The sequence below is a fragment of the Dama dama genome, chromosome 1 (genome assembly GCF_033118175.1).
Source record: "Dama dama isolate Ldn47 chromosome 1, ASM3311817v1, whole genome shotgun sequence".
In the NCBI taxonomy this organism is placed as follows: domain Eukaryota; kingdom Metazoa; phylum Chordata; class Mammalia; order Artiodactyla; family Cervidae; genus Dama; species Dama dama.
This window is the reverse complement of record NC_083681.1, coordinates 74,503,838-74,784,971: the sequence shown is the minus strand read 5'-3', so window position 1 is coordinate 74,784,971 and position 281,134 is coordinate 74,503,838. Positions and strand designations below refer to the sequence as shown.

The 281,134-nt window shown below is 46.2% G+C and overlaps 7 protein-coding genes, 1 long non-coding RNA gene and 1 other non-coding gene across 26 annotated transcripts; 4 read left to right on the top strand and 5 right to left on the bottom strand.

The window, feature by feature from the left end:
• Positions 1–800: 800 nt before the first annotated feature.
• Positions 801–15,052, bottom strand: F2 (coagulation factor II, thrombin). Its single transcript, XM_061150358.1, has 14 exons — positions 14,845–15,052; positions 14,467–14,750; positions 13,845–13,869; positions 13,561–13,611; positions 12,053–12,158; positions 11,814–11,950; positions 10,217–10,531; positions 9,765–9,893; positions 9,554–9,680; positions 8,397–8,564; positions 7,714–7,887; positions 7,305–7,486; positions 1,200–1,270; positions 801–1,064 (listed from the first exon to the last, which is right to left on the bottom strand). The coding sequence occupies exons 1-14, from the start codon at positions 15,050–15,052 to the stop codon at positions 927–929; spliced, it is 2,115 nt and encodes a 704-aa protein (XP_061006341.1). The 3' UTR covers positions 801–926.
• Positions 15,053–23,607: 8,555 nt separating this feature from the next.
• ZNF408 (zinc finger protein 408) lies at positions 23,608–29,470 on the bottom strand. Of its 2 annotated transcripts, XM_061153006.1 has the most exons (5): positions 29,138–29,467; positions 28,574–28,851; positions 27,495–27,556; positions 27,012–27,271; positions 23,608–25,924 (listed from the first exon to the last, which is right to left on the bottom strand). In XM_061153006.1, the coding sequence occupies exons 1-5, from the start codon at positions 29,184–29,186 to the stop codon at positions 24,402–24,404; spliced, it is 2,172 nt and encodes a 723-aa protein (XP_061008989.1). In that variant the 5' UTR covers positions 29,187–29,467; the 3' UTR covers positions 23,608–24,401. The 2 variants fall into 2 exon arrangements, with proteins under 2 accessions (XP_061008989.1, XP_061008998.1); XM_061153015.1 differs by lacking the exons at positions 27,012–27,271; positions 27,495–27,556 and having other exon boundaries at positions 29,138–29,470.
• Positions 29,471–29,572: 102 nt separating this feature from the next.
• On the top strand, positions 29,573–49,022 carry ARHGAP1 (Rho GTPase activating protein 1). Of its 2 annotated transcripts, XM_061152971.1 has the most exons (14): positions 29,573–29,690; positions 33,380–33,561; positions 33,816–33,911; positions 35,408–35,437; positions 40,212–40,299; positions 44,449–44,580; positions 44,949–45,035; positions 45,230–45,328; positions 45,967–46,074; positions 46,155–46,231; positions 46,407–46,484; positions 46,835–46,963; positions 47,125–47,228; positions 47,376–49,022. In XM_061152971.1, exons 2-14 carry the CDS (start codon positions 33,429–33,431, stop codon positions 47,562–47,564), a joined length of 1,350 nt encoding a protein of 449 aa, XP_061008954.1. In that variant the 5' UTR covers positions 29,573–29,690; positions 33,380–33,428; the 3' UTR covers positions 47,565–49,022. The 2 variants fall into 2 exon arrangements, with proteins under 2 accessions (XP_061008954.1, XP_061008962.1); XM_061152979.1 differs by lacking the exons at positions 29,573–29,690; positions 35,408–35,437 and adding an exon at positions 33,240–33,255.
• On the bottom strand, positions 40,306–47,380 carry LOC133063518 (uncharacterized). 3 transcript variants are annotated; one of them, XR_009694429.1, is made up of 4 exons: positions 47,266–47,380; positions 44,857–44,942; positions 43,765–43,867; positions 40,306–42,742 (listed from the first exon to the last, which is right to left on the bottom strand). It is a non-coding gene; the product is annotated as an uncharacterized LOC133063518 (long non-coding RNA). The 3 variants fall into 3 exon arrangements; XR_009694427.1 differs by having other exon boundaries at positions 40,306–42,146; XR_009694428.1 differs by lacking the exon at positions 47,266–47,380 and adding an exon at positions 45,142–45,254 and having other exon boundaries at positions 40,306–42,146.
• On the top strand, positions 42,644–42,748 carry LOC133064986 (small nucleolar RNA U13). Its single transcript, XR_009694802.1, has one exon. It is a non-coding gene; the product is annotated as a small nucleolar RNA U13 (small nucleolar RNA).
• Positions 49,023–51,878: 2,856 nt separating the features above from the next.
• On the bottom strand, positions 51,879–97,919 carry ATG13 (autophagy related 13). Of its 7 annotated transcripts, none has more exons than XM_061152909.1 (18): positions 97,553–97,918; positions 97,057–97,169; positions 95,624–95,756; positions 74,531–74,612; positions 73,469–73,549; positions 72,964–73,083; positions 70,973–71,019; positions 69,360–69,500; positions 66,432–66,472; positions 65,949–66,045; positions 65,511–65,609; positions 64,601–64,694; positions 59,966–60,102; positions 57,421–57,535; positions 56,821–56,898; positions 56,539–56,655; positions 55,866–55,994; positions 51,879–54,138 (listed from the first exon to the last, which is right to left on the bottom strand). In XM_061152909.1, exons 4-18 carry the CDS (start codon positions 74,597–74,599, stop codon positions 54,061–54,063), a joined length of 1,443 nt encoding a protein of 480 aa, XP_061008892.1. In that variant the 5' UTR covers positions 74,600–74,612; positions 95,624–95,756; positions 97,057–97,169; positions 97,553–97,918; the 3' UTR covers positions 51,879–54,060. The 7 variants fall into 7 exon arrangements, with proteins under 7 accessions (XP_061008892.1, XP_061008900.1, XP_061008927.1 ...); XM_061152917.1 differs by lacking the exon at positions 95,624–95,756 and adding an exon at positions 91,947–92,019; XM_061152944.1 differs by lacking the exon at positions 95,624–95,756 and having other exon boundaries at positions 56,539–56,613; positions 97,553–97,919.
• A 270-nt stretch (positions 97,920–98,189) lies between these two features.
• Positions 98,190–107,766, top strand: HARBI1 (harbinger transposase derived 1). The gene is made up of 3 exons (XM_061152958.1): positions 98,190–98,310; positions 99,299–100,116; positions 106,019–107,766. Exons 2-3 carry the CDS (start codon positions 99,447–99,449, stop codon positions 106,396–106,398), a joined length of 1,050 nt encoding a protein of 349 aa, XP_061008941.1. The 5' UTR covers positions 98,190–98,310; positions 99,299–99,446; the 3' UTR covers positions 106,399–107,766.
• A 5,623-nt stretch (positions 107,767–113,389) lies between these two features.
• AMBRA1 (autophagy and beclin 1 regulator 1) lies at positions 113,390–279,519 on the top strand. Of its 8 annotated transcripts, none has more exons than XM_061152862.1 (19): positions 113,395–113,632; positions 142,124–142,374; positions 143,150–143,208; positions 143,734–143,917; positions 144,433–144,605; positions 145,563–145,629; positions 146,185–146,331; positions 146,602–147,638; positions 173,549–173,635; positions 177,613–177,792; positions 189,416–189,496; positions 190,203–190,303; positions 236,277–236,387; positions 247,731–247,919; positions 248,690–248,844; positions 262,362–262,501; positions 269,826–269,918; positions 271,420–271,613; positions 277,938–279,519. In XM_061152862.1, exons 2-19 carry the CDS (start codon positions 142,240–142,242, stop codon positions 278,426–278,428), a joined length of 3,624 nt encoding a protein of 1,207 aa, XP_061008845.1. In that variant the 5' UTR covers positions 113,395–113,632; positions 142,124–142,239; the 3' UTR covers positions 278,429–279,519. The 8 variants fall into 8 exon arrangements, with proteins under 8 accessions (XP_061008839.1, XP_061008806.1, XP_061008831.1 ...); XM_061152834.1 differs by lacking the exon at positions 113,395–113,632 and adding exons at positions 132,893–132,993; positions 134,069–134,155 and having other exon boundaries at positions 146,185–147,638; XM_061152856.1 differs by lacking the exon at positions 277,938–279,519 and adding an exon at positions 271,909–277,926 and having other exon boundaries at positions 113,390–113,632; positions 146,185–147,638.
• LOC133063436 (6-pyruvoyl tetrahydrobiopterin synthase) lies at positions 259,927–260,666 on the bottom strand. Its single transcript, XM_061152809.1, has one exon. It carries the CDS (start codon positions 260,589–260,591, stop codon positions 260,154–260,156), a length of 438 nt encoding a protein of 145 aa, XP_061008792.1. The 5' UTR covers positions 260,592–260,666; the 3' UTR covers positions 259,927–260,153.
• Positions 279,520–281,134: the final 1,615 nt, after the last annotated feature.

Below are 281,134 nucleotides of genomic sequence, written 5' to 3'. Positions count from 1 at the left end.
CAGTATTCTTGCCTGGAGAATTCCACAGACAGAGGAGCCTGGAGGGCTACAGTCCACGGGGTCGCAAAGAGTCGGACACGACTGAGTGACTAACACCTTCAGGCAGTCTGATGCTAGGGCCCCTACTCCAATCTGCTATCCCACAAGCCTTTAGAGTGAAGACACTTAAAATACTGAGCCTTTGGGGGCGTAGATCTGATATTTTAATAATCTGTGCTCAGTCACATCCGACTCTTTGCAGCCCCACAGAGTAGCCAGTTGAATTTCCCAGGCAAGAATACTGGAGAAGGGTACTCCAGGGGATCTTCCCAACCCAGGGATCGAACTCCTCCTCCCCTGCCTCTTGCCCTCCTGCATTTATTGGCAGGTGGATTCTTTACCTCTAGCACCACCTGGGAAGTCCCTTAATGACATGAGATGGATGTAACTACTCACCCCTCACTAGCCTGCCCTCCTCCAGCCTCTTCTCTGGAGGCTTGTCCCAGCACAAGCTCTTCACAGTCCAGCACAGGCTTCAGTATCTCCTATATTTCAAGTCAGACTTTGACCCTTCGTAGCCATGTGACCTTGGACAAGGTACTTCTGCAAGTCTCAGTTTACTACCTTGTGTGAGGATTACATGACATAATTCATGAAGGCCGCAAGCCTGGAACTTCTGAAATGCTCCTAAGTTGAGGCTGCCATCTCCCCTGTCACCTGGCCCTGTTCTAGGGGTGGCGGATCTTTCATGTGCCGCTTGTCCAGTGGTGGGACTGGCCCTTCCTGAGCTGCCCCATGAACAGCACTGGGAGTCCCGAGGCTCCTTGATAGAGTCACTTTTATTGAGAAAGATAGGTTTAGGAACAAACCACAAAAATAATTCTCTCACTGGATTGGCCTCTGTGATTTTGCAGTGAGGAGCCTGGAATGTGGGTGGCTCCCTAACTTCAGAACCGATCAATGACCTTCTGTATCCACTTCTTCAGGCGGAAGACGTGTGTGTAGAAGCCGTATTTTCCATCCCTGTCACAGCCTTCACCCCATGAGACGATGCCCATTTGATACCAGCGGTTGTTATAGGGGCTCTGAGGAAGAAACATGGGGTTTCCAATCGAGTCAAGTCCAAGGTAGGGTCAAGCGATTGTTCCCGAAAACTCAGGTCCCTCCCTGTCCGCCCAGAAGGATCTACCCACCAGCTCCGGGCCTTCTAAGGCGCTTACCTTCATGACGAAGGGTCCCCCACTGTCGCCCTCACAGGCATCTCCTCGTTTGCCTTCACCAGGCTTGTAACCTTGAGAGAGAACTGCAGTGCTCAGGGAGGGGCCAGCTCACGCTCCAGCCACTCTCCCCTCCAGAGATCCTGCAGGTGAGTGCCCACTGGCTGCTTCCAGCCCTCCTGACTCTGCGCATGGCCTCACCCCACACAGCCAAACCCAGGCAGATTCTGTCAGCTCTGTCTTCAATGTACAGCCCCAGTCCCGCCACTCCTCACCACTTCTGCACCCGGGCCCGTCACATCCCACTCTCCCCTGAACCGCTGCTTCCTCTCCCTCTCCTTTCGCTGCCTCCAATCCAGGCTCCACCCAACAGGCCAAGTGACTCACAAAACACGTCAGACTGACAGGTAGCTGAGAATAATGGCAGTTGCCTTTATCCAGACATCCCCAAGTATCCTCCACAAACAACGCAGAGGAACTCAAAGAACAAAAGCTACACAAGAACTACACCTTGAACCTAAGTGTAACCCAGAGAACACCCAGACTTCAAACCGCTTTAATGTATCTAAAGGTGAAAGTGTTGGTCACTCCGTTGTGTCCAACTCTTTGCGAACGCACAGACTGATGCCCACCAGACTTCTCTGTCCATGGGATTCTCCAGGCAAGAATACTGGAGTGGGTTGCCATTCCCTTCTCCAGGGGATCTCCCCAACCCAGGGATTGAACCCAGGTCTCCTGCTTTGCAGGCAGATTTGCAGGTTCTTTACCATCTGAGCTGTTAGTTAGATACATTAATTAATGTACATTTACTAATGTATCTAACTGTACATTTAATATCAAAACTTATGTGGAGATGAGGAGGGAAAAATATCTACTAGATCAAAGAAATAGATGCATATGAGTTAGGAATCTTGTAAATAACCCCAAATCTGCAAAATGAATAGATGAAAACTAAGTAGACCTATACAAAGATACAACAGGACAACAACAAATATGAACAAAAACAGCTCAGCTAACAGAAATTCCCCAAACATAACCAGGAATCGGAAGAAAACTGTGACTGAAGTAAATATCAGGCGGGGAATTCCCTGACAGCCTAGTGGTTAGGATTCCAGGCCTTCACTACCGTGCCCCTGGTTCAATCCCTGGTCAGGGAACTGAGGGCCTGCAAGCCGGCCAAAAACAAGAAAAGATATCCTCGAGCAAAATTTTGGTATCTGAAAAAGAATGAATCAGAAACTCAAAAATTAAATGGACAAAACAATGATAAGTAGTTAAAAGCAGAAAGTGGTTGAAATGGAACTCAGACTAAGGGAAGAAAGGAAGCAATGGAACAGAATTAATACAGTCCAAGAAAACTTCATAGAAATAAAAGATCAGATGTGCATACTGAAAGGACCCACTGGGAACCTGGCAAAGCTGATTTAAAACACTCTGGGGGGAAAAAAAAAAAAACAACACTCAACTCTGAGACCTATCCTAAAAAACTGAGACTTCAAAGATGAAGAAAAAACCTTCAAGGCCTCCAAGCAAAAAAACCAACTCCCTTGATAAGAGCAAAAGAATTACACTTGGCATCAGACTTTGAAAAACAAAGTAAGTAACAACAAATTCAAGGGAGGAAAACTTAAACCATGGATTTTATATCCAATGCTGCTGAACTTGAGGTATCAAGGCTACAGAAAACCAGTTAGTTACAGGTTAGAACTCAGGAAATTCTTTACTCATAACCCTCTTGAAAAATCTACTAGTGTACAAGCTTCATCCAACCAGGAGATGGATGCCTCAGCAAAAGGGCTGATTAACGTCCAACAAGTAGGAAAAATACAATAAAAGTATGAGAGGAAAAAAGAAAGTACACTCACTGCTTGATAACTCCCTCCTATTGACTACACAACAATTCAGTGTCAATTTCAGTTCAGTCGCTCAGTTGTGTCCGACTCTTTGCTACCCCATGGACTGTAGCACACCAGGCTTCCCTGTCCATCACCAACTCCCAGAGCTTGCTCAAACTCATGTCCATTGAGTCGATGATGCCATCCAACCACCTCATCCTCTGTCGTCCCCTTCTCCTCCCACCTTCAATCTTTCCCAGCATCAGGGTCTTTTCCAGTGAGTCAGTTCTTCACATCAGGTGCCCAAAGTATTGGAGTTTCAGCTTCAGGATCAGTCCTTCCAATGAATATTCAGGACTGATTTCCTTTAGGATGGACTGCTTGGATCTCCTTGCAGTCCAAGGGACTCTCAAGAGTCTCCACAGTTCAAAAGCATCAATTCTTCAGTGCTCAGCTTTCTTCATGGTCCAAATCTCACATCCATACATGACTACTGGAAAAACCATAGCTTTGACTAGACGGACCTTTGTCAGCAAAGTAATGTCTCTGCTTTTTAATATGCTGTCTAGGTTGGTCATAGCTTTTTGTCCAAGGAGCAAGTGTCTTTTAATTTTATGGCTGCAGTTACCATCTGCAGTGATTTTGGAGCCCAACAAAATAAAGTCTGTCACCATTTCCATTGTTTCCCCATCCACACAACAAATAAAAGACTAGAAGGAACTAAAGGCCTTTCAAAAAGGGGTAAGACCAAAGATAATGACCAGAACAGAAATGCAAACCTTCCTGATCACATGAAACTGTTTGAAACAACTCACAATATCAACAACACATTTGGATCAGGAACTGCCAACGGACGTACAGTGCAGTGGTGGTTCAAGAAGTTTGCAGAGGAGACGAGTCTTGAAGATGAGGACCATAGTGGCCAGCCATTGCAAGTTAACAAAGAACAACTGAGAGGATCATCAAAGCTGATCCTCTTACAGCTACACGAGAAGATGCTGAAGAATTCAACATTGACCATTCAACAGTTGTTTGGCATTTGAAGCAAATTGGAAAGGTGAAAAAGCTTGATAAGTGGGTGTCTCATGAGCTGACCACAAATCAAAAACATCATCTTCTCTTATTCCATACAAAAACAACTAACCATTTCCCGATTGGATTGTGATGTGCTCGATGAGGGGATTTTATATGACAACCAGCGACGACCAGCTCAGTCACTGAACCAAGAAGAGGCTCCAAAGCACTTCCCAAAGCCAACTTGCACCAAAAAAGGTCATGGTCACTGTCTGCTGATCTCCTGCCCGTCTGATCCTCTACAGCTTTCTGAATCCCTGAGAAACCATTACATCTGAGAAGTATGCTCAGTACATCGATAAGATGCACCAAAACTGCAACACCTGCAGCTGGCATCGCTCAACAGACAGGGCCCAACTCTTCTTCGTGACAACACTCAACCACACACTGTACAACCAACGCTTCAAAAGTTGAACGGATTGGGCTTAAGTTTTGCCTCATCCGTCATATTCACCTGACCTCTCGCCAACCAACTACCATGTCTTCAAGCATCTCAACAACTTTTTGCAGGGAATAACACTTCCACAACCAGCAGGAGGCAGAAAATGCTCTCTAAGAGTTCACTGAATCCCGAAGCATGGATTTGTATGTTACGGGAATAAGCAAACTTATTTCTCACTGACAAAAACATGTTGATAGAAATGGTTCCAATTTCGATTAGTAAAGATGTGTTTGAGCCTAGCTATAAAGAGTTAAAATTCATGATCCAAAACCGCAAAAAAAAAAAAAAAAAAACACGCAACTACGTTTGCATCAACCTATTAATAATTCCTACACTGATGCTGTGAACCCCTCAAAGTCATCCATGAGGGTTGGAACAACTTCCAAACTCCTGTTCATGTCAACATTTTGACCTCTTTCCATGAATCACAAATGTTCTTAATGGCATCTAGAATGGTGAGTCCTTTCCATAAGCTTTTCAATTTACTTTGCCCAGATCCATCAGAGCAATTACCATCTATGGCAGCTATAGCCTTATAAAATGTATTTCTTAAAATCATAAGACTTGAAAGCCAAAACTACTTCTTGATCCATGGGCTGCAGATTGGATAACGTGTTAGCAGGCATGAAAACATTAATCTTGTGGTATGTCTTCATCAGAACTCTTGGGTAACTGGGTGCATCGTCAATGAGAAGGAATATTTTGAAAGGAATCTTTTTTTTCTGAGCATCAGGTCTCAACAATGGATTTAAAACATTCAGTAATCTCTATTGTAAACAGATGTGCTGTCATCAGGCTTTGCTGTTCCAATTAGGGAACACAGGAAGTAGATTTAACATAATTCTGAAGGGCTGGTGGCTCAAGTGGTAAAGAATCTCCCTGCAATGCAGGAGACTTGGGTTCGATCCCCGAGACAGGAAGATCCTCTGAAGAAGGAAATTGCTACCCATTCTAGTATTCCTGCCTGGAGAATTCCATGGACAGAGGAGCCTGGCTGGCTACAGTCCATGGGGTCGCAAAGAGTTGGACATGACTGAGCGACTAACTCTTTAAGGGCCCTGGGATTTTCTTAAGGGTAAAAGAATATTGGCTTCAACTTTAAGTCACCAGCTGTATCAGCCCCTAACAAGAGAGCCAGTCTATCCTTTAAAGCTTTGAAGCCAGGCATTGATTTCTCCTAACTATAAAAGTCCTAGAGGGCATCTTCTTCTATAAGGTGGTTTTGTCTGCATTGGAAATCAGTGGTTTAGTATAGTCATTTTCATAAATTATCTTAGCTGAATCCTCTGAATAACTTGCTGCTTCATGTTGCACTTGGATGTTATGAAAACAGCTTCTTTCCCTAAATCTCATGAGTCAGTCTCTGCGAGCTTCTAAGTTTTGGCTTAAGGGAATGTTGCGTCTAATTCTATCCAGACCACTAAAATTTTCTTCATATCAGCAATCAGGCTGTTTTACTTTCTTACTATTTATGGCTCACTATAATAGCACTTCTTTTGGGGGGTGAGGGGTCACACTGCATGGCCTGCAGCATCTTAGTCCTCCGACCAGGGATTGAACCTGTGCCCCCTGCAGTGGAAGCATGGACTCTTAACCACTGAACCGCGAGGGAAGTCTCTAGAATCGCACTTTCCCTTTAGAAGTCTTCCTTTGAAGTTACAGCTTGGCTAACTGTTTGACACAAGAGGCCTAGGCTTTGACTTTCAACATGCCTTGCTCCTTAAGCTTAATCATTTCTAGCTTTTGATTTAGAATAAGACAGGTGCAGCTCTTCCTTTCACTTGAACATTTAGAGGCTGTGGTAGCATTATTAACTGGCCTAATTGCCATAGTCTTGTGTCTCAGAGAATAGAGGCCCGAGGAAAGAGGGGCAGTCAGAACACAGTTTGCTGTCTTATATGGGTGCAGCTCATGATGCCCCAAAACAATTACAACAGTAACATCTGATCACAGATCACCATTAACAAATATAACAATGATGGAAAAATTTTGACACATTGTAAGAATTCCTAAAATGTGACACAGAAACGTGAAGTGAGCAAATGTTGGTAAAATGGTTCCCATAGACTTGCTTGACACAAACCTTCAATTTGTGGGAAAAAAAGAAAAGAAACAATATCTGGGAAGGGCAATAATTCAAGGCAAAAATCTAAGCATCCATCAACAAATGAACAGACGAAGACGATGTAGCATATATATATGTGTGTGTGTGTGTATACACCCGTACACACAATATTACTCAGCCTTAAAAAAGAATGAAATTCTGCCATTTCCAATAACATGGATGGACCTAGAGGGCAGTATGCTTAGTGAAATAAGTCAGACTGAGAAAGACAAATACTGTGTTATCACTTATCTGTGGAATGCCAAAAATAAAACAGATGAATATAAAAGAGAAACAGACTCACAGACAGAAGAAAGTAGGAGTTACCAGTGGGGAACGGGAAGTGCAGAGGGGCAAGACGGGGCTCGGGGGTTAAGACAGACAAACCACCACATACAAAGTAAATAACCAAGATCCGCTGAACAGCAGAGGGAAACAGCCAGTTATTTTGTAATAACTTTAAATGGAGTATAAGCTATCAACACACTGAATCACTATGTTGTACACCTGACACTAACATTGTATATCAACTATGTTTAAATAAAATGTATAATATGTAAACAAATAAAGCGAAGCCAGGACTTGAACACAGGCCTGCGCTGTTAACACGTCTCATCCTCCCAACCCAGCCCCGCCACGCCCAGGGGACTTGCCGGCACAGAACATGTTGTCGGTGATGCGGATCCGGGTGGAGGCCTTGCACACCGGCCGCTCCACGAGAGGCAGGTTGACCACCTGTAGGACGCTGGGCTGCACCTCAGTAACGCTGGTGGTCCACGTCTCCCTCCGGTTGCCCCAGCCCGTCACCCGCCCTTTGAACCCAGCCTGGAGCAGCCTTTGGGGAAGGGAGAAGGACCCAGTGAGAACAGACCCGCCCAGGAGCCTCCCAGCCCCAGCATCACCCCTTAGAGACCCCTGTGCAGGAAGGCCCGAGGCCTGGAAACGGGAAGGAGATTCAGCAAGGCGACAGGATGTCAGAGTCGGGCCCAGAACCCAGCCCAGGCCCCATCAGCCTCGAGCCGCCCCCTCTGCCACCCCCAGCTGCCCTCCTGGCTGCCCCACTTGGCTGCTGTCTGCTTGTCGGGCAGGCACACGGGGTGGATGTAGTCGGAGAATTCGATGGGCCTCTTGAGCTTCAGCAGGGCGATGTCCCGGTCCAGATTCTCCTTCCAGTTGTACCTGGGGTGGATGTAGATCTTGTCCAGCATGGAGATCTTTTCAACCTTCCGCTCATACCTGTGCAGACCCCAAGCAGAGAAGAAAGAGAAGCTGTAGGCCACCCAGGGAAGTCGGCAGGTTCCTCAAGGAGGCAAACTGCCTGCCCTCAGGGGCTGGAAGTCAGGGTAACCAGAGGGCCGGCTGCTGCCTTGGCAGCACCCCCGGCAGCTTCTTCCCGACCTGAAGCTGCGCCAAGTCTTCAGGATCAAGCAGCCCAGGCAGGTAGCAGGAGGACACGGGCTGCGGGCCCTGACCCAAACAGCCTCTACTCAGGGGTCACACCTGGGCCACGTTCTGATGCCTGAAAGGGCGCCAAGGGCAAGCCAGGAGTCTGTTCTCTGCGAAGGCTTAGTTTCTCTGTCCCCAGGTCCAAGCTTTAGTCAGGACATGGCCAAATAGACTTTACAGCAGAGACTGCTGTGTTTTCTACCGTGAGAGGTGTACAGACATATCCCCAGGTCTCAGGGCCACTGGAGCCCTCACAGTCCCTCTGGAGGACTCAGACACCCAGGGCCCCCCTTCTGTACCTGGTGCGGGAGTGCTTGCCGATGCGCACCAGAAGGTCGTCCTTAGTGAAGTTCTTGTCCCAAGGCGGATACAGAAGACAGTGGGCGGCCGTGAGGACCCAGCGGTCACTGATGAGGCTGGCTCCACACAGCAGCTCCTGGGGGCTCTTCCGAAAAATCATCACCTGCCTGAGGGAAGAAGTGGGAAGCATTAGGAGGTGGCAGGGTTGGGGCGGGGGCGGGGGCTGCCCCATTCACCAGCCCTGCAAGCAGAAAGGTCTATCTAGTCAAAGCTATGGTTTTTCCAGTAGTCATGTGCAGATGTGAGAGTTGGACCATAAAGAAGGCAGAGCACCGAAAAATGGATGCTTTTGAACTGTGGTGTTGGAGAAGACTCTTGCGAGTCTCCTGGACAGCAAGGAAATCAAACCAGTCAATCTAAAGGAGATCAATTCTGAATATTCATTAGAAGGACTGATGCCGACACTGCAGTTCTTTGGCCACCTGATGCGAAGAGATGACTCATTGGAAAAGACCCTGATGCTGGGAAAGATTGAGGGCAGGAGGAGAAGGGGACGACATAGGCTGAGATGGTTGGATGGCATCACCGACTCAATGGCCATGAGTTTGAGCAAACTCTGGGAGAGAGTGAAGGACAGGGAAGCCTGGCGTGCTGCAGTCCATGGGGTTGCAGAGTCGGACAGAACTGAGTGAATTAACAACAAGAACAAGCAAAAAGTCCTAAGTTTAAGAACTAAGGACAGAGCTAAGGGCTGGGCCCAGACCCCAGCTTGACCTGGCTACCCCTGGGGACAGAGCATGCATGTGACACCAAGGGGCAGCCACCTGCTTTTTGCATCTCTCCTTCCCCTCATCGAGCTTCTTCCAGGCCAGAGTTGGCACAGCTTAGCAGAGCTCTGGGGTCAGAAGAACTGGAATTGAGTCCCGCTATGTAACCCATTCACTAAGAGCATCACTTAGAGGAGTCCCTTAAGCGCTCTGAGCCTCAGCTTCACCATCTGATTTGGAGAAGTAACAAACTCAAATCTAAATAGGTGGCAGTGAGGATTCGATGCGATGCTGGTGCCGGGCTAGGTTACCAGTGGAGCCTAAGTCTGTGAGCGCGGAGAAGGCTCCGGGGCGCGGGGTGGGGGGCGGGGGAGGCGAAGAGCACGCACCAGGGCGCGAGGCCAACCTCCGCGTCCTGACCCTCCACGATGCGCCCCTCGATGTAGGACTCGAAAAGCTCCGTCTCCGTTTGGTCCTGCAGCTTTTTCTTCTCGAACAGGGGTCGCAGGCCACAGTCTAAGGGGCAAGCGGGTCCGTGAGAAGCGGAGGGCCGCCGCGCCCCCGCCTGCCCGCACGCACGCAGTGACCCCCGCGCCTTACCGGCCTCCCCGGCGCCGAAGGTCTTCTTGTTGAAGAAGGGCTGGAAATGGTCCTCGGACGTGCGTCCTTCGATGGCTGCGTCCGTGTCCTCACCCAGCCCATCTCCCAGGTCCGCATCCACCGGCTCCCCTGCAGGGACCCAGACACCTGCTGCGGCTGGGCCGGGCCATGCCTCACCCGCCGCCTGGGCCTCCCCGAGCCCCCACCCCGGGGCGGCCGCGGAGGCCGTGTGGCGTGGAGGTTAAGCGTGCAGGCGCACCTTGGTTACTAGCGCTGGCCGGCCTCACTGGCCTCAGCTGTGCGCAGCGGCCAGGCTCGCCCCTGCCCGGCTCAGGTGGGGCTGGTCAGGAAGGCCCTCTGCACACGTGGGGAGCCCGCGACCAGGGAAGGCACTGTTCCTGCTCTGACCGCAGGCCCTGCCCTCTCTCAGGCCCCCGGCCCTGCCCTCTCACCGCAGTAGTTCAGGTCACAGTACTCAAAGCCGCCAGGCTGGCCATCCACGTAGCACCAGGCGCCCTCCTCATCCCCGTCTGGGTTGCGGCAGAAGTTCTCCACCAGGGGCACGGCCGGGTTGAAGTCCTGGTCCTTGCTCAGGGCCTTGGCCTGCTCGCTGCTCCAGGCAAGGCAGCGGGACCCGTGTGTGGTCACCGCCAGGCGCCCCCGGTACTGACGGCCGCGGTCGGGGATGCACGTTTCCGGTCCGGGCGACTGCCTAGGGGTGGAGCCTCCCGACCGCGGGATCAGTTCCGCTGTGACTCGGTCCTGGCCTGGTGGGCGAGGAGACACGGAGGGCAGAGAGGTCGGACCACAGTGGAGCCAGACAGGATGGGAAGCTCTGCCCCGTGACCTTTGACCTATATGATGTCAAGTCACTTAACCTTTCTGAGCCGCAGTCCGCTTGCCTGTGAAAGGGATCACTAATGAGGTTTTTCTTTTTGCAGGGTTGTTGAGATTTAAACAAAAGGTCTGGCGCAAGTGTCTGGGGCGTGACTAGCCAGGGATAGTACCCAGGTTTCACCTCCTACGCTATCTGTACCCCATTGCTAGCGCCCGCCCGGAGTCTAAGGGACTCTGTGTTTTCACAAAGGCCCAGTAGGACAGATAGCTGGATCCACCGAGGATGGCAAAAGAGAGCAACCAGTGTTTGGTAGATTGAGTTACTGGCACAAATTCATTACCCCTGCCTGAATTTTATTTTATTTATTTTTTATTTATTTTTTTGTCCTGTTATTTTAAAAACAAAGTGTAGCCTCCACCTCTCGACCTTGGCCTTGATCACTTGACCTGGTCTGGCCAAAGGCATATGAGCAGAACTGACTCTGCCAGTTCCGTGTGCTTCTGTTTACTGTTTGGTATTTCTGCCATCCCATGGAAGAAGCTGCAGCCTTTCTGCCTCCCTCACCTGTGGAAGAGCAGACCTGGATCCACTCACCCATGGAGCCGAGCTCAGCGGGACCCATTGTTTGAATCGACCGAGCCCAGCCTGCATCTGGACCCCACAGACACGTGATCGAGTGCGGCTGCAAGGAGCAGAGCCACCCCAGCCTACCCCCAGACACATAAAAAATAAACGCTTACTGGTGTTTGCCCCCGAGCTTTTGTGGTTTGTTGGTCATTTTGTGGACTTTGCGGGACTATTGTGACTATAGCTAGCTGTCACATGATGGGAATTAATCATGAGACTCATGCAGGGCAAGGCTGGGCTGTAGGAGGCTTGCTGTTGGTGCTCATAAAAAGGGTATGTGGACTGAGATGGTTAGGAAGGGCTTCCTGGAGAGAAGAAGGCCCCGAGCAGGAAGGAAAGCATATTTAGAATGAGCCACGTCCTGGATTGTAAGGAAGCAAAAGCTGTGGAGGGAGAGGAGGAGGCTGGAAGTGGACTCGCTCTGGCCTCCTGACGTCACTAACCGGGAAGTGTCAGTAACTAACTGGGAAGTGTTAGTAACTAACCCGGGTCAGAGGGCATTGGCATCTCGATCCCCGCCCTGCGCTGCCAGCCTGCGCAGACCCATGGGCCGTGGCCGTGGGCCACCGGCCGCCCCCACTCACCGCACACGGGGATGCTGCACTCTTCCCTCCGCAGAGTAGGGGATGTGGTGTAGCACCAGGGCCCAGTAAGGCTGCCATCCGGGTTGCGGCAAAAATTCTCCCGCAGGTCGGCCCCCGGGTGGGTGGTAGAGTTGATTCTGGAACAGAGAGTGGCTCAGCAGGAAGCCTCCCCCGCCCCTCCCACACCCAGCGTCTCCTCGCCCCCAGCGTCTCAGCAGACAGGCCCGCCCGTCACTCACTCCGGCTTATGTGGGTAGCGACTCCTCCACAGCTGACACTCGATGCCTGAGCGGGTGACGCTCACGTTCCCGCGGTAGTTCATCCCCACGCCTTCAGCGCAGTTTCCTGCGGAGACCCCCAGCCCGGGTGCCTGACGCCGAGGACTCGGCCACCCGCCCTTCTCTCCTCGTAAAGCCCTGTTGGCCCATCCCCTCCAGGCTACTTCTGCTCTGCCACCCTCAGCCTGCCTGTACTCAGCACTTCCTTTGTGCCCAGCAGGGCTACAGTCCATTGAGCAGCAGGCGCCAAACGTTCACGGAGCGCCCCCTGTGTGACACCCATGTGACGGGCGCTGTGCCCAGTACTAAGGACACAGCAATGAATACGGCTGTCAGAGTCACGGTAGGCCCCTGCCCCCACGGAGCACGTGTCCAGTGGCTCCCCACAGCAGAACGAAGACGTGAACGAGGTCCTTAGGATCTGGCCCTGGTCTGCCTGTTATCTTAGTCCTCAAGCCTAAGGGCCTTTGCACATGCTCGGGCCTTGGCCTTGGAATGCTTTCCTATTTATTCATCAGTGCATCCCACACATACAAGTAAAACTACTCCTGGGGAGTGGTCCTTGATTCTGCCAGCTAACAAAACGCTCCCTCTCCTGGAATTCTCTGGGCACCTGGAACAGAACTTTTCCATCCATTAATTTGATGTTTTGTGTTTTTGCTTTCCTATGAAACTATGAGCTCCCTCATTCTCTTAAAATTCCCAGCACTTGACCATAGAGCTTGACACATTGCAGAGGTTTAGTGAGAGGTCTACCGAATAAATTACTTAACCCATGAAAGCATGGCCCGCGATTAAAGCCACGTTGAGGGGCCTACTGTCATACTAAAGGTGTATTCGGAATGCAGTGGAGGAGGGATGATGTGCCCGGAAGGCTCGGCAAGGTGGTGTTATTCGCACTGGTTCTTGAAGGACGGGGCAGGGTGGGGTGGTTCAGCAGTGAGGGCTCTCGGGGGGAGATAATTGTGTTAACAGGGGCCAGGATCTGACATATCTTGGCTTGTTTAGAGAAATGCTTTCAGGCAGCAGGGGCTCTGGCTTCAGGGTTGGTGCGACAGGAGAGAAGGCTAGAAGGGAAGGTTAAGGTCAGAACCCACCAAATTCACCAGGCTAAGAAGCCTGTGCTTTATTCTGGGGATAATGGGGACGGTGTTGGGGAATGAATGTGACCTTATCGAAGCTCTGCCCTGGGGGCACAGGGAAGACTGGCATGGTCCGGGGGTTGGCTGAGAATGAGGTCTTAACATTAATTCATGACACGTTCATTCATTTCCTCCTCCACAATGAATCATCCTACGGATGATTGCCAGGCACACATCCAGGGGCAAAGATGCATCCTTGACCTCAGGAACAGAAAGGCCATGTCAGCTGCCAGAGGCCACCACCCCCCACCGCTACTCTGCGTTTGTCTCAGGCTGACCCCTCATGTCCTGCACGGGGGTCTCCCCGCCCCCATGTCAGTTCCTCACCTTCCAGACATTCATTGAGCTTTTCTCGAGGATTTCTCGCCGACTCACAAGCTAGAAAAGACCCAGAGACACCACTGAGATTGAGGTAGGGACGGGACAAGTAAGGGTGGGACAGCATTCAGAACCAGAGGAATGGGCAGACGGATGGAAGGAACGAACAAACGAACGAGGCAGGGGTGGAGGGGCGGGCGATTGGATGGACCAGAAGATTCTCTGGGGTGGAGCACTCTCCAGCTGGGGTCCCCAGGACTCCCCTCCCAGAGCAAAGTCTTCCGAATGTTCACCTGTGTACTTGGCCCAGAACACATCCTGAAAAACAAGGCTGAGTATGAGGTTGTGGCAGGATCCCTTTTGCTTTTTATAGTCAACTTAGTCTTCTCCCTACACGTCCCCCTTTCCCATACTCTGCTCACACCCTGGGGACGTGAGGCGAGCTGCCTCTACCCCTCCACCCTGCCGGGTCAGCCAAGACTGGAAGGGATTTCTGTGGGTGGGGTAGACTGGAGAGGAGGGGCCCAGGTGGAGGCCCGGGGAAGGGAAGGCTGCACGGGGCTCCTGGGACTCTGAGGCCCCAGCGCCCAAGGAGGGCACAGATGTCGCAGCAGAGCTAAAGCTGAGACATGTGGCCAGCGCCAGCAGCTGCAGAGATCCCAAGGTAGACAGACGTCTAAAGACTGAGGAGCCCCCTTCCCTCGAAGCCCTGGAGCCTCGCCGGATCCTGGGGCCTTGACAGAGCCAAGGCACTGGGCCCTCCCCCAGAGACTGAGCTGTCCATCCCAGCGGCCCAGTGAAGCGGGGCCCACACAACGTGATCGACAAAGAGCTGCTGTGTTCGGCCCCCTCCGTTGTGCTCCTGTGGCGGGGACCCCTTGGGGGGAGCCGGGCCCTGCCTCACCGGGGCCTCACCGTGGCGCTGAGAGACTCCAGGGCCTCGAAGGCCTCCTCGCGGCTGCAGGGCTCCTCCAGGCACTCACGCTCCAGGTCGCCCTTCCGCAACTCCTCCAGGAAGCCCCTGTTGGCGCGGCGGGCCCTCTGGAGCAGCGAGGATGCTTGCCGATGGCCCAGGAACACTGCAGGGGGAGGAGGGTGGGACGGCGGGCACCGTGGGGGCAGGAAGCAAGCCCGGCCGGCCTGCTGGCTTCCGAAACAGAGGACGGGCCTCCGGGACGGCGGCAGGACCCGGAAGGCGGCTAAAGGCAGCCCATTAGCCCCCTCCTTTCACGGGTCAGCCCGCCGTCCATATTGCCTGAGAGCCGCAGTCAGTGTCCGTCCGGCCCGGAGCACCCGGCTCCTTCTCTGAGCTGGACACAGCGGGGACCTGGGGGCCGGCCCTGTTTCTCTCAGGGGAGACCCCAGCCCGCAGGCCCGCACCCCCGTCCTCCGGCCTGTTGCAGCTTCCAGCGCCCCTCTTACCATGCTGGCCGTGCACGAGGCTGAGCAGGGCAGCCAGGGCCAGGCAGCCAGGCAGCCGCCGGCCTCGGACGTGCACCATGGTGTGTCCGCTCCCAGCACTCTGCGGGCTGGTCCTGACCCCTCCGGGTTAATGTTGAACCAATGTGAAGAAATCAGCCGGGTGGCGGAGGTCAGCGGGTCAGGGCCGTGGGGACAAGCAGATGCATAGCTCACCCCCGCCATCCGGGAGGACGGCCACGTCCTCCGGGAACCGGGCACGGGGGGCCTGGGAGGAAGCCACGGAGTGGAGCCCAGAGTAGCTGCCATCGTCCAGCCCCTCGCTCTCCGGGGTCCGTGGGGTCACAGGGCTTTCCTGCAGGCTCCTCCCCATCCTAACGCATGGTGATGGTCGCTTTGACCTCTGTTAGCCTGTCTCCGCCTCTGGGCGGTGGGGAGAGTGTCTTGCTGTGGAGACTGAAGGAGATTCTGAACTTCGAGGGGGAGCTGAGTAGGCAGTGGCTGTGTGCAGCAAAGCCCGCGGGGAGGTCTGTGGAGTCCACCGTGCATGCGTAAAGAAGTGGGGGGGGATGCGGCCAGATGCGAGCCACCCTGTGACCCCAGGACAGCCCGGGGCAGGGCCGGCCACCCGGCCGCGGATGGAGGGTCCCACGTCCCTTCCCCGCGGCCTAGGAGCCAGGGAGGCGTGTTCGTGTGCAGCGGTTGCCGGGAGGAGGAGCCGGGCCCTGGGCCTCCCAGGCCTCCAGTCCGTCTTCGTTCCCAGGTTGCCCAGGACTGGTGGCCGGAGGGGCAGCTCAGACCCCCGCGCCCGCGGATCTCAAAGGCAGGGCCCTTGCTCTCCCCGCACCTGTCTGCCCCGAGTGGCTGCTGCTCCCACATGACCCCTTGCCCGGCCTCCCCCAGTTCCCGATTGCAGTAGAAAGGTAAATATTAGTCCTGGGTCTAATTAGGACAGAGGGCCAAAGAGCAGGAACGCAGGGAGCACAGGTTTTCGCCTCCCCATCCTCCCGGCCTGGCCGTCTGGGGTCTGGACTGGGGTCATGTCCAGTGTGGGAAGATCACACGGAGAGGCCCAGGGCAGAGCAGGGGACGAGGGGCGGCAGGGAGCTAGGGGCCAGGGCTCCTAGGAGTCAGCTCAGCTCCTGGGTGGCCCGGTTCCACCACCGTATATATATTTACGTTATATTCATTCCTATTTTTCTATGTATTTTAAAACCTGAGGCTCAGCTTGTATACAACAATGTTGAAACAACTCACAGTGTTTCACTCAAACTGTTATTATGCACACACCCATGTAACTACCACCAGCTCAAGAAGAGGACGTTTCCAGCCCCCAACAGACTCCTTCGAGTCCTTCCTGAGATAATCACTACTCTAACCACTGTCATTATTACCAGAGATCAGTGTTCCTACTTTTGCATTTCATATAAATGGAAACCACCGGCATATACCTGTTTGTCTGGCTTCTCTGGCTCGGCACATTTCTGAGGTTCATTCCTGCTGTGTGTATCAGCAATCTGCTCCTTTTAAAGCTGTGTAGTATTTCATTGCATGAATATTGTAATTTCATTTATACATTCACCTGTCGGTGGGCTTCTTGGGTGGTGCTAGTGGTAAAGAACCCACCTGACAATGCAGGGCACATAAGAGACACGGGTTCGATCCTTGGGTTGGGAAAATCCGCTGGAGAAGGAAATGGCAACCCACTCCAGCATTCTTGCCTGGAGAATCCCAAGGACAGAGGAGCCAGAATTAGGCCTCCACATGGGGCTATAATGAATGGTACTGCTGTGAATATTCGTGGACAGGTCTTCTGGTGTAGATAAGCACTGATTTCTGTTGTGTACAGAAGATCCAGGAGTGGGTCCCAAGGCAGGCATTTGTCTTGACTAAGACACTTTGACAAATAGTCATCCGGAGTGGTTGTACTGGTTTACACTCCCACCAGCAATGTTTGAACACTTTCAGCAGCTCGTATCACACCAGCTCATCTATCCACTTACAGCAACCATTCTGAGGGGTGTGTTGGTGTCTCTTTGTGGTTTTAATTTGTATTCCCTGTTGACTAATGATGTTGAGCCGACTCTGTTTTTTTTTCTTTTCTTATAGTGGAATGGTGAAAAGATCTCACCTCATTAACTTCTTTAAAAACTGCATACAAGTAAGGAAGGGGGTAGGGCTGAAGAGGGATGCAGTTTCATCCTTCCCGGATATTTTTTGAAGGGGGCGGAACTTCCCAGACCAGGGATGGAACCTGTGGACCCTGCAGTGGAAGCGCAGAGTCTTAACCCCTGGACTAAGTCCTCATCCTGCCTGCTCAGAGGCAGGGCTCTTCCTCCTGCAGAGCAGCAGCCAGGGCCAGTGCTGAGTCATCCTGAGAGGGAGGAGGGGGTGCTGGCCAGGAGAAGGACACAACTCATCACAACGGCCCCCTTCTCTGGAGATTTCCGGCCGAGCACCTGCCTTGTTCCCTCACGGTCAGAAACTGCCGTCCTGACAGCCAAGGCCCGCAGCCTGCAGGAGAGTGCTGGCTTGGGAGGCTGGTCCTGGGTCTCACTACCTGTAAAACCAGAACTTTAACAACATTCACTGCGCAAGGCTGTTGTTGAAAAGCTTAAGGTCACACTGGCCTCTCCACAGGCTCTTCTTTGGACTTGCAGCCTTGCTGAGTCCATGGCACGCTCGTGCACAGACACAGCCGTGCAGGGGCAAGGCTTGGCCATGTCTTCCTCGAGCTGTTTTCAGACGATGTCCCCAAGGAGAAAACATGAGATTTAGGTATAAGGATTCCTGCTTTCCCAGGCTTGTTCCTGGACTTATGAATCAGGATGAAGTTACAAGCCATGACAGTACCCACGGCCACATCCATTTAGGGGGGAGAACTTTTCTGATGAGAACTTCATTTTGAACATGTCCAGACATCTGGTCCTTGGCAAATGCTGGACCCAACGCAAATGGTTCGGTTGGTTGTTAGCGCAGCTAAGAACAATGAGTTGGATGGCCAGACTGGGTTCTTCGGTCAGGAGAGAGACGGCATGGATACTGTGGAGGCCATGAGCACTTGGAGCCAGGGACGGCAAGACCAGCAAGAAGACTCTTGGCCATTCTGGTTTTTTTTTTTTGGTAGTATTTTCTTGGCCATGCCACCCAGCTTGTGAGATCTTAGTTCCCCAACCAGGGATTGAACCTGCATCCCTTGCATTGGAAGCATAGAGTCTTAACCACTGGATCACCAGGGAATTCCCATTATGATAAATTTGATTTTGTGTTTTATCTTATCTCCATGGTTCCTCTTGTCCCTGCAGAGACCATCTCCCAGCTCTCAAATCCTGCTATGTTTGTGTTCTCACTGCAATTCTTTGAATTCCAAATACCTCTTGTCTCCTTCCAGGCCTAGTTGGATTCAGTTTACTGGTGTGAAGTCAAAACTAAATTACTCCCCCCAAAGCATATTATACTGTTTGTAAAGTCTCACAAGGCCTGTCACACAGTAAGCACTCAATCAACAGCATGGATTATGGGATATGATGCAAGAAGGAATCCACAGTGATGCCAATGAAGGGTTCTTCCTAAAAGAGTGAGCCTGGACTGGATCAAACCTCTCCATTTAATTACTAGTTTAGAGGAAGGACAGACAACAGAAGAATAAGTAAGACACCAGCCACGAGGAAGGAGGCACATTCGACAGGACAAACAACCCTGGTTCCTCTAACAAATCCGTGACATGGAAATGAAAGGGGTGGGCGGCAGAGACTGTTCAGAGCAGAAACGTAAGACCTAACAACAAATGCGAAAGGGAGCAGAATGACCACGATTGGTTCAGACCTTTGAACACATCAACTGTAAAAAGACTATTTTTGGACAAATAAAGTCCAAATATAGGTTAGATATGCAATGATATGGAATAATTATTTTTAGTTTGCCAAGTGTTAGCTGACATATGGTTTTATTTTTTTAAATCCTTATAAGTTATAGATTATACTTAGGGATTTATAATAAACAGATGAAACAAGCAGGGCAAAATGTTAATGATCATTGAATCTGGGTGGTAGGGGTTGTTACATTATTCTTTTACCTGTTTTGTGTTTGAAAACATTCATGGTGAAAGTGGGCTTAATTCCTTAAGAAATGGAGGCCGGGGTTATCAAGGGGGTCCTAGTTGGACAGCCTCCCTGCTCTCCTGAGTGAACACAAGATGCACTCACTATTTTGTGGAGAGGACTGGGGGAGAGTGCCCCTCTGTGAATGTGGCTCTGGGGGGATCCGAGAGTTCTATGGGTCAGGGTAGCACCTCCATGGGCGCAGGACCCCAGCGGACTAAGCACAGGCTCAGGCCTCAGGGCCCACCGCAAGCCGCCCAGCCTCCAGGGATCTTTTCCCTGGAATTCTCTGGGGCCAGGAGGTACCTATCGTCAAGCCTGTCATTCCTGCTTTCACCACAAACACATACCTGTACCTTTCAAGCAGGTTGAATTTTTCTCTGAGAACAAGGCCATAATGAGGGGTTGAATGTGGGCATCAAAGAAAACCATGGCTGAAGTCAACATTATGTTGTAAAGTGAAGCTCTATAATCATTGAAATCAGCCAAATTGTGTTCCAGGACATAGAATTACAGAATTTCAGAGCCTGAAAGGAGATCAGATATTACTAAATACAGATATTTTGAAACCTAGGCCTCTGGGCATGGACTACATGATGGCCTATCTTTCTGCATATTAAAAAAAAAAAAAAAAAAAACTCAAAAAATTCTAAAAGTAATTTTTATAATTTCTCCCCCAGGAATTCTCTGGCAGTTCAGTGGATAGGACTCAAAGCTTTTATTGCCGAGGACCCTGATTCGATCCCTCATTGGGGAACTAAGATTCCATAAGCTACATGGTGTGGCCAAAAAATAAAAAAGGAATTTTCTCCCTTTTGGCTGAAATTATATCTTTTTAGGTGGTTGCCTTGTCTTTTTTTCCTTAAGCTGATCAGCATTTTCTATTTTAATTTAAAAACATATATCACTTTCTCTTAATAAGATTTTTTAAAAAAATATAAGACCCACAGAAGAGAAAAAGTGAGCCAAAAAAGGCTTCATGATGAAGCTGAGATTGGGATCCACTGATCTGATCCTCTCCCAAGTCATTGAAGAAAGGGAGCCTGAGAGCTGGGAAGCTAATGGTCAAGGTCTTACAGACAGGTAGTGATCCAGCGAGGACCAGGACCTGCTTCCTGCCTCCTGGGCCATCGCTCTTCTCATACAACCCCGTCTTGGCATTTGGCAGGGTAGAGCCTAGCTGCGCTACAAACTTATCCGAGGGGGATCCGTTCTAAGACCCTCAGGGGATGCCCGAGACCATGGACAGTACTGAACTCTGTCCATACTGCTTTTCCCTACACTAAAGGGAAGGTCGTCTACACTGAATGAAGTGATGACGCACATCCTGGGTGGCAGGGCGAGAGACTTCATTGTGCTACTCAGAGTGAGTTCACAGCTTAAAATTTGCAAATTATTTCCAGAATTTTCCATTTAATGCTTTTGGATGAGAGTTGACTGTAGGTAACTGAAACCACAGAAAGTGAAACCGATGTTGGGGGGTGTGTGGGGACTACCGTATATCCACAGGACGTGTGCCTGAATATAACAGTACTGAGTGATGCTGACCTGCCCAACAAGCACTACCTACAGGCAACATGGACCTCAACCTTGTCCTCCAAGTGAAGGGGGCTGGTTCCAAGACTAATTTTTTTTTTTTTTTTAATTAATTTGGTTACACCAAGTCTTAGTTGAAGCATGTGAGATCTAGTTCCTTGACTAGGGATGGAATCCAGACCCCTGCATTGGGAGTGCAGAGTCTTCACCACTGGACCACCAGGGAAGTCCCTCTAATACTGTTAATAACCAGAGGCAACTTATTAGGTGCTCATCATGTTCCAGATATGTAGCACTGATGAGGCAGGAACTATGGCTAGTCCCATTTTACAGATGAGGAAACAGAGGCATGGATAAGTAACTTGCCTGAGCTTATGCAGCTAGCTCAGGGTGGAGCTGTGATCCACACCTGCACTTGTCTCGTCCACGAATCAAATTTTATTCTATTGTGAAGATTCTTCTCACAGTATTAAAGCTGTAAGTCAGGATAAAAGATCCTTTGCCTCCCGCCCTTTCTGATGTTTGGCTCAGCAGCTATACATATTGCGTGGTTAGATCTGTAAAAAGGATTCCAGCAACATTTTCATTGCAACTTTGCTCCACAGCAAGCAGCAGCACTCGAATTTGGTGCTAAATACACCAAACAGTTCAAAGTGACTTCATCGGTGGATGGAGAAAAGAAGTACGGAATAAAGGACTTCCAACATTGTAATGAAAGAGGAACAATTTTGATATGGGGGAGGGGATATTTTCTCAAACCATATTCCTGTGATCAGTTTTCCCAAGAACTCTCCCTGTATTTTATTTCCATTGGAGAGGAACCAAGGTGGGCTTCAGAAGGCCTGGGACTCTGTCCTGGTTCTGCTCTTCACTGGTCTCATGCCTCCATGGGGGACTTCTCTCTTGGCCTCTGTTGTCTTATCTGAAACGGGAGGAATTTGGACAATGCTCTTCGATACCCATTCCCACTTGTTAGCGCTGAGGACAGGCTCCTAATCCAGGTGCCTCTGCATTTGGTGACATGATCTGACACAGCTCTGCATCACCAGGGACAATCTCAGTGGAGAGGAAAGGCCCCCATCTGTTTGAGGATGTACAAAAGGGGGAGATAAACACCCCAGCTTTTGGCCTGAGGATGGTTGTGGGCATCGACAGGCCTCCCCAACAACCCAAAGTACCCCTGTTTCCCTGCACACTTCAATCTCAAGTGATAGTCACATCCCAGGTTACCTAACACTGGTTAGACACAGCTGAGTGGTCACTTGAGTTGGAATGACCTGCCCAAAACTGGAGACAGAAAAGAATAAGACCTACCAGGCTGAGTCAGGCAGTTGGCTGACTCAAAACTATTATTAGAAGCTGTTTTTCAGGTTTTGGATGGTGAGGGTTTTCTTTCCACAGATCGTCACCGTCTCTCGCTGTCTTCCCTCTCCTTTGGACAATCTCAGAATGACGCTCTGCCAAGAAGTTATTCAGGCTGGGTGGGTGGATGAATTAGTCAGTGGCCAAGCAGGAGACACAAGGCTGCTTGTGGTGCCGTGATCGAGTGATGGGGAGCCAGAGGACATGCCACGTTGCAACCTTGGCTCTGACTGTGTGGTCTTGGCTGATGCTACCCTGCTCTGAATCGGTTTCTCTGTCTGTGAAATGGGGGCACGACACCCAATTCGCAGGACAAGAGGAGGAGGGAACAAGAATGTGAGCCCCCCTGTCTCCCTTGCCTCCCCCTTCTCAGACCAATCTCCAGTCTGGCTTCCAGCTGCCCTCACTCAGCTCACTGGCAGCTTCTGCAAATTTCCACCTTCTCAACAGGCATTGGTGCTCTCCTCTTCTCCCTTTGCCGAGATGCTCTTCCATCAGTTTCCATGACTCACACGCGGCAGGTTTTCCTGTTTCATCAGAGGCTGCCTTAGTCCCTCCTGCAGGGCTTCCCATCTCCCGGCAGGCGGTGCCATTACTGCTAACTGGCAATCTCTCCGTCCTCAACCCAGCCCAGCCCAGATTACAGCTGCCCTGCTCCCACCCCACGCCCACCTAACTTGCCAAGTCAGAAAGTTGGACCCAGAGCTTTCTCCCCCTCTCTGAATTCGGTCGCTTCTACCTTCCAGAGAACATGTCACACCAAGCCGTTGCCACCACTCACAGTCGTTGCCCGGCCCTCGCCTCCTTCCCCACCCCACCGTGGCCATGCTGGCCCTTGCTTTTGCTCTAGCTCGCTGGGCCCTGGCGGCCCTGCTCCCCCCGCCTGGAGCCCGGCTCTGTCTGCAGACACTGACCTGGCTCCTCTCCTCCCCACGGTGCGGGGTCACCTTACTGGAGGCCTTCCCTGACCACCCTCTGTGGAGCCTTACCCCCGTTCCAGCCCCTCCTTGCGTTATTCTTCTTCGCTACAAGGACCGTGATCTGATGTGCTTGTTCCCTGGCTCTTTACACAGATCTTGTGACTGCCACCTCTGACGCCCGGCGCACAAGAAGCGCTGTTTGCTGCGTGACTGCACTCCCTCTGCTGCCAACTTTCCCCGCCACTGGATTCCCACACCTGCACCTCGCCCGCTCGTCCTCTCCAGGGGTGTCTTCAAATAAATCTCACCATCCCCCTGCTCACCACCCTTCAAAGAGCCCCTCAACAAGTTTATTTGAGAATAAACCCCAAACTCCTGAAGCAAGGCCTGTGTGACCGGGCCCTGCCTTCTTGCCCCTTGTTCCGTTCCAGCCACGCTGATCTCGGGGGCTCACGCCCCAGACCCTCACCTGGGGCATTTTCACACGCAGCTCCCCACACCCCCACCTTCCCCCGAACTGACTCATCCACCACGTGGCAGCTGAAACGCAGGGCAGTAGAGCGAGGAGGGCAAGAGCCTGACTCCGGCGCCAGGCTCCGTGGGTCTGAACCTCAGCTCTGTCCCCCTGGACAGGACGCTGAAAGTTCTTTATTCCTCAGTTTCGTCTTAGCTACCTCACCGGACTGCTATGAGCATTACATAAGTCAACTCACAGGATGGACTGGCCCACAAAAAAGGATGTTTATTACCATTTCCTGTGGGCACCTTCCCTGACGCCAAGCTGACCCACCCCATTAAAACACGTCCCCAGCACTGGGAAGCACTCCTCCCTGCACTCATCCCGCGCTCTTTGCCCCCGCAGACCTGAGCTCTGCAAAGAGCTCTGCTCTGCCTCGGTCACAGCTGTGTCCCCAGCAACTCAGGCAGGCCAGGCCCACAGCTGATTCAAAACACATTTGTCCTTCGTTCCTTCCCTTCACAGGGTTGCCTTTGGCCAGACGCACAGAAGGTGCAGACCTGGCCCCAGGCACCTCCAGCGAGTCTGGTGAGCTCAGCACAGAACAGAAGTCACCCTCACAGCCCTTAGGGGTGAGAAAAGCTGCCAAAATAACCTTCAGTCAGACTCAGAGACTTGTGAGCCGAGTCTCTCTGGCCTTCTGTTTAGGACCACAGAGAAGTACACGACCCTCAGGGAACTGGACAGGAGAGACAGAGGCCGGCACTGACAGCCTGGGCAGGGTCACCTCCGCGGTGATCAGACAGGCACCCCGAGGCCCCCAGGGAGGAGGCAGGACAAGCCCCCCTGTAGGCAGCAGCAGAGTTTCATAGAAGATCCATAAGTGGTTTACCTTATTAAGGGTCTTGGGGAACAATGTGGTTGTCTGGAAACGGGAAGGGAAGTCCCTGACCTGCTTCTCACAGCCTGGCCTCTATCGGGAACCCGGAGAGGAAGTTCACCCAAGCTCAGACCGCCGAGCCTCCCTACAGAGCTCTGTAGGGTGAGGCGAGGCTGTCAGGTCCCCGTCTCCACCTCCACCACCTCGGCCCAGGTGCTGAAGCCCAGGTCCTTGTGGATGAGCACCAGGCCGGGGGCAGGGTCCGGCTCCTCAGGCGCCACAAAGCGCTTCTCCTGGCTCTCGGAAATGGTGACCTGGAAGAAGTCCCGGGCCGGGGCGCCGTCCTCTTCGCTGCCCGCGTCCAGCGGCTCTGGCTCGGCCTGCAGGAACACCACGGTGGGCTCGGCAGTGGCGGGCGGCACACAGGGCGGGCTGGCGGGGGCCCCGGGCTGGTGACTGAGCTGGTGCCGCCTGAGGCTCTGCAGGAGCGTGTAGCCCATGCCGCAGGTGGGGCAGCGGTGGGGCTTGTCGGCCAGGTGGGATTTCAGGTGGCGCCGCAGCTTGGTGGCCAGCGTGTAAGCCCGGCCGCACTGCGGGCAGGGGAAGGGCCTCTCGCCCGAGTGCAGGCGCTCGTGGGCGCGCAGCGTGTGCGGGTCCCGCAGCGCCTTCCCGCACACGGGGCAGAGGTGGGCCTCGCCCGTGTGGGAGATGAGGTGGCGCCGCAGCTCCGGCCGCTGCGGGAAGGCGGCGGCGCAGTGCGGGCAGCGGTGCGGGCGCTCGCCCGTGTGCAGCCGCAGGTGCCCGCGCAGGCTGCCCCGCTGGCGGAAGGCGCGGCCGCAGTGCGGGCAGAGGAAGGGCTTCTCCCCCGTGTGCAGCCGCATGTGGTTCCGTAGGGAGCCCTGGCTGGCCAGGGGCCGCCCGCACACGGGGCAGGGGCACGGGGCGGGGGCCGCCGCCGCCTGGTGCGTCTTGCGGTGCAGCCGCAGGGAGGGCCGGCGGGCGAAGGCCTTGCCGCACTGCTCGCAGCGGAAGGGCCGGGCGCCGGAGTGGACCACCTGGTGCTCCCGGAGGTCCCGCCGGGTGCCGTAGGCCTTGTCGCACTGCGGGCAGGGGAAGGGCCGCAGCCCGCGGTGGCCCAGCGTGTGGGCCTTGAAGCTCTCCTCCGAGCTGTAGCTCTTGCCGCACTCCGTGCAGAGGAAGGGCTTGTGGCCCGTGTGCACGAACGCGTGCTTCCTCAGGTGGCAGAGCTGCAGGAAGGCCTTGCCACACTCCCCGCAGCGGTGCCGCCGGCCCTGTTTCGGGGGGCCTCCCGCCGGGCCAGGGGGGCTCCGCAGGCGTGCAGGGAATTCAGCGTGCTGTTGCTCTGCAGTTGCCTGGGCCCCAGGCTCCGAGGTCTTCCCCCTGGGTGGGCTCGGACCGCTGGGGCTCCGCAGCTTCTTGACCAGGGGAGCACAGAGCTGGGGGGCCCTGTCAGAAGAAGCGGAAGCGACCTCACCCCGTGCAGGGCCCTGCTGGGGAGCGGAGCTGCTCTGAGGTCCAGGTGGGGTCTGGGGCGGGCCCTCCTCACCCATGCGGCCATCTTCAGGCAGCGGGCTGAGTGGCTGGCTCTCCTCAGAAACCGGGGCCTGGGTCTGGGGCGTAAGTCCAGGGCTCACCACACTCTCTGCCTGGATGCTGGGGGGTGACCAGTGACCAGGATCTGCAAGGCAAGAGTAGGGCACTGGGCTGAGTAGAGTCTGTAGCAGGTGGTCACGGTGATCTCACCAGGGAGTTATAAGAATACGTCTTCTCTTCAGTCCCTGAACTGCGGAGGGAGCCATGACACCAATCTCTTCCCTGCAGCATGAGCCACATGCTCTGTTTACCCTTCTGGCCAGACTCAGGGGCCTTCTGGGGAGGCTCTCCTGAGAACCGCGGTGTTCTAGACATCTGAGTGATCCCTAGAGGAAGGCCATCTAAGTGCCCTTGTGCTCCCTCTGGGGACAGGCAGGCATTTCTGATGAGCTGAGACCACCACCTCCTCACTTTAGCTCATCTGAAAATAAAGGAACCCACATCCCCAGTCCAGACGGGAAAAAAAAAAATGTACGAAAATTGGAAACTTGACACACAGCTTGCTGTCTTCATCCAGGAGACTTTCCTATTGCAGGAAACTTAACTCAGGAAGATAAAACATGCAAATATCTATACAGTTGACCCTTGAACAACATAGCTCTGAACTGCACGGTCCATTTATACGTGGATTTGTTTCTAGAGAAATTTCAACCACAGCACTATACAATCATACGTGGTTGAATCTGTAGATGCAGAATCACAGATATAGAACCTTGGATATGGAGAGCTAACTATAAGTCATATTCAGATTTTTGACTGCCCAGAGAGAGCCAACGTCCCTAACTCCTTTGTTGCTCAAGAGTCAACTATAATGTTCTTTCCATGGAAAAGACTCATTACTCATCAAAAAAAGCTTCCAGTGACAGTTTACATCCCCAAACTCTTCAAACCTCTCACCTGAAAAATCTAGTCTTGCTGCGTCCATGATCCTAAGCCACTGCCATTATGTCATGATCCTTACCCCAAGCCTGATCACGCCCCACCCTGATCCCACACTGAAAATCCACCTTATACCAGACTTTAAAATTTCAATAAACATCCAGGCTTTGCCCTTTCCCCTCAGAAAAGCTACTGTTCTCCTCTGCCGTCTTACACCATGAGCTCTACTTTGTCTTACCAACACAGGTTATTCAGGTGATAACGTGGGAAGCCAGCATTTATCTGGCACATACCTGGGCCAGGTTCCACTGCTTCCTCCCTGGGGGAGGCCACTTCCGGCCGCACAGCAGACTCCACTTCTGTCACTGCCGCTGAGGATGCCGCTTCCTCTAGCCTGGGCTGGGTGGGGCTCAGGCCCTCAGAGGGACGCTGGGGCCACAGCCGCAGCTCAAAGCCCGGCAGCACGAGCCGGGACACCTGCAGGTGGAGCCTCTCGCTGATCCACACTGGGGCCACGTTCCCCTCGCCCTCCAGCCTGCCCCGCTGCACCAAACTGCAAAGCAGAGCACGGGCTAGCCCAGGAGCTCCCTTTCCAGCGGCCCTCCCGGGAAGCCCCGGCTCCTCAGCAGTCTGAGTCCTACAAGACCCCGTGCCTTGGGGAACACTCACTGCAAAAGATCCCTGGGTGGGAGTTACAGACCACTTCCGGTTCCACCCCATGCCACTACAACAGGCCTCAGAGGAGCATCTCCACTACACACTCTCCTGTAACTTACCTAGTCCAGCCTGCACTCTGCTCACAAGCACACACGTCTCCCCATGAGCCTAGTGACACAGCCTGAAATAAACCAATAAAAGTCCTTCTCCTATGTGTTGGAGGGGGCCAGGGTGAAACAAACAACAAAAAAACCCTGATGAAAGCTTTCCTGAGACAGATCTAAGATGAAGTTCCCTGTTCAGGCGCCCCCCCCAAAAGAGATAAAAAAATAAGACGACGTCCCTGGAAGGTTAATGGTCGCTGGTCTGCCTCTCCAGGACTACACTGTTTGAGTTTTCATTCAATAAAGGCCAAAAAAAAAATTACCCCTCACCTCCTCCCAAGGTGTGGAGGATTACTAAACTGAACAGCACAAGCAGTAAGACTTACATATGAGTTCAATGAGGCATGGCATCGAACTAGTTATGTGACAAAGCTGGGTTTTAACTCCATGGCTTTGTAATTCCAAAAACCTTTACTCTTAACTTTTGGGACTCCTGACACTCCACTAATCCACCTTTTCTTTTCTTTTTTACATTTTAGCCGTGCTACAGTGGCATGTGGGACCTTGGTTCCAAGAGGATAAGGGATGAAACCCCTCCCCTCTGCAGTGGAAACAGAGAGTCTTAACCTCTGGATCGTCAGTTCCCTCTACTAACCTACCTTTTAACAACTTTTTGCACCTCCTTGGTTACCACAACAGAGGGGAAGCAATAATCCCTGAGAGAGGGGGCACAAACCACCTCCTATCTCTTGAAATACCCTGCACCTTCTAACAAACTGGAACGTTATCTGGAAACATCTGATTTTTCAACCACGATGCTGCTGCTGCTGCTACTAAGTCGCTTCAGTCGTGTCCGACTTTGTGCGACCCGACAGATGGCAGCCCACCAGGCTCCACCGTCCCTGGGATTCTCCAGGCAAGAACACTGGAGTGGGTTGCCATTTCCTTCTTCAATACACCAAAGTGAAAAGTGAAAGTGAAGTAGCTCAGTCGTGTCCAACTCTTCGCGACCCCATGGACTGCAGCCTACCAGGCTCCTCCGTCCATGGGATTTTCTAGGCAACCACGATGAGAAGACGCCTATCCCTCAATACCTCCTTCCGCTTTGGTTCCACTCCATTCCCCTTCTGCTTGGAGACAGACTCCTCTTCCAGCGGCCCCCAGAGCAGTCCCGGCTGCAAGGGCTCCCCGACACACCAGACCCCCAAGCGCTGTTCCGCGGTGAGTGAGGGGCCAAGGGCCAAGCCCCGAGGGAGATTCTTTAGAGCGAGGATGGCTCGGGTCTGTCCGGGCGGGACATCTTTGAGTCCCGGTGCACAGTCTTCTCTGGGAAGGCTCCATCCCGAGTCCGGGCCCAGGCGTGGATCGGGGGCTGCGGGAAGAGAAGAAGCGGCCCAAGAGATGGTAGGGGTGCCGAAAGGTGGGGTGAGGAAGGAAACCCGAAGTCCAGCTAGGCCTTAGGAGTCTGAGGAATCTCTAAGGGTTCTAAGAGGGGCCTGCGGTTCGAAAGCTCTTAAGAAGGCCCCAGCGATTCGAAGAGCACCGGAGGAGGATGCCAGGCTCGGGAGGAAACGGGTCAGGGAAGAAAGAGTTGACCAGAGAACGTTCAGTGTTGCCAGACCAGGGCGGAGGGTCGGAGATACCCGCAGGTCACTCACCTAATTGCAGTCTCCCGCTCCCCAAGAGCAGATCCTCGGTCGCCTCCATCCCGGGTCAGAAAGCCTCCTTCTGCCGGAAGTGAGCTTCGCCTTCTCAGCTCCCCCCCGGAAACAGTCACGGACATCCAAATTTCCTCTCGGGAAATCCAGAGTCAGACCTCATGGGTACACAGGACCGGGGGTTTGGGAGTACTTGGTGAGGCCAATCTCTGTCCGAGAACAATACGAGCTTAGAATTCCGGAGGTCCTCCCGGGGATCTGAGTATACGGTGAAGAGGAACTAATTGTTCTAGACGCTTCCCCCGGGAGGGACCAGTCGGACAGTGACACTGTTCCTCCTCCGGGCGGGCACGTACGCAGGCACGTACGGAAGGGGCGGAGCTCCCGGGCCGGCCTCTTTGGGACCCGGTGGCAGGTCGGAAGTGGGTTGGAGGTGTGGCGGAAGTGGCTGGGGAGTGAAGGGACGGGGAGGGGGCGGTTCCCCGTGAGACAGAGGAGCCGGATGTTTGCCGATCTTTGACAGGCGTGGCAGGGAGAGCGGTGCCCCTCCACGGTGAGCTGCGGGGCGCGGGGTCTCCCTGGGGGGTGACGGGGGCAGGAAAGGGACCGGTCAGATCTTCTGAAGGAAGGGGGTTCGGATGGGGAGGATCGGAGCAGAACCGCGGACGGGAGCGAGGGTGGAGTGGGGCCTGGGAACCTGGCCTTCCCGCTGCGCGGGTTCTGCTCCGCTCGCGTCTGAAGTGGGAGGACTTTACTTCCTCGTTCCTGGCTTCCTCGCTGACTGTCATCGAGCAAGCTCGTGGAAGGGGAAATCTCCCTGGTCTCATCTGGGCAAGCAGTAAGACCAAGAGGTTTGGGGGAAGAAGTATTCCACCTTTGCCACTTCTCGGGTCCCATTTTCGTATTCGTGATATGGGATGATGACACCCAAGCCGGGTTTGGTAAACCATGAGTTTCTGTGCAGATGTCATTGTAGTTGGAAGTTTTGCCGCTGTGTTGTGAGTTTTGCGTTTTCACAATTCTGGAGTCCCACCGAGGAGGGCGATCCCAACGCCAGAGAATACGATTTCGTGTTTATTCCATTTGTCCACGGAGGAGATTAGGGAAGAAGCTTTACTTTGCCCTTTTTGTAGAACTTTGAGAATCGCATGAATAGCAGTCCCTTAGAGAAGTATTGAAGGAATTGACCTGCACAAAGGGACCGCGTTAAGGTAGACATGGATTAGAATCTGGACTTGGCTGTATGACCCTAAGCAATGGCCTTTTTCTTTTGTTTTCTGGTGCTAGGTTTCTCAAACTGTCAAGGGTTTTACATACCTCTCCTGTTTTACATACCTCACTGGTGCTGCTGTGAAAAGATAATTTGTATCCAGCTCATGGGTGGTTGGTTCCCTTTTCCTCTGAGGATACAAATTGACTTGTTCTGTCACTCAAAAAATAACTGAGCATCTACTCTGTGCCAAATGTAATTTTGAGTAGGTCAGGCAGGATGTCTTAAACAGGAATTCTCAGAGGGCCTGTGAATCCCTTAAATTTCATGCAAGATTTCACACACGTGCTGATTTTGCTGAGGGAAAAAGCCACTAATTTCTCCAGAATTTCAGAGAGCTCCAGGTCTTCTCAAAGGTTAATACTTCTGCCTAAAGTGATTCTTGAAGATTTTTGTAAAGGTCGACATTTTACCAACTGAGAAGGGAAAATTTACTCTGAGAGTAAAGGCGTCCCAGGTTGCTCAGTGGTAAAGAATCCACCTGCAATGCAGGAGATATGGGTTCCATCTCTGGGTTGGGAAGATCCCCTAGAGAAGGAAATGGCAACCCATTCCAGTATTCTTGCCTGGAGAATCCCCATGGACAGAGGAGCCTGGCAGGCTGCAGTCCATGGGGTCACAAAAGAGTGACTGAATAACAACAAAAGGAGTATTTTGCAGAGTGGTGCAGGACTTGTAAGCGATGGGAGTCTTGGGCATCCAGGATACTTCTTTTCCACTATTTTATGTTCCAATTTTCCTGTACTAGCTTCCCTTCCCCTCCCACTGAATGGGAGCTGAGCTTCTGGGCTCACTTGGGCAAGAGCTATTGGTTGGAAAGTGATGAGAGAGGCCAGACTGGCTGGGAGGTGGAAACAAGAACGATTAGTTGTGCTGGAAAAAGAGGTTATGGGGCAGGGGAGAGGTCAGTTTGGAAGAAAGGGCAAAATAGAAGTTACTGGAAGAGGTGGGGTTAAGCTCATCTCCCTTTCAGAAAGTGTCCCTCTCCCTCCCTCACACATACTTCAACTCCCAGCTGTTTCTTCTAATCCCAGCGTCCACTTTAGCATAAGTATTTTAGAATGCTGGACAATTACATTTCAGGGAGGAGCCTTCACTTCTGTAGATGAGGAAATTAGGCCTAGATAGGAAGAAGACTTGCTCAGCATTTTGCGACCCAATCAGCTCTATGGCCCAGGTCTCGGTGTATCTCATCCCAGGCCTTTTTCACAGCATCAAATACCCACTGTGAGCAGGAAGACTTCTCTGCAACAGTTGGGGGCAAGGCTGAAGGAACTCTTGGTGTCTGGGCAATAATCCGGCAGAAGGGATGGAGAGAAGGCTTTGGCCTGGAGAGGGTTTCTGTGGGCTGCATTCTGCCCCTGATACCTGGCCAGAGGGGCCCCCGCTGGGGGAGCCTTCACAGCCTCCTGGCTGAATGTTGGGGCGATGCTTATTCCTGAATTAGGTGTTGGAGGGTCGAGACGGAATGGGGAGCTGGGGTGAGGGTCCAGCAGCACTCAGTGGGAGAAATGCATTCCCAAACAAGGAAGGACATCTTTCTTGTGTTTGTGGGAAGGGACTTGTGCTCTGGTGATAAGCAGTGAATAAGGGTAGCAGGTAAGGCCAGAGGACAGGAAGAGGAAGAAAAAGAAGTTGTGGTGTGTATTTTTTTGGGTGGGGCAGGAGAGTTGTTTGGCAGCTCAGTTTTGGCTCCAGACCTTCAAAGAGCTTTTACCACTGAAGCAGTGTGGTTGCTCTGGTAACAGGGTAGTTGTTGCTAGGTTGTTGCTACATAAGGAAGTAGGGAGCCGCCGGTTTGCCATCCAGAATCTTTGCCGAGACATGCACAGGAGGTTGTCACGTCGCTCAGAGGTGTCCAGGGTCTGGATCTGGGCTCACAGTTCTCTTCTCTTCTCTGCTACCCGTGTCTGGGTCTTGTCTGCACTCCTTATCTGCCCCGCTGTCTCTGACCATATATGTCATTTTTCGGGGCTCCAGGAATGCAGTGGACTTAGAGCAGCCTCTCCTGCGGGGTTGGCCGAATGGACTGAATTAAAAGTCCCCTCCCTCACACATCTAGTGAGCTGGTGAAGGGAGAAGCGGTGGCTTCTGTTTAGGGCCAAGGGCAGAAGGTGCCGCCTCTAGGCTGCAGGCAGCCTCGTCCCTAAAGCCAGACCCCATACCCGAGCAGACCCAACGTCCTGGCTCTTCTCCCTGCCCGCCTGTGGCCGCTGCTGTGCTCGTTTCCGCCTCCCGGATCTCTGCACTCTGGGTATGGTGGGCTTCCTCCTTCCCCACCTGTACCCTCCGAGCCTGAAGGTGGTCTGAAACCGGCATCAGGAACTCCCCACAGAGCAGAGTGGGCTTAGGAGCCTCCAGGAGCCTGCAGACTGTCCGCGGTGACTGGCAGGCAGATTGCATTTCCTGTTCCTCGATCCTGTTCTGGGGCAAAGCCAGCTGGGCCCCTTGGCTGTGGCCTTTTTCCTTCGGCCTTATTGCCTCTGGTCACCTCCTGCTCCCGGGACCACAGCTGACCTGTTTCAGGCAGGGGTCTGGAGCAACCCTGTGCTCCTTAGATTCTTGTGCTGTCTCTTCCCAGTAACTGCTGGGGTCTGGGAGGCTTCTGTGCTCTATGACCCTGGAGGAGAGGGGCATGGGCCTCAACCCTCTACAGCTGGGATGGCACAGCTGACCTGGCGGGGTGATGGGCCGTGCAGGGTGTGGCGCAGCCCTTCCACATCCAGCTGGAGGACCCTGAAGATGGGCACTGAGCCGTGCCTCTTCTGCCCCAGCTGCCTTTCCTGACAACGTGCCAGAAAACCGTGGAGCCAGGAAAGCCAGGCGCTCCATGGCGCTCTTGGCACGGGTGAGAGATGTTGAGGAACAGGGACAGAACAGGGGAGCAAAGAGTGGGGGCCAGAGGGCTTGCCGTAGAAGTTATGGGTGAAGAGAGTGTCTCGCTGACCAGCCAACTCCCTTCTGCCTCTCAGGGTTCTCTGTGGGTTCTGCTGTGTGGAGCTGTGGGGTGCAGGCTTGGCCATGGACCCACTCTCAGAGCTGCAGGATGACCTGACCTTGGATGACCCCAGCCAGGCTCTGAACCAGCTGAAGCTAGCTTCCATCGATGAGAAGAACTGGCCCTCAGACGAAATGCCTGACTTTCCGAAGTCAGGTGGGCATGGCTGGATGGCAGCAGCCTTGGGAGCCTTAGAAGGGGAGACCCCCTGCACTTCTTGTGGAAGGAAGACCCTGGGAGGATGGGGTGGGGGCAAACAGATCAGCCCCCGGTCTCAGAGCTGATCAGATCAGATGAGGGTGGAGCTGGAGCATAGGCCTTACCTGGGGAAGGGCCAGAGAGCACGAATCTCGGGGGGAGGGTGTTGTCCCGGCCCCCAGATCATCCCCTGACGTTGCTGTGTTCCTTAGATGACTCCAAGAGCAGTTCCCCAGAGCCTGTCACACACCTGAAGTGGGATGACCCTTACTACGACATCGCCCGGCACCAGATCGTGGAGGTGGCAGGTGAGCGCCCCCCGCCCCCAGCCTTGCACCTTGTCCCCCACAGTCCGCACTCCTGGCTTAAGGATGCCAGCCCCTCCTGCCTGAGGGCAAGCGGCTAGGGGAGGGGCAGGCTTCAGCCCTGACCCCGGAGCTCTTCCGGTTCCATGTACCTTTTTTTTTTTTTCTTTTCGAGTTCACTTTATTTTTGTTTTTTAATTGGAGGATGATTGCTTTACAGCGTTGCGCCGGTTTCTGCCATACCGCAATGGAAATCGGCCATGAGTATATGTGTATACACACACCCCCTCCCTCTTGGACCTCCCTTCGCCCCCTTCCCCCGCCTTGCCCCTCTCGGCAGTTTCAGGGGCAGACTCACTTGTGATGGCTGCTGGGTCTGGTCACCCACAGCCACCTCCCGACCTGTGACCTGGCCTCTGTTGGTGGATGGCGTGTGGGAGGCATGCTGAAAGCCCTGGGTGTGATTCCCAGGTCTGCTCGCTGAGCGCCTTTCCTCCTCCCAGGGTTGCTGAGAGGATGACGACGGTGAACATGTGTCAGGGCCTGGCCCACAGCCAGAACGTAGTTAGCCCTGAACATGTGTTCATTTGCTTCCCTTCCCTTTGCCCTCAGGTCAACTTTCCACCCCGAGAGTTACTAGGAGTCCCAGGGAGGTGCCAGTCCCTCTGGGGAAACCCCAACTCTAAGGAAGTCTGGAATGGCAGAGCCTCCTTGCGGGAGTTAGGAGCCGTGTGACTCCTGGGGCCTCGGCTTGCCCACACATGTGCTGCCTGCGAAGCACGGGTGTAGTGGCTCCCTCGAGTCTTGGCCTCAGTGAGCGCCCGCCCTGCTGTTCATAACACAGGGCCCACAAGAGCCCTGCAGCAGGGAGGAAGCAGAGACATAGATGACCTGGTTTCTGCCCTTAGTCCTCCTGCTGAAAGAGGAAATTGAAACTGTGGGATCCTTTGTCTTTGCTTCAGCTGTAAGCAGGGTGACAGCGTGGCCCTGCTCTGAGGTCTTGGGGTGGACGAGGGGAGCCAGATGGCTTCTGGCCCCTGGAGCCCTGCGCCGTGCTGGCTAAGGGGTACCTGGAGGCATCCGGCCACAGGGAAGGGGCAGGAAGCCCCATCTCTCCTGAATGCTGGGCTCAGGGAGGGGTGGGGAAGTTGAGAGGGTTGTCCCTAACATTTCAAGGTGTTTCCTTGGCATCGATGTCCTTGACACCTACCCTGGTCCGGGTTGGAGAACTTGGCGTTGGCCTCTCTCAGCCCTACTTAAAGCAAGGCTGAGAGTTCTTTGGTGATCTGGTCCTGCCCTAGCACAGGCAGTTTCCCTTGAAGGTTTATAACATTCTGTCCCCGCTCCCAGAGATGGAGTGTCTGATGTGAAGGAGTCTGTCTCCTGACCTCCTCCAGGCGCGCGTGCCCAAGTCACAGGCAGAGCAGGGCAGGCTGCCCCCAGCCCCGCGCAGGTGTGACCCCCGCGAGCCGAGCGGCAACTTGTTTCTGTCTCTCCAGGGTGTGATGAGCCTGAGGGGGCCCAGCCAGGTAGGTGCGATGCTGGCTGTCCGTGCTTGGCCTTCTCTGGGCTGTGGATCAAGAAGGGCTCTTGGTGGAAGCCAGGTGGGGCCAGCTTAATTGCAGCCCCACTCCCGGGAGCTGGAAGCTGGTGGTGCCGGGTGGGGGGGCGGGTGGAGATCACAGAGGATTATAGGAGGTTTGACAGCGTGGGGGCTGTGCAGGGAGACACATGCAGAGCCCCAAGGGAACGGCGCCCCAGAGGACGGAGGGGGCCTTGTCCATGGGGGGTCTTGGGGCTGGCTGTGAGCCATGGCCTGGCCTGAGTGCTGGCTCAGGGCCCCTCTGGGGGCGCATCCTCCATATGTGTGCCTGATTGCCAAGAGGTGTTCGGATTGGCACTGCCCGAGCAAGAGTTGTTTGATGAAGCCTATGGCAATGTCCGGGGAGTCCAGTTTCCTAACCTTGGAGCCCCTCCTGCAGGGGAAAGTGAGTTGTGTCCCCGACTCCTCTGCAGTCCTCTGTTGTCCTTGCTGGCATGGCTGGCGTGCTCCACGGTCAAACCTGACTGGTCCACATGGGTTCTTTCCAGTGGCATGCTGGTAAATGTTTAATAGTTGGCTCTCCAGAAAGGAAAAAAACAAAAACAAAAACTGTTATTGTAATATTTGTAGCAGTTTCAAATTCTGTCAGTAGATTTCAAGCCACCAACAGTGATGTCCCTGGCTTGCAGTATCGCCAACAGTTTAACCTTTGCACAAACGCGCCCCAGCTCCCACCTCCCATCTCCTTGGCGGCCTCTCTCAGGTTGTGGGAAGGTGCTGGTCCGGCCTGTCCAGAATGCCTGCTGGAGGAGGCGCGCTGTGGCTGACTAACCCCCGGGTTCCGCTGGGAAGTTCCTGATCGCTGTCGGGGGAAGGCAGAGGTTTCATTCTCAGGCGGCTGGTCTTTTCCTGGTGCTTTTCCACAAGCGCCGGGCCTGCCCTCTGAGCCCTGTCCCTCAGTGCTCTGGGGACAGAGCTCCTTCTTTCCCTCCAGCCTCCAGGGTGGAAATCTGTTCTCTTCTGAGATCAGTGGGGCACTCCCAGGCCTTTTTTACGCATGCGTCTTGGAGGAGCAGTTACCATGCCTACTGGCAGATGCCCAAGCCATACAGGACATGGGCAGCTGGGGCTCCACTCCAAGGAGGAGAGGGCAGGGGCTGGGCCCTGGGCTTACCCATGTCTCGTTCCTTACTGGTCTGAGATTCTTGCCATCCTGTGTCTCCCTGACCGCACCCTCACCCCCACTTTGTCCCTCATCCCCATCCTGATTTCACTTGCATTTGTAAAACATTTACTCTGGAACAAGCCCAGTAGTCAGCACTGAGGATTCATTGAGGAAAAATGCACACTCCTTCTTTCACAGAGTGTACAGTCTGGTGAAGTGGTTCTTGAAGTGGTCAGGAGGCCTCCTTGGGGATATGAAAGGTGTGGCCCTCTTTTGCAGAAAACACACACACGGGCTGGTAATATCTTGTCTCTATCATGGTGTTGGTGGGTGCCCATTGGTGGAACCCCAGTTGAGGATCCAGTGTCCCATTTACAAGGTGCTGGGGCAGCTCATTGGTGGAACCACGGGCCTCTGGCCTGTCACCTCGGCCGCTTGCTAAATCAGTTACCAGCTCTTTAAATCCCAGAGCCCTGTGAGCTCAGCCCTCCCGCCCTGCCGAAGTCCTCAAGTCTGCCAGTGTGTGTATGTTGGTCACTCAGTCATGTCCAACTCTTTGCAATCCCATGAACTGTCGCCCACCAGGCTCCACTGTCCATGGAATTCGCCAGGCAAGCATACTGCAGTGGGTAGCCATTCCCTTCTCCAGGGGATCTTCCTGGTCCAGGGATCGAACCTGGGTCTCCTACACTGCAGGCAGATTCTTTACCATCTGAGCCACCAGCCAACGAGGGTCACCTTACTGTTGGAAAGCAGCGATGACAACCTTTCAGTCCTCGATGCTCCTCCCAGCATTCCCCTGCACCCTGGGTGTCTCCTCCATTCAGAGAAGAGTAGAGAGATGATGCGTTCCCCTTCCCCCCAAACCCTCCTTTCCCCTCCCCCACCCCCCAGCCACAGGCTCATAGTAGGAGGCCGAGGGATTTATTCAGCTCCAGACTGTACATGCGGCTGGGCTGTCCAGTCTCACCTTCGTCCTTGCCCCCTGCCAGCCTGCTCTTTCTTCTGTCGGAGTCAGTGGGAAGTGAATCAGAGCAGGCAGCAGAGCCACCCCCTGCTGGCCACTAAGGAACCCAGTGCCTCAGGGTCTGGGCCAGGCTGTGAAGGAGGACAGGTGACACCTGCTCCTTCAAAATAGACCTGCTGCTGGACGGAGCTGCACTGTGTCCGCCTCAGGAACGCCTGCAGACGGAGCTCAGCTTGTGAAGTCTGGAGAAAGTCCGCCCCACGCTTTGGGAGACTGCCTAGAGCAGGCTCATAACCCAGATAGCACTGCAAGCAAACTCGGAAATAGAACTGCGCCAGGCTGACCTGGGCCAGACTACTGGCGCTTACTGAACACCCGTCACGCTTCTGGGCTCTGGACCAGCCTTGGACATTCAAAGACGGACAAGGCAGCACCTGTCTTTGAGCTGCTCATCGCCTCCGGAAGAGACAGACACGAAGATAGTTATACAGGAGAGTCAAATCATCGTGACAGCTCACACAGTGACCCCTTGCCTGCCCCAGGGAAGGAGGAGACACACAGGCTTCTGCTTGGGACGAGTCTTAAGGGTTCAGAGGAGATAGCCTAGAGGAGAGGAGCAGAATTGCCTGGAGGAAGTCCTGTCTGTCTGGCATGAGAGGCAGACGCTAAAGCCGCCTGTTGTGCACTGGCCTGAATGTGTGGAGTGTGAGCCTGCCACAGGGGGAGATGGGGCCAAGCCTGGAGAGCCCTGTGAGCTCTCTGAGGGGCTTTTACACAGCTCAGCATGGGGTTCAGGAGGAAAGGGGCGTCACGGCAGGAGGGACAGGCACAGACAGGGAGATGTTTCTAATTCTCCACGGCTGGGAGGTGGGGCCGTTTCAAAAGGAGAACGGAGCCTCTCTCTGCTGGATGGGAAACCTGACCCAGGACATTCTGGGAGGGTCCCGGCTGGCACCTTTCAGGGCCAACAGAGGCTTGGCAGTGTTCTGAGTGGAGATGGGATTGTTGGAGGGGTTGATGCAGAGGCTGGACACGATAGTCAGGTGTGGGAGCCAGGTGTGGGCTCAGGCCAAAGCACCAGGCTGACCCCCAGCAGAGACTGAGGCCATGCCGCCCACATTCCAGAAGCCTGCTTCAGTCTTGAGAAGAAGGGCAGAGCCTTGGCAACTGCTTTGGAAAAGCACTGAGTCCTGGGTTAAGTCACTGACCAGAAGGATCATGAAGACCATGGTTCTTTAAATGGAGAAGACACTCAGTAGTAAGGTGTCAAGGAATACCTTAGTCCTCAGAGGTGAGAGGCAGACAGGCCGTGTGGGCTGTGTAAATGGTTTTTTTATTTTCCTCTGAAGCAGGGGCATTAGGTGAGTGTGGTCTGGTGACTCTGGAGAGCTTGAGGCTAAAGATGAAGGGAAGGGCCCTGGGACATGGGGGATGGGGGACCAGGCCTTATCCCCTCCCGGCTTTGCTTGGGGTCCCTGGTCGACACTGACCCTGGAAGAGCATCTGGCCTCAGGAGGCTGTCTCGTGTCTCAGAAGCTCCCCGGCTTCATGACAAGGCTAGATGGTCAGACCATAGAATAGTGACTCATTTTGGACAGACATCCCTCAGGGATTTACACCATGAGCACTTTTCCAAAGCATTATAAACTCCTCTGAATGCCACTTTCTTTAGAATATCCTTAATGAGAAAGAAATGATTTGTAGAAATGTCCAGAGATCAATCAACTGTGGCCAGTAGTTCTGATAGTAAAAATCAAAAAGTGCTGTTTAGTAGTCAAGAGCAAGACATGACTAAGTCATCAGACTGATTTCCTCGGTGGCCCCAGGCTTTCTAAGAAGGTGGCTCCAAGAAGTTTTTCACATACAGGCTGCTCAGAGCAGGTGCTTCTGGGATAAGCGTGGAATTATAAGAAGATGTGGGGCAGTTGCTTTGGTGGCTGTGACTTTTTTTTGTTTTGTTTTCTTTAGTTATGATGAAATTTACATAATGTAAAATTAACTGTTTTAAAGTGTTTAATTTGGTGGTGTTTAGTACATTCTCACTGTTGAACAACCACTACCTCTGTCTAGTTCCATCATTTCATCCATAGTTTCACCCATGCCAATCCCCCATAACCATAAGCATCAGTCCCTATTCCTCCCAGTACCTATAACCACTGATTTGCTTTCCTTTGCTACAAATTTACCTAAGTAGCTCATATAAATGGAACCAAACCACGTGTTTCCATTCAGGTTCTTTCACTGAGCATCCTGGTGTCAAGGTTCATTCACAGCCTAGCATGCATCAGTGCTCCATTCCTTCTTATTGCCAAGCAGTAGTCCACTGCACAGAGACACCACATCTTCTTTATCCACCCATCCACTGACGGACATTTGGGTTGTTTTCCACCAGGCATGACTTTTCAGAAAGGCATATTGTTTTTTTTGTACCCTGGGTCAGCAGCCCTGAGAGCACCTTGTCCCTCCTTCAGCGACACGCCCTTGAGTGCAGGCAGCTGTGCAGAGGTCTGTCTGCCTGGCCCCAGTGCTAAATGGCATGGGTCTCCAGACCTGGCCCCTTTCAGATCCTCGCCTGACTTCTCGTGGCTGATGGCACACCCGCTGTCTTCTGTCTTTCTCCACACCTAGGAGATGACAAGTACGGGCGGAAGATCATTGTGTTCAGCGCCTGCCGAATGCCCCCGAGCCACCAGCTGGACCACAGCAAGCTCCTGGGGTGAGTGCCCACAGTGGGGTGGAGTGGTAGGCCCGTGCCTGGATCCCTCCTGCTGCGGGAGGCCATTGTCCTTCCTGTCCCTTCCTGCCCTGGGAGTACCAAGCCAGCCACCTCCCTCAAGGCCTCCCCTCTTCTGCTGAGGGGGCTGTTTCATCTTATTTATTCATTTGTCTTTGGCTGCGCAGGGTCTTCACTGCTGCATGGGCTTTTCTCTATTTGCGTCAGGCGCGGGCTCCTGTCTGGTGGCGGCGCAGGGACTCCTCATTGCAGTAGCTTCTGTTGTGGCAGAGCACGGGCTCGAGGGTGCCCGGGCTTCAGGAGTTGCAGCACGTGGGCTTGGGAGTTGCATTCCCGGGCTCTGGAGCACAGGCTCAGTAGCTGTGCACGGGCTTAGCTGCTCCGTGGCATCTGGGATCTTCACAGACCAGCTGTTGAACCTGCATTGGTAGGGGGATTCTTTACCACTGAGCCATCAGGGAGGCCCTGTTTTTTTATTTCAATAATTTTATTAGAGTCTGACTGTGCTGGGGCTTCGTTGCCGTGTGGGTTTTTCTGTAGTCTCCTCCTGGCAGTGCACGGGCTTCTCGTTGCCGTGGCTTCTCCTACTGTGGCCCGCAGGCTCGTGGGCACACAGGCTGCACTAGCTGCAGCTCCTCAGCCAGCTGTTTTACATCTGGGGGGTGGGTGGGCTAGGAATCAGACCTGGTTTCTAGTCCTGGAAGCCATCTGCGTGACCTTGGCAAGTGTCTTCATCTCTTCCAGCTTCTTTTCACTTTTCTTAGGGGATGATACAGCCCTCGTTCCTCGTGGGAGTGAGATATCCCATGTGAAAATACTTTGAAAAGTCAAATACTGTCCAAACGCGAGGCCTGATTAAGATGATGATCAGTCTGAGGCGGTTGCAGTTGTTCACTATTTACATGAGTAATTACCATTAATTGTATTTTGTGCCACATCTGGTGAAACGACTATGTGGGTTCTGAATGCTAAGTACATAAAATAGCTCTGGTTGGTCTGGAAATCTCCGAAGGCTGATTGAAAGTGGAAGTGTGACAGGCTCTGTCCTGCTAAGTGTGGGTCCCTGGGCCCCCACCAGGCCTGCGCTGAGTCCACAGCGCGTGCAGGACCCCCAGAGGCAAGGCTATAGCTGCCTTCCTCCTGAAGCTCCTCCTCCGTGTGTGCACAGATTCCTATCTTGCCCTCCTTTCCTGACCACTTCAAAGCACTCCCCGCGATTGATAATGTCTGCCCTGCCCTTACTGGCTCTTTGGGGGTCCTGAATGGTTGTGTATGTGGAGGGGCTGGTGTGGGGTCTGGGACCGTCTGGGGCTGCGGCAGCAGAAAGGCGCGGGGGCGTGGCGGGGGGTGGTGGATTGCAGAGTCTTTGCAGTCCTGTGTGACTGCTTTCCCTCTGGTCTCCGTAGCCCTCCTCCCGGGGCTCCTCGGCCGGCCGTGCAGGCAGGCACAGCCTTGCCCGGGCCTGTCCTGCGGCCTGCCTGAGGGGGCCTGAGTCACATGCCCTCCTCTCTGGTTTTATCTCAGCAACTGGCAAGGCATGGGACAGACCCCTGGCCTGATGATGGTCCGAGTAGGAGGAAGTCAGAGGGAGGGAAGGTGGGAACGCACCCAGTTTTCAGGAGAGAGCTTGCTGGGTAAGGCCGCCCCCCACTTGGGGGCTTCAGGAAGCCCTCTGTCACCCATCCCATCCATCCTGCATTCCTTCCCAGCAGGATCTTACCCCCTCCACCCGGCCTTGAAAGGAGGCACTTTCATCTCGCATCAGTCTTGTCATCTTGTTTCCAGTCTGATTATCTCAGGCTTGGCTTTTCCCAGCTGTCCAGTCAGATCTGGGGGTTGAAATAGAAAGTGCCTGAAGCTTGGATGCAGAAGACCAATGAAACTTCAGCCCTGCCATTAACTAGCTGTGTGCTTGGGTCACGTCTCTCCTGAGCCCTATAAAAATAAGAATTGTGCTTACCGGTTGGTGTGGGCCTTAGGTAAGAAAATATACATGAAATGCTATTGTATTCATCTGTATCACAGATTTCAAGGATTTAGAAAAATGTAGATAGCGATTAAGAAGTTTAAGTGCGATAAAGTGTCCCATAAACCAACCACCTGGAGAGAAAGACCACTGTTAATATTTTAGTGTATTCACGTCCTATTTTTTTTTCTGTAACATATATTGTATCCTATAGTCAGTTTTATATGTTACATAATGTTTTTATCTTCTGAGCATTAGACATTCCTCAAGGACATCCTTTTAAAAAATTGTTATTGATATATATGTATCCAGGAAAGCAAGCACATTATGTATACTACTTTATAAATTTTCAAAAATTAGATCCTTTTGTAGTTCATGAGCATGATGATTGGGTGCTCACGCTGCTGCGTGACATGTGCCTCCCTCCAAATCTTGTTACGACATCGGCACATTACCTGTCTGACGTGAAAAAAAAAATGTTTTTTCAAAAATTAAATATACCCATATCATCCACACCCACAAACCTCCCTTCGCTCTTCCAGTCACTGCCCCAAAGTGTAACCACTGTTCTCACATCAAGCTTCACAGCTTGGTTCTGTCTGCAGAAGCATCCTGTGGGGTATTCTGTTTATAGATGTCCTGTGATTTATTTAACCAATTCCCTATTCTTGGACACTTAGTTTGCTGCTCATTTTTCCCCCCATTATAAAACAGGCTATAATGAACAGCCTTTTATTAAAACACTTCTGTCCATCTCTGATTAGTTACTGGGGATAAATTCCTGGACACATTTTTACCAGGTCAAACAGTATGAATGTTTCATAGCTTCTGATAAACATCACTTCATTGCCCTCCCAAATGTCCTAACATTTATCAAAGGATGAGTGTATTTTCACTACAACCTTTGCTGTTTTACTTATTTATCTTTGTAAATCAATTGTGTGGCATGCAGGATCTTAGTTCCCCCACCAGGGATTGAACCCATGCCCATTGAAGTGGAAGCTCTGAGTCTTGACCACTGGACCACCAGGAAAGTCCCTCACTTTTGCTGTTTTACAGTTGCAAAATGCCCTCTTTTTATGTGACAGCTTTCTTGCAAAGTGCTCAATGTGTATGAGGGGTAAATTATTGTGCATTGACGATGATCAGAATTAAGATAGTAAATCTGGCATCAGACACCTCACACCCCCACTAGTGCTGTCCCAGCCTGGCACCTGTGAACCAGTGTTCAGGTTACCCTCTCTGGGTTAGGTCAGATTGTGTCTGGGCACTTAGTCCCATCCTCGGGCACTTTTCCTGGCTCCTTTCCTCCTTCCCCGCATCTCCTTGGAAGCCCTTAGCATTCCTGTGTGCCCAGCCTCCCAGCCTGGAGGAGCGTTCCTCCTGGGACCTGGGAGCTGTTGGCCAGGCAGGAAAAGGGTTTTCCCCAGGGCTCCTCTCCCTCTCTGGAATTCATATTCATTCACTTCCTACTTCCCCACCTCAGATGAGCCCAGCATCCACGTGTGTGTTTGTATTAGATGGTAGGTATTGTGCTGTGAGGATTGAGAACTTGAACTGTGGGTCCTTGGTCCACAAGATGTCCTGAAAAAAAAAAAAAAAAGACTAGAGCAGGAGAGGAGGTTCTGTATCCACTCTGATCCCCTTTTACAGTGTTCTGTAGCCAGCCCTGCGGGTGTAAAAGGCAGACCTGTCCCATGATCAACACGGCCAAACTTGGAGTCACTTCACCTCCAGGCTCTCCCACAAGCTTGACCTCTCTGAGCCTCACTGCCCTCACTTGTAAGAAGGGAATAGTGTCAGCCTCCATTATAATGAGGAAGACGTGAGATAGTGTATGCAAAGTGCTCAGTGGACACTGAAAGCTTAATCCTGATCACCATGGACTCACAGCACCCCCGTGAGGGGAAGGGCTATTCCCATTTTGACTGGAGGTATGTGAGGTGGCTCCAGTTAGAGTCCTGGTCTCCTGACTTGTAGTCAGTGCTCAGGAGAACTGTTGTTGTTACTGTTATCCTCTCCCAGCGCAGCTGTTCCTCGTCCACCACAACATGGTGACCAGTTGTTCGCTGGCGGAGGCGGGAGGGGCAGCTTCTTGGGTGCTCGGGGTCTGTCTTACCCGGGCCTCCCCTGCAGACATGCCTGAGTGGGGGTGTCTCTTGCAGGTACCTGAAGCACACCCTGGACCAGTACGTGGAGAGCGATTACACGCTGCTGTACCTACACCACGGCCTCACCAGCGACAACAAGCCCTCCTTCAGCTGGCTCCGGGATGCCTACCGGGAGTTTGACCGCAAGTGGGTGGGGGCCTCAGGGGAAGCTCCAGGGCCCTTGGGGGGCCAGCATCTCGGCCCTATAATGGGCTGCCCTGTGCTCAGGCAGGAGTGTGTACTCCATGCCTGGGGGAGGTGGGTGCCCCCCCAACCTGGTGACGGCACACTAAGACTCTCAAATTGGAACAGCCTGGGCTTAAATCCCAGTTTCTCTGCTGAGTCGCTCCATGACTTTTCATGCTCCTTAACCTCCCCGAGCCTGTTTTCTAACATGTAAGATAGGGCCGCGGTGGCACACACCTGGCAAGCTTGCTGGGAGTCATCAAGTCAGGAAACACACATCAAGGCCCGGCTCTGTGCCTGTCCCCCGAGCGCCTGTTCTGTCTCTGCAGGTACAAGAAGAACATCAAGGCTCTCTACATCGTGCACCCCACCATGTTCATCAAGACCCTGCTCATCCTCTTCAAGCCCATCATTAGGTGCGTGGGTTCAGGGTGGGCACTGATCTCTCATGCCCCTCTGTGAGCTGTGACGCAGGTCCCCAGGAAGCCACCCATCCTGGGGACAGACTAGTCAGGCCTCTACCTTGCAATCGGGTGGGCCGCTGAGAGAGTGTGGAGGCCTGCTGGAGCCGGCCTGCCCTGGACCCACATGCGCTCTCTTCCACCGACAGCTTCAAGTTCGGGCAGAAGATCTTCTACGTGAATTACCTGAGTGAGCTGAGCGAGCATGTGAAGCTGGAGCAACTGGGGATCCCCCGCCAAGTGCTCAAGTGAGGCCGGGGTGGGGGCTGTGTGTGCCCAGCGGGCACCCTGTACACACAGGTCATGGCTGTGGGGGGAGCGCATGCCAGCCGAGGGGAGAAGCAGCCTTGAGACCCCCAGGATACACCAAGGATGCAGATGTAACGGGAAAGAGGCAGCACATGGGGTCAGAGTGAGCCAGTTCAGGCCCCATATCTGCTGCTGGACAGCTGTCACGGAATCTTTCCATCTTCTTTTTAGTTTTACGTGGTGTGCAGTCGCTTTACACTGTTGTGTTCGTTTCTGTCGTACAGCCCCGTGAATACGCTCTGTGGACACAGTAGAGCTCCCTCACCCTGGAGCCCCCCTCCCTGGTGGACACGGGGGAGGGGATGGGGAGTAAGTGAGAGAGAGAGTAGCCCTGAGTATAGGCACCACCGTGGGGAAGACAGATAGCCAGGGGGAAGCTGCCGAGTGACACAGGGAGCTCGGCTCCAAGCTCGGTGATGGGTCTTTCTGAAGTCTTCACTTGCTGCTGGGCAGAGCTGGGTTGCTGCGAGGACTGAATGAGGTCATCCATGTAAGGCAGCCCAGTGTCTGACACACAAGAGTTGCCATAGTGACCACAGGGCCAGAGTGGGGCCGACCCTCCTCACTGCTCCCGCAGGTATGATGACTTCCTCAAGTCCACACAGAAGAGCCCCGCAACCGCCCCCAAGCCCATGCCACCACGGCCCCCTCTGCCCAACCAGCAGTTCGGTGTCTCCTTACAGCAGTGAGTATGGGAAAGGTGGGGTGGGGCGGGCATCCGGGGGCCGGGAGGGCGGCAGGGCCCTCACGGCCTCCTGCCCACAGGCTCCAGGAGAAGAACCCAGAGCAGGAGCCCATTCCGCTCGTGCTGCGGGAGACCGTTGCCTACCTGCGGGCCCACGGTGAGTGCCGGGTGCCCTCCGCCCTCGGGGAGCTGCGGGGCAGGGCCGGGCGGGGTCGCACGTGCACCAGTACCCGCTCTGACCCAAATGGGAAGCCCAAGATGCGCGGAAGGGGTTGGGGGAGCCCACACGGCGTCCCAGAGCCCTGAGACTCACCAGGCCCGGCCACCCTCAGCTCTCACCACTGAGGGGATTTTCCGGAGGTCGGCCAACACCCAGATTGTCCGGGAAGTGCAGCACAAGTACAACATGGGTGAGTGGCCCCCAGGGGTGTGCTGAACCCCGAAATCGTGTGTGTGGAGGGCATGCGTGTGTGGGTGCGCGTGCGTGTCTGTGTGTGGTTTCTGTGGCATTTGGTATGATTACACCCGTCTCACGCCTGCCTGCTTGTCCCAGACCTACTTCCTCCTAGATGAGGTTTCTGGAGGGAGGTGAGGAATAGCCGTGGTGCGTGTTCAGGGGCCCCACCCCGCAGATGGCCTGGCCCTGTGCCCTTGTCGCGTGGGAGGCGGGGCTTGTGGCCAAGGGGGCGGTCAGGATTGGCTGCCGGCCTCCAGGCCCCGCCCAGCTCCTCTGCACCGCGCCCCGCCCTCCCTTCTCCAGGGCTGCCCGTGGACTTTGAGCAGTACAACGAGTTGCACCTGCCGGCAGTCATCCTCAAGACCTTCCTCCGGGAGCTTCCCGAGCCCCTGCTCACCTTTGACCTCTACTCCCACGTGGTGGGCTTCCTCAGTGAGTGCACCCCGCTCCCTTCCCCGGCGTCCGCAGCGTGGGGTCGCAGTTGGCCTCAGAGCGAGCCTGTCCGCCCGGGAAAAGTCTGGTTGGGGGGGTCTCCCTCGGGCCTGCTGACAGGGCTTCCCGAACCCGTGTGACCCAGCCCCCATTCCGCACAGACGTTGACGAGAGTCAGAGAGTGGAGGCGACGCTGCAGGCCTTCCGAACGCTGCCCGAGGAGAACTACCTGGTGCTGCGTTTCCTCACTGCCTTCCTGGTGCAGGTGAGACTCGGGGCGGGCCTCTCCCTCTCCCGCTCACCTGGAGTGGGGTGGGGGCCGCTGCTCCTGGACTCCGTTGCCGGGCGTGGGAGGCGGGGTCTGTGGTTTCCGGCTGCAGCGCACCCTCCTCCCCCGCCGTTCCTCACACAGGTCTCGGCCCTCTCTGACCAGAACAAGATGACCAACACTAACCTGGCCGTCGTCTTCGGCCCTAACCTGCTGTGGGCCAAGGACGCCGCCATCACCCTCAAGGCTATTAATCCCATCAACACCTTCACTAAGTTCCTCCTGGATCACCAAGGAGAGTTGTTTCCTAGCCCCGACGCCAAGGGGCTCTGAGTGCCCGCCCAGCCCGCCCCCTGCTCAGACAGCCCCCACTCTGGACTTTCCCTCCTGGCTCCAGCCTTATGAGAGCCTGGGGCTCCTGCCCCGAAAAGGGGCCCTGAGTCCCCGGGAGAGGGAAGCTGAAGCCCGCCCCCGGGACAGCTCCTCCTCCCTTTCTGTCCGGCTCACCTAGCCGGCTCCAGTGGCCTCACTGTAACCACAAGACCTTCTCTCTTCGCCTTATACTTCTCACTGCCTCCTTGGGTCCCTGGCTCCTGCGAGGCTCTGCAGAGCTGGCTCTTCAGGCGGGAGGCCTGGCCCCAGCAACCGCTCCCCTGCTTCCTCCTGCCTGTGTCCCTGGCAACTGGAGATGCCAGAATCACTGCCGGCTGGGCTGGTAGCTGGGGCTGGTCCTCTCCCTTCTGCCTTCGGGGGAACGAAAGGCTGCGCTGGCTGGGCTGGCCCTGCCGAGGCTCCTCCCTGTCTGGGGGAAGGCCTGGTGGCAGGCACCCTGTTCCTGTCTTCTCCCCTCTGACGGCTCATCCTTTGGCACTTCCACAGCGTACGGACGGCAGGCTGGAGTCCCACGCCTGCCTTCTCTTCCGCACATCCTGGGTCAGCCTTTCCCAGATGGTACTGCCCCCCGGGCATCCTCACACCCCTGGTTCTCCTGCCAGGACTGGGAGCTTGGGTGACGGGGCTGGGACCCTGCCTCCGTTCACAATAGACGCCCCACTCTCAGCCCTGACAGCCCCCTAGGGTCCAGTCAGACCGGTGACCAGCAGCCCCCCGCCCACCCCCTGCCTTGCCTCTCCTTCCCCCCCGACTTGGACACATCCTTGACCTAGTCTGTCCTGGAGTCACAGGGGGCCCTGCTCCGGCCTGGCCTGACTCAGGGCCTCAGATGGATGGTGGCTCCTTCCTCCAGTTGCAGACTCCTGGAGGGGCCGGGTAGAGACTTTGCTGATTAGATTGGCCCCTGCCAGGTAAGTTCTAGCAGCCTCCCCCTGGACCTGGTGATGGCGGAGGCCCCTCTTTCCAGCTGTCCCTTCCTGGTGAACCTCCTTCCTGAGGCCTCGGCCGGAGCCCGCACCATGGAGGCCTCTCTGACCAGCCCTGCCCCATCTGCGAGCTCTGTCCCCAGGACACTGGCGTGTCAGGGCCCCCACGGACGGATGTGGCTGCTGTCAGCCACTGTGTCTCCAGGCCAGGCCCAGGCTTCTGCTGTCTGCCTGCCTTAGTACATCAGGTGTTGCTCGCCGTTCCATTTACTGGGGAGCCTCGTGGATCTGTTCGGTCTCTCTCCTGTCCCCCTCCCCCCGCCCCTCACCGCTAGTCTTTACCTGGGGGCGCGGGGGACTTGTACTATGAATCAAGTGTTCACATTCATACTTAATGACTTCCTTGGCACCAATCGTGTATTTTACCTTTGCACTTTTTATATTTCAGTAAAAATCGAAATGGAAAACTTTGCATCTGGCTGATCATAGAAGTGGCCATGGAGGCTCAGAACCATGTGGGAGGTGCAGGGTGGTTGTGGAAGAGGGGAAGATAGGGCCACAGGAAGCCCCCGCCCCATTCGTCTGACCCCTTCCACATCGAGCTGGGATGAAGCCAGCTTTCTGAGCATCTTCCACGCTTAGAAGCATGGACAGTCACCTTCATTCCAGCTGGCCCCCAAGCGCTATATCCTATTAACCAGGACCTCCGTCCCCCAAACAGAGCGGACTGTGGTGGGCCACGGCACGAGCTCTGGAGTCAGGCCAGGGTTTGAATCCTGGTTCCATCACTCACAACCAGCTCTGACTGGTAATTGTCATGCAGCTGGTCCCATCGCTGAGACTGTTGCTTTGTGTCTCAGAAGATCAGAACTACGGTTGTCCTTCCTAGATGTGGAAGATGTAGAATGTGTTCCAGCCACCCCCACCCCGAGATACAAAAATCCAAAAGTGGCGCAGTATTTGCAATATAACCTACATACATCTTTTCTTTAAATTATTTCTAGATCACTTAGAATACCTAATACAATGTAAACGCCATGTAAATAGTTGCCAACATGCAGCAGATACACATTTCGCTTCTTGAAACTCCTTGGAATTTCCTTTTTCCAAATATTTCTCTATCCAAGTTTGGAGGAGCTCTCAGATGTGGAACCCACAGGTGCAGGGGCCAACCATGATGTACACACAGCATAACAGAATGAGTGCCCAGTGGAAACGGGAATGCTGGTCATGTTGCAGATGAATGAAGTGACAGTCCCAACCTCTAGTAGCAGCCAGGGTTGGAGCCCTTATCTCCTGACCATTGCGGTCCTGCCCATACTTCCCTCAGCCAGAGAGCTTGGCTGTCTCCTCTTGCTACCCAGTCACGTGGAGGCTATGAAAGATCCAGCTTTCCTCTTTTGAGCGGGTTTGGCTTTGCTTTCAAGTTTAAGATAGGGACTTCCCAGTGCTCCAATAGCTAAGACTTCATACTCCCAACACAGGGGGCTTGGGTTCAATCTCTGGTCAGGGAACTAGATCCTACCTGCCGCAACTGAGTTCACACTCCGTAACTAAAAGATCCCATGTGCCACAGCTAAGACCTGGTGCTGCAAAATTAATATTTAAAAAAAAACAAAGGTTAAGATGGTAAAACTTATATGAATTTTAACACAATCTAAAAAAAAGTGGTATGTCACAGGGAGCACCGGCCGGAGTTTCACTTGGCACAGTGGCCAAGCTCCAGCTGTTAGCTGCTTGCCGGCGGATTACAATCAGGAGGGTACGGTGGCCTCCGTCAGGCCTGTTTTTTTATCTCCTCATTGCTTGATTTGGCGGAGGAAGGCGGGCCAAAGCTGTATGATCAAGGCAATGGTTATAAACGTTGAGGCGCTGAGCTCCAGGAAGCCAGTCCCCCTCAGCCCACCCCCTCTGTCCAGGTAGCTCACACAGAAGGTGCCTGCTGCCTGTCTCCCTGGGTCTGCTCAACTCTAAGCTGGGGGACTATTTGGAACAGAGGGGCGGTGACCCAAGGAAACGATGAGGCAGGCGGTCGGGAGACAGCTGTTGGTTTGGGTTGGCCTCTGGCAGGGACCTCTGATGAGTGACTCAAAAGCCAGTTTACCCCTGCCTTGGCAGCGGTGGGTCTCTAGGGGCAGAGCGTAGGGACGTGCTTTAAAGGGGCAGGACGCTACCAGACATGGGGCAATTGAATGCTTTGCTTTCCGGGGGGCTGGGGGGACCCCAATTGAAAATGAGGACTCCAAGGACAGTCTTAAGCACCATTTCTGACCCCGGGGTGGGACGCATGCGTGGTCAGGTGTCATGGGCAGCGTCACATGCAGTTCGCTAACAAGCAAGGGCTCTAGGGCTCAAAGTGGCAGCGGTGGGCGGGCCCATCCTTTTTAGCCCCTTGGAGCTGAATTTAGAATTTTCTAACCTGCCCTTTTCTCCCCTGGGGCCTGGCTTCAGCCTGAGGGGCGTGGGAGGCAACCAAGACAGCACTCGCCTGGGTTTGTCGGCAGCTCCACCTTCTGCTCCCTCTCCTACCACGGGCAAGGCAGAGGAAGGAGCTGGCGGCTCCCAGAGGGCCAGGCAGGAGTAACACCCGCAGGGCTCTCCTCTGCCCCGGGGCCAGCTGTGTGTCAGATCGGGGCAGGGCCCTGGACTTCACTCAGCCCCTCTCCTCCCGTCTGGTTTGCTCAGCCATAACCCCTCACACCAGATCGGCAAACATCCCGGTGGTTTGGGGGGGTCCCCCGCCCCCTGCCTGGTCTCTGGAAACAGGACAAGAGCACGGCCAGCTGTCTCTTGCTGTCTTTCCCTCTGAGCCAAAGGCTGGCGCCCGGGGTGAGTGGGGAGCTATGCCGCAGGGAGCCGGTGAGGTCGGGAGGAGCCGAAGATGACGGCCTGCCGTCCCAAGGGCTCTGCTTCACATGCATGTCTGTGTCACACACGTCACCTCACCGAACACGTGTCTCACACTGCTCACACACAACCCCTGAAATGGGAACATTACAGACAAGGAAAACGAAGCTCTAAGAGGAGCTTCTTGGGACCTCCCTGGTGATCCGGTGGTTAAGACTACCAGCTCCCACTGCAGGGGGGGCATGGATTCAACCCCCAGGCAGGGAACTGAGATCCTACGTGCCCCACGGTGCAACCAAAAAAAGAGAATGAGCGAGACTTCCCGAGCAGCCCAGGACCCCTAGCAGCCGGTCAGGCTCTGAACCCTTGGTGTCTCACGTGGCACGTCTCTTCCCTCCCTGGAGCCTGTCAGCGACACGGGGCTGTGCAACGCGGGAGGAGGCGGGCTAGGTTTCCTGACAACTTGCAGGACAGGAAGTGATAAAGTACAGAAAAAGTTTATTGGAAATCTCTTGAATACATTTTAAAGTAATAGCTTAGTATTTCCAAACGGAGTCGGCTGGAGGCGCGGAGGGGCTCTCCCCCGGAGACGCGACTGGTCCCAGCCCTGTCTGGGGGATGCTGTGGAAGTCGGTCTGGGGCTCATACCTGCCGCTGCACGGGGCTGAGGGACAAGGGCCGGCCTTGACAGTTGCTCTGCTCCTCCCAGGCTCGGCTCCAAGTCTGGGCTCAGCCTCCCTGGCCTCTCACTGAAGGGGTCCTGAAGAAAGGCTGCTGCCTGCAGAGGCCAACAATTCAGAGTCAAAGAGGACAGCGGCTCAGAGGCCTTCCCCTGCTTGGCCTTGGAAGGAGGGCTGAGAGGCTGGGTGAGGTGGGAGTGGGGGGCATCAGTAACTTACTGGGGCCTCCACCCCTCTCAGTGCTGGGGCCCTGGGGGGTAAACCGGGATTGGCGTGGCAGGCCACAGGTGCGCTCAGCCCCACACCAGGAGGGCCAGCTGGATGCCACGAGGAACGCGCCTTTGTGGCAGCAGGGGGTGTGCACGAGGCTGGGCTCAGCCCCATGAGGCGGGCACAGAGCCGAGCCCAGCCCTGGGATCAGCCTCGCAGGTGGGGACGCCGCCCCCTGCACCCGCTAACAAGCAACGGAGGGCCGCCTACTCTGCTGCAGAACAGCTTCTGCCAACGAACACCCAGGGGGCCACAGCGGGGAGGTACGCCCAGCTTTCCTCGGACGGGGCTACAGGTGAGGTGACGAGGGACAGACAGTCAGGGAGTAGGCTGGGCCCTCGGCCGACTCAGTAACGCCTGAAGGGTTAAGTCAACTGAATGCCCAGCTTTGGTTTCTCAACAAGGAATCGATCCAACTAGTAAACCTCAGGGCAGTGTACAGACCCTGGGGTTAAAGAGAGCTGGTGGCCAGGCCCAGGTGGAAGGGGAAAAAGGCCCATGACCCCGCCCCGAGAAACCGGAACAAGTTCCCCAGGAGGAGGGGGCTGCCCAGCCTTCCCCAGGGCCATAGCGGGGGACACACACAGCACCCCGTGGGTACTACCAGTGGCATGACCCTGGTGAGTCATCACATTTTGAATCCAAGACTTCCTGGGCTGCCAGGACAGGGCTTCTGTCTCTCTGCAGGAGCTGGGAGATTGAAGCTTCTCCCCAGGAATATGCATGTGTCTAAGGTAGAGTCTGTGGTCAGTTGTCAGTTCAAATGCAGCAATTCTGGGAGGCTCTGTGGCCCCCCACCCCCCGGCCACGTTCTGGGATCCCACCTTCTACGCCTGGGAAGAAGATCTGAGAGCAGCAGCCCCAAGTCTGAGGAGCTTCTAGAGGAAGAGGCGCTGTCCCGGGGGCCCTCCAACCTTCCCAAGTGAAGACGTCTAACCTCAAACATGTTCTCTCTATAAAGTATCTGATTTCTCTGAAAGTAATAAATAGTGACTGTGTCCTGTAACAGGGGGAGAGGGTAGGAGAAAGGAGAACCTGGGCTGTGACTCCAGTGACAACTCCTAGAGATGCAGGACTCTGCTTCCACACGGCTGGGCACAGGCAGCCGCCAGGGCTGCCCGGATGGGTGGGCACGGCTCACTTTAGAGTTCTCATCACCAGGGGCGGGAAGCCCGCCACACTGCCAAAAATACAGGCCCGGGACAGAGGAGGAAGAAAGAGAGAGAGGAAGAAGATACCAGAACTAAGAGGAAAAGACCCTGGAGGAGAGCGTCCTGCCTCCCTCCTCCCAGCCCGGTATCCTTCCTCCTCCTGCCCCCGCTCCAGCCTCAGGGCTACCAGCTGGAATGTTGAAGGCGGATGGCCACAGCAGGCTGGCAAGGGGCCAGCTGCTGGGCAGACCCAGGGTGGGGGGCTGGCAGGAGAGGCAGGAGGACGGCCTCTATGAGGCCGCCGCTGCGGGTGGCGTGAGCAGAAGGCCCGCAGAGGGCGGGCAGATGAGGAGTCTTCGCGGATGCCGTTGTGGGCCTTCGCTGCTGCCACCGGTCTCCGGGAGGTGCCAGAGCAGGGACTTCCGGGTCCCCCGAGGGGACCAGCCTCCCCGCCGCCTGGCCTGGAGCAGGACAAGGGGTGGGAGCAGCTGACAAGGGGGAGGCGCTCTGTCTCCTGGGACCACAAGAAGGGGATGCTGCTGGGACTCAAGGACACCAACTTTTACTGCAGGGTTTCTACAAAGGCATCAAATTCTCGGACATTCTTCTCGTGCGCAGCCAGCTTCTCTGGTAGTGAGTCCTGTGCAGGGAGGGGAGACAAGAGCTGCTTACTCAGTAGGCCGGGAAGCCAGCCGTCAGCCGGGGCCGCAGGCAGCTCCGCAGGGCTGGGCTGCGGAGCAGCTGAGCAGGCACTGGCCAGTGGGGGCTGCGGAGGGAGACAGAGAGCCGAGAGAACCAGGCTGGTCACACACAGGATGAGACGGAAAAGGGCCACGCCCACGGCAGGACGACACGGAGAAATCCAATGTGAAATATCTTTGGCACAGATTAGACTGCCATTGGTCTAAGTGGGTTTAGAGCCCCACAGGTTCAGAAAGCGAGCGCTATCTTCACAGCCCGCGCTGGGCCGGCGGCAGAGTCCCGTGGGGGCACACACACCAGGCTGTCCCAGCCACACTCCCAGGAGGTTCTGACCCGGCAGGTCGGTGGCCAGGCCTGGGAGACTGCATCCTTACACCAGCTGAGAAGGGGATGGGTTGGGGGGCACTGAGAGAGAACAATGAAAACGAGACAGAAACAGGAGTTAAGTGTAACTGCCCGCAGGCACCAACCGCTAATGAAAACCTGGCCCTAACCAGGCGGTCTGGCTCCACTGCGGAGCGCGTCGGCAGGGTCCACCCTCCACAGAGGATGCCCTGCAGGCGGGGCAGCTGGCGCCGCAGCCCTTTGGAAGCTGCACGGGCACGCTGGCTGCCCGGGTGTGTTCGGGGGGCCGGGGCAATGGCCAGGGCCGGCTGCAACTTCATCTTAAGAGCTTTAGGACTCTGGCTCCTTCCAAGCAAATTTCAAATGAGTCAATTAAAAGCCTAAAATCAGAAGTCCCACTCTCAGGGGTCAAACCTTTGTTTTACTGGCTCAGCACAACAGCAAGTTATTTGTTTCCAACGTCATTCTTCTCATCTGTAAACTAGGATAATAAGAAAACCTACCTCTTGGGGTCACTGAAGATTCATGGAAAGCACTTAAAAAATGTTTGGCACCTAGAATGCTTCAATAAATGTTAATAATGACACTTTTGCTATATTATTATTACCGAGCAGGCTTTTCTGTTTAAGGCAAATCAAGGGCAGCTGAGCCGAGATGCCTATTCCTAAAGCCACTCCTGATTTCAGTATAGGAGGTGATATTTCCACCTCAGGCAGGTGGACCCCGACATCTCGTGGCATGGGGCACCCTGGATCTGTGGCTGGGCCAGGCACTCATCTGCCCGTTGAGGACAGGAAATAGAAAACACCCTAAACAGAGATGTGGTCATTACAGTCAGTATCAGGACATCTGGCTGAACACGGGAACAAGGCGATGAGTGACGAAAGGGCAAGAACACCACCACTCGGTCCTTCTGCTGCTTCTGCCCTGTATCCCTGGCACCTGCCTGGCAAGCTGAACAGCTGATGGCAAGAGCTGCTGAGGAAGCCTGGCTGAGTGGCATCAGTGAGTGGAGGACATCAGGCAAACAATAGGAGAGTGTGAGAACTGCTGGGATGGGAGTGCAGAGAAAAGGAGGAAATGAGGGCAAGCAAATTCAAGATAATGACCGCAGGGCGCAGTGCAAATCTCAAGTGTGATCGCAGGAAGGTAATGGTTTAACAGCAGGGTTTAACTGTCTTCTCCTGCTACCGCAAGGTGGGAGGTGCGGGCGTGGGGGAGTAGCTGGAAGAAATCTCCAGGCCTGTGGAGCAGGAATGACCATGGAAGGAGGAAGGGAGGCCAGAGGATGAGGTGTGGTAGGGCAAGGGGTTTCCGTACCAAGTCCTCGGCCATGGACTGGGCCCCGATATCAATGGAGAGGCTGCTCAGCTGAGGGGGGTTCTGAAATTCACGATAGAAGGTCCCCAAGTCCATCGGAAGAATGTCGTCTTTAGAAAAAGCTGGTTTCTTGAAAAAAAAAAAAAAAAAGACCGACTCAAGTTTAGCTTGCCTTAAACTACAGCAGAAAATCAGAGGGGCTTAGCTATCAACAACCCTCTTTCCTTTCAGTAATTAGAAAATAAAGGGCTCCTCCAGGCTGACCTTTGTGGAATCTTTACAGTTTTCTCTTCTGTGCAGCTAAATGCATCCTGGGGATGACCTCCCTCTACCCTGGGGAAATTTTTGTCCCCTTCCTTCACATTCCTGCCTTTAGCAAAGGACTATCCATTCATGAATAGGATCTGTGCAGGTCCCACTGGACAATCCAATCCCATTTCGAGGTGAATTTCAAAGACGTAGCACAAAATGCCTTGCTGCTCACGGGCTTCCACATGTCTCCCCAAGTGGTGTGTAAGGGCACCCACGTAAAGTGCAGAGCCAGCACCCACATTCCCTTCCCTCTGCCTGGACCGGCCCGTCTGATCCCCGAAGGCCTATTTAAGTGCAACAGAGGCTTCCAGGTTTACTGCCCCTGAAGCAGCAACGGGCAACGAAGGTGCTGGCAACTTACGAAGTCGATCATGACGAAGTCGTCCTGGGTATGGCCGCTGCTGCCCCCGCTGGAGCCGTCAGAGTGCAGGCTGCCCTGGAGAGGAGATGTAGTCTCTGGGGAATCTGGCGGATTCACCTGTTTCAGAACAAGGCAGAGGCAGGGGCTGGTCCTGGGCCCTGACTGTAAACCATGAGCCAGGGGCGTGGCTAACAGTCCGCGGAGGAACAGTGAGTGGCCCACCAAGAAGGACGACCACTGTGGCGCTGACTCCCTGCAAACTTCACTCAGCGACGGACTCACCATGGGATCCGCATCCTCTAGCTCCAGGTTCTTGGGAGCAAACATGGCAAAAGGTATGTCCAAACTGGTCAGAGTCACCTGGAGACGCGGGAGAAAGTATTAGTGCTCCCCCTTCCCCCAGCTCGTCCGCTTCCTTAGGGGCTGCCAGAAGATGGGTGGGGGGGGCGTCCAGCAGGCTCACACACTTCAGCTGACCATGCCACCCTCAGGCTCCTGTCTTGCTGGAGGCCCCTCCAGTCTGCCCTGCTTCCCACCACGTGCCCACAGCATCCACAGGACCCTGACCCACAGCAGTTCAGTAACAAGTGATCCTCACTGGCAGAGCTGAGGAGGACCTTCCTGCCTCGAGTGAGGCTGAGGCGATGACACTACAGTGCAACGTGTGCACTAAATAGCGTGGTCTCCTCTCCTATGAGACCACAGAGCAATGGTTCTTAACTTCTCTGGAGTGATGTCACAGGCTATTACTCCTCTCCATAGAAAATTCACACCCACACCCACACCATTTTGCGTGTTATTTCAGTGGTTCCACAGGCCCCAGGTAAGACATCACCCTAAGGGCTCACACAGCCTCACAGGTTGCAGGGGCAGAAAAATCACCTGGTTGATGGGCTTGTTGACAAAAGCCCCCACTTTCCGGACAAAGATGGTCTCCAAGACGTCATGGGGGGAGGCCCGTCCCTCGCTGCTGTTTGATACAGTTTCAGTGTCCTCGCTGGAGAAGAAAGGTCATGTCGGCTCTCCTTCTCAAACCACAGCAGAGCCTCCTGGGTGCCCCGTAAACCCACCAGCTTGTGAGGCCACAGCCCAGGAAGGAGCTGCCCCCACCAGCCCAGGCGTGTGGGAAATGGCAGTGTGAAGCCTGCCTGGGGCCCCTGTCACCCTCACTTTTGAGAGTAGAGGACTGCATTTCCTGGAAGAGCTAAAAATATGCATATGTGAATGAAACTCGGTGTTACAACTGCACAAAGCTTCCATAAAATTTACCCTGTCATACCAGGGATAAGCATCAGTCACTGTGCATCCAGCTCTCATACATGAAGGCAAGCAGCTCTCATAAACAATTTTTTTTTTTTCCCCCCGACTCTGTGTGACCCCATAGACGGCAGCCCACCAGGCTCCCCCGTCCCTGGGATTCTCCAGGCAAGAACACTGGAGTAGGTTGCCATTTCCTTCTCCAGTGCATGAAAGTGAAAAATGAAAGTGAAGTCGCTCAGTCGTGTCCGACTCTTAGCGACCCCATGGACTGCAGCCTATTGGGCTCCTCTGTCCTTGGGATTTTCCAGGCAAGAGTACTGGAGTGGGGTGCCACTGCCTTCTCCATAAACAACTAATTTTAATGTCAATCCTGTTACAGAGCCAAACTCAAGATTTTACATTTTCCCCTTCCTCATTTTTTTGTTTTGCTATCTGAAGCGCCACACCACGTCTTCCCCCTCTCCTTGCCCCGAGTCCTCCCTCTGTTCAGCAAGGTCTTTCAACAACACATCCACCTGGCTGCCCCCGCCCCCTCCCAGGTGGCGCAGTGACAAAGGATCCGCCCGCCAGCGCAGGAGGCGTGAGTCCGATCCCTGGGTCAAGGACGTCCCCTGGAGAAGGGAGCGGCTACCCACGCCAGTACTCCTGCCTGGAGGACTCCAGGGACAGAAGAGCCTGGTGGGTTACAGTCCAGGGGGCCACAGAGTTGGACACGACGGAAGCAGCTGAACGACTGCCCCCCTCCCTCCAGACTGGTGCTGAGTCCCGGAAGGTGGGGGACGCCAAGCAGAAGAAACAGGAGCTCAGACTGTCAGCCACAGCCCTGCGAGAAGCCGGGGACGGGAAAGCCCCAAAGCAGGGGCTCAGATGGGGAGAACTATGCCGTACAGGTGGCTCCTGGACTCCAGACACCAGGGACGACCAGCATCTGGGAACCCCCTACACAGGGTCCTCTGTCTTCAGTTACTCCAGGTCATACCCCAGGAATCTAGGCTCGGAATATGTGAGTGTAAAACGACTACAACGGGGCTTCCCTGGCTGTCCAATGGTTAAGACTCTGTGCTCCCACTGCAGGGCACACAGATCCAATCTCTGGTAAGGAACTAAGACCCTGCCTGCTGCAAGGTGTGGCCAAAAAACAACACTAAGAGGGTCCCCCTTTGGTTATCTAATAAGAGGAAGGATAAGAGGATGGAATTTCAGGGGCCAGGCATGAAAGTAATTATTTTTCCTGATGGATGGCATGGAAAGATCCTTCCAAACAACCCCCCTCCCCCAACTCCACTGTGGGAATGGAAAAAAAAACCCAGGAATTTCTAATATCTGAAAGTTCATTTAAGATGTAATGGGGCAATTGACGTCATTATCTCTGGGGCCTTCCAGTTAAGAGAGGGCAGTGCAGGTCAAGACAGGCCCAGCTTCCCACAGAACTCTGGGTGAAATGGAAAGGGGAAGTCTGGGCTCTGCAATCCGAGAAGCCAGGCCTGTGCCTGGCCAATCTGTGAGCTAACTGCTCTCTTAGGCCAATCACTTAACCCTTCTGCGATCCTGTCACCTTTTAAAAGGAGGTAACATGGTGATTTTTGCAGGGTGGGATTATGAGAACTTTCCACCCAATCTGTGTTCTTCAAAATTTGACCTACAGACTGCATCACTTCTGCAATCAGAAAAGACAAAGATTTCTTTTTGTATTCTAGTAAGGAAAAACAGTTGTTTCTACAGGATCTCCAAGGGGCACTAACACAGTAGAAAAAGAAAATGGATCCTAACTCCTACTGCAGATACACCATGACTCTGATGTCACGGGTGTGGTTAACACCACCCTGCTCTGGTCTCAGGAAATACTGAGGACGCCCAGGGAATCCATCTCAGAGGACGAGAGGAACATCTCAAAACACCTTCCCTGCATCAGGGTGAGGCGTGCCAAGCCCGGCTGCCTGCTGTCAGAAGCCAGTAGTGGTGCCCCGGGCAAGCCCCCCTCACACACCAGCTGCAATGCAAGATTCTTATTGGGCATTTGAAGGATTCCACATTTTCCCTGCAAATGCCAAGCCTGAGCCAATGCTGAAAGGTACTCTTTACTTGCTGATACCAAATAAGCAGATGTGTTGGGGAGGACAGGCCCCTGGCTGGTCTGAAGACCGGCCAAGTCAAGACGTGAACTCACCTGCTGGATGGCGTGGCGGCGCAGTGGGCCCCATCAGAAGGGGTGTAGGTTGCCAGTCTCTCCTGGTCAGCCTGGGCACCGTGGGCAGGCTGGTTGGGACCAAGGGGTACCCCACCTTCCTTCCCGGGGACCATTAGCTTTGGGGAAAAACAAAAAAATTCAGTGAATCACGGCAACGTCAGGCAGGAGGGGAGACTTGCTGCCTAGCATGATGGCATCGGCTTTCCAGCTTTCCCATCACCAGTGCTCCCACCACGTGGGCAGGAAACCCTGGAAATCTTGATCCTTTCTGGGACTCGCTCAGTTAATGGAAGACATGCACGGAAGTGACTACAGAGGGAAAGAGAGGGGGGAAAACACTCGGGAAGCTCTTCTTTCCTTTCTGAAGTGTAAGAGGCAGCCTCTCAGAATCATCTTAGTCCTCCGAAGTTACAGAAGAGCTTTGGTTCGGAACACTTAGAACATTGGTGTCTCAAGAGGCCCCTCGAGTGTGTCTGGGCAGGGGAGGCAGCACAGGAACCCCTAGTGTCCTCCCCATCTTTAAAGATACCTGGTGAGGGTGTGTGGCATTTAAGCCAGCAGCAAACACTACTGGATAAGCCAGGTCAGCAGATCCAACGCCCAGGGCAGCAGGCTGATAGGAAAGGCGAGAGCTGGAGAGCTAAGCAAGAGAAAAACAAAGAGGGGCAGAGGAAAGGAGGAGGGAAAAACAGGCACTCCTAGAGTATGACCAATGATCCACGTCAGCAGAGAGTAAGGAACGGATCCCAGCCCGCAGCCTCACAGTGCGTGCATTGCAGGGGAGGGCCTGATGTGAGGGTTAAAGACAGACCAGGCCATTACTCTGTAAGTAAGAAAACAGACTGATCTGCGGGGGGACTGAGAGTCTCAGCTCTGTGCCTTCCAAAGGCCTCAGATGAGTTGCCTGCTCCCCTTTCTCCCAGGGGTTCAGCTAACTGGTTCAGTTTCCAGCCCAGCAGATCTGTGGAGTACCGTCTGGGCAGAACTGGGAGGCAGACCATCAGTTTTCCCAGGTCATTCTAGTCTCTTCTTTGACCTTGAGGCCTCTTGAAACACAAGGCATCTTCTTTAATCACACCCTCCATTACCATTGGTTTTGGGAGGGTTCCTATTTATAGTGGAAAAGAAAGAAAACCACTCTTGGAAGGTTTATCTGGGGAAAAAAAAAAGATCTAAACAACTCCATGTACTTTTCACATCAATGGTAGGAGGAGGGGTGAATGATGAATCCTATTTTGGGCTGCTGTGCAATGGCTGCATCCTGTTAAAAATCAATTACCGCACCTCAGAATAACCCACAGAACACTTGGGGATATTTAAATAACTATGCCCTGTGCTTTATTTATAGTTTTCAAATAAAAAGAAACCATCTGATAATATCCCCTTCTTCCCAGTATGGACTCACTTGATGGGAAAAGGCCAGTCCTGCCGTGGGGACCCTCAGAGTGTCCGTCACCACAGGAGTAGGGGTCTGAAAAAGTGCCTTTGTGACAGTAAACACACACTGGGCACAGATACACACAGACAGGAGAGACAGAGAAGAGAAAAGAAAAGGGACTTGAGAAAGATGTGAAAAAACTCTGCAAGGGGCAGCAGCAACAGAGGCTGAAATGTACAGTGAAGTCAGGAGGGAAGCAGGGAGAAAGCCGTATGACTGCCTTCTGAAGAGGACCGCTTGGAAAGGTGTGAAGGAGAGTTTATCCCTGGCGTTCTCCCTGACGGGCAGGTGGAAAGCAAAGTGGAGTTGAGCAGCTATGACTTGGTGAAACCTGAACCAAGCATTAGCCTGCCTTTAATCAAAAGAGGGTCTCTTTTAGAAAACTTCCAATAGGAGGGTCCTGAGAACGGACACAGGGTATGCTAAACAGGAATGACGATGCTAAGACTAAGATATTAGACTGAAAGCCTTTTTCTGGGGACTCAGAATCTACAGGCTCAGGTTTAAACAGTTGATGTTTGATGGCTGCACTTTTAAAATGCTCAGGTACCCAGCGGCGAACTTTCCTGCATCAGCTCAGGGAAGATGCGCATCAGGGTGTGTGTGTGCACACGCTCACAGTCCCTGAGGGTGTAGAAGAACTTGATGGGGTAAAGGCTAGGGCAGTTTCAAAACTCAGGATTTCAAAGCTAATTATGGGCAAGATGATTGTTTTGGGTCTTGCTGTTCCATCTTTAAGTCTTGCCAATTACCTAATTAATTAATGCCTAGAACTGGAGGTAGGACCTCAAGATAACCGTATAGGTTCTGAGTCACAACTATTTCTTAACTCAGCTCTGTGGCCAAATGATAAAATGATCCTTACTTTACTAGAAAAACAAAACCAAACCAGCCCATTCACAGGTATTTACTGGATCACAGCAAGAGCTCAAACAAATTGTTGAACAATTATGCAATTCCCTAGATTAAACCAAAGAAGAAACTGTTTCAGTATTTACAGGAATGAAGAGACCAGGTGGTAAATGATTTTTCTCTCTCTGTTCTACCATCAAGCTTCAAAATGAGTGTGTCTGCACCAAACTATAGTCTTGACTACAGGTTCTCAGGGAGCAGTGCCAAGGCTCACCCACTGGGTGCTCTCTCTGATGGAATCTTGATGAGATCTACTTTTAAACTGTAACAAGACACAATAGGCAACTGATAACAGGAAACATACAGGCTCTCCTTACACAGGTTAATAAACCTTTCTGCAAACCTCAGCTACAGAAACGACTGAACTTCCATTTACCTTTGGGGTCAGGCTGAATTTCCACTGTACCAGAGAAAAAGAAAAACTGATGTGTTAAAGCCCCCAGCTCACATCGCCTAACATCGCCCAAGTTTCCATATTGTTTATGAGTTTATCAGTTGTTAAATGAGCATTAAATGACATATTCATATTTTGATGATTTAAAAAACCATCAACTCATGAATGTGCACTAATAAGAAAGTGGGCTTTCCTCCTTTTTTGGGTCAGTATTGCTCCCTGTCAGCAAGCATACCAGAAGCCACCCTCTTCCAGAGCAACAGCAAAATGTATGCCTATATATATAAATGGGGAGGGGGGAAGAATAACAATTCCTACGCCCCCAAACCAAACTGAAACAATTTCACAAGAATCTCTTAAACTTTAAATTGTCACATTAGAAATAGCAGTGATCCATGAACTTCTGTAAAGTCCTTCACACATAAGTTAGCTTTTGTGCTTAACCCCCGCTTTTAAAACAAATTAGAACCATGATTTTAATTTAGTATCTAAAAGCATAGGATGGAATAAATTAAATTTTTTTTTAATGAAGAAAATATGGAGGATAAAAATGTATGGATAGCTAATTAATTTGTTGGGTCCCACTCCCCCAAGTAAGATGGTGAAAAAGGATAATTGGGGGCTAATTTAGGCTTCCCAGGCACACTAGTGGTAAAGAACCCACCTGCCAATGCAGGAAATGTAAGAGACGTGGGTTCGATCCCTGGATTGGGAAGATCCCCTAGAGAAGGGCTTCAGTAATCGCTTCTCGGCCTTCTGGCTAAGATCAAGTGAGAAGGGCTCCAGTATTCTTGCCTGGAGAATCCCAAGGACAAAGGAGCCTAACAGGTTATAGTCCATAGGGTCACACAGAGTTGGACACAACTGAAGTGACTTAGCATGCCCACATGCATGGGTCTAATTTAAAGGAAAGTAGAATTCACCTAGGGAACCCATCTAATATGAAAGAAAAGAGGAGGGAAAAAATAGAGATGATGCGCAGGCAACAGGTAGACAATGAACAATTTGGGGTGGAAGAGAAGAAACGTGCCCTAAAATTCAGTCAGCTGGAAAAAATGACTCCTTATCTGAAGCAGTCTAAGAACCACATGTATATCATACAACACTTCTTTGGGGAAAGTGTTCACATTGCTTGGAGCCTGTGTTTTACTGAAACTGGCTGTGACACTGAAGATGGATCCTAGTGGAAAAGTTAATGGTTAATCATGTTCAGAGAGGGAATGCAGACAAGCAGATATCTATGTAACTATTAAGGAAAACTGCATAGCTGGGGTCTTAATGGCATTTTATGCTAAATGGTCACTGGCTCCTTTTTTGCTCCTTCCATTATCAGGAACCATATTTAGGAACCACTTCAAAGAAGCAGCAGCTACTGGGACTTCCCTGGTTGTCCGGTGGTTAAGACTCCATGCTTTCATCATGGGGGCATGGGTTCGATCCCTGGTCAGGGAATGAAGATCCCAGATCTCACGTGCCACTGGGTTCGGCCAAAAAAAAAAAAAAAAAAAAAAAAGAAGAAGTAGCTACTAGTCCTAACAAGTGTAGGTTTCAGTGCCTCTCTGGTACCAGAACACAATTCTGATTTTGTAGGGGTTTTCTGTGACTGATTTTCTAGGGAATTTTAAGATGTCGCCAGGGAGGTAAAAGTTACATGGAATCTTGCATGTTAAGATTACAGACTAGAAATACTACAGTATTATCTGCTGGGTAAGAAGGTTCTCCTTTACTCCTCAAAATAACCCCTTGAAATAATCACCACCACCACCACCACCAGAAGAGGTTGTTATCTAAACTTTCACATGAAATTTTCATCTCATAAGGCCCATCTATGTACCAAGTAACAGTCGCCAGGCCAGAACCTGGCCCCTACCTGGGAGGGCGGCGAGGTGGAAAAGGAGGTGGCGCACACTTCTTGAGAGTCTTCCACAGAAGGGCATGCTCCTCCAGCGTCCTCACCGGCAGTTCTGCAGCGAGGGGGAGAGATCATGAACCGACTGATGGCAGTCAGTTTCAGCGAGGACCCAAAGAGAGCGGAGACAGGGATGCAGGTTGTGGGGAGAATTCTTTCCGGCAGTTCCTAATGTCAAGCGAGGTGTATTGAGTCCTTGATAATTTCAAACATGTTCAGAAAGCAGCATCTAGAGGTTGACAATGGCTTTTTTTTTTTTTTACTCCAAACATTGCATCTGATATATCATTTGACAGCATTTTTTTTTAAGCCTGGCCAGTATAGGGTCAAAGAACCATCAGTAACAGAGAATGCAGTGAAATAAGAATCTAGACTCTAAAGACAAAAACCGATCCAACTTCGAGTCCGTCACAGAAAGGTAGCATCTTTGGAATAGGTAGCATTGGAATAGGTAGACACCTATTCCAATCTCTCAACAATTCTGTTTTCTGGGATCTAGGCCTGGAGATGTTTGATTCTGAGGAATAAAACTGAATTGTGCCAATGGTGACCTGAAAACCACCTAATTTGCAAAGGACATTCTCCACATTACTGCCATTCTCAGAGTTTCTAAGTGAAATCAAACCAAAAGTCAATCAGTACTGTCTAGGTCAAAATATCCACGGATTTTCTGAGACGTGGTCTACCTTTCGTCCTGGGGTACCTGACAGGCAGCAGCAAGGACACAGGCAGCCACTCCACTTCCCTCCCCATGGGGTCTCCATACGTGTGCCCTGCCTTTCGGTGAGTGTGGATAAAGGTGCTCTACGGGCCTGGGCGAGATGGATGTCTCCGCTAGCCAGTCTGGAAAAGAGTTTTCCACATTCCTCACCTGTAATTGCAGGGGTGCATGGGCGAGGAGCTGGGATAGGGACGGTCCACAAAGTGATCAATAATAATGCCCATGATAGGTGGGGTCCTCTCAAAGTGCCTGTAATGCAGTAAGCAGATCGCCACATTTGTTAGAATGCCTTGCCACGCCCCCTGAAGCCCTCAGAGATCCCTCTGCCTCTTATCTATTGGAAGGAACCACAGAACCTCAACTCCTGCATCCCTGAAAATGAACCATCACTTCTATGTTGGCTCTGTGACACCCAGCTTCTCCAATCTGGAAACTGGGTTCTCTCAGTTCAGCAATGGCAACGCTGAACTCTAGGCCTAGCTGAGGGGAGGAGGAGGAGGGGTTGGAAGAAAAACAACTTTAATATCTTTGGAAGAGTTCCTTTTTTTTTTGGAAGAGTTCTGTTGGATTCCAAGGCTCTTTCCTCACCTGGTGGACATGAATGCCAAGTTAATTCTGTAAGCACAGGAAAGAGTGATGGTGCCCACGGGGGTACCCACTGTCCCAACACGAACTGTCTGGAAACCTAGGAAAAGAGATAAATAATTAGCTTTTTTACAGACAATGCTGACACTACCATCAGTACGTCTTTCCCCAAACCATTCAGCCGCTTGTGCAACCTTTGGCATGACCCACTGAGCTACCTTGAATGCAGCAGACAATCGTATGAAGGATAACAAAGAACTCTGAGTTCCTAGAACTTTTGGGAAAATTATTCAGTCATTCGCTGGTGGCTCTCCAGTCCCCCTTCCTGTCTTCTCCTTACTTATCTTCTTCTTATCTGTCTTCTCCTTACTTATCACACATACTAAAATCACAAGCTGTGTATTATTACAGGCAGCATCCAAGCACATCTCTGAAGTCAGGAGAGCACTCAGCAACACTACAAATGCTTTTAACCTTGACACATACCTTCCCCTAAGCCATTCAGCTGGACGTCCCCAAAATATATCCTGTAGGGAAGACAGAAAAATATGTTACTTGATTCTTTATTCTAAGGGCCTGCACACTAAACACCTAGAAACAGAATCAACAAAACCAACCCTTCTTTTCTTATCTGCATGAACATCTCTCCGAATGGAGCAGTATTGCTACTACTTGATTAAGCTGTAGGCATGAGGACAGTTATGGAGAGGACTGGTTAAAAAATTAGAAAAATAAAAATTAAGTGTGACTTGCAGTTTAAGTTTCTTATTCCTGCTTCTGCAGCATATTTGTAAAGTTATACGCATGCTTGCATGCTATGTTGCTTCAGCTGTGTCCAACTCTTTGTGACTCCATGGACTATAGCCTGCCAGGCTCATCTGTCCATGGGATTCTCCAGGCAAGAATGCTGGAGTGGGTTGCCATGCCCTTTTCCAAGGGATCTTCCTGACCCAGGGATTGAACCCGCATCTCAAGTCTCCTGCATTGGCAGGTGAGTTTTTTACTACTAGCACCACCTGGGAGCCCTTTGTAAAGTATACCTATTGGGAAATAGAGAATATACAAACAAAATTGGCAGATAGTTCTATTAGAAGATATAATATATAATATATCTATTAGAAGATAGAACTTCTATTAGAAGATATGACTTTTTTTTTTTAGAATTGACCTATTATTGACGCACAACATTATATTAGTTTCAAGGATATATAATGATTCAATATTTGTACACACTGCAAACAATCACCACACTAAGTCTGGTTACATCTGTCATCATTCACAGTTACATAATTTTTTTTTTCTTGTGATGAGAACTGTTAAGGTCCACTTTCCTAGCAACTTTCAAATATGGAATAGAAGTCACTTAGATCTTGAAGTGTGATCTTCATTCAAAGTGGGCTCACTCTGCTTATCAAAAGTCATTCCATCATTCCAAAGTAAACTGACTAAGAAATTAGAATATCTTTTCCACCACTGAATAAATAGGCAAGACTATTCTAAAACTATAAAAATCTAAATACAGTAGAACCATTCCATGAATCTCCCTGTGAAGGTCAGTCTATATTAGCAAAAAGTCTGAATTATAAAACACTTACAATGTATTTTTATATTTTTCAAGTAATACTGGTGAAAATTATACACATACATGGGTTTGTTCAATAAAAACTAAGCTCTGACAATCTACAAAGCCCTATGGTTAGATGTTAGGGATGAGATAAAGATAAACTAGGGACAAGCCCTAGGATGAACCTGAATCCTAGGTCTCACAGATTACAGTCTGGAATGGAAGAAAAGAAACGTATATACATATCTGAAATACAAGCACGAAAGTGATAGACACCATAAAACAGGGGTTAGCCAACTTTTGTCTAAAGGACCAGTTGGTAAATATTTTAGACTTGTGGGACATATAGTCTAGGGCATCTACTCAGCTCTGCTCTCATACTACAGAAATAGCCACTGATTATAAGTAAATGAATGGGGTGGCTATGTTGTAAAATAATTTTATTTATAAAAACAAGCAGATGGGGGAAGAATTCCCTGGTGGTCCATTGGTTAGGACTCTCTGCTTCCACTGTCAGGGGCCAAGGTTCAATCCCTTGCTGGGGAGAGCTAAGATCCTGCAAGTTCTACAACTTGGCCAAAAGAAAAAAAAGGCCTTGAAAAGTAAACACATGTAGGGTTGCTAGATGACTTCAACAGAACTAGTTAATTCTCTAATCTGTGGTCCTTCCATCCTGTTATACCAATTCTTTTCAAAATCAGCTCTTTGCATGTAAGCCAAAGGCCAACACCCATGCTCCTCATTAACATGAAACAGAGGCCCGGCCGATTTGGGAACCCTGACTTTCCAGGCTCTGCTCACACTTGGCTATATATCCTCTTCACCACCACTCTGGTCCAGTCAACAACCTGAAATCAGTTCAGTCGCTCAGTCGTGTCCAACTCTTTGTGACCCCATGGACTGCAACACGCCAGGCTTGCCTGTCCACCACCAACTCCCGGAGCTTCTGCAAACTCACGTCCAATTTGGTGATGCCATCACTTCATGGCAAATAGGTGGGGAAAGAGTGAGAGACTTTCTTTTTTTGAGCTCCAAAATCACTATAGATGGTGACTGCAGCCATGAAATTAAAAGACGCTTGCTCCTTGGAAGAAAAACTATGACCAACCTAGACAGCATATTAAAAAGCAGAGACATTACTTTGCCAACAAAGGTCCGTCTAGTCAAAGCTATGGTTTTTCCAGTAGTCATGTACGGATGTGAAAGTTGGACTATAAAGAAAGCTGAGCGCTAGAGAATTGATGCTTTTGAACTGTGGTGTTGGAGAAGACTCTTGAGAGTCCTTCGGACTGCAAAGAGATCCACCCAGTCCATCCTAAAGGAAATCAGTCCTGAATATTCACTGGAAGGACTGATACTGAATTTGAAACTTAATACTTTGGCCACCTGATGCAAAGAACTGACTCACTAGAAAAGACCCTGATGCTGGGAAAGATTGAAGGCGGAAGGAGAAGGGGACGACAGAGGATGAGATGGTTGGATGGCATCACCGACTTGATGCACATGAGTTTGAGTAAGCTCTGGGAGTTGGTGATGGACAAGGAAGCCTGGTGTGCTGCAGTCCATGGGGTCGCTAGGAGTTGGACACAACTGAGCGACCAAACTGACTGAGGATTTAAAAATCCTTTCCACAGCAATCAAGACTATGTATAAACAAAAGGATAAAGAACTTGGTTGCTTTGGAAAAAGCTGAGGTTCCTAAAGGAGAATAGATAGGCAAACACAGTAAAGGTATAGCATCAACCATCCAAACATCTGTCCAAAAATTAATTATGGAATACCTGAATGCTGGTCAGACAACGTGCAAATTGTTGAGTCCAAAGTGTGAATCATGAAGGTGAGCTGTTTACCTGTATAAGATGACATATTCATGCCCTTGCTTTCTGGAGAGTCGGTACGCTGGAGTCACCCTAGTTATAGCAAGCAGAGACTTCAGCAGCAGTGACAGTCTGTTGTACACGGCATAGGAAACTTTGATTTCCTTATCACACCTGAGGAGCAAAGACACGTCAGCGTTCTCCTACTTGGCTAACATAAAACAAAGAACAAAAATGCAATGGATAGAGACATTAGTTATGTTCCATGGAGTGACTGACATTATTTGTCAGCATTAGAATACATAACTGAACAACCTTACTGTACACTAGAAACTAATATGACATTAAAAATCAACTTAATACTTCAATTTTAAAAAGTCTTAAAAAAATCTGTTGGCATTATTTATAAATTCTGATAGAATATAACCTGATTTGCAGCCTAAATAACATTGTACAGAGTATTACAGTAAAAAGAGATAGTTGCTAATTAAATGCTGGAACTGTATAAGATTAAATTTATAATTAAAACATCTTCTGAACTAAACTTGTAATTAGAGTGCTCTGTCAGTTTATCAACAAATTGTTGATGTTAACCAAAGTTTTACTTTCCCATGCACCAGACAAAGTCAGGTGGGCAACAAAAGGTCTCCAATATATTTTTTTCTAGCTGTGAAGCAGTTATCTTTCTAAAAATAAAGCAGAACACTTAAAAACAGTTAATTCAATATTGCAGTTGTATTACTGAAAGTACAAACATAATCTCAGTGTACTATCTTACGTCAGTCTACTTGCTTACATCTATTAGGAAATCTGGAGAAGTGCTTGGTACAAAAATTTTGGACTATAACCTGGCAATTGCTTTTTATTTAAGAAAGAAAAATAATAATATGAGTGCCTACACCACTCATACTTATTAAAAAGTTTTTGTTTTTTTTTTATGTGTCGCTATTTCCTCAATTTTCCTATATATTCTTCTTGAATTTCGGGCAGGAATTCAGCTAATCTGCCCTGAAAAAAGAAAATGGAGGGGAAAATAACAGGCATTCCCAGTCCGTGACCAACACAGCATGTCTGAAGGAGTGGTGAGGGGAAATCTCATTGGATGTCTGCCACACAGAAATAGACAAACAGAGTAGTCATGTTACAAGAGCTCAAGGGACTGAATCAGAGAACTATGTGTGCTCTGGGAAAACAACAAATCCTTTTTCAGCCTTCTCTCTGCTCCTCTCCCTGGGCTGTCTGAGTCTCTCTGGACCGACACTCCTTCTGAAGGTCATTGCTGTGCCTGGGCTGGAAGCCAAGCGTGAAGCGAACTGTAGCAAAGACCTACCAGCTTTGTTAAGCGGTCAGAACACTCTCCGTGACTGATACAAGCCCTGCTTTTCATGCGCTGTCGTGCACTTTATCCTCAGCAACCACAACCAAGGATTCTAAGACAGAGCACTTACATATTTTAAAAATTTATTTACTTTTAATTGAAGGATAACTGCCATATAATACTGTATTGGTTTCTGTCATGCATCAACATGAGTCAGCCATAGGTATACATATGTCCCCTCCTTCTTGAACCTTCCTCCCATGACCCACCCCATCCCACCCTACTTGGTTGTCACAGAACATCAGTTTGAGCTCCCTAGAGCACTTACTTTTCATTCATTTCCAGACACCAGATTTCTAGCTCCATGGAATCTCCCTGTAAATGGGACAATAAAAGGTATTGTCAAGATATTTTTAAAAGATATTTCAGTTTTGCTTTTGATAATCTTTTTTCTTATTATAAAGCACAATACAGCCACTATAAAAATATTACAAAGTATAAATAAGCAAAAAGAAGACATCACTTATAATACAATCAGTGATTTTTCTAAATAAAAGTAAGCTCATACCATATGTTCTATTCTTTATCTTTTTTGTTTTGTTTGTATATACTATTTTTATCACTTTTTTTGTGCTTTTGAACTGTGGTGTTGGAGAAGACTCATGACAGTCCTTTGGACTGTAAGATCAAACCAGTCCATCCTAAAGGAAATCAGCCCTGAATGTTCATTGCAAGGACTGATGCTGAAGCTGAAACTCCAATACTTTGGCCATCTAATGTGAAGAACTGACTCCTTGGAAAAGACCCTGATGCTGGGAAAGAATGAAGGCAGGAGGAGAAGGGGACAACAGAGGATGAGATGGTTGGATGGCATCACCCACTCGATGGAGCAAGCTCCGGGGAGTTGGTGATGGACAGGGAAGCCTGGTGTGCTGCAGTTCATAGGGTTGCAAAGAGTTGGACATGACTGAGCGACTGAACTGAACTGATCACTTTTTAATTAATAAGTACAACATGGAATTCTCCTTAAAATTAAAATTTGTACATTATTTTTAATGGCCGCATAGTACTCTACCAGGGCTTTCCAGTGGCTCAGGAACAAAGAATCTGCCTGCAATGCAGGAGAGCCAGGCTCTATGTGAGGGCAATTCTTTGGTTGCAGAAATCGAGGACTAGTCTGTAGTTGAGGTGCCTGGGCTTCTCACTGTGGTGCTTCTCTTGTTGCGGAGCACAGGATCTAGAGCACAGACTCAACAGTTGCTCCGCAGCATGTGAGATCTTCCGAATCAGGGGTAGAACCTGTCTCCTGCATTGGCAGGCAGATTAGCACTGAGCCACCAGGGAAGTACAGTGACAACAGTTTAGAATCTGATTTCACAGATGCCTGAGAGAGGAGAGAGTTCTTCCTTTTGGACTCCCTAAGGATCACTAAGGAAAATAATTCACAGTATACACTGGTAATTCAATAAAGAGAATAGGATGTTTTGTTTTATCTAGTACTAAGATTTCCACAGAATAAGTATTGACATCATTCATACAATGAAAAACTGAGAGCCTACTATGTGCCATCCCAGGCACTGTGATAGGTGCAGAGATGATTATTTATTATATCCTGCCTCATTTCAAAAAGAATTGAAGAACTATATAGATAAACAAGATGTGGCATAGCTGCTGACCTCAAGAATAAAAGTGTGAAGTATCAACAGGAACATGTAATAATTGCCTACCATATTTTATTTATGTACTTTACAAATAAGAATTAAATGAAGAAGTATAGCCCCACAAGACTGTGAAGTGTGGTGGTGGAAGAGGTGGGGCTAAGTAATTTGGCCAGAGTTGCTCAGCTAGGCTCTGAATTTGGGTCTGTATAGCTCCAAACTCCATTAGCCTTTTATTATTCCATGCAGCCTCACAATCCTGTAGTGGAAACAGATTAATAAACATACACAAAAATATATCTGCATCATGGAAAAAGGTGGAAAAACACATTAAAAAAAATCACATTCCAGCAAGTTATACTCTAAGAAACAAATATAAACAAAGCACACGGGAAGTCTCGAGAGGGGCTAGAAAGGGAGATCTTTTACAGCATATGAGTGTTGAAGGATAAGTAGAAACACATCACTTACAGATGATATATGAAGATGAGAGTGAAGAGTCTACTTCAAGTGGTTGGAAGAATAAGTACAAAAACCATGACCTCCCTGGAGAACCATGAGACAATCAGAGAGGGAAAGCGCAGGAACAAGGCTGAGTTGGAACCAGAGTGTAAAGTGCTTTGGGTGCTGAGTTAAGACCCTATCCTGGCCATAACCTTACCTCGGAAGTCTTGAGTGAGATCTCCACACACATGGACCTCCCAACAGCAGGCAGCTGCCCTGCCAGGGCCTTCTTTGCCTCATGTGTAACCTCTGGGATGTCTTTGATTGCTAAATTGAACTAGAATACAAGAAGAACTTTGTGTTAAACACTCACAAGGAACATTATGGAATCAAAATAGTAAGACTGGATGCTGAATAACATAGGCCTTGCCCTTGACTGATTAAGGACAGTCATTCACTTCTCCTTTCCCCTTAAGAGATGTCTTGTACCAAGGCCCCAAAACTCAGGTTGATAAGTTTTCACTCATCACAGAGGAAAACCAAAAAACATCCAGGACTAACATTCAATGAAGAACATACTTTGCAAGGGAATGGATCAAACAGAATTAGGCATTTTAATGTTATGACTTAGTAATACTAGAAATATTATTATTTATTACTACACCATGATTCCTTGTGACAAACATCAAAGTATATCCCTCAGCAAAGAACAGGAATTTTACCCAGTCTGAACCCGTTGGGGAAGAAGATGAACGAGTACAAATCTTCTCTCCCAGTCGAGCCTGGACAATCACTTGGACAGTCTAAAAAAAACAAAACAAACAAAAAAATCAAAGATGAAAAGTTTCAACAAACTGATTTGGCTCCTAATCAGGATTAAAACTCTCTCAATGCAGGGTTAAAAAGATGCCAATGACCATAACTATACTTCAGGAAAAGATAAGATTTAAAACCATCAAGAACAGAAAAAACATGGCACAAAAATAATACTGTAAATACTCCTGAGGACCTAGTGTCAACCAATTAAGAGAAACCACAGTTTGAGGCTTGTAATCTATATAATACACTCACATGGCAGAAGGAGAGCTGCACATGGCGGCTCTGACTTTCATAAAGAAACAAGTCCAATCGTAGGTTTAAATATTCACTGCCATACACTTATGTAATCATAGTAGATTTAAACCAAGGAAGCCACAATTATTCATATGACTTGGCCCATATGGCAAAAGTCTTCCGGCTAATTTTACAACCAGAATCTACTGCATGGCTTGTTCTTACATAGCAATGGTTGAGAGGAAGGAGAGATAGAGGTGGAAATGATTTTTAGATTTAGGAAAATATGCCTTCTAAAGCACTCAAAATCCAAGTTTTAATTTTTCATTTACACAGACGGGGACAATAAGTGAAAAGTGAGACACTTCAGAGGTAGTTAGTTGATGCTTAGGGAAAGATGCCCGAACTGCTGTCCATTCTAGTCCCATCTTTGTTCTCACCCCAAGGGAACATACTGTGCCAATAACCTGGCATAACAAGTTTGACATTTCTGCAAACAGGCTTGCAAAAAAAAAAAAATGTTATTTTTTTTTTAACAAGTAGCTTCGGAAAACTGGAAGCTTTTTAGTTACACCCCCAGTACCGCCCCCAAATTTCACAGTTTGGTTTACAACAGACAGAAGTATCCCTTAAAATGGGCAAGCTGCAAGCTGTTATGCTGTATTTCCAAAAAGGGAGAGGCATGGAAGTTATTTCTAACAGTTCTAGGCTCAAGAGAACGGATATATTACCTTGAGGGCAAAAAACTTAATGAACTTGTCCAGGTCCTTTCTGTCCTGGGAATTAAGATCAGTTTCCATTGCCTATAGGAATCTAAAACAACAAAAAAAAGTGTTGAATAATGTGACTGTGTTTTAAAAGGGATTGCTACAACAAAGCATACAGAGATGGCATTGTCTACTAGCTGTATGAATAGTCTTGTAGGAGGTAAAACCTCCCCTCCCCTCGACTAAAGACACCAACATGAAAAACAGAAGATACTATCTTTTGAGGAAAATAAACTCCACACAAAGAGCTAAATCTACAGACCCAGAAAAAAGATGAGACAAGCCATTTTATCTGCATACGAAACTTTGAGCTTTTAAACTTATTCATTAAAAAAGTTTTATTACCCAGCATATGGAAGACTAAGTTTTAATGAGGTGAAAACTTTATATTAAAACATAAAATAAATTAACATCCCTTCAACCAATCCAGGGATCAAACCTGTGTCTCTTAGGTCTCCTGCATTGGCAGGCAGGTTCCTTATCACTAGCGCCACCTGGGAAGCCCAACATTCCTTCAAAAGACCACTAAATCAATTTAACTTTGGGCGGGAGTAGGGTGGGGGTGGGTTGAGAAGGGGCTGGTAAGAAGAAAGCATTTAGGGGAGAGAAGAGCATGAACAAAGGCATATAAGCCACAGGAGAAAAATGGGCTTGGAACTATTTAGTACTCCAATTTTCCAGCGATTGGGTATGGCTGGTTTGGGCCAGAGCACGAGCGTCTCAAATCCAGTGCTAGAGACTGACGCCAGAAAGGGGAGCACCCTCAAGGCTTTTGAGAAGAGGAAGCAGCACAATCCAAACGGTGCTTTAGAAAGAGAGCACTGCTGGCACACTGCAGAATAGTTCTGAGTATGGAAAGCAAGGAAATCAATTAGGTCCTTGGCAATAATTCAGGCTTGTGGTCAGGGCTAAAAGTCCAATAGAGACATAATTTGGAAATATGGATGGGAGGTGTTTTAAAGGAAGAGCTGACAGGATTCAAGGACTGAGGGCAAGAAGTTTAAGTGGGTTTCAGTTAACAAAAAAGAAAGTGAGAGGGAAAGCTAGTTTTAAGAAAAGGATAGAGTTGAAGCAGGAAATCATAAGTACAAGTTTAAAACAACACTATTCTTTATTGAGGTGTGAACTTACACGCGGTTAAATGCACAAATCTTTAGTGTACAGCTCAATAAATATTTTATATGTAAACACTCATACAATGACAACCCAGATAGAGTTATACAACATTTCCTATAAGCCAGAGGCTCCTTTGTGTCCCCTTGGTCAATAAACCCACCGAGAAGTAACCATTATTCTAACCTCTATCACCATAGATTAGCTTTGTCTGTTTTGAATTTCTTATAAATAAATGGAACCAAATAGTATGAACTCTCCTGTTGTGTAGCTTCCTACATTCAGTAAGATTCATTTAGAATGCTGCATGTAGCAGTTCATTCTTTTTCATTGCTATGTAGCACTCCATTTTATGAATATACCACAATCTATAAAGTCTACTGTTGATGAGCATTTGGGTTGTTTCCTGCTTTCAGCTATTATACTCTTACATGAGATTTTTGGTGAATAAAAACCCTCACTGGTATCAGATGTAAAGCCAGGAGCGCTGATTTTGGGTCAGCAGGAATACCTTGTTTAATTGCACCTCACTTTACTGTGCTTCACAGATACTGCTTCCCCCTTTTTTAAACAAATTGAAGGTTTGTGTCAACCTTGTGTTGAACGAGTCTATCAGCGCCATTTTGTGTCTTGGTGTCATATTTTAGTAATTCTTGAAATATTTCAAACCTTCCACCACCAAAAAGATTACAATTCACTGAAGGCTCAGGTGACGGTTAGCATTTCTTAGCAATACTCTTTTTTTTTTTGGCTGTGCTGGGTCTTTGTTGCCGTGTGGGCTTTTCTCTAGTTGCAGCAAAGTGGGGGCTACCCTCCAGTTGTGGTGTGAGGGCTTCTCTCGTTGTGGAGGACAGGCTCTGGGGCGTGCAGGCTCCAGTAGCTGCAGCACGTGGGCTCAGGAGTTGCGGCTCCCGGGCTCTAGGGCACAGGCTCAACAGCTGTAGTGCCTGGGCTTAGCTGCTCTGCAGCCTGTGGGATCTTCCCGGATTAGGAATTGAACACGTGTCTCCTGCACTTGCAGGTATATTCTTTACAAGTGAGACACCAGGGAAGCCCTAAAGTATTCTTAAATGAAGTTTTGTACATTTGTTGTTGTTGTTTTTCTAAGGCTATACTGTGGGGCATGTGGGATCTTAGTTCCCCAACCAGGCATTAACCCGTGCCCCTGCACTGGGATCACTGGGCTGCCAGGGAAGTTCCTGCATGTTGTGTTTTAAAGACATAATGCTATTTTACTCTTAATAGTTTATAGTTTAAACACAACTTTTATATGCACAGGGAAACCAAAAAATTTCATGTAATTCACTTTATCACAGTGATCCGGAACCATCCCACAATAAATCCAAGGTCTGCCTGTGTTTAGCTTTGACAATTACTGCCAAATGGTTTTCCAGGGTCTGTACCAGTTTACATCACCACCACAAACACACCGGGGCTCCTGCAGATCCACAGCCATAGCACCACTTGGAGCTGCTGGTTCTTTCATTTTAGCCATCCTGGTAGGAGTGTGGTGGTATCTCATTTAATCTGCACTGAATGACTGATGATTAAATTAAATGCCTTTTTAAAGGCATTAACTTAATGCTTAAATGATGACGGCCTTTCCGCTACTGGCACTTTTTTCATGTTATTCCGTTATTTCATGTCATTTTGTTAGACATTTGGATATCCTCCTCTTTTAAAAAGTGCTAATGCAAGCCTCTTGCCCACTTAAACAAATATTAAAGTAAAAATAAAAAGACCTTTTAAAGCTTTAAACAGCTCAAGGCCCTGAAGCAACCCAGCCATAGACCTGAGGTAAGAATAGTGCTGGAGGACTGTGCTGCCCCTACAGTGGGAAGTGTCCCTACTATCAGAGAATCTACTGGTGGAAACACCATAACGGCGTGACTCTTTCGACTTTTTGTACCACTGGAAGCACCAGAAGGATTATCCAATAACTAGAATTAGTTATTGACCCCGAAGTGGCGGGGGGTGGGGGGGCGGGTTGTCTCCACAGAGAGAAAGACACCAGCACTTATTGTCTCCTTAGGCCTAGGATACCAAGGATGTTAATTCATCCTCTACAATATACACGTAATAGGTGGTTTACCTTTGCTTTGCTCTTAGAAAATTCCTTCTTTGAGTGCTCCCAGGATTATAAAGGGAAATTTGGTACAAACATTAAAGAGAGATCCACAGTTGAACTTTTTTCCCTGCCCTTTACTATGCTAACCAATTACCAAATCCTTCAAACTTTTGCTTATATAAAAGCCTTTATATTTGTGGCATTTTCATTTCCATAGATAACCACCTTAATTCAAGCCTCATTTCTTATCTGGAAGAGACACCAAATCGCACTTTACCTTTGAAGAGGATCAGGCTATGCCATTCTAAAATATGCTACTTTGGCATAAAGATTATTTTAAGCTAAAGACATTTGAGATTCAACAGATGTAGAAAACCTTTTCAGCACTTCCCTTATCTGACTAAAAGCAGAAACTTCTAAGAAATGAGGACTGCCATAAATTCTCATTTCAGGTTGGCGTCTACTCCCAGGAGAGAGACCAAGAGTAAACCTAATATAAATCCCCCATCTGGGGGAGTTTCATGGTCATGAAAAAGATAAAAGACCATTTGCATCCACAGAAGCAAATATTATCACCAACTTTCTTATCTCCCATTTGTTCTCCTAAACATTCGTGTTTCCTAAAGAAACTTGTTTCCTCTTCCCATAAAAGCCTATTCCCCCCCTCTTTCTTCTACTAAGTTAGGCATAGAAATTCCAAATTTTTACCACTTCTTTGAACTATTCATCATTGAGCACTCCTCTGGTTGTGCAGGCTTTAATAAACTCTTTTCTCTTGCTAATCTCATTTGTTAATTTGCTCACACCGAACTACTGAACCTAAGAGGGTACAGGAAAAGTTTCTTCCCCAACTCTCTAGATTATACGGCAAACCTCAGGTAACCACTTAACGGTTAGACTAGTACAGCACTGTGTTGTCATATTGCTCCTATGTGCCAGAATTTTGGCTAAATTCCTCAGTCTGACCTTTAAGATACCACATGCAAAATCAGTAGGGAAAACAGGGAAGTGATTTTTGAAAAGGTAATTGGAAGCCTGTTGGCACTTTCAGGAAAGATACTGGACACTGAAACTAGCAAATAAAGGATGATCCTGGCCCAGGGTCTAGTGCTTGGATGTACATGCTCAAAAGAAACTAATTTTATTAGTTCAGTCAAGGTTTGGGGGGACTTCAGTTACAGGAGAGAGAAGGCAATGGCACCTCACTCCAATACTCTTGCCTGGAAAATCCCATTTACGGAGGAGCCTGGTGGGCTGCAGTCCATGGGGTCACCAAGAGTCAGACACGACTGAGCGACTTCACTTTCACTTTTCACTTTCAGGCACTGGAGAAGGAAATGGCAACCCACTCCAGTGTTCTTATCTGGAGGATCCCAGGGACGGGGGAGCCTGGTGGGCTGCCGTCTATGGGGTCGCACAGAGTCGGACACGACTGAGGCGACTTAGCAGCAGTAGCAGGAGCAGCAGCAGCAGTTACAGGAGACAGTTTATATACATAAATGCAATTTATGCAATTTATTAATTGAGAAATAAAACTGCTAAATAGATAGAAAGGAAGCATCAAGTGATTGACATGTCGCCTTTCTTAAAAGAAGACCATTTTGGGGAAACTAAAATTTTATCAATCCACAATTAGCTTCATATAGCTTTCACCACCTTGGGGGCATGTTGGAATTCGGACACCAAGAGGCTGGAGAGGGTCGTCTTCTTGGCTGACAAGGCACGTATTTGACTTTTCTCTTTCTTTCTCTTTTTTTGACTTTCTTTTCTTACAGACAAGTACCCATATTAGTCATTGTTACGAACATGTTATAATTGCCAAAATGACTATCTACATTAAGACCCCTGATGGGATAGGTTTTAAGAAAAATATGCTGCTAAATTGCTTCAGTCTTGTCTGACTCTTTGTGACTCTATGGATGATAGCCCGCAAGGCTCCTCTGTCCATGGCATTCTCCAGGAAAGAATATTGGAGTGGGTTGCCATGCCCTTCTCCAGGGGATGTTCCTGACCCAGGGATCAAATCTGTCTCTCTTAAGTCTCCTGCACTGGCAGGAGGGTTCTTTACCGCAAGTGCCACCTGGGAAGCCTAAGAAAATATATCGGCTTCTAGAGGACTAAGCCACAGTAGGGCTTTTAGGTCTGTCGTTGCTCTTTGCAATCCCATGGGCTGCAGCACAAAAGGCTTCCCTGTCCTCCACCATCTCCCGGAGTTAGCTCACTCATGTCCATTGACTCAGAGATGCCCTCCCACCACCTCATCCACTGCTGCCCCTTCTCCTTTGGCTTTCAATCCTTCCCAGCATCAGGGTCTTTTCCCAATGAGCTGGCTCTTCAAAACAGCTGGGTAAGGTATTGGAGCTTCAGCATCAGTCCTTCCAATGAATACTCAGGGTTGATCTCCTTTAGGATTGACTGGTTTGATCTTCTTGTAGTCCAAGGGACTCTCTAGAGTCTTCTCCATAACCACAATTCAAAAGCATCAATTCTTCAGCACTCAACCTTCTTTATGGTCCAACTCTCACATCCATACATGACTAATGGAAAAACCATAGCTCTGACTATATGGACCTTTGTCAGTAAAGTGTTATCTCTGCTTTTTAATACTGTACCTAGGTTTGTCATAGTTTTCCTTCCAAGGAGCAAGTGTCTTTTAATTTCATGACTGTAGTCACTGTCCACAGTTATTGTGGAGCCCAAGAAAAGAAAATCTGTCAGGGTTTCCACTTTTTCACTTTCTCTTTCCACTTTTCCCCTTTCTATTTGCCATGAAGTGATGGGACTAGATGCCATGACCTTAGTTTTTTAATGTTGAGTTTCAAGCCAGCTTCTTCACTCTCCTCTTTCATCCTTACCCAGAGGCTCCTTAGTTCCTCTTTACTTTCTGCCATTAAAGTGATATGTGCATATCTGAGGTTGCTGATATTTCTCCTAGCAATCTTGATTTCAGCTTGTGATCCATCCAGACCAGCATTTCACACAACGTACACTGCACGGAAGTTAAACAAGCAGGGTGACAATATACGGCCTCGTCATACTTCTTTCCCAAGTTTGAACCAGTCTGTTGGTCCATGTCCAGTTCCAAGTGTTGCTTCTTAACCTGTTTACAGATTTCTCAGGAGACAGGTAAGGTGGTCTGGTATTCCCATCTTTTTATGGATTTTTAAGAATTCCCTTGCTTTCTCCATGATCCAATGAATACTGGCAATTTGATCTCTGGTTCCTCTGACTTTTATAAACCAAACTTAAACACCTGAAAGTTCTCAGTTCACCTATTGCCGAAACCTGAGAAATCTGTATGCAGGTCAAGAAGCAACAGTTAGAAATGGACATGGAACAACGGACTGGTTCAAAATTGGGAAAGGAGTACGTCAAGGCTGTATATTGTCACCCTGCTTATTTAACTTATATGCATAGCACACTGTGCAAAATGCTGGGCTGGAAGAAGCACAAGCTGGAATCAAGACTGCCGGGAGAAATAGCAACAACCTCAGATATGCAGACGACACCATCCTTACGGCAGAAAGCGAAGAGGAACTGAAGAGCCTCTTGATGAAAGTGAAAGAGGAGAATGAAAAACCTGGCTTAAAACTCAACATTCAAAAAATGAAGATCATGGCATCTGGTCCCATCACTTCATGGCAAATAGATGGGGAAACGATGGAAACAGTGACAGACTTTTTCTTCTTGGGCTCCAAAATCACTGCAGATAATGACTGCAGCCATGGAATTAAAAGACGTTTACTCCTCGAAGAAAAACTATGACCAACCTAGACAGCATGTTAAAAAGCAGAGACATTACTTTGCTGACAAAGGTCCGTCTAGTCAAAGCTTTGGTTTTTCCAGTGGTCATGTATGGATGTGAGAGTTGGACTATAAACAAAGCTGAGCGCCGAAGAATTGATGCTTTTGAACTGTGGTGTTGGAGAAGACTCTTGAGAATCTCTTGACTGCAAGGAGAACAACCAGTCAATCCTAAAGGAAATCAACCCTGAATATTCATTGGAAGGACTGATGATGAAGCTGAAACTCCAATACTTTGGCCACCTGATGTGAAGAACTGACTCACTGGAAAAAGACCCTGATGCTGGGAAGGACTGAAGGCAGGAGGAGAAGGGGATGACAGAGGATGAGATGGTTGGATGGCATCATCAACTCGATGCACATGTGTTTGAGCAAGCTCTGGGAGTTGGTGATGGACAGGGAAGACTGGCATGCTGCAGTCCATGGGGCTGCAAAGAGCCAGACACAACTGAAGTGAACTGAAACATAGCTTGAAGGATTTTGAGCATAACCTTACAAGCATGTGAAATGAGTGCAACTGTATAGTAGTCTGAATATTCTTTGGCATTGCCCATCTTTGGGACTGGAATGAAAACTGACCTTTTCCGGTCCTGTGGCCACTGGTGAATTTTTCAAATTTGCTAACATACTGAAGGCAGCTCTTTAACAGCATCATCTTTTATGATTTTAAGTAGCTCAGCTGGAATTTCATCACCTCCACTAGCTTTGTTTGTAGTAATCCTTCCTAAGGCCCACTGACTTCATGCTCCAGGATGTCCAGCTCTAGGTGAGTGACTACACTATCATGGTTACCCAGGTCATTAAGATCTTTTTTGTATAGTTCCTCTGTGTATTCTTGCCATCTCTTAACTTCTTCTGCTTCTGTTAGGTCCATACCATTAATGTTCTTTATCATGACCATCCTTGCAGGAAATCTTCCCTTGATATCTTCAATTTTCTTGAAGAGATCTCTAGTCTTTTCCATTCTATTGTTTTCCTCTATTTCTTTGTATTGTTCATTGAAGAAGGCCATCTTATCTCTCCTTACTATTCTCTGGAACTCAGCATTCAGTTGGTTATATCTTTTCCTTTCTCCCTTGTCTTCCGGTTCTTTTTTCCTATTAGGTTGGTGCAAAAGTAATTTTGGTTTTGCGTTGTTGAACTTTGCCATTTGATACTGGAATACATTTTTAAATAAAGGTGGCTATGTTACACATTATTATAATGCATGTTTCTTGCTTTATGTGTTTTTGCTAATGACATTACTTGCTGTTTACGTTTATTTTAGATTATAGAAATGATGTTATAGACAAAAAGCAAATTTGAGTGACTTTTTATTGGAGTTAAAAATGGGTAGTAAAGCGAGAGAGACAACTCACAACATCAACAACGCATTTGGCCCAGGAACTGCTACGGGACATACAGTGCAGTGGTGGTTCAAGAAGTTTTGCAAAGGAGATGAGACCCTTGAAGATGAGGAGTGTAGTGGCTGGCCACTGGAAGTTGATGACCAACTGAGGACAATCATTGCAGCTGATCCTCTGACAACTGCACGAGAAGTTGCTGAAGAACTCAACACTGACCATTCTATACTCATTTGGCATTTGAAGCAAACTGGAAAAGTGAAAAAGGTTGATAAGTGGTGCCTCATGAGTTGACTGAAAATCAAAAAAAATTGTTGTTTTGAAGTGTCATCTTCTCTTATTCTAGGCAAAAACAAACAATTTCTTGATCAGATTCTGACGTGTGACAAAAAGTGGATTTTATACAGCAACCAGCGATGATCAGATCAGTTGATGGACTGATAAGCTCCAAAGCACTTTCCAAGGCCAAACTTGCGCCAAAAAAAGTCATGGTCACTGTTTGGTGGTCTGCTGTCCGTCTGATCCACTACAGCTTTCTGAATCTCAGCAAAACCATTACATCTGAGATGTATGTTCAGCAAATCAATGAGATACACCAAAAACCGCAATACCTGCACCCACTATTGGTCAACAGAATGGGCCCTATTCTTCCGCAAGACAACACCCGACCGCATGTCGCTAACCAAGACTTCAAAAGTTGAGTGAATGGGCTATGAAGTTTTACCTCATCTGCCATATTCACTTGACCTCTTGCCAACTGATTACCACTTCTTCAAGTATCTCAACAACTTTTTGCAGGGAAAATACTTCCATAACCAGCAGGAGGTAGAAAATACTTTCCCAAACCAGATCTGAAAGAGACACATGTACTCCAATGTTCATCGCAGCACTGTTTATAATAGCCAGGACATGGAAGTAACCTAGATGCCCATCAGCAGATGAATGGATAAGAAAGCTATGGTACATATACACAATGGAATATTACTCAGCCATTAAAAAGAAAACATTTGAATCAGTTCTAATGAGATGGATGAAACTGGAGCCCATTATACAGAGCAAAGTAAGCCAGAAAGATAAACACCAATACAGTATACTAACGCATATATATGGAATTTTAAAAGTTGGTTATGATAACCCTATATCCAGGACAGAAAAAGAGACACAGATGTATAGAACAGACTTTTGAACTCTGTGGGAGAAGGCGAAGGTGGGATGATCTGAGAGAATAGCATTTAAACATGTATATTATCAAGTGTGAAACAGATTGCCAGCCCAGGTTGAATGCATGAGACAAGTGCTCAGGGCTGGTGCACTGGGAAGACCCAAAGGGATGGGATTGGGGGGGGAGGTGGGAGGGGTGATCAGGATGGGGAACACATGTAAATCCATGGCTGATTCATGTCAATGTATGGCAAAAACCACTACAATATTGTAAAGTAATTAGCCTCCAACTAATAAAAATAAATGAAAAAATAAATTAAAAAAAAAAGAAATAAAATGCTTTCCAAGAGCTCGTCAAATCCTAAAGCACAGATTTTTATGCTATGGAAATGAACAAACTTATTCTCATTGGCAAAAATGCGCTGACTGAATGGTTCCTATTTTGATTAATAAGTATGTGTTTGAGCCTAGTTATAAAGATTTAAAATTCATGGTCCAAAACTGTATTTACTTTTGTACCAACCTAATATCTGTAAAGCCTCCTCAGACAACCACTTTGCCTCCTTGCATTTCTTTTTCTTTGGGATGGTTTTGGTCACTGCTTCCTGTATAATATTATGAACCCCTGTCCACAGTTCTGAGGCACTCTGTCTACCAGATCTAATCCTTTGAATTTATTCATCACTTCCACTGTATAATCATAGGGGTTGACTTTGATCATACCTGAATGGCCTAATGGTTTTCCCTACTTTCTTCAATTTAAGCCTGAATTTTGCAATAAGGAACTCATGATCTGAGCCACAATCAGCTCACAGCATTGCTTTTCTTGACTGTATAGAGCTTTTCCCTCTTCATCTGTAAAGAACATAATCAATCTGATTTTGGTATTGACCATCTGGTGATGTCCAAGTGTAGAATCATCTCTTCGGTTGTTGAAAGGGTGTTTCCTTTGACCACTGTGTTCTCTTGACAAAACTGTTAGCCTTTACCCTGCTTTATTACGTACTCCAAGGCCAAACTTACCAGTTACTCCAGGTATCTCCTGACTTCCTACTTCTGCATTTCAATTCCCTATGATGAAAAGGCCATCTTTTTTTGGTGTTAGTTCTAGAAGGTCTTGCAGGTCTTCATAGAACCGGTCAATTTCAACTTCTTTGTCATCAGTGGTTGGGGCACAGACCTGGGTTACTATGATGTTGAATGGTTTCCTTTGGAAATGAACCAAGATCATTCTGTAGTTTTTCAGGGTGTCCCCAAGTACCGTATTTTGGACTCTTGTTGATTGTGAGGGCTACTCCACTTCTTCTAAGGAATTATGGCCCACAATAGTAGATATAATGGTCATCTAAATTAAATTTACCCATTGTCATCCATTTTAGTTCACTGATTCCTAAGATGTTGATGTTCTGTCTTGCCATCTCCTGCTTGACTATGTCCAATTTACCTTGATTCATGGACCTAACATTCCAGGTTCCTATGCAATACTGTTCTTCACAGCATCGGACTTTACTTTCACTACCAGACACACCCATGACTGAGCGACGTTTCTGCTTTGGCCCAGCCACTTCATTCTTACTAGAGCTTTAAACAATTGCCCTCCACTCTTCCCAAGTAGCATGCTGGACACCTTCCGACCTAGGGGACTCATCTTCCAGTGTCATATCTTTGTGCCTTTTCATAATGTTAATGGGGTTCTCAAGGCAAAGATACTGGAGTGGAGTGGGTTGCCATTTCCTCATCCAGCGGACCACATTTTGTCAGACCCCTTCACTACAACTCGTCTGTCTTGAGTGTTGGCTTTGTATGGCATGGCTCATAGCTTCACTGAGTTACACAAGCCCCCATGCCATGACAAGACTGTGAGCCACAAAGGGGAAGGCTTTCAGGTTACCACTCAGTTTAAGTCAAGGTCATTTTGCCTCTTAACAGTCTAGTCTCTCAATTATGTAGCAAACTCCTCTGTAAACATTCAAATTTCTTTTCCCTTTCTTGTTAATATGCTGAAAGAGTAAATTCATCGGAGTTACTTAATACCTTCTTTGTTAAATTTTTTTCACCTTAGGGACATGACCCAGTTACTATGTATAATTTTGGATATTTACAAGAAGTTCTATGTGGTTCCCACCCATATAATATATTTGATTAAATTTATCAGGTGTCACCTTTCCTGAAATGGGTTAATTAGGTCAAAAGTATATTTATGAATCATAAAACTCCTACAAATACTGCTGTCCCTTCAAGCTTCATCAACACCTATTTTCCCAGACTTGCAAATACCTCATTTAATTAAGGCTTAATACATTCATCAAATAACAAAAACTATTTACTGGACCTTGATTAACAATTTCAATTTCAATTTAGCAACATTCTCTATACATCATTTTCATTTCATTAACAGAAGTTTGCTACAACCAGTAAGTCTGTCAGCTTCCCATAGTGTTTGTACAATACTAAAGTCTTTAAATAATTATCTGAAAATATAATGGATAAGCAAAATGTGGTATATACATACAATGAAATATTAGCCTGCCATAAAAAGGAAGGAAAATTTGACCATGCTACAACATGGATGAACCTTGAGGACACCATGCTAAGTGAAATAAGTCAGTCACAAAAAGACAAATATTGCAAGATTCCACTTACATGAAGTACTTAAAAGTCAAAACTTCAGAGACAGAAAGTATAATGGTGGTTTCCAGGAGCTGGGGATAAGACAGAATGGGGAGTTACTGTATAGTAGGTCAACTTTGAGTCACAAGATGAAACGTTATGAGGATGTAGAGTAGAGAAGGATGAACCACTGTGTGCACATATTTAACACTGCTGAACTGCACAATCACTAATGGTTAAGACGGTAAATTTTAGGTGACTTGTATTTTAATGCACACACAAAGATGCCATTAAATAAATAAAGTTTCCCACTGTTATGCAATGGATGTAGATAAGTACCAACATCCAAATACTAGACAGAGATTCTATAACATGGCTTAACTGCAAATAATATAATCAGCTAAGCACACTTATCTGGGTAGACAGGTTTTCCAGATCTTTTACTTATGTTCACACTGAAATGCTAATTTTAGCATTTTAAATAAATGTTTTATAAATAATAAATCTTTTAAATAAACCATTCATAGAAACCATTCATCTCATTATTTTACCAATCCTGAATTGAAAGTACAGAAATACAAAAGCTATAAAGCCAGAAAAGGAAATAACAATGAAAGATGTCAACAAAATACTGGGGAGAGGCAAACAGACTGGTTAAGGATAAATGTTTCGATGTTTCTATTTTGTTCTACTCATTTTTAAAAAACAAAGAGTGAGGAACTTAAAAAGCATACACACAGACAAGAGATAACAGCATCAAAGTCCAGCAAAGTAGGACAAACAGATAACTGTATAAGCCAAGCATAGCTGATATCCAAGCCAGCAGCAGGAGAAACCCTAAGCAAAGAAAGCTCATCTGAACCAAATAACCTGAGAAAGGCTAAGGAACTAGCTACCAGATAGCTCCTAAAGTAGGGTGGCAGATGGGGCTGAAAACAAGATTGAAAGTCCCAGAAGAAGCAGTTAGAGCCCACTCTAAACCCTTCCCCCCTAATGTCAGAAAACTGGCCTTTGGGAGGTCCTAAGGTACTGGAATAGGAAGACTCTGAGCTCACCTCCTCTCACAAGCACCAAAATTACAATTATTTATAGAATAATTATTGAGGAAAAAGACCAGAACCTACCAGAAAAGATCTTCCACAACTAAAGGTAGAAGGAATCACAAGGTGATAGGTAGGAGTGGGGAGTCCTAATATAGTCAAGACTCATGACTCTAGTTGAGGGACCTATAAACAGAAAGATTGTTACAGTATATTTTCCCTCTGAGGGAATTTCTCCAAAGAAGCCCCCAGTCTCCTGCTGAAAACAAGTTTTCAACTCCTTTCAGTGATGAATGGGCATGCAACTGTTGGATAATATGGTAAGAGTATGTTTATTCTGTAAGAAAGCATCAAATGGTCTTCCAAAGTGGCTAAACCATTTTGCATTCCAACCAGCAATGAGAGAGAATTCCTGTTGCTCCATGATCTCTCCAGCATTTGGTGCTGTCAGTGTTCTTGGATTTTGGCCATTCTAATAGGTGTGAGATGGCAACTCATTGTTATCTTAAAAGATATGTCATTTGCAAATATTTTCTCCCAGGCTGTAGCTTCTTCTTTTTAAAAAAGATGTATTTATTTATTAGATTTTTTGACTGTCCTGGGTCTTAGGTTTTGCACATGGGCTTTTTCTAGTTGCAGTGAGCAGGGGCTACTCTTCATTTTGGTGTACAGGCTTCTCATTGTGATGACTTCCCTTACTGCAGAGCACGCGCTCTGGGCGTTGAGGGCTTCAGCAGTTGTGGCTCGTGAGCTCTAGAGAGAAGGCTCAGTAGTTGTGGCTTAGGGGCTTAGCTGATTCGAGACACGTGGGAACTTCCTGGACCAGGGATCAAACCTGTGTCCCCTGAATTGGTAAATGGATTCTTAACCACTGGACCACCAGGGAAGCCCCTGTAGCTTATCTTCTAATTCTCTTAGACAACTTGAGCTTTTTTTTTTTAAAGCATATTTATATATTGAACTACTCTAACATTAAAGAGTTAAAGTTTCCTTGATTTAAGGATGAATGTTATTAGGCAAATGCCATTATTTTGAGTAACATCTCCTGGCATATTATCAATACTGCTTTCACATTTCTTTAATGCCTATTTCTATTCACAATACTCTACAAAATATTAACTTCAAAACTATTACAGAGATAACAGGATACTTTTCCTTTAACTAAAAAAAATTTTTTTTGGCTGACAAACGCTTAGCACAAACATTTTCAAGATTGATAAGTATTTAAATAACACTCTGCACCATCAAGTGTTTTTAAACTCATGTTTATCATGCAGTATGTAAATCTGGGGAACACTGAAATTAAAACTGACAATTTTACATTTGCTTCTTCCACTAACAGTGGAAGAGCAGAGATAATCTTTTCTTGCCATAGTCATTATTATATACCAAGAATTTTCGTATTTTCTCCAACACTGGTTTCAAAGGCAATTATATAATAAATGGGGGCAAAAAAAAAAATACTTCTTTGCTGTAAACTGCCAAGTAGTAAATGTATAAGAAATAAAAATTATTAGAAAAAGCACCTATTTTGCAACCACTGCAGGACTAACTGGTTCAAGCAAATCACCAGCGGATGATAAATTCATGGCTTGAAAGTGTGTCTGTCGGCAAATGGTATATTAACAGTCTTCCTGCGAATGATTACTAATTTCAGAGTCATCAGTGAACACAATCTTAATAAAGTAATCAGAGAAATATACCAACAACCAAAAAACTGACATTACATTCTCTTGATGTGATATAGTGAAAATGACCTGACACGGCGCTTTTCTAGTCAATTGTATAATCCAAATCTAACCACAAGGAAGCAATCAGATGAGCTTATATTGCAAGACAGGAACTTTTACACAATAAGGGGCTTTTACCCTTCAAAAATGTCAATCTTAATGTGAGAAAAAGTCTGAAGAACTGTTATAGAATAAAGGCAATGGAAGAGGTATGACAACTAAATGCAATGCTTGATCCCGGACTTTTTTTTTAAACTTGCTATAATGGACAGTATGAAAACTATTTGGCAACATTTGAATACTGACTATACACTACTAAAGGCACTGCATCAATATTAAATTTCTTGAATTTGATACAATTATACTTTGGTCATGTTCTTATTCTAAAGAGATACAAGAAACTTTTCTCAAGAGTCCAGGAAAAAAAAGAAATTGTGTATTACTCTGTTATACACTGTGTGATACTGACAGAGAAAAGTAAAGCAGTGTGGCCAAGAGAGAACCATATGTGAACCAAGCTGTAGAGTATATGAATGCTCACTGTTATATTTTCACAATTTTTCTGTATTTCTTTCATTTTTTAAAAAAAATTTAAATTCAGAAACAAAATTCATTCTCATCAAATGGGCTATAGTAGGGTAAAGATCATAACTAACTTTCACCCAGCATAGAAGTTTTCTATCTCCTTGTAGATCTACTGCAAATACAAGTTTTCAAACATCGGAATGACTGCTCTAGCTGTACTTCTAAGATCCCGTCACAGGATATCCTTGCCTTGAGAGTAAATGAGACAAAGAGTTTAATGCACTGCACCATGACAGACATGAGCTTGAAATCTCTGTGGAGGAGGTCTGACAGCAATATGGACTGAACTGATGTTATCAGTCGCCCCCACCACCTGCCACTACAAGCACATACAAATGCAGATAAAATATGAAAACAAAAAAGGTCTTGATACATAGCTAAACTAGAAAGATTGAAAAATTCCAGGTTCCAGAGGAAAGGTGAGTTAACGCCATAAATACAAGGGAAAACTGATGACAGGGAGCTGAGGCCTATGGGGAGCAAGCTCAGGTTCTTGTAATGAACACATGAGAACAAGACTGCAGGGGGTGGAAATTGTATCTCAAGCTTATAAGCAGGTAGAAACCTGCATAAAACCCCAGAGTCAAGTGCTCCCTGATCAGAGGCCAGAAGAACCCTAGAGAAGCAATAAACAGGTTTGCCATCTATCAGGGCAAGGTTCAGAGGCAGGGAAGTCACTATAAAACTTCAAAACCATAAGTCTACAAAGATATAAGATCCAAAATTTACATCACCTATGTGAATTGTAAGGAAACAAAAAGCCAAGAAACTAACCTAAAAACTTGTCTAGAACCACCGAAACCCCTAGAAACAGGCAGAAGAAAGTTTGAAGGAGCCCTTGAGAGAAGCTTTCACAGATCTGGATTGTTGACAGCCAGGCCACTTATAACCCTTCCCTCCAACTTTTAGCTAGATGATTTCAGAATTTAAAAACTTATGGATTACACATGGAAATAAAACACCAAGAACTCAAAAGAACAAGAAAGTGTAATAGCCTACACATCTGAGGTAGGAGATTCGGCACCTTAGGAGAAAATATGCTTATTTGTGAACTTGTTAAACATGCTGATTTAGAATGCTGAGAAAGGTGGTGGGTCAAAATTTTTTAAAGAATCACTTTATATAGCTTTTCTTAACTGAGTTGTAACTCACACACCATAAAATTCAGTGTTTTATAGTTTACAGTTCAGTGTTTCTTAGTATATTCACAAGGATGTGCAACCATCCCCACATTTTTATCATACTGCAAAGAATCCCACATCTGTTATCTGTCATTCCCCTTCTCATTCTCCTTGGCAACCACTAGTATACTTTATATCTATGGACTTGCTTATTCTGGAATTTTCTCATAAAGAAAATGTGACCTGCTTCCTTCACTTAGCATATTCTCAAGGTTCGCTCTATATTGGTGCATGTGTCAGTACATCATTCCTTTTTATGGCTGAATAATATTCCACGGAATGGACAGATTACATTGTGCTAACTGACTCATCAAGTGATGGACATTTAAGTTGCCTCCCCCTTTCAGCTATTGTGAATAATACTGCTAAGAACACTCATTGGCAAGTTTTTGTGTTAACATATGATTCTCTTGTATTTCCTCATTACTCTTTTCCCTTTTAACCCATAATAAATAACCCAGATAAAAAGGCTGTTGCTGTATTTAACTTTTTTTTTTTAATTTCCAAAAACAGTGGATAGTAGTTCTCTCAGAAAACCAATGTAGTTGTAATTAGTATGACTTCAAGCTAATTTTTTTAAGTTTTATTATGAAAGTTTTTTCACTAAAGTAAGCTTTTTAATTGAAAATATACACCCAGAGAACTGTACATATCATTAGATTGCAACCTGATAAATTTCCACAAGCCAATCCCACCAGTGCAACTGGCACACAGATAAGGCACAGCATCAGCACCCAAGACTCACCGAGTGTCTCCTTTTAGGCACTCAGCTCCCAACAGAAGCCACTGTTCTTACTCAGTCACCAGATTGGCTTTACCTGTTTTAAAATTTCATATAAATGGTTTTGTCTGATTTATTTCATTTACTATTAACATTATATTTGTGAGCATCATTGCTAATAGTTGCTTATAGCTGTAGTTCACTTGTGTGTGAAAAATTTCAAACATCATTCAGCTTCAACAGTGTTGAATAAGGTGGGCCCTTAGCCTCTGACAAAAGCAAAGGCAATTTCTTGCTAAAAGAAAATTATGTTATCCTAGCCCACAAATTATCTCTATAATTTTTCATATACAATTTCTGGCATACGTTAAAGTGCATTAGGCACTCACGGAGACAAACACGAATGACCAAAATCCAAAAGACATTAGAAACATTAACTGCTACCAACACAGACCTCAAAATTACTATGCAGTATGTTCAATTAAATGAAGGACAAAATTGAGAATTTGGATAAAGAACAAAAATCTATAAAAAGAACCAAACAGAAATTCTAGAACTAAAAAATAAAACGCTAATTTAAGAACTCAATGGTTGAGTCTAATAGCAAATCAGATCAGCAGAAGACAGAAACATTGAAAGGAAATATAGACTGAAAGAAAATATCCAGAACAAAGCATAGAGAGACAAAAGGATGGGAGATACGGAAAAGTGTATGAGAGATACGGAGTAACCACAAACTTTGGGGATACTTTTGAGTGTGAAAGGGCACTATTTAAGGTGTTTAGTTATATCATGACAGTAGGTACAAAATGATACGTGAGGTTATCTAAGATACTGAGGACACAGGGAAAGGTCTAGCATATGTGTAACTGGAATCCCAGAGGGGAGAGGAAAAAGAAAAGGGGAGAAGCAAATTAGGAACTATATAGCTGAGAATTTTCATGTAAAGAGATAAAGTAAAATAAATTAGGTAAGTACAATCAGTCCAGATTAGTAGGGAGACATAAAAGTGGGCAAAAGAGACTAACAGTATATCAGCAGGGAGTCAATGGAAATTCTTCTACAGGTAACAATTTAAGGACATTAATCTGACTACAGTAATTACTTCCATAATCCAGATGAGAGTTGGTGATAACACTGGATTAAGGTGAGGCAGTCAATAAAGAAAGGAAGAGGCCAATAATTTCAAAGCAACAGCTGAATAATTTGGCATGACACCATACAAAAATGATCCCAGATAATATCTCTAGCCCTTACAACTGGGAAAAGTTAACACTGATCACTGAAAAAATAACTTCTATGTTTTATAATTTTTAACATAGAGTTTTTGTTTTGATTTTATTAAAAAATTTTTTTTTAGGCTGCTCGGTGTGGCATGAGGGATCTCAGTTCAAGGGACACCATAAGTTGATCATGTTCTTGACCATCTAAAAAATTTTCTTTCCAAGCAAACTAGAAACATAATAAAAAGTTAACTATGTATACATTAGAAAGATTTTTATAACAAATATTGAAATAAAAACCAGTTACAAATGATCCAGAAATTAACAAAATGAAGAATACATGACAACAAATGAGAAGTCAGAAGAAAATTTACAGCCTTAAATGCATTTATAACTAAAAAAACAAAAGCCTCAAATAAGTATTCAATTTAAGAAACCAGAGTAAAATAAACCAACAGAAAATAGGAGGTGGGAATAAAGATAAAAGCTGTGTCTGATTAATTATGAACAATTTAAAAACTAGTCTAAAGAATAAATAAGGCCAATATTTGATTTCTTGAAAAATCCAACAGAAATAGATTAAAGGATAAAAACCCCCTTAAGCTCATACTTAAAACAAGACTTATAAACCTCTACAAGTATTTCTCAATATAATATCTTCTAATGACCTAATAGCTGTGGGCAATACAGAAGGAATGTGAGGGTGCGGACAAACCTTAAGCCTGAAAGGTATAATATGATTTTTAACTTACTTTCTTTTATATTTGTATGAATCAAAAGTCGAAAATGAAAGCAGTATTTTCCAAAACAAGAATACTGGGTTATAACTTCTATAAATTCCTTTTTTTTAATTTATATAATACTTTTAAATGTTATTTATTTATAATTGGAGGACAATTTATTTATTTTTAATTGGAGAATAATTGCTTTACAATGTTGTGTTGGTTTCTGCCATAAAACAACATGAATCAGCCATAGGTATACACATGTCCCTTCCCTCTTGAACCTCCCCCTCCCACCTCCCACTCCATCCCACCTCTCAGGTCATCACAGAGCACCAGGCCCCTCCCACTCCATCCCACCTCTCAGGTCATCACAGAGCACCAGGCTAAGCTGTCTGTCTGTGTTATGCAGCAACTTTCCATTATCTATCTATTTTACACATGGTAATGCCTATATTTCAACACTACTCTCTCAATTCATCCGGGTCCTCCCCTCACTGTATTCATAAGTCTGTTCTCGATGTCTAAGCCTCTCTTTCTGCCCTGCAAACAGGTTCATCAGTACCACTTTTCTACACTCCATTTATATACATTAATACATATTTGTTTTTCTGACTTATTTCACTCTGTATAACAGGCTCCAGGTTCATTCACCTCACTAGAACTAACTCAGATTAATTCCTTTTTATGGCTAAGTAATATTCCATTGTATATATGTACCACAACTACTTAATCCACTCATCTGTTGGTGGACATCTAGGCTTATAAACTATTTACCTTTACTTTTACTAAGTTACTATTGACAGATTAACTATTCAATGTTAATTTAGTTGTTTTTCTATGTAATGGTGATTCACAATCTTATCCTTTCTCTTATTAATTTTTTTGGGCTGTGTCAGGGCATGCAGGATCTTAGTTTCCTGACTAGGGATGAAACCCATGCCCCCTGCAGTGGAAGCTCAGTCTTAACCACTGGACCACCTGGGAAATTCCCTCTTATCCTCTTATCCCATCGCTTGTAACCAAGGGCATATGGGGGACACCACCAGGGCAAAAACAAATTTCTGGTGCCACTTACTCTGGCATTTCGGGGATTTTGCTAGTAAACTGGCCCACATTTACTCTACAGTTTAAAACAATTTAAAACTAATTTTAAGTCCTTTTAAGGGATTTAAAATCCTTTTAAGATTTAAAACCTAAATTTTTCAGTTTCTTTTTTTTTTTTTTTTTGTCTGTCTGCTGCATGGCATGAGGGATCTTAGTTCCTCCACTAGGGACAGAACCCATGGCTCCTACAGGGGAAGTTCAGAGTCCTAACCACTGGACTGCTAGACAATTCCCAAGAAATCTTTCTCTATTTCCCTTGGTCACAGAGGACTAGCTAGCCTTCTTTGTATTCTCCCTGGCTACACTGCCTTTATACCGTCAGTGACTACTTGCCGTTTTTATTGTTGTCTATGATTTAACAAAGAGGAGGCAAAGATCAAAACCCCATGAACCCTCTCCTCTATTAAATCCATGCAAGAAAAGATGGTGCCCTATGGAAATTCACCTTATTCTATTCATCACCAAAAATTGGAAATTACTTCTAAATCATCCACACATAAAGTTTAGGTAAGCTTTTTCCAAGAATAAACTTTTAGTATACATATTTTAAGACTCTCAAGTCAACAAACATGTCAAAAGAGTCTTAAACAATATGGTAATTCAAATATTACCTGAATAGCTTGTATTTCTTATCAGTGAGTTACTGTACCTTTTTTCCATTAAAAAACACTTAAGTTGAATAATAAAGGGTCATAACTGAGGAATTTTTTAGGTGTACTCTTCATTCTCTGTGATCTAAGCGGTGCTTCAACCATAGTGTTATGATGTCATTTTCATCTCTTCTATAATAAAGTAAAAAGTGTTTAAAAAGTAAAATAAATACTTAAAAATAAAGTTTTAGGGATTTCCAGGTATAACTAAGATTAAATAAATTCCCTGCAGATAAAAATTTCAAAATTTTTTAACTTCCACTACAACTGGAACAAAATGTAACTGCAGAACATCAGTAATGAACCTTATCAAGTGAAAGCAATAAGTTCTACAGTGGTTGCATTTTCTGATTAAAATTATCTTTGAAAACTCACTCATGTATAATTAGGTCTTTGGAAGCTCAATATTAATGTCTTAGGCTTCTTTTTGCATTTAGACTATGGACACTCTGTTCTGGGTCATGGAGGTCATAAGCTAAGGCAGTTGGGTAGAGGCAAGCAGCTAAGACAATGGAAAAAAAGAGATTATTGCCCTCTACCTCCATACAGTACAATCCTAGGATGTGTATATAGTAAGACTGAACTGTGTCCAGCTGATTCCTAGGCTGTAAATAAAAAAAAAAAAATGTAATTTGGGTCGTTTAATAGCTGCAGACCTGCAGTTTTTGCAGATCTTAATAACAACCCAAGGAAAAAAATACAAATATACAATAGGAACTGTTAGGTATAAGTACAGTAGTTGCAACTTTCATGAAATGTAAATCTCAAAAGTTGCCAAAGCAGTCATAACTTTAGACCCAAAGGGGTACAATTTGAAAACAGCAAGAGAATTAACCACACACATTCTACTGTACAGATCAGTATATATGACACTTGCTTCAGCACTTATTCATCGTCCACTAGGTATTAAAAATACTAACTCAGGATTCCATTTCACAAGCATTTAACAAGACTTCTGCTCAGCTGAAAAATGCAGTTGAAAGAAACAAAGAAAAACTTATAATTTAGTTGGAGCCACAATATTCACACATTTTTTGAAAAGGTCTAACACATAAAACAACACACAACAACCTGAGGCTAATTTAGTGTAAAGAAAGGATCTGTTGCTTCTTATTATATTATTGCACATCTCCCATTGAAGGTGTTCAATAAATTCTACCACCTTAGGAGATGACTTTTAAACTTATTTAATTATAATGAAAAAATAGGTACTTTTGTTTCTCACATATTCAGTTAGTTCGTATCTCCCCCCAACCCCACCGCCCCACCTTCCACCCCTTTCTCTCTGGCTGTGGGATGGCCAGAAGAGGAAGAAATACTAAAAGTGAAACGCTACCTCAATTGATCAGCAAAACTTGGTAAATAACTGACTGGGAATGTGAAAACTGAGATAAGTTAGTGATGAATCCCAAGAAGGTGCTTGGCCACTTACCCAGAGATTTATTTAATGAGAATGGATCGCAGGTTTCCACAGGTCGTTCCACTGCCAGTAAGAGAGTCGTGAACCTTGGGTCCCTTTTTTCACTAGTCAACAGTCTCCCTCACCTACACGCGGAGTACATATTTGGCACTCAACAAATCTTGATTGACTGAAAACCTATGTTTTCATACTGGTACCCAACCACAGAGGTATGGCCCCACAAGTTCCCTCCAGAAAAGCCTTACGATTTAACCCAAAGAACTGAGAAAGCAGTCAAAAGCTCTGGGGATCTTGGTAAGGACTGGGAATGATCAAGGGCTAATGGGGCCTACAATGACCGGACTTCCCAAAGAAAGCTCAGGGGACTGACCTACAGCTAGCAGGCTTTGGCTTCGCCAGGAGATACCCGACAGGCCGCAGGCCGCAGACCGCAGATCCATAGCCTCCCACCCGGGGGCGCTGAGAGACCCGGGGGGGGGGGGGTGGCATTTCCTCCTCAAGTTAGTACCTGTGAAGCTGCGACACAGAGTGTGGCTCGGGGCTCTCATTACGGAGGCCGGGGCCTGGGGCCGGCCAGCTGCGCCTCCTGGCTGAGGGCTCCGCGCTCCGGAGCTGCAGTGACAGCACGGGTCGCAGATAATACCTCACACCTCGGGAGCCTCGTGGCTCGCAGGCCCCGGGAGTTTCGTTCCCAAGACTGCGCGAGTCGTCGCACTCACGTCTACAAGGCGCTCTTCAAGGCTTCCCTCACAGCTCAAGCGATCACTCCTGCCTTAAGCCCAGCCACTGGTCGCTTCCCGGTGCCGCCATCGTCAGTGTTTGTTTTCATCCGCTTCGGTGACGGCCGGGGGAGGAAGAGGGCTACGGGGGAAGTACAGCTACCTAACATCAGTCGCACTTTCGCCACAAAGTGGATGCCCTACTTAATCTTCTTCCTCTTTGATGTGCCCGTAAAAACTGGTTTCCTTACCATACAAATCTGACTCCCCAATCTCTTCAAGCGTCTGAGAAAAGAAAGGCGTAAACAGAGGCGAGGGGAGGAGGGGTTGGAAGAGCGCGAAAGTTTGGGCCTTGTGTGGAATGTGCGCTAACGAATCGCAGGTCGCGGCGGCGGCGGCAGTGAGGACGCGGCTTGGGGCGGGCGCTGACGCGAAGGGGCGGGGCCTATACTGAGCGCCGTGGCGGCTTGTCTTCGGCCGCCGGTTCCGGAGGCGGGCCCGGTGGATGGGTGGGGAGTGTGACGGGTAACCTGGCAGCCGCGGAGAGGTGGGTGAGCGGCCTCGCTGACTTGGGCCGGGACCATCACACTTTCATATCCACTTCTAAGTCAGCTTTTCAAAGCCTTTGAGGTGGAGTCGCCTGTCAGCCCCTAGCTCTCCCAGCCTCCTCTTCTGTGCCTTCCTTCCCACTTGCCTGGTCTTCTCTGCTTCCTAGCCCTCAGCCCCACGACTTGGGTTTCTTGGGGTGAGGGGAAAGCCTTTTGTTAAGAGCACGTAATCTGCCTCGACAAGCCTGGGTCGTGGGCGGGTTTTTTTTTTTTTTTTTTTTGCCCCTTCCCTGTTAGACCGGTTTGAAGCCCCCCCCCCCCCCCCCGCCCCGCGTCTCTTTACCCCTTACTTATCCTGTGGAGCCAGAGAGGTTTGTGTCATGAATCCCGCCGTGACTAATCTCTGTCCTGAGTAGTTATGACTTCTGTCAGCTGCTTCGTGGCCTGTCTACTTAGGAGCAGACCTCTTACTTTGTGAATAATTATGCCATCACCTCCATTAACCTTTTGCTCTTCCCAGTTCAAGTTGTGGTGGTTCAGTCGCTAAGTCATGTCCAACTCTTGTGACCCCATGGACTGTAGCCTGCCAGGCTTCTCTGTCCATAGGATTCTCCAGGCAAGAATACTGGAGTGGGTTGCCAGTTCCTTCTCCAGAGGATCTTACCAACCCAGGAATTGAACCTGGGTCTCCTACGTTGCAGGCAGATTCTTTACCAACTGAGCTAGGAGGGAAGCAGTTCAAGAGCCAGGCAGGCACTAAATGAGCCACCAATACTCAACTCCCATTCTCCTCCAAGCCAAAGCAAGCCCGTCCTGTGGTCATGAGTTAGTGGAGAAAAACCCAGAGTTACAGTTACAGCACCTTTTGCTTGAACAAAATGGGAATTTGAGAAAAGAATCTGTCGTGGCCTTTGAATCACTTTAAAGTCTTTTGTGGATTTCTAACGTCTTGATTTTGTTGTTGTTGTTGTTGTTTAACCTTTACAGAGAGAAGATTATAAATACCGCAGCCACTTAAATGAAGGTTAGCCGTTGAATTCTGACACTTCCTTAAAATACTTTCTTTCATCAGCATCTTCACTGGGAAGAGTTCAGGAAAAGTAGCAGAGGGAAAGAGACAACATTTACATGTACCATGGCTATACCAATAACAGTACTTGACTGTGATCTCTTGCTATATGGCCGAGGTCACCGGACATTGGACCGCTTTAAGCTGGATGATGTGACAGATGAATACTTGATGTCCATGTATGGGTTTCCACGACAGTTCATTTATTACTTGGTGGAGCTCTTGGGGGCAAGCCTTTCTAGACCTACTCAGAGATCCAGGGCTATTAGCCCAGAGACACAGATCCTTGCAGCACTGGGCTTCTATACCTCAGGTTCCTTCCAGACTCGGATGGGAGACGCTATTGGAATCAGTCAGGCATCTATGAGTCGATGTGTTGCCAACGTCACCGAAGCGCTTGTGGAAAGAGCTTCACAGTTCATCCACTTTCCAGCTGATGAAGCCTCTGTGCAGGCTCTAAAGGATGAATTCTACGGGTTGGCAGGGATACCAGGGGTCATAGGGGTAGTTGACTGTATGCATGTAGCAATCAAGGCACCAAATGCTGAAGACCTTTCCTATGTGAACCGTAAAGGTCTTCATTCTTTAAATTGCCTGATGGTGTGTGACATCAGAGGGGCACTGATGACTGTGGAGACAAGCTGGCCAGGAAGCCTCCAAGACTGTGTTGTGCTACAGCAGTCTTCTCTGAGCAGTCAGTTTGAAGCTGGGATGCACAAAGAGAGCTGGCTTCTTGGTAAGTCTGAGGTATAAATGCTTCATTCTGTAGATAGTGAAAAGATACTTGGGAAAAAAAAAAAAGGAGAAGATGCTTGGGACAGTAGGATGAACTATGGAGGTCTATAGACTTGAGTCTCAGTCCTGTTCTCTTTTCAACACGACCTCGGATGATAACTCTCTGAGCCTTAATTTTTTTTAAATCAACATTTAAAAGACACTTATTAACATGAAGAAATATTTATTTATTTGGCTGTGTGGGGTCTTTTGTGTGTGTGTGGGGGGGGGGTCGTAGTTGGGGCACACAGGCTCTTCCTTGCAGTGTGAGGGCTTCTCTAGGCACAGGGCCTTCTCTGGAGTTGCTGCACATGGGCTTAGCTGCCCCTCTGCACGTGAGATCTTAGTTTCTGGACCAGGGATCGAGCCTGAGTTCCCAGCATTGGAAGGTGGATTCTTAACCACTGGACCACCAGGGAAGCCCCAAAAGACACTTACTAACATTTAAAAACATATGATTTGACTCAGTTCTTCTAAGAATTTGTCTTGGAGGTACATGTTCAGAAATACGTAAGACAAAATTACACACAGGAACTTGCATCACAACAGTATTTTGTAGTCACAAACAACAGTAGCAGCAACAACAACAACAAAAATTCCCCTTAAATAAAGCCAAAGTACTTATCAGTGCAGATACAATTGAGCCTTAACTTTTTAGAGTTTATTTGGCTGCACCAGTCTTAGTTGCAGTACATGGAATCTTTGTTGAGGCGTGTGGGATCTAGTTGCCTGACCAGGGATTGAACCTGGGTCCTGTGCATTGGGAGCATGGAGTGTTAACCCCTGGACCACCAGGGAAGTCCCAGAGCCTTCATTTTTATCATCTGTAAAATAGTGAAAGTAATGTTAAGGGCAGTAATATCTATTGTTAGGGTTAGGGAATATATATGGAAGTTCACTCTGAAGTATTGTGCAAATGTATTCTTTTTGCCATCGGTGACTGTCACCATGATGTCTATAGGAAAATGATAGTAGACAGTGCATTTACACAGTTCTTATGGAAACTCACTTCATAGATCTGCCTGCCTAAGTGCCCTCAGAAAGCCAGGCTTAATGATCTGAGTAGAACAAGAACCCATTCAGTACGAAGCAGTGCAAACCAATGTGACTGTAGGGCTGAGAGGAATACAGTTAGTTAGCACTGATGAAACCCTCAAGCCTGGCAGCTTTCTTTTTTGTTTTATTTTTAAAACACTGCTTTTTTCTGAGCAACAAGACAGGGGTTATCTTGTATACAACATATGTAAGAGGTAAAGGAGCACATTAAGCATCAGAAGACCTCCCTTTTAAGACCATGAATCTTAACCTGGTTTATTAAGGCCAGTCTGCACTGCACATGCTCATTACACAGAGTTTCACATGTAATGGATGCTCAGGAATTTTTTTTTCTTTAATGTGCTTACTGACAGTTAAAGAAAAACCTCCACTTGGGACTTTCCCAGAAGTCCAGTGGTTAAGATTCTGTGCTTCCAGTGTGTGGGATTCAGGTTTGATCCCTGGTCGGAGAAATAAGATCCCACATGCCTGACAAGGTGGTCAAAAGAAGAAAAAGAACCCTTCCCCCCTTCCAGGTGAAAAGAGACTACTGTCACACTGACTGGTTTAGAGCTGCCAGGGCACCGTGGTGACATCTTGGGACTTAACTGATTTTCTTCAGGTTGCTCCTACACACTGTTGTCAGTACATCACCTTCTCATTACCCTACTGGCTGTTTGTCTTAATCCTGCCTTTTGCCTACTCTGAATTTTTAAATTCTATTTTCATACAACTCGTACTAAGAAGAGAAGGAAAGACTGTGCAAATGTCTCATCCTGCTTCTTCTTCCACAGCTGGGGAAGTACTTGGGTTCCAAGCTGATTTCTTATGACATCACCTGGGTACCCTAACTCTAAAGCCAGCTAGAAATGACTGAGCACTTCCAAGTTAGTCAGGCAATCTTGTAAGTACTTTGCCTTGGATTATCTCACTTAATCCTTATAAAAACTTGTAAGGAGTTATATACTAATGTCAGCATTTTCACAGAAGAGGAAATTAAGGCAGAGAACATCTGTGCCAGTTGTGTTTATTTTTTTAGAATGAATCATATGAGGAGTTACTCTATTTGACAGATTGTGTTTTTGCTAGGACTTCGAGGTCATGGACCAATTACTGATTTTCTTTTCCTTCATAATTGGGGACCCCAGATTCAGTTGGAATTATGGCTTAAAGTAGTTTTTTAGTTGTTTACAGGACATAGTTGAAAATAAGAAAAAATTTGGACAAATTTTTATGTATTTTTCTGATTCCCCTATTGACAGAAATGGAAACATTGCAACCACACTTAGCAAATGTTTATTAAGGCCAGTTTTGGTACCAGGCCACATGCTAGACACTAATGATGCAAGGAAGGTATACCCACAGAAGTTCATGATATGGAAATTAATTCCTTTAGTATCCTCAGTTCTAACACGGACCCTTTGAAAAGCTTCCATGAGCTGTAACAGGCGAACTAGTTTGAAAACATGTGAACTAGTGTAGTGTTTCACAAATTTTCCAGATCAAAAAGAGTTATCTGGGGAATTTTTAAAATGTATTTATTTATTTTTGACTGCGTCAAGTCTTAGTTGAGGCACAGGGCACATGGGCTCTACTCTAGTGGTGGAGTGTGGGCTCCAGAGTACCGGCTGAGTAGTAACAGTGCACAGGCTGCCCCTCAGCATGTGGGATCTTAGTTCCATGACCAGGGATCGAACCCTTATCCCCTGCATTGCAAGGTGAATTCTTAGCCACTGGACCACCAGGGAAGTCCCCTGTCTGGGAAATTTGTTTAAAATAAAGGGACCCACTTCAAACTTCAGAAATGAGATTCTTCAAGAAAAGAATCTGATCATCATTTTTAACAGATGCCCCAAATTATTTGTAATGAATAGATATTTGGAAAACACTGGTCTGGACATGTAGGGAAAACTGGCAGGATTCTGAGGAATGACGAGATGTTAAAAAAAAAAAAGATAAGATGACTGATTGTATCTTAAGTACACCATCAGATTTGTAGAGTGGTTCTTTGCTAAACCTAGAACTAGCTGTGATTTCCCCTTGGGTTTTTTGTTTGTTTGTTTTTTGAGCATATTTTCACCTTGGGTGTCATCCCTTCACGTCCTCATTCTTGTCTGCCCCTTCAGAGGGCAACAGCTAATTCCTCTTCTCTAAATGTACCTGTTCCTACATACAATTCAGCCTGAGTTATTCCTTCAGCTCTTGACCTAGTCCTGTTAAGCAGCTTCGGGTAAGCTCTGCCAGAATGTCTCTTGGATGACTGATCATATAAGCAATTATAATCTGTTTAGCAATTCTGATCCTAATCCCCTCCTGAGTGTCTGTCTTTCTGGATTATAACCAGTTAGTGGTGATGGTGTGTTTTATAAAAGTTCACCACTAACTAGCTGGTCTTGTATGTTTACCCAATTAAAGCTCATACTGTTTCTTAGAGTGACATTTAACAAATATTTAGCATCTCTGTGTTTTCACATTCATCTTTTTATTTATTTGTTGTCCACGAGGCATGTGGGATCTTAGTGCCCTGACCAGAGATCAAACCCACACTCCTTGGAAACACAGCCTTGGAAACACAGAGTCCTAACCACTGGACTGCCAGGGAAGTCTCTCGACATCCATCTTAAATTTTTTTAAATTGTCTCTTGCAGTATTATACCATTGTTTTAGTGACTCTGAGTCTGACATTATTAGCATTTAGTTGACTAGCTCCTTCCTCTTCCTGTGCCTGACAGATCATAGGATGGCCGACATATATTTTTATTTTCTCATTTATAAAATGAGTTCAGTAACATCTGCCTGGCAGAGCTGGGATTGGAAAAGAGATAATATGATGCCTACTACATAGTAGGTATTCAGTGTCATAGATATTATTTTCATTATGACTTACAACATCAGTTTCTTATATACAGTATTTAGTAGGGACAAGTTCAATTAAAGAAGGTTGTACTTAGGAAAAAAGTCAGCTAAATATACAATTTGAAAATATTTGATATCTTAGATACTTAAAGTTAATCCAGGGGCTTCCCTGGTGGCTCAGTGGTAAAGAAATCCAGCTGCCAACGCAGGAAACATGGGTTTGATCCCTAACAAGGAAAATTGCACACGCCACAGAGCAACTAAACCCGCATGACACAAGTATTGAGCCAATGCCCTAGAGCCCTGGAACCACAACTGCTGAAGCCCTTGTGCCTAGAGCCAGGGCTTCGCAACAAGAGAAGCCACTGCAATGAGAAGCTCATAGGCCACAACTAGAGAGTAGCCTCTGCTCACCAGGCCTAGACAAAGCTGGCGCACAGCAATGAGGACCCAGTGCAGCCATAAATAAATAAAAAAGCTAATACAGTGTTATATGTCAATATCTCAGTAATGTTTTTAGTTAAAAAACTGCATTTAAAGTTAACCCAGTTCTTGGAAATGTAAGCGCCTAAAAGAAAAGAGTTCTATATATTTGGAACAGTGCCTAGCACTCTCTGAACAGTCCATAACTATTTACTGAAATTGATGGTGGGTGAGGAACACAGCAATTATGCAAACTGGTATTCCTTAGGTCTATTTGTTTCAAAATTCTAAGGGTTTGTTCTTCTATCTGAGGCATTTCACCTTCCAAATTTAGTGAATCAAGACAATTAAATATTGTAGAAACATTGTGCTATTGTAATGGGACACTGCACACCAGTTTTGTTTTTAGTGCTTCCCAGGATCGTTGATATAGAAGTCATTTAAAGGAAATGCCTTGTGCTTATTATTTTAATTGACTTCTGATTTTATCTCCCTATCCCTGACTGTTACTATTTGCATCATTATATTTATGCTTCCTTGTTAATGTGAAATTCTACCAGTTCCTCTGTTACAAAGGTGTGGTTCTAATGAGTATAATTTCTAGACTGGCAGAACACCTGAGTTCTGATCTCTGCTGGCACTTTTATTCTTCTTAGCACTGGAAGAATGAATGATTATTGTCTATAAAATCCTCTGAAATCCCCTAGTAGTGCCTTCAGACCTGACATTTTAATGGTAGAGTTAGAGATTTTTTTTCCCTCACAAATGTTTCGAGGTCTTCTGGCAGAACTTCCTATTTCTCTCTTGCACTCTTGCTCTTTAGAGATTTTATTTTATTTTAAAATATTTATTTATTTATTTGGCTGCTCTGGGTCTTAGTTGCAGCTCGGGGGATCTTTAGTTGTGGCATACAAACTCTTAGTTGTGGCATGTGGGATCTAGTTCCCTGACCAAGGATTGAACTCGGGCCCCCTGCATTGGGAATGCAGCGTCTTAGTCACTGGACCACCAGGGAAGTCCCTGGAGATTTTAAAGACTGGCTTGCTATGTGATAATTTCTACTAACTTTTTATTAAAGAACAATATCTCTGAAGTTAGAAAATCCTGGAATTGCCTGGCAGTCCAATGGTTAGGACTCCGTGCTTCTGCTGCTGGGGGCCCAGGTTCAATCTCTGGTAGGGGAACTAGGATCTCGTAAGCCACATATCACGGCCAAAAAAAGAAAAAAAGAATTTTAAAGAATTTCATTTGCTCTAGTGCTTTCATCTCCATCCCACATTCCATCAGACTTAGCTTTCTTTGGCCATGTCAGCTTTTTTTCCCTGTTGGTTTTAACCGAGGGTATTCCCAGCCAAGACGCCTGTCTTTCTGCTCATGACATGAGCATGCCTTCTCTATGCCACAGCATTTCCCTCTCTGTTTCCCTGCTCTGCTTTGGCTCCAGAAACAGTTACATATTCTTGTCCATTCTCTGTATATGCACCTGGATTTTTTTTTTTTTTTTTGTATTCTAGTTATAAACCTGTGATTTCTCTGGGCCTTCCCCACAGGTGACAGTTCCTTCTTTCTCCGCACCTGGCTAATGACCCCACTTCACATTCCTGAAACTCCAGCTGAATATCGCTATAACATGGCCCATTCCGCAACTCACAGTGTGATTGAGAAGACCTTCCGAACGCTCTGCTCCCGATTCCGCTGCCTGGATGGATCCAAGGGTGCACTGCAATACTCCCCGGAGAAGTCCAGCCACATCATCCTGGCCTGCTGCGTCCTCCACAACATCTCCCTGGAGCACGGGATGGATGTGTGGTCCTCTCCAGTGACTGGCCCTGTGGAACAGCCCCCCGAGGAGGAGTATGAGCACATGGAGTCCTTGGACCTGGAGGCTGATCGCGTCCGCCAAGAGCTGGTGCTCACTCACTTCAGCTAATGTGGAAGGTGGGGAGGAGGGAGGCTTTCCAGGAGCTGTGATGAACTTCCCCTCTCAGCACCCCCTCCACAGTCCCATCGTCTAGCATGACTGAGTGTGTGGACACTTGTCACAAACTGATATACAATCTGCGTGTTTTAGAAGGGTTTGGTCAACACCAGAATATCTTGATTCATTTGCAGATTTATTAAGTAAACAGAAACCCCCAAGACCAACAGTTCCCTGCTATGCACTGAACACCAGGTTAGCACCATTCACTCATTTGAAAGTTCCTTGGTTGTAGACATTTATATCATGCTTACAGAATCAAAGAGGAAAACAGCATCTAGCCAGACAGAATGCTTTGTTTGTTGCAGTTATCTAGAGATTTCAAAAGAAAGCAATATTTGTCCTGAATTATTTGAATAGTATTTTTAGCTTTTCTAATTTCCTACCTATGTAGACATAATCTGAGGCAAGCGTGAAGAGTGAATTTCAGCTGGGGAGTGGTCTTCTGACAAAAGTAAATGGCTATTAATCTGAGTTTGCAGTGTGCATTTTTAAGAGGATGTGAGGGACAGTCTGAAACCTCCAACTTAATCTGTCTGCAGTAATTGAGCTGACTTGGACCTAGCTCCCAGGGAGAACATCTGGACTCCAATCTCCTACTTCCAACCCTGAGTAGGCGCTAAAGGCTAAATGGGTTTAGGAATTCAATCAGCTTAAAAAAGACAAGTCAAATAGAGATAAAACAGAAAGCTTACACTTTTGCAGAGGGTCTAAAGACCCTGATAGATGGATGGGCAAAGGAGATTCACCCAGGTTTAGACAGTTCCCATCTAAATGGATCACATTTCTTATGGTCAGGATGTTAGAACGTCCGTTTGGCCATTCTGCTTTGAGATTCCTTGTTCAAAAGGAAAGTTTAGGGAATAAAGGCGTGAAAGTATTAAGAAAAAAAGAGAGGTCAAAGGGATATAATTTCTTGGTTTGAAATTAATTTTGAAGTTAGATCTACTTGAATATCTTGTGTGCAAAGTGATGGACAGAATTTCTCAGGAAATAAATAATCCCCCACCAAGTCTTATTCTAAAATTATACTGATATAAAAATAACCCGATTGGAATAATGAAAGTGTGAATTAGGTTCACACATTGGTGCCTTTGTCAGGACGAAAAAGACTTTCCTGAGGTTTGTTTTGTTCCCGGTTTCTCAGCTACTCACCATGTGATCGCTCTGAATTGTCCTCTTGGATCTTTTCCTACCTGCCTCTGGCAGTGTTAATCTGGTGATTTTCAAAGTAAAGAAATGAACAGCTGATGACAGAGAAGAAATTTGGAAATAAATCGAGGCTGACTCATCCTCAAGATTAAAAACAATTATGGATTATTATCTGCTGTTTATTTCTACTCCAAATGCTATTTCCCATCACCATCCTACTCTATAAAGAGTGGGTCCATTTGGCAGGAGGTGGAGCTTGACAAGTATAGTGATATCATTGAGCTGGGAGTGGACAAGAGGAAACTGGCAACTTTAGTTCTATTCATTATGAAATAGAGGTGCCTGGTTATGTTTGTTTTCATTTTTTTTTCTTTGTGAAGTTTTAACTTGTGACCCAGGCTTGCTTTGTCTCCCTCATAAGGCAATATTTTAACTCTCACAATCTTTCCAAGTTTCCTCAGATGGGTATTTTTCCCTATAAAGTTTTGGTTCCATTATGAATATTGCAAGAGGAAAGGCTTACTGCCACCTGTGCATGTTAAATGGCAAGGTGGAGTGTAATCTTGAAAAATGTCTAGACTTTTAGCCTTCAAAAACTACATTAAAGGAACATTGGGGTTTTTACAACTTAACTCATTAGTTGATGACAGGAAGCCCCAATGGGAAGGACAGTCTGAGGGAATTTCATTAGCAATTTCAAGTCTGTTACTTGCACACCAAAGGTAATTTCTGAGTGCTAAAAAGACAACATTGGCTGGCAGTGTTTTTCCCCAGGAGCATTTCATTTCCTAATAATTCCACTGAGTAACTGTTCAAATCTATTCCTTTAATCTCCTTTGGATATGGATTTCTATAGGCCAGGGTTTTTTTTCAGTCCATAGTTATACTTTATCCAAAATGATCTAGGGGCAGGATCAGGATCTGTATTTCCACATTACCAAGGGTTTGCTCATAGGAGCTTTTTATAAGTGCCTGAGAAGTCTTCTCTTGAGGGCCTTATTGTGGATATATAGTATCTTCGTGGTATAGCTTTGGGAAAGAGTCAAGGATTTTGTCCGTCTTATATAAGCTTCATCTTCCTATAGATGATTCCATCTGGCCAGTCTGAGAGTCTTCCAGATTTACCCTTAGCTGTTCCAAAACAGTAGAAGTCTCTGATTATACTAAGGAAAACCTACAATATTGGGTTACCATCGGTTTACCAGTTCCAGATGATACAGACGAGGGAACATAAACATATTCTTAGTTTAAAATGAACTGAGCAGAGATGGAGCTCCTTTCCTGGACTATAGAGGATCTATAGCAAGTTCATCTAATTTAGGGACAAAGAAACAAGTCACAATCTTAATGGGATCAGATATGAAATAGTATAAGAGACAAGTAGTAGAATAGAGCCTAGATAGAGAATAAACATACTATGATTGTATCCCTACCTGAAATAATAAACTGAAAACTCAAGAACTAAGCTTAACTGTTGATTTCCCTAGCAAATGGAGGGGAAGTTAAGAGGAAGTCAAGAAAATAAGAAAGCAGGGGTTTTAACCACTGTGCATGTACATATCCTCAGGGCTCTTTTTTCCCTTAGATCCCACCTAGATTTTACAAAATTGTGAGTATGAGAGATCATGGACTCAGCACTAAGTAAGAATGATAGTGCAGAAAGGAAGAGAAAATATGAGTTGAAGGCTGGGGACACCCCAGGTATCTAACACATAAAGTTCACAGGCTTTTTTTTTTTTTTTTTAATGTGGCTACCATCTAAGATCCCACTTTGTGATAAACAAATAGAAGATATGAGATCCCTTGATTTTATATGATGTAAGCAAAGTAGGCCTTGAAATCATAGGATGGTAAATTTCAAAGTCCTTTGGAAAGGAATCTCCATGTCTGCCCAGCAAAACATTCAGTTTCATACTGTTGAGACTTTATCTAGCCCTTACATATACAGCTGTCTTTATAGAAGGACTGAGTTTGGTGCCATTTTAGAGTCTTAAAATGTTCATATGTTTCAATCCATTGACTAAATTCCACTACTAGAAATTGATCCTAGATAAATAATCCCAGATATTGTTCTGTGAATGGTTAGTTGCTGTTCTGGGAACAGCTCCTCTATCGCTATACTGCTTCTACCTTTACTGTTCAGCTTGAAGTGTGTACATTATCCCAAGGTGCCATGAGACCAGATGACAAAAGAACAGAATAAAATTGCAACCGCAGAGCCTCCGACTGGCTCATCATTTTGACCCAGGAATCTAAACTGCATCTCCTACTTAGCAGGCAGATTCTTTACCACTGACCAACCTGGGAAGCCCCCTCTTCCCGGGCTTCCTATGAAGATGATTCATGGCACTGCTACAGAGTTATCTCACCCTAGCTTCAGACTTGATTCCTACCACCCAGTGTGTTAAATTTCTGAGTTCAGAGCAAAATAAGGAACAGTCTCCTCCCCTTCTTTCCTGTCCCTTCCCTTCACCCTTTATCACAAGCAATTCCCCCAGGTCAATAAATCCCAGGCCTCATTCCTGCTTTAGTCTTTCCAAAATTTTCCATACGATTGACAGCGGCTTGGTTTATTCTTAGGGTGACCAACTCTCCTGGTTTGCCCTCCGCTGTCTCAGTTTTAGCGCTGAAAGTGCTGTGTCCTGGGAAACTCTTTAGTCCTTAGCAAACTGGGACAGTTGGTCACCCTACTTCAGGGGAAGCCTCCTCTTATTTTCAAGGGGGTGACTCCTCCAGAAGACTCCTACCAGGATACAATAATGAACAATCAACAAAATAATGAGTCACTAAGTTTTTTAACACCAAGTTGAAGGTGTCTGTTATGTATCTCAGGATGATCTGGCTTCTTTTTTCAGGTCTCCCTCCATCGTGAGAAGATTTCTGTAGGTTTGAGGGTTTCAGCCCCTGCTCTTCTGTTATCTTCTCTTCTGCCCCAATAGACTTGATAAGAATAAGTAGTGGTTTATTGTCACACTTGAAACAGTTTCTCTAACAAAATTTTTCTGTAAAGATGCAACTCTGCCTGCAGAATAAAAACCGTTTCCCTGGTTTCACAGAGCAGTCTAGCCTCAGCTCCTCAAACATCTGCATTTTCAGATGTGGATTTTAGATTTATATTTGCATAGCCTTCAAGTGTTTCTCCCAAAATAAAAGTCTCCAGATTCAAAAAACCAAAAGCTTCCTATCGCCTTGAAATTAGTTTGTTTAGTTTTCCTCATTGAAATCAACGTTTCAAAGTAAAGTCATTGCATAGGTCAAGTTTGAGTGTGGGCTGTAGCTTTAGATACTTAAGCCCCACAAGCCTCTCCAAGAAAGAAGCTTCTCTAAAGCATGTATTCTAGGGGTAGAAGCTCAGCCCTGAGATAACAGCAAAACAAGGTTAATTTGCCTGCTACTCAACTTGCTCCAGGAACTTGGCAGAGACTGCTTATTGTTGTTTAGTTGCTAAGTCGAGTCCAACTCTTTTGCGACCCTATGGAGTGTAACCCGCCAGGGTCCTCTGTCCATAAGATTTTCCAGGCAAGAAGACTGGAGTGGGTTGTCATTTTCTTCTCCAGAGTCCTCTTGCCCCTGACTTTTCATGGGTACATGGCTTCCCAGGGTAAAGACAAATTCCTAGTTAGGTGTGGCTATGTGACTCTATTTTGGCCAGTGGAATGTAAGTGGAAATGTCCTGTGCTATTTTCAAGATGTTTCCTTATGGCTAGGAGACATGCCTTTCCTCTTTGAGCTTCCTGCTGCTTGGAATGTAGACATGATAACTAGAGCTTGAGCAGCTGTCTTGGACCTAAGATGAAAACCACTTATTGAAGATGTCACAGCAACACGATAGAAGCCCGATCCCTGATGCTGAGTGGCCACACCTTACCATAGGCTGTGCATCTCTGGATTTCTTTTACATGACAGAGAAATAAACCTCTGCCTTGTCTCCTTCCTCTTTTTGTTTATGTGTAGTAGGTCCTCATCATAAATAATAAGATTAAAACTGTCTCTTTGCAGGAGCTGCAATTACAGGGAATATGTTTGGAAGTAACATACATATTCAAAATGGGGAGCATGGTCAGTAAATCTTCTCAACAGGATATTGTGCAATCATTTAAAGTAACAAGTGTTAAAGGCTTTAGGATGGAAATGATACAATGCAAAACAATAATGCTATTGTATCTCTGCTTAAATTAAACAAAAATTATGTAGAGGAATTCCCTGGCCCTCTAGTGGTTAGGACTTTGCACTTTCACCACCATGGCTTGGGTTCAATCCCAGATTGAGGAACTAAGTTCCCTCCAACCACATAGAAAGTGAAGAAGTGAAGGTGCTCAGTTGTGTCTGACTCTCTGTGACCCTGTGGACTGTAGCCTACCAGGCTCCTCCCTCCATGGGATTCTCCAGGCAAGAATACTGGAGTGGGTTGCCATTTCCTTCTCCAGGGGATCTTCCTGACCCAGGGATCAAACCCTGGTCTCCCGCATTGCAGGCAGACGCTTTAACCTCTGAGCCAGCACGGAAGCCAATAGTGAGGTCAAAAAAAAAAAAAAAAAAAAGAAAGAAAAAATTATTATAGGATATATCCAAGAACTTCATGGGAATATGAATAAATTAAAACTTTGTGTTTTGGAAGATGGTTACATTCTTTTGTTTTAGGCCTTTATAAATGTTGCTATAATGGTTACTCATTTGAAAAGTCCTCTAAAACAATGATAGACAATAAAGCGTTTTGTCCTCATATTTTGGATGCTGGTCTTATCCTGCATTTTATTTTATATATATATAATTCATATATATATATATATGAATTGCCCCTTAAATAGTTTCATGCATTTAAAGAATTTTTTAAAAATTACAGAAAATTGTAAATTGTAAATAATTGTAAATAAAGCTAATGCTGTAAGTATGTGGGCTTTCACTTTGGATTATATACTCTTTAACAAAGGGCTGGGGCTATCTTTTCTTTTTTACACCTAAGGAGGGTAAGATAAACTTATTGCTCACAGTTGGTAATCCATACTGGGGTGATCTACATGATTTATTAAATTATGCTTGGGATGAACATATTATCATATTTGTGCTGACCATATGACCATATTATCATATTTGTGTGGATCATATTTGTGCTGACCATGTGCAGTCTGTCTACTAAGAGAGTTCAATAAAAGGCCATAGTTGTGACGATAACACACTTTGTTGAGTTTAGAACCCAAAGAGACTATTGGTTATTATGTATTATTAAGAAGCACACCTGTGGTTCTAGGCCTTTGGAATAAAATAAAAGCAGTATGTGTATTATATTTCCTGCCTTAAGATCAGACTGCATAACCCTGAACGTTCCCAGCTTTTCTCTGCTATGCTTATGGGAGCTATTTGGAGATTGAATAGATATTGTTTGTTCCTCAGCCTGGATTCTCTCTGTGCCTCTGTTATATCTTTATCTATCTACCTATCTTTTTTAAAATTCACCTCACTGAGCCAATAAGGTCAAATGGGCTCAGGTGGGATAAACACTGTCGAGAGTCCATAAGGCAGTCGCTGAATTAGTTAAATAACAAAGTGTTATACTATGACTTGATCTTCAACATTCTCAAGAGAAATTCCAGTTCTCTAAACAATTTAGACAGCCCGCACTCGACACAGAAAATGGCAGAAGCCCAGTCTACTCTGACTCCACGGCTTATGATCTGGGTTCGTTTGTTTATGCCTTGGACAGGAGCCGGACCCGGAGTTGGAGCGAAGCTGTTTCTCGACGATCGACTGCGGTTCCCTGAACGATTGCTTGGGCGCTCCTCCTTTGAGGTCTGGGGCGTTCGTCTATTCGGTGATCTCCTGCGCCGTCTTCTCGCTTGATGTCTCCCGAGCGGCGGCGGCGGCGGCGGCGGCGGCGCCGGGTCGAAGGCTGTCTAGTCCGCGAGGCCCCCGCTCTCAAGCTGCTTTCTCCCGCCGGTCGGCGGAGCGGACCCCTCGCTTCCTTCTTGCCTCTCCTTTTAGTGCGCGGCTCAGTCCACCCGTTGGACTGCAAACCGAGCCCCCGCCCGCCTCGCAGGTAGGCCCGGGAGGAGCCTGGGAGGCCCGGGCCCGGCATCGTTCCGCCGCCGGGTTCGGAAGACCTTGGCGCCAGCGGGCCGGTCGGCCGCGGAGACTCAGGCAAAGGAGGAGCTACCGGGCGGCGGCGTTCGGGGGCGCGGTCGGAGAGGCGGCGGGCAGCGGAGGGAGAAGCCGGAAGGAGGGAGGGATGCCGGGGCTGCCTCCTGGAGTGGTCCGGGACGGAGGGTTCGTTGGGTCCGAGGAGGGTGTCGGTACCCCCAGTGTTTGGGGAAAGCCACTTTCCAGAAACGGATAGAGCTTTGCGCGCTTTGGCCTCCCGCCCCCCAAAGGCTCCGGGTGTCACGACTCAGTTGCACTGGGGACAGTCTCCGAGTCCGGCCTTCGAAGGGACCCTTGACTAGGTGGAGGCTTGCGGCCGCAGGGCCCTCCGGTTCCTCTGAGCCAGGTGTCACGTTCTCGCCTTTTTTTGGGTAGGGAAACTGAGGTTGATCTGGGACGTGACTTTCCCCCGTATCCAGCACAGATCATTAAATGCACCGTGAGTTCATTTTTTCGTTGTTTACCGGTTCACTGTGTGCCTCCCCCGCCCCCCGCCCCATACTTCACCAGTCATTTTATCCACAGAGTGATTTGTTGTTTGATTGTCTCTCTTAAGCCCCTCCTTCCGAGGAATATAGGTAGATTTCGTCCCTGGAGACTTCAGAAGTAAAGGGAACACGCAGTCTTGGGGCTGGTTTTGCTTTGAAAGTCTGTATCATTTTAGCGGGAGGAGTCATGACAATTTCTTTCTGTTTCTTGATAGAAAATTTTGCTCGCCGTCTGGTTTGCTTTCGGGTTGATACTTTCTGTCTCCTCCTTCCCCTCAGCCTGCTTCTCATTGGAAGTCTTTCAACTGTGATGTTAAGTACTTAATGTCCTGAAGAGGATGGTCAAGATTTTGAAGTCAGACATTTGTCCTGAGAGACTGCTTTCTAGGAAGAAATCAAATAAAACCCAATGAGTCGCTTTTGGCCAGGGTTGTTGTATTTCATTAGTGACTTAAGTTACTGCATATACTAGAGTTAAAAAGGCTATGTGTAGAAATCACTCAAATATTGACATATTTAAATTGAAAGTTTAAATATGGGAACTCATAATCTTTTCCTTTTCTCTCCTAGCCCGGAAACTTTGGAGACTAAATGTTCTTCCTCGTTTTATTTTCACTGGATTTAGTGGCATGATTCTAATTTGTGTAATTTCTTTGTTGAAAAAAATAATCAACCTAGGGGTCATTCTAGGTTGAATAAGTATTTCCATAGTACAAATTTAGAATCAGTAGGAGTTGGGTTTTCTTAAGGGAGAAGGGACTAAATTTGTAGTCCTTGGAGGGAGACTATACAAGTCTATGTACTTTAACAAATTTAGACTTCTCACTTGAGTTTTGGAAGGGTTATTGTTTTTTCTTTGTATTATTATCATCATCATCATTTTAGTGAGGTCAGCAGGATTTAAATATAGGGCCCTTCATCTTGAGTGATTTCCTAATTGCCAGATCCTGAGTGCTCCCAGGAAGAGATTAATAAAGGGTCACTAGTCTGTCTTTATGGAGAATCTATATTGGGAAGTTAGGCTAATGTGTGTTCTCTGAAAAAGTTTCTATGACAGAAGAGAATTTAATATCAGAGAAAAGAATTTAGAGGACTTCCCCAGTTCTGTCCCTGGTCCGGGAAGAAGGTCTGGAGAAGGAAATGGCAACCCACTCCCATACTCTTGCCTGGGAAATCCCATGGACTGAGGAGTCTGGCAGGCTGCCGTCTATGGGGTTGCAAAAGAGACACAACTTACTGAACAGTGACAACAGCTAAGAATTTAGAAAAGGGAGGGACATATTCCCCTGGAGATTGATAGGTTCTGCAAAGAATTTGGAGTTAGTGGCTCCTAATTAATGCTAAATAGGAAATGAAATTCACTCTGAGTGTCAGGAAGAAATGTTAGGAGTATTTTGTTATGCTTCCGTGGAAAATATTTAGCAGAGGTTTAAGTTGAATTGAAGAGGACAAGAAATTTGGTTGTGGTGGAAAGGGGTAGAACTTCTTATCAGCTTCTCCCCTGCTTTGTGGTAGACATTCACTCAACTTTTACCTTCCTGGGTTAAATCTTGTGTTCTGCTAATGTCAGGTCAAGCTCTCTTCTGGCCTTTCTTTTCAGAATTTACAAATTCCGAATGTGACTGAATTATTCTGTCTTCTCTTTTAGTAAGAAAGTTCTTGGGGATCGTTAAAGATGTGAACTTCTTTGAATGTATTTTAGAACATATCCTGAAAGGAGTTATGTATACCACTTGAAAAAGATTAGTTATATATATATATCACTTGAAAGCAGTTGGTTATTTTTATTAACAGAATAATAGCTTAGTTTTATACTGTATACTTTTCAAAATATTTTCAACTTGTGTTAGGTTACTTATGAAACTTTTATCCTTTTGATCATGCTCCTTTATGCTGTTTATTAATATTGAATCCAAAACAAACGTTTATGGTCTTAAGGATCTTCGTGAATGTTGACAATTTACATTGGTGGTTTATCTTCACTCTTCCCATTTATCGACCTCTTAAAAGACTTGGAAGAAAAAGTTTGTTGTTAGCACACTGCGGTCTCTTTTTTTAAAGAGACTTCTCAGCCCTGATCGAGATATTTTGGAATGGGATGCAAATCTTTTTGCCCAGTGGTTTGGTTTACCAAAAAAAAAAAAAAACCTAAGGTTTTTTTAAGTTCCTTTAATCATAGCCATGCTCGTTTCTTTCTCCAATTGTTCCTCATAAACCCAGAGAGAACTGTCTGTTTCTTGTCATATTTTTCTGTTTGTACGGAAGTGCTGTGGTACCACCTCTGCTGTGGCTTGGGGATATAATTTATGTTTTATATTTTCAAACCCCTCCTCCCCCTAGGTTAATTAGATCAGGGTTTTTTTTTGGTCCCTTTTTCTCAAAGCTAAATTTAGTTACTGATAGATAAAAATTTTGTGATCAGTTATTGTCAATATATTTATGTGTCAGTAGTATGCGGCAGTCTGCCAAAGCGATGTGGCTGGAAGAAAACAGATTAAGGAATCAGAGCGGCCTGGGTTTAAGTCCTAGGTTTACCATCTTACTAGCGGAGAAACCTTGTACGAACTATTGAAGGAGGCCATAGGGAAGGTTACTCTTCTTTATTAAGCTAAATTTACTGTGTCGTGTTCTCTGCAAGTGTTAATCTCACTTAATGCTCAGCACAGTTCTTTAAGGTGCATATCATTTTTCCCCATGGATACTCAGATCACAGAGAAGTGAATAATGTGTCCAAGATCACACAGCACATAAGTAGCAGAGGTAGGGTTCAAATTCAAGGCTTAGAGCACTTTTGTGTGTCTGTATTTAAAGAACGGGAAAGATAACGCTGCTATTGTAATAACTTCTGTTGAGAAAAAGAAAATACACGCAGCTGCTTTGAAAAGATAAGGTGCTCTTCAAATGTTAACTTCTCTGTTATCTTGCAGCAACAATGAATTGATGTCATCTGGGTTCTTGGTCCATTTGCTTCTTTGAAGGCAGCATTGTGTCTGACAGTCGCGGAAAATAGAAGTGACGAACGTTCAGTGCCCTGGAGAAGCTCACTAACGTGTTTGTGTCAAGGAGTGTGTCCTTGGATGTGCTAGGGAAAGAGGCTTTAGGTGCTGCCTGTTATCCCTCTATTCCAGTTAGTCCTGGCTTGTTTGTGGAGTAGTCTTTTCTAGCTTTTGTTCTCTGTCTCTTCCTTTGCTCTTAGGGTTGATGTTCTTCACTTCTTCACCTAAACTTTCTCCTTTCTTCACTGAGTATTGTTGTGGTACTGTATTTTTGTCCTGAGGTATGAAATACTCCAGTCAGACCTTTTGGAACTCTTTCTTGATTGTAACTATGTTTCAACCCTTACCTTTTCAGACTTTTGTTCATCTAACAAATAATTATGGAAGGTTCATTAGCTGCTGGGGTATAAAAGTAAGATATGAGTGTTCCTGACTTGATGGAATTAATTCGAGTGGGGAGCAGAATTGACCAGGTATCTGATAGATTTAAATTTAGGCTGTGCTGTTAAGGAAACAGAGAAGGGCTGAGAGAGAGAGAGAGAGGAAGGCATGAGGAATGCACTGGGCATTTGTGGGAGTTGACACTAAGTCTCCTAAAAAGTTGCAATCACAATATACCATGATTCAGTGATTTAAAGTTCTCCTGTTGCCATTACAATGGAAGTCTTCATCTAAGATTGCTGTATGTAATGTTTGTCTGTTACTTAATGTATGATGACACTGGATTTGGCTTAGTAAAGGATAACCGTAAAGGATATCCTTAGTAAAGGATAACTTAATAAATATCCTGCATGCTTGACTAACGAATTTAATTTTTACTTCTTATAGTTTCCATTTATTAGTTTTTTCCCCAAAAAAACTATTCTTTGGAAGTTGAGTTCAGTGAATTTGAAAACTGCGTATGGGTCCTCATATGTTCATAGCAGGGAATAAACGGAAGTATTTAGCTTTATGTAAAGGGAGAGACTTGGGGTTTCCCTGATAACTCAGGAGTAAAGAATCCGCCTGTAATGCGGGAGCAGCAGGAGGCTCAGGTTCCATCCCTGGGTCAGGAAGATCCCCTGGAGGAGGATATGGCAACCCACTCCAGTATTCTTGCCTGGAGAATCCCATGCATAGAGGAGCCTGGTGGGCTACAAACCATGGGGTCGCATAAGTGTTGGACATGACTGAAGCGACTTGGCACGCTCGCAAAGGGAGAGACTGAGGGGAATTGTGAAATTAGGAGAAGGAAAATGTAGGCTGCTGTTGAGTATATATGTTAATAATAACACTTACAATCTTCTTTGGTACTTTTCCTTCAAGAAATTAAAAGCATTTTGCAAACATTTTTTTCAGCTACTGACTAGAATCATGTTTATGTCTGCAGAATTAACTCAGGCAAATTTCACATTTCATGATTTCATTGTTTGTTTATTTCTACTTCCCAGGATAGAACATACATTCTCCCATGAACCAAAATTACATTGCTTTAGGTATATATGCCAGTGATATAATGAAACATCTGAAATTTTGCCGAGTTGGAGAGGATTCGTATGTGTTCTTGATTTGGGGAGAGAATCGGAGTATTTCAATCTAGCTGACCTGTGAAAACAAGGCAGAAAAACATGTCTTGCCAAACTCTTGAAATAATAGCATAATGGTCCTGACTCTGAAGGCAGGCAGTCTGGGTCCAAATCACAGTGCCAGTACTTACTAGCTCTGTGACTCGGGCAAGTTATTTAACCTCTCTGTGCCTCTTCTCATCTGTAGAGTACCAGACGGTTGTGAGAATTACATGAGTTGACATATGGAAAGCATTTAGAACAGCACATTGCACTAGATACTCCAGCTGTCAAATTGTTTTTCAATATTATTATAGCGAGCTAAAGATTAGGTTTTTCAAAAGCAGAACAGATAATAGTGATGTGGAGATTGAAGTTTAGGGTCTTTTGAGAAAGCTTGAATAAGAAGTAGGAATAAGGGGCAAGCACGTAATTGCCCCTCCTTCCCCTCAGTGTCCTTCCGAGTAACTTAGAGTCAGAGGAGGAACCTCTGCTGCAAAGGAGGAAACCTCCAAAGCAACAGTGTCTGAAAGGATTCCAGATACAAGGTAGATGGCAAAGCTTGGAGGGTTTTGTAATATATGTAGCAAAATAGTCCAGAGCTATTTTAGGAACAGAAAAACACTTCTTTGCAAAACAGGTAGACAGTATTAGTATCTAATATTTCTACTAATATTAGTATCTACTAAAGTTATATGAATTTTACCATCTATTTGGACTGCGGTTGGTGCTTGAAGGATCTTGAAGAAAATGATTAAAGTTGTGGAAGAGGGTGATACTTTAGGGAAAAGTCAAAGCTACCAAGTCTCCTTGGGTAAACTTCTGGAAAAGTGAACTTTTTTTTTTTTTGCTTAGCTATGAAGACTGAGCATCCTGTTGAGTTAGTTTTTTTTATTACTCTTATCCCTTTATGCCATTATAAACTGTGGGTTTCTTCACTCTTTGCATTAACTGTTTATGTTTTTATCTCCAAATCTCTATAATATTCCTGCTGTATCATTTACAAAAGCCTATTTAAAGATTATGGTAAAGCCTTTTTTCCCAGTCATGCATCCAGTGAGTGTCTGTGGAATGCCTCTGTGGTAGGTGGTGAGGATGCTCTAGTAAGAGCCGATCAGGGCCAGTGTTGACTGATGTGCTCTGCGCCAGGGGCTGTTCTCAGTGTTTGCATCACTGATTCTTCTCATTCTTAGAGCAGCCTCATGGTGTAGGGACTTTGGTTCTCCCCATTTTACAGATGCGGAAATGGTGGCACAGAGAGGTTAAGCAGTTTGCTCAAGGTCATGGAGCTCGTAAGTGGCAGAACCAGGATTTGAATCCAAGCAGCCTGGCCTCCCTGCTCCTAATCCCTAAAGTATACTGATTCTAAACTACTTTAAACAATTCTAAACTCTAAATTACTGCTACTATACCAGGACTACAGTGAGGGGGGAAAAAAAAACATATTGTTTATGCCCTTATGGAGAGAGTGATCCAGAGGGAGAGAGAGACAGTAAACAAAAAATACGCAAGTATATAAATATATAGTATGCAAAGTTTTATGATGGAAAAGTAAAAAGGATTTTAGTGGGGGGGACATGAATTGTATTGGAGCTTCAGGGGAGATTTCTCTGCAGAAGTGAGGTTTAGGCAGACGTGAGAAGGACAAAAGGGGAACTGAAGGGAATAGCATGCGTGAAAGCCTTGGGGTGGGAAAGAACTTGGCACATTTGAGAACCCGAAAGATGCCTGGTGTGGTTTGAGTACAGTGAGCAGGAGGGAGAATGGGGGCATGGGGAGAAGAGAGAGACTTAGGCAGGACTGTGTCAAGGATTCTGTATTTTCCCCTTCAGTATAATTGGAAGCCTTTGGAGGTTTTAAGAATGAGTGTTGTGACCTAATATGTGATTTTTAAAAAATTATTCTGGTTATGTTGTGGAAATTTTTGGAAATCTTTGAGGGAAAAAATTGGAAATTGTGGAAAATCTGGAAGAAGAGGAAGTTGGGGGACGTATAGAAGTTAGGGTGGTTTATAGTGGTCCAGGGGCTTCCCATGTGGTGCTAGTGGTAAAGAACCCACCTGCCAATGCAGGACACACCTGAGACGCCGGTTAGATCTCTGGTTGGGAAGATCCCCTGGAGGAGGGCATGCCAGTCCACTCCAGTATTCTTGCCTGGAGAATCTCATAGACAGAGGAGCCTGGCAGGGTATAGTCCATGGGGTCGCAGAGTTGGAAGCAACTGAAGCAACTTAGCACGCATGCACACATAGTGGTCCAGCAAAAGATGATGATGGTTTGGATTAGGCAGTAGGCATAGCAGGTGGAGGAAGGTAGAAAGATACAGTAGATATTTTAGAATGAGAACAGGCATGGCTGATTCATGTCAATGTATGACAAAACCCACTGCAGTGTTGTGAAGTAATTAGCCTCCAACTAATAAAAATAAATGAAAAAAAAAATAGAATGAGAACAGGAAGACTTAATGATGGATTGGCTGTGTGGGAAGGGAGAGGTGTCAGGTATGATTCCCAGATTTCTGGTGTGAGTATCTAGTAGATTAAATTGCTAGTTCTGAGATGGAAGCATTGGAGGAGGAGTAGATTTCAACTCAAGTTGGGAAGGCCTCAATTTCAGTCGTGCTGAGTGTGGATTATCTGTGAGATAATACAAATGGAGACATCAAGTAAGCTGTTACTGAGCTAATGCTCAGAAGTGGTGCTGGAAATAAATCTGGATGCCTGTGGTACATAGGTAGTATTTACAGCCAAGGAAAATCGATGCTTTTACCCAGACGAAAGGTGTCCAAGACTAGGATTAGAAGGTCGCTCAGGACCAAGCTCCAAGGAATTTTGGAGAAAATCTCAGAAACAGACAGAGGAGCATGTTTCAAAGAGGAAGTGACTCCCTATATTTTGTTTGATTTAGCGAAACAGAGATCACTGATGATCATAGCAAGAACAGCGTTGAAGAAGTGAAAAGGGAGGAAGTGGAGATGGTTGGTGTATTTTGATGATTAGCATGTCTGTCTTCCCATAAGAAGTAAGACTGTGGGACTTCCCTGGTGGTCTAGTGGTTAAGACTGGGCTCCCAATGCAGGGGGCCTGGGTTTGATCCCTGGCCAGGGAACTAGGTCCCTCATGCCACAATGAAGACCTGATGCAGTCAAATAAATAAATAATTTTTTTTTAAAGTAAGACTTTAAGAAGAAGAAGTAATATTAGAAGGCTTGGGAATGTAGGAACCATACCATTTCATTTTGGTGTCCTTGGCTGCTTTAACCTTAGTGTCTTGCAGAAAAGCTGTATTAAAGCAGAAAGGGGAGAGGGAATGAGGATATTCACAATGATGAGATAAAGATTCTCATAGTCTTTATATGTGGCCTCAGAGTTTAAGGCTCAGGTACTTTTCAGCTTTGCTATCACTAGCCTTTCTGTCTTACTCCCTAACTAGTGGTTCTTTTTGACTTCAGTATTGGTTTTTAAAGCTCATTCCATAGCTAATTAGCTGATATGCTTGGTTATTTATTTTATTTCTCTTTATTCATTCACCTGTTTATTGACTTTTCTTTCTATGTAGGATACTGTGTAATTATGACTATAGACTTTATTTCAGTTTCTATTTGGTTTGCCTTTTACATACTCTTTACTCAAAGTCTAATTGGGTATATTGAGGTAATATTAAACATTTTGACTACTATTCTACGTAGAATTTTGTATGATGACTCTCCTGGGAAAGGCTAAGGATTTTATGGTAATTGTGCCCATTAGTTCTCCTAGCAGTTTTTTTTTTTATCCTTTAAAAATAATTTATCGAGGTAAAATTCACATAACACAAAATTAACTATTTTAAAGTGAACAGTTCAGTGGCATTTGCATAATATTGTGCAACTGCTACCTCTGTCTAGTTTCAAAACATTTCCATCATTCCAAAGTAAATCCTCTTCCCAATTGAGCAGTTTTAAAAAATTTTTCCTCCCCATGAAATCCAGCAGTCTGCATTCTGTCTCTGTGGATCGATATATTCTAGATAGTTCATATAAGTGGAATCGTCCAATATGTAACCTTTGGTGTGTATACACACACACACACACACACACACACACACACACCATGACTTGTTGATCCATTCATCTGTTAACAAACCTTTGGGCTGGTTCCCCCTTTGGATATTATGATAGTGCTACTGTAAACACGAGTGTGTGTGCACTAGTTCTCAATTGTTTTGGGTATGTACCTAGGAGTGGAATTGCAGAGCCCTATGCTAATGTAATTGTTAAAGATTCTTTCTGAAATGTACGGATCAAAGCCAACACCTGCGGTTTCTATAGAGAGTGTGTGATTTGTGAGTTGTTGGCTTAGATTGGGATTGAGACTCTCTTTCCTGTTTGTATAACTTTTTCAGGAACTGAGTTCTCGTTTACTGGTTTTATTCTTTGCATTTTACTGATGGCATAATTGAGGTACAGCATCTGCGTGGTTGGTTTTAACTTCCTATCATCTTCAGAGCAAGTCAGTGATGGAACTGGTAGTTTAAGGCTCTTAATTATGTCCTTTGTCTAGGTGACCCATTTAAAGCCATGTTGCATTTACATGAAATCATTTGAAATAGGCTTCCTATGTTTTATAATCTCTTGAAGGGATGTAGTTCAGGTGGTGGTAAGCAGATGTTCTTTTTCCGTGGTGGACAGGACAAGAGGAGATGTGTTTTAATTGCAATAGAAGGGGTATAGGTTACAAATTAGAAAGAACTTCCTGACTACAAGATACTTAAATGTTAACCAAGGAAGGTTGTGAAATATCTTTCCCAGAGACTTCGTAAAGATCTTTCTAGGGTGATGTCAGTGTGGGCTTGTTAAGAAATGAGGGCAATGACAAAGATGACTTGCTGAGGTCCCTCTTAACCCCAGGAAATAGTAGTGTGATGGTTAATCAAGTAGTGTTGCTTGCATTTTAATGAGTATATTTTCATTTTCCTTATGAAGAAATCATCATTACAGAGTCGGTGAATTGCTCAAGGTCTCCTGGTGAAATAGAAGATTAGCATTCTGAACCTTTTGGCTCCCATGTTGAACGCTTAGGGGTGTGTTCTTTATTATAAACGAGTCTTTTCATGACGGTATGATGTATTATTGTTGTGATTCTTCCTAAGCTGTAGGGATCAAAGCCAACACCTGCAGTTTCCATAAAGTTGGTGATTTGAGAATTGTTGTTGGTTGGGTTTAGATTGGGAGTGAGAACCTATTTCCTGCGAAAATGGACAGTCTCCTGTTACACTTACAGAAAAGGGAGCACATTTTCAGTAGCAGGCTAAGATAATAGATTCTTTTTTAAAATGTATTTTTAATTGGAGGATAATTGCTTTATAATGCTGTGTTGGTTTCTGTGAACAGCAGCGTGAACCAGCCATGAGTATACCCATGTATCACCTCCCTCTGGAGCCGCCCTCCCACCCCCCATCCCACCTCTCCAGGTCATGCAGGGCGCAGGGCTGAGCTCTGTGTTGTGTAGCAACCCCCCACTAGCTGTCTGTCTGACACATTGTAACATATGTGATTCCCACTAGCTGTCTGTCTGACACATTGTAATGTATGTAATTCCCACTAGCTGTCTGTCTGACACATTATAACGTATGTGATTCCTGCAACTTTCTCTCAATTCATCCCTGCCCCACCTTGTCCACAAGTCCTTTCTCTACCTCTTTGTCTCTACTCCTGCCCTGCAAATAGGTTCATCCATAAGGTGATAGATTCTTAGTGATGAGTTTAGGAAGGGCCAGGTTACTGTTGCCTGGGTGAAGGTGCACATGAGATCAGCACATTTTTGGTTTACAGTGCTTGGAGGAATAGAAGACAGAAGATGGGCAAAATGAACATTAGATCCTGTTGTAGAACATAAGCATAAAATTACTCATTAAATGCAGTATTAAGTTGCCAGTTTATATGCTCAGCTCAGGAAGTGCCAAATTTAAGGTGCTTAGAACAACACTAACTCATTCGCGTGACACTTTTGGTCTGCGTTATGGTGCCTCATGAGGTATCTCAGGTCTGCTAGGAAAGTTGTGCTCTGAGATCCACGGGTCATTGACTGGAAACTCGGCTGGGAGGGAGCATTACCAGTGGTCTCTTTAATGAAAGGTTTGCTAGGTTATTTATTTTAGTTGAGCTATGGGAGCATTTACTTGTTTATGTCTCTGCTACTGAAAATACCATCAAATTGAGCTTTCTTGAATTGGCAACAACTATTACCTCTGCAGGATAGAAGAGAGGGGAGCCAACTTTTGAATACTTATATATTCTGGGAAGTTTATATTTGTTCCTTCACTTAATTGTCATAAGAAATCTATAAGGTGTATGGCAACATCTCTGTTGTAAAGGATAAGAAGAAGTGATGCCTCATGAGGGATCTCAGGGCTCTCGTGAAAATCGTGTGGTGAGGTTCATTGGTTCTCATATGAGTGTGTGTGTGTGTATATGTGTGTGCCCAGTCATGTCTGACTCTTTGGGACCCCACGGACTGAAGCCTGCCAGGCTTCTCTGTCCATGGAATTTCTGAGTTAAGAATACTGGATGGAGAAGGAAATGGCAACCCACTCCAGTATTCTTGCCTGGAAAAGTCCATGGACAGAGGAGCCTGGCAGGCTGCAGTCCATGGGGTTACATGACTGAGTATGTGTGCACGAGAGTGGAGGGAGTTGGGTTGGTAGCAATAAAGTGGTAGAACTAAAAAAAAGAAAAATACTGGAGCAGGTTGGCGTTTCATATATATATATATATATATGGTATTTTTATATTTTATATTTGGTTTGATCTGTTTTATATTTTAGTGTTTTCACCTAAGATCATTTGGACAAAGGATTTTGCTTCTTAAAAAAAAAAAAAGGAAAACGTGGAAGACCACCAAGGAATCATGAAAGAAAATTAGTTAAGACAACCTGAAGATTGAAAAGATGGTTAAATTACATAATTGCCACTCAAGAAATAATGTCAAAGTTTGAGGCGACTTGATGTCACAGCCACATGTACAGACAGGGCAGATATTCTCTTCCTAGGGAGCATGGAGTGGGGAAAGAGCATGGACTCTATAATAGAGTTTAAATTCTAGCCCGGCCCCTGGGCAGCTGTGGGGTTTGGGGATTCTTCTTTAAACCTGGTGTGCACCAATATACATGACAATATAACACCTTTTTCAAAAGTGGATAAGGATATATATCTAAGTAAGGATAAGGAATAGGATATAAATACTCTTGAGTACCTGGCTGATAGTATCAATAGATATCCCTCCAGTACTAGCTATTGCTAATGATTACATATGTGGATGATGGCAATTTTTTAGTGTATTAACATCTGCCTCCCAAATGCCTGAAGAGCTTCCGTATCAAGGGTAGACAGGGTGGAAGTAAAGTCTCCTTTCCCTGTGTGTGTGTATCCGATGGGTGCCTAGCATTCCTGTTTGTGACAAAGCTTGTCTTTAAACTGCACATGATTCATGAATGCATCTATCATTGATGAAATGAGAAAAACTTGAACATCACTAAGTTTGTTTTCATTGGCCATAAAGAAGAAAGGGTGGAAAGGAACGCCATATGATGAGTTGAGGGACCTGGGCTTTTTGTCTGAGAGCTGCCCTTGTGAGTCTTATAAAAATGGGCAAGTGGGTTTATACCTTTTTAAGACTCTGTATTCAAAGTGATGTCTAAGTCACATTTAACTCTGTACATCCATGATTTGACTAAAAGCATTCATTTCTTTCCATTGTCAAAATTTCAAAGCATTACAGCGTTAAGGAACTTTCTGCTGCTTTGAGCTGGCAAGCTTCCGTTCACACTGAGCATGTCTGGGGCAGTGTTTGGTATAGAAGGCCACTGCACGCCTTTTGCCAAGGATCACAGAGAGAAACATGTGACTTGTAGAATATCTGAATGGAACTGAAACTAAGAACAGTTGTAAGGAAGCTTGTGAGAGAGTGTCTTCCTTTGGGGCTGATGGTTGGATTTTTCAAACCCACAGCACTTTGTATAACACTTGCCATGTTTCAGTATGGTAGTTACAGTTCCAGTATACTGCAGCTGCCTTCAGAAAACTCTGATGTTGGAGACCTTTTCTGTGTTGTATTTGTTGGGTTTTTCATCTCTCTGTCACTGTCACCTATAATAGGTCCTGGCACATATATAGTCCCCCCAGTCATGCTAAATGGAAAAGCATCTGATAAAGTGGAAAAAACACTTGTAGCTTTGAATGCCATCTTCACCACGTACTGGCGTTTGATCACGGGTGAGTAATTTCACATTAAGCCAGATTTTGGTCTGTAAAATGGCAAAGGGGTAGCAAGGGGCTCTAGAGATGGAGTACATAAAACATGAAGCACTTAATAGTGGTAGTCTTCACTGTTATCAACAAGATACTTTGTACTGCTGCTTGAAGGGGGAACATATTTTCAGGGAAGTTGGTTTGCTGTGGCTTCAGTATGTGGGAGAATTATCCGCTGTTGCAAGTTTTTGCTCAAAAGAAATCATTTAGCATTTCTTCCTCTGTGGGCCCATAAGGATAGTTACTTGGAGGAAGCAGAGAAGGGGGCAGGATCCTGGAAGAGCTGCCACAGACCTTGCATTTCTGCAGCTCTCTTTAGAATGCCACTTCTGTCTTGTGCTCTCGCTGAAGGCACCTGACTCAGCGGTGGCAGGCGAGCATTAGAAACATTTGTCTAATTTGTCCCAGTCAGAAAACATTCTATACCTACCATCCTGCTTGGCACTTAAAGATTTCTTTTTCTCCCCCCAGTTCTCTATGATATAGTGATTAAAAAAAAAAGAAAATTGGCCATGTGGCATGTAGGATGTTATTTCCTCAATCAGGGGTTGAACTCACACCCCCTACAGTGGAAACACAGAGTCCCAGCCACTGGCCTGCCAGGGGAGTGCCTGTGTGACAGGTGAAGAAGGTAGGCTTTAGGTTCACGTATAGTATCTATGATCCCATTCTGATACAGAAAACAAAAGCTGTGGACCACAGACTGTTGTTTCACTTGTTGCAAGAGGCATGTGTTACGTTTTTTTTCCCCCTTTTTTTTCTGATTAGACTTTGTTTACAGATAATCATAGGTTTCCCTGCAGTCTTAAGGAATGACAGTGAGATCGATCCCATGTGGCCTGTACCGTTTCCCCCAGTGGCGGTGGTGGCGTCTTAGAAAACTACAGCACGCCGTCACAGCCTGGGTGCCGCCACGGATACAGTCAGGACACCAAACAGTTCCCTCCCGCAGGGTCTTGCCTGACGCCCTCTTAACATGAGGTGACAGTGCAGTGGATAAAGTTGCAGGAAAGGTTTTGTGCAGAGAATCTAGAAAACGTATCTTCTGGGGAAGGCGGCCAGTGTCTCGCTCCCCCAGCTCTCTAATCCCACAAATCTGTCTTCCTTTGTCATTTCAAGAATGTCACGTAAGTAGAATCATATACTATGTAACCTTTTTTTTTTTTTTTTTAATTAAAAATTTTTTGTTGGGGGTGCCGCTCCATGGCCTGTGGGATCTCAGTTTCTGGACCAGGAATTGAATGTGGCCCAGGCAGTGAAAAGTACTGAGTGCTAACCATTGGACCTCCAGGGAATTCCCAGAATGTAGCCTTTTGGATTGTTTTTTTTTGGTCAGTGCAGTGTAATTCCTTGGAGTGTCATCCAAGTTGCACGTATCAATAGTTTCTTTCTTTTTAATTGCTGGGTACTATTCCCAAGTTTGGGTATGCCTTAGTTTTGTTTAGTGACTCGCCCATTGAAGAACTTATGAGTTTTTCCCTAGTTCTTGACTATTCTAGATAAAGCTACTGTGAACATTTGTGTACAGTTTTTTTGTGTGAATGTATGTTCTCTGGGTAAATGCCCAAGAGTGCAACTGCTGGGTCATATGGTATGTATTGCTTTAATAAATTTTTTTTTTAATAAATTTTTTTGAAAGGAAAAAATTAGAGGTAAAACAACTAACTATATGATTCCTGAACCCTGCATTTCTCTCTTTTTTTTTAATCCTGGCCGCACCAGGTCTTAATTGTGGCACACTGGATCTTCAGTCTTCCTTGTGGGGTGTGAAACCTTTAGTTGTGGCGTGCAGACTCTTTAGTTGCAGCGTGTGGGGTCTAGTTCCCTCACCAGGGATCAAACCCCGGCCCCCTGCATTGAGAGCGCAGAGTCTCAGCCACTGGACCACCAGGGGAGTCCCTCAAACCCTGCATTCTTGGTGCACATAATTTACTTACATCGATTTCTGGTGTTTTGCTCTAGGATCAAGGCAGTAATAATCATAACACTGTAGTTTTCCTTGTCTCTTTCAACGGATGATCTGTGTATATATTACAAATAATAATTAACACAGCCTACCAGGGGGCAAGTAATGGTTAGCGCTGGTGAGGTTAGCTCCTTTATAGATAGGGAGGTTAAGTTGTGGATCTTGTGGAATTATGGTTATAGCACTGTGTCCTGACTTGGAGTCATTCAGATTTATTCCTTTTCTCTCTGTCTCCTGAATTAACTCTCTGTGACATAGGTGTGAGAGCATGAAAAAGGTTTTTTTTTTTTTTTTTCTGTATCTGAGGTTTAGTGCTGGTTCTGTAGAAGCAGTATAGCATAATGATGAGCGCATCTACTTTGGCATCTGATGGAATTTGAATCTCCCCTGCACGTGAGCAGACCATGTAGCCTTTCTGAGCCTCAGTCTCGTGACTTGTAAATGGGGATAACGATAATGCATGTCTTCATGGTGTCCCTGAGCAGTAAATGAGGTCATGTGCAGGAAAGGGCCTGGTTGGCCGCGTCAGGTACGCTGGGACACGCAGTGAGTGCTCCGTAAAAGCATCGTCTTAAATGTGTGTTACGTTCTGCCGCGCGTCTGTGCCGGTCAGCGGGTGATCAGTGCTGGGGTCTTACTACCATGTGCATAAAGCTTGCTGTAACTTTTGAGGGAAGGGTGTGGCCTTTGAAGGCTATTTCAAATTTAGTCTTATATATGTAGTCATTTAAAAATAGGAAGTGATGTTGGATTATATTGTAGTATTAATTTGAATGAAAGTATTTTAACATTTCTCCTTATTCATGTTTTCTCAGGCTCATGGTAATAGAAAAATAGAAATGATTCTGAATTCTTGACTTCCTCCCTGTAATCTGTCCCCTCTAGACAACATGACTTTTTATATATTCTTCCTAGCATTTATCAGTACTTGAAAGTGTCACTCTTATTATTGCATAAATAATCTCATAAGCTCCTTGAAGGGCAGGAATGTTCTCATTGGATCTAGTATCCTCAGTGCCTAGAATAGTGCTGAGCGCGTAGATATTCAGTAAACACTTGCTGGCTGTAATTGCTTTTGCATCTTTCTTGTCCCCCTTAAGTGTTTTTTGTTTGGAAAGTTGGGGAAATGCAATCCAACTTCCAGTCAGAGCTTAAAACGACTAGCTTCTTAAAATCCAGTGCCTTATTTTGATTGGCTGAGGAATGTTATTGGCGAGGTAGAAGGGCATCTGGACCTTTTAGCATAAGAGCTCTGCGTTTAATAATTTGACTTCTCCTTTTCCTGAAGCCTTGAGGGAAATTTTTCCTTCCCCTATTCTAGTCAGCCAAAAACCTGACCTGGGCTGACTCTAACTCTGGAGAACACTGAACACAGTATCTGCTGAGCCAGGGACCGGGAGTCAAGCTCTGATACTGTCTGGAGGGAAAGCCTGAATTCAAATCCTGCTTTGCCTACTGACTCAGCGTGCAAACCTAGATGAATTTCTTAATCTCTTCCAGGTTTAAATTTTCTTACTTGCCTGGGGAGTGATCCTATCTGTGCGGGCTCGTGAGGACACCTGATGTAGTGTCCTCAGAGCTTTTTTACGGTGCTGTCGCTGGGGCTCCAGGGGTGTCCAGGGACGATGGGGGGCAGTGTGGTTCCCCCGGGAGGAGAGCTGGACTCTCGTGTCCCCACAGACTACGCAGAAAACAGAAAGACGTGATCCTTCGTGACTTGAAAGCGGTTCCACTTCGGCCTCGTAATGTTGTTTGTGGATGAGAGGTATGTTGTTGCCAAAGCCGTTAGGCCTGCATGCCTGAAGCAGATGGGGTCCGTTCTCAATTCTGGGGTTAAGCTGTTTTTGTCTCTGTGAAATTTCTTCCCTCAAAAGCTACTCTTTTTTCTTTCTTTCTCTCTTGCTTGCTAGTAGGAAGTCTCTTGCCATTTTTGTGCACTTAGCAGTAGCCTTGCTGGTCCTGTTGATAGCTTGCGACTCAAACATTGAGCTTCAGTTTCTTCTTGGTTCAGTGATTTCTTTTGAGTTCTTCCTTGTGTTCTTCCAAGAACCTGAAGGCGTTCTTATGGTTTCAGCTCACTCTTTGCCCCAGAAGAATTTGCAGGTAAAAACTTCTTTTCTTTTCATTCTTCTGAGGTGAGAATAAGGAAGATTGTCAGTCTCAAATTTGGGTCTTACAGCTCTGTTTCCAGTTTTGATCATATTTTGTTTTTGAGCACACTTTCCTGTGTTGCAGTGGTTAGGTTACATCCTTGTGAGTTGCTTTTGGAAGCTCTAGTCAGCAAAATCTGTAGCAGAAAAGCTGGTGTTTTCTCCCTCCCCTTTATTATAATAAAAATCACTCGAATTTATTTAGTTTCGTATCTTCAAAGCATTTTGAAACTTGTCAGCTTATTTGTGCTTTACCCTTAGCAGTCTGCCTTACACTGAGTTTATATATTTAAAAAGCTTGTTGCAGGGTGTGGATATAAGAAAAAGAGGTCACATTGCTTGCTTATCTCTTGATAAATTTGGGCTAACAACCTTTGTACAGGTATTTGATTCATTATTACCTCTTAGCCTCACTTTCTAGAAGCAGACTGATTGTATTTTAGAGTGTTTGTTATTCTGGACATAAATGCTGTGCATGTCTGCATTACAGGTGCAGGTCATTTAAAAGAATTATTTAGTTTATTTGGCTGTGTTGGGTCTTGGTTGCAGCAAGCGGAATCTTTGTTGCGTCATGCATGATCTTTCATCGCGGTGGGCGGACTCTCTAGTTGAGGCAGGCAGGCTTAGTTGCTCCTTGGCATGTGGGATCTTAATTCTCTGACAATGGATTGGACCCATGTCCCACGCATTGCAAGGTGAATTCTTAACCACTGAACCACCAGAGAAGTCCTTCATTAGCATTTAGTATTTCTGGTCTTTGGCTGCTTATAAAGTGACTTTGTGTAATTTTGATTGTATAGGTCTTGATTCCATCAAATTAGTTGCTTTTAGTATGTGAGGTGATTAATTAGAGGTAGGTACTCTCTGACTCTGCTTCATAGCCAGTGTCGTTTCCTTCGCACTTGTAGAGCTGCATGCGCCAGACTTCTTTGTGCAAAGTCCTGTTATTGTGTATTCTGGTTATTGTTGGTTCCTAACTTGACTTTTACTTTGAAAAGTTGTAATCTTGCCTTGAGCTTTTTGTAACTCCTGAGATATTCCAAAGATATTATTCCTTAAGGTGGGAAGAGAGGGTGTTATAACTTTCAGGGTGTTATTACATTTTATATGTAGAGTGTGATTTGTCCAAGATTATGTAACACCTCAGTGGTAGAAATCAGTCATTGAAGCTTCTTACCTCTTAGTCTTATCTTTATCCATTAAATCACATCACTTTTATATCCAGCACTCTTAAGCTAGGAATATACAATAGCCCATATTCCCAACCCTGCTCTCAGAAAATCCACTGCTTCTGTATTTTGTTATGAATGTGCCATGTTGCAAATATGAGTGTAAAGAAACATTGTTACATGACTAAAAATTGTAGAAGACTCCTGTCCTCTCTGGGGTATATAGTTTTTAGGTTTAAGTCCCACCCTCATTCCCCCCTGTTAGGAGTAGTGGGGATAGATTTGACCTGTGCATACTCTGTTGCCTGGCCATCTCCTGATTCATGACATGTGCATGATAAAATGACTGGCTGAGATTAGTTAATGGTACAAAGTTTTCTCATTTTAGAGATATTTGACTTGTGGAAATTGAATTGATGACCTTGAACCATCAGCACCACCTGTAAGTGACCATTTTTTTCCACCTAGGTGTTGCTGTTTATGAGAGTTTAGAGTTTGCTTTGGGCTTCCCTCATAGCTGGATATAAATATGCACACATATTCATTCTCTTCTGCACTAGGCGCTGTGCTGAGTACTGGACCGGGCTAGACATGTCCTAGAGTTTGTAGTCTAGTGATGAAGAAAGAGCCCTAACAAGGAATTAGGTGCCCTGGATATTAGGTAGGTAGTGTTTTAGTTACCTGTTGCTATGGAAAAACCACTTCAGTGGGTGTTTTTTCCAAAACTGGCAAGCATTTCTCCAAATCTCAGCAGCCACTGACTGGGTGTTCTACAGATTTAATGAGTCCTGACACATTCTACCTGGAGATAGCATCTGATCCCACAAGTTTAAGGGCTCAGTCCCACAGAACTGTACCACCTGACCTTTAGATGCTGATTGCAGGTCCAGGTTGTCACCTGTGCTTCTGGTTGATGGTTTATAGGTGGGAGGTAACCCTCTCCTTGAGTTGGACTAATTTGATGGAGTGATTCACAGAACTCAAGCTTACACTTAGCAGTTTATTGTAAAGGATTCAGATGAACAGCCAGATGAAGAGGTACAAAGAGCCAGATCTGGAAGGGTCTGAAACGTAGGAGCCTCTGTCCTCATAGAACTGGGGTGTATCACCCTCCTGGCATGTAAATATGTTCACCAATCTGTAAGGTAATCAAATCTTGTTCAATAGTTTTTAGAGTGCTTAATCTCCTGGCCCATCCAGCTCCTATCCCCTTTCTTTTCCCCCTAATCACTTGGTTTTTCTGGTGACCAGCCCCATCCTGAGGCTTTTTCTAAGGGTACTACCCCTAAGTCAACCTATAAGTTTAAAAGAAGCTCCTTATAAAGGACAGAAGATGTCTCTCACTCAGGAAATTTCAAAGGTTTTAGGAAATCTGTGCCAAAGGTGGGGACAAAGACCAAATGTGTATTTCTTATTATAAATCATAGTCTCACACCACCTCCACATTTGTGGCTTAGGACGATGGTGATTTGTTGCTTCTCACCGCCCTGTGGGTTAGGGGCTTGGGCAGGGCCCTTCTGGCCGGCTCTTCTGCTCTGTGTCACATCTGTGGGGGTCACTCCTTTGGTGTTTCCAGCTGGTGTCTGGGCTGGGTTAGACAGGACAGCAGAGTTTCAGCTCATTAGTCTGGGACCTTGATAGTCTTCAGTGTGGCCTCTCTCTGAGTAGTGTCTTATCATCCAGGGTGTCTCTATATGGCCTCTCTCTCCAGTGTGATGTCTTGAATTTCCTTGCAGCCTGGTGATTGGTTTCCAAGGGTAAAAGTGGATGTTGCCAGGCCTGGAGTTGGCATGTCATCACTTCTGCCACATTTTGTGGTCAAAGTAAGTTATGTGGTCAGCCCAGGTTCAGGGATATGTTCTTATTTCTTGATGGGTAGGGCAGCATGGGAGTAGGGTAGAAGAGACTGATGTAGACTGTCCTTGGAGAGGGTCTGTCACAGGCAGGTAGACTAAGCTGTGGAGAATCCTGACTGGCAGTGCAGGGAGGTCACTAGCATATGTCTCTGCTCTGTGGGTGAGAAAGGGCTGGTACGGAGCTCTGCGTGCAGACTCCCTGTGTCCTTTTGCCAGGTCTGTTGATGTCATATTTCATGTTGGATGAAGGGGTATGCACAGACATGACAGAGTTTGCTCAATCACATTCTTTGTTGACTATGTTTTTTTTGAGATTTATGTTCTATTCTGGTTGCCATGCAAAAAGTAAGTTTACTGTGGCATCGATCTCTATTTCCTGCTAGGTAACTTTTCTTACTTGGATGGAGTTGGTACGTTTGTAGGATAAATACATAGTAACTGAATTTCATGATGTAGTTTTATTTGGTACTTTATCAAATTCAGAATTTCTGGTTGAAGGTTTTAAAGTCCCCCTTTCTCCCCTAAACTATGTAAATAAATTGCTATAAAGGAAGGAGTGAGAAATTTTTTTTTTCATTTTTCTTCAACATCATTTTTTTTTTTTTCTTTTTTTTTTTTGGCTATACCCTGTAGCTTGTGAGATCTTAGTTCCCCAACTGGGTTTTGAACCTGTGCCCTTGGGAGTCACAGTGAGGTATAGTCTAACCACTAGACCACTGGGGAATTCCCCTCAGCATGATTCTTCAATTTTTTGACCTTTAGGGAAATGAACATTGAAAATACAAAGTAGGCTGATTTCCAGTTGATATGGTAAGACAGTGAAACATTGATGGAGCGCCTGCTATATGTGAGACTAGCCCATGAAGTAGGAGAGACCTCATAGGAGGTTTTGTGTCAGGTAGTAAGGAGTGTTCTGTAATAATGAAGCATGTAGGCTGGAGCCAGACTGCCTGGGTTTGGATTCTGAACCCACTGCTGACAGTGAGACTTGTTCTTTTAGGGCCTCGTGTATCTGAGGATTATAAGTGAGTTACTTTTTATGTAAAATGCTGAGGACAGTGGGAATGAATAAGATGATGAAAGTGTTGTTATTATTGTAACCACTATCTTGAGATTTTCTTCTTATTTTTTTAAAGGTGACAGTAGTGAGATATCTTTAATACAAAATAGGTTGGAGACCTTTGCAGTGGACAGTCTCAATTTGCTTAGAATAATTTTCTTTAATTTGGCTGATTTTTATTTTTTTTTAGAATTGCATACGTATTTATTCATTTATTTTTGGCTGCGCCATGCAGCATTGAGGATCTTCCCTGACCAGGGGTTGAACCAGGGATCAAACCAGCGTCCCTTGCATTGGGAACATAGAGTCTTAACCAGTGGACCGCCAGGGAAGTCCCTGGCTGATTGTTTATAGGACTTTGTGGCCTTAAATATATTTTTCTTATTGCCATTCTGCAATTCTTCTTTATAGAAAGAAGGTATTATTTGGTACAAGCACTGGAATTATATAATAGCAAGCACTTTTCATTTGGTAAGTCTGTTAATCCTAGTGATAATCCTATCATATACACACTGCCTTTTACAGATGATGAAACTGGAGTACCAGGAAGTTAAGTAACTATTCCAAGAAACTGTCCCGTACAGAGAAAATGGGATTCTCTGGTGGCTCCGACGGTGTAGAATCTGCCTGCAGTGCAGGAGACCCAGGTTCAGCCTCCGGGTCGGGAAGATTCCCTGGAGAAGGGAATGGCTGCCCACTCCAGTATTCTTGTCTGGAGAATCCTATGGACAGAGGAGCCTGACGAGCTCCACGCAGTCCGTGGGGTCACAGAGTCTGACACGACTGTGTCGGACACTTTCACTGAGAAAATGACAGAGCTGGATTCAGTCAGCTGTCTGTCAGGACCCATATATCAGTCTACGACGCTGTCTCTTATTTAGAAATTATGGATAAAAGGATTAAACGTTAAAGTTTCTCTTTCTAGACTTAAGCCACAGTTAGCAGTTTGGCATATCCTCGGATCTCCTTTAGCAGCCTGCACACAATTCAAGTAATAGTTGAAACGTTTGTGTCTCCAGATCTGTCTGCCTTCAGAATTTGTCACCTGTTTTACAGTTCTAGATTTGTGATGCTCTGCGCCAAATTCCCTGCCCCACTCCCAAGTTGAGTCTACTCCAAGAGTCAGGCAGGAGCTGTGTAGAGGCAGAGATGGTTGCTGCTATGGTGCCTACATTTTGGACTTGGATCATATATGGTGTCCTAAGTGTCCTGAAAAGCCCTTTAGAAAGTCCTATTAATACAAACAAAACTGCTAGTTTTTGAAGTTTTTAGAAAACCCTTTAGAAAAACCCTGTCTATTTTCACCCACATGGAGTTTCTAAAGAGTACTTGGACACTTGTAGGCCTCTATTAAAGGTCTGACATTTTGTAGTTAATTTTCCAGTTGTTGGGAGAACTTTACTTATGCAAGTGATCCTAGATTGAGTAAAGGATTTTTTTTTTTCCTTTTAAACAGTTAACCTTGGGTTGAATCCGGATTTTTTTTTTTTTTGGAGATACATTGGCATTACATGGCTGATTTGACTCTTAGACTTTGCCTACATGGGCACAGTGAAGTGGGGAGAGATGCAGTTACTCAAATAAATGAGGTCATTGGCCTGCATTCTCACAGTCGCTTCCAGGCCTAGTAACTTTCTGATTCATACCCTTGGAATGCTATTGGTAAGGAGGATTTGGGGTATGAATTATTGGCCAGGTTTTACAGATACAGCTCAAAGTTGCTGAATCTTTTTTTTTTTTTTTAATTCATTTTTTATGTATAAGTAGCCCAAATCTCATTTAATTACGTTTTGCCACACAGATGAATACTTTTCCTTTAATTTGTTGTCTGGTAACAGCCTTTGAAATGTTTCTTAGCAATCTGCTTCTCTTGGGAATCATGGCATCACAGGTCTCGGGTTTTTATTGATAGTTGGGCACACTGTTTGGTGAGGGAAACCATGGTGAACCCCAAAGAGGATTCAGTAATAATAACGACAATAACGGCAATGGTCTCAATGCTCTACCGTGCTTTTCTTAGAGCCTCACAACAACTGGATTAGGCCAGTAGCATGATTCCTGTTTACAGAGGAGGCAGCCAAGTCTCAAAGAGCTTAGACAATTTGTCCAAAGTCATATGCTAGAAGAGGGAGTGAAATTGCTAGCATAATAAGGTGATCAAATTGCAAGGGGAAGGGGCTTCCCTGGTGGCCTCATGGTGAAGAATCCACCAGTGCAGGAAGATCCCCCAGGCTGCAGAGCTGCTGAGCCCGTGCGCCACAGCTGTTGAGCCTGTGCTCTAGAGCCCGGGAGCCGCCACCCCTGAAGCCTGAGCACCCTAGAGCCCGTGTTCTGCAGCAGGAGAAACCGCCGCAGCGGGGAGGCTGTGTGTTGCTCCTGGAGAGTAGTCCCCGATTGCCGAAACTGGAAAAGCCCATGCGGCACTGGCGACCCGGCACAGCCACACATAAATAAAAATTCTTTTTTAATTGCAAGGGGAACCTGTAAGTCTAACTTTAGTTTCCACTGGGTTGTGCATAATCTTAGTGACTTTTTTTTTTGGGCTGTGCCATGTGGCATGTGGGATCTTAGTTCCCCATTCAGGGATCGAACTCACGCCCCCAGCATTGGAAGCACAGAATCGTGACCGCTGGACCACCAGAGAAGTCCCCTCTAGGTGATTTTTATTAGTGGTTGTTAAGTATAATTTATGTCCTAGAATTAAGCAGAGAAGACCTTTCAAGGTTTTCTTCCCATCTTTGTAGAGCGATCGGTCATGTTATGGGGGAAGTGATTGGGGGTGGGGGCGGGGGCGCAGATCTTGGCATTTGTGTTGCATACATATCCTAATCGTGTCCTTCTGGTTGTACGTGCACAAGGCTTTCGGTGGTTGAGAATTGACTTGGGGGACTGTGTAAATGGTGTCACAAAGACTGTTCTTGGCACCTTTTGTCCCAATCCGGTTTAAGGGACAGGTTGGGAACCTTGTTCCTTTCTCCTTTTTAAAGAGAGGAATGAAAAACACACTTGACTGGGACTTCCTCAGCCACAGGCCCGCCCAGCTGCAGTTTGATTCAGCTCCTGTTCTTTATAGAGAACAAAGTCAAGTCTCTTCTCAGGTGGCTGTTAGGAGTGTATCAGGAGAAGGCCCCTTATCCTTTTAAAGAAACAGAGCAAATATTTTTCTTCCGACAAAAGAGAGACTGTGAAGGTGTTTTAGTCCCTTTGACTTCGTGCCCTCCCCCAGACTTCTCTTCTTTGTTTTTTTTTTTTTTTTTTTTAGACTTCTCTTCTTTGAACCGTTGGTGTGTTTAGGTCTCTGGGAAGTGGTAGACAAGCTCTGCGGTAATCCTGAGCTTTAGTTTTTGAGCTTTCTTGATAACTGGTATTTGTAGCAGCTCTTCCTTGTCCTTCTGGTTCATGTACGAACTTAAGATTGCATCACAGTTTTCTGAATCACCCGATGTCTATGACCTATATTTTCTTCTTCCTCTTGAGTTACATGAGGTCAGAAGGTCAGGTTTTTGTTTTTTTTTTCTTTTTTAGGAATTGGATTGTTGCTGTTTTCACCACATGTTGTAAGATTATCAATGGTTTAAATACGTTTCTCTCAAAGTACTTTTAGTGTTGTACCATAGGACAACACGGGGTTTCCCTGGTGGCTCAGATGGTAAAGAATCTGCCTGCAGTGCGGGAGACCTGGGTTCGATCCCTGGGTGGGGAAGATCCCCTGGAGGAGGGCATGGCAACCCACTCCAGTATTCTTGCCTGGAGAATCCCCATGGACAGAGGAGCCTGGCGGGCTATGGTCCATGGGGTCGCAAAGAGTCGGACACCACTGAGCGACTCAGCACAGCACAACAGTGTTAGGAACCCTCAGAACTCATTTCTGCTGAAGACCTCCAAATTAGGTAAAAGAACGATTGGCTCTAAGGAAAATTACAGTTTGAGTAAATGGATGGGAACTATATTCTGCCATCCTCCTGGTTAGTAATTATTCAGCTTTGTGGCAGTTTCATTTCCAGACTTTTGGTTTTGAACCATGAGTTGTCGCAGTCACCAAGGAGATAATTTCCTTTCAGTCAGTTTATGCGGGAGGCTGGCCCGCGCTGTGTCGCCACAGTGCGTGTGTACATCCGTACATTTGTGTGCTGCTGGCGGACGAGAACTGTACGACGAGGATATAGGCTGGAGTTTGTTCCTTACTCACTCCTGACGAACCTTCTGCCGTATGCAACTAGGAACTCAGAGTTAGGTCTTTCTGTAGATTCCTTCCGACTTTTTCTGTTTTGATATTCCAAAGAGAAATCTCATTTCAGCACAGGCAGTAAGTATTTTCCCTTCTGTATTTGGATGCGTCTTACTGGGTACTTTTTAGATTGCAACCTTTCATGAGATGTAAGGAGTTTATTATTGTTTGACTTTTTACAATAAGCAATTATTGCTTTTTAAATTTAAAAAATGAACAGTGCCTTTTCTGATGATGAAGTCACCTATAATCCTACCACCCAAAGAGAACCATGGTTTAATGCTTTTTTATAATTTTTTTGTATCATTATTTTTAAAGTTTTTTAAAAAAACAAAATTGAGATCACACTGTATATATATAAATTTTGTGTTTTGCCTTTATCGTTTAACATTTTAAGAATAAATTTTGAATAGGTAATTTAAAAAATGAAAATGACATAAGATGGAAGCACTGAGAAGTCCAGCTTCCATCTTTGTCTCTGATCATCTTGTCCCTTCAGTCTCTAATAAATGATCATTAGTTTCTCCTCTTTTTCAAAAGGTAGCCTTGCTATATATATTGTTCTGCTGCTTGCTTTTTCCCCCTCTGAACAATGTATCTTGGAGATCTTTTGTTATCAGTACTCAGAGAATCTTCCTTACTATAGGTTAGTCATCTTGTCCCCTTTAGATGGGCACTTGGGTTGTCCCCAATTTTTACTATTGCAGATATTAAGTAGTAATTAAAGGGAAAAAATTAAACATTTACTCTACTTCAGTTATTAAGGGAAAATTCTTTCCAAAAGAATGCCAGTAATGTAGAAATAATGATGGAATTGGAAAAATCAACATATTCCAGCCCCCAAATGAAATGATTTGTGAAGGGGTCATCAGTAATTGCTAAACTATTAAGCAAAAGGTTGAAGAGGAACGGCATATTCACAGGGTGCCAAACGTTAGCCACAGGTTGCTTACTGTAGAGGAGGAAATATGCCTTCTATGAAGAGCTCTGGCTGCTACAGACTCGACCAAGTGATCCTGTTTTGCCATATGATCACATAGTTTACCAGATCTCCCTGAGTGGGGCAGTCTGAGAACTGCATTGTGAGGTACATAGGTAGCATCACCTATGAAGCATTCTTTCCCAAACCTCTCAACCTCGATCTAGTCAGTGTTTACAGGAGGTGTTAGGGATAGAGAGGCAAGCTGAATGGCACTGTGAGGAAATAATCAGACATAACTGAGATGTAACAATCAACTACAAGTCATCAAGTCAACTGTTCTGGTCTTTTTAGAAAGCTTGTGTTGTAAACAAACAAACCATGAACAGAATCAACCAGAATAAAACTTGGAGGGCATTCTAGAATAAAAGAGGCTAAAGAGACATCATCCAAATTCATTTCTTGAGCCTTGATTGGGTTCTGGATATTTTTTTTTTAAACCACTATTAAAGACACTTTTTGGAGTATCTGGTATATTAAAGGCACAAATGATAATGGGTGTGGTAATAGTGTTGCAGCTATGAAGCTAAATGTCCTCATTCTTAAGAAATGCACAGTGAGGTGTATAGGGTTAGACTGTCTCCATGCCTGCTCAGATGGTTCACAGGAAAATTAAAAGTGACCCTTCTATATCTCTATCCATGGAGACAAATGAGGCAAATTTGACTATATATTAACCGTTCGTGAGTCTAAGTAGTGAACAGTATGTATTTATTCTACTGTGTTCTCAACTTTTTTATTTGAATTTTTTCGTAGCAGAGTTGAAGAAACAGTGCCTCAATGAGTAACAATTATATATGTATTTTCAAATTTCTTTAATTTTCATATGTGTGTGTGTGTTGCTGCTAGTTGACATTTTAGTGGAATTTGTGTTTATTTTGTGACAGTTTTATACCGTTAAGGCTTGCAGTGGATGATTAAAAAGGAAATGGAATTTTTTTCTTCTCTTTCCTCCTCTATCCTGTATTCTGGAACTTGAGTGGAGATGAGAAAAAGAGAATGAAAGGTACCTCAAAGTAGCTCTGTGCTCTTGCTTTTAGGCAGGAGACAGAACTGAAGCCAGTACATAAGAACCATACCTCAAGTAATACCTTTTAAATCAGTAACCCATCTTTTGCTTTGGAGGCTGCCCAAGTGATCAGGAGGGGTCTAGCAGTTAGGCAAGACACATGGCACAGAGGAGGGAGTGCAAATATTGTGTTGTGATTTGTCTTGTTTTTGACAGGGTTTTAGACCTTTTGGTTAGTAGTAAAAGTTCTTAGTTGCCTGATAAAAAGAATAACTCCTTTTGACAATGATCTGTTTTTTAAAATTCTGTTTATTTATTTGGCTACACTGGGTCTTAGTTGTGGCATATGGGATCTAGTTCGCCAACCAGGGATCAGACCCGAGTCCCTTGTGCTGAAAGTCTGGAATCTTAGCCACTGGGCCACCAGAGAAGTCCCGTTCTGTTCTTTAGATATAAGGCTGAGCTATGGAGGATAGAAGAGGAATTTAAGGGTGAAATATTCTTGGATGAAAAGTTACGGAAGAAACGGCTTTTCTGAGAAGGTGTCATTACATATGAAGAGAATAGTACTTTCATCTCTCAACTAGAGTTGTATGTGAGGCGGGAACTTGCTCTGATCACAGAATAGATGCTCTTTGACATTAAATGTCTTACCTTAGATTTCCATGAGGACACCTTCTGAGGATCTGCATGGCCTCAGCTTAGCCGCTTCGGTGTGTGGAGCTGTGGCTCGCTCCCCCTCCCGTGCCTGGTGTGACTGTGCCTGCTGGGCGCCATGAAGGTCGTTCCAGAGAAGAATGCTGTCCGGATCCTCTGGGGGCGAGAACGGGGCACTCGGACCTTTGGGGCTCAGCGACTTCTGCAGGAGCTGGTTGAAGATAAAACCCGGTGTATGAAATGGGAGGGCAAGGTAAGAAACCTGGTTGTTTTTCACACAGAATTTGTAGGGATGACAGCAGAATGAGGCCTTAGAATAAGTTAGTGACATAGAGTTGGCACACAGTTTGTTTTGTGTAGCAGAATTGATATATCTAACTTAGGCTTCTTTGTTGTTTTGGGGTGTTGTGTTTTTGTTTTTACAAATATGGAAACATTAATGGGCTAGAAATATCTTTTTTCTTTGGAGCTAGATTTCCTGAAGGTAATTTAGATTTCAGTTCAGTTCAGTTGCTCAGTCGTGTCTGACTCTTTGCGACCCCATGAACTGCAGCACGCCAGGCCTCCCTGTCCATCACCAACTCCCAGAGTCCACCCAAACCCATGTCCATCGAGTTGGTGACGCCATCCAACCATCTCATCCTCTGTCGTCCCCTTCTTCTCCTGCCCTCAATCTTTCCCAGCATCAGGGTCTTTTCCAATGAGTCAGCTCTCTTTGCATCAGGTGGCCAAAGGATTGGAGTTTCAGCTTCAACATCAGTCCTTCCATTGAACACCCAGGACTGATCTCCTTTAGGATGGACTGGTTGGGTCTCCTTGCAGTCCAAGGGAGTCTCAAGAGTCTTCTCCAACACCACAGTTCAAAAGCATCAATTTAGATTTATCTCTCTCAATTTGTAGCTTGATTGTTGTCTCCAGTTTTTCAGCTTATACTGTAAATACTAATCTATGTAGAATAGTGCATTTGAGATAGAGTGAACCATAGTTTATAAGTAATGTATTTTAACTTTTGTTTGTTTATTTCTCAGAGAGTAGAACTGCCGGATAGTCCACGCTCTACCTTTTTATTGGCTTTTAGCCCAGACAGGTACGTAGTTCTTACCTAAACTCTACCTGAGACTTGGTTTCTGTGTATTTTGGTCGTGTTGGTTTCTGTGTATTTTGCCGAGCTTCATCCAAGTGAACTCCCTAAAGACTCTTTGAGGCACTGAATGAACAGAACTTTGCCAGTGTTATCAGAAAGAGGGGAAATAGATGACCAATGCTAACGATTAAAATAATGGGAATAAGCAAAGGAACCTGTGAACATCGAGGATCAAAACTTGGAAAGTTTCTCAGTCCTTTGCCTGTGTGATATAGGCCACTAATAGCATAATAATTTTCCCTGCTGGAAAAAGTATTCTCTGAAGGGGTTATGTGTCATTTGGGGGCAGAATGGAGAAGCCAGGAGCTTTAAAAGATGAGAATGTTTCTGTTGTTAGTAAAGCCCAAGGTGTAGTTTCTTCCCTGTTGGGATGGGGAATGAGTTTCAATTTTCTCTGTTGTCCAAAGCTGATAGTTTGTTAACCCTCCCACGTGCTGTACATTGACTTCCTCCTCTTTGGTTCCCTAGGACTCTCTTGGCTTCCACTCACGTAAACCATAATATCTACATCACGGAAGTGAAGACGGGCAAGTGTGTTCACTCTCTGATTGGACACCGCCGCACGCCATGGTGTGTCACTTTTCATCCCACCATCTCAGGCCTCATCGCTTCTGGCTGCTTAGATGGGGAAGTTCGGATCTGGGATTTGCACGTAAGTGTTTCCTTTTCTTTGGTACTCTAAGTGCAGAGACTTATTTACCCTTGCATTCTTGACCCTGAAGGAGAGACTAGCCGTGTTCCAGGACCATACCTGAGTACTTTGTAGTTATTGCTTACTTACTGAGAGGGAGTCTAGCCCACAGTGCTCCATTTCAAGTGCACCCTGTTTAACTATCTGCCCATTGTGCAAGGTAACAGGACCTGCTGAGACATCTTCAGGATGGATTTCTCTTTTCTGAGATCAAGGATTGTACTGTTGTTCTGATCACGATCGTCAAGCAGTGTGCGCCTTGTCCTGGGGACTGGCTAGTGGGTTGTTGTGTACCATGTGACGCACCAGAGCTTGAGTTTTCACAGACTGTAGAAGCAGGTGCTCATTGCTTATAGGTTGTAGATGAGAGAACTGAATTAGTAATGTTTTTTACCCCACCTGGACCCTCTTGTTGAAGCTGACTTAGTTCGCGGGCAGCTTGTAACTTGAGCATGCCTGGGCCTGTGCGTTCGCAGGGTGGCAGTGAAAGCTGGTTCACTGACAGCAACAACGCCATTGCCTCCCTGGCTTTCCACCCCACGGCTCAGCTCCTGCTCATTGCCACTGCCAACGAGATCCACTTCTGGGACTGGAGTCGCCGAGAGCCGTTTGCCGTGGTGAAGACAGCTAGCGAGATGGAACGGGTCCGGTGAGCACTCTGGGCACCAGCAGTGTCTGGCGTAGGATTAACATGCGGAGAACGTTTAACGGTGCTCTCACCCCAAGAGACAGACAGTTCTCTCTGTATTGTCCCAGCTCAGGGCAGGGTGTTACCCTGGGGCTCTTCATGCTTTCTAAGCCGTTGGCCAGTCAGCCAGGAAGTGGTGTGTGTTGTTCATTTCAGCCATTCCTTATTGGCCTCATCTTCACGTCCTTGTAGATGAAGGCCTTTAGAATCTTTTATAGGTTCAAAGCTATCTGGTTTGGGATAAAGACTTGTTTTATTTGAACCTTAAAAGGTGTTCAGGTGGTGGGTAGCTTGGTGGGTAAATTGCTCATTCTGTTATTCAAAGTGGAAAGTGGAGATGTAGATAGGTATCAAGTCTGCTAATATTTACACATGTAGCCTTCAGAGTCAGTGCACATACTGCCTGAATCGAAGTCGATGCACTGTTTCCCTTTGGTCCTCTTGGTATTGCCATTGGATCTTCACTGATTTTCTAGCCTCAGGTGGGTCGCTCGACACTGGGACTGTTCCTTGTCCCCACCTTGTCCCCAGCCCTCACGCTTCTCGCCAGGGTAGCAGCTGGGCGAGGGGAGGCGCGAACCTGCGGCAGAGTGTGGAAGCGTCCTCTGCTTTACCATCATGACGGGCTCTTGGCCATGAGCGGCTGCTTCCTGGGACGCAAGCCCAGGGGTGTTCTTGAAATTATTTTTGTGAAATGTATTCCCTTACTCTGGCAGATGTGAGGACGCAACAAGAAGGAGTGAGCTTTATTATTTTAATCGGTTTGAAAGTTTTGAAAGTCTCTAGCAATTAGGTGGATGCCTGGGTAAATCCCACAGTTGTCAATAACGATCACTAGAAATTTTCTCACGGATTTCCTTTCCTCAGTTAACAGAATTTCTCTCTCCGTGTCTCTGTCCGTTTCTTCTGTGTTTTCAGTCTGGTGAGATTTGATCCCCTTGGACACTACTTACTCACAGCAATTGTTAATCCCTCTAATCAGCAGGTAAGTTAGTCAGCAGGTCCAGCTCCATCTAAACTGTGGGTTGTTTGCTCAAGTAGTGCTCGGATTCTGATGGTACTGGACTTTAATTTTCAATGTCCAAGTGTTTCTTTCCAGTCAAGATTTAAAACTAGCCGCAGACCATATTCAAAGTTAGAGCCGTAGGTCTTGACGGGGGAGTCCATCCTGAAACCCCTGAGTGATCGTCCTGGTAGAAGTAACCAGACTGCGTCGGATAACTTGTCATTCAGGTGCCTTTGGCTGGCTGACGTCTTGCTTCCCCTCACAGCCTCCGTGTCGTGGAAATGCCTATTGTAAGAGAATTGGGTGCCAGCTGAACTCGTTGAGAAATGTTGCTAGTTGCAAGTGAATGATTTAATACCGTATGATGATTCCGAATCTGGACCCAGTTAGTTCTCAGTGCTTCAAGGGTGGCGTTGTTGCCTCTCTAGAATGAGTGTTGTCCTTGGATGATTATCAGTAATTTCTCTGGATTTACCTGGAAGTTCTACCTAACTGCCTGGCTCTGCCCCCGTCCCGCCTTGGTCCACGTTGCAGGGTGATGACGACCCAGAGATCCCCATAGACGGAGCAGAACTGTCGCACTACCGTCAGCGGGCCCTCCTGCAATCGCAGCCAGTGCGCCGGACGCCTCTCCTCCACAATTTCCTGCACATGCTGTCCTCCCGCTCCTCTGGCATCCAGGTGGGAGAGCAAAGCACAGTGCAAGAGCCTGCCACCCCCTCACCCCCACCGCCTCCCCCTCCGCCCTCCACGGAGCGCCCCAGGACTTCCGCTTACATCCGGCTCCGACAGCGGGTCAGTTACCCCACAGCCGAGTGCTGCCAGCACCTTGGGATCCTGTGCCTTTGCAGCCGCTGCTCGGGCACTCGAGTTCCTTCCCTCTTGCCACACCAGGACAGTGTTCCCCCTGCTTCTGCCAGGGCTACTACCCCTTCCTTTTCTTTTGTGCAGACCGAGCCCTTCCATCCCCCGGAGCAGGCCTCGTCAGCACCGCACGACCCGGGCCTCCTGAGCCGGCCGTCTGCCTTCAGTACAGTCCAGAGCAGCACCGCCGGCAACACGCTCCGCAACCTCAGCCTGGGTCCCCCCCGGCGCTCCCTGGGAGGCCCTCTGTCTGGCCACCCTTCCAGGTACCACCGGGACATAGCCCCCGGGCTGACGGGATCCGAGTGGACCCGGACAGTGCTCAGTCTGAACTCTCGCTCCGAGGCGGAGTCCATGCCCCCGCCCAGGACCAGCGCCTCGTCGGTGAGTCTGCTCTCTGTGCTGCGACAGCAGGAAGGTGGCTCGCAAGCCTCTGTGTATACTTCAGCCACAGAAGGGAGGGGTTTTCCAGCCTCGGGGTTGGCAGCTGAGTCAGATGGAGGGAACGGCTCCAGCCAAAACAACCCGGGCAGCATCCGCCACGAGCTTCAGTGTGACCTGAGACGCTTCTTTCTGGAGTACGACCGGCTTCAGGAGCTGGACCAGAGCCTCAGCGGGGAAGCCCCCCAGGCCCAACAGGCCCAGGAAATGCTCAACAATAACCTTGAATCCGAGCGGCCAGGGCCATCCCACCAGCCCACCCCGCACAGCAGCGAGAACAACTCCAACCTGTCCCGGGGCCACCTGAACCGCTGCCGCGCGTGCCACAATCTGCTGACCTTCAACAACGACACCCTGCGCTGGGAAAGAAGCGCACCGAACTACTCCTCTGGCGAGGCCAGCTCCTCCTGGCAGGTCCCCGGTCCCTTTGAGGGCATGGCCGCGAGCGGCAGCCAGCTGCCCCCGCTCGAGCGGACTGAGGGCCAGACGGCCAGCTCCAGCAGGCTGGAGTTGGGCAGCGCTGCTAGCCCGCAGGAGGAGAGGACTGTGGGGGTGGCCTTCAACCAGGAGACGGGCCACTGGGAACGCATTTACACCCAGGCCAGCCGATCTGGAACTGTGTCACAGGAGGCCTTACATCAGGATCTGCCGGAGGAGAGCTCCGAGGAGGATTCTCTCAGGAGGTAAGCAGGTGCTTCCCTGTCTCCTCCCGCGTCCCTTCCTTTTCTCCTGATGCCTCTTCCTTCAGCCCTGTGGGTCTTGGTGGCTGGATCTGGAGTATCTGGGACCCATGCATCTGGTTCTGATCTCCCTAGCTTCCATTGCATCTTCGTGGAAAATCTTGCTGTGGTGGCGGAAAGAGGATAAGGCCTGGCAGCCTGAGTCCAGTGACTCTGCTCGCTCACGTGACTCTGGCTTGGCTCACGTGTCGTTTAGCCTTAAAGGAGAGTTGTGGGTGAGGTTCGAGAGGCGTGAGGAGGTAGAACCACGAACTTCCTCCGCTCTGCTTTTTGGCCTCCTTAAAGGATTGTCTGTGTGGGACTGGTTATCGTTAAACAACAAAACATCCCGGAGAGGCTAGGGGAAAAAAAATTTCTAATAGTAATAGAGAACCCTGCTGGGGACAGATGAGTATACTGGGTCTTTGTATTGCTTGGGACAAATTCTTAAACCTCATCTTTTGGAACACTGCAACTTGACAAAAGGAAAAGAAAATAGTATATATATATATGTCGAGGACGATTTTTTTTCCTGTAGATATGTATATGTATATATATTTTTTTTGGACGGTAAGGACAGGGATGCCTGGCGTGCTGCAATTCATGGGGTCGCAAAGAGTCGGACACGACTGAGCGACTGAACTGAACTGAACTGAAGTTACTTAAGAGTTTTTTTGAGTAGCTCTTTCCAGAGGGACATCACCTGCAGGTGGGGAAGAAGAGATTCATAGAAGGAAGGCCTCTTCATACTTGGCTCGGCATCCCAGGCAGCTCTTTCACGGAAGACACAGTGTGGGTGTGGTTGATCGCCCACCGCATGTTCCGTGTATGGCTGCGTGTGCATCTATCTTGATTTATTAGGGACTTCTTTCTGTAATTCCGTAAAGGTCAGATCTAGCGTAATCACCGACTCCCAGAATATGCCTGTTGGATTCAAGCAGCATATTTCTCTGCATTGCATCCTCTGTTGAAGCAACTGAAATTTCTCTGACATAAGCTTCTAACAAGGGTGGGAATACGGATTGTGCACACCGTGTACTTGTTATTTTAGGAGGATGCTTCAGTGAGTGAGTTGCCCAGTTAATAAGTCTTGTTGAATTACATTTTTCTCCCCCAGCACTGTGCTGGGCACTGTCAGGAATACAAAAGAAGCTTAGTGCCTGGTCTTTGCCCACTGGCAGTATGGAGTGTTGCTGTAGAGGCAAGGCTTATTTACATGTAATTATATAAAAGATGTAAACGAGCCAAATGCTTCATTGTGTGGTGCTGAGACTCAGCGTAGTCTAATTTCAGAGAAAGGGAAGTGTCATCAAAGACGGCGTTGCGAAATCAAGCCTTGAAAGAAGGGTAGGCTCTGGAGAGGGAGAGACCTTTTTATTTTAGGGGAATCGCACATGCTGAGGAAGAGAAGAGTGCGGTGAATTCTAGATAAAAGCGGCTACTTAAGGGCAGTTACTATCTGAGAACACAGCCTTGGTCACGATAGGAAAGACAGATGAAATGACTGAGGCTGATACTATGCCCGTATGGTTGAGGCCAGTTCTGGATTAACATCTCCTACATTGCCGTCTTTGTAACATTTTGCTTTGTATAATGACCCCTGTCAGGAGCAGGAGACTCTGTTCTTGCTTTTTGTCAAGAGGTAAGATGGAGAAGGAAACGGCAACCCGCTCCAGTGTTCTTGCCTAGAAAATCCCGTGAACGGAGGAGCCTGGTGGGCTGTAGTCCACGGGTTGGCAGAGTCAGGCACGACTGAGCTTCTGAGCACATGGGATGGTAGCGAGCATAGAGCCTGACATGCAGTGGGCCTCCAGGGAGTGTGTCTCCAGGCACCCAGAGAGGACTATCTGCAGTCACTGCTCTGGGAGTCTCCCAGTCCCCTGGTGCACTGGCGCCAGGGGGCTTGTGCTTAGCCTTTGTTCATTCTGTTCTAGCAGGACACTCTGCATGTGTTGCTCTGCTGAGAAATACCGGAGTCATTTAAAGCAGACTCTACTGTTTGATAATAGTTAGAGATACCGATTACTGAGAGCCTGCTCCTGTGTTCTAGCCTTGCATTATTTCTAATTTCTAGAGTAACTCTGTGCAAAGCAGCTATTAAATTTCCCATCTTTAAGTTGAGGAAAGAGAGGCTCAGCGAAGTCAAGTTTCTTGTTAAAGGTCACACAGTAGGTTGCTGAATGGAAATTTGAACTCTGGTGTGCATAAAAAAGATTTTTCCAAGCTGCTCTCCATGGTGTATTTCTTTAAACTGATAATCTCATTTTTAGGTGAACCATTTTTATGTTTTCTTTCTTTTAATTTTTTGATTACAGAAATCTTCAAACATATAAAAATAGAGAGAAAAGTAGTATAAAGGAACTCCCATAATATGCTTATCACCTGACTCCAGAAATTTTCAACACTTTTGTCTGTACCTCCTACCCTTCCTTTCCATCTAGACATCGTATAATTTTGTTTGAAAATACTCCAATGTGTTTCTAGAGTAGTGCTGTCTAATAAAATTTTCTGTATCTGTGCCATCAAGTATAGTATCTACCAGCCACATATGGCTGTTGAGCATTTGAAATGTGACAAGTGTGATCTGAGGAACTACATAGGTAACCACATGTGACTAAAATATTAATAGTCACTCCTTAATAATGTATGCCATTTAAAACCCTGAAACTATTATTAAGGATCTATCAGAATTTTTTGTAGACAAGAGGTAGTATGTATTTGTGGTTTAAATAAAAAGAGTTCAAGCATTTAGAAAATGTATGATGCAGAAGATGAAACCCCTTGTCATTTTGCTGTAAATAATTTTATATATGCTTTTTAAATTCAAAATATACAGGTGCATAGTTCTCGTTGTAAATTAGTGTATTAATACAGTGGTTGGATACATTATTTATGGAGTTGCTTCTTTTTAGATGAGCTTCAGTGAGATGAGGTGTGTACCATGAAGGTTGACAGCCTACTCAAAAGTGAGGTATATTATAAATATTCTAAGTGCACACCCATTAAAGAAGGGCCACCACTTCCTCACACACTGAGAGCTTGCATTTTGGTGTAAATGACTGCTACGTGTGAAGCGGCAGCTCCTCCTGCCTCCCGGAGGTCCCACGCTCTCTGGCTGTCGAGTGGCCTTGAGTTTCCCCAGCAGGTGTCACTGTTGGGCTGTTGCTGCTGCTGGGCTGGCAGGGACGAGAAGGTGTAATTGCTGTGTGCGCACGTCTGCTTGAAGGGAGGGGGTTTCTTCTTCAGCTTTGTAGTAGGAGATAGTCTAAGGAGGCATGTTTTGATCCTTGCCTCTGCTGATACAATCTATAGTATTTTCAGAAAGTGAGAATGTGAAGCAAAAGCATGTGTATTTCAGTATAGCACTGTGTTACTTAACAGTGATAACCAGCTCACAGTTTATCTCCTTTTACCTGTGGGCAGTGGAAAGAGACTCTTTCTGTAGTCTTGATTCCAGATTACAATTTATAACTTGGATGGCAGGCCCTTTGCTTCACCACCAAGAGAAGCTTCTTTTGGGGTCTGATCACCTTTGAGCTAGCAGGAGAAGAGGAGGGTACTGTGGCTCCTTGCAGCAGGAGTCCCTGTGGCCCTGAAAGGCTGGTATTAAGGAAAAGAGAAAATTATTTTAAATGGCATCTTAAAACTGGAGACAGTGTAGACTTTATGTAGCCCAGCCTCTGTCTCTCTCTCTCTTTTTCTAATTGATAAGGAAACTTAGATACAGTGAGGGGAAGTGACTTACTGAGGTGCCTGTAGCAAAGATGGGAGTCAGAACTCCTGGGTCCTAAAGAGGGCCCTCTTTCCTCCTCTTCATTTGAAATGAATGCTTTCACTCTCAGTTTTCTCTGTGAAAACCTCTGTTGCTCCTGTAGATCATTGCCTGAGGGGCTCTTCAGTAGACTTTGCTTTGTAAGAAATTGGAGCTCTGATAGCCCATTTGTAATTATTGTCACTGGGTAAATCAACATGATGTTTATAGGGACATGGGAGAAACACTGTTTTAGTTATTTGCCACAGAACTGCGTTGATTAGTTCTTTTATTTATTTAAAAATATATTTTTAAAATTTATATAAAAATAGTTTTATTTATCTGGCTGTGCCGGGCCTTAGTTGCACTGGGCATCTTCAGTCTGGGATCTTGAGTTGCAGCATGCAAATGCTTAGTTGCAGCACATGGGATCTAGTGCCTTGACCAGCAGTTGGACCCAGGCCCGCCTGCATTGAGGGTGTGGAGTCTTAGCCATTGGACCACAAAGAAGTCCCTTTTTTAATATAATTTTGTTTATTTATTTTTGGCGGTGCTGGGTCTTCGTTGCTGCGTGGGCTTTCTTTAGTTGTGGCAAGCAGGGGCTCCTCTCGTTGCAGTGCGCAGGCTTCTCATTGCAGTGGCTTGGGCCCTAGGGCGCTTGGGCTTCAGTAGTTGCGGCTCCTGGGCTGTAGAGAACAGGTTCAGTAGTTGTGGCTCACAGGCTCAGTTGCTCCACAGCATGTGGGATCCTCTCAGATCAGGGATTGATCCCATGTCTCCTGCATTGGCAGGAGAATTCTTTACCGCTGAGTCACCAGGGAAGACCCCAGTTTTTTTTTGTTGGCTGCACAGCATGTGGGATCTTAGTCCCCTGACCAGGTTTCAGACTGGCATCCATTGCATTGGAAGCAAGAGTCATAACCACTCAACTGCCAGGAAGTCCTCGTTATTCCTTTTAAAGTGATTCCGTTAGGGAAGTTCACTTTTAAAATCTGAACAACTGGGGAATCAGATTAGGGCTAAATCTTCCCTAGCTGAAGTTCCTGCATTTCTTCTCCAGATAGGTAACAAGGCCTTTTGTGGTTCAGTTGCTCAGTTGCGTCCAGCTCTTTGCAACCCATGGACCGCAGCACGCCAGGCTTCCCTGTCCTTCACTGTCTTCCGGAGTTTGCTCAAACTCCTATCCATTGAATCGGTGATGCCATAGGTCTGAAATATTTACTATAAAATTGTGTGTGTTCTAAGAACAGATGTCTTTTGATCTGTACTTTTTCCTTATGATAGACGAAGACTGGGGGAAGACATTCATGGTTATAAGCATAGAATTTGACCCAGACCCTGGAAGGTTAGAATTGAAAGTCTTCATTAGATTTGTCTTTTTTTTTGTTTTTTTAAAGACTTTTGTGAGGGGATTGCTTTGTTGGAGCAGCCTGAAACCTCTTGAGGCTTCATGAGCCAACAACTTGCTTAACCCCTTAGTCTCTCAGCACTAGTCACATGGAGATTCTCCTTGGAGCTGCAGCAGAATGTCACTGATGGAGGGAAATACATGAATGGCCATGTTCATGGGGGTAGTCCCGGGTCCACAAGAGGGAGGAGGCAGACGAGAAATTAGGAAAGTACGTGTCTGCTCAGCATGATTGTAATATATGCAGGGGTCCATCTCAAGTAGTTCTGTGCCACTGACTTGGGTCTGCAGGGTTTTATATATCTAAAATCAAGAGTCAGACACGACTTAGCAACTGAACAACAACAGACTCAGCTTATTATTCAGAATCTAACCCAGCGGCCCCTTTTCCTTTGGGAAACCTTCTCTGCCCCAGATAATCACTTTCTCCTCTTTGCTGTTTGTGTCCGGACATAGATCCTTCCTTGTCGTGTCATGGCCATGACAGAGAAGCATGTCAGCGAGCTCCCTGAAGGCGGTGATTGTGCCTATATCCCTTACTGTACCTAGAATAGTGTCTGGCATATAGTAGGTGCTCAATAAATTGAATTCAGGTTGTCGAATTGAAGTTACATCCTCTGTGATTCAGTATGCAGTGTATATCCTTTTTGGCTTTGTTAGTTAAAGGAGAAAAAAAAAAATCATTCTATCACATCCTTAGTCTCCTGGAGAGTCGTTGGCCCAGTGAGTGCTTGTTCAATAAACCAAGTGGCGGGACTGGAGTTGTGCCTGGTGAAGTCTCCGCCTCTCACTTGAGCCCGGGTGACCTAGAGTGTGTTCTCCGCCGCTGCACCCCTGAGCGTGTCTCTGGCCCGTGTGTGGCCTGTGCCGGGGCCTGTTGCCAGTCTTTTCACCCCGCCCGCTGCCCTTCAGGCCGGCCCGTGCGGACGTCCCCGGGCCTGCGCGCCCAGTACAGTGCTCCAGCCCCTCCTGAGCCCGTGTTGTGGGAATCGGCTCGGCGTCTCAGCGATATTAGTGTCTCCACCAGTCAGTGCTTGGGTTTTGTTTTTCTCCTTAAATACTCTACAGTCTCTGAGATGAAATACTTGATCTTGATCAAGTTCAAATTAGATGTGAATAAACCAAATTAGATGTGCAGGCTCTGTTTCCCATTTTTGCTTTATGTTTCTCTTAGTTTTCTGTGGAAAGCTTGCAATGGTTTTGCTTGGAAATTGGATTTTTGGAGATTGAAGAAAATGGGTTCTCTCATCTTTTTTTTTTTTTTTTTTCCATTTTGAGGAGTCTGAGCATTATTAAACTAAATCTTTTTTTTTTTTTTTTTTTAGTTTTGAAATGACTTTAGGTTTTGTGTTGTTTCCTGGGGGCAAAGTCCTTATGTTAAGAAAGAATTTTGCTTTATCTCTGTGATTATGCCCTTAAAAATTTGGTGGACTTGTCGTGTTTGATAGTCAAATTAAAATAAGCCCTTCCTAACTTTTGAGTTCTTACTCAGAAGTTTAGGATTTGAGGACAAAGAAGAGAGGAGAATTCTTCACCAAGGGAATTTAATATCTGGATCGGCAAATCTTGACCTGGTCCTTCCGAGAAGAGAGAACCAGGTATTGAGAAATCAAAAAAGCTGAGGGTAGAATTAAGCAGCTTAGTTTTAAGAGAATAAGGGACGCTAAGGGAAGATAAACCCAGGCCCTAAAGGAGGAGGCTCCTGTGAGGGAGCATGGGTCTTTCTATATAACCCTGGGTTGGTGAAATAATTACTCTGGTCAATTTGTTCATTCATAAATGGGCAAATATTTGCTAAGTATCTGCGGGGTGTACTATATATTATTTAAACACCAGCATCAAGTTCCTTATTCTAATGGGAGAAAGAAAATAAACGCATAAATAAGATATCTAGTGCACCAGGTGGTGGTAAATTCTATGGAGAAAAATATTTTAAAATGTAGGGGTTTCTAGGGTGGAGATTTGCAATGTTAAATGGGGTCATCAGAGGGAGTCTGGCAAGGTGACGTTGGAGCAGACACCTCTTCCTTCAGGCAAGCAAGGGAGAAGCCTCTGTAGAGTTGGGGCAAGGACGTTCTCGGCAGAGAAGGACAGGTCAGGTTCCCTGAAACGCTTGGCTGGAGCACAGCGAAGGACGGTGTGACAGAGGTGAAGTCAGAGAGGTGATGGGGCCCAGATTATGCGGCCTTCTAAGCCATTTAAGGGATTGCCCGTCTCACTCTGAGAGACTTGGGAAGCCTTGGGGAGTGGAGTTGCGTGATCTTATGTTTTAAAAGGATCACTGTGTCTGTGATTGACGATGACTGAAGAGGCTCTGCTAAATGGGGTAAATTAAAGTTAGGCCAGCAGCACACACTTTTGGATCAATTTGTGTCTGGATTCTGTGGTGAAAACCTGAAGGCGGGAGTCAGTGATCGTGTCAGAATTAGAAGGACCTTAAATGTTTGGATGAGAGTTGCCAAATAAATAAAGAAATAAAGCCTCTTGGCAGGCATATTATTTGCAGCGCCTCACCCCCATTCCCCAACCATGACAGCATGTTATTAAAACTGAGAAAGGGAGAGCCTGAAAACTTCACAGTGAACAAGGGATCATAAATGGAAATTGTGAGATGCCTGTTTTTGTTTTTTTTCTCTCACAAAACTAATACGAATTCGTTTGTAACAATTCAAACATAGAAATGTGTGATTTATCTATCTATAGTACATGTCCTCTGCAGTGCTAGCCACTGTTAATAACTTGTGTGTAAACTTCAGAATTTTTTTCTCTGCAAATGAAAGCACATTTTTCCTTATTTATAAAAATGGGATCATACTAAGTCTACTGTTCCACCATTTGCATATTTCACTTAGTATGTCACGGACATTTTTCCACGTTGATGTGTGTGGATGTGCTGCATTCTTCCTTAACAGTGGTATAGTATTCCCACAATTGAATCCGCCCCAGTTAAGCCCTCTGTTGATAGAATCTGCATTGTTTCTGGGTTTTGTGCACAGAGACAGCGTGCACATCTTTGGGTACTTGTGCAGGTGCCTCTAGAGGACAATGCATTTTCAGAGCTTCCGTCTCTGGGGCCGAGGAGTGTGAACATTGTTAATGGTAATTGAAAATTATTTCTGTTCATTACTACTAATTTAAAATATATAAAATAACATTTTTTATCTTAGTGAACATAATTTCGTAGATATGCGTACATTCATAGGTTAGGACTTTTAATCCTGTGTCCCGCGCCCCCACATAAAGTCTTAAGTTTCTCAGTAGTAAATCCTACCACTGGGTTTTTCAGGAATCTGATCCTCCAAGTTGACAATGACTTCTGCGTTTTGTTTTCTTTCTGTTCTAAACATCTGCCACCTGGAGGTGTTCCTATACTTTTCTTCTCCAACAGCCGTGTATGAGGGAGACATAACCTTGGTTTCATTTTTGACGTTCCCTTGACTTACTGGCTTTGGGTCACCTAGTCCTCCTGGCCTTGCTAAATGATGTAAAGAATCCGGATGTCTGTTGGCCCATCATGAGGCGGTAGCATGTAGATATTTATTTGTTTTCAGGCATGGTTAAAACCCATTTTTCTCTTTGGCAATTGGAGGGTGAGGATAGAGGAGACGAGATGGTGGCCATTGCTGTTAATCTTTTCCCCCTTCTCTGCTCTCCTGCCCAACCAAGTCACATTGTATTTGAGCCTCTGAATTTGGAGTGATCCCTGGTTGTATCTTCTATATCAGGGATTGAGACTTTTTCTGTGAAGGGCAAGCTTGTAAATATTTCAGGCTTTGCGTAGGCCATATGGTCTCTGTCGCAAATGCTGAACTTTGCCATTGTAGCACGAAAGTAGCCCCAGACAATATGGAAGTGAATGAGTGTGGCTCCACGCCAATAAAAACTTCACTTATGGACACAAACGCGAGTTTTATATAATTTTCACATGTCATGAAATAGTCTTCCTTTGATGTTTTTCAGCTATTTAAAAATATAAAAGCCATTCTTAGCACACGGGCTGTACAAAAACAGGCAGCAGGCCAGATTTGGCCGACAGGCTGTGGCTTGCCAATCCCCTGCTTATGTGAACATGACTTGGAATGGAAGAGAGTCAGGTGCTATGGTAATAAAAGGCCTTATGATAATGAGAGTCCCGGAAGAGGTAGGTCGCGGACTCTTGCACTTGTTCCCTCTGTCTGTACTTTGGACTGGATGTCCTAAGTACTTGCTCTTTTGAGATTTCTTTGACAGTGAAGAGCATGCTTAAGTGCAGAATGAATTTCTTTGTTTCCTCTGCTTTCTGCCCGGAAGCAAGGTTTTCTAACCTTGCTCCATATCTATCTTGGCAAGTGAGGAGGCTTGCCCTGGTGTTGGGGAGGGTGTGAGCCTCCAAGTCCTCCAGGCAGAGTCGGCTCCACAGACAGCCCCTCCCCCAGTGTAAGTCAGATCAGCACCTGTTGGGGTGATGTAAATTATACCCCCATCACACTCTCTCTGGGGCTGAGCGGTGGAGAGCAGGCTGTGTGCTTTGTATGTACACATGGAGAACTTGAAGAGATGTAATCGCTTCTGTCAGCTCAGAGTGTTGGAGTGCTGCAGGGACTGCGGTGGGATCTATATGTGTACTGCAAAACACATTTGGAGCAATTTCCCATGTACTCATTTACCCCCTTCAGGTCCCTTTCTCTACTGGATCTGTTCAGAGCAGTGCTCTAAAGGATGCGTTGGAGGTTTTGCTGAAGACGATAACACCAGGTGTACGGGGTTCTGTTTGCATGATGTATTTTGCTTATTGTAATCGGTCCCGGCCCGTTAGAGCTGCGCAGGTAGCTTCTCCCCCTCCTCTTGGATTTTATATATTTGTGGGGTGGAGCTGGGGGGAGTTCCAGTCACGTCTTCTGCTCCTTCTTGGAAGCAGCTGACAGTGTGTTCACATGAGCACATTTGGCTCTAGTGGGTGGGTCTGTAACATTCGCCCAGAGACTGCAGAATGGCCTTCAGATACATTTGTTTGGCACTCACACTATTACTAAAAATTTCATTTTTTTCTACATAAATCTAGATTTCTGGATTCTATAGGAAAAAAAAACACAAAAATGGACCTCATCCATTTCCATTTCCTGCTTATTTCCAATTTTGTGTTGGTTCCTATTGCATTCATTAACTAAAGCAAGTCTTCTTAAGTTCCCTACCACCTAGCTCCACCAGGGGGCGGCACTGGACGCGGCAGGACTCTCCGCTCCACCCACCCCTCCTGCCTAACTCACCCGCCAAGGGCGCCCCTGCTGGGTGTAGGCTGACAAGCCACAACCTCCTCACCTGAGAAACTGCCTGACTTGTTAAAATAGCAACAATTAATAGACTCCTCCTCTGTTTCCAAAGAGGGAAAGTGGGGGTGCCAAGCTCATTTGCTGGCTGGGACACAGTTGAGTACGCGGATCTCTGTCATGTCAGCTTATGCAGTATGAAAGTAACCTTCCTTTAATGATGGACTTGTGTAAAGTCTTGGACAAGACTGCACCTCTCCCTCTGAGCAGAGCGCCTTGGACAGAGGCGTGGGTTTCAGTGGAAAGGTCGGTTGATTTGGATGTCAACCTGCCAGAAAGTTAAAATCAAGTTAGGAGCAGGAGTAGAAGACTGCAGTAATAAAGGAGTCAAAGGCTGAGAGTACGAGCGTGTCAGAGGAGAGCTGCAGCTTATTAACGCTGTGCCCTTTTCCTGCTGCATCACAGAGGATGACTTTGAATCTTTTTGCCTCTTTGACTCTTTTCCTCCCCTCCACGTGTTCATGCACGTTTCTCAGTTTCCCTCTATCTCCCTGCTGTCTGCTTGGTCACTTTCACCTCTTCTTTTCTTTGTTCTGATGGCAAATGTAACCTATTTTGGGGGTCTTTTTTCTTATTGTGATTAAAAAAAAAAAAACGTTAAGTTTACCCTCTTAATTTTTTAATGTGCAGTCTTGGTGAGTCTTTGCACAGAGTTGTGCAGCCGACCTCTAGAACTATTTTGCCCTGCAAGAGTGAAATGATCATTGAACAGTTCTCTTCCCCCCACCATTCCCTGGCAGCCACAATTCCGCTTTCTTTTTCTGTGAGTTTGATTGCTTTAGATCCGCGTGTATAAGTGGGCTCACGCAGCGTTTGTCTGTTTGTGATTGGCTTGTTTCACTTTGCATAATGTCTTCAAGGCTCTTCCATGTTGTAGCATATGACAGGATTTCCTCCTTTTAAGTAGCTGAATAATACTCAGTTGTGCATATATACCACATTTGCTTTTATCCATTCATCTACGGGTGGACCTTTAGGTTGCTTCCACACCTTGGCTGTGTGAATAATTCTGCAGTGAACACGGGTGTTCAAATGTCTCTCTGAGATTCTGCTTTCAATTCCTGTGCATATGTACTCAGAAGTGATATTGCTCGGTTATATGGTAGTTACATTCTCAATTTTTTGAGGAACTGCAATACTGTTTGTCATAGCAACTGCACAGTTTTAGAGTTCTACCAACAGTGTGCAAGAGTTCCTATTTCTACATATCCTCATCAGAACTGTTATTTTCTGTTTTGGGTTTTTTGTTTTGTTTTGTTTTGTTTTTTTGGAGAGCTTTATCTTAATATTCATGAGATGATGTCATTGTGGGTTATTTGCATTTCCCTGATGATAAATGATGTTGAGCATCTTTTCATATGTTTGCTGACCATTTGTATATATTCTTTGGATAAATGTCTATTCTAGTCCTTGGCCCATTTTTTTTAATTGGGGTTTTGGTTGTTTTTAACTTATTAGAATTCTTTATGTATTCTGCCTATTAACCCTTTATCTGATAAATAGCTTACAAACAGTTTGTCCTGTTGTGTAGTTTGCCTTTTTTATTCTGTTGTTTCCTTTGCTTAAGTTTTAAAAATTTGATGCAGTCCCAGTTGTCTGTTTTTACTTTTATTACCAGTGTTTTTTTGTGTGTGTCATATCTAAGAAATCATGGCTCATTCCAGTGTTATAAAACTTTCCCCCTATATTTTCTTCTGTGAGTTTTATAGTTTTAGGTCATATGTTTAGGTTTTTAGTCCATTTTGAGTTAATTTTTACCTGTGGCATAAAATAAGGGCCCATCTTTATTCTTTTGCATGTAGATAGACAGTTTTCTCAGTACCATTTGTAAAGACTTTCCTGCCCTCATTGTCAAACATCATTTGACCATGTACACAAGGGTTTATATCTGGGCTCTCCATGCTGTTCTGTTGGCCTATATGTCTGTCTTTATGCCAGCACCATACTGTTTTAATTACTGTAGCTTTGCAGTATGATTTGAGACCAGGAAGTGTTAGGCTTCCAGCTAGGTTCCTCTTTTACAAGATTATTTGACTAGTCAGAACTCTTTTTGAAATTCCATATGACTTTTAGGATTTTTTTTTTTTTCTGCAAAAAAAAAAGCTATTGGGATTTTGATAGAGATTTCACTGAATCTGTAGATTGCTTTGGGTATTATGGACATTTAAACAATATTAAGTCTTCTAATCCATAAACATGGGATGTCTTTCTATTGTTTTGTTAACTTTTTTCAGTGGTGGTTTATAGTTTTCAGTGTATAAATCTTCTATCTCTTTGGTTAAATTTATTCCTATGTATTTTATTTGTTTTGTTGCTATTATTAGTAGGAGTTTTTTCTTAATTTCCCTTTTAGCGGATGTAAATCTTTTTTTTTTTTTTTTTAATTATTTTTTTTTTCCAGTGGGTTTTGTCATACACGGATGTAAATCTTTAAAATTAAAATAAAAAGGAACTCTTTGGTTTTTTTCTTGTTTAACTTCAGAAGTGTGTTTTCCCAGAAGTACAGCACTTTTCTGCATGCTTTTCTGATTCCTTTTCATACTGTCTCTTGTGAGTTCTCAAAATTGAGACAGAAGCTTGACTGATCATTTTCTGTTACTTCTTGAAGGCAAAGGACCATTGCTATAATGGTTGTCCTAACAGAATTACTGAATTTATTTTTTTTTTAGTTTTTATTTAATTTTTTTAATTTTAATTTTTTAATTGAAATATAGTTGATTTATAAAAAGTTGCTGAATTTTTAGACCTTCCTGGAGCAACTAAATTTGACAGCTGTGTTAGATGGTACTGTTTTGGATGTGATAAGATCGGGGGTGAGAGAGAGGTGTCCGTATATGAGAATGTGTTTGTTGTGCGATCTTTGGCTAGGGGTCCTCAAAGTATGGTCCTCAGACCAGGAACATCAGCAACTCCTGCTGATGTTAGAAATGTGAGTTTCTGGGCTCATCCCAGACCTACTGAATCGGAAAGTGGGGGTAGGAGGCATGCAGTCTGTGTTTTTAACAAGCTCTCCAGATGATTTTTTTTTTAAATTTGATTTTATTATTTTTTTTTACCATTTATTTTTATTAGTTGGAGGCTAATTATTTTACAATATTGTAGTGGTTTTTGCCATACATTGACATGAATCAGCCATGGATTTGCATGTATTCCCCATCCCGATCCCCCCTCCCGCCTCCCTCCCCACCCCATCCCTCTGGGTCTTCCCAATGCACCAGCCCCGAGCACTTGTCTCACGCATCCAGCCTGGGCTGGCGATCTGTTTCACCCTTGATAATATACATGTTTCGATGCTGTTCTCTTGAAACATCCCACCCTCGCCTTCTCCCACAGAGTCCAAAAGTCTGTTCTGTACATCTGTGTCTCTTTTTCTGTTTTGCATATAGGGTTATTGTTACCATCTTTCTAAATTCCATATATATGTGTTAGTATACTGTATCGGTCTTTATCTTTCTGGCTTACTTCACTCTGTATAATGGGCTCCAGTTTCATCCGTCTCATTAGAACTGATTCAAATGAATTCTTTTTAATGGCTGAGTAATATTCCATGGTGTTTCTGTACCTCAGCTTCCTTATCCATTCGTCTGCTGATGGGCATCTAGGTTGCTTCCATGTCCTGGCTATTATAAACAGTGCTGCGATGAACATTGGGGTGCACGTGTCTCTTTCAGATCTGGTTTCCTCAGTGTGTATGCCCAGAAGTGGGATTGCTGGGTCATATGGCAGTTCTATTTCCAGTTTTTTAAGAAATCTCCACACTGTTCTCCATAGCGGCTGTACTAGTTTGCATTCCCACCAACAGTGTAAGAGGGTTCCCTTTTCTCCACACCCTCTCCAGCCTTTATTGCTTGTAGACTTTTGGATAGCAGCCATCCTGGCTGGCGTGTAATGGTATCTCATTGTGGTTTTGATTTGCATTTCTCTGATAATGAGTGATGTTGAGCATCTTTTCATGTGTTTGTTAGCCATCTCCAGATGATTTTGTTATGCACCAAGTTAGAGAACACTGTTTTAGACCATCTAGGAACTCTGATTATTTATTAATTTATTTTTATAATTGTTTTTTTATTTGTTTTTGGCTACACTGGATCTTCGTTGCCGCACAGGTTTTCTCTGGGTGTGTTGCAGTGTGAGGGCTTCTCATTGCGATGCCCTCTCTTGTTGCAGTGCACAGGCTCTAGGCACTCGGGCTTCATTCGTTGCAGTGCACCAGCTCAGGAGTTATGGCACACAGGCTTAGTTGCTCTTCAGCACGTGGAATTGTCCCGGGCCACGGGTTGAACCCATGTCCCTTACATTGGCAGGCGGATTCTTAACCACTGGACCATCCGGGAAGTCCTAGACCATCTAGAAACTCTTAATGTCACTACCACCATCTCATCCCTAAATCTCTGTAGTGTGCTAAAATTCCTTTGCATTATCTGTCACCTTTATTTTTCCTTTTCCTCCTGTCCCATGTGTGATGCAGTGTTGCTTTATCTCATAATCTCCTTATGTTCCCTCTCTTTTCTTGCAATGTATTCTAATGAAAGAGATTGAATTTGAGTAACCTTGGATTCAAATTCTGGTCCTATTCTGTGATCCTGAGGAGGTTAAGGATCCTCTTTGAACCTCAGTTTCCTCAATTTTAAAGTTGTTGTGATGCAGGTTAAATGAGTTAAGCATCAGTTGCTTTTACATATTTAGATGCTCGAGAAATGCCAGCTCTTCGCTCTTTTCTCTGTTATCACTCTGCTCAAAAAACAAACAGAATAAAAAAAAGCCCCTAGACAACAACAAAAAACCTGCTTTTGCTGTGACATATTTCCTACAGGTCATTTTCTTTTCTGTGTTACTATCCTTTTTTTTCCCCCAAGACTTCAGCCTTCATGGTGTGTTTGTGAAATCTCACCATATACAATTGAAGTAAACCAAGTACCTAAAAAAGCGAGGTGCCATATAAAGAGAGGATGAGGAACGGCTGTTGTGATCGCGCTGGTGCTAGTTACTCCCATTAGTCACTTGCAGCAGACACAATGAGGTTCTATTTTAGAAGGTGCAATAATACAGAAAGTGGTCTGGTTCGTAGCAGGGGAATGGGATATTATCTTCACTTTTCCTGCACTCTATTATAATGATACATGCAAAAGAAACTGGTTCTGCCTCTTGATAAGATAGGGAGTACAAACAGCCTTAATTTCCCAAGTTCTAAGGGCGCCTTCAGTATTGAGAGTGAGCCATCCAGGGCAGAAGTGTGTTCAGAAGGGAGCCTGACTGGGACAGGTAGAAAAGAGCAGAAAGTCTTTCTTTTGACATTGACCCTTTTGACCAGAACCAAGACCTCATGCTTTGGATGCAGTGAGCAAGTGTGCCCTGAGTTTTATTGTTTAAGGTCTGTTTCCAAATGTCTTGTTTAGTGTTCAGTTTTGATAGCTGAAGTTCCCTTGAGTACCAATGTGATTAATTTAGGTTTGTAAGCTAACTTTTTTTCTTTCTTTCTTTTTTTATTTATTTCCCCGCCCACCCGCCCCTCCACACGCTCTGTAAGCTAACTTTTTATGCTGCTGTTGTAGCTAGCTTGAAGTTCTAGAAGATCAGACCTATTTCCTTCATCTACTAATGCATAACCAGAAAACAAAAAAACCTAGTGACTTAAAATAGCAGTTTTGTTATCTTTCATTGTTCTTTGGGTAGAAGGGATGTCAGTTGGGAAGTTCTGCTGGTCTTGCTTGGGGTCTCTCTCAAGTCAACCGGAAGCGCATTTACAACAGCCAGGCCTCTCAAGGAAAGACTCCTCTTTCCTTGTGGCCTCTCCAGCAGAGTAGCCAGGCTTTTAATGTAGCAGCTTAGGGCTTCCAAAAGTGACAGTTCCACGAGGGAGGAAAGGGAAGCTGTCAGTTCTCTACAAGGCTTAGACCCAGAACTCTCCGCGTTCTCTTGATTAAAGCAAATAGCAGGCTAGTCTACGTTCAGCACAAGAGACCACACAAGGGCAAGAATACCAAGAAGTATCGTGCTTTGGTCCCTCCTCAGGTACTGGCTACTACTATATATGGACCATGTCCATTTTATAGACTACTGTATACCCAATAATAAAACACTCAATAATTATTTGTTGTTTGAATCAGTGGTTGGATGGACTGACAGCCAGTTTGGTGGTTGGTTGACTGACTGCTCTTGTTGGTTTATTTGGGTGAGGCTCATGTGACTCTTAGGGCTGAGATACCCGTATTTATGCCTTTTATAGAACTGGTCCTTCCTCGACACATGTCCTTCTAGGAAACCAACTTTTTAGGAGTAGTGACTGGGTGGCCATGTGTTCCCTGCAGATACTTTTGGAACTTGTCATCCAGGGAAGAAAAAAAAAATCACTATTTATTAGGCTGTGTACTGGCTACTAATGTTCTTACTTAATCATAACAACCTTGTGAAATAGGCATTTCCCATTAAATTTGGACGCTGAGGATAATGAACTTGCCAGGGGTCACACAACTAATAAGTGACCCAAGATCATGAGTTAAACTGCAATTTGTTTCTAAAGCTAAAGCATTGACTTGCCTCATATATTAGTTATTCAGAGCTTCCCTTCATTAATCTCAGAGTATTAAGATATATCAGAGGGTTTCTCAAAAGCAGCACCATCAACATTTCAAGCCGGATAATTCTTTGTCGGGGGGTTGAGGAAGAATGTCCTCTGCATCTTAGGATGCAACACCCTGGCCTTTACCCGCTAGGTACCAGTGTACTCCCCCCACCCAGTTTCAGCTTCCAAAAATGTCTCTAGATATAGGTCTCCTGCGGGATACCCCCTCCCATTGAAAACCATTGATAAGGTATTTCATGATTTTCTGTCCTTTGACCTTGGCTGTTTTTTGATACTGTATTTCACAAAGGGCTTGCAGTGGCTTCAAACTGTCTTATTTTTATAATTGTTATAACCATGCTGCCTGGTTCTGATACTCTTTGAGTCCTGCCTTTCTCTCATTGCCTCTCTCCTTTTTCGCCTTGTCTTTTTGCTTTTGTCTGATTCTGCTAAATAAAATGCAGCTGGATCAAGTGTTTGTAAGGACTTTTTACACAGGTATCGATTCTGCAGGCATTCACATCTCTGAGATTATAACCATTAGTGCTAGTGGAAAGAAGGCAATTTACATCTTCTAATTATAGTGGAGGGGATGGGGGATGCATAATATTTAGCACGTTGGGAATTAAATGGCTACCAGGCTCCATGGAGTTAATCTTCATGGAAGAGTTGATTGATGTGCATGTGCAGTTCTTTTGGAAAACGGGGGTGGAGAGTGGAAATTGCAGTTTTTCTCCTAATTGTACTTTAGGTGTCATTTATGACAATTTCGTGTTGTCTAGACAGGGAAATGGTAGAGAGATTGTTCCAGTGGAGTCAAATGCTCAGTCCAGAGGGAATCAGGAAGGTTGCTGAAGTCAGGATCAGGGTGGAAGGGCAAGTATTATACTCCCAGAGGCGAATCAGTGAAAATCGAATGTCACTAAGAGAAGCAGTTCAGTGTGAACCTAGGATATAAGAAAAGTGATTGTACTCTGAGCTTCAGGTTACCTCCAGGGCTAACAGTGGATTGTTTGGGGGCCCAGCTGGAATCTCTGCCCTCTTTTCTATTTCTATAGACTCCAGAAACCTCATTACTTGAACAGACATGCGCCAGGAAGGCTGCCTCTTGGCCTCTGGTTAATAAATGCTCCAGCCCACTGTGCAATCCTTTTTTCTTCATTCTCTTGTTAGGCTTCATTTACTAACTTCTCTTTGCCATGCTGATGTTGACCCTAAGGTTTTACTTCATATTATAGAGTACAGTGTTTGCAGTATACCCAGGTCAGTGGAACAAACGACCCTCGTTGAGGGTTTTTAAATTTTCAGATCAGGAATGTGAATGTGAAAAATCGTCTGAGAAGAAATGTACAAGGTTTGCTGTTACTGAAGCCGTCAATGATTATATCCTGCAGCCTTTGTAATATTAGTAGATCTAGAGATAGACGTTTTTTTGGAATTATCTGTTATTCTGAATAAAATTAGCCGAGAATTCCAGGATTATGGAATTGTGTAAATGTCTTCTTGATTTGGGGGGAAACCAGTCAAGTAGGGTACACTGCCTCTTAATTGAAGTCCACACTTGCATGTCATGGCTGCTGTTTGTTAGTACATGTGCATGTGAATATCAGAACCAGCTGTGGAACTTGTCATTGATATGATCCTACTTATCCTTCGGTGAAAAGCCTCTGATCTAAATTCCTAGTTTAAAAATGTCTGATCTGTGGGCCCACCTCCCAAGTCTCCCAAAGAAAGAATTGGGGACAGCATAAACATGTCCACGTAGATGACCTTGGACCTTTGAGTTCAGATGCTGACAAAACTGAGTTTTTATTGTAAATGGAAGCTTCATACCTATAGTGTGATGTGTGGAGGATACATGGAGCTAAGTATAGGACTAGCCAATCTTTTTACAAATGTATTAAAAATAACCCACCAACTATGTTCCAATATAGAATAAAATTTGTTTTAAAATAAAAAAATTAAAATATCTGTGTGCCTCACAGTCCGCGGAGCGTCAGATGTCTGCAGAGGGGTCTAGCTGGCTTTTCGGGCAGGACTTCTGTGCAGCTGGACGCACAGTCGTGCGTCCCATGTGAATTTTTCCCAGCTTCTTCCCTCTTGGTGTCTGTGACTATGCCGTGCTGATGTTTTGCCATCTATTGCTCACTGCACAGAGACATTGAGGAATATGTTCATGTTTTGTAAAGATGTTTTCAAGCTTTTCTGGTAAAAAGCCTTTGTTTTGAGCCCTGTGAATTGTTTATGCTTGATGGTGGTAAAATAAGGCTGAGCCACACAACAGGCGCTGTGCGCTCTTTCTGTTGCGTGCCTGTTTCTTCCCCGAGGTTAGCCTTCTAGCAGCGCCGCCTTGCCTCGGTCTGCCCCCCAGCAGGGGCAGGAATCGCCGGGCGGGCCCTGCTGGCAGCTGCATCATGTGCCATAGCGCACCCCCCAGAACTCGGGGGCCCTACAGGGATCAGATGAGTGCCTATCGTTGGATAACTTAAATGATAATTGCCACTGTGTGAAATGGGGAGGCTTGGATGCCTCCACTGTAAAGCAGAGATGTCAATTTGGAAATCATAATAGAGGTGTCGTTTCAGAACACACAATTATTTTTTACGAAGAATAAGGGCTTGTCATCTTCCAGCCCTGGCATGCACTGAGGCAGAGATCTGGGGCTTGCAGAGCAGGATGCAGAAGGGAAGAAGGCAGTGGTGTATCCAAGTTTCTTTGGCCTCCCACCCCTTCGCTGCCCCTGAAAACACGGCCGTCTCTCCCCGTGAGCTGTCTTTTGGCAATAAGCTGTCGGGGAGCATCAGTGGTAGTTTCCCAGGCAAGTAGCCAGCCTCTGACTTTATGATTTAATAAGCCTCCCAGGGACCAGGCTGCACCGCGTTTATCAGGACAGAACATGTCCGCACTTTAACCTGAGTGGCTGAAGTGACCCGCGGGGTGAAGACTGAGGTCAGCAGTTTCTGAGAAACTAGTTCCTTCAGGAATTTCTGTGTCGGGTGTTGGACACCCAGAAACCTTGTCTGAAAGGCACGGGGTCAGTGACGGGCAATCAGATATGTCGTTTTGCTTATTTTTCCAGATCTGCTTGGTCTTGCTGATTTACTGTCCTTAGATATTTACTGGCTTCCTCTTGTGTGTTCATTAGGATATGAGTTTTAATGGGGATAAAAAGATGACTTGGATCCAGTACTTGCTTTCATGTAGCTTACAGTCTGGTGGTAGAGACAAGAAGACGTAAGGAACTGCAGTACCAAGTGACTGTGGGAAGCTCTTTTAAGAGAGGGTTCAACCGCTCTGGGGGATGAGGGGAGCGAGGGTGAGCTTCTGACTGGAGGAGTGAGACATTTGAGCTTTAAAAGATTTTTATAGGTAGGGGAAGAACTTTCCAGAAAGAAGGAATGGCCAAACTGAAAACAGGGGTGAAATGGGGGGGTGTGTGTGTTTAGTGTAGTTAGAGGAGTAGTTCTCGAAGTGTGGCCTGGGGTCCCTGAAGTCAAAACTGTCTTTATAACAATGCTGAGGCATTCTTTGTCTTTTTCACTCTTTGTGCTTGTGTAGTCTATTTTTCTCAGTTTTAATCTCAAGTGTAGTACATATTGGTAGATAAAACCCATATAAGCAAAAGCTCTTTGGGATCCTCGGTAAAATAGATAACTAATTAAGGCCCTACTGTGTATCACAGGGAACTCAACTCAGTACTCTGTAATGGCCTATATGGGTTAAGAATCAGAGAAAGGATGGATATATGTATAACTGATTCACTTTGCTGTACACTCTGAAACTGTACAACATCGGAGATCAACTTTACTCCAATAAAAATTTTTTTTTACGTGTTAAAGGAAGTCTGAGACCAGAAAGTTTGAAAACCACTGGACCAGAGCAGGTAGCATGTTCAGAAGGAATGAGAAATTACACTGCACAGCTTTGACTGCCAAGCTGAGGAGTTTGGAGTTTATTCCCTAAGCAGAAGGGAGTTATTCCTTTGAGTTTGGCTCCCCTGAACTGGACTAGCAGATGTCACCCACACACCAGAGCCAGACTGGGAAACTACTCTTTAGGTGTGGGGCACCAGGGGCATCTTATTAGTAGCTCCTAGGGGCAGTTGTCCTTAACAGTATATAAGAGTTTTAGCAGTTGATTGTCTCTAGTGTTGGAGAAGTTTGTACATGTTTGTTGGCTTTAGCTTGTTGATTTTCTGTGTGATCCTACAGCCAGTTAAAAAGCATATCTTTAGGATATAGTTGTTTATTAAGGAAGAGTTGTCGCTGGTTTGTTTATTCTGTCTAGACTGTTACCCAGACTTTCTGCTTCTCAATCCTAATATCCAGTGAATTTGAAAGAAAGTTTCTTTCCTTTTGGATGACCCGTCTCATCTGCCCTGACAACTTTGTTCTTTTCCAGCACTTTCTTCTACTACTATTTTTTATTGTTTTCTTAGTCATCAAAGGATACAGCTGATCTACGGAACCCTTGTACAGATTCAGGGTATTAATTAAGGTAGGAAGAAATAGTTGGATTCATATAAAATGTTAGGAATTTTGTAGCTTAAATTGTCTTCCTGTTGACTTATAATTTTTAGTAGGGTGTAATAACTGGCAGTTGGTGATGGACAGGGAGGCCTGGCTTGCCGCGATTCATGGGGTGGCAAAGAGTCGGACACGACTGAACTGAACTGAATGTTAATTTTTGATGACTTACTGTAGTGTGTAATACTTTGATTTTAAGTTTTTCTGTTCCTTTCCATACTGACTCCACTTTCTCTTTCAAGGGATTTTGTATAAGCAAATACTTTAGAGCATGAATGGGCAGATTTTTTTTTTCTGTAAAGGGCTAGGCAGTACGTATTAGAGGCTTATTATAGGCCTATCCCTATCTAGACTACTCAGCTCTGCCTTCCTAGCTCCAAAGCAGTCACAGACAATATTTAAATGAATGGTTGTGGCTGTGTTTGGATAAAACTTTATTTATAAAAACAGGCAGCTGGCCGAGTGCCTGTAGTTTGCCAAACCTGCTTTTTAGAAGCAATTTGCTATTTTGAAGAAAGTCGTTTTAAGAAGTGAGTGATTCTTTTGCAAATGAGTAGTTTTCTCTTTAGTTTTCAGTGGTTTACTTTTAGATTTTGTATATTTGATGTTTTGAATTTTGCAGTAATTTCAGACTTGCGGAAAAGTTGCAAAAATAGTGCAAAGAATTCCCGTTATACTCTTCACTCACATTCACTGTATGTTAACATTTTACCACATTTTCTGTATTATTTTCTCTCTTTTGATGTATCTAGATATGAATATGATCATGCTTTTATTTGTTTAGTTTTAATATTTTATGTTTGTGATTATTGTGTTAAATATTGAATTTTATTAAAGTAGTGTGTAGTTTGATAGAACAGTGGCCTTTAGACTTAAAAAGAAGCACTTCTGTTCGTAAAATGCTTTTGAGCACTTGTGCTTCTGTGTGTGTGTGTGAGATACACATTATGGTTATACATTTAAATCAAATGTTCTGATATTTTCTTCCTGTTCTCCAGTGGATCAAAATAGCACAGCCCGTGGTGAACCTCACTTGAACACCACTGGCATAGAGAATGAACTAGGCAAACTTGTAAAGAAAAGTTTCCTTTCCATAGCTTCAGAGACTCTTTAAAACATTTCTGACTGGAGTTAACAGGTCAGAATGAAGTGGTACCTTCAGACTTCAACCAACTTGTCTGAGCCCTGAGCCCTAAGTCCTACCTGATTTCATATTACTGAACTGCTTGATTAACCATTGAGTCAAGTGAAATTTGTAGTGGCCAGAGCAGAAGGCATTCCGCTGCCATTCTGTTCCATTCTCTTGCGTCATTTCCCCATTGATGGCTCTTGGCAAGAAGCTCACTGTGGGAGAGAAAGATCTTTCTTTGAGTTTCCTAGGAGTGGTGGTGATATTTACTTGTCTAGTCATTCTAGTTCTTTCTTTATTCAACACCAATTATAACAGTCTTTTTTAATCCTTCAGATAGTGTTTGTGTTGTAACTGTAGAGAGCTTAATGTTTCATCAGTGATACATGTTTGGGGGTACTCTACAGAGTAATTGGCTCTCCTGATTTTGTGTATTAGAGTTAAAATGCCATGTACGTATGACTTGCCAGTCCACTGTATTGCCTGGGAGCAAATGTTGCCAACAGATTCTAGTAAGTAGGCATAGGGGGTATATGTTCTAAAAGAACCTCATCAGGGACTCCCCAGAGACAAAACTTAACATTTTGGTGTAACTCTGTTTTAAGAAGTCGTCCTAATTAAGATTGGAATTTAGGGTGGGGAGTAGAGTTTGTGGGATTGTAAAATAGAACCAGTAAAATTGAAATGACCTAACCCAAGCTCTTCTGGCTCAAGAATCTTCTTTACAGCATGCTTAAAAACTCATCTAATTTCTCTGAGGCTGTCACTGCCTTGGCAGAGTAGGGGGTAACATTGGCCTCCTAAATTGGCAGGGTCATTTTAAAGAAGGATATACTCTGGTTTACTCTGGAGGATGCCCCTTGTCAAAGCGCCTCTGCTTATGAAGCAGCCATTTGGAGGGTAACACGACAGGGCTCAGTGATACTCAAAACTCAGTCCAGAACCCATTGGGATAGAGCAAGCTTCTGGGTGTTCCAAGGCAGTCAGCTGCTCCCAGATCTTGCTTCTGTTCTTCAGCTCCCACCTAATTCCTGTAGCACAAATTTATTAGTAGTGAACATGCATGCATGCTCAGTTGCTTCGGTCATGTCCGACTCTCTGCTGCCCCGTGGACTGTAGCCCACCAGGCTCCTCTGTCCATGGGATTCTCCAGGCAAGAACACTGGAGTGGGTTGCTGTGCCCTCCCCTAGGGGATCTTCCCGACCCAGGGATCAAACCCATGTCTCTTGTGTCTCCAGCATTGGCAGGGGTGTTCTTTACCACTAGCACCACCTTATATGATGGCCTAAATGGATCCTCTTCTCAAAATTCCACTTTTCTTCTTCGAGTCTGTGTACCTCTCACTATCCCCTCCTCTCAGAAACATCCCATATTTCGAGATTCAAAGACATGCTGTTATCTTAAGTGCACCTATGAAAGAAAAAAAATCCTGCCAATTAAAGTGCGTCACACAATTATAAGATGCATCCCTATTTCACACATGTTAAAATGTGGGGGGGGAGCGTGTCTTACAATTGATGAAACACAGAATGTCTGCTACTGTAAACAGTGATGTCATTGAAGATTCAGGTTTTCAACCACAGAGAAGTGTTGTATCGCTTTCTTCTCTTCCTCATTGGTTTCACTGTGTTCTCTCCCTTCAGGGGTGGGATTGTTTAACTTGTTTTAAGCGTGGGGATGATAAGCCTTGCGTAGATCAAAACCATGATGTAACACTTGGCTGTCCTGGGTGGGAAGGGTAGCAAGCCAGGCTGTCAGGCCTCTGCTGTTCTCTTCCCCAGACTGTCAGGGAAGATGCTCCGGTGAGCCAGTCGCTGGGATAAAGTGACTGCACACGACTCTACCTAAAGCCAGCTGGTTTTAATAACAGTGAATTGAATTAACTCAATTGGAAAAGATTGGTAGCTGCTGCCCTTGCCCTGCAGATCTGCTTTAAAGAAGAGTCTGGCGGGGAGCCGGAGGCCCGCTCCTGGGAGAGCCAGGCAAGACGCTGCCAGAGGGGAGCAGTGTGCATTTCTTCCTGAGACCTCTTCCCTGGAAACGTGTTCCATGGCAGGAGCTTGATTGGCCGCCAAGGCACACTGGAGTTGGGAAGCAGTGTGGCAGACATGGCAAGCTGGGGGACCCCGAGCCATGTTTATCAAACGTGTTTTCACTGGCCCTTCCCATACAAAAAGGAAGAAAAATGTTTTAGTAAAACTTAACAGGAGACTTCATGCAAAAGTCCAAATTTCTGGCGTCCCTTTAAAAAACAGAAAGAGCCAGTGATCCTGGATCCACATCCTAGTTTGGACTCACAGTGGATTCGTGTGCGTAGTCGTTGGAGGCATGCTGGGGTTGACAGGCCTTCCCTGGCGCTCTGGTGCGCTCTCTCAGTAGTGGTGTGCCCCGTGCAGTGCACCTCACCCCTTGGCCCGTTGATCTCCTTGTCGTGTAGTGATGCTTACCTTTCCAGGCTGCGCTGAGGTTAAATGGAGTACGTGTGAAGTGCTTAGTATTGCCTGGCACTAAAAAAATGCTCAGTAAATGAACACATATGATCATTGAACGGATGGCTGGGCTAGATTATATAATTGAAGTTTTTTTTTTATCAGTTGTTAAGAAGGAAATGGCAACCCTCTCCAGTATTCTTGCCTGGAGAATTCCATGTACAGAGGAGCCTGGAGGACTTAAGAGTCCATGGGATCAGAATCGGACACAACTTAGCGACTAAACCACCAGGAAAGCCCTGGAGGGTACTCACACAAGGGTGTGGGCAGAGCAGAGTGCCTAGAAGATAATGGGATGTGGATGAGGATGACATGGGGGAACTGAACACCAAAGTAAAATGTTGGCACTCCATGTTAATCTGTAGGTATGCCTTTTTCCTCTCTCATGTTGATCCCAACCTCCTGTTTGTCTGCTGGAGGTACTGCAAATAAAAATAAGATCATGTCTCTAAAGCACTCGATCATTTCTCACAGAAGAGCAGTATTCAGGATCATACAGTGGCCATATCCAGTGTGGGCGCTCTGGAGCGCTTCATATCATTACGCCTCTAAGTGCTGGTAGGAAGGATGCGAGCCCAGACAGGAGGTGTCAGCTAGCCGCAAAGGGGGATGTTATTTATCTCTCTCCCCCATTTTTCCTAATGAATGACCTCTGAGTTGGTAATTGACAGGGATTATTGCCATTTTTTTAATCTCTGCTAGGAGGCTGCTGGAGTCTTCCCTCATTTCATTATCCCGTTATGATGGAGCAGGATCCAGAGAGCACCCAATTTACCCAGACCCAGCGAGGTAAGGCTAAAGTGAGCAATGGCACCAGGTGGGGGGAGGGGCTGCCCTTGGGGGTGCCGAGCTGGTGGACGCTCCGGTCCGTGCCTCTCTGGTCCTGGTGCTCTTTGCCTCTTCAGTTACAGTTCTGAGACAGGTGGTTGAGGTGATGGGGAAGTGTTACAGGTAAGTGAACAGCGCCTCTGGTGGCAGAGGGCTACGCCTAAGCCCTGACCCTTTGGGGCTCCCTGGCAGAGTCATAGGACATTTCTTTTCGGCCGTTACCGTTCAGATGGACAGCCAAAAGGGAAACGACAGTTTTTATTAATAGGGAAATCACTTAGCAAATTAAAAGCAAACCAAAAAAAATCCTCATTTGAGAGAGAATTTAGAACATCAGAAGGCAGAAATCAAGGTCATTCAGATGTTGACTCTTTGGAGACTACGTGAAGAAAGAGATGACTGACAAAGGGTAACTGGGTAAAATAAGTTATTAAAGAGTTAATAAGGAGCTTGCCTTATGCTAATCAGCAGACATTTGAAAAGATCTTGAAGAGATTAAAAAAAAAAGTTTGATGAGTTTAAGGCCCACCTTTATACAGGTAACTCAGGACCAAGGATGGGGTGTTGAGTTGATGTATAATATTTATTTCTGGTGAGCAGCCCTGTGGGGATGTCACAGCTGGACTTAATAATTCTGTTCATGATCCAAAAGGGGGATAACCTGCACATTCTTTAAGCAACTCCAGAACACACGCTGTGAAGCTTTAGAAGAAGAGGGTAGTTTGTAATGGTGGGGTTGAGGTAACAATGTGGGTCAGAAAAGGCTAAGTGAGCTTTGCTGTAGATCAAGAATTTCAAGTCAGAATTGGAACCTTTAGACCAAGTTCATTTCAAGGATATTGAATGATTTTGTTGTTACCAGATATAGGTCATGATTTTGAGCATTGTTTCTAAGACCCTAATGAAAAGATTCCCCATCATCCTATTACTTCCTTTTCCATACCCCACAAATAGCCAATCCAAGGATCAGGGAACCAGGGATTTATGATTTTAAAACGGGTGGACAACTCTGATGAAGACTGAAACAAGGAAGTTAGTCTGTTGTCATATTTGAAAATAACAAGCCCTCAGTAAGAGAAGGAATTGTTTTGCATAAATCAATTTCTTTGAAACACTCAGAGAACTTCTTGCTGTGAGACAGTTTTGTTTTGGGTTTTTTCAGTACAGTAATGGGAAACTCAACCCCAGAATTTTTAACCTGACAAAGTTTAACAGTGGTTCATAAAGACCATTACTTGTCCTCCTTTCATGTAATGAACTTGTTGTCTATTCCTACTCAGGTCTTTATCACAGAAACGCCAGGCTTTATGGTGTTTGTATTTTTACACTTTCCCTTTAAATGCATAGTAGGGTTTTTTTCCCGAGGGGGGTAGTATTTTTCCTTGAAGAAAACTTGAGTTATTTAAAATATTCATTTGGAACACTTTTAGAGTTTGATAATTATCAAGCTCTCTAGTAGGAGGATGATTGTTACCACATTACTGGCTTTTTAATTTCTTTTTCGTCTTAGACTTACCCGGCATAATATGTATAGGTCAAAACCTTTATGAGACATCTCAGCATTCAGATCCTTAACTTCCCTCGGATACCTAAAAAGACAAGACTAGGATATACTTCTACTTAAGATTTGTGCCAAGAGTACATTTTTCTTTGCCACTGATGCATAGTTTTATAGCTTAGGGAATTCCTGTTCAATGGTGAAATTAAACAATTGAGGTTACCTAGTGCTGAATTTTTACCCCTACATAAAAGGGCAGTCTTTATTTAATTATAGTTAGCATCAACATTATTTCTACCTCTCTCACCTTAATATGATTTTTCCATTAGGGTAGGCTGTCAACTGAGGAACAAGTGTTTTTGTGGTCACTTCTCAGTATCATTTCTAAAAAAATAATCTTCATTCTCCTCTTAAAACTTTATTTTTTCTTTAAACTTCCATTTTTCATTCCTTTCTAGTCTGATTAACTTGAGAATTTAACCAACAGCAGTTGATTTCTGCTGGAAGATTTCTGTGTATTTGGTAGAGACAGTATTGACTTCTGTCTGTTGAAAATTTAGGGTTCTTGATTCGTCCTCACCAAATGCATGGGACCAGGTGCCCAAAGAGACAATGAATGTCCCACAGGTTGAGATGTTCATTCTTACACTCTGATGATCTTGGCCAAGGCCTTTGTACCTTCCATGCCCACCTAGTGTATAAAGATAATTTGGAATCAGAGGCACCAAAGGCAGCATATTGTTCCATAACACAGATTTCTGAGTTCCAAAGATTGTGTCCTGGCCTCCTTGGAAAGTCTATTGGATGGTTGGTCAAAAGGACGCCACCTGTGATGACAGTCATTTCAGAGGCAGCCTTATTTCGTGTTAACTGCAGGATCTTCTTTGGTCTGAGTGAGTAGATTTACTGAGAATTTGTCCAGAGTCTTACTTTGTCCGGGAGTAATGAAAGATCAGGCAGCAAGATGTTTGTAAGTACTTTTCCTACAATTTGGATATAAGTATTTCTTTTTCCATTCTCAATCCAGAGAGTTTTTCCAGAGTTCCATTTAAAAAAAAGATGCTTTTTTCATTTTATATTCAAGCATTGTAGAAGTTAAGGTCCCTGGGAATCCACATCAGGATTGCTGTGTTTTATTTTTTGTTCTAATTACAGAAATATATATACACATACATCATAAATACCATTCTTTAATTTTCCCCCAGTTAAATTTTTATTTTAGAGGGCTTTTGTTGTGCATATGTAGGGATAACTTTTTCTTTTCAACTTTTACATAGTGTTTCTTTGTATAGGTATAATTTATTTAATCTGTTGATGGACATTTGAGGTGTTTCTAGTTTTTCCCTAGTGCCAGCAATTTATATATTTATTTTCATATCCTTGTGTGTTTCTGTAGGATAAAATCACTAATGGAATTGCTGAATCAAAGTGTATGCCTTGGGCAGGTTTTAAGTCTTGAAATTGCTTAGTATCTACTTAATATAAATATAAAGCATTTTTCTGTTATTGGTCTACTCTCACTTTCTCCGTTCACAGTCTCGAGTTATATGTGTTGTGAAAGACAGAGGAAAAACTTGAGAAAGAAGGGACTATGCAAATTGTATAGGACATGGATATTTTCATGGAGTGTGAAGATACTGAACCATAGTCAGAATACAGGTCTATCTAGATTAATTGCTTATGAGAGCAGCCATCGTAAGGGAGAAGAGTGACTGTTTGTCTTCTGTGTTGTTCAATGCCCATGTAGCCTCTGATGCTCTGTCTTAAGAAATAGACAAATCTTTCAGATTTTCTGTTTCTTCTGAGTATATTGTGCTCTGTCTCTATCCTGAATATCTTCTCTGTGTTAAAATATCTGGATAATCTGTAAAGGAGAGATAAGAAGTTCAAAGAGATAATCTTAAGGAACTAGGACAGTTCTGGAACTGTAGATATTTGTTGGAGAAGAAAGGAGTCCTGGTGAAGGTGATGCCTGAAGATGCCTTCTTCAGTCATCCTGGGTTCACCGTCTTTCAGCCTATTTTCTCATCTGGAAAGTGAAAGAAGCTGCGGCCCCTTCCATGTCTTATATTTTGAGCATGGACCATTAGGGGAAAGCTGCGCATCTTTATAAAGGGCACCCTGAGAAGTTTAAAAGAGGTCCCTTGAGAAACTAAGAAAGAAAAGTCCAGTGTTAAACTCGTGGGAGGGGGCAGCTGTTGATCAGATGATGACTGATTAAACAGCCTCTTTAACCACCAGTATTTCTGTTCCGAGATCAGGCAGTCTGATAAGCACGTTGCGCAGCACAAACCTCCTGGTGAGTTAAATGGCCTTTATTTTTCATGTCTCCGGAGCTCGCCTCGGCAGGGAGATGTGATGGGAGAGCTGGATTTACTGTCTTTCCCAGTATTCCCCACATTAGTGCTAGTTTGTGTTTGTTCCTCTCTGTCTCTCTCAGGTTGTCTCCTGCTGCATACTATGCCCAGAGAATGATCCAGTACCTGTCCCGGAGAGACAGTATCCGCCAGCGTTCCATGCGCTACCAACAGAACCGCCTCCGTTCTTCCACCTCCTCCTCTTCCTCAGACAATCAGGGTCCTTCCGTGGAGGGAGCTGACTTGGAGTTTGAGGACTTTGAGTAAGTATCAGTTCAGCTTGCTTTCTCCCTGCTCCTTCCTCCCCAGTCGTGAGTACTTCCAGGTTAGCCACTGTCCGAGCAACAGTGGTTGACATTCTGGCTTCAGACCCCTAAGTTATTACTTACGAGCAGTGGCATGGGGTGAGGGACAGAGGACTAAAATGGCCAAGGCACGCCCCACCTCTGGCCGATGCACTGCTGATTCCCTGGCTCCTGGGGGAAGAGATGGCCCAGCGGGCCCAGGCCAGGCTGGGAGGAGAGGGCCGCTGTCCTTCAGGCGACATTTTTACTTCCCTTTTGCGTGAACACTCACTGTGGAAATGCTTCATGTGGACTGTCTTCACACCATCCAGGAGGCAGGAGGGTTGGTGTTTTTTTCTAAGAAAAAGTGGATATAGAGATTAAAAATAAAAGACTTGAATTTCCCTAGGAGACAGAATTCTCTTACAGCCTCAATCACACTGCTTCTTTGAGATCCTGGTCTCTTGCCTCTCAGCGTCCTCAGTCTCCCCCTACCCCCAGTCAGGATCCTTGGAGATGGCCTGTCAGATTACTGTGGGGGTTGAGAGGTGTTTCCGTCTTCTAGCCTCTTCGAGTGGTCAGCTGGGTTACAGGGTTGGACTGAAGGAGCAGCGTCAGCCCCGGGCCATGGGGTCAAGCTCCGCAGAGTGGCTGCCGGGTTTTACAACCTCTCAGCTGCCACGCGTGACCTTTCTAGCCACCTCTTGTGTTTCTTTCCGTCCTGAAACTGAGTTTTCCTGGCTCGTATCAAATTGGACATTTGGCTCTTGCTTTGATTCCTACATTTTGATTTTCTCAAAACATGCAAAATACGAAAGAGAGAAGGATGGTTGAGCATTTCCCACTGCCCCTGTCTCTTTTGCTGCCAGTACTGGAGCAGGACAGTCTGTCAGTCATCTTCCTTTTTCTTCCCGTTCATCTTGACATGGCCTGGTCAAGTCTGGAATCTTAAGAGTTCCTGCCTCCCTTCCGCCTTCTTTCGTGAGCTGAATGGATAGTTCCCCAGGAGCCATCTTGCAGTGGAGCTTTAAGGCGTTTGAGAAATATCTTTGCTCCCAAGGACCAAGAAGATGGGGACACCCATCATAGCAATTTGCCCTCCTGATTCAATCCTTAAACATGCAAACAACTGTGTACTTAGAGGCAGAAGGAACACTCAGTGGGAGGTTCATTTGTCTGAGGAAGATGGAAATGTGAAGGAAATGCAAGGATGCCCTGAAACAGCTGTGCTGTGGCAAACGGAGGAGGGCTGGTGTGGGGAGAAGGGCCTAGCTGCTCTGGGATGCTCGGCGTGTGTCCTCCTGCCTTAAGTCCCTGCTGGGGGAGGGTTGGCTCTGGGCTCGGCAGTGAAGGGAGAGTCTCCAGTCCGTCTTTAGCCGGGCAGACCCCTGGAGGGAGATCTGGTCCCTTGCCGAAATGATTGTTTTTCCAGCCCCAGGGGCTATTCTGTGACGCAGTCTCAGCGTACAGTGCCAAAGCTGCCGGGACTCAGGGCTGCTGGGAAGCCTCAGTAATCCCGCGGAGCCCTGGAGTCGGTGCAGACTGCAGAGCCCCCTCTGCACGCGTGTGTGGAAGGCTGTTCTCTCTTCGCCGTGGTGAAACGTGGGGCTCGTGCCTTTGAGCTGTATCTTGCCTCGTGACTTGTCCTTCACAATGGAGTTCTGGGTTAGTTTAAAATGTTCTGTTCTCATCTTACCTTCTCTTTCTTCTGTTTCCACCTCCTCCCTTTCCCCATCCTTCCCCCTCCATTTTCCTGTGTCAGATTGCCTCCTCTCTGTGCTCCCCACGGCCCACCTGTGTTCGCCGCCCCCTGGCTTCAGCGAGACCTGAATTTACATCGCCTTCTTCACCTTTCATGCACTGACTTAGCCGTTGTTTTTTCCCTCGGGGTCTCACATGGCTCCCTGGTTAGGGACAGTGGACTGGTTTCTCTCCGGCCCCTCCCAGAGCCCCTCCCCTGGGTGTCTGCCTTTCTTTGGGGGCTGGAGCAGACCATAATCTTGTTTTTTAAGAGCAGCTGTGGATCAGTCACCTCAGTGTTAGCTGTCCAGGCCGTCTCGTGAAGGATACTGCTGGCTGCTTGAGGCCCAGTTACAGTCTGCTGGTGCTTTCTCTCTTCCCCCGCCCTCCTCCCCCTGCTGTACACCGAGGGCTGCGTGTGGTTGCCCCTCTGTTAGTTCAGAGGGGCTCTGAGAGGAGACAAAGTGAGAAATTTAGGGACTGTACCAGCTCCTTTTAATTTCTTTCCCCAATCCTTTTCCTCAGCCAGAAGGGAAGTTACAGGCTGTGCACTTGTAATTTATAGTTCCTTCAAGTACAGAGACGCAGGTAAGCTAGATGTGGCCTGGGATCCTCCTGACACTTAGAGTACCATTAAGAGACCCTGCTCTGCTGGGCTTCTCGCCTTCCCAGCACAGTGCGTTCCTGCCTCTGCCCCTCCAGCACGGCCTCTGCTCTCTCCTTCCGTTTGCAGAGTCGGAGATCATTTTGCCTTTCTCCAGCTTGTCCCATCCAGGTGTATAGCGGTCTCAGAAAACAAAGGGAGCCATTACCCACATCCCTTCTGTTTTAGGTCTCTTTAATCTTCCATCGAATGAAAGGGATCAGCTACCATGTTTTTCATGTACACTAATTAATAACAGACACAACATTGTATATTTAAAAATCTAGTTTACTCGTTATAATAACCCTTTGAGATAGTTGTTCCTTTCAGTGTGGTTTTTTTAAAGTAAGGATACTGAAGCTTGACCAAAATCAGGCATATCTAAGATTAGAGATCAGGAGCAAACATATCTAGTGTCTGACTTTATTGTCCTGCAGATTTAAAACCCTTTAAGAATGTACAACCATATTTGAGTCCTAGCTCCATGAGCTTGCTGGGGGAACAAGACTGCAGATTTAGCACTCGTGGGGGATAACTTTGAAGGTTGGTCATCGGGTTAAGTTTTCCATTCTTTGTTGTCTGGATTGATGAGCGTCTTCCCAGGCGGGCACCTTCTCCTACCATTCGTCTCTGTCTGCGGCAAGGATGGAGACTGCAGGGGCACCGTGTCTGTCAGAATGCACGAGCAGGACGCCCGGAAACCTGCTGTCAGGAGGTCTGTCCTGACGCCCTCAGCGTCTGTCTCTGCATAAAGGTGCTCACTAGTAGGGCAAGATGCGGCTGCCCCTGACCCCGCTGTCTGCCTGCTTCTGAGCTCAGACCACCCACTAGAATGTAGATGGCAAAGAAGCCGAGGGAAAACTTGCATTTCTATTTTCACCATCCCTTTGGAAAAAGACGAGAGAGGCTTTTTTGAAGCCCAGGTTGAGTGCTGTGTTCCCGTAGTTCCTAAGTCCTACAAAAGAGGTGGTGTCTGTGACGTTATGACTGTCGTTTTAACTATCCTCACCCCCCTTCCTCATTTTATCTGTTACTCTAAACGTAATTACAATCCCAGAATTATCTTCCGATCATCTTGCCTCTCTTTGTAACTACTTTGCCTTCCAAGGCAAAGATACCCTGCGCTAATGACAGTCAGAACTGGAGAAGCTTCAGATTAGATCAGTCACAAATATCTCCCAACACTGGGAAATTATATTCAACTTCTTAAAAATTGCTGCCAGCACAGAGAGAAATAGTCCTTCATTCGCAGTTGTGACACTGGGCTATACTTTGGGCAAACATCTCCGTGAGAAATCCTAGTCTTTCAGCCTAAAGATGAAGTCTCTTTAAGTCTGTTGCATGTATTTTATTAACTCTTCCGATATATCTGGTTGTATTTGGCCTCCTTTTACCTAGAAATCCATGTTGTGAGCAAACACGCCAGTCCGTTTCATCGTGAAGTGATTGACAGTCGTTTCTGAGAGCCCAGGATGGGTGCTGGATCCTCAGTTTGGCATGATGTGTTTGTCGCACGTGCATTCGTGCAGAGGAGCCTATAACCCGCGGGCTTTCGTGTTCCCCTTGCCAGACGTGGGGAAGTTCTAGCAAGGAGGTCATCGAAAGGCCTTCTTGGTATATAATATAGCTGAGGAGGGTTCTGAAGGCTGTCACTCAGCTCTGCCGTCTGATTGGGTGTGGCGTAGGAGAAGTTACTTGCCGGAATTTAATCATCTTCATCTGCCCTTTTGCCGTGACTACAATTTAATTAAGTCACACCAGGAAAATATGTTAGAAGACCAGTCGTGTTGCTCTTGCCGTCCGTCTGTGGGTGAAGTCCTGACGGCTTTGTGTGACCCACGTGCCTGGGTCAGGTTCTCAGGGCTCGACGTTCCGGTCGGGTGCAGCCACGCGTCCTCGGCAGTGGCTGTGCCCCTGTGGCGTCTTCCGTGTGCCTGGTTTCCAGGACCCCCGTGGGCGTCGGTGACTGCCGACAGCAAATGCGTTACTCGTAGCCGAGAAAGCAGAGGGTAAGCCTTCGGCGGGAAAGGTTGCTCTTCGTTTTGAAATGAGGCTGCCTTTTCTCTCCCTTTGACTTACAGACTGTAACGCTTTGGTATCAGAGGTGCAGGAGAAGCTGTGAGGGAGCGCGCTGTAGAGTGACTGTTCTCTTTGCTGACTGGGACCTGCCAAGGCAGCCACGTCAGGCACCCTCGTACACTTACCCAGTGGTGGTGTTTCGTGGAAGCAGTCCTTAAACTGAGATGAGATAAGAAACTGTTCACTTCCTTTTTCACCAGAATGTTAAATTAATTTCACATAATTGATTTTTGTGATGGTTGCTTGTTTTTACAGGGTGGGTTTATAAAAGAGAAAGTATATGTCTTAAAATAGGACTTTCCCTCCAGATATGCTTAGAAGAAAGGCAAATAAATGCATAGTCATACAAACATGAAACATTCTGGAGTCTGTCAGGAGTTCCCTTGTTGCCAAGTATGGTCAGGTTGTCAAGTCCAAGATACGGCAGGAGATGAGCCCGGGAGTTAGGGTGACACCAGATCTTGGGAAGTCTCGGGTGCCTTGCAAAGGAGGTGACCTTTACCCTGCAGGTGAGAGGGAGCCACTGAAGACTTCTAAGCCGTAGAATAACATGATCAGATCTTTACATAGTGTCTCATAACAGACTGTAATAAGGTACCCCTGAAGTACAGGACAGCATTGTGTGAGGGGAGCAAGTACTTGGGAAGGCAGCTATGCTCACCACGATACCACCAACGCACGTGGAGAGGGTGCTGGGGGAGATGTGAGAAGGCTTCGTGGATTTCAGCTGGGTGTGGAGACGGCCGAGGACTCTGACGGACTGACGTGGAGGATGGGAGTAGGGAAGGAGATTCTGGACAAAGGAGTAGCTTCAGCAAAAACCTAAACATGGAAGATTAATAGGCTTTATTTGGAGACTCTGCAGAGATCCTTGGCTAGAGCAGTGGAAGCAATAGCTTGCTCCCTGATGGCTCAGTTGGTAAAGAATCCACCTGCATTACAGGAGACCCTGGTTCGATTCCTGGGTTGGGAAGATTCCCCTGGAGAAGGCTACCTCCTCCAGTATTCTAGCCTGGAGAATTCCATGGACTGTACAGTCCATGGGGTCGAAAAGAGTCAGACAGGACTGAGCGACTTTCACGTTCACATTTCGGACAATGAAGTGTTCGAGCGAGAAGATTAGGAAGACTTGGGCTGTGGAGGGCCTGGAATGCCTGGCTGAGAAGTTTTGACCTCATTTTTGTCTGAGGGAACCATTATTCAATGTGTATTTTAGGCAGTGAGTTCTGACAGCACTGGCTAGGCAGGTGGCAAGTATCGGATGCAGGGAAGCCAGTTAGAAAGCAGTGGGCGGAACCCGCACGGGGGCATGTGAGGACTGCATGTAAGTCCTGGGTGTGAGAGGCCTTGGCGGTTTCCAGGAGTGGGGCCTATTTGTGAATGTTCCTGGGGAGACGAGCCGCGTGAGAGCTGAGCTGTCTCACTTCCTACTTCTCCACACAGAATGTTACCCAAGTCCTTTTTTACTCTCACTGGAACTGATTTTGCACTAAGTTTATAAAAGTAGCAAGTGACTCCCAGAGCAGCGGTGAGTGGAACCAGGTTCTCTTGTGTGATCCCGCTGGTTCCCAGAGCCTAACACCTATCGTCTAGGGACTCCTGTGATTTGTCATTTGATCTTTGGCAAGTGCCTGTCCTACCCCAGGCCTCAATGTCTGATCTTGTAAAGTCAGATTAGATAATCTCTGAAGTTTATTTCAGCCCTAAAGCTCTTGGATCTTTGTTGGGACCTAACTGTCTTAGAAGAATTTTCCTTGTACTCAGCAGACGTAGAATAATAAGTCTCAGCAAAGTGGGGAGACTTCCTCCTGAGGATTGTGAAGGTGTTAGTCACTCAGTCGTGTCTGACTCTTTGTGACCCCATGGACTGTAACCTGCCAGGCTCCTCTGTCCATGGGATTCTCCAGGCAAGAATACTCAAGTGGGTAGCTATTCCTTTCTCCAGAGGATCTTCCTGACCCAGGGATCGAACCCGGGTCTCCTGCCTTTCAGGAAAGATTCTCTACCATCTGAACCACCAGGGTTCAGATTCCCTTCCTGAGGATTAGGAATAGGATATCTGGTACCTATGGAGCCCCAGCATATTTATAAAATATATGCCTGCCTGAATTCCAGCTCTTTCCCGAGGATTCCAGCTCTTTCCTATTGCTTAGAAATACATAATATTATTGCTTGGCAGCTTTAGAATTAGTATTCTTTCTGTGCAAGTAAAATACATATGAATATTTATTATAAAGAATGCTAGGGGAAGAGAAAGAAAAATGGAATATGTCTGGGTTTAAAGAATTAAACAGCCAAGAGGGAAGAGAGGGAAAGGAGGGTAACTATCACTTAGAGATATGTATTTATTTTTTAATATAAAATGCACAATAGGAATATGGATTTGCATAATGTATGCAGATGAAATTAAAGGTAGAATAAGAGAGGAGAAGAATTTGTAAGTGGTAATTATCTGTTATATTACTATTCCTTGGAGAAGAATTAAGGCTCTGCATTTCCAAGAGACCTCTGCTATTAGGTATCCCCTGTGAATAATCCCAGCTGGGCCTGTGCCTCCCTCCCCAAAATCTCGCCCTGGCGCACACACACGGTCCTTCAAAATAGAGACCAGAGCCTCACTGAGGGCACCCGAGTAAAGAAAGGACTTGGCCAAGGACTTGGCCGAGATCTCTGTGCCTCCAGGGGCAGGAGTGATGGGGTACGCCCTCTATTGTCTGGAGATTGAGTAGAAACCGAAGAGCTCGGGAAAACAGGTATTTTTTTAATAGTCTGATTTTCAGCCGAGTCAACTGTGTGTTGTTAAGAAGACAGCGGCCTTTTGAGCTCTGTGCTGCCAGAGCTGCCTTGACAAAGGCCCGAGTCAGAGCTGTTTGTCCAGAGCAGTGATGGCAGCCCGACTGTCTGGTCAGGACTCAGACGGCAGCCTGTAGGTATGTTTTCCATTCCTTTAAATTACAGCCTCTCTCTGAGGCAATTAATCCCAGGCATTTAGCAAGGGTAGCTGCTGTGTTTCTCCCTTGTTCCAGAGATTGCATTTTCTTGAATTTGGCACTCGTCTTAGATGCTTAATTGTTTGATGGGTGTTTTTTTCCTTATAAAATGTTTTATAAGAAAGTCTGATTTTTTTTTTTTTTCCTCTCTCCTTCCCAAATACCCCTCTGAGAGTTAATCAGAGATGCACAGAGTTCAACAGCTGGGAAAGCCATTAATAACTCAGCCAGCTTCTGTCCTGCTGGCTTAAAGGCAGCTTCTGACTGATGAAATTGATGAGGATTTCTCAGGTGTTTCCCTGAAAAGGATTCTGGTGAGAAAGAGTCCTCCAGTGATAGAGGAGCAGTGCCAGCATGTTTGCATACTCGGGTCTTCACTGTGTTTGTTTTTTTAAGTCCCTCCCCACCCCCTTGAAAAGGGCATGGTCTATGTTACATTGTTGTCCTTATTCTTCTTGTTTAGTCGCCAAGTCATGTCCCACTGTGTTGCGACCCCATAGACTAGTCCATCCACCAGGCTCCTCTGTCCATGGAATTCTGTAGGCAAGAATACTGGACTGGGTTGCCATTTCCTTCTCCAGGGGATCTTCCTGACCCAGGGATTGAACCCGCATCTTCTGCATGGGCAGGCGAATTCTGAGCCACCAGGGAAGCCCTTGTGTTGTGTTATGTTGGTCTCCAGTATGTAGCACCCTCCATCATTCCTCTGTGAACTGCCTCTGGGTCTACCTTTCACCCTCTGCTCATCGGGCAAACATTTTCTAACCTTCAGTCTCGGCCTAAATTTGCCTCCTTCGTCTCGTGGAGCCTTGCTCTGTGTTGATCTTGTATCAGCACTGAAGTGAGTGGCAGAGTCTGTGTAGTTTTCTAAATTGAACGTGTTAAGTTTTTTTTTTTTATTTCTTTGTCCGTTCTTAACACTCTTACCACTCCTCCCCTCACTTCTGTGCACCCCCTCCGCCGAGCCTTTGCAGATATCCTTTACATTGAAATATGGTCCCCCATCTCAGCTCCTTATTTTGAACTTTCTCTCCTTTCTAGATGATGGGAGAACTAGCAGCCAGAGTCATGAGTTGCTGTCTTCCCCTCTCGCTTATTGGAGCCACGCCTTTAGTCAGGGATTTTTGTGTGCCAGCAGGAAAACCTGGGTCTTTTGCCCTGTTTGTGCTTAACTTGTCCGCTGATTGGGCCTTCTGGCCTGTGCCACCTTGCTCATTTATGTTTTCAAGTTTTTTCCAGTCAGGAAATGTTTGAGTTATTACTGTTACAGGCTATTTTCTCCCAGATGCCTTTGGTTTTTTTTTTTTTTTTTTTTCTATAGGCAGCATCTCGTTTGTGTGTTCACCACGGTCCACTTTTCCAAATCAGTCTGTGAGTTCTGTTATTTCTGCTTCTTTGTTAGTGTGCCCAACAATTTGAATTTGAAGTCTTCTCTACATTTTATTGAAATGCTGTTTAACTCCGACTTCCCTATCATTAATCAAAATGTTAGATACATCTCCAGTCACTTAATATATTGCCTCTTTTGTGGTTCCTAATGTAACAGTCAGTCTGAGACTGCTTGTGTCTGAGCCAGCTGATTTTCCTGTATATGTATCTTATTTTCCTCTCTCTCTCTCTCTATATATATATATATATAAAGGGAGATTGTTATGATATGTTACTCAGAGTTTACCGGAAGATATAGCTATATATAGATACATCTGTATATATCTTCCAGTAATCTCTAAGTAACATAAAGCCATTATCTCTGACCATGTTTTGTCCTCCTTCCTCCCTTCTTTTTTTAAATGAGAGGAGAAACTGAATCAGAAGGAAGTTAATTGTTTGTAGGTTTTAATAACAATGAAAAGGGCCATAGGAAGTATGTCCCAGGAGCCCAGATTCTCTCCCAGCCGGGGTGTCTGTCCACTTCTCTGAGTTACCTTCCTATGTCCTGTCACCCAGCTCTGTGTCATGTTTGGGTTCTGGCAACTGCTGTTTAGTACTGTCTCCTGTGGGCCGGTGGGTCAGTGGTGAAGAATCTGCCTGCCAGTGCAGGAGATTCAGGTTCCACCCCCGGGTCAGGAAGTTCCCTTGGAGAAGGGACTGGCTACCCGCTCCAATATTCGTGCCTGGGAAATCCCACCGACAGAGGAGCCTGGCGGGCTATGGTCCATCAGGTCGCAAAAGAGTCAGACATGACTTAGCGACTAAGCAACAACAACTGTCTCCTGCTCTGCCCCCGCTCCCCTTTCCTGCTCTCCAAGTCTGCTCATGCCAGAGAGAGTGCTGTTTATTGTCCAGAGGGAGAGGGCTCTTTGGCCCTTGTTCAGAAGTAAATTGTCAGCTCCGCATTGTGATTCCGGGAAGGCCAGCTCTCTCTCATAGCTGTAGAATAAAGTAATTGGATTTGTCCCATGATGCTGCTTTCTGTAACTTAATTTTCGACTGTTTTGAGGCCTAGGACCCTTTTTCCCCCCCTCAGAACCCTTTTTAACTTCAAAATATTTTCTAACTCCTCTCATGATAATTAGTTGCACTTTTAGTGCCCATTGATAAGTAGAATATATGAAGAGCTGTCATGAATTCACTTGCACTTTTAACTGAATTTGTACTTTGATCACAACTTGAATCTACATATTGAAAAATAATAATATACTTAATTTGGGAGCTGCCTTTTTTTGTTTGATGATCAGCTACTCCTTGTAATAATTTGGTGGGTTGCAGACTGCAGAGTTGCAACCCCAGAGTTGCAGTTTACTGGTCAGGAACTTCTGATCTCGTTCTTTATAATCCCCTTTTCACTTTCCATATGGTCTTATCTTTCTTTTCTTGCATCTCCCTTTACCTGTAGAGTTTCAAGTCAAAGAAATTTGCTATGTTAAAGAAAACAGAGATATGCTGTCTCTTCTGAGAAGATAAAAACCAAGTACTGACTTTTAATGGATCAACTTCCAATATCCCTGATATTGATTTGTCTCTAAATGCTCAGCATCCAATTCCACCAAGATATAAAAAATTTCCTAGGCTTTCATTTCTGGTTTGTAAGGCTCTTAGTAGTGCCCTTGAAAGCCAAAGTGTTGTCTTTGATTCCAGGGCCAGTTTGAAGATTATCTCATTAAGTTGAAGATAATCCAAAGGAAGAATTTAGAAAATATCCCAAATCAAACTCTCAAGAGGTTCATTTATTTTGTAGAGTTGGTTGAGCAGTTAATTAACTGCTCTGTCCAGCCAGTGCCCTTTGGCTTATTGTTCCTTTCATGCATTGGAAGCTAAACCACGTGAAGGCTCTGTCTTCTCTTCTCTTGTAGGAAGCAGTGAAGTGTAGTGAAAAGAGCCCGGGCTTTAGAGTCAGACGGATCTTCCTTGAATCTTATCTCAACCACTTACTAGTTGTATGACCTTGGGCATTTGTCTTTCTGGTCCTTAGTCCCTTATCTGTAAAACACATCTAATGATACTTAATGGAAAGATTAAATGAGATAACATATTAATTAATAACCTTTGTATTAGGACTTAGTGGCTATTTAATAATGGTGGTTATTACTGTTATTCTAAAGAAAACACTAAACATTTTTTCTTTTTACTAAAATGACCTAGATTGCATTGTCTGATCATCTTCATCATTGTTAATTTTTCAGTCTCTAAAAGAAAGGACTGCCTAGTCTTTTTCTTGTGTTGTTTTTCTTTCACATATCAATGATTTTTCCATACCAAGGACCTAAGCCGATGTATTTAAAGATAATCAGTTGTTGAATGAAATTCTCGGGAGAATTTTCTTTCCTTCATGGATCCTCTAAAGCCAAAGTTTCTCTTTTCTCTCGATCTAGAAAAAAAAGTTTACATGCATCCATTCTAAATCCCTTTAGAAGATCCAAACTTGGTTTCAGTTTCAAATGCTGCAGAGTTCAGAGACCACATTAACTCAAGAAAAATCTTCCTTCTTACTGAACTGTTAGTAAATGCTCATAAATTTTTTAATCGAGGTTCTCCAGAAATGCAGTATATGAATGTGCCACTCAAGTTAGTAAGCAACCGGGATGACTGATTTCTCCGGGGCCTTCACCTAAGGGTAGGACTTTAGTTTGGGACATGTCTTGTCTTTGGGGCTGGTGTCTGATTCTGCTTTAGTGACTCTCTCACGTGCAGCCTTTTTCTTTTTCTCCAGGGACAATGGTGACAGATCCCGGCACCGAGCTCCACGCAACGCCCGGATGTCTGCACCTTCGCTTGGACGCTTTGTCCCAAGGTGAGAACCAGGTAGTCAGCTCTTAGAAGAGGCTTTTCTAAGGAAGCCTTTACAAGAGACTGGGATTTTTAAACCTACTTCCTGATCTCGATTGTCCATATCTGGAATTATGTCTTAGGGAGCCTACAGTCAAGTGCTGCCACCTAAAAACTTCCCAGGAGATGATTAACCACAACGAAAAGGCATAGAAAAGTGGCATTTGGAGCATCCTGTTCAAGAATAGGAGCCCCCCCCCCCCCCCGCCCCCACAAAAAAAAAAAAAACCCGGGAAACCTTAGAAGCACGATCAGGAAGAAGATAGATGTGTGTGAAGGGATGTGTCCTAGGAATTTCACTCTGCTCTAGGTTTCTGTGGATTCCTAGGCTTAGTGGAGCCCTTATCTTTTTTTTTTTTTTTGTAGATTATATAGTATTTTTTTTTTCATTTATTTTTATTAGTTGGAGGCTAGTTACTTTACAATATTGTAGTGGGTTTTGTCATACATTAACATGAATCAGCCATGGTTTTACATGTATTCCCCATCCCGATCCACCCTCCCACCTCCCTCTCTACCCGCTCCCTCTGGGTCTTCCCAGTGCACTAGGCCCAAGCACTTGTCTCATGCATCCCACCTGTGAGCCCTTATCTTTTGATTGAGGGTTGGTAGATGGTGTATCTCCTTTGTGTTAAGATAGTAGGCTTTTAACACGCAATTCCTTCTTACAGGCGTTTCTTGCTGCCTGAGTATTTGCCTTATGCTGGGATTTTTCATGAACGTGGACAGCCTGGCTTGGCTACTCACTCTTCTGTTAACAGGGTCCTGGCAGGTAAGGAGGAGTTGTTTCTTCGTCTTTTGAAATTTTAAAAGAAGAAGGAGTCAAGGACAGTGTTCCCTTTCTTTACCTGCATTGTTAGGATGGCATCTTGGCATCTGGCGGAAAGTCTCATACTCAGATGCCTTACTTCAGAGCAGGAAGCTACTGATTCAGGGAAGCTGCTGCTTTTTGTCCATCCCCTCTTCCTTCAGACATCTTTTTTTGTTTGTTTGTTTAAACCGTTTGTTTCTTAATCCAGCAAATAGACTTTTTTTTTTTTTTTTACTTTTTTAAATGGAATGATAAAGGTGCCTTGCTCATGTTTTATTGGCAAGGAACTCCTGAGCCAGATCCTGTGATTTAATTAGGAGCTGAAGGCACACCTCTCCGACCCTTGTCTGCTGCCAGCACATGAAGTTCCCAGGCCCTGTGGAGTCTTCAGAGGAAGCAAAGAGACCCATGGAGGAGCTGGCTTAAAAATTTCCACAGAACAGAAAGTGGGCTGGACAAGCCAGCCGAGGCAATTATATGGTGGTTGAATAGCAGCGACCAGTGTTTGGGGCCTAAGATGTACGACATGACTGGGCTGAGACACAGGGGGTACTGCTGCTTCTGGGCAGTCTCTGGAGAAGGAGACAAAGCAGATACATTTTTTTTTTTTTTCCCTGACAAAAGGTTTTTCTCTTTCCTCTCCTTCTCCCCCCGCTCACCTTCCACTGCCAACTTGTAAATTTATGTACGTGAAGGCATTAAAAACTATAAAAATCAAGCCACATCTTGGTGTATCTTTAATAAGCATCTTTATTTAAAAAATTCAAATGACAGTATGTTTTGGAAAATCTGGGCCATGTGGTGGTTCCAGGTAGAGAGGGATCTGTGTGAGGCGGTGGTGCCATGGAGCTGCAGGAAGGTGATTTCTGACCGAGCTGTGGTGATAGCTGGTGGGTGGGCCGTGGGACCTGGAGTCCTTTAGGTAGTGGTATTCTTGAGCTGGCACCAAGGCCGAGAGAGCACCAGGGCTTCATAGACCCGGGCTTGGTGGGCGAGCAGACTGCCCCATGGTGTCCTGACCGCCTCCACCCAGGAGGGTTGTGGCCCTCACTGGTGAGCAGACCCTGCGGCTCTGTGCCTCTTCTTGCCAGGCATTTCTGTGTGGTGTGGCTGATGGCACGTGGAAGGTCCTCACTAGCAGATGGCCACCTGCTGCCAGACAGTACCACAGAGCTCCCCTCCACCCTCCTTGTTCAGACTTCTGCCTCCACCAGCCACTCTTGCTCCCCTACTGCTGGGAAGTCTGTTTCCTTGGCATTTCGTTTTTGGTTTTTTGTTTTTCTTTTGGAACAGCTCTATGGTTTTTTTTGTCTCTAATAACTCTTGACCTCCATTTCTTCTTCCCTTCTTTATGTCCAGAGGTCTGACCCCAAATGGCTCCCTTTCACTTACGGGTAGTTTTGAATATAGGGGTTATATTCCAGCAGGCAGTTGTTGACAAGTATGAAATCTATTGAGAAAACTTCTTTAACAGAAGCTGCAAAGTACCCTAAGGATAAAGAAATCGAGACTCTCGGAGAAGTTCACTCTTGAGTTAGATTAGTGGATGGTTTCCATTCACATTTAAGCTCATTTCTTTCATTTTCTCAAGATAGCAGTTAGAAAGCGTCCACTAGTCTTTTTAATTTCGTTATTGTTGATTTTACAGCATTGTGTTAATTTCTACAGTACAGCTGCGTGACTCAGTTATACACATAGGTGTATATCGTGTGTATTTTTATTGTGGTTTATCCCAGCATATTGAATATAGTTCCCCGTTCTATACAATAGGACCTTGTTGTTTATCCACCCTGTGTGTAATAGTCTGCATCTATCCTACCGGTTTTTTTTTTTTTAATTGGAAGATAATTGCTTTACCATATTATGTTGGTTTCTGCCGTACATCAGCAGGAATCAGCCATAAGTATACATATGTCCCCTCCCCCTTGAACCTCCCTCGCACCTCCCACCACATCCTACCCCTCCCTCTACATTGTCACAAAAGAACCGGATTTGAGCTGTCTGCGTCACGCAACAAATTCCCACTGGCTCTCTATTTTACGTGTGGTAATGTTTCTGTTTCAGCGCTGCTCTCCCAGTTCGTCCCATCCTCTCCTTCCCTTGCCGTGTCCACTGGTCCGTTCACTATGTCTGCGTTTCCACTGCTTGCATGCAAATAGGTTCATCCATACCATCTTTCTAGATTCCCTATATATATGTGTGTTAATATACATTTGTGTTTCTCTTTCCATTGGGCCTTTCTTAAACGCCCTCATGATTTGTAGATATTTGGATGTCCCTCCAGATTCTGTGACAGTTGTGCTTCTCTTTTCCTTCTCTTGAGAAAAGCTCCAATAATAATAATAATAGCAACAAGAAAAGCTTAACATTGACTATTTGCTGTGTGCTGGAGAGCGTTTTAAGTGCTCTTCCTTGTCTTATTTCATCTCTTTCTCACAGTAATCCTGTGAGATGGGTGCTGTTATCTAATTAACAGTGGTAGAAGCTGAAGCCCAGGAGGCTAACTTGCCCAGGGTGATGGAGCTAGAAGTAAAGGAGCCAGAACTGAACCAGGCAGTGGGCCTTGAGTTTCCTAGTCTACCTGTCTCCCCACAGCTATTTTTAAGTGCGAAGCATCAAAATAGCATTCTTCTTGTAGGTCCTTAATCTCGAAGAGGGAAAGAGGTCCCAGGGAACTTGGCTGATCTTCAGGGGATTTTCCTGTTTGTTTTAATGCCTCCATTTTAAGTGGATTCTAGACATAGCTTTTTATGACCTGGTGCTGCTTGCTCAGGAAAATCTCATTATATAACAACCCTTTCCCCGAGCCTTCGTGCCCTCCTGGACACAGATGCTTTGCTTTTTATTAAACTTACTTGTGATCATATAATAGAGCTGCTGTAATAATGGCTTTTGAAGTGAAGACAAATTAGCGTTCTAGCAGTAAGCACTCTTGAGTTTTCCTGGAAAGGCGCTTTTCCCACATATGATTGGAATGATGTTGTGATGGTCTCAGAACAGTTACATTCAGAGGGGTTTGTTCCGTACCTGTGTGCCAGGCAGTGTTGTGGGCTACCAGAGTGAACAAGACAGACATAATAAGACAGAATAAGATCAGTGAATAAGATCCCTACATTTCTGTAGCTCAGAGTCTATGTGGTTGGCCATGCCTTAAGCATGCCTTTTGGTTCTTAGCTCCAAACATAAGGCAAAACCCTTTGTATGGCGAGTGGCTGTTTGTAGGGGTGAAGCATGGAAATGTAGCAGATCTGCAGGGACAGAGCATATCCACACACCTGCAGTTTTCGGAGACATGATCAGTGGCAAATGAGTTTTCAATGGACCCTAGCCAAAACCATTCAGAATCATCAGCAAAAATGGATTTGCAGAAAATTAAGATCCATTCTGCCCACTTCCTCCCACAAGAGCCTGAAAGCAGTAATATAAAACAGAAGCTGCTACAGAGAAGTGTTTTGCTAGTCTGTTAATCTACATCTCTTCCGCCTTATCTTGTTGCCTTCCCCACAATTCTGTAGGTTCCTGGTGGCTGCCAGTCACCCGTCAACCCACACCAAGCCCCTTCTTCAGCAACACAAATCCTAAACCTGTACTTAAAGAGATATAACTACGTTTAAAACTGCAACTGCAGCTTTGACGGGTATATTTTTGGGGAAACCTGCAAAAGTCTGGGGAACTCCCTCTGCTGACCTTTTAGAAGACAACTCTATATCTGCGTAGTAACAGCAGTCCATAACAGAGAAGGAAATGAAGTTAATGACTGCCCACTATGGGCCAGGTACAGCCCAAAGTGGTTTCCTATACATTATCTCCTTGAATGGTTCTGACAACCCTCTGAAGTAGATGGTGTGTTTTCCACTCTGCAGGGGAGAAAGCTGAGGCTCAGAGAAGTAAATGTCACATGCCCAGGTCTGTCTGCTTTACTCATAATAACTCTGTCCTGTTCAAGTAGGGAGTATCTGCCAAAAGGTTCTTCAGCCTGTAATATTTTTCTGCATGCTTGAGGCCCTGCATTTGACATCTTCCTGGTAATTACTGGAAGGAAAACTTCTGAGGGATGGGGACCTGGGTAATGCAGGGTATTAGTTATCTGTTCTGCCTAATCTTTTTGACTTTCATCCTAATGAGCATCTGCTCCCAGCAGATGTCAGCCTGATGTATTTAATTTAGTATTTTGATTAAAATCAATGGGAAGTGTCAGGGATTTTTTTTTTTTTTTTCTAGCTACAGGTCACTGGGGCCTGATTGAGTGTCATGGGCTAGAGATGGCCTTGTGCCCAGTCATCCTAATTTCTCTTAGGATTTCTTCTTTGAGCCATTAGATTAGAAGTGTGTTCTTCAATTTTCACAAATTTCTTTTTGTTGTTGCTTTCTTATTTAATTTCACTGTGATCTAAGAACGTGCTTTGTATTATTTCAGTTACTTTAAATTTATTGAAACTTGTTTTATGGATTAGCATATGGTCTATTCTGGAGAATGTTACCTGTGTGCATGGGAAAACTATGTATTCTTCTGTCGCTTTGTGGGAGGTTCTATAGATGACAGGGAGGTCTGCTTGGCTGACAGTGTTCTTCAAGTTTTGTGTGCCCTTGTTGATTTTCTGTCCAGTTGTTCTACCCATCATTAAGAGTAGAATATTGAAATTTTTACTCATTATTCCTGAATTGTATACTTCGCCCTTCAATTTTGTCAGTTGTTGCCTCAAATATTCTGGGACCTTGTTATTAGGTACATATATGTTTGTAATTGTTTTGCCTTCCTCATGAAGCAACTTTTTCATTATAAAATGTCCCTCTGCTGGAGAAGGAAATGGCAACCCACTCTGGTACTGTTGCCTGTAGAATCCTATGGACAGAGGAGTCCGGCAGACTATTTTAAGACTTTAATCTAAAGATTCAATCCACCACATACTATATGGACAGATATAGTGTATATAAATTTTAGGACTATAAAAAAAAAAATGTTCCTCTGTTCATGTAGGGACATGTTGTCTTTTTTTTTTTTTTCTGGTATAGATGATATATACAACATTAACTAAGTTTCAAGTATACAAGATAGTGATTCACAATTTTTAAAGGTTATATTCTCTAGTGATATTGTCTTTAGTTTTCCTTGTATCAGTATAGCTACTCCAGCTCTTTTATGGATTGTTGGTTGCATAATATATCTTTTCCCATCCTTTTACTTTAAACCTATTTATATCTCAGAATCTAAAGTATGTCTCCTATGGAAACCATGCAGTTGGGTCTTATTTTTTATCTAGCCTGACAGTCTTTGCCTTTTGATTAGGTTGTTTAGTCCATTCATGTTTAATGTTATTGGTGTAGATCGATTTTGCCTGCCATTTTGCTGCTTGTTTTCTGTCTTTCTGATGACTTTTTTTTATTACTCTGTTTCTCCTTTACTGACTTCTTTTGTATTGAGTGGATAGCTTCTAACGTGCTATTTTAATTCCTTTCTTGATTTTAAACTATATCAGGATCTACTTCAGACTTACACAAACTTAATTCTGGTAAAATATAGAAACCTTGTTCCATTATAGCTACATTCTTATGCCCCTCCTTTATGCTATTATTGCTATATATATTATGTCTATATATGTTGTAAAACCAATGGTACAGTGTTACAACTATTGCTATAGTTGTTATAACTATTGTTATCATTTTAACTATTATTTTATGTTATCTCATGTTCCAGGCATCCTTCTGTTTATTGTGTGTTGCGGGTACAACTGAGATACATCTTTTACAAGAATTTACTTTTCTTTTCTTGTTAACTTTATTTTTGGTTATTTTCTGCCTCTCTCATCTTTTTTAGAAAACACTGGTTTGAAAACACAGGTCCACTTTCCTAGATATTTCCCACTTTCCTGGTATGTTAGGATATTACTTTTAGGAGCCCTGTCTTGTCTAGTTTGGCCAACTAAGTGGATATCTGGGTGGTTGGCTGTGCCGACATTTAAAAAATAGTTTAATTTCTCAACTTGATATCATAATTGCCTAGTACAACAGCTTAATAACTATATACCATATCTTCACTTGAATTGGCAAATCTGGGAAAGATTAAAAGTAGTGAATATAGTTGAAGGCTATCGTGGTACACTTACATGAGTATGAACAGAAATGAAGGATCATTCTGGTATTAGACCCTTTATCTGCTTGGCTGGTCCATTGTCCATGTTCTTGACCTCTCCAGTAGCCAGGCTGATAAAGTGAGTGGCACATTCCAGCTCAACATCAATTAAGATAGCTGTTTGTAAATCCCAGATAAATGGACAATTAGTGGTGGTGGTACTAGCTAGGACCGCTTTAATAATTAACCCAATTACCTTTCATTCTGCTCCAGTGATGAAAGTAAAGGTGATAAGGGGCTGGCTTGGTTGCCTGGGAAACGGAGAAATAAAAGCAGCACTCCTCCCAGAGAACCCAGCTTTCACAGATGCCTTTCAGCACCAAGGGCCTTGTACTTATTTGGCTTCCATCAGTCACTGAGCATCCATGCTGCCTCTCCCCCAGCCTTTTATTGCATCTCCTTTATCCACTAGTGAGATGTGTGCTCGTCAAGAACATAGGTTCTGGTTTCTAAGCTGAACTGTCTGTTGCTCCTTCAGGCTTTTCTAGAGGAAAATATCAGCGCTTGTCAATGAACTTTTCTCTTCCTTTTATAATGTGTGACTGAGTTTTTCTGTGCCTCCATCTCTCTCTGCCCTGGGAAATTTCCTCTTGATCGCCCCCCGCTGACACTTTACACCTGTGCTCTGTCTGTACACTGTCACTTTGAGATGTACATACCACTTTCTAAAAGCTTAGCGTTTTCCAGAGCACTTTGAGTCTTTTAAAAGATTTTAATGGTTCTGCCCTTACAGAGTTTACTGTCTGGCCAGGGAGTAGCCTGGTTTTCTATATTGTTATTGTTTGTGTGGGTTTTTTGGGGGGGCAGGGGGGGCTGTATTAAAATTTTAATAATTCCCCTGAGACTTTTAACTGCCAATCCTCTGTGTGTGTGTGTGTGTGTGTGTGTGTGTGTGTGTAACTCAAACCTGCCTGGGCTTGAACCAGAAATGTATGAGTTTTGATGGAGTTTGAGGTAACTGGGAGTGTGTCCCCATTTCTCTTTTGCGTGGGTCTGTGAGCCTGAGGGGAGCTCGGGAGTGACAGCTGCTACTTGCCTTGCAGGGTTGGCCTGAGAGGCAGTAGAGCAAAACATTCAAGAGTTTGGGCTCCGGAGCGAGACTGTCTAGGTTCAGATACTCATGCTGCTGCTTCCTCGCAGTGTAATCTTGGTTAATTTAATCTTTTCTTGGGACTCAGTTTCTTCATCTGTAAAATGGGCAGAAGAATAGTATTTCGCTCAGAGAATTGTTTTGAGGATTAAATAAGCTAATATAAGCACTTAGCATGTTTGGGTTTTTTTTTTGGCACACAGTAAGTGTTCAGTAGACTTTAGCTTTTGCCATTAGGATTTTGACTGTAAGACTTTGGGGCCAGCATCGAGTTAGAGCTGTGCTAGTCTCCTCACTGATTATAACCTTGCTGATCTCACTGTTCTTCTGTCTTCCTCAACATGCACTTCCTGGGTCCTAGGCAGTGCTTTCTCCCCTTTGCTATGGTCAGTGAGTTGAAAAAACTGGGAACTTGTGCTCTAAGACACCAACAGATGGTAACCTGAAGTTCCCTATGTTGATAGTTTGACAACCTAATGTTTCCATTGTTGCCTGTAGTCATGTCAACCAAGAGGGTTAGATTAGAGGAGTCACAGAGTTTGCATTTGAGTAACCCTTTTCTGTCTCTAATCAGAACTTGCTCTCATGAAATAAGCATCTACTCTCCAGACCAAGTACTTGCTTCTATGTAACCATGGCAACATAGGATTCTCAAAGTGGACCAATAGCATCAGCGTCATTTGGGATCTTGTTCCAAATGCAGATTCTTGATCCCTACTTCAGATACACTGAAGCAGAAATTCTGGTTGTGGGCTTAGGAATTTGTGTTTTAAATGGTCTTCTAGGTGATCCTGGTGCACTTGAAAAATTGAGAACTACTGCTCTAGATTAACTAATTAAAACAAGGGACAGAGGCAGAGAGGAAGAAATGGGAAGAGACGACTTGCTAACACATTAAGGAGTGTGCGAGCCCAGAATCTAAGATGCGTTGGTCCTGGTGAGCCCCTGGTTTATAAGTCTTCTTTATCTGGAGCTATGAGTAATGGGGCGGAGGGCGGGGGGTGGGGGTGGGAAATGAATGAATTTGTCATTGCCTGCATAGTGCTCAGCTGGTATATAAGCAATTTTTACTTGATAAACATGTATTGAGCTTCTGTTTTTTTTGGTGGCACAGTGTTAGGTATATGATAGTATCCAGATGAAGAAGACATGATCTCTGCTTTCCATACACTTTCCACCTACTATGTAAGCCCATCATGCTCAGAAACGGCTAGAGGACAGTATGTCTTGTGCTAAATGCTGAGGTAGAAGTATACACAAAAAACTGGCCATGAGAGTGCAGAACCTGCCAGCGTCTCTATAGTGGAAAATAGGAGTCTCTTAAGCTTTTTTGATGGGACCACAGGTTCTTGTCGACTCTGCTAGGAGTTTTCTTTCTAGGCAGAATTGACCTATAGCCTTTCTTCCAACTTCTTAAACAATCTCCTGTCAGTTCCCCTTCTTCCTCCTGAAACAGAAAGGTGGGCATGAAGATATCTGGGCTGAGACCCTGCTGTGTAACTTGTCCTGTAAGTTCTCTGTACCTGGGGCTTCCCTAGACCTAGAGGTCTCAGCGTTTTGAGTCCTGTGGCTTCTGCACATCTTAGAAATGCTTCTCATTTTGCAGATGCAACTGAAGATGCCTTCTCATCTCCCAAGGACCCACTGTAATGCCAGAACCCTTCTATTTCTGTCTTCTTAGGTTATGATTAGTACATGCTTTGATATGTTTTGTAACCCCTCAGAACACATGATACAATACAGAAAGCTATGGAGGAGATGTGAGGAAAGAATAAGCGAAATATGAGGTCAAAGCCCCCCCTTTTTACCAGTGGAGGCAGTAGCCAGTCTTCTCTTTGTTTGAGATTAGAGATCTTATACACACTCTGGAAAGACTTGAAATAGTCTTCATTGCTATCCCATCTACTCCATTCTTTTTTACCTGAGTCCTTGGTAGGAATACTAACCCGCAACCTCCTTCTTTTTAAAACTCTGATCTCATATTAGCTTTTCTTTCCCTTTCTCAGTTCATGTCCTCAGGCAGTCTCATTTATTCCAAACTGGCTGGAAATGCCATGGGAGCTGGCAGACAGCACCTCTCACCCTCTCCACCAAAGTAGAGCCAACCTGTGGGTGTTAATTTCCTTTCTTTAACACCTGCTGATCCACAAGGTTGGCTCTTCCCCCAGGGCCCTTGTGGCACTCAGCTGGAAGCCCAGAGCAAGTGCAGATAGATATCTTGGTGTAAGTGGTGAGGTGGAAATAGGCACCTGCACGTGGGTGACCAGGGGCCTTTTGAAGCGTTGAGAGTCTTCGGGGGGGGTGTTTGTTTTGGTCGGGTGTTTAGTGTCATCTCAGGGCAGAAAGCTGTCCTGTAGTGACACACTCCAGCCTGTAAAAGCAGTGTCTCATGTTACAGGGAGACCGTCACGAACCCCTATGTTTGCCTGAAGCCCGGCTCAGGGCAGGTGTGTGCCGTGCAAAAGGGCCCAGCTTCACTGCTGCTGCCTTGAGCCGTGGGGTCGTATTCTTTGGAATTGCTTGGCAAGCACACTCATGACTCATAGTCTGATGGCTCATGGCTGGTGAAGCACAAGCCCCAGAATGCTCTTCCTAGGCAGAGAGTTTAACTGATCCAGGCTGCAAAGGAACAGGGGGAAAACCAGATAGGAGGTCAAAGGTCTAGGTTCCCAGTGGCAGGTCAAGGAGGTCAGATGTGCTGGAGGCATGTGAGGAAAATAACAGCATTCATTTTCATGAATAAATCTGTCTAAAAAGGTGAGTTTTCTTTAGAATCTCCTATATTGCCAGTGGCAGCTTTGGTAGTACTTACTTATTCTTCCAATAGGAAGCTCACAACAGTATCTTTATTTTAATTTCCCTGGACTAGTAAACAAATGAAAAGGAGTGACATGGAAATATCTAGTAACTCTTACTCAATAGAGTGAATAGCTTAGAGACTATGACAGTTCTATAGCAGCATTTAAAATTTTCCAAAACATTTCTCTTCATGCTGAACTGGTAAAAGGGTTGTGGGCACAAATAATGCAGTAAGTTAAGCTTAGTACCTTGAGCTAAGGTGGCAGAGTGGTAGAGAATCTGCCTGCCAATGCAGGAGACGGAGGAGACGTGGGTTCACTCCCTGAGTCGGGAAGATCCCCCTGGAGGAGGAAATGGCAACCCACTGTAGTGTTTTTGCCTGAAAAATCCCGTGGACAGAGGAGCCTGGTGGGCTGCAGTCCACGGGGTTACAAAGAGTCGGACACGACTGAGCACGATGTTAGATCACATTTGCAAAATGCGGTGACTGGGGTGGAATGCATTGCTTCAGATGTGCTGAAAACAGACCCTAGAGCACTTCCTTATGCCAGCTAGAGCTCTAAGCACTGCTCACATATTATTTCACTTAGTCTTCACAGTATTCTAGTGATGCCTTGTTATTACTCCTGTTTACAAATAAGGAAACTGAGGCATAAGCAGATGAAGTAATTTGCGCACGACCACAGCTCTTACTTGACAGAGTAGGAATCAGAACTCAGGCTGTCTCGCTTTAGGTTGGGACTTCTCAAACAGAACCATCATGGGGTATAGGGTGATTCCTTGTTGGCAGAAAAACAGACTGAAAAGTTAAACTCTGGCTTTACTGTAAGAAAACAAAAAATAATTTGTTCAGCCTATGAAACTGCTACTGGGGAGCGGGCTACAAATTCTCTTATATTCTTGTTGCAGCTCCTCTCCCTTCGAAAGAGCCCTGTAGAAGAAATACATTCCCAAACAATGACTCCTGAAGCGGTAATTACACTGTTGCCGTTCCATCGGGAAGAAGGCTGGGGTGGTGATTACATTCCCAAACAAAGCTGCTCCAGTATAATTGCACTGTGCTGCTCTTATCAGTCTGGGGAAGGCAGGCCTCTGGTCTCCATCCTCATTCGTTTTTGAGATGGAATCCGAATAGCATTCAATTAATAGGCAAGGCCCAGGCACAGGGAAGTCAGCCAAAAGAGCCAAGAGGACATTAACTTGCTCTTAGCGTTTTCCTCCCACTGCTTTCCAGACCTTTAAGTATCAGCAGATTTGAGGATGAGCCCATTTGAAGAAATGTATTTGACTAATGAAGAGTTAGAGACCCCTGCTTAGAAGGTGTGCCCCCAAGCCCTCATGGGTCTTTGTACGTGAAGAAGAGGCGGTTAGGTAGCAGTGAAATTCCCCTGTCATCCCCAGCAGCTTTTGCTCTATCAGAGATTGGTCCTTCCTTCAAATCTTCCCCCCACATTTCAAGTGTGAATGTGTATATATCTATTTATATATATTTGGTGTGTGTAGCTTCTGGTTGTGGATCAGGAAGCCCCTCTCCGGTTCTGTTGAGATTATAAGGCTGTCTTTTGTGAAATCTCAGCAGTCATCCCTAGATCTGGATTGAAAGAAGACATACCCTAATTTAATGGTTTTGTTTTATGATTCAGAGGACAGAAAACTGCCTGTGACCTCTTGGGCATGCTTGTTGAACGAGAGCAGAGAAACGGAAAGAGTGTCTGTTATCAGGTTGAGGGGTGCACAGACCCCTCGGGAGGGGTGTAGCCTTGGCCACACAAACCACCCCAAAATACACTGGCTTTAAAAAAGTGTTGGTTGTTCCTCACAATTCCGTGGGTCCAGCGTGCGTTTCTCTGATCTGAGCGAGCTTGGCGGCTCTGTGTCTGGTGATGGCTTGGCTGGGTATGGGTGGTTGTGGTTGATGTAACAGGACGGTGGCCTGCCGAAGATCACCACATCACTCGTTCTTGGGAGCCCGTGAGTGTGTTACTTTACCTGGCAGAAGGAACTTCGCACATGTGATTGAGACTTTGGGATCGGGAGATGACACTGAATTATCTGTGTGGACGCAGTCTAATCACATGAGCCTTTGAAAGCAGAGGAGAAAGGCAGACAGGTCAGTCAGCGAGATGCAGTGGTAGAAGATGGGAGTTGTTTGGTGCTCAGCCACCAGTCAGCAAGAAAACCAGAACCTCAGTCCTAAAACTGCAAGGAACTGAACTCTGCCAAAACAAATGAGTAAGGAAACAAACCCTTCCCAAGAGCCTCCAGAAAAATAGTGTAATCCTGCCACCACCTTGATTTTAGCCCAAGACACTCGTTGGACTTCTGACCTGCAGCAATGAAAAATAGTACATTTATGTTAAGCCACTAAGTTTGTGGTTATTTGTGACTGTAGCCACCGCAAACCGGTGCAGATGGCTTCACACGGAGCTGGCCTCAGCTGCGGTGGTTTGTCTCTTCTCTCTTCACCAGTTTTTCCTCATAAAGTCTCTCAGGCTTCCAGAGAGGAATGAGCCATCAGGCCCCAATGCAATGAGCACTCAGCGAGTCTCTGCTTTTTTACTTCTGTTATTGTCCCATCAGCTAACAAAAGCCACTTGGCTAACCCCAGAGTCAAGAGAGGGGACTGTCTCTATAAGCGCATGGTTTCAGAGGAGAGGCTTGAATCATGAGGGATCATTACAGGGAAATACCACAATGAAGTCAGTTTTTGAGATCTGAGGTAGCCTAGTAACTCACTGTCAACAAACTGCTTTTTAAAGTGTCCTTACATATACGTGGAAGGAAAGTTTCAGCATACCAAGGGTTATTGATGTATAGATTTTGAATTCCAGAGAAATATCTTGATTTTTCATTATTTAAATGGTTCAAATCATTATTTGGTTTATTCAGAGAGACATGCATTTGGAAATGACATCCGAATGGAAAACTAGATGCTGGTTTTCTAGACAGAGCATTTCAGAAAAACGATCTTTTTTCTCTGTTTTCTGGGATGTAGCCGTCTATTTCTGTGTGCGGGAGGGTAGAAGATGTGCAGAAGAGCTCTGTGGGTGGTTGGGCCCCTTGGGGCCACATGTATTTCTGTGTGGGAGGAAGACTGACAGGATTAACTGCGAGCACTTACCAAATTGGCTGTAAGTGAACCTGCACCCATGGCATCGTTTATAACCCGCAGCTGCTTCAACAGGAGCAGATTGGAAGAAAAGTCCCTAAAAACTAAGGCAAAGGATCTTCGCATGGCCAGTGACTGGGGCACATTATGCTTTCTTAGAGCAGTTGTTGGGAGAAGCTAGAATTCAGTTCTTCTCAAGCATAGGAGTTAGCTTTTGCTTGGCCTTGTTGATGAGACTGGTTAGAAACTTATTTTATGGGCTCCAAATACGAGGGCACAGATTGGGCCTCAGGCACGTTGAGACAAATGTCATATTCACTAGTCATTCCTTTAGAACACGCTTGACGTTCAGAGCCATCTCCATAACTTGGTGGGACGCAAGCTGTGCTGTTAGTGAGCTTGGAATTTTGCACTGGGCAGTTGGGTTCAAAATAGGATGACCTATGTACAAGAAAGGTGTGCACTTCTCATTGGAGATTTAAGCTGGCTCTCTCAAGAACTTCGTCCAGCTCAGCAGGGCACCCTGCGGTTGAGTGTGTTCCCTGAGCCTCGCTCTGCTCTGCCTCAGAGCTCAGCCAGGATTCGTGAAATGACTGTGAGGCAGGCAGGGAGCTGCTGCCGCAGCTTGCGAAGCATGTGCGTGGCCATGTCTGCTCCTAGAAAGTGAAGACAAGCAGCTTGGCCCGCACTGGGGAAGATTCCACTCGCAAGAGGAAACAGAGCAGCGGTATGTCTTGGGAGGAAGAACAGTGCTGAGAATGGAAATGTACAGGCTGTTTGAAGAGGCAGAGACGCTCGCCAAGCCAAATAAAACTAGAGCTTATCTCTTATCTCCTGATAAGAAGTTAGAATGTATAGTGATGGGATTCAGCCAGTATCCTTCCTTTCTTCTGCCTTTGCTTTTTGGGTCCCCATCCCCTCCTACCTTTAGACCTTTATCCATCATGGGTCACCAAATTTAAACTTGATATTCTTTACAGCAAAGCAAATAGAGCTAACATAAGAAGTAATTGAGAGCTTATAAAAGTTACAAAGTGTTTCTTGGCCTAAATATTTTCATTAATTCTGCTGAAGTGAGGTGACTGGGAAAAAGTGGTAAAATGTTAAATTGCTTCTTAGGAAACTAATTAAAACTGAACATATCAATGCAAAGCTTGAAATAAGTTGTTTCAAATACCCCAGTTTCTGCACTCCCATGTTCCAGATAGAGAGACTACGGGGACAGCTTAAGAACACCTGATGTGAAGAACTTTCCAGCTGTTCTAATCTTTGTCTTACCGAGGAGGAACTCTTAAGGTCCTGTGGGACAGAAGCAGCCAGCACCAAGAGTTAGCTTGGGAGTCGTTAATACCCCTCTGTTGCCATCAAGCAAGCCAGACCACCCTTGAAAATAGTACCATCTAGGTGAAAACAGTGAGCTTGCTCTCCTGGCAGCTTTAAGACCTAACTGTCCCCACTTCACCTATTGAACTGCCAACTCTAAGACTCATTTATAGAGTTTCTCAAGCTGCCACTGGATGGAAGTACTAGGGGAACTGGCCATAGAATTTGGAGGTGATAGCTGAGAAGGAAATGTTTAGCGTCAGGTTTACTTTTTGTCCCATTCTAACATAATTTCTGAGTACACCATGTTTTAGTTTTGTTGTTGTTACAGTTGTTCAGTCACTAAGTCATGTCTGACTCTTTGCTACCCCCATGGACTGCAGCATGCCAGACTTCCCTGACCTTCATTATTTCCCGGAGCTTGCTCAGACTCAAGTCCGTTGAGTTGGTGATGCCATCCAACCATCTCATCCTCTGCCTCCCTCTTCTCCTTTTGCCTTCAGTCTTTTCCAGCATCAGGGTCTTTTCCAGTGAGTCACCTCTCCATATCAGGTGGCCAAAGTATTGGAGCTTCAGCTTCAGCATCAGTCCCTCCAATGAATATTCAGAGTTGATTTCCTTTAGGATTGACTGGTTTGATCGCCTTGCAGTCCAAAGGACTCTCAAGAGTCTTCTTCAGCACCATAGTTTGAAAGCATCAATTCTTTGGTGCTCAGCCTTTCTTTATGGTCCAGCTTTCACATCCATACATGACTATTGGAAAAACCATGGCCTGGCTATACGGACCTTGGTTAGTGTGGACTTACTATTAGTCTTCATTTTCAGGCATGAAGTACAGCTGCCTACCTTTTCCCTTGTGTTACTACCATCTCTCCTACATGTAAGAGGGACTTTTTTCCTGAAAGGCTAATGCACTGTGGAGAGAGACAGTTCTCTTTTTTTAACACCTGAAGAAAATTTGTTAAGAGTATAGAAATCTTGAAAAAAATCATATTAGTCTTGGTATCTGGGGATCTCCTTTATTTAAAGGTGCCTGCTAGGAATTCCCTGGCGGTCCAGTGGTTAGGACTCCAACCTTTCCCTGTCAAGGGCCAGGGTTCAATCCCTGGTCAGGGAACAAAGATCCTGTAAGCCACACAGCATGGCAAACAAATAAATAAAACTGAAGAAAAATAAACACACCTGCTTCCTTTGTCCTCCTCATTTTGGACGCTAGACTTCCCTCTTCTACCTCTCTCCCGTTCTGAGACCTTAAAGTTAAGAGTGAAAAGGATACAGCAAGAAATTATAGAATTCTTACAGCAAAAGCTAAGCAGTGTTGGTTACAAGTTGACTGTTTCACATTTTACAATTTTACATGACTCATAACTTTTGTGTGGGGAGTATAACTGAAACAAACTATCAGACTTGAAGTGGCCTCCTGGCCCTGTCTCTGAAGGGAAATGTTGAAAAGAGTTTTTAGACCTAATTTTGACAAATTGAATCATACTCAGAGCTGCTCTGAAATCTTTTTTGTTTGTTTCTTAATTGGGCAGTCTGTGACGGGAGGGGGTTTTTTGTGTGTGTGCATAGATAGACTCAGTCAGAGAATATTGCAAACAAAGACAGACAAGATTAAGATGTAGTCTACTTCCCAGAGAAATCCATGCCCCATTCCTTTTTCAACCAAGGACTTTTACATTAAACGTGAATATTTCACTTATGTTTTCCCTTGGCTTCGGGATTCATAAGTGGTGAACATTAGGAGCTACCAAGAAGTCACCCATAGCTGCTTTCTTGTGAGAAACCAAAGGTTTGGATTCTTCTTTTAATCATAACTAAGCTTTTGTATTCCAAATCATGCCTAGCACCGGGCCTTGGAGGCTGCCTGCCATTTAAGCTAGCCAGGACTGAAAACTAGTTGGGTCCACTTTCAGAAGGACCTGAAATACTTTATTTGTTATAAAATTTTTGCTACTGATGAGCCTTTTCTTCCATTTAAAACTGTATTCAGTCCACCTCACTCGTTTTCTCTTCTCCTCACCTTCCCTCCAGGTGCTCAGGTTGATCCTGTGGGAACATAGCGTGACCACCCTCATTCTGTAGGTACCTGTGGACCTTCTCAAGCTGAACCTTACAATTTCCATTTCTCAGCTACACTCTGTGTCACTTCTCTTCTGGCTTTCTTGACTTCCGATCCCCACCCCCATCTCTCTTGCTCTAAAGACCATGCCCAGCATCTCCTTAGACGATAGATGGTGATTAGATGTCCTTGGAGCACTAGTGCTAACTTCTCTCCTTGAGCCTCACTTTATCTGCTCGGCGTGGGGAAGTCTAGAATGAGTACGAGCCCTTTGTAGGTTTCCCCCCAGTCTGTCCAGTAGTCAGCAGAGCTGCATGAGAACAGAGAGGAAGATTTAGGGTCTCTCCCTGCATATGAGAAGGATGTGAGTGATCTCTTCTGTTTGTGTCGACCTTATACCTCAGAACAGTTATTTGTTCATTTATTCCCTTATTCGTTGAAAACTGTTTGCCTCTGGTGGTTCTAATATATATTAACTTCATCATGAAAATAATCAACCAAGAAAAATGCCAAAACCAACCGATGTTACTACTTCTCTCATTGTCATTCAGACAGATAATACAGTCCTGCTCTTAAGTTCATGTGTTATGAATTCAGTGGATCTTAGTTGCCCAACTGGGAATCAGACTTGCAACCCCCGCATTGATAGTGTAGAGTTTTAACCACCGGACTATAAGGGAAGTCTCTGGAATATACTTCTTGAGTGCTACAACTTACCAGGCCCTACTGTAAGTGCTGGGGATTTTTGCTAGAAAAAAATAGATTAACTTTCAGGTTCAATTACTATTTTCATGCCTTTTCAAAAGTGTTTTAAATTATTGTATCCAGAAGTCCTAGATTTTATCTGATTCCTTACTCCTAATTATTATATCAGAGTGGCTGTCATTCTGATGTGATACAGGAGGATGTAGGCTTTAATGAATGTCTTTGGCACTGATCGTTAATTGCTGATTTCCTGGTGATGTTGCAATAAAGTATTAATTAGCCACTAAATCCAAGTTGACCTCTTAGTCAAAGAGACAGCTTTGTTTTCCTGAAGGGAGACTGGGCTTTTTGTGTACTGCCTAACACACTGGTAATCCACCAAGTTTTGACTGGTGGGTGCAATGCAGTTTTGTTAAATAAAATCATTATTGCAATGTAAGCTTAACTTTGGGCCTGTGAAGTTGCACCTGTGTTTCAGAGTAGGATACAAGTTGGTAGGAGTAAGAGGTAAGAGGCTGGTGTCGAAGACAGAGCCCACGCTCCCTAGAGCGTGAGAGGTTGGCGTGGTGAGTGAGCAGTCAGAGCAGCACCAAGGCCCTCAGGTGGGCACGGTGGGTCATTGTCTTATTAAACCAGTGCTGGCATTTTCATGGTTGAAAATGGCTTTACTGCTGGCCTGTGTCTTCTAATCGCTTCAAAAATACGCCCCCCCCGCCCCCAGTCTAGTACCCAAACGGTACGTTATGGACACAGAAGCACCGGGAGCTACTGACCTTGTGTGTTAGAAACTGCACTAGGCGTTGACGGCCAGGTCGCTGTCACTGTGGCTCCTGCAATAGTTCACAGTGTAATTTGAGTGAGTCACTTGGTCTCTTTGTCTCCTTGACAGGTGAGGATGAGGTTAGCCTTACCCTCCATGTTCCTTCCAGGGATTAAGTCGGGTGGGGCGGGGGGAATGGTAAAGCACTCCTACTTTTTTGAAAAATGTATTACCCGAAATTAAAAGGAATGAAAGTAGATATTTGCCTCAGCACCCAGGTTATTTGCAGTACCTGAATTACTTGGCACACGCTGAGATCACCAACTTCAGATGTTCTAGTGACAGGAACACCTCGATGCTAAGAGAGAGGCTCAGGTGGCCGTAAAGAACCCATCTCAGCCTAATAAACGGAGTTCCTGAAGCACATCTGAGTTGTGCTAGGCACCCTTGGGACAGAAAAGAAATACTTCTTGATGAACTAAATAGAGGTGGTCACAGTAACAGATAGAGGAAGCAGAACTTGTTTAGGGTTTGTGCATAATCTCAGAGACTGAATGTAGTTTGTGAAGTGTCCTTTGACTCTCCTTGACTAATTATTGTTTGGATCTCTTGGCAGTTTTTCCAGGAATGTAAAGCCAACCAGAGATCTTCGGTCATTATCTACTCTCTTTGCAAAAGTTAGTGTAGATGTGAAATAAGGCATCAAATCCTGAAAATACAAAGTTATTTCTTAACCCTTTTGGGAGGCTAAAAATGCAAACATAATCTTAAAGAAATACTCTGATGAAGCAAACCTAGATGATTGAATTTATTGCTGATTTGAGGAGAGGCCATAGAGCTTAATACTAAGGACAACTGAACTCAAATTTCCTCTCACTTCTTACTAACTGGGTAACCATGGGAGAGGTGTTTAGCTTATCTCAGCCTCAGCTTCCTTGTCTGTAGAAGAGGGGCTCTTAAGGCCTTTGAGTGACTGCCCTACTGAAAACTGCCAGTGCTTTGCCCTCGGTACTGTCCATTCCTCTTCTGCGTTTTACATTTCTCTGTGACACTGAACATAATTTTAACATGCTGTGTGAACTCATGTCTTTGTCATATAGCTTTTCCTCCTCCCCCTCTGCAGAATGTAATTCCCATGAAGGCAGGAATTTTTATCTGTTTTGTTCACTGTCTGGCATGTAGTAGAAACTCACTATATATTTTTCTAATGAATAAACAGACTTCCTGTAGGGTAACTGTGAAGATTGAATGGGAACATTTATTAAATAAGAACTTAATGTGTCCCTTGGTACAAGATAAATACTTAGAAAATAGTAGCAATTATTGCACATGAAGTGTCTTGCTACATATTTTTGAAAAATGAACAAAACCCATAGTGTTGTTATATCAGAATGCCACATGTGGATATTAGGTGGGGCTTCCCCAGTGGCTCAGACAGTAAAGAATCCGCCTGCAATGCGGGAGACCTGGGTTCCATCCCTGGGTCGGGAAGATCCCCTGGAGGAGGGCATGGCAACCCACTCCAGTATTCTTGCCTGGAGAATTTCATGGACAGAGGAACCTGGCGGGCTCCAGTCCATGGGGTCGCAAAGAGTCGGACACGACTGAACAACTAAACACACAGCTTAAAAATACGAAATATGAACTATTGCTGTGTTGTCTATTTTTGGCTGTGCCGCGTCGTCATTGTTGAATGAGCTTTTCTCTGGTTGCGGTGAGCAGGGGCTGCTCTCTAGTTGCAATGCAGAGTCTTCTCGTTGTAGTAGCTTCTCTTGTTGCAGAGCACAGGCTGTTGGGTGTGCAGGCTTCAGTAGTTGCGGAGTTTTGGTTCCCAGGCTTTAGGGCACAGGTTCAGTAGCTGTGGTGCACAGGTTTAGTTGTTGCAGCATGTGGGATCTTCCCGGGTCAGGGATTGGACCCATGTCCCCTGCGTTGGCTGGTGGACCCTTTAGCACTGAGCCACCAGGGAAGCCCCTTGCTGCTGTGTTTCATTTTACTCTCAAGGTAACTTCTATTCAAATTGGACCTGGGATGTATAGTGTATTTACAGTTTTACAATATTTTTCCTTGTATTCCCGTATTTGTATGCAAGTTTTGTGTCTCTCTCTAAAATTATTAGTTTCCTCAAGTCAAGAACCTTGTTTTTTTTTTTTTTCATATTTGTAGTCCCCAGTGCTTCTGTTACAGCCTATTTTGTGGTAATGCAAGGGTTATATTCCTAAGATATTCAGTGTAATAAAACAAATCCTGTTATAAAAACAGAGTTTTGGGGAATTTTCCAGCAGTGAGGTGGAATTCCTGCATTTCTCTGCCAAGGGCACAGGTTCAGTCCCTGGTCAGAGAACTAAGATACTGCAAGCCTCACAGTATGACCACAAAATAAAAGAAACAAACAGTAGTTTCATTTGGAGGAGGGAGGTTTCTAAGAGTTAGAGAGTTCAACATATAACAACACATGAGGCATTTTCAGTTAAAATGTATTACAGCTATATGAATATCGATATAAACCAAATCTAACATTTGATTACATCTTCATTTTCCTTAAGAGTGATGCCTAGGCCACTTAAAAAAAAAAAAAACTACCAGCACACATTGCTTATTACACATTCTTATCACTTTTTTTAAAAACCATTTTTTAAAATTGAAGTGTAGTTAATTTATAATGTTATGTCTCAGGTACACAGAAAAGCTATTCAGTTCTGAATAAATTTAAAAATGCATACGTATATATGTGTGTGTGGGTGTATTCTTCAGATTCTTTCCTATTATAGGCTGTTGGTGGTGGTAATCACTAAGTCGTATCCAACTTTTGTGACCTCATGGACTGTAGCCCACCAGGCTCCTCTGTCCATGGGATTTCCCAGGCAAGAATACTAGAGTGGGTTGCCATTTCCTTCTCCAGGAATTATAAGCTATTACCAAGACCTGTATTCAATAAATATAGGTCCCTGTGCTATATAGTAGGTCCCCACCACCCATCCACTTTATATACAGTAATGTGTATATGCCAATCCCAAACTCCCCGTTCATCCATCTCATGGGGAAAGGAGGGTTATGACTGGCAAATTATGACAGGAACATTTCTTCTCCAGAAGAAGCTAAATTGTATGTAAAAGGAAATATAAATTGATTATACTGTCTTTGTATGTTGTGAATACTTATATGGTCAAATTACTGTAAATAATTAACATTATTTAATCTAAAAATGGGGTATAACTTCTTTGGAAGGGTGGGGAAGAAAAGGGCAGGAGAAATCGTCTCCCATCTTAGGAAGCCAGGAGATAATTGTGAAAATTGAAAAATTAGTAACAGCAGAAATATGACAGTTAATTATCAGAAGAAAAATAGATAAAAGATTTAAAAAGCAATTGCTTCTGGAGAGCAGAAATCAAGGGAAAGGATAGGGAAAGAGGCTTCTATTTAACTTTATTAGCCTTATAATACTCTTTAACTTTTAAAATTGTGTGTATGTAGTACTTTGATAAAAATTAAAATTTAAAAGCACTCCACTTTGTAATTCCCTTACTCACAAAATTTCAAAGGATTTCTGTTTCTTGCTGTACAGATGACAAATTCCTTGTCTTTTTTTCAGCCTGATTTTATATTCTGCCTTTGCTCCCCACTGAGCTGATATTAGCCCTTGAACCCTGAGGCACCTTGAGCAGTTAGAGCCTCTTTTGACTTGAACCATTCTCTTCCTCTCCTCCTTTCCAAATCCATTTGCTCCTTGCTTTAAGCCTTAGCTTCTGTTTCTTCCCTAAGCTTTCCTGGCTTCCCCTCCCCAAGTCCAGTGACCTTTCCTAAACAGTTGTGCCTTTCATTAGACACTTAAGTTGCTTTTCTTGTTTGTAATGTTTTGGACAGAAGTCTTATCTCCCCAACTGGATTATTGACTCCAACCAAGCAAAAAGGACATCTTATTACCATTATATACATATCTTCCACTGTGCTGTGTTTGATAGATATCTGTTTAATATTCAGTTCTCATTCAGCCATCAAAAAGCTCTCTGGTTTGAGTTCACTACTCTTTATTCTGGGCATGTCTCAAGACTCTGTACTTTGGCCTGAAAAATCTCTCTATCTCTGTCAGCCTTAGTGAGACTGAAGGCCAAAAGGTTCATCTCTTTGCGGATGATACTGCTTTTGATCGTCACAGTGTGCCTGTTGTTTTTAACAAAACATAACATGGACAATCCCTAATCTCCCCAACCCTTTGGGTGCTTAAGCATTTCAGATGTTTTGTATTATTTGAGAGAAATGCTAATTTATTATTACTGTCACCCCTCTGGGAATTTGTGAACCTTCTCCCTTTAAACTCCCATGTCTCACGATTCTCTGTCCTGCAGAGAGCCAGGAAAAACAGAAACAAAGCCCTCTGCAATCTCCACTGCTTTCTCTTTGCACTCTGTAAGAACAGCCACCTGGCTTTTATAGGTGCCCTCAAGAGCTTCATCAGTGATATATTCTCATCCACTGAGCTAGAGCCCCAGAGTGACCTGAAACACTAGTTCTTAATCTCCTGGAGGACAGTGACCTCTATAAGAATGTGTGTTAAAAGCTTGGACTCTCCTCTGAGACATAAAGGTGTATACAAAACTGTAATAAAGAGTAACCCGGATTTTGGTTTTATTCAGGTACAATAAGGCCAGCAGATGAAAAAGATAGTCTGCTGAAAAGATAGTTCATTACTTACAGTTCCTGAGAGTAGGGGGACACATCGGGCCATGCAGGGCCATGGGGGTAGTATCAGGGTCAGCCAGGAGGCAGAAGGAGCTGAGGGGAATGCCTGAGCCAGAGCCCTTCTCCGTATTCTCAGAGGCAGGAATGGGTGAGGCAAGGTAAGTGTGCTGAGTAAATCCAGGATCAGATAGTTCGCATAATGTTGACAGACCCCAGGGTGGTCCCTAGTTGTTTGTACCTGGCTCTGGAGTGGTTTCAGCCAGAGGATATATTGATCAGGAGGGGTATGGGATCTGGATGGGTTGGTTTGCATGCTTGTAGGCAGTTGTTTGCTATCTCTGGGAATTAGCTAACCCGGAGAGGGGCAGTCTGTCAGTCCACAAGGACCCCAAATATCAAAGCACCGTAAGATATAGAAAACAAAAATGGCCTCATACAATGACACACGCATACACACAATTTAATTTGTAGCTTCAGTGGTTTCTTGGGGCTTCAAAAGGCCATCTGTAGACCCAAGCAAGGTTTAAAACCCCGCGTGGGCCTGGGCGCTCTGTGCCTTTGAATATAGTAGTTGAGTTTAGACTACTCTCTTCACAAGAAGATCTGTATTTAATTATCTATTTAGGCAAGAAAGTTGTAGCAACTGCTCGGTTTTTTTATGGTAAAGCTTTTCTTTCTGTGTTCTTTTGACTTTTACCCTAGGAGCTTATTTGTGGGTATTTCGTGCCAGGAAGGATAAGCCTGTATCCCGTAATTGCTGCCTCAAGTCTGTGCTCACAGGGTGTCCTGCTGACATTTTAAATACATGGAAAATTTTGGATGCATGAACTGTCTGGTGCTGAGTCTCTGCTGCATTTCTGCTCTGGCACCTGCTCCTCTCCTCTTGGAGTTTATCGCGTTGCCTAATTCTGTACATTGTCTCCAAGCCTTTCATTAAGCATTGTTGGAAATTTTGCTTTTTAACCTCAGCATCCCCGCTTATCTTTTCAACAGAAACAGAACCGGCTCTGACTACTAGGCATTTCCTCGAATGAAAAGCTCCCCATCTCGCCTTTTCTGACTTTTCAGAGCATGAAATGGCTGTGCTAATCCTGCTGGCCTCAAGGCAAGAACCTTGCAGAGGCTGACAAAGGGGACAGCGTGCTCCCAGCTTGCATTCTCCAGAGGCCAGAAGGAGAAACTTTTTAACCTTATACCAACTTGCAGTCAAAAATCTGCCCACCCCTGCTTTGTTTTGGCTGCAGTTAAGAAGGAAGTGAATTCTTGGAGTGTTTCCCCCGCATGTAACCGTCAATTTCTTAGTGCCCTGAGTACTGTCTTTTGTAGAGTCCAGAGGTTGGGGAGTTTCCTAGAGTTCAGAAATCAGACACATGTTTTCGGCATTCTGGAGGTGTCCTGCTGGTTGCACGGGTGTTTCTCAGAGCCGGAGGTACTGGGGCTCCAGGGCCGCGAACTGAGCTGCAACTCTGTGCTTTGTGCAGGGCGCCCTTTCTAGGGTTCAAGGACGGTCCTTAAGTCTCGCCGAGGGATTTAAGATAGTCCTTACGCCTAAACAGTTAACAATTGAGTAGTAAGTCTGCGCATATTAAGGAAATGCTTTGTTTCTGTTTAGTATGGGCTTACCGCACAGCTTCTGCGCAGAGTATCAAGATATTTCATATAAAGATGAGCAAATCATATATTTCCTTCCCATCAAAAGAGCCTATTTGTAGGAATTTCCTGGCGGTCCAGTGGTTAAGACTCAGTACTTTTACTTCCAGGGGCCCGGGTTTGATCCCTCGTTGGGAAATGAAGATCTTGCAAGCCGCACGACAAGGCCAAAACAAGAAAAAGAACCTATTGATAATGGACTGTATGGATTCAGGTTCAGTGAAAAGTATTGAGCAAGAACAGAGCAAGTATATACTTAGCTTCTAGATTTTGAGTTGGACCTCTGGTGGACTGAGGTTTGTAGTTGTCTTCAAGTGGACTGAGTAACCACAGGAGTCCTGCCTGGACTGGAAGGCAGGAGATGGAGCAGAAGGAATATGACAGAATAAGAGAGAGAAACAAAATGCTATTGGGCTTCTGAAGAGAGGACCATGTCAGGTTAACGAGATCAGAAACAACTTCTTGTAAAAAGGGATTGAGAAAGTCCTTGACTGGGGGCAGGAATTGGGGGATTTTAGGAAGCATTTGTTAGAGGAGAGAGGAAGGAGCCTAGATAGTAGGAACGGTATGAACCAAAGTACAAAAGTGGAGATCTATTTAAAGCATATTTCCAGAAACGTGAATAATGCGGGAGATAAGCACAGATAAGCACTGTCTGGATGGCAGACAGTTGAGGGCCTTGAATCACAAACCAAGGGATCTAGTTTAGTTTCGGCAGCAAGGAACCATTAGAGACTTGTGAGCAGATGAGTGCCACAATCAAAACTTGCTTTTAAAAATAATCAGTCTGGTATTGGAAGAAGGATTGGTGTGAGGACAGTGGAGAGGAAGGAAGGTGGTTTTGTAAAGGACGAGGGCCCATAGCTTAGTGATAACGGCAAGATTCTTTCATGATGTTACTTGTTGTTCAGTGGCTCAGTTGTGTCCGATTCTTTGTGACCCCATGGACTGCAGTGCACCAGGCTTCCTTGTCCTTCACCATCTCCCAGAGCTTGCTCAAACTCATGTCCATTGAATCGGTGATGCCATCCAGCCATCTCATCCTCTGTCATCCCCTTTTCCTCCTGCCTTCAATCTTTCCCAGCATCAGGGTCTTTTCCAATGAAGTTGGCTCTTTGCATCAGTTGGCCAGAGTGTTGGAACTTCAGCCTCAGAATCACTCCCTCTAATGACTATTCAGGATTGACTGATTTGACCTCCTTGCTGTTACTTACCCACACCCTCAGCAGCCTATCAAGAAGTTTGCAGGTTGTCATGCATTCTTTATGACGACTAGAGAGAGAGTTTGCCTTTAAAAGTACCACCATACTCAGTGGTTTTCAGGCATCCCTGAAGAGTGATAGCAGACCCAGTGTTTCCTTAGGAGTGCATCTAGCAGCTCTGGCAGAAAGGAAGACACCAAAACGTATCTTAAAACTCCTTTTGCTTTCCCTTGTGAAATATCTCTTTCAAAACCTAGAGCTCTGCCACAGGCCTTTCTCAGAAATTTATCTAACCTGACGTTAAAAATAAACCTTTCTCTTCTTCAAGATAAGATGTTTTAAGGTGCTGTCTAAGAGAAAAACTTGGGACATCTGTGTGTTTCGTCTGTGCAGACAGACTTCCTAGTGTGAACCCAGGAAGCCTGTGGCCTTAAGAACCTCTGCTTTTGCTGAGTGCGAAGTTTGTGTGACCGTGTGCCATTGATAGCTGTCTGCTGGGTGGTTCCACCAGTGCAGTAGCTCAGGCTTTCCATGGTATAAACTTGATCCACGGAGACTCAGGATATGTTCCTGTGGGAGAAATCTTCTGTCAAGAATTCCGAGTAAACAATATGGCCGTCTCTGCCCGCCTGTGGACTTTGCTGGGACTCCATATCCCAGAGTGCTTCACTTCAGCCAGTGACTGTCTCACGCGGACACTGTTGGACAAGGCTTGAGATTGTGGGGAAGCATTAAAGGTCCTCACCGTGTGTCTGCAGCTTCTTGTTTGTCTCTTTCCTCCCTATCCCTTTTGTCGTTTCAATAGTGAGAAAAGTTAATATAAAAAAGTATAATAACATCTATACAGGCACACACATCTGTGTATACAACAAGCCTCTGTGCCTCTGCAACCAGCGTGTAATAGTTGTTAACAGTTTGCCCCTGCTTGTCTCAGTTCTGTTTTTTGGCAGCCTCGTGGCTTGCAGGATCTTGGTTCCCCTGCAGTGAAATCGCGGAGCCATAACCAGTGGACCATGGAGGAGTTCCTCCTTCAGTTCTTGAAAATAAGAATCTTTCCAGATAAAGTCAGAGTTCCCTTTGACCTCCATAATTGTATTTCCCATTCTACACAGAGGAAGCCCCTATCATGAATTTGGTTTATATAGTTGCAGTCGAATATTTTTTTATAATTTAATGTATTAGTAAAATGTCATTGCTTTGTGTTTTAAGAGTTGAATTTTAATAAATGATACCGTATGTATCATTTTTACAGCTTTTGAAATTCAGTGTTAGCTGGTTTCATCAGTCCACAGTGACATAGTTTGATTTGGTTTGCTCCTTTTAATTGTCGGCTAGTATTCATTCATGGACTTCCCATGTAGCTCAGTGGTAAAGACTCTGCCTGCCAATGCAGGAGCGACCAGAGACTCGGGTTCAATCTCTGGGTTAGAAAGAGCCCCTGGAGGAGGAAATGGCAAACCATTCCAGTATTCTTGCCAGGATAATCCCATGGACAGAGGAGCCTGGCAGACTATAGTCTATGGGGTCGTAAAGAGATGGACATGACTGAGCTACTAACACAGATTCATTTATACACATTATCTATTCCCTGTTGATGAACATGAAACTTTCTAGATTTTTACTATACCTTCGTGCCTTGAATTTTCTTGACGTATGTCTTTGTGAACATCTGCAGAATTTTTTTATAAGATGTTTACCCAGAGACAGAATTGTTTTGGCTCCTTTTTTAGCCAAGTAGCACAGATTTATTGGCTACCAAAGACATAAGCCTCTTCTTAGGTGCTTGAAGGGCATCTCAGAGTATCATCCTAACTGGCACTTTGTAAAAATGGAAAACTTAAGATTTGTGATTTTTATTGCAAACCCAGGATCAAGGAGTTTTTCTCAAGGAGTTTTTTCAAGGCTTTTCTCAAACTAGCTATGTGGAATAAATGTATATGTTGAATATAGGGAATATTAAATGATAAAATGCAGAATTTTGCCATAAATCATTAAAAAGGTAACTTCTCACTCTTCATGTTTTTCCTTTTATACTTTGTTTTTAAAACTGATTTATTGTAAGTAATTCAGACAGTGTCAAAATAGATACTATAAAATGCTTAAGTCTCTCCTCATCACTCTTATTCTCAGTCTCATTCCCTGAAGGGAATTTTAAGTGCTGCAGTTGTATAGTATTTAAAATTTAAGTGAAAGTTTAACTCTCAGTGAGTTTACTATCTTTGGAATGTGTCTTTCCAAATCGTTCTCTATGCCTAATCGCACACGTATGTATATTTTTATATTTACGTAGTTTTCTTTGTTTTTAATAGAGATGGGCTCATAGGAAACAATATATATGAAGGACATCTTTCTATATCAGTACAAACGGACTTCCCTGGTAGCTCAGATGGTAAAGCGTCTGCCTACAATGAGGGAGACCCGGGTTTGATCCCTGGGTGGGGAAGATTCTCTGGAGAAGGAAATGGCAACCCACTCCAGTACTCTTGCTTGGAAAATCTCATGGGAGAAATCTGGTAGGCTACAGTCCATGGGGTCGCAAAGAGTCGGACACGACTGAGTGACTTCACAAACAGATCTGCTTTATTCTTTTTACTGGTTGCTTGGCATTCCATAGTATTATTGATTATAGTTTGTTAGGCTGTTTTTTTCCTTGATGGATGTTTATGTTTATAATTAAAGATAGGCTCCTTTTGCAAACTGTGTTGCTTGTTCCTATGCCTGGATGTAATTACTGGACTGAAAATTAACGTGTGATTTGGTTCTTTATAATTCAGCCTGTCCCTGTAATGGATAATAGATAGTAAGGACTGTCTAGGGCATATCTTCTTGCTTGTGGAAGAGAACTTCCTAAGACTGGCAGTGACCTTTCTTATCGTTCTCATTGGAGTTCCTCACCTTTTGTAACTGTATGAATGGCAAAATTCTAAGTCATTAATCTATAGTGTTTACTCAGGAAATCAAAATTGAAAAAGACACATGTATCCCATTATTCATTGCAGCACTATTTACAATAGCTAGAACATGGAAGCAACCTAGATGTCCATTGACAGATGAATGGATAAAGAATTTGTGGTATATATATACACAATGGAATATTACTCAGCCATAAAAGGAACGCATTTGAGTCAGTTCTAATGAGGTGGATGAACTTAGAGCCTATTATACAGAGTGAAGTAAGTCAGAAAGAGAAAGATAAATATCGTATACTAACACATATATGCAGAACCTAGAAAAGTAGTACTGAAGAATTTATTTGCAGGCAGCAGTGGAGAAACAGACATAGAAATGGACTTATGGACACGGGGAGAGGGGAGGAGAGGGTGAGATGTATGGAGAGAGTAACATGGGAGCTTACATCACCATCTGTAAAATAGACAGCCAACGGGAATCTGCTGTTTGTCTGAGGAAACCCAAACAGGGGCTCTGTATCACCCTAGGGGGGTGGGATGAGGAGGGAGAGGGGAGGGAGGTTCAAAAGGGAGGGCGTATCTGTTTACCTATGGCTGATTCATGTTGAGGTTTGACAGAAAACAGCAAAATTCTGTAAAGGAGTTATCCTTCAATTAAAAACTATATAAATTTTAAAAAATCTGTAGTATTTAGATACTATACTCATACTGTATAGTATCTAAAATTTAAGTGAAAAGTTGATTCCTTCTCTCGAGAAGTTCAGTATCTTAAAGGAGGAAAGAGACCAGGCAATACCAACTGAAAACTGATGGTTCAGTGTACACAGAGGCATAAGCACTTGAACTCACTGCAGATTTGATGCGCTTAGAGCCAGGTAACCTACGAGATGACAGATGTTTTGTGTTATGGAAATGGCTAATCGTGTGTGGGCAGGGATTTCTCTCTCATTCTGAGACGCTTCCAGGAGGAGGTGAGAATTTATTTAGATTTTACGTGGATTATAGACAACAACGTGAGTGCATCCTTCTAAACAGTTGTCTCAATATGGGGCTTGTTAATAATGCTTTCCTACTTTGTGCCTGATATTAATGCCTGAACAGTGAATTTAATTAGAAACTATTTCAAATTAGCTGTTTCCATGTGACAGGTATTGTTTTCCCAGGATCTCAGAGCACAGGCGTGGGCTCTGGGGACTACTCACATTTCTAAGCAGTTTGTGGTTTGAAACAGACCCATTTACCAAGCTCTGTCCCACTTATTTTGGCTCCACACTTTCCACTAGTTGGTGCCTGCACTCTAGAACAAAGGGCTCAAATCTTTTTTTTCCACTTCAGGATCTGAAGGAAAGCAGCCTGGCTGGGCCAGGAGGGCAGAATGTCTTTTTTAATACCTTAAAGAATCTAGTTACTAAGATTTTTGTCAGGTTCACTTTTATGAGAATCAGGATGTAGTTTTGACAGAATGCTCAACCATCTTCCTATAAGCAACTGCACTACATGGATTAGGAATTACTAACCTTTTAACCTTCCTTAAAAAACCCTTTTGTTGTTGTTCATTCACTAAGTTGTGTCTGACTCTTTGCGACCCCGTGGGCTGCAGCACGTCGGGCTTCCCTGTCTTTCACTATCTCCCACAGTTTGCTCAGATTCATGTCCATCGAGTCAGTGATGCTATCTAACCATCTCATCCTCTGCCGCCCCCTTCTCCTTTTGCCTTCAATCTTTCCCAGCATCAGGGTCTGTTCTAATGAGTATACTCTTAGCATCAAGTGGCCAAAGTATTGGAGCTTCAGCTTCAGCATCAGTCCTTGCAGTGAGTAATCAGAGTTGATTTTCTTTAGGATTAACTAGTTTGATCTCTTTGCTATCCAAGGGACTCTAAAAAGTCTTCCCCAGCAGCACAATTCAAAAACATCAGTTCTTGGGTACTCAGCCTTCTTTATGGTCCAGCTCTCACATCTGTACTTGACTATTGGAAAAACCATAGCTTTGACCATAGGAACCTTTGTCGGCAAAGAGTTGTCTGCTTTTTAATACACTGTCTAGATTTGTCATAGCTTTCCTTCCAAGGAGTAAGCGTCTTTTAGTTTCCTGTCTGCAGTCACTGTCCACAGTGATTTTGGAGCCCAAGAAAATAAAATCTGTCACTGTTTCCACTTTTTCCTCTTCCATTTACCATGAAGTGCTAGCATGTGAAATGAGCACAATTGTACAGTAGTTTGAACATTCTTTGGCATTGCCCTTCTTTGATATTGGAATGAAAACTGACCTTTTCCAGTCCTTGGCCACTGCTGAAGTTTCCAAATTTGCTGACACATTGAGTGCAGCACTTTAACAGCATCATCTTTTATGATTTTAAATAGCTCAGCTAGAATTCCATCACCTACCCTAGCTTTGTTTGTAGTAATACTTCCTAAGGCCCACTTGACCTCACACTCCAGGATGTCTGGCTCTAGGTGAGTGACCACACCATTGTGGTTGTCCGGGTCATTAAGACCGTTTTTTGTTTTTTTCTTTTTAATAGTTCTTCTGGATATTTTTGCTACCTCTTCTTAATCTCTTCTGCTTGGTCATCCCTAGTCCCTTAACAAAAACTAAGTTGCCTGGATGCTTTTTCTCAACGTCACAAGTCCTAAAATAGGCAATATTTCCCTTGGACCTACTTGTGGGAAATCCGTAAGGTCATCCACCTTATAGATGTTTCCTGCGCTGCAAAGTGATTGTGAAGTTGGCAGTCTTCTATATCCACAGATACAGATCAGACATCACCTTTGCCCTCCAAGCCCATGGGGCATCTTTGTTGGCCCTCAGAGCTTACTCAGCCTTTCTGTCCCCGGGTAAATAGTGATGTGGCAGTGATTAAAGTGAAGTGACACCATGCTCTCCTTGGAGCTCCAGCATCTCCCGTAGCTCGAGTGAGCCAGGCTTGAGATAGGCAGTGTCACAGGCTCGGGACCTCTGCGCCTTCGCCTCTGGGAGCAGCCTGGCCTCTTTCTCACACGTTGGCCCCAACTGACTCAGCCCAGTAGTGCTGTACCCTAAAGTGTACAGGTGTGATTTGACAGGAGCTTTTCACCCTTTACAAACTGGGCCCCCTAATGAGAATGTGGGCTCATAGAGCAACAATTCACGTGTAGGTGGCCTGTAAGGAAAGTTTTAACAAAAGAGTTGGTTAAGAAGCCGATTTATTTTCTTGCTGAAAGTCTCTTGTCATGTGCTGAGTGGAGGCGGAAGAGGAGGGGAGGGTGGGGACTGGTGCTGCTGAAAGCATTTATCTTCATTTCTGCCATCTCCCAGTGTTTATTACCCTGTGATCGACAGATGAGGAAAGCTGCCAGTCAAACCCACGTTCGGCACATTTCCATTTCCCTTCATTGCAGATTTTAGGCTTTTGAAATCTGCATCGTCTTTGCAGCAGTAAAGGTCGTTTTCCCCCTGCTGCTGCCAAGCCCCAGACCCTCTGGTCCCATCCCTGTCACTTGCCCGTCTAGCACACAATAAAGGCCACAGGAGCTCAGCAGTCTGAGACCAGTGATCGGTGAGAGCCGGGCAGTGCTGGCGTCAGTCATCGCTCTCTTTATCTTTCTCTCTCACCGCTTTCTCCTGGAGCCCTTTCCCCGCCCCGTGTCCCCCGTCCCTGCCCACCCTCTGCTGCCCAGGCGCCTCGGTCAGCAGCCCTGTCTGCAGCAGTGAGAGGATGTCCGCTTTCCAGATGCCCTTCCTGGCTTCTCTCGGGGCCCGACCTCAGCCAGTGTCCTCCCAGGCACAGAGGTTGCTGGGTCCTACAGATGAAGTGCCAGGCTGTGGGGGTGTGGAGGTGCAGGTCCAGTGATCATCATACTCCCACCTGCATGTCTTCTGTCAGAGTAGAGGCTTTGAGGAATTCCTGCCTGCAGGGAGTGAATGCAGGGAATTTTGTTTTTGTTTGGGGGCTGTTGGGCTTTGTTTTTTTCGTCTCTGTTTCTCCTGAACATGTCGGGGTTTGAATGCTGCTCCTAATCTTTCAGTTGCATGTGTTCTTATGAGTTTATTTGTTTTTGTTTTCAATAATGTCTGTGGGTAGAAGAAAGGTAATGATATTCATTTCTTTGAAAATGGATGTTCTGCTTTCATAATTACTTGTCCCAGTTACATCATTAGTATAAGTGTAGATAATTGCTTCATTAGGACATACATATCGAAGAAGGGCAGGTCTGCAGAGTGGTGATGAGAAGAACAGTCCTTGGCATCTTTATCTACCCACACGGGAGCACTTTAGCTTGACATCAGAGAGCTGGGAGGTGCCAGTCACTCTGCCGACAGTCAGGATTAGTCCTGGGTTTTAATGTGAATGGGAGGATGGAGTGAGGACCCAATGGAGAGCAGCCTACTCCTTTGCTTTGGGGTGGCGGTGCATCGCTAACTCCCGCTGACACTGGTACCACTGAGGCAGCTTGATTGAATCGTTGCCCATCTCTGAATTAGGAAGCAAAGTAGCCTGATGGCAGCCCCCCGACCTTTGAACTTTCTGAAACTCTCTCTGCCTAATGGCATGAGCCCTGTGCCCTGTTTGACCTCTTCGAATGGTTTTTTAAGGGAAAATACCCATGCCAGGCCTAGAAGTTACATTCCCCCATCAGACCTAATGACCTCCTGTAGGTTTGAATATGACTATGATTTCACACCATCTCTGTTAATGACTTTGTGTGCATTCCCTCTTTTAAGACACATTAAAAACAAATTCCAGGACCTCCCTGGTGCTCCAGTGGTTAGGACTCAGCGCTTCCAAGGCAGGGGTCATGGATTCAATCTCTGGTCAAGGAACTGAGATCCTGCATGCCACATGGTGTGGCCAAAAAATATGTATATATGTAATAGTAATACCGATACCACACACTTCCACTTACAGAATGTAGAATTGTGGCTACCAGGGTCTGGGGAGAGAGTAAAAGGGGAGGTTGTTGTTTAATGGGTAGAGTTTCAGGTTTGCAAGATGAAAAATTTCTGGAAATCAGTTTCACAACAATGTGAATATACTTAAAACTACCTAACTGTACACTGAAAAATGGCTAAGATGCTAAACTTTATGTTGTATGCTTTTTGCCACAATTTTTAAAAAAAGATAATATCAGATTCTTTGTGCTGCTTACTCCAGATTGGAAGGTTCTATCCACGGCTCTGGCCTTGACCATCTGGTTGAATTTCTCTTCCTTCTCTCGGCCTGTTATAAAGCTGACTCTGCTATGGCCACATAGTCCTGGTTTGAATTGTTGTTTTGAGAAAAATTTTGATGACACTGTGATATGTAGAAATCTTTCACAGCTGTTCCTTTTCCCTTCCTTGCATAGTATCTGTGTTCTAGGCCTTACTAATATCCTTGTTGAGTTCACAGACTATAATTTATTACTTTGTTGGCTTCATCTAATGCCTTTGACCACAACAGTATCTTTCTTGGGTCTGCTCCTAAAGTTCAGGATTTGTGTGTGGACTAATGCTACCCTCATTTTTTATGAGCAGGAGCTTTAGAGCCTTTGGATGTTTACTGGACAATAAAAATATGTTGTAAGTTTAGGGGCCCAGTTCCTACTAAGAACACATATAGTCAGGAATTCCCTGGCAGTCCAGCGGTTAAGACTGCTCTCACTGCCAGGTTCCTGGATTCAGTCCTGGTCGGGGAGCTAAAAATCCCAAAAGCCGCAGGGTACAGCCAAAAAAGAAGCACATATAGTCAATGACATCTGTATCTACTAAATATTTACCCTTTAATTGAAGTTAAATGTGTTTCAAATCAAGGAATTCCCCGGTGCTCCATTGGTTAGGGCTTCATGCTTCCACTGCTGAGGACACAGGATCAGTCCCTGGTTGGGGAACTTAGATCCCACGTGCTGAACACGCGAGGGGAAAAAATGTGTGTGTGTGTGTGTGTGTGTGTAACCTTTATTGTATGATGAGTGATCTCAACATCAGTTTCAGTGACCAGTTAGAGCAGGTACCAAGCAGTCTAAATCTGAAAGACCACATACCTTACTGAGAATATTTCCTGTGTTGTAATTATAGTCACCCACGTGATATTTTTGAGGCCCTTATTTTGTTTTATTTTTTATTGAGCTAACATTGGTTTATAATATTATGTAAGTCACGTGTGGAATATTAAAAAAATACAAAAATATAATGTCTTTATAGAAAATTATGTCCCCTAATACGCCTCTTATTTTTTAGCCTCAGGAAAAGTGAAGATTTGTTTCAGCTATAGGTGGTATGTTCAGAATTGCTCTTTGAAACCCTTTTTCCTTCCAAAGGAAATAAATGTTTCCCTCAGCACTTTCATGATTTCATGGTTCCATGCAGTGTGTTTCTTATAAATAAAAACTCTTATCTTATTCTCATGCAAACCTGTGGTTCATTTATAAAAACATACATGCAATGGAATGTTCAGCCATGAAAAGGAATGAAATACCAGTACATGCTAAAACAAGGATGCACTTTGAAAACATTATGCTAAATGAAAGAAACCAGAAACAGGCAGCCACTTATCATATAATTCCATTTATGTGAGATGTCCAGGAGAAGCAAAATTATGTAGACAAAAAAATAGATCCACTGATCCTCTTCCCTTGCTTTGGAAAAAGGAGCAAGTGGGACAGGGTGGAGGGGAGTAGCTGCTAATGGGTAAGGTATTTTGGAAGGTGGGGAATGATGATAATGTCCCCGTTATCTAATGATGAAATTAGATAGTCGTGATGGTTGTTGTAAATTTGATTTTGATAATGGTTACACAACTATGAGCTACCCTAAAACCACTTATATACTTTAAGTAGATAAATTGCATGGTATGTGAATTATATCGTAATAAAGCTGTTACTTGTAAACAAACTGCTTATAGTCAGGTCATTCTCCTTGGTGTCACAACCATAAATGAGAACTAAAAGCAATCTCTATCATCTGCCACCAGGAACTCTGCCCATGTCCCTGGGCTGTAGAATAATTGACTATGGTCTTAGATGAGATCTTTTTAAATGGTGATAATATGATAAAGTGAGTGTTACAGAGTGCTTCCTTGTATACTCCTTCAGAGAACAAGTTAAAGACTGCATTTAAATAAAGCTTTCTGCAAAGAAGTATTCTTCCTAGAATGCTATTCAGTATATACTTAGGAAGCATACTTTCTATGTCCAAATAATTCTGTGTTGTATTGCTGTAAGTTATTTTTCATGGACAGAAACTAATTTATTAATTTACAAAGAACTCAGACAATCTATTAAAAAAAAAAAACACTTAAAAATAACCAAACATAAAAATACACAAAAGATATGTGGGTAGGCAGCTCACACTAAAAGAAATACAATGAGCCAGTAAACAAATATGGCACAAAGAAATGCTCATCAAGACTCTTAAATTATAAAAGAAGTGCAAAGGGATACCAAAAATGGAATTGCCTTTTTTTATTTCATAAAGTGACCAAAATTTATATTGAATAGTATTTTTAATAATAGCCGTGTTGAGATGTAATTCACATACCATATAGTTTACCTGCGTAAAGTACATAGTTCAGTAGTTTAATATATTCACAGAGTTGTGCAGTCATTGCCGCTATCTATGTATTTCAGAACATTTTATCACCTTGTAAAAAACCCCATACCCATTAGCAGTCACTTCCCCCTTCCCCCTTCCCCCTCCACTTCTGCTGCCCACTCCAGCCCTAGGCAATTTCTAATCTACTTTTTGACTGTTGCTTTGCCTATTCTAGACATTTCATGTAAATGGAATCATACAATGTGTGGTCTTTTGTGGCTGGATTTCTAAGAAGAATTTTGAAAAGTTGATTAGTTGTTTAGTTGGATCTGCCTTGGGGTGTCTAGTGTCAGTTCTACTGACCAATTAGCAAGCTGGCTCTCAACTTCATATCACAACCAAGCAGAAGGAGAGTAATTGTGCTTCCAGGCTGATGGGTGTTTGCGCCCCCAGCCTCATTCTTATTCTGTCTTCCCAGCAGCAGCATACTCAGAGACAGCCGTTCTGAATTAGGCAGCCTCAAATGCAGCAATTTTATAGGACTGAAATATAATTTAATCGTTTCCTTCTTTGTAACTTGCCCTTCTCTACCCTCCCGAATTAGCTTTTCTGATAGATTTGCTAATGATTCCTATTGTTCCATATTTTCACTGTACTGTTGAATCATACTCTTCATATTCCTGCTTCTAGAACAGATCTTGGAGAGAGGCTAAAAAGCTGTTTATTAGGGAAGCAAAAGGTCCCTAATTTTCCTTTCCAAGCAACAGGAGAGAAGAGTCTGAGAGAAGCAGAAGCAGAGATGCACGCAGGCTGCCAGACTGTTCACCTCCCATATGACTGTCATGACTGTTAAGGTTTTATCCCTAAGACACATTCCTGAGGCTTCCAGCCTGCATGTTAAAGACCTGACTCAGAATGAGACTTGGCAGCTTCATTTTTGCCATGGCTGTTTTCTGATGGTTGGCCAGGATCACTGGATTAAAGTTTCTTTTTCCTCTAATGTTATCTCTCATCAGAATAATCCCCATTTACTGTTTTGCTCTGAGGTTCTGGAAGAAGAATTCTGTGGTTGTAACAGAACGTGGTCTGCTGTGACTTAGCAGTATGCTTATGGACAGCTGCTCTTTCCACTGTTGCCTAGAACATGAATGAGAATCTTGAGGGCTCTTTCTCTCTCTCTTTTTCAAATAATAGACTTTTCTTTTTTAGAGTAGTCTCAGGTATACAGATTTACGTGGAAAGTACAGACAGTTCCTATATACTTTCTTCCTTCCCCACACACCCATAACCTCCCCCACCATCAACACCCTGCCCCAGAGTGGTACATTTGTTATAATCCATGAACCAACATCATCACCCAAAGTCTGTAGTCTACATTAGGACTCACTGTTAGTGTTGTAAGTTCTGTGGGTTTTGCCAAATAAATGATGACATGATCCACCATTATAGTACCATACAAAATACTTTCACTGCCCCAAAAAAGTTTCCTCATGCTCTACCTATACATTCCTCTCTCCCGCCAGACTCTTTACTGTGTCCATAGTTTTGGCTTTTCCAGAATGACATATAGTTTAGAATCATATGAAATACAACTTTTTTATTCTTTCACTTAGTAGTATATGCTTTCTTCCATGTTTTTTTATGGCTTGGTAGCTCATTTCTTTTTAGAAGTGAGTAATATTCCATTGTATGGACGTACCACAATTTACTTATCCATTCTCCTATTAAGGGACATCTTGGTTGATTCCAAGTTTTGACAGTTATGAGTAAAGTTGCTGTAAACATCTCTCTGTAGGTTTTGTGTGGACATACGCTTTCAGCTCATTTGGGTAAATACCAAAGAGCATGATTGCTGGATCATATGGTAAGAGTATGTTTAATTTTGCAAGAAACTGCCAAACTGTTTTCCAAAGTGACTATACTGCTTTGCATTCCCACCAGCAAGGAATGACGGGTTCCTGTTGTTTCACGTCCTGTTCAGCATTTGGTGTTATCAGAGTTGTGGATTTCAGCCATTCTGGGAAGTGTGTGGTGGCTTCTCATTGTTGTTTTAATTTGCAGTTCTCTAATGAGGAATGATTTTGAGCGTCTTTTCATATGCTTATGTGCCATCTGTATATCTTCTTTGGTGAGGTATCTGTTCAGATCCTTTGCACATTTTTAAATTTTTTTTTTAATTGTTGAGTTTTAAGAGTTCTTTGTATATTTTGGATACCAGTCCTTTATCAGTTAAGTGTTTTGCAAAGATCTTTTCCTAGTTTGTTGTCTTTTCATTCTCTGTAACAGTTTCTTTTACAGAACAAAAGTTTTTAATTTTAGTAAAGTAAAATTTATCAGTTTTTTTCTTTTCATGGACTGTATCCTGAAAGTCTTTGCCAAGCTCAAGGTCACATCGATTATCTCTTATATTATCTCCTATGAGTTAGAATTTTGTGTTTTACATCTAGGTCTGTCCAATTTGAGTTAATTTTCTTTTTTTGAAAAGTGTAAGGTTTGTGTCTGTCTACCTTGTAGATGGATATCCAGTTGTTTCAGTACTGTTTTTGAAGAGATTTGATTCTCTATTGAATTGCCTTTTCTTCTTTGTCAAAGATCAGTTTACTATGTTTGTGTGGGTTATTTCTGGTCTCTCTTTTCTGTTCCATTGATCTAGATAAACATCTAGAATAGACATATTCTTTTGCCAGTGCCACACTCTCTTGACTGTAGATTTATAGTAAGTCCTCCAAATTTGGGTTCGTTCTTTGTGTATTGTGTTGGCTATTCTAGATCTTTTGCCTTTCCATATAAATTTTAGAATCAGGTTTTTAATATTTACAAAGTCATGTTCTAGGATTTTGACTGGGATTGTATTGATTCTCTAGATCTGGTTGGGAAGAATTGACAGTCTTAACAGTACAGTTAACAGTATTTAACAGTACTAAGTATTCCTATCCATGAACATGGAATAGCTCTCCCATATTTTTAAAGATCTTTTGTGATTTCTTTCATCAGATAGATCTTGTACATGTTTTGTTAGATTTATACCTAAAGTTTTCTCTTTTTTTTGGTGCTAATGTAAATGGTATTATATTTTTAACTTCAAATTCCAATTCGATTTATTCATTGCTGGCATGTAGGAAAGCAGTTGACTTTTTGTGTATCACCCTTATATCCTGCTACCTTAATAGTTCCAGGAATTTTTTGTTTTGTTTTTGCTTGTTTTTTATTCTTTGAGATTTTCTACATAAACAATTTATGAGGTTTTCACGACAAGTATACTGGGGTGGTTTGCCATTTCCTCCTCCAGTGAATCATGTTTTGTCAGAACTCTCTGCTGTGACCCGTCTTGTCTTGGGTGGCCCCGCATGGCATGGCTCGTAGCTTCATTCAGTTACGCAAGCCCCTTCACCACGACAAGGCAGTGATCCATGAAGGGGATTTGTGGATGATACCACTCTAATGGCAGAAAGTGAAGAGGAACTCAAGAACCTTTTGAAGAGGGTTGAGGAGGAGAGTGAAAGAGCCAGCTTAAGACTAAATATCCAAAAAACTAAGATCATGGCATCCGGCCCCATTACTGCATGGCAAACAGAAGGGGAAAATGTAGAAGTAGTGACAGATTTCCTCTTCTTGGGCTCCAGAATCACTGCGGACAGTGACTGCAGCCATGAACTCAGAAGACAATTGCTTCATGGCAGGAGAGCAATGACATACTTAGATAGCATGTTGAAAGGCAGAGACATTATTCTGCCAACAAAGGTCTGTATAGTCAAGGCAATGGTCTTCCCAGTGGTCACATATGGTTGTGAGAGCTGGACCATAAGAAAAGCAGAAGGCCAAAGAATTGATGCCTTCAAACTGTGGTGCTGGAGAAGACTCCTGAGAGTCCCTTGGACAGCAAGGAGATCAAACCGGTCAATCTTAGGGGAGATCAACCCTGAATATTCACTGGAAGGACTGATGCTGAAGCTGAAGCTCCAGTATTTTGGTCATCTGATGCGAACAGATGACTCATTGGAAAAGTCCCTGATGCTCAGAAAGATTGAGGGCAGAAGAAAAAGAGGACATCAGAGGATGAGGTGGCTGGACAGCATCACTGATGCGACCAACATGAATTTTGGCAAACTCCAGGAGATGGTAAGGGACAGGGAGGCCTGGCACGCTGCAGTCCATGAGGTTGCAAAGAGTCGGACTTGACTGGGCAACTGAACAATGACAACCACAACATAAACAGTTATGTCTCCTGTGAACAAAGAAAGTTTTATTTCTTCCTCTCCTATCAATATACCTCTTATGTGCTTTCCTTGTCTTATGGCATTTAGTAGGCTTCCAGTACAGTGCTGAAGGGGAGGGGTGAAAGGTGCTTATTCCCAGTCTTAGGGAGAAAGCATATACAATTGACTCTGGAGCAGTGTGAAGGATAAGGACTCTGACCCCCACACAGTTGAAAATCTGTATATAACTTTCAAGTCGATTCTCCATACCTGCTCTTCCATACGCTTGGATTCAACCACCTGCAAATCATGTAGTACCGTAGTACATGTTTGTTGAAAAAAATCTCTGTGTATGTTGGACTCTTATGATTCAAAGTCAGATTTTTCAAGGGTCAGGCTGTCTTTCCTTACCTTTAAATGTAGCTACAGGTTTTTTGTAGACATTGTTTATCAAATCGAGAAATATCCCACTCTTCCTGGTGTGATGATAGTTTTTGTCAAAAATAGGTGTTGGATTTTGTCAGATGCCTTTTCTGCATCTATTGATATGATCATACAATTTTTCCTCTTTATCAAGTTGATGTGATAGATTATATTAACGGATTTTGAAATGTTTAACCAGCCTTGCATATCTGGGATAAATTCCCCTTTGTATAACTCTTTTATGTACATTACTGTATTTTATTTGCCAACATTTTGTTGAGAATTTTTACTTCTGTGTTCGTAAAAAATATTAAGACTGTAGCTTTTCTTTCTTCATTGTCTTTGGTTTTGGTATTGGGGTAATACTGACCTCAGAAGCACTCCCACTTCTGTTTTCTGAAAGAGATTATAGAGATTCAGTGTAATTTCTTCCTTCGATGTCTGGTAGAATTTACCAGTGAACCCACGTGAGCCTGGCACTTTCTGTTTTAAGAGCCTTCTAATGATTGATTCAGTGTATTAGATACAGGCCTATTCAGGTTATCTATTTCTTCTTGTGTAAATTTTGGTAGACTGGTCTCTCAAGGAACTGGTCCATTTCACCTCGGTTATCAAACTTGTGGACATTGAGTTACTTGTAAAGTTCTTTACTGCCCTTCTAGTGTCCATGGAATCAGTGGCGATAGCCTCTCTTTCATTTCTGATATTAATAGTTTGTGTCTGCTCTCTTTTTTTCCTTAGTTAGCCTGGCTAAAGGTTTGTTGATTTTATTGATCTTTTCAAAGAACCAGCTTTTGGTTTCATTGATTTTTTTTTTTTCCCCCTCTATTGATTTCCTGTTTTCAGTCTCATTGATTCCTACTCTAATTTTGATTATTTCTTTTCTTCTGCTTACTTTGGATTTAATTAGCTCTTTTTCTTATTTCATAAAGTAGATGTTTAAATTATTGATTTTAGATCTTATTTTCTAGGGTATGCATTCAAAGCAGTAATATTCCATCTAAGCACTGCTTTTGCTACATTCCACAAGTTTTGATAAGCTGTATTTTCATTTTCATTTAGTTCAAAATATTTTAAAATTTCTCTTGAGATGTCTTCTCTGAGCCATGTGTTATTTAAAGTGTGTTGCTTAATCTCCAAGTATTTTGGAATTTACCAGTTGTCTTTCCATTACTGATTTCTAGTTTAATTTCCTTGTTTTCTGACAGCATGTTTTGAATTATTTCAGTTCTTTTAAATTCATCACAGTGTGTTTTGCGGACCAGTATGTGGACTGACTTTGCCTGAGCTGTCTTTCAAGGAGAACGTTCCTAAGGAATCTAGGTCCTACGCATTTGTTCTTAATTCTAAAATGAAGCACTTTCCTTTCTTGGTCCTGGCACACTATTTGGACCCGTCTCTTACACAAGAACCTCTGTCTCTGAGCTGTTGCTTACAGAGCTATACCTATAGAGGAAGAGCATATAGAGATTGGTATAAATAATTAAAATAATTTTAATGGCAGTCATTTATTAGATGGGTTCCCTGGTGGCTCAGTGGTAAAGAATCTATCTGCCTGGCCGAGGCAGGAGACGTAGGTTAATCCCTGGGTTGGAAAGATTCCCTAGAGAAGGAAATGGCAACCCACTCTAGTATTCTTGCCTTTGAAATCTCATGGACAGAGGAACCTGGCAGGCTACAGTCTGTGGGGTTGCGAAAGAGTCAGACCCAACTTAGCCACTCAACAATAACAACATTTATTAGACACTTATTGTTTGCCATCACTTTACATGTATTTTTTCAACGAGTTTTCCAAATAGCCCTGTAAATTGAAAGGATTTTTATTTACTTTTTACAGCTAAGGCAACTGAGATTCAGAGAGATTAATTTGCAGAGGCATACAAATATAGGTACTAGCAGGTACTAGCAGGAAGTGTCAAAATCAGATCCATCTGATTCTGAAGCCCATATTATCAGAAATCATGTTAAAAACAGATAGCTCATAAGATCCCAGTTCAAGGCAGGCTGTAATCCGTGGCCAAAGTGGGAGACTGGAAGTTTGCTAAAGGAATATTTGTGTAATGGTGTGCCTTTCATTAGTTTCTCTCCAGAATCGGTGTCGCTGATGGTACTGGTGCCTTTAGCAGTGAGTGAGCATCCCAGTAGTACTGCTTTCTCAGAACACTGATCTTGAAGTTAAAATGCAGGCTGTGTTTCATCTAACTTGGAGTTTCCCAGCCAGGAGTGATTCTGATCTCCAGGGAACGTTGTTGGTGGTCACAGCTGGGTGTGAAGGGGTGGTGTGCTCCTGGCAATCCAGCAGGAGGCTGCCAGGGCCACTGCTGACCATCCCAGCACGCACAAGACCCACCCCATCCCCTAAAGGAAGGCTTACCTGACCCAAAATACCAGTTGCGGAGGTTGAGAAACCCTGAGTCTTAGCTCCTTCCATTCTGCTGTGACTGAGAAAACCTTGAGCCCTCACCCTCAACGTTCTGTCAGGGTTTGGTTACCAAGGCTAAGTGCCTCCTCTGTAAATACTTTTTTGTAACTCCGTCCATTAACTCACTCTGGCACCTTTCCTATACCTTTAGCTTAGCGGCCGGAGGCCTGTTAAATGGTTGGGTGTTTTTTTGTTGTTGTTTTTTTAATAAGGTGATATGTTTTCTTCCTGATGTTTCCAAGAGACAGGCTCAGTTGGCCTGCAGGTCTTACAGAAGGGAACCTGGTGACGATACTCTGACCTGTTGCTGGCATCTTTAGCTCCTGATCTGTGTTTACACGGCCCTGAAAATCAACTCTCCAGGTGCCAGGATCTGTTCCACCTCAGCACTCTGGCACCACTGGCAGAGAACACTTCCCCAGTCTCCTCCACACAGTCTGACCATGCATGATGATTTTATTGCCCAGCTATTCTCCAGAAGACGTCTCTTGAGGCATGGACGTGCGGGGTGCTTCTGGAGCTGTGGGTTGGAGTCTCAGTCATTTGCGTTCCAGTTGCAGATAGAGCCACAGCGCTCTTAAAGCATCTGGTATTTTCTGTAACTGTTTTCCTGTTTGTAGCACTCGTCCTCTCCCCCAGATTTTAAGCTCCTACAATATGGGGTTTGTTTCTTTAGGTTTTTTTTTTTTTTTTTTCCCCTGTTCTCTTAGCAACTAGCATTTCTTTCATCGTATACCAAGAAAATCAACTCTCCTTCTTCCATTTTGCTTGTCTGATAAAAGTTGGAGGAAATTTTAAGGAACTAAAGTAATTTGAGAGAGACTAGTGGTCAGAGGTTGATGTCAACCAAACCACAGGAACAATTCATAAACTCAGTGGAATTGAGCATGGGTCCAAGTGAAAGTAAGTAATTCTTTCCTGGGAAGTGGACCTTGGAATTTTAAGAATTATTTTCATTGTCAAGGAAGCCTGGAGAAATCAACAAAAGTCCTATTAAGAAAGTCCTATAGGTAGCTTACCCTCCTCGTGACCCAGAGGTTCAGCAAAATTTCCCAAGTCAGATACCATCATTATAGAATTTTCTATAAAGGTTAAAAGCAAAGGCCTGTGTTTACCTCATTGAAGTGATACGCCCCACGGCCCTCAGTAGGGGTTTGAAGTCAGTGGGCTCTTTGACAGACCACTCAAATGCTGTCTTGCTTAGGCCTTTGGAGAAATCATGACCATTTTGGACTATGTCTTTGAATCTGCAGGATTTTAAGGAATGTATTATTTTGATGGTATTGGCTTATCTAGAACAGTATTTCTCAACCTTTATTTTATCATTACCCTCCAAAGAAGCCTTTTTAGACACTTTTCCCCTAATCAATCCCTCCCATGAAATTTTAATATCACAGATATGCTGCATATCTGCTCAGATACTGCAGTACTTTGATGGGAACCTGGGGATTGTACTCTCTCAAGATTTTCCCCCTACCCCGAGCTAGTTTTTGCCCCCAGAGGGGCAGGACTGCACATACTGAGAATATGTTAACCCATCAATAGAAGTATCATCATCTTGGAAACGAATTGTTGTTTGTGCCTTTCTTAACAAATTGAAACAGGGACAAGGAGTCTACCAATACACTAATGTTAGAAAGAGTTCTCATGCAGTGGCCTGCAGTTCCTGGGGGAGAGTGAGCAGAGTACTGTTCTCATTTTTCATGACTTGTATGGAGATCATCTTCTCTCTGAACAGTCTTGACCATCTGAGGAAAGAATAGGGAAATACCAGGAGGAGCAGAGCAATAAATGAAGCTCTCTAAAAGGAGAAGGGGAAAAAAAAAAACAAAAAACTGTTGCAGTGACGTGCATAGGAGGAAGGTGGAAGAATATGGAAGAATCTGGGTGTAGAGTTGTCCATTGTTCCAAGGCCAGTCAGCTCTAACAAGTTCAGTTTCTCAAAATCGGAGTTGATTTCCAGCAGAAAACACCGTTTAGGTTGTATAGCATATACGAACGTTCTATTCTCCCAAGAGGGTTTGGCTCTGTTTGATCAGAAGGGTGGTTGTGTATGAAACACACCTCGGAAGGAGGAGGAGGAAGAAATGACATGTTCATGTAAAATGAAATACAACTGCAAATTAAAGTGTCACCCTGTTTTAAAAAAAAAAAATCCATTTTTTATTTAATTGGTTACCAAGGAAAAAAATGTCATACAGAAGCGTATATCTCAGGGAAAGTTAAACCGTGAGATTTTACAAGTGAATCTGGATTCAAGGAAGTTCTCCTGGAGCGGGGGTGGGGCAGGGCAGGAGGGCTATAAAATATTGCCTTAATAAAAATATTCTGATGCGGAAAAGCTAAGCTCATAAATTTCTGTTGTGTTATATGCCAGGGGTCCAGAAAAAATGAACAAATATTACGTCATTTGTTCTTTACTGTCTCTGTCTATCCAATCAGCTGAATGCTAGCTGCCTGTTCCCTGGAGGAAGCCTCTCCTTTTGAGATGTTTTCCTGGGAGGAGGGTCATATGCAAAGGAGATGCTTTCTCCCGAAGAGCGCCGCTCACCACAGAGACATCCAGGGACTGAATGCTTTTCTGTGGGGCCTTTCTGTGTTCACGGTGTCCTCTCATTTTTCATGTTTCTTTCCCAACATTTTATGAAAACATTTGTCTTTTCAGATTGTCTCTTTAAGCCTACCAGACAGTACATTGCCACATTGGTGGCACTCAGTCAGTGTTAAGTAATAGTGGAAAGGGAGGCTGGTTAATAAAACATAAGGTAATATGGGATTATATTTACAAGCAGAATTGTTCTTGAGAAATATGTCTGGTTTCTCTTTGAGAGAGAGACTTGACAGATAGGACTTGTCAGCCGTCTTCAGCCTTCAGCATCTGCCTTTTCTCCCTCTCCTACTGACCCCAGTTTTGCCTCATGTTTGACGTGGAAACATGAAGATAGATCTATAACGTGCTCTCCTTGTCTTCTCCCCCACCCAGGGGCAGTGATTGGTGATGGACAGTCTGCTGTGGCCAGTAACATTGCCAATACTACCTACCGGCTCCAGTGGTGGGACTTCACTAAGTTTGACCTCCCAGAAATCAGTAATGGTAAGCCAAAGTAGAACTGGGGATACTGGTGGAAAGTCTGTCTGTTAACTGGTGAGCCAGATCTCAGAGATCCGCAACAGCACTGGATTTTTCATCACCTCATTGAGTAGCCGACGGCTCCATGCCATTTCTGCAGCTCTTCTCCGGCTCTCACAAAGCAATTCAGCAAATGTCTATTGAGCACCCACCCTGAGCAGTGAACAGTACTGAAGTGGACACCAAAATGAAGATTTCTGCCCCAGGACTTTACCAATTAGCATTCATTGTCTCACGCCTAGAAGTTGGGTGGAACTGAGAGAAAGAGAAGGTGAAGGGAGTATAAGAGCTGAGAGCTAGACCCTTGAGGAAAGACTGCAGTGATGATAAACTCATTTATTTATTAATCTAGATCCGAATGGAACAGAGGGAGGGGCCTGATTGATGTGTGATTTGCAGAATGTCTGTCTGACAGTCCATTTCCCAGCTTCTAAAGGAGTCCACAATCCCATGTCCCAGTAGTTCAGTTGGAATCACAGCATCTTAGACATCTCATTTCATTTTCTGTCTAATGATGCACTCTCACACATTCCTGAGAAGTGGAGGTTCAGCCTCTGCTTGAACACTTGCGGTGATAGGTCACTGTCCGGTGAGTTAACTCTCGCCCGTCACTGCTCAGTTCCTTTTCAGATGTTTCTTCTTATACGCAGCCACCATCTCCCTTGCTGTCACTCCCTCCCATTGGTCCTGGGTCTACCTCTGAACCTCTACAGAATAAGTGTGATGATGTCTCTTCTGACAGTCCTCCAGCTGTTTGAAAGTAAACTGCCACTTCCCTTTAAATTGTTCTTTTTAGGCCAGAATTCCTGAGGTTCCTTTTAAGATCTGGTTTTCAAATCCTTGGCAGTTCTGCTCATTTCCCTTCTTAAGTTTGAGGAGGGGCAGAACAAAGTAGAACACTCCAGAGGAGAGCTGTCCAGAACAGAGCACACTGATGGTTTGGACAGTGTTGGTTCAGCCTGATGTTTCAGCAACCTTTTCTGAAGCCACTATTGGGTTTGCAGCCGTTTATAATTCCTTGATAATTGTTAATACCAGAACTCTACCATCGTATACTTGTGCAGTTCGAATGTTTTAAAAACTAAAGGAGTTATATTTGTTTCTGTTAAGTTTTATCTTAATAGTGTACTAATAATCGTACTTCTTAGTTCCTGCCTCTCAACATCTTTTCAAACTTTGATTCAGTCCTTTTTTCCCAACCTTGTTTACATCATCTTCTAATTTGATAAACATGCTTTCTCTGTCTTACTTTGGATTGCCAGCAAAAGTGGTGCGTCGGGACTTTGCACCAAGCCTGGTGGTATGTTCCTGTGGACTTCCTTTGTGTTGATTTTGGTTCATGAATTTGCACCTGGGCTTGGTTGGTCACTCGTGAAACCCATATTTTTCATCATGTCTATAGGGTATTAGAGTTTGTCAGATACTTCAAAATACTCAAGATAGCCTCTGTCTGTGGCATTTCCCAGTGTGCCAGTCTTGGTATCCTTATGAGACCATAAAAATGAGGTCAGTTTTTCATGTCCTGCTGTTAGTGCAACCTCAGTAGCAATCATTTTCTTCCTAAGTGCTTTTAAGCCACATGTTCAATAATCTAGTCTTTAACTCCACTAGAAATCAAATGCAGTCTACCTTTACCCTTGTTAAATATGGTTAGCTTGTTTACTTCTCTCTTTCTGGCCTGGATCTTATTTGCCGTAATTTTCCCCAGATACTTTGTTTCTTCATTCTGTTTGCTTTATTTTTTTTTTTATTACAATCTGAAATATATTTACCAAAGATTTTTAAAATATAAAAGGATATACAGTGAAAAGTTTCCCAATCCTGCTCCCAGCTACACACCTCTCCACCCCATAGGCACAGTTAGCAGTTTCCTGTTTATCTTTTCAAAGATATTATATATATGTATATGCAAATTATGTTTTTCCACCTCTATCTAAGCTAAGTGGTAGCATATTATACCCTTTGGAAGGAAAACTGTGACAGCATATTAAAAAGCAGAGACATCACTTTGCTGACAAAGGTCCATAGTCAAAGCTATGGTTTTTCCAGTAGTCATGTACTGATGTTGACGTTGGACCATAAAGAAAGCTGAGGGCCGAAGAATTGACGGTTTTGAATTGTAGTGCTGGAGAAGACTCTTGAGAGTCCGTTGGACAGCAAGGAGATCAAACTAGTCAATCCTAAAGGAAAGCAACCCTGAATATTCATTGAAAGGACCAATGCTGAAGCTCCAATACTTCAGCCATCTGATGCAAAGAGCTGACTCATTGGAAAAGACCCTGATGCTGGAAAAGAGTGAAGGCAAAAGAAGAAGGGGTTGGCAGAGGATGAAATGTTTAGATAGCATCACCGACTCAATGGATGTGAATCTGAGCAAACTCTGGGAGACAGTGAGGGACAGGGGAGCCTGTGTGCTGCAGTCCATGGGGTCTCAAGGAGTTGAAGAGCACTTAGTGACTGAACAACAGCAACAAAGCACGTTATACATACTTTTCTCTCTGTACTTTGCTTTCTTTATATCTTGATGATCTTTCCGTATCAGTATGTCGTTTATTCATTCTTTATTGACTGCCTAGCATCCCACTGCCCAAGTGAAATCTCTGGATTACTTTCTGTTGTTGTTGCGCTGGGTGTTCGTTGCGGTGTGGGCTCCTCTAGTTGCAGAGAGTGGGGGCTCCTCTCTTGCGGTGCGTGGGCTTCTTATTGCAGCGGCTTCTTTTGCTGTGGAGCAGAGGCTCTAGGCACGTGGGCTCAGTAGTTGCGGCTCCCGGGCTCTAGAGAAGCAGCTCCGTGGTTGTGGCTCGGGAGCTTAGTCCCTCCAGGACATGAGGGATCTTCCCGGATCAGCAGTCACACCCACGTCTCCTGCACTGGTAGGCAGATCCTTAACCACTGGAACCAGCAGGGAAGTCCCACTAGATTCCATTTTTTAACCAGTGTTCTGCTGAGGAACTTTTAAGCTGTTTCAGTCTTACACTATGCAAACTGTGCCGCAGTTTGTCATTTTGCACATGTGCAAGAACATCATAGGATAAATTCCTAGAAACGGAATTGTAGGGAGGAAGAATATGTAGATTCGTGATTCGGGTAGGTACTGCTAAACCATCCTCTGTGGAGAGAGCATGCCAATTGATATTCTCACCTGTGGTTCATGAGCCTGCATGTTTCCTTAAGCTCTTGTTTTCAGACTGTTCTGTCATATTTTAGAGTATTTGCAGCTCTGGTAGTAAAAATAGTCTGTAAGTGGGAATTCTCTGTCGATCCAGTCGTTAGGGCTCTGAACTTCCACTGTGGGGAGTACAGGTTCAATCCTTAGTTGGGGAACTAGGATCCTGCAAGTCATGTGGTGTGGCCAAAAAATATGTATATAGTATGTTGATATTTTAAATTCGTATTTCTCGCATTATAAGCCAGGTTGTATGGCTCTTCATACATTTAGCCGCATGTGTTTCCCTTTCTCGGCTTGTTCGTGGGCTCACCTGTGTGTGTGTGCATGTGTGTGTGTGTGCATTGTGTGTGCTGTGTGTGTGTGTCTCTGTGTGTTTGTGTGTGTGTGTCTGTGCGTGTGTGTCTGTGTTTGTGTGTGTGTGTCTGTGTGTGTGTGTGTGTGCGCGCGTGCATTGCTGGTTTTTTCCTTATCAGTTCTACAGGAGCTCTTTATAAATCAGAAAATTAACTCATAGGAGGAGTTTCCTGGTTGTCACTTGTCTTTTGTCTCTGCTGAAGGTTATTTTTGTCATAGGACTTATTTTAAGTAGTCAGAATTATCCAACTTTCCTTTTATGGTTCCTAGATTTTGCGGCAGCATCCAGAAGATCAGATAGTACTTTTATATTTTAATTTTTTCCTTTAAATCTTTGATTCATCAGAAGGTTAACCCAGTCCAAAATAAACAGAGTATGACCCAACTTTTCCCCCATGTGGCTGCTCATTTGTCCCAACCAGTATACAAAATGATTCATTTGTCCCCATTGATTTGGGATGTCACTTTCATCCTATTAGTATCCTGTGAGTATATAGATGTATTTCTCCTGTCTTTTCTGCCCCAGGAATCTGTCTGATTATTCATGTAACAGTGTCACATTGGTTTAAGTTTGAGGCTCTATCTTTTAGTATCTGGTAGGACTGGTCTCCTTTTGTTATTTTTTAATCCAAAATTTCCTGCCTGCTTGAACATTTTGGTCATCTGTATGGACTTTAAAACTACCTCGCTTCTTTCCTTCACCGCCCTGAAAAAATCCTGTCAGTGTAATTAATGTGATCCCATTGAATATATAAAATAACTTAAGGAGACTCAGTATTTTTGTGGTATCTTATTATGTAAGAACATGGCATGATTTTCTGTCTCTCCAAGTCTCTCTTATGTTCTTAAAGTTTTCTTCATGTAATTTTATACATTTTCAAAGTTTATTGTTAAAAGCTTTTTTAAAAATTCTGCTCTTTTACTGCATTTGTTTACTAATTATAGTTGTTATTCAGTTCAGTCTCTGGGTATGTTATCGGTAAATGGTATTAATTTTACCTTCTCCATTTCAAGTTGTACACCTGTGATTTCTTCTTCTTGTCTAAGTGCATTGGCTGCTACAATCAGAACAGTGTTAAATAATAGCAGGCATCCTCATATCATTCCTGATTTCAGTAGGAAACATCTAGCTTTTTCCCAGTATGCATAGTTAACTTTTGGGTTAAACCAGAACTAGTTTATCATTTTAAGGAAGACATCTATTCCTGTACATGTGTGCGTGTTAAGTCACTTTAATTGTGTCCAACTCTTTGCAACCAAATGGACTGTAGCCTGCCAGGGTCCTCTGTCCATATGATTCTCCAGGCAGGAATACTGGAGTGGGTTGCCATGCCCTCCTCCAGGGGATCTTCCCAACCCAGGGATCAAACCCGCATCTCCTACAACTCCAGCATTGCAGGCAGATTCTTTACCGTTGAGCCACCGGGGAAGCCCCTATTTATTCATATTTTATTGTTAATTTTTATCAAGAATAGAGACTGGGAATTCCCTGGTGGTCCAGTGGTTAGGACTTAATGCTTTCACTTCCTGAAGCCCAGGTTCAACCCCTGGTTGGGGAACTAAGATCCTATAAGCTGCATAACCAAAAAAAAGAGAGATTAGATATTAAATTCAGTCATGTCTTATCATCATCTATGATGATAACTAAATGTTTTTTTCTCTCCTTTGACCTAATAATATGATCATTATGTTAATAGATTCTATAATATTGAACCCCTCCTTACCTCCCTTGAATAAACTCTACCTGGTTCATGGTATGTTCTTTAGCATTAAATTCTTTCCACATAGCTTACTGATAATTTACTTCAAGAGTTTTTTCCTTGAAATCTGTGAGTTTTGGTATCAATGTTATGCTTGTGTTGCAGATATAATTTGAAAGTTTTTTTTGTCTAGAACAGTTTAAGTACTATTATAATTACTTGTACTTTTTTATAATTTTAAGGTCTGAGCTGGTTGCTTTCTTCTTTCCTCTTTTTTTTCCACAAACATAGGGCAAGGTCGTTCTTTGATAGCATTCTCTCTGTCAACTGCCTTATGTTGATTAAGCAAATGAACTCTTGAGCCACACTGTCTGGGTTCAGATCTGCGCAGCCACCTTCTAACAGTGTAACCTTGGTTAATTAATCTCTCTGAACCTTAGTTTCCTTGTCTATAAAATGAGGGTTATAATAGTGCCAACTTCATGTGACTGTTATGAGAATTAAATTAGTTAGTACACATCAAGCACTCTGAACAACATCTGGCACTTACTGTAGTAAATGGTCAATAAATGTTAGCTCTTTTTATCATGTCTTTTTCTTGAAAATTATACCATGATTCTTTGAGAGTATGGCCATAATTCTAAAGTCACCCCTGCCCTGTTTTCAGTACTCCAAGAGGTACCTCTGGAGAGTGATGTTCATGTAAAGAAGATAGTTCTGTCTTAACCTGTTGGCTCATCTGTAATTGGCTTCTGATCCAACATTCTGAAGCATGTTGTTTTCTCCCCAGTGGGAGACAATTTTCTTTGAAAGAAAAACCAATTCTGAAGAATACAGGCACTGGACGTACTACTGGCACAGTCTTTTTGGTTGTCCTTAACATTCTGTGTACAAGCCTCCACTTGTTCTGACTGCAGCTTCCTGTCATTCTCCTTCTGTGTTCCTTCCTGCTTCCTTTGATCATGGGTGTTGTAAAACCTGAGCTGATCAAAGAGCATTATGGTACAACCAGATTGACTTATTTAGCTTGGCTTACCTTTCCCCCTCATTTAGGTCCTGTGTAGTGGTAGAATTCTGCTTCTTGAAAGTGCCCTATTTTACTCAAGAGTTACTTAGGAAAAAAACTTGGCATTCTAGGAGTTTAGGGTTTGTTGGTGGCCGACGTTCCTTGCCATGGTCTTACCCTCTAGAATGCCAGTCACTTTTACCTGAGGTTCCTGTCATTAACTCCGCTTTTCCTGGTTGGCCTGAATAAAGTCTCGTTACAGTTTTGATAGATTGAGTTGTCGTCAGAGTTAAGGTGGGGATCTGTTTTGCAGTAGCATTTGTTTCTGAACCTTGCCTGCTTCCCAGAGGAGGGTAGCGTTTGGCTTGGGCCCTCAGTTTTACTCATGTGTGGTCAGCAGCCTCTGTGCTGCTGTGTCATCTGACTTAATCTGAATTGAATTCAACCCTTTTCTAGAATTAGGCTAAAGAGTCTCACCACCTATTTCTCTTAGTTGAGATGTAGGATTAATGGATTTCTATCTGTAAAGAGTTAAGAAGTTTGTGAGTAAGGCCTCGTATAACAGGTAATTTTGAAACTGCTGTCATTGGGGGGAAAAAAAGCTCATTAGATGTACTGTGTGTTTAAAGAGTAAGCTCTTATGGGTGAGTAGCATTGGTCACCAGGGTGTCCCGGTGACCTTAAGAAACCCAGAGGCTGAACGGTGCGGGGCACACACACACATCCACAGAGAATGTTGTGATTGCCACTGTTGGGCATGCTTACATAGTGTCATCTGGAGCTCTGTGCAGGAGGTCTTATTCTGAAATATGAGGGCTCAGAGATAGCCAAAAGGAAATTTTCCTGCTGATTTAAACCCCTTTGGGTTTTCCAAATCAGGGTCTAATGCATTTGCAAAACCACTGCAGCCACTAATCGCTCCTGTGGCCTCATCTGGCCAGCCAGCAACAGGCTGCAAATCGATCTTTGTACAAGGTGTTTGTTTATAATTTATGGAGCTGATAGGAAGGCAGAGCCATCTGCTCCTCCAGGCATCAGTATTTCTTACCCCTCCCATTCCCTGCTAGGGCATTTTCACTTGGAAATCGTTTATAATTAGGAGGCGATTACACTGCAAAGTCTGGAACATGGCTTCCTGCTGTCTCCTGCATCGTTCTCACTCCCCCTGGAGCTGCCCCGCTGAAGCTCTGAAGCGGTTCTGATTTGAAAAATCCTTGCTTTCCTAGCCCTCATTTCCATCCTCAACTTCCCAGCTAACTGCTCCATCATCATTCCCCGCATGTGTCTTGCCTTTCTGTGCAGGGCTGTTTGCTGGAACTTCAGCTCAGGGATCAAGGGGTGTTTGGTGAGGCAGCAATTTTCAAGTGTGGTCCTAGATCAGCAATATCGGAGACACCTGGGAACTCACTCGAAATACAAATTCTCAGGCCTCACCCCAGCAATCAATCCAGGTGATTCTGGTGCATGGTAATACCTGAGAACCACTGCAGTAAGGCAAGGCAGGAAGCAGAACAAAGATTTCTGGTGGCTTGCGGGTTGCCACTACCCCAGGCTGTATTTCACTTCACCTTTTTCTCCACCTGATTACATTATTGTCGAGTCCAAAAAAGGATGAGCTGTCCTTGTCATTAGTGTATTACTTTCCTATGGCCTGAGAAAACAAATAAGAGGGCCAGGAAATCTCTCCCTGTGTAAATTAACTCATCAAAATTTCAGCCTTCTGAGAAGACGCTGTACGAATGAATTGAAGCAGTGACCACTCACCATTGTAACTGAACATTTCCATTTCCATGTGGGAAATTAATAGACAACAAGCAGCAAATGTAAATTGCTAATTGGAGCTCTGAAATATTAATGAAACTGTAAACACACCACCCAGTGCTTGCTGAAGCTACCAAATCACTCTTTGCCTACCATGTCCCCATCACTAAGGGAGAAGTAAAACCCTGGATCCCTAGCTACACACCAAATTGAGCCTGCTGCTGGAGAAACTCCACTTTAATTCCAGTGTTCTCTTTTCACTTGTTATTTGCATCTCTGTCTGAGCTCACTGCAGGAACTGGGAGCAGTTGTGAAATTGGGTGGGGTTGAGGGGAGGGGACAGAATTTGGGAGCTGGCCGTTGAATTGGAATCATCCTTATTTATACAGTACAGACACAAACGCAGTGGCTTGGATTTGGGGGCTCACAAAATGCTTTTTGTCTATATGCCCAGTTTTTCAGTCAGTTAGAGCCAAACTTCTCAAGAAGGAAAACCTTATTTGTAATTTCCTCCCCACCCCCAGCCCACCTTAGAGATTAATCTGGAAGTTGGATAGCATTGCTGACTCAACAGACATGAGTTTGAGCAAACTCCAGGAGATAGTGAAGGACAGGGAGCCTGGCACGCGACGGTCAGCGGGGTCACAGAGGGTCGGACACGACTTAGTGATGGAACTGCAACAGTCTAGCAGTGCTTTTCTCATGGTGGTGGTGAGTTTTGAGGGTCATTGTAGGCTTCTGTATGTTTAAACTGCAGGTTAACACATATGAAGTAGAACTCTGTAACAGCAAGGTAGAAAAGCCTCCTTTCATAAAACACGTGCGTTTTCGAGACATTAAATGCAGATAAGATGGACACTATGCAGAGCTGTCTTAAAGCCCGCAGAGCCCACTCCTTCTGCGTTTATTTTCAGGTCCTACTTAACATTTGTGGTTTACTTTTTCTCTCCACCTTGGATGGTCAGTTTCTTTTTACCTCTCTGAGAACTGTGCCAACATCAAGGTTACAAAACGAAGATGGACTCACTCTTAAAGCTCCCCCAGTTCCTTTGACTCTGTATCCCCAACTGTAATGCTGTGTCTATTCAGGGAAGGGAGGAGGTTGTTATCTTCCTGGCAACAGGTTTGGGACCCTGAGTAAGGAGCAGATGGTCTCAGTGCTAACTAGATCGATCTAGCCACACAGTCCCGAGCAGATGGTGGGTTGGAAGTTGAGCAGCACAGAGCCCTAATGGTGATAGCACTGAGTATTTGGCTGTCATTATTTTATTAGTTAGCAAACAGAACCATCCTTGTGGTCCCTTCTCGGTGCTACGTGTGATGGTGCGGTCCATGTCAGCCCCCAAGAATTGGCACAGTAACCAGTCACTGTGTTCCGATGTCTTTTTTGATCTACTCTGTCATCTGTGTGGCTTCATTAACATCACACAGAGAGAGGGAAGTGAATACAGAGCTTTAGAAGTCACTCCCAAGTTCCTGATAAACCTCAACAGCCCCTCCACCCGCCCCTAGAAAGCAGTTCTTTGTTTTCTTTTCCTTAGGGTAATTTCTTGAGGAAACTCACCCTTGACATTGGCTCCTGGAGGAGCTCACCTAGAATCTGGTGAGGGCTCTTGAGCTTGCCTGTTGGTTTGTTTTAACTATAATGCCTCTCCCAACATTTACGCCCTGGAACCCTACGAGCAATCTTTGGTAAAACTAAGATCCAGAATGCTGTCCACTGTACGGATCTGCCAGAGGATGGTCTGTTAGAGGTTCAGTATTTCTTCAAGATCTTGGATAACTAGCAGTATAGAAAGTAAAGCAGTCACAGGTTGGGGCATTTAGACAAGAGTGAATCACGCACATGAGAAATGTGTTCATTCTTTTATTGTCCATTGTTTTAACCTGACTGAATACAAGATCAACAAGAGCACTGTACTCCTGGCAATTATGGCATATGTTAGAACATGGATTTTTGCACTGTAGACAACATTCAACATCAGTCTATGGGGTACTGCATTGCTTTTTATAAAGTCCAAAATAAAGATTTATTTTCAAACAAAAAAAAAACAACTATAATGCCTCTGCCAGTGGCTGTTTAAGTAATCTTGCAGTAAGAGAAAGAGGGACTTCCCTGGAGGTCCCATGGTTTACGACTCTGCATTTCCAGTGCAGGGAGCACAGGTTCAATCCCTGGTCGGGAAACTAAGATCCCACATCCTCATGGTGCAGCCAAGAAGAATTTTTACGAGATAGAGAAAGAGTAAATCATTCCCTTTGCACATGCACATAAGGTGGATCTGAAGGAGACAGAGCCCAGAGGCGCTTGGACGTGCTGTGCGTCCGTTCCCTTTGGATGTGTTGTGCTGTTCCGCTCATGCCCGTGCTGCGCGCACCCTGGTTCCAGGCTCACATCGAGGGTAGACCACTTCCAGAGATGCGCACAGTGGGCCTCAGAGAGGGGTTCAAATGGGAACTGAGACCAGGTATGCGGGCCCAGTCCCTGAGCTGGCTCACATTGCATAGGCTCTGTCAGGTGGAATGGATTCTCCCCACCGACACAGTCCTCCACCCCGCCCCGCCCAAGCCCTCATGCTGAGCCAGCCTGCCTCCTGGCTGACTGTGCATAATTCTCATAAGTGCTAAGTGCAGACTGGAGCTGTCCATGGTCATAGGCTTCTGGCATGGGTGGAGGGACCCACCCTCCCAAGCAGAGTGAAAAGTTCCAGCCCTCCAAGCAGGGCTGGGCTTTCTCTTTATCCTCTCTTGTGGAATTAGGGATTAGTATCAGCAAGGAGCTGTCCAGAAGACTGAAGTCTCTAAATGCTCCAGTTTTCTTAAAGGAGAAAATAAGACACAAATTTGTGAAATGATTTCCTTCTCCAAGGTCACATAGAGGTGGAGAGTAGCATTCTCACCCCCAAGCAAGTTTTACCTGTATCACCTTTTTCTTGGAATCAGTGGGTTTACATTTTAATTCATCTCAGTTTTGATCTTTTGGACAATAACAGCTGTTGAGTGGCTCTTCAGGGACAATTTTTAATAACTTTCTCCTTATCTCTCAAATGTTGTCTCTTAAGTGTGAGCTAGGACTCAGTAGGTGGTTGTGGTGTATTGACTGTAGTTTCCTATTACAGGGGTAGAAGAGAGATCTTTTCAGTGTCTTGTGTTGCTTGTTTCGTGACATTTTAGTAGGATAAGGCAGCCTTCAGTATTTCTGGAGAGGGCTTGGATTCAGGCCCTTAGGGAGACACCCCCGAATGTCTTGACCCAGCATTTTTCACACCATTAACTCCAGACTTCCTTGCCCTCTTCTCTTTCTTTGTCTGATGCAGCCTCCGTGAATGTGCTGGTGCAGAACTGCAAGATCTACAATGACGCCAGCTGTGACGTTTCTGCAGATGGCCAGCTCCTGGCAGCCTTCATCCCCAGCAGTCAGCGGGGCTTTCCTGACGAAGGCATCCTGGCAGTGTACTCCCTGGCCCCCCATAACCTGGGCGAGATGCTCTACACCAAGCGGTTTGGTAAGGGATGGGAAGCCCAGCATAGTGACACATGGTACCTCGGCCTGGCATTCCCTGGTGAGGCTCCACTTAGGTGGGAGTGATGGTCACATGCTGCCCCCTGCTTCACAGGCACAGGTCAGAGGAAGATGCCCTGTCCTAGCTGGTAGCGTTGCAGGAGAGTCCCAGAATGAGAGTCCTCCCCACCACCGTGGCATCACCGGCATACTCCCGTTGTGAGGGGCGAGAGTGGGGGAGGAGGTCTGTTCTCAGTCATGGCTCGGGGAAGTGGGCATGCTCACACACTGTAAGCCAGTCTGGCATTGTGTAGATTTATGTACAAGGGTGTTCACAGCGGTGTTATTTGTCACAGAGAAAAATGACAAATTCTGAAGAGTTGCTTAAATAAATGATGGTGCATTGACAAGACAGAATACCATTTGGCCTTTTAAACGCTCTTACAGAGGAATATTTAATGGTGAAAAATGTTTGTGATGTATGAAGTGAAAAAAATGGATTTCAAAATAGCAGTTACAGTACAATGATAATTTTTAAATGTGATTCTGTGCTAATACAGGTTAGCGTTCCTTAAGTACTCTTTACATGTCAAGACCTAGACGCAGTACTTTACACACCTTCTCACTGTACCCCTCACTGCCGTCCTGTGAGATTAACCCCAGGATGACCAAACACAGATGAAGAGCGGAGAGAGAGAAGAAAGACTACAGGAAGATGATTTGCTGGTAATCTCGAGAGCTCTAGGAACGCCTCTCTGTGCTTCTGGCCCTCAGGTCCCAACGCCATCTCGGTGAGCCTGTCCCCGATGGGCCGGTACGTGATGGTGGGCCTGGCCTCGCGGAGGATCCTGCTGCACCCCTCCACGGAGCACATGGTGGCCCAGGTCTTCCGGCTGCAGCAGGCGCACGGTGGCGAGACCTCCATGAGGGTGAGTGCCTTGCTCGTGGCTTCGCCGCGTGGTGGTTCTCCTAGGCCTGGCCGGCAGAGAGTGCAGGCCAGAGGTGTGGTCCCCCAGCCAGGACCAGAGGCGTCACGCCCATAAGGAGCCAGGAAGGACTCTAGTCCGGCCCAGTCGTGACCAGCCAGCCTCACTGTTGGACCCTCTAGGCCACTAAAAGGCAGTCTTTCTCATACCCTAAATCACAAGCTGGGGCCCCAGAGGCCTGAAAGGATCTTGGGATAGAGACCAAACTGAATACTTCCTTTCAACTTGAGACCTGTAGGCTGGAGATACATAAAGAACCCAATGAAATATTTATGTCTTTTTGTTTTTTAATTTTTGAGGAGGCAGGCTATAAAAAGAGATAGGTAGTATACTATGAAATGTTCCTTTCCTGAGGCTGTAATCACAGTGGGAGGTGCGGACTCTGCGGAGCTGCCATGCTCCTAACTGTCCCGTCCATCCACCAGCAGGGAAAGGTGGTGTTTAGGACCCACTCTTGTCTGAAGCCATCCTCTGTGTATCGCCATAAAAGCCTCTGGGCGTCATGGGGTTAGTGGCCTCCTGGATTCAACCAGTCTAGCTTCTGACTGAGATTCCCACATCCCACGGGGGCTCATTTGGCCAGTGTTTTGTCAAGGGGAGTTGGGCGTTTGAACAGTTCTCTAATTAGATGGTATTTAAGCTCTGTCTCGAGCTAAGAACCTGTGAATTCCCCTAGCACTGTGTGCTGTGCCACTTATGGTTTTATGCTCTTGCTTATGTGTTGTTGCATGTTTTCTTTAGCTGTGTGGTATGTCTGTTTAATCCACCCAATTAGGTTCACTGTAAGCTCCGTAGGGGCATATCCCCCAGGGCCGCTCATTTAGTGCCACACATGTAAATGCTTGTGGAATTCAGGCTGGAATCTGAAGCATTGGTTTAAAGAAAAAGCCTGAAGACAGGACCCATGATACGCAGAGCAGTGGAAAGCAGGTGGCCAGGCATGGCATCTCCAGCCTCTTCTCACTCCAGTTCTGCAGGGAAGAAGCCCTGCTCTGCTGAGCCACTTTCCAAGCCCCTGGAACGCATAAGGCCTTCTCCTGCCTGGGTGCCTTTATCTATAGTGTCCTCTTCTCCCCGAAACCCAACTGCGTGCAGGCTGCTTCCCTGCTGTGGAATCTTCGAATCAGGGTTGATCACTCCCCTGTATGGAGCACACTGTCTGTGTTAACACTTGTCACACCAAACTGCCATTCCGTATCTCCATGTCATTCTCCTCTCTTGGCCCAGGAGCTTGTTGAGAATAGAGACCCTGTCTGTTTCATCTTTGTGAAGTCCAAGTACCTAATGAGGAACCTGATACTTAGGAGAAGCTGAGGGAATAAAAGAGAATCTTAGGAAAAGCATCCTTATCATTTCCAGCTTGTCACTAGCAGGACCAGTGAAGGGCGACTTCATGTGCAGCATGCCTCTGGCAAGGGTAGAAACGAGGCATTGTCTGCTCTTGACATCATAATGACAGGAAAGTTCTGATTCTTGAATTCCGTGTGACTGGAAATGTTTGACATTGAGTGATTGGGAGGGGACTTCGTGGAAGTTCATCAAGCCTGTTTTCTTACCTAGAGAAATGAGGATGGAAGGTGAACTTTAAATATTCTTATGTTAAGCAGATTTGGTTGCTAAAAGTACCTGGTGTCTGCTTTTCACCACCTAGAGTCTTGGTCCTTGCTGTTCTTCTTACCCTTCCTGCCTAACTATGGAATAATGGTTTCTAATCATTAAGAGACAGGAGCAGTAATGGACATCTCCAGCCTCTTCCAGAAGCCAGGGCTCCTGCCCAACTTTTGGGCACAGCCTGCCATCCTAGCAAGGTTGCTCTCTTCCATAAGTAGCCAGAAACACCTGGCTGAAGGCTCCAGAGTGGAAGCCAAGATGCTGTCACAGATGGGGCCTGCCGCGTAGGGGGTGCAGCTGGAGAAGTCTGCTGTGGAGATGAGGGTCGCAGGGCACCTAGCCAGCTGCTGCGTGCGTGACAACAAGAGCTGCTTGTCAGGCCTCCCAGGCTTGTCAGGCTTTTGATTCTCAACAGGCCCCACCTGCTGCTTAGCAGGGGCTTCCCAGGTGATTCAGTGTTAAAGAATCCACCCACCCATGCAGGAGACGTGGGTTCCATGCCTGGGTTAGGAATCTCCCCAGAGTAGGAAATGGCAATCCACTCCAGAATTCTTGCCTGGAAAATTCCGTAGACAGGGGAGCCTGGTGGGCTGCAGTCCACGGGGTCGCAAAAGAGTTGGACACGACTGAGGACGCCCACACCACTTGGGAGAGGAGCTAAGTAATTTGAACGTTCTCATTTGGGAAGTGTTTCTCTCACATAGGAGGCAGGATCTGGGCTTCTCAGCAAGGTTTTTGCTCACCCTGTGTCTACCCAGTCTGACTTTAAGCCCCCGTGCTAGAGAAAGGTTTCTGGTTTTCCAGGTCTCGGTTGCCCCTTATGACTGAAGACAGCCAAGCACTCAGCACATGTCCCTGAATTCAGTACCCGGTGGGAGGGAGACACCAGCTTTTTTGGATAGCTGTGCTGTACCGCCATTTAAGGCAAGAAGTGCCATTCTTGTCTGAGAACAGGGAGCAAGGGTTTAATGGGACAGTAGAGCCTCGCCCTCTTTGCACAGGTAAGTGTAGATGAGTGTCTGCATCCGTCATGTCCAGCTCTGTCCATGAAGGGATTGTGGGCACTGGGCCTGTCCTAGAGCTCCTCTATCAGGTCCCCCTTCTCCATGGTGTTAGCTCTTGGAATTCACTGTGTTAACACTGAGAGGTGAAATTGTTGGGCCAACAGATGTTCCTTGGAGAACATCCCCAAGAGCATTGACTTACGTTAATTCCCACTGAGGGACCCTCTTTCCTCAAGAGATGATCCCTTACCCAATCACATATGAAAACTGTGAAAATGAATTGCTAATTGCTCTTAGCCTGGGTGCACTTATTAACAGCAAGTTCTTCAGACCTGTGGATCAGTGCTTCTCAAACTGTGCTCCTTGGACAACCTGTATTAGAATGCACAGGGTCCTGGTTAAAATACAGGCTCTACTGCAGAACTAAAATCAATAAAAATTGGACGGGGAGGGGACCAGGTATTTGTGTCTGTCAAACAAGCTTCCAGATGATCTCATATGCACTTGAGTTTGAGAACTGCTGTTCTTAATGACTGCTTTCTTCATTTTGGGTTTCTGCCTCTTCAAGGCAGAGCCAGCCTCAGGTTCCCGTCTTACTGTGGTTTTGTGCATGGCGCTTGATCCTTTGCTGATTTTGTTGGAGGCACAGTGGCGTTTGTGTTCTGTTTCCTATCAGACTCTTTGCTGTTTGGCTGTCCATGCTTCACCTCCCATCTTTTCTCTTCTGTCGTTGCTTTCCAGGGTTCTCCCTTGAATATCTCTGTGTGCTGAATTCTTTTCTTCCCCATGTTGAGTTTAATTATTATCCTTGTTTCTAGGATCTAGGGTCCTTAGACATTCGCCTTCTCTGCTTAATAAGGCTAGGCGTAGTCTTCCCAATTTTAGGATCATTGGCAAATCAGGAGAAATAAGACTGGACGCCTGTTTTGTCTGTCCCTTCCCTCTGTCCATTTGAGGCCCCTCCAGGCTGGATATGCTGTTGTCCATGCTTCAGGGCCTCACTTGCTGCCTGACTCCCTCACATTTGAGCCAGTGGAGCTTTTTGTTAATTTCTGTTTTGTTTCTAAGTTAGACATTTAGGGATTGCTGAGCTGAAGTTTTGCTGAATTCTCAAAACACTCAACTGCCTGAGTTCCCTCTCTGCTTTCATTTCCTAATTGGAAGAAAGCACAATGTTGTAACTGAAAACAGCGATTAATTTTCTAAAATTGTGGCAACTTGCACAGAGTAATAACTCTGGTTGTAACCAAGTGAAAGCATAAAATAACAAAAATATAGAATTACTAAGGAACCCAGAAATAGTCATACAGCAAACTGCTGTTCCAGTTTGCATGGGTAGTGAGTGCTGCTTTACCCGGGAATGGGGGCAGGAGTCAGCGGTGGGGGGCGAGGGGAGGCAGTGCTAGGCGGTTTGAGCTAGAAAGCAAGAATATGTTTCGTGGTTTCCACACAGGAATTAGCAGGTGTTATGCTTCTCCTCCCAGATGCGCAGACCACCCCCTCCCCACAGCAGGTGGGGGTGGCAGGCATGTAAGTGGTTTAATGAGAACGGACAGGGCTTCTCATCCCATAACCCCTGCTTCTCCCAGAGGCACTGGCCACTTGGCTGTCACCAGCGCCGGTTTGCTTTTGTCTCTGATCGCTTTTTGGGGGGCGGCAGGAGTGATGGACGAGGTACTTGGGTGGGAGAAGCGAGCCCTGGGATGGAGAGCAGTTTAGCTCTCCTTTCTCCCTGAAACAGCATCGTGCTCTGTAACGCAAAGCCTCCAATAACTTAAGGGCCAATTTTATCGAAAGCTTTTTCTTTGTGGCCATGTGGTGAATCTGTATTCAAGGGTTGAGCATCCATTACCCAGACAGATGGTTAGTTTGGAGGGGGTGCTGGGAAGAGAGAGCCTGCCCTTCCCTCCCTTCACCCCCATCTCTCTCTCTTCCTCCTGCTTCTCCCCTACTCGCCGCCTTCCCTCTGCTCTCCCACCGCCCCAGGCCCCTTCTTGACCCTGCGAGTTCTGCTCGCAGGACTGTGCTGGACTGTCCCCGGATGTACCCTCTCCCTCGAGCACGCCAGCTCCACACATACACATCCCCCAGGACTTTCCTGGTGGTTCAGTGGTGAAGACTCCATGCTTCCACTGCAGGGGGCTTTGGAACTAAGATCCCACATGCCTCAGAGTGTTACCAAGAAAAAAAACACAAAAAGGTATGCACACCCCCCCCTCCCCCTTCATTCTCAGTTCCTAGGCAGCAGAAAAGGCAGGCAGGCTCTTTAGACCTGCAACCTACTCATATCTAACTGGGCAGTGGGTCTCAGTGTGTATTCCCAGGACTGAGTCTGCATCATCAGGGAACTTCACAGAAGTGCAGCTTCTCAGTCCCATCCTAGACCTACTGAATCCGAAGCTCTGAGGGTGGAGCCCAGCCATCCTTGTTTTACCAAGCCCTCCAGTCGAGTGTGCACACCGAGTCAAGATTGAGAACCAGCCATCAGCTGCATGGGGTTTCTAGTTAGACCTGTCAGTTTAGCTGTGTTCCTTTCTCTTTTGCTGTCACTTATGTCTCTTACTGTCTCTGAAACCTCGTCTGGTTTATTTCTGTGGCTCCTTTAACCAGATCCCTCAGGTACTGTCAAGAAGTTGAAAAATTGATGGGGACCTCCTGCCCCTCAGCATTTCGGGATCCTGCTGGCATCCCAGTGATGGCACTTGAAGGACTACGGCTGTGGCGCCTTCTTCCCAGTTCTAATTAAGATTCTTACCTGCCCACAGCTGACTCCACTCAGGCCCATGCCTTTTGGCCTGCGTGCTATACGGAGATTCCTGGGCTTATGACGTGAGAAGCAGTAGCTTTATCTTTCTCTCTAGGACCTTCCCCATCTGCAGGAGCGGTTCTTGAGCTCCTTTCTCCAGCGTGGACTTGCTGCTGTCCTTGGATGGGTGGTGCCGCTAATGCCCATTAACGGCTGTCTTGGTTCGCCTTGCTCATGAAGAGACATTCGCTGGCTTTGTTTCATGCCATTTCATGCCATCTTCGTAGAACAGCCTAGGGATGACTGATGATAATGGTTGTTACCATAGGTTCATTAAAATGAACCACAGAAAAAACCTGGCGTGCAGAGTACTCTGATGAGTCATAACTAAACTGGAGCTGAGACCCTGGGTCAAGATGGGTGGCCAGTGCTGTCCGCCCTTGACCAGCATTATGTGACTAACATCTGTAGGCTCTTTTGGCCTGTCCTTGCTCCAGTCTTCAACGTATACCCTTTACCATGGCTTCCTCCTTGCCCTGAATTTAGCCTGTGATCACATCCAATCATCTGCACTTACTTAGATTCTAAAAGTCTGATATTCAAACTTGACTCAATCCAGAGTATTCTCCAGAAATCTTAAGAGAACTGAGCCTCTTAATCTTGTCTGGCCTTGGGAGTGGCAGACACCGAAAATAAAGAGATTTTATTTTTGTATCCTGGAAGGGTACTATTTCTTCAAGGAGAGATGGGGATAAAAGAGAGACAGCTTTGTTGTCAGAAATGATTTACTCCTTCCTAAGATTTTTGTCCTCATTAATTTTCTTAAAGCTGCTTGTCAGTTGATTAAAAGCCGCTTCCGCTGCAATTATCTTAAAGTTGACTTCAGAGATGTGGTTACAAAGCATCCATCCTCAGAAAGTTTCTTTCTTCAGCACATCGTAGGAAAGGGGGAGGGGGTATGGGAGAAGTCAGTGGTGTCTCTGATGCGATTTGTCAGAGTAGGGAGGGGGCAAGATAAAAAATTAGAAATAACGTTAGAGCTGCAATCAAAGCCATTCGTTTAGGCGAATTTTTTCCATGACAGATTCCTTCGACTTTGACAGTTTTTTTTTTTTTTTTTTCCTTCCATGGCTTCTTAATAGAGCATAGCCTGTGCTGCATTTTATTCTTTTCACTCAAAATCTTACTGAGGCCCTGCCCTGGGCTGGATACTTGGGTCTGGGAGTACAGTGAACAGAATGGATCTCATCGCTGCTGTCCTAGTGCACACACACTCAACATCTGGCCTCTTAACGGTCTTTTCACTGCGGCGTCCCCAGCCTTCACTGTGTCCGGCAAAGAGGCAGTCCACGTTCGTTCTGGGAATCGATGTCGCTCTGAAGTCCTATGTGCCGTTTGTGCCCCGCGCATATGTGAACACACACCCCTACTCACCGCACCATTGGGGCACCTGGCGTATGCGTCACGAGATGGTAATCGAACATAAGTGTTAGATGGCAATCCTCGTGTAACTGGGGTGTCTTGCTGCTCTCCACAGTTCTGCCCAGCATCAGCGAGCCTCTCAGGGCTCTAGTCCCAGCCCTGAGACATGCGGAGAGGTTCCCAGTGGGTGTTTCAGGAGTGAAAGGCAAAGCATTTTTTTTAAGAATTGGTTGGAGAGCCAACTTTTCCATTTCTAGAAGCCAAAAGTATTTTAATGTTACTCCCATCTTGAACTTTCTTCTTTCAAAAAGTATGGATCAAGTAAAATAGATGAGGGTTTCCCTGGTGGCTCAGTGATAAAGAATCCGCCTGCAATGCAGGAGATGCAGGAGACCCAGGTTGGATCGCCTGGGTCGGGAAGAGCCCCTGGAGGAGGTCAGTGGCAGTCCACTCCAGTGTTCTCGCCCAGAGAATCACATAGCCAGAGGAGCCTGGCAGGTGTGGTCTGTAGGGTCGCAAACTTAGCAAAGTTTATGAATATATTTGAAAGACTCCCTTGTCTGAGCTGAACATCTAGAACAGCTACACATTTGGCCATTTCCTTTGAGACTTAGAAAACTGAAGAAAAGTTTAAGAACTTGTGCTGTGCTTAGAGCTGTGGGCACGGGAGGCAGTAATTATTTTTAACTTCTGGAAGTTCCAGGAGTCTTGCGTGCCTTGGTATTTGATTCAGCACAAAACGGGATCCCTCAGCTGAAGTCATCTCTGTGCTTCAGTCCTAATGGCGAGGATGGTCTTTGGAAAGCATCAGGCCGACTGAAAGAGAAAATTCCTTGTTCTCTGACTGTCCTTGGGATGCCTTTGAGAGGAACAGATGAATAAGACAAAGTCTGTAGGTCTCTGCAAATCACAGGAGATTGGCTGGAAATGACTTCAAGGCTCCAGGTTATCAGGAGCAGAGGGCAACAGGTTGCCAAGAGTTAAGAAAAGGAGCTGTTGGCTCTTCTTTTCTGCTAGGAGAACTTTGGTTTAAACACAGGTGAACTGGGAGATTTGTTTTCTGCTTCACTTGAGTAAAGAGGAAAGAGTAAATGACTTGGTATTCTGATTTTTATTCTTAAATAACCGCTTCAAAACCAATATTCTATGAGTTCTAAACTCCAAAGTAGTATATAAAGAAGGCTTGGAGACAGTCAAAGAAATGAAAGTTTCTGAAAAGCAGTCATATTTTCCTAGGGATGAAGAAACTTCGTAATACATTTGTCTAAAGCAAATCAGCAGCCCAGCAGAGAGAAGAGGTGACGTAGTATCCCTCCCCTGGCCTCCTCTGGGATGTGTGCATTTCTCAGCCTGTGACTAGATGTGTAGCCATCCATTTCCATTGAAAAGTCAGCTGTCTCTTAGCATCTGCTTTCCATTGATTTTTCTTCCTCTTCCCAGAGAGTTAATTCTCTTCTAGGAACCCTCTCTAAGAGCTTAAAGTCTCCCTTGACTCCTGTCGCCACCCAGAAGGCATTTCTCCTCCTCACAGTTCTTTCTGCCCCAAAGCCCCTTTGGCTCGGCGACTCCTCCCGTGGCCTTTCCGCCACAGTTTTTGGTTGTCCCCTTCCTTCAACCAGCCTTCCCTGTCTTAGTTAAAAACAAGGGCGACCTGCCGGCAGTTCTTGACCCCTTGCTGTCACGGTCCCAGCACTCAGGATGGTGAGATACCCAAATGTAAGCTAGATAAGCTCAGAGTTCTGTTCTTGGCTGATCTGAGCAGTGCAGTTTGCTGCTTGGACTAATGATCTGAGCTTTATTGACATGCCGTGGAAAAGAAAGCCTCTTGTTGAGGGCAGCAATCATTTTTCCTCTAAATTTTAAAAGGATGAAGAGGAAGGTTTCCCACTGCACTCCTCTGGCTGCCTCTCGTTCTTTTCCTGTCTGTCTTTGAAAAAGAAATAGGACCCTTTTAGTTTTCATCCTGGAACTGTTTCCTTTTATCCCTACTTCCTGTTAGTTAAGAGGATTTGAGGGATGGAGGGGCGAGTGGTACAAGAGACGGTCTTGGGCCCCAGAAGTAGAAGAATCCTTGTCTTCTCCCACTCCCTCAGAACTATAAAGATCCTGTTGACATGCTGCGACTGCACTGACTGAAATATGTGCTCCTTCTGGCTTATTGATTCCAGTTCCGCTCATAGATGTTAGAATAGAGAACAGCCTCCTTGGGGAGGCGGGGGTCCTCTCGGCATTTGTCGTCTAGCAGGGAACAGCTGCAGCGGAGACAGGTTAAAACCAGCGCTCTTCAAGCATGACTCAGCAGCTGGGTTTCATGTCCAGCCCCCGAGAGGGACCCCAGGACCTGGTCATCCTCCTCCAGTATATAATGGAAGTCGGCGTTGTAGCTTCTCTTTCATCAGAGACGGGGAGGAATTTTTGGCAGGCCCCCGGCTTTGTCCTTAGCATCCAGCAGGGAGTTTCTGGACACCTGACTAGTGTTAAGGAAGGCTCTACTGGAGATATATTTGGGGTGCCTTAAAATAAAGGCCAGAGCTTCCTTTGAGCTATCTCGAATCTTCTCTCTTGTTGGTGCTGATGGACTTCGGGCTTGCAGAGCTAGTGCCAAGCCCTAGTGTGGGAGGAGAACCCACAGATCGCCCAGTCACAGGGTTGGAAAGACTGATGGCTGGAACCATAAATGATCTGGGAGTAGCCAGAGCTACCCAACCATCTGTCAGCATCGGGGAACTTGCTGCCCAGGTATTTGATTGTCTGTGGGGCCGATGGTGAGGAGTCATCCCCGGTCCTTGAGATTCTTTGAGCTGTTAAACTGCATCCAGGGAAAGGAATGAAAACCTCACCTCCGGGTGGTTTTCCACGCGGAGCAGATGCACATTCCTTGAGGGTCCTTTAGTTCCAGGCACGTGTCAAACAGGAGCACTGGATCTGATGGCCGCTCAGAACCTGTACAGCAGGGATCCTGCCTCCTCCCTGCCCTCATACCCCCTTGTCTTTTTGCCCTCATCTCCCTCCTTCCCATCCCCACATTAGAGTGTGATAAGTAAGCAAGTGCTTATCAGGAATTCTTGAGGCTGCTGATCTTCACGTGGCATTTTCTGGCTTCCTGCCACAAAGCAGGATTTAGCCTAATACCCAAACGCTGGAGGAGATGGGCTCTTGGGAACTGCCCTTTCAACACTGTTTAAGGACTTGGTGGGGGGGGGTGCCATAACCAGAGGACGGATTGATGCCCCGTGACTCCTACAGCCATGGAGGTTGTGAACAGCCATGCAGCAGGGTCCCAGGGTCTCAGCCTTTAACTACTTCTCTGCGGTCGCTCTGACCTTGTCACACCTAAGCTAGGTCACCCATCGTACTGGCTTCTTGAGAGTTTTGTCCCCAAAGCAGGTTCCTGTACTTGAAAGCAAATTGATAGTATTTGCTTGTTAATCCCTCTGCAGTAGCAGACCATAAAAAGCTAAATTTGTGACATGTGAGGTGTTTGTTGGCTTCTTTATTAGTCAGGAACATTTCTAGAAGAGAGTCCCCTTATTCTTATGAGCGCTTGGTCAAAACACTCAGCACGACCTTAAAGCATTTGATTTCTGAACCATATTGTCCCCCTTCTTGCAAGACCAGTTTCCCTGGCCCTTCTGCCCCATTGCCTGCAATAATGAATCGTTATGATTTTAGGGGAGACTCTTGTGAGGCTCAATAGAGCTGCCACAGGTGAAAAATGAAGTTTCCCTCATCCAGCCACTGAAATGAACATATCCCTTCTGAACTCCGGGTGTATCCCCACCTTAAATTATCTGACCTTTGGAGAAGGAAACTTGAACGCGTTAAGAGATCCCAGCCACAGTTGCCTGATCACAACCACTTTGTCCTTTGGGTTTGTATACTGAGTCATATTTAACCAGAGAGCCGATAGGTTGGACAGAAACTATTGATTATTGTTTGGAAAAGGGAAAACCTCTGTGAGAAAGGATGAAGGCACCTCACCCATCCTCTGACTCGACAGAGAACAGCTGCGTAGGTGCAAAGGGCAGCACACTGGCCCTGCCGTCACCTGGGCAGTCACCCAGTGAGGCTGGTGGAGAGGGATAGCTGTGAATTCCTTCCCGGCTCCTACCAGACATGTACGTGCAAGGGAGAGATTACCCAAAGGTAGTGACTCGTTTAGAAATTCAGACTCCCCTGGGCCCTTTTTCAGTAGTTGCCTCAGACCAAAGATTTCAGGAGCCCTGGCTAATTCTTTTTTTTTTTTTTTTTTTTTTGCTGAAGTGATTTTAATCTATAGATGAACAACTCTTTAAATGATACTGAGAATACATTACAAACTTGGTTTTAAATTAGATTTGAGTCTACAACAGGACTCACTCACAGTGATTCCAGAACACAATGTGGAAGTGCAACAGTTAGGTGATGACTTCTTAATTGTTCAAGGGGATAAAGATCTTCAAATATGGATGGAAATTAATCTCTAAGAGTTATTCTCCTTTATAGACTACAATATTATTGTCAGTTTCATATACTTTTACTTTATAAAGAACTCCCACAGGAAGAAATTTCTGGAGGTTTTCCCAGATATATACGGCTACATTTTCTGTTGTGCTTACAATGTCTGCAAAATACGGCACATCTAGATCCAGATTCTTATGATCAAGGGGCTTCATAATCGCCTCCTCCATACACTCCTTGAGGTCCGTCAAATTCATGACCATTCCTGTAACAGGATCAATCTCTCCATGTACTGTCACCACAACTTTATAATTGTGCCCATGGCCATTTGGGTTGTTGCACTTCCCAAATAATTTCAAGTTTTCTTCATTACTAAGAGATTTGCTGTGCAGGCGGTGGGTCGCGCTGAAGGAGACGAGGCGGGACACTCGCGCCCGCCGGCGAGGGCCCGACCCTGCCCCCTTCATGGCTCTGCAAGCCCCCGGCCCGGCCGGCGTCCCCACCGCTCGGCCCGCCGCCAGCCCGGGATCCTGGCTAATTCTTATATCTGGAATTAAGTGAGGTGGGGGGTGCATAGGAGGTTCTTAATGCAGCAGCAGCCACAGGGCGGCCGGTCTCAGGCCTCAAGCCAGAGCCGGTTCCTCATCTGTTACAGACCCGCTCAACCTCAGGACCATAGCAGCGCCATGCCGGCAGGTGCTACTAGCTGCCCAGGCACATTCCAGCACAAGAGCCGGAGAATGTTTACATAGGATTCTGTGTGTGTGTGTCACACCTCGAGCGCACATGCCACTGAATTCTGTCGAGAGACTGTCCTGTTAAAGACCTTTCAGGTGGACACCCAAGGCACAGGAACACGTGTTCCCAAGTGCAGGGCTTCTTGTCACTTGATTTCTGCAAATGGTGTGGACCCTTAGCTCAACATTTAACTTTTGGGGGGGGTGGGGTCTCTCATCAGGATAATGAGAAAAGCAATTATTATTATCCTGCCCTAAATTCATTTTTTAATATTGCTTTCTGAATCATGCTCTCCTTTGTTCTCTCATTGTTCCCCCTTCTGTCAACCCTTAGCGACAGGTAAAGGCAGATGAAGTTCATCCTTGTTTTATAAAAAACCTAAAAGAGGCTAAAAGAAAAAACTTCATATCAACTAAAACTCTAGTGTATAAATTCTCAGTTTCATGTCCTTTTCATAGGGCCTGATGACTTTTTTTTGAAGCCCCAGATGCTGGTTCCTAGAAATATTGTAATAACCAGAGTTACCATTTCTGAGCCTGCACCAGGCATTTCATATACATCGTTTCTTTTCATCTGCCCCATTGTTTGAGTGGTGGTGCTGTCTGTGTTGAAACGGAGATCCAGAGACATTGTTAATGCAGTGATGTCAGGACTCAGACCCAGGTCTTTCTAACTCTAAAATGTTGCCCTTCACTCTTCCACTGCCTGGCCCCTGTCTCTGACTGAAGTTGATTCTGGAACATCGTGTCGATCAGTAGCCAGATCTCACCTTCAGCCCAACCTGAGACAGAGCTAAGCTGCCCCCTGAGAAAATAGTAGCTTTGGAAACTTGCAGACCGATGAAAGGAGATTTCCTTTGAGAACCCGTCTGTTTAATGGTGACTTTATATACGCTAGAAAGAACTCGTGTACCTGTGTTTTCAAGAGGTCCCTTCTGCCTTGCTTCCTACATCTTACTGCATCTTTCAGTTTTCCTTAAGAATAGCAGTTTTAACATTGCTCTTAATTAGATGAATTAAGAATGTTCTCTGATATGGTCACCCCCTCCCGCCCCCCATCACCCTCAGTTCCCCGCTGCTGCCGGGAGAGTGCTATGGTTTCTGTGGTAACAGGGCTGCCGGGGGAGCTCGGCTTTCCCTGGTTTGTCCGGTCAGAGGGAAGGTCAGAGGGAAGTTCGGCAGCGCTTCCTGGTGCGCTGGGCTCTGCATGGGGCTCTCCAGCGGGTTAGGGGAAGGCGATGCAGTGAGACACGTTAGCGGCTGTGAGGTGAGCACAGCGAAGCTTCAGAGAAGTTCACATGGGCCCTGTGATTTCCTGACCAGTCCTCAGCCCTCACCTCAGGTAAGAGGGTCCCGCCCTCCCCTGTGCGTCCTGGGCTCTCAGACACATTCCCAGTCTAACCGTTTCCTTTCTTCCCTGCGGTTCACTTGCTTCAGGCCATCTTGGTAACAGACTGTTTCTCCTCCCATTCTCTTTTCTCCCCTCTCTCCCCCACCCAGAGAGTTTTCAACGTCCTTTACCCCATGCCTGCTGACCAGCGGAGACACGTCAGCATCAATTCTGCCCGGTGGCTGCCCGAGCCAGGGCTCGGCCTGGCCTACGGCACCAACAAAGGAGACCTGGTGATCTGCCGACCGGAGTGAGTGGCTCGCGGGGGCCAGGGGAGGGTGTGCAGGGGGCGTCCGGGCGGAGGCGTGCAGGGGGCGTCTGCGGAGGACTGGAGTCAGCAGCATTCACCTGTGGGTCTGGCTGGTGAGGTGGGGTCTTCCAGAGGGGAAATCCAAGCCTTGCTAGAGCCTGCCTCATTCTCGGCGTCACTCCTTAAAGGGTCCTTTCTGCCTCGGGAACGGTAACTCTCCATTCTGGAAATATTCAGAAGATTGGTGTAGTTACCAAGTGCTCTTAAATCTAAGGCAGTATTGTTTTTTTTTTTGTTTGTTTTCCCTTGTTATCTGGTTTCCTAGTGATAGTCAAGTTTCCCTGCAGGCAGAAGCATAGATATCAGTGATTCTTTTCTAAACCCTTTTTGAAAAATTCAGCAGGTGGTCTTGGGCTTGTGTAAATGCCTTAGACCCTAACTTAAGAAATAAAACCAAGAGAATAGCGTTAAGGCCCTAATTTGTCAAGCCACTGATCTCTGACAGCCTGGCTCTATCTGTGTCCTGCCTGTTTTCCTTTCTGCTTGGGCCTCCATCTCATAACAATGAAGGCAGATCGAAAAGCTCAGTTTAAAATGAAAATGATAATTCACTGGTCTTGATTGAAGGAGAGGGTGGGGAGGCGGTGGGGAACCAGGGCGTTGCTGTCTTACGTCCTTGGGTCACCTCCTTCCCCCTCCTCTGTTTTTCTGGGGCAGAGAGGTCCGTTCAGGCATCCTGTCACTCAGGGCCCTGGGAGTCCTGCAGGTCTGTCATCTGTTTCCAGAGCCAGCCAGGTGGGGAGACGCGAACTCTGTGCTTCAGTGTAGACCAGGCCGAGGGCTGCGTGGGCCACCTCAGGGATCCAGCCGATTAAGAGCCACATCTGCCTCCAGGCCCGCCCCGCTCGGTGCAGAGTCTTGTCCAAGGGGAGCCTGCAGAGCGCAGAGCAGGCACGGCCTGGCTGGTCTGCTAGGGTCTCTGGCTGTTGGGCGTGTCCACGTTGCCTTTCGATTGGGCCCTTGGTGATTTTTCCTAAAATGTGTGTTTGCGTCATTTCTGGTGGTCCAGGAAGGGACAGGTGGCTGAGCCCTGGACAGCCGAGCTAGGTCAGTGGCCCAGGAGAAAGAACGTCTGCTTCTGGCGACAGCTCTTTGATCCCACCTAGAATTTTCAGAGCCCCTTCCACAGGGAGGCGGCCATCTCAGCCCAACCTAGTCAGGCCGCTCCAGGCGCTGGAGGCTTCTTGGTTCAGCTGGCCACACTCTCCTGGACTCTGTGACTGCAGAGCCGGCCCTTTCACGAGCTCCTGGTGCCTTTCCAGAACACAGCCTGCCTCTTCACGATGGTGCCGCTGTTAATCCAGGCGCTGGGTCTGTCCGTTTCTGCCCTCCCCCCAGCCTGTCCATAGTCTTGGATCTGTCCGCCCTGAAGGATTTTACCCTACGTGCTGCCTTTCCCCAAAGCACAGGGCGCTGGTTGTCTAACTCCTCCTCCTCGCTTAGTCATTCACGAGAGGGCTCTGACAGGCACCTTTCCCGAAACTGGACACGCGTTCTGGGCTGTGGGCTCGCTCTCACCGGCCCTGTGGTCACGGGCCCTCCTTCCCCTCTTCCTGCAGGGCGTCCTTTCTAGCACTCTTGTCGTGTCTCTGGCTCCAGCTGCTCACCTTGTCCCACCCAGGCTCCCAGCCCCCTCTTTCCCAACAGTGGTCTGCTCTGAGCAGAGGCAGGATCTCTACTCCCAGTTTGTCATGGCCCCACAGAGGGTTTTACATCTGAAACCCCAGCCTACACACTCGGTGTGAGTCACAGACTCCTCAGCCAGACGTGAAGCTGGCTTTGGCCTCTCTTTCTCCCCATATGTCGTCTTCAGCATCCAGCGTCTCCGCGAGTGGGAACCATCTTGGGCTGCCTGGGGAGCTCTCTTCTTGTTTGTTTTTCTTTAGTCGCTCCGTCGGGCCTGACTCTCTGTGACCCCATGGACTGTAGCCCGCCAGGCTCCTCCGTCCACAGGATTCTCTCAGCAAGAATACTGGAGTGGGTCGCCATTTTCTCCTCCAGGAGATCTTCCCAACTCGGGTTGAACCCGTGTCTCCTGCATTGCAGGCGGATTCTTCACCACCGAGCCACTAGGGAAGCCTGGGGGGCTCTCTTCCCTACCAGCAAGTCAAGTCTCCTCCGTGACAGGAGAGCAGTCATGTTTGACACAACGAGCCGCGCCCCATCACAGACCTAGTTGTGGTGGACTCAGGGCGAGTTGGGCCTGCCTTTCTGGTGGTGTTCTGTGCTCCTGATGTCTTGGGTCATGTGGGTCAAAGCCCCATACCTTAGGGCCGATATTTCAGGGTAAATGAAGATGGGCGAGACTTTGTCCATCACCTTTGTCTAAAGGCTCTCCAGGTCTCCATCACCTTCGTTTCTGTACTTTAGGCAGGAAGTACCGTGAACAATATTCAGGTAGGAAGTTAAGACCCACCGCAGGTCTTCTGGTGGATCAGTGACAGAATGAGGTTTCCTAAGTTTGCCATCCAGAAATCTTTCCTGTAGCTGATTCTTAACCTTTATTTCAGTCAAAAACCGCTTTAGAATTCCAACAAAAGCAACATACTCTCTTCCGCAGAAAAATATACCACTTGCAATTCTGTAACTCTCTTAAGACCTCAGGTGAAGAAAGCACCTCTAGATCACCTTGAGGCATTTAAGTGTGTCAGGTGACTGAGGCAGTGGGAAATGAGCGAGGATAAGTGAGACCATGGACTTCTTTTTTTTAAATATTTTATGTATTTATTTGGCACCACCAGCCCTTCGCTGTGGCATGTGAGATCTTTAGTTGTGGTATGTGGGATCTAGTCCCCTGACCAGGGATCAAACCCCAGCCCCCTGCATTGGGAGCAGGAATCTTAGCCAGTGGGCCACCAGGAAATGTACATCTTTTGAACGCACTCTGAGTGGTCTCCAGCCCAGGATGAGGAGGACAAATATGAAAGTAGAAGCTCGGCATTGTCGCCTGCTGCCTGGCCCCGCGTGACACAGCTCCCTGGCACCCCCGTTCCCAAGGGCACAGCCAACCAGACAGCTGGGCCAAGATGACCGCCTTCCCTCCGAAACAGGTGGTTGTCTGCCTTCATCTCAGGCTCAGGCAGCTGCACCACATCATGTGCTTTCAGCCCTGTTCTTGATTTCCCCTCCACTGTCTTAGCCTTGACACGCTCTCCGAGCACTAAGACAGAGGTAACAAGCTTCTTGGGCATCTCCTGATGGGTTTTAAAAACCCACTTGACAGTAGGTGAAAAGAGCCTCAGGTAACACTCTGTCTCTCCAGGTGCAGCAATTCCTGGGACAGGTGAGGAGACGAGCCACTGTCCCTTCAGCCTGTACACAGAGCCCTTTCAGTGGCCGATAGCCCGGCTACCCGCCCCCCTCCTCCCCTTCCTAGCAGTGAGGTGCTCCTTTCTCCTTCATGCCCCGCTTCTCCCAAGCCACTCCTGTGCCTCTAGCTGGCCACCAGCCCAGCCAACACCCCACCAATAACCGCAGTGGGTGTGGCGTGCCAGATAGGCGTGAGGCGCTGCTTGCTCATTTCCAGCTTCATTGGGTCAGCCCTACAAATGGGCGGGGGGGGGGGGGTGCATCTGGGAAGACCACTGCACGTCAGAGTCCGCTCAGAAGGCAGAATTCAGAGACTTGTGTCAGGAGAAAAGGAGGTCGGGGGGAATCCTCTGGTGTTCCAGCAGTTGTTACTCAGCGCTTCCACTGCTGAGGGCCCGGGTTCAGATCCTGCTCAGGGAACTGACATCCCACAGGCTGCATGGCACGACTGTGCCCCACTGCCTCCCAAAAAAGACCTTCTTTCCAAGGAGAAAGCTGTGTGGAGTTTTCCAGGCCTCCACTGATAAATGAAAGAATGTCCTTAAAGGGAATATACCCTAAAAGTTGGGAGGTTTGGAGCCAGAGTCCTGTGTGAGAGCAGCTTGAGGGGTCGTTGGGCCAGGCCCAGAAGCACCGCTCACAGAGACCTGCTGGACGCAAGTCTGTTGAAACAGCCGACCCGACTGGCCTTCCCGTGCCTCTCCGTCCCTCTTTGTCCAGCTTCCAGGAAGGACCCAGAGCAGACAGTGGTGACTCACTCATCGTCCCTAAGGACCAAGGAGAAAGGAGAAGGTTGGCACTGTTCTTCAGCTGTGTGACATTGAGCATTGACCAGGGTTTCCATAGCCAGAGAGGGTTATCTTCAACTCTGTTCCCTGGTCCGGTGCCTGGCCTTTCAGCCACATGCACGACCTTGTCTTAGTCAAGCTGGTCTGACCCCAGAAGGTAGAACAAAGCGTGGCTCGCACTGGACCTCTTGGTGAGGAGCAGAGGGGATTGGGGTTGGGGGAAGAAGGGAGCTGCACATTGATAGTCCCCATGGCCCCTGGTCTGCTTGGCAGTTGACATCCTCAGTAAATGGCCAGAGTTTGCAGCTTGGGGCTGAGGACGCCGGCTGCCGGACGGGAAGTGTCTGAGGGGCTCTGGCTCGGCGTCCTGCTGGCAGTCGCCACTCAGGGAGTGCCTTCAGGGGGCCTTTCCCCCGAGACGGGAAGGAAGGGGCCTGGTCACCGCGGACGTGGTTCGGTGTGGGCTCCGTGTGAGCAGTTTGTCGTCACTCACCAGCCCGGGGTAGCAGGCGGTGCAGAGGAATTAGAGAGGAAGGACTTGGCGGGGACCCACATGGTAGCGCCGCTTGTCAATAAATCCTGACAAGTTTGTAAATCAGGCTCCCCGGCAGCTGGCTTCACATGGTGCCACACACAGCCCAGATCTGCTCATCAGAAGCTGTGGTGGTGGTTTCGTTTTCCAGGGGCCTCTGCTTGTGACTTCTGGCCTTGCCTCTTCCCTCAGGCCAGGTCGTCTCTCTCACCCTTGCCCTCCACCGCCCTGTAGTTCTCAGACACACACAAAAGTGGCTGAGTATTTGGTGACTCAACTCCCTGCAGCCTCGAGGAGAAACAGCCGCTGACTGAGACCCAGGAGACGTGGCCCACCGCACCCTGTGTGTCTGGGGGAGTGGCCGGGTTCGGGTTGAGGTGTCCGGGCTCCGGGTGCTGGCTGCAGTCCTGGCCTCCGGGCTTCTGCGAGAGGCAACTGCAGGTGTCACCGTTGTTTTCGTTTTAGTCACTCGGTCGTGTCCGACTCTTTGCCACCCCATGGACTGTAGCCCACCAGACTCCTCTGTCCGTGGGATTCTCCAGGCAAGACTACTGGAGTGGGTTGCCGTTTCCTTCTCCAGGGGATCTTCCCGACCCCAGGATTGAACCTGCGTCTCCTGCATTGGCAGGAGGGTTCTTTACCACGGAGCCAGCAGGGAAGCCCCAGGTGTCATTACCCTGAACTTTAATTCTTCTCTGATGTTCTTTTAGAAGGCGCGTCTGAAGGTCACTCCAGACCTGCCCTCTTAGTGGAGCTGGGGGCCGGGGGGTGGGGTGGGGTGAGATTAGTCCAGAGCAGAGAGAGGACAAGCCCTTTTGTGGCTGCGGCTCTTTCCCAGAGGTGGCGCCTCATTCCCGGAACCTTAGTGACCCTCTGGTGACGGGTTTGGGGCCTGCTCCCTCTCGCCTGAGGTGGCATGGCCTCCTGACATGCAGTTGCTCACCATGCAGGCCCCATCAGGTCCCTGTTGTATCTAATCCTCACATTTAGGAAGGACTAACCCTACGTCACCACCACCCCCCAACTCATCTTTTCCTGGCTGATCCTCACAACCCTCTGACTTCCGTTTCTTTGCTCTTTATTGAAGAAGTCGTGTTGTTATCATTCAGGATGGTGACCTAAGCCTCTAGGCTTTCATTGGAGCTTTTCTTAGTTCGAGCTGCCATAACAGAATACCACAGACAGGGTGACTTAATCACCAGAAATTTATTTCCTCCCGTTCTGGAAGCTGGGAGTCTGAGATCAGGTGCCAGCACGGTTGAGCTCTGGTGAGGACTCCTTTCCTGGCTGGTTGACAACCCCCTTCTCTCTTCTCGCTGTGTCCTCACGTGATGGAGAAAGAGAGTAAGATCTTTCTTTGTCTGTCCTTTATAAGGCCAGAGTCCTTTTGGATTAAGGTCCCAGTCTTATGACCTCATTTATTAACCTTAATTACCTTTTAAAGACCCTCTATCTCAGGGGTAGGGTTTCAACATGTGAATTTGAGGGAATTCCGTCTGCAGCAGACTGCGCTGCTTTTCAAGCCCGTTGTGCGTGCCCTGACCCTCACCCTCTGAGGAGCAGAGCTGGCCGTTTTGTCTCTTGCAGTCTTCACGGACACCGGAGTACTAATCACAGGGCTCAGAGACACCTCTTTCCCAACTCTTTACCCTCTCATCTCCTCACCACCAGCAGCACCCCACCCTGAGCCCTGTGACGGGTGTAGGTAGCATCTTTTCCAGTGGGGAATCTTTAAAATTAAAGTTAAGGCGTCTTGCGTCTTGGCACACACCGCTGGCAGCCAGGCTTGCTGCCTGAGGAGGCACTTCAGTCTAGAAAAATAAGAGGCCCCCGCCTCCCTCCTAGCAGTTGTGCCTGGGTGAGAGTGTGATAAAGTGCCCGACACTCCACTGCAGGGAAAGGAGGAGCCGGGGCCAGGCCGGCAGCTGGGAGAACTTGATGGACAGAAACTCCTTTCTCTGCCATCAGCTGCCCAGCCTTTTGCCGCTGGAGTCCCTCTCCTCACCCCAGCTCCTGGAGAGGCTCATGAGCCCTCCCAGGTCATCTTCAGCTCTCCCTGTTGCTTTTCCAGCCTCTACCTGGCAAAGGAGGCTCTCAGGCCAGAGTAGAAAGAGATGTGGGCCTCTCTGGCTCAGCAGGAGCTTTTTCCTGTTAGCCTTCTGAGCTCCAGGCAAAATAAAAATGTCAGGGTGCCCTCATCTGCCTTTCTCCTGGCCCTGTGGCTGTAGGGGAGGCCCAGTGGTGAAAGCCTGCACTCACGTCCTGAGCACTGAGCACACCCTTCAGACAGGCAGGCTGTGGCACTTGGCATCTCCAGGGCGGCCTTAGCCCCTGTCTTGTGTGGCTGAAGAGTATGCAGAACTCGCTGCCTGTGACGGGCGTGGCTATCTTTTTGCTTCTCTCAGCCCCCAAGAGGAGCCTGTCAGACTTTGGGTGATGGAAGAGGCTAAAGCCGCCACTCCAGGCATCGGGGCCGTTGGAGATACATCAGGCTGCTCGGCACTGAGCATCCTCATGGAGCATCTCTTCCCAGCCTCAGCCCAGTCCCAGGAGAGAGGAAGGAAGGAAAAGGAGCGAGGCGTTCTGGCCATTCTCTAATGTCTTCCACTCTGTCTCCTTCCCAACTGATTTCCAGGGCCTCGAACTCTGGTGTTGAGTACTACTGGGACCAGCTGAATGAGACGGTCTTCACTGTTCACTCCAGCAGCCGAAGCAGCGAGAGGCCTGGGTGAGTTTGTGAAGGAGGCCGCTGGCCGTCCCTCCTGCTCCAGTGGGTTCGGAGCGGTGCCCTCACGCCTGGCTCTGTGGGTGTCCCTTCTCAACGAGAGCAGCTCTCTTTGCTCAGCTTCACACTTTGAGCTTTTGTACGTGGTTCTGTTCAAGAAAAGCGTTTCATGGCTAAGAAAAAGACCAAAACCTCTGCCCTCCGAGTCTCGATTGAAGACCAGCTAGGACCCCATCCAGCCCCCCGGTCCTGGCCGCGATGTCCGGGGAAGCCACAGTGAAGAGAGAGCTCTGGAGAGGGATGCCCTCCCTAGGAAATTGCTCGCGGGCAGCCTCCCATGTGACCCAGGCCTCGGGGACCAAGCTGCCCAGAGCTGCAGCCCAGGGACAAACCCTCCCCAGGGGCCACTTAGTAGGAACCTGGTGCTGATCCTCCCATCATTTAATTCGTTAATGGAGACGAAAACGTTCTGAGAAAACAAAGCACTGGGTCAGTGGTAAAGCCAAAGCACTCACTGCTTCCTCGAGGAAGTCCCGGGCACAGTCCCCAGAAACAGTCACTGCTTCCTTGGGGAAGTCCTGGGCACAGTCCCCAGAAACAGTCATTGCTTCCTCGAGGAAGTCCCGGGCACGGTCCCCAGAAGCAGTCACTGCTTCCTCGGGGAAGTCCCGGGCGCAGTCCCCAGAAACAGTCGCTGCTTCCTTGAGGGAGTCCCGGGCACAGTCCCCAGAAACAGTCACTGCTTCCTCGAGGAAGTCCCGGGCACGGCCCCCAGAAACGGCTGCAGCCAGGACGGTTGGTGCCCGCCATGAACACCGCAGGCCCCCTCCGCTGCCAGCTCTTGCCGCCCTGAGGGTCTGTGCCCAGGACGTGCCCAAGGAGGGGGGGCTTTGGGCCGGGCCTCACTCTCGGCAGCTGGTTCTCCCTGCTGCTTAGGAGGACCCCCAAACAGCCCCAGTAGGAGTCCTGTGGAGTCCTATGGAGTGGAAGTTCCAAGAATTTAAACTGGAATCTTGTCAGCATGTCGTTGGAAGGAGGAAAAGCTGAAGCGAGGGCCACTTGTGCTGCTCACCCTTGGTCCCTGGGCTTCTAGCCGCTCAGCTGGTGGCTTCCTGAATCTTGAGTGTCTTTTAAGATCAGCCATCTCTGCCTCCCCAGAAAGGCCCTCATTGTTTGAGTGACTGGACCAGCCGTCTGCAAAAGATGGATGGTTCTGCCACTTCCTTTTCACCGTCCCAGGACGTGGACTGATCTGGAGGAGGACACGTGCAAGTTAGCCGGCTGCGGGAGGCCGCTGTGGGCGTGGGCCTCGCCTGCTGGGCGTGGGCCTTGCCTGCTGGGCGTGGGCCTCGCCTGCTGGGCGTGGGCCTCGCCTGCTGGGCGTGGGCCTCGCCTGCTGGCCCTGGCTCGGCCTGCGCCGTGAGTTCGGGCGCAGAGCAGTCAGGGTTCTGTGGGACTGCTGTCCCCAGCCCTGCCCGACTCCCGTCTGCCTTTCTGTCCCTAGCACCAGCAGAGCCACGTGGAGGACAGACAGAGACATGGGCCTGATGAATGCCATCGGCCTGCAGCCCCGGAACCCCACCACGTCGGTGACGTCTCAGGGCACCCAGACTCTGGCCCTACAGCTGCAGAACGCGGAGACCCAGACAGAGCGGGAGATACAGGAGCCGGGGACGGCAGCTTCAGGTCCTGGTGAAGGTAGGAGCCGTGTAACGCTAGAGGGGAAATAAGCCAGCGGGGAAGGGAGGTTGGTGGTTAGGACCATTCTTGCCCCCCTCTGAGGCTCCTGCCCCCTACGCAGACAGGTGGTGCTGGGAGCGTGACATGGCTGCCAGGGCGGGCACCCCTCCCACGGCGACAGCGCTCAGCACCTCCTTGGACAGGAATGTCACTTCCCTGATATGGGCCACCTGTTACAGCCTCCCGGCTACTCTTAGAGCTTGGCCCAGCCCCCAGCAGGGACCCTGACCTCCTTATCCTCTAAAACTTGCAGGGCTCAGAGAGTCACAGAAAAGGCAAGAGGGACGCCCTACTGCAAACTCACATGCCAGAGAACTGCCAGGGCCACCACCACCACCCCCTGCCCCCACCTGGGGTAGCTGTCTTCTCTCTCCAGCCCGGCCGATCGGGAGGCCGTTACACACACGCGTCTTTCACGGCCGTTGGGGCTGCAGCCTGGCTCACGATCAGCCCCTTCCTCTCAGCTGTGGCAGGCGTGGCTCGGCCGTGGCTCTGTGCTAGCCTCACGCTGCTGAGAACCAATTAGCACCTCCCTGCGTAGCGCTCAGGCCCCCTTTGGAATGTGTCGGCAGCTGTGTTAAATAGGCTGTTCACACCCGGTCGGTCTCCTTGCACCCCACCCCGGCCCCTGGCTGCTCCCAGCTCCAGACACGGCAGCCTCCAGACAGTCCTGTCATCTCTAGGTCTGTGGTAAGCCACCTGCTCAGGAGAGACCAGAAGACAGGTGTGCTTTGGGCAGAGGAGCAGATCGGCGTGTGTCCCCTCAGGGCACAGCTTCTATGCTGCAGCCTCGCCCTGGGCACTGTCCCGTGGCTGCCACGAGCTGCCACGTCTTGCAGCCACGTCCCTTTCCGTCTGTGGCCCGGGCGCTTCCTCCATCTGTTGGATGGAAACCCCCGGTGTGGGCGGAGCGGCCGGAGCAGCCCGAGCCTCACCAAGGAGGAGAGCGCGCCAGCACCTCCCGCCAGCCCCGGGCAGATCCTGGTCTGGGAGGCCCCTCTGCCGTGTTCACGTGGCCCCTTCCTGTCCTCTGCATCAGCTGCTGCGGCTAGAGACGGGCCTTGGTGCTTCCCCGAGGAGCTGAAGTCTAGAGCAGGAGGCAGGCACCCAGCGGGTAGTGACTTCTCGTGATTAGGACCTCGGGGCTGCAGAGGAGGGGGAGCCGCACCCCGGCTCGGGGAGGACTCCTGGAAGAGGCGACCCTGAGCTGCACCTTCCGGGATGAGGCGGAAAATGCCAGGCAAAGTGGGGTGCGGAGGAGGACAGGCACTGCTCGCAGAGGGGACAGCACCTGCAAGGGCACCATGCTCAAAACCGACAGTCTGCACCAAGGACCTCTGGGGGCCTTTTGTTTGTGGCCGGTCAGCGCTTGTTGAGAACTGAGGCTGGACGCGCGGGGAGGGCAGGTTACAGGAAGCTGGTTCTGGAGGGAGGCCTCCGCCCTGAAGGTCGAGTGCAGGGGGGCTGCCCACCTGAGAAGAAGGGCATTCTCCCGTGTTTTCATCTGCCAAAGATGCCCTGGTTATTTCTTGACTCGCATCAGCTTGTTTCTGACCTCCAGTAAATTATGATTGTAAGTGCCTTTCTTCATGGTTGGGGGTGGGGAGGATGAGCTGGCAGGAGGCAGAAGAGTCTCTTTTCCAGTTTCAGAAGCCAGAACTTCATTCTCTCCCAGTCTCCTCCCCGCAAAGCAGAGCGGTTGGTGGAGGACAAGCCCTTCAGAGGCCAGAGGCGCTTTTCAGGGGGCAGTCAGGAGGGGAGCTGTGGCCGAGTAGCTGAGATAGCTCACTGCATCTCTCTGTGGCCCAACGACCTTAGCCTGGAGCTTTGGACCTCTGGCTTTGAAAGGGACAAGGTCATAGTGCCTTGCAGAAAGCCCGTGCCTAGAAAGAAGGGGAGCAGATGTGTGGGGCATTGAGCAACAAGCCAGCCTCTTCTCTCCTGGGTCCGGGAGCCTCGTCCTGGGGTGCTTCGCCCTTGACTGCCATCCACTGCTGCCGCTCTGGTAGGGGAAGCTGGAGTCGGGGTCTCCTCGGGCTCAGGCTTCCTCCCTGGTCTGCTTCCCCCATCTAGCAGGCAGGCACGGCAGCTTTCTCTCTCTCTCTCACTCGCACACACATTTCCCCTCCTCTCCCCCCAGCCCCCACCCCCAGTCAGCAAAGTAGTGGCCACATCTGCAGAAGCAGTAGAAGAGACTGCTCGTCAAGCTGGTTAACTCTTCCTCTGGGCTCAGCTAGAAAGCAGGCCCTGTGGGATTACCCCTGTGCATCCCTCCACACGTCAGTGGCCCAGGCGCCTTAGGTGGGCAGCCGACTCCACGGCGGCAGTTGCCGTTCAGTGGCCCGTCTCTGAGCCCTGTCCCATTGGCTAGCGCTGAAGGGTTCTCAGCTACTCCTCATGTTCATGTTGGATAGGAATTTTATTAAAATCCATTCAGTTCTGCCTAGGACTTCCCGGAGGAGCCCTCCATGGGGGGAGTTGGCAGGTGTTGACTTTTTTTGCTGGTCCAGCTTTAAAGCTTCCCTGCCCTGTCACTCCAAAAGCGAGGGGCGGCATCCCGGGCTCTGCGTTTGCTCCCAGCACTGACACCGTGCCTGCCTGGCCTGCAGTGGACCCTCCGCAAATGTGGAACGAATGAACTGACTCGAGGCAGGGCCCTGCCCCCAGCCTGGCTGTGCTGCACTATTCAGGAGCCCACGGCTCTGCCCCGACCACGGGGAAAGGTTGCCTGGACCTTTCTGTTGTCTGGGGACGACAGTAGTACGGCTGCAGGAACCTGGGCCGTGGACCAGGGAAAAGCAACCGTGAGGGGGAGGGGCAGGGTGCCCCTGAGATCAGGACGGGCAGCTCCTCCCCTGACGCAGCCTGGCCCCCTCGTCCGGGCGGAGAAACCCCAGAACTGGCCATCACGGGAAGTTCCTGATGCCACCCTGGCCTCTGCATCCAGAACGTACCTTGCCAAGGAAATGATCTCGTGTCAACACGAAATCAGTCTCCCATTTTTCAAAGACAAAAAGAAATGCTTTTGCTGCAGGGAAGGCGGCAGCAGACTTAACTCCTGTGGCCGCCCCTGCTCCTGGAGCGTAGGTTGGATCCCTGACCACAGCTGCCACTCCCCGCGGGCCCCAGGGTGCTCCCCTCTGGAGGAATGTGCTGGCGGTCCACCTTGGCTCTCAGCCTTGGCTCAGAGCTCCCAGGAGGGAGGCCCAGCCCCCCGCTCTGGCTGAAGCTCCCCGCACCCAGCCCTGAGGAAACCGTTAGTGTGTGTGTTTTAAACACTTCTGTCCAATCTTTAGTACTAGTGTTGTATTAGGCGCCGGGAATCCAGAGGGAATCAGATTGAGAGAAGAAACCACCTCTCTTCCCTCACACATTAAGTTCAGAAAGGAGACGGACGTGGAAGTACACCCCCAGAGCAGAGGGTAACACATGACCAGATTTTGGAGGTCCCCTGAAGGCCGGAGAAGGAAATGGCAACCCACTCCAGTATTCTTGCCTGGGAAATCCCATGGATGGAGGAGCCTGGTGGGCTACAGTCCATGGGGTCACAAAGAGTTAGACACGACTGAGCGACGTCACTTTCACTGAAGGCTGGAATGCCTGTAGGCAGTCTGGGAGCCCTCAAGTCACCCACACACTCATTTGACAGGTAGACTCCAAGTGCAAGCCCAAAGGGGATCAAAACATAGTCTGAGGCCATCAGGGACCTGGAGCCAAGAAGGGAGAGACTCTGCCGTGGAGAGGTGCGGGCCCTGCAGGGCTCAGAGAAGAGGCAGCGATGCCCCGCAGGGGCCTGGCCGGGGCGGGACGGGGGCAGGGGCGGGCACTGGCCTGAGAACAAGTGGCCTTGGGCCATGGGGCAGCGGGCCGGTGTGTGACAGGGAGGACCCCCACGGAGTGTGCAGGCAGTCTGGGGGGGTGGGAAGAGGGGTGGTCAGGGAAACAGCTCGGACCCGACCAGAGGCCCGTGAGCATCACAGTGAGCATCCTCACCGCTTTGAGGACTCGGGATTGCTGGGTTTTGAAGAGTATAGACTCAACCAGAACCCAGTGGCTCCCAGCGGAATTAGGACGGCAGCAGTAACAGCGCGGAGGCCGGGCGGAAGGGGAGAGACACCCACAGACCCTTTCGGACAGACAGCTGCAGTGACAGACGGCCGGGACCGCAGGTACCGGTGAGCGGGAACGGGCACAAGGGCCTGGAGTCAGGCGCCCAGAGCTGTGCTGGGGCCTGACTGACAGCTCCCTGAGGGCCCCCAGCGGCCCTGCCCGGCTTTGGGAAGAGTGTTCACCGAGCAGGGTGCCTGGCCAGGGAGCACCGATGCCAGCAGGCCGGGGGCCAGCCCGCTGCTCACCCCGGGCCAGGCTGGGGAGCCCTGATGCATGGGGCGCTTGGAAAACCGTGGCGGTGGCAGTGAGTGCCAGGGTCCCCCGGGCCCTCCCCAGGCAGCCCTTTTGGCTCACAGGGTAGACGCTCTGCTGGCAGCAAGGCCCTGGGTTGCCCGTTCCTCTCACCCCTCACCCGCTACTGGCGGCTTTTCCCCTGAGAGGAGTGCTCAGAGTCGTTCAGGTTCTCTCTCCCCTGCCCTTGGAGTTGGCCTGAGCTGCCTAAGGGGAAGGCGCCTAAAGCAGCTGTCTTGAGGGGTTGGAGGTGGGAGGGTAGAATTTACCAGAAAGTCTGGAGAAAAGCAAGCTGGATAGCAGCGAAAGCCTTGGTGGAGTCCCTGCTCAGTGCTGGGGAATGCTGTCTCTCCGAGGATGGACCGCCAGCACATGCCGCCATGCACCCGCCAGGACAGAGGGGGCTGCCGGGACGTTGGCACAGCTGGGTTGCCCAGACGGTGCCTGGATGCCCAGCTTTGACCAGGCAAGCAGGGGGACAAGGCACTGGATGGTGCGGCAGCAGAGAAAGTCTTGCAAAGATAGCAACTGACAACAAATACTGCCAAAAGTTCAAAACTATCGAAGCCGCCCAAACTGCAAAGTCCCCAAGTGGCCAACAAACAGGCAAAGGAAACAAACCCGTCCATAGTTTGGTGGAGCAGCCCTGGCCGCCTGGGAGCCTTGATCATAGCTGCCCACAGTCTTAAACCATGCAACCTGCCAGTGAGGGCTGAGCACAAGTCAGAGTAAGGCCCTGCGGGGCGGGGCTCTTCCTGCAGAGTCCGGGTTACAGCAGCCACCACGGAGCACCCGCTGTGGACAGATGCTTAACGGGCGTCATCTCATTCCCTCCGCCTGGCGCTGTGCAGGCTGGATGTTTTCATCCCTGTTTTGCAAGTCAGAAAACTGAGGAAATGTGGGTGGCAAGGGATTTATCCACGGTCACACAGCTAGTGAATGGCAGAACCGAGATCTGAGCCAGTGTCATCTGCCCCCTTCAAGAAGATGCTCAGGCTCTTGGGGAAAGAGCAGGACCTTCCCTGTTCCTCCCTCGAGATGCAGTCTGAAACGTCAGGCCGGGGCAGTTGGCTGCCCCCAGGGAAACATGAGGGTATCGGGCATCCGGCCCCGCGAGAACAGTACGTGGGAAAGTGGGACATTAAGAGGAGACAGAATGCCTTCGAAGGAACACTTGAAAATTGTCTTCCTCGTGTGCATTTAGAAAGTGACATAAACAGAAGAATGATGGAGAGAGAGAACACAGCTTTGAAAAGGTGCCGAGCGGAACGTTTGTCTTCTAGACGCACCCTGTAGAGTGCCCTTGCTTTCCAAACACCAGACATGGACCCTGTCCCAGGCCCAGGCCCAGGCTGTCCCTACTAGGCTGTGTGAGACAGGAAGAGGCAGACAGCACCGGCTCTCTGGGCTGTCTCTGTGGGATGCAAGACCAGCCTGCCTCTGGTGTCCAAGGGGTTGAAGGCTAAGACTCCCAGATTCCAGTCCAGGACTCACTCTTAACCACCTGAGCAGTCTCAGCGCTCTAGGCTGAAGTGTGAATTAGGATTGTGTGGGGCATCTTATCTAGCTTCCAAGTCCCTGACTTATTCTTTTTTTTTTTTCCTGGCTGCACCATGCGGCCTGTGGGATCTTAGTTCCCAGGCCAGGGATCGAACCCGTACCCTGCCGCGCCCCCCCCCCCCCCCCCCCCCCCCCGGAAGCACAGAGTCTTAACCACTGGACCACCAGGGAAATTCACTTGATTGATTCTTGCAATGAGGGGTTGGCCACCGCATTGCTTCTGCCCATAGCTAGAATCCGCCGGGTCCTCCTAGCTCTGGCCTGCCTGACTCAGGCCCAGGCCAGCGGCTGATTCCCTCCCTTCTGCTTTGTACCTTCCAGGGGAGGGCTCGGACTATGGGGCCAGCGGGGAAGACGCGCTCAGCAGGATCCAGCGGCTGATGGCTGAAGGGGGCATGACGGCCGTGGTGCAGCGCGAGCAGAGTACCACCATGGCCTCCATGGGCGGCTTCGGCAACAACATCATTGTCAGCCACCGCATTCACCGCAGCTCCCAGACAGGCGCGGAGCCAGGGGCCGTGCGCACGCCCTCGCCGCAGCCCTCCACCTCTCGGGGGATGCTCCCAGAAGCCGGGCAGCTGGCAGAGCGAGGCTTGAGCCCCCGGACAGCCTCCTGGGAGCGGCCCGCTACCCCTGGGCGGGAGCCTGCCCTGCCCCCCTCCTCCCCGGCCCCTCCTCCCGCCCCCCTCCCCAGCACCGAGGGACCAACCCCACAGCGCTGCGGCCTGACCAACAACAACCACCTTCCTGACGGCGGGGGCAGCGGCAGGGGGGAGGCCGCGGGCCCCAGCGGGGAGCCACGGAACAGGTAGAGACAGGCGTGCCCTGGTGCCTCCCCTTGAACCGCTGAGCAGAAACCGGACCTCACAGCTGACTGGGAACCGAGCGCGCAGAAGAGCCGTGGGCTGCGTCAGGGAACAGGAACGCGAGGGTGGGGGTCAGGAGGGCGTCCATCCGGGGCAGCAGGGAGTGAGGCGGTGCAAGGGGCCAGGTTTGCCTCGGGGACTAGACCCTTCCAGGATCTGGGGCCCAGGGGTGTCCCAGACTGCCGTGCTCCTTGCGAGTGGAGGAGGAAGTCAGTGTCCCTGCCACGCACCGCCCCACCCCCCTTCTCCTAGAACTAAGGCTCAAGGGACTCAGCCCTGGGCAGAGACCCCCCGGGAGGGTGAACAGTCTTCCAGATCAGGGCCCGACCGTCCTGGCCAGTGGCCAGTGGGGCAGCTTCTCCCTGTTCACCTGTCGTGCAGGCAGAGCCACCGGGAGCCCTAACGCAGGAGGAGCGGTCCGGCCCCCAGAAACCACCTCCATCTCTGAGCCTTCCAGAGCTTCGGCCCCTTGATCATCTTCCCCCACAGAGACCACAGTCAGGGGTCAGGCCCGGCTCCCGGACTCCTGAGCACGGGGACTTCTGCACTTACGGTGGGGGCCAACCATGGAGTGGGGGGCAGCCTGCTTGCCCGAGACGGGATGGAGTCAAGGGACAGTGGGCAGGTCCTCACTCAGGAGTGGGGGGTGTAGGCTGGCCAGCCCCCAGGGCTTGTCCACCAAGCTCCTCCTTCCCCACCACCCCCAAGGCCCTCAGAGCAGCACCTGTGGGTGTCAAGTGTTAGCTGAGCCTAGGCCAAAGCCAGCCCAAGGCTGGGGGAGGGGTGAGACTCCGGGTCAGAATGTGAGGTCTTGGTCTGTGATTTAAGGTGTTGCATGTGGAATCTTGAACTGTACGTGTAGTTTCTAGTGGAGAAATCAAGGCTCTGATTATTTTGTTTTTAGTATGAAAAATGTGATTACTTTTCTGTTTGTAACTCATCATAGAAACATTGTGGTGGGAGGAGAGGGGATAGTCTGACTGCTAATGAGGGAAACACCAAAGATCTACATCATTAAAATGATGACATGCCCCTCACCGGTCTCCTCTCTGTTTGTTTCCACGGGGGATGGAGGGAGCGGGTGGCGGTGGGGGCAGGGGCCGTGGGGCTGGGCTGCCCCGGTTCTCAGGGCACTGCCCCTGGTGCTGCTGTCCTGGGCGGGGAGCCCCGTGATGCCTCAGCAGAAGCCACTCAGGTAAGAGCTGCCACGCCTGCTTCATGCTGCACCCGTGTTCCGCCACTGCCTGCTTCTAGGAGCCTGCTAAGGTTTGGGGCATCCTGCACGGTAACAGGTGGGTAGGTAAGAATGCTGGGAGGTCACTCATCTTGGCTGCTTCCTACTCAGGATGATGGGCCTGGAGTGAAGAAATCACTGACCGGAAAGCTGGCTCCCCAGCAGTCCTGTAAAGCACGTGTCATGGGTGTCTGGGGTGGCCCGCAGGGAGCGGGCCTTACCTACAGGTATCCTCCCAAGATGCCATGCGCTGGGGGCTTGGGTTTCCCTTTGCTTTGTGTCAGGGCAGTGGCCCAGGGGTCTGCTGTGGTCATGGGTCTTGGCCATGTGAGTTTTAAACCAGTTGGCGAAAGAAGGATACTTGTTCCCTCTCTCACAGGGGGGACACGGAGATCAGAGCCACCTCCAGGGCTATTTGCAGCAACAAGTACTTCTCGAGTAACTTTTGTTGTGTTCAACTCTGTCCCAGACACTGTGGGGCATACAGAAGTCTGCTCTGCCCCAGCAGAGATGGAACCGCAAGATCAAAGCAAATAATACGAGACCATGTGAAGAGTTACATGGTGAGGAGCACTAGAATTTTATTTAAAGTAGTAGTATTATAGCACGCTCTGGACCAAGAGACACATCAACTAGCTGTGTGGCCTTGGGCAGGCCACTTGCCTTTTCTCTTGCTTCATTTTTCCGGATAGGAGGTCGGGCTTATTCTCTGCAGCCTCCTAAAGTTACTTCCAGCTCTGAGAGCACTGGGGTGGTAGGAGGAGGCCTCCTTGGAGAGGTGAGATTTGAGTTACACATTAAAGGATGGAAGGAGAATGGCGCCCCCTGCAGTGCCTGCCCTCCACCCAGCCCTCCCCTCTGTGGGAGGAAGAATTTCGTGGTCTGAGTGGGGACTCTGAATTTGTTGATTGTAAAGTGTGTGCTGAGGATTCAGTGTTTATCATTTCAGACCTTTCCACAAACCCTCTGCGGTGGGTACACACAGCTCACTGGTGGAGCCAGGGTCTGAACCTAGATGGGACCCTGATGTGCTCTGGGAAAAAAGGGGTAGGAGGAGGCCTTGTGGATGAAGTGACCTAAATTCAGTCCTGCCTGGCCTTGCCTCTGTCCTTACTGGTCAAGCATGAGCCCAGCCCCTACCTGTTGGAGACCCCTGTCAACACCTCCCATCCCCACACCATCCCCTTCCCTTAGAAAGCCCTTGTCTGCATGGGTAGAGCCTCCATGGGCCCCCTTGCTTATAATGATAAGGTTGCAGGGTCAGTGGGGCAGAACTCAGCAATCCCAACTGGAGATGAGGCAACAGGTTCCCAGCAGTTCTGTGGACCCAAGATGGGCTTCCCTCATGACTCAGTTGGTAAAGAATCCGCCTGCAATGCAGGAGACCTAGGTTCAATCCCTGGGTTGGGAAGATCCCC

Bases quoted from the DNA above. Each gene is read 5' to 3' on its own strand.
- F2 (XM_061150358.1), bottom strand. From the start codon at position 15,052: ATGGTGCACGTCCGAGGCCGGCGGCTGCCTGGCTGCCTGGCCCTGGCT. The intron at 12,159-13,560 runs GTGAGGAACTGA...GGGTCTCCGCAG, and splicing joins GCTCAATGAATGTCTGGAAG to GAAACTGCGCTGAAGGCGTG. The intron at 1,065-1,199 runs GTAAGCGCCTTA...TTTCTTCCTCAG, and splicing joins GGGGACCCTTCGTCATGAAG to AGCCCCTATAACAACCGCTG.
- ARHGAP1 (XM_061152971.1), top strand. From the start codon at position 33,429: ATGGACCCACTCTCAGAGCTGCAGGATGACCTGACCTTGGATGACCCC. The intron at 44,581-44,948 runs GTGGGTGGGGGC...CTGTCTCTGCAG, and splicing joins TACCGGGAGTTTGACCGCAA to GTACAAGAAGAACATCAAGG. The intron at 46,964-47,124 runs GTGAGTGCACCC...CATTCCGCACAG, and splicing joins CCACGTGGTGGGCTTCCTCA to ACGTTGACGAGAGTCAGAGA.
- ZNF408 (XM_061153006.1), bottom strand. From the start codon at position 29,186: ATGGAGGCGACCGAGGATCTGCTCTTGGGGAGCGGGAGACTGCAATTA. The intron at 28,852-29,137 runs GTGAGTGACCTG...CTCTTCCCGCAG, and splicing joins GAGCGGGAGACTGCAATTAG to CCCCCGATCCACGCCTGGGC. The intron at 27,557-28,573 runs GTATTGAGGGAT...GGTTTATTTCAG, and splicing joins TGGAACCAAAGCGGAAGGAG to GCTGTGTCACTAGGCTCATG.
- LOC133063436 (XM_061152809.1), bottom strand. From the start codon at position 260,591: ATGAAGGGGGCAGGGTCGGGCCCTCGCCGGCGGGCGCGAGTGTCCCGC.
- AMBRA1 (XM_061152823.1), top strand. From the start codon at position 142,240: ATGAAGGTCGTTCCAGAGAAGAATGCTGTCCGGATCCTCTGGGGGCGA. The intron at 143,918-144,432 runs GTAAGTGTTTCC...GTGCGTTCGCAG, and splicing joins TTCGGATCTGGGATTTGCAC to GGTGGCAGTGAAAGCTGGTT. The intron at 144,606-145,562 runs GTGAGCACTCTG...CTGTGTTTTCAG, and splicing joins AGCGAGATGGAACGGGTCCG to TCTGGTGAGATTTGATCCCC.
- HARBI1 (XM_061152958.1), top strand. From the start codon at position 99,447: ATGGCTATACCAATAACAGTACTTGACTGTGATCTCTTGCTATATGGC. The intron at 100,117-106,018 runs GTAAGTCTGAGG...CCTTCCCCACAG, and splicing joins CAAAGAGAGCTGGCTTCTTG to GTGACAGTTCCTTCTTTCTC.
- ATG13 (XM_061152909.1), bottom strand. From the start codon at position 74,599: ATGGAAACTGATCTTAATTCCCAGGACAGAAAGGACCTGGACAAGTTC. The intron at 71,020-72,963 runs GTAAGGTTATGG...TCCCATTTACAG, and splicing joins TCTCACTCAAGACTTCCGAG to GGAGATTCCATGGAGCTAGA. The intron at 57,536-59,965 runs GTGAGTTCACGT...TTTCTTCTCCAG, and splicing joins GCCGCCACGCCATCCAGCAG to CGAGGACACTGAAACTGTAT.